The sequence below is a fragment of the Pectinophora gossypiella genome, chromosome 18 (genome assembly GCF_024362695.1).
Source record: "Pectinophora gossypiella chromosome 18, ilPecGoss1.1, whole genome shotgun sequence".
Classification (NCBI taxonomy): Eukaryota; Metazoa; Arthropoda; class Insecta; order Lepidoptera; family Gelechiidae; genus Pectinophora; species Pectinophora gossypiella.
This window is the reverse complement of record NC_065421.1, coordinates 8,178,950-8,450,451: the sequence shown is the minus strand read 5'-3', so window position 1 is coordinate 8,450,451 and position 271,502 is coordinate 8,178,950. Positions and strand designations below refer to the sequence as shown.

General features: G+C 39.1%; 18 protein-coding genes across 25 annotated transcripts; 9 read left to right on the top strand and 9 right to left on the bottom strand.

The window, feature by feature from the left end:
• The first annotated feature begins 9,304 nt into the window (after window positions 1–9,304).
• LOC126374836 (zinc transporter ZIP1-like) lies at window positions 9,305–42,959 on the top strand. The gene is made up of 5 exons (XM_050021574.1): window positions 9,305–9,827; window positions 38,616–38,863; window positions 39,536–39,693; window positions 40,037–40,371; window positions 41,346–42,959. Exons 1-5 carry the CDS (start codon window positions 9,548–9,550, stop codon window positions 41,423–41,425), a joined length of 1,101 nt encoding a protein of 366 aa, XP_049877531.1. The 5' UTR covers window positions 9,305–9,547; the 3' UTR covers window positions 41,426–42,959.
• A 568-nt stretch (window positions 42,960–43,527) lies between these two features.
• On the top strand, window positions 43,528–47,627 carry LOC126374843 (uncharacterized protein C14orf119). 2 transcript variants are annotated; one of them, XM_050021588.1, is made up of 3 exons: window positions 43,528–43,732; window positions 44,298–44,518; window positions 46,496–47,627. In XM_050021588.1, the coding sequence occupies exons 2-3, from the start codon at window positions 44,324–44,326 to the stop codon at window positions 46,787–46,789; spliced, it is 489 nt and encodes a 162-aa protein (XP_049877545.1). In that variant the 5' UTR covers window positions 43,528–43,732; window positions 44,298–44,323; the 3' UTR covers window positions 46,790–47,627. The 2 variants fall into 2 exon arrangements, with proteins under 2 accessions (XP_049877545.1, XP_049877544.1); XM_050021587.1 differs by lacking the exon at window positions 43,528–43,732 and adding an exon at window positions 43,894–44,048.
• LOC126374835 (CLIP domain-containing serine protease HP8) lies at window positions 47,614–53,996 on the bottom strand. Its single transcript, XM_050021572.1, has 7 exons — window positions 53,725–53,996; window positions 53,015–53,154; window positions 51,379–51,616; window positions 50,344–50,449; window positions 49,454–49,641; window positions 49,205–49,306; window positions 47,614–48,131 (listed from the first exon to the last, which is right to left on the bottom strand). The coding sequence occupies exons 1-7, from the start codon at window positions 53,792–53,794 to the stop codon at window positions 47,821–47,823; spliced, it is 1,155 nt and encodes a 384-aa protein (XP_049877529.1). The 5' UTR covers window positions 53,795–53,996; the 3' UTR covers window positions 47,614–47,820.
• A 230-nt stretch (window positions 53,997–54,226) lies between these two features.
• LOC126374845 (uncharacterized) lies at window positions 54,227–55,593 on the bottom strand. Its single transcript, XM_050021591.1, has 2 exons — window positions 55,308–55,593; window positions 54,227–54,533 (listed from the first exon to the last, which is right to left on the bottom strand). Exons 1-2 carry the CDS (start codon window positions 55,461–55,463, stop codon window positions 54,297–54,299), a joined length of 393 nt encoding a protein of 130 aa, XP_049877548.1. The 5' UTR covers window positions 55,464–55,593; the 3' UTR covers window positions 54,227–54,296.
• A 382-nt stretch (window positions 55,594–55,975) lies between these two features.
• LOC126374846 (uncharacterized) lies at window positions 55,976–57,326 on the bottom strand. Its single transcript, XM_050021592.1, has 2 exons — window positions 57,030–57,326; window positions 55,976–56,251 (listed from the first exon to the last, which is right to left on the bottom strand). The coding sequence occupies exons 1-2, from the start codon at window positions 57,135–57,137 to the stop codon at window positions 55,976–55,978; spliced, it is 384 nt and encodes a 127-aa protein (XP_049877549.1). The 5' UTR covers window positions 57,138–57,326.
• Window positions 57,327–66,990: 9,664 nt separating this feature from the next.
• On the bottom strand, window positions 66,991–73,261 carry LOC126374831 (CLIP domain-containing serine protease HP8-like). The gene is made up of 7 exons (XM_050021565.1): window positions 72,694–73,261; window positions 70,575–70,747; window positions 69,615–69,933; window positions 68,859–69,049; window positions 68,534–68,639; window positions 68,058–68,235; window positions 66,991–67,281 (listed from the first exon to the last, which is right to left on the bottom strand). The coding sequence occupies exons 1-7, from the start codon at window positions 72,752–72,754 to the stop codon at window positions 67,041–67,043; spliced, it is 1,269 nt and encodes a 422-aa protein (XP_049877522.1). The 5' UTR covers window positions 72,755–73,261; the 3' UTR covers window positions 66,991–67,040.
• Window positions 73,262–73,554: 293 nt separating this feature from the next.
• Window positions 73,555–81,299, top strand: LOC126374838 (phenoloxidase-activating factor 1-like). 2 transcript variants are annotated; one of them, XM_050021577.1, is made up of 7 exons: window positions 73,555–73,751; window positions 74,782–74,928; window positions 76,882–76,990; window positions 77,669–77,856; window positions 80,025–80,161; window positions 80,784–80,915; window positions 81,062–81,299. In XM_050021577.1, the coding sequence occupies exons 1-7, from the start codon at window positions 73,688–73,690 to the stop codon at window positions 81,200–81,202; spliced, it is 918 nt and encodes a 305-aa protein (XP_049877534.1). In that variant the 5' UTR covers window positions 73,555–73,687; the 3' UTR covers window positions 81,203–81,299. The 2 variants fall into 2 exon arrangements, with proteins under 2 accessions (XP_049877534.1, XP_049877533.1); XM_050021576.1 differs by having other exon boundaries at window positions 76,879–76,990.
• A 13-nt stretch (window positions 81,300–81,312) lies between these two features.
• LOC126375078 (protein FAM161B) lies at window positions 81,313–86,783 on the bottom strand. Its single transcript, XM_050021920.1, has 6 exons — window positions 85,885–86,783; window positions 85,377–85,541; window positions 82,862–83,080; window positions 82,325–82,604; window positions 81,803–82,080; window positions 81,313–81,718 (listed from the first exon to the last, which is right to left on the bottom strand). Exons 1-6 carry the CDS (start codon window positions 86,781–86,783, stop codon window positions 81,313–81,315), a joined length of 2,247 nt encoding a protein of 748 aa, XP_049877877.1.
• Window positions 86,784–87,252: 469 nt separating this feature from the next.
• LOC126375020 (ubiquinone biosynthesis monooxygenase COQ6, mitochondrial) lies at window positions 87,253–107,722 on the top strand. The gene is made up of 9 exons (XM_050021860.1): window positions 87,253–87,543; window positions 87,879–88,069; window positions 88,413–88,670; window positions 99,806–99,913; window positions 101,577–101,747; window positions 102,657–102,859; window positions 103,393–103,508; window positions 104,561–104,727; window positions 107,484–107,722. The coding sequence occupies exons 1-9, from the start codon at window positions 87,357–87,359 to the stop codon at window positions 107,511–107,513; spliced, it is 1,431 nt and encodes a 476-aa protein (XP_049877817.1). The 5' UTR covers window positions 87,253–87,356; the 3' UTR covers window positions 107,514–107,722.
• Window positions 89,320–99,464, bottom strand: LOC126375019 (transient receptor potential channel pyrexia). 4 transcript variants are annotated; one of them, XM_050021858.1, is made up of 14 exons: window positions 98,441–99,464; window positions 94,526–94,688; window positions 93,377–93,599; window positions 93,149–93,305; window positions 92,941–93,075; window positions 92,625–92,853; window positions 92,293–92,538; window positions 91,969–92,198; window positions 91,754–91,892; window positions 91,478–91,683; window positions 91,207–91,366; window positions 90,695–90,990; window positions 90,314–90,511; window positions 89,320–89,850 (listed from the first exon to the last, which is right to left on the bottom strand). In XM_050021858.1, exons 1-14 carry the CDS (start codon window positions 98,558–98,560, stop codon window positions 89,461–89,463), a joined length of 2,892 nt encoding a protein of 963 aa, XP_049877815.1. In that variant the 5' UTR covers window positions 98,561–99,464; the 3' UTR covers window positions 89,320–89,460. The 4 variants fall into 4 exon arrangements, with proteins under 4 accessions (XP_049877815.1, XP_049877816.1, XP_049877813.1 ...); XM_050021859.1 differs by lacking the exon at window positions 98,441–99,464 and adding an exon at window positions 95,466–95,571; XM_050021856.1 differs by lacking the exon at window positions 98,441–99,464 and adding an exon at window positions 95,241–95,567.
• A 13,436-nt stretch (window positions 107,723–121,158) lies between the features above and the next one.
• Window positions 121,159–126,846, top strand: LOC126375077 (uncharacterized). The gene is made up of 4 exons (XM_050021919.1): window positions 121,159–121,212; window positions 121,258–121,984; window positions 122,064–122,224; window positions 122,365–126,846. Exons 1-4 carry the CDS (start codon window positions 121,159–121,161, stop codon window positions 122,380–122,382), a joined length of 960 nt encoding a protein of 319 aa, XP_049877876.1. The 3' UTR covers window positions 122,383–126,846.
• Window positions 126,847–128,904: 2,058 nt separating this feature from the next.
• Window positions 128,905–129,578, top strand: LOC126375076 (trichohyalin-like). Its single transcript, XM_050021918.1, has 2 exons — window positions 128,905–129,174; window positions 129,255–129,578. Exons 1-2 carry the CDS (start codon window positions 128,905–128,907, stop codon window positions 129,576–129,578), a joined length of 594 nt encoding a protein of 197 aa, XP_049877875.1.
• A 5,584-nt stretch (window positions 129,579–135,162) lies between these two features.
• LOC126374961 (transcription initiation factor IIA subunit 2) lies at window positions 135,163–136,378 on the top strand. The gene is made up of 4 exons (XM_050021758.1): window positions 135,163–135,349; window positions 135,430–135,557; window positions 135,682–135,788; window positions 136,176–136,378. The coding sequence occupies exons 1-4, from the start codon at window positions 135,278–135,280 to the stop codon at window positions 136,193–136,195; spliced, it is 327 nt and encodes a 108-aa protein (XP_049877715.1). The 5' UTR covers window positions 135,163–135,277; the 3' UTR covers window positions 136,196–136,378.
• An 846-nt stretch (window positions 136,379–137,224) lies between these two features.
• LOC126374959 (proteasome activator complex subunit 4B-like) lies at window positions 137,225–150,239 on the bottom strand. Its single transcript, XM_050021756.1, has 9 exons — window positions 149,761–150,239; window positions 146,716–146,856; window positions 145,902–146,018; window positions 145,280–145,417; window positions 144,749–144,793; window positions 143,897–144,107; window positions 143,409–143,562; window positions 142,882–143,059; window positions 137,225–142,668 (listed from the first exon to the last, which is right to left on the bottom strand). Exons 1-9 carry the CDS (start codon window positions 149,988–149,990, stop codon window positions 138,012–138,014), a joined length of 5,871 nt encoding a protein of 1,956 aa, XP_049877713.1. The 5' UTR covers window positions 149,991–150,239; the 3' UTR covers window positions 137,225–138,011.
• Window positions 150,240–150,780: 541 nt separating this feature from the next.
• Window positions 150,781–163,863, bottom strand: LOC126374960 (helicase SKI2W). The gene is made up of 21 exons (XM_050021757.1): window positions 163,737–163,863; window positions 163,486–163,659; window positions 162,850–163,108; window positions 162,384–162,560; window positions 161,698–161,996; window positions 161,231–161,343; window positions 160,281–160,512; window positions 159,545–159,728; window positions 158,804–158,947; window positions 158,375–158,492; window positions 157,972–158,098; window positions 157,608–157,712; window positions 157,152–157,308; window positions 156,470–156,614; window positions 155,834–156,156; window positions 155,252–155,380; window positions 154,941–155,073; window positions 154,016–154,190; window positions 153,073–153,516; window positions 152,517–152,669; window positions 150,781–151,641 (listed from the first exon to the last, which is right to left on the bottom strand). The coding sequence occupies exons 1-21, from the start codon at window positions 163,773–163,775 to the stop codon at window positions 151,495–151,497; spliced, it is 3,777 nt and encodes a 1,258-aa protein (XP_049877714.1). The 5' UTR covers window positions 163,776–163,863; the 3' UTR covers window positions 150,781–151,494.
• Window positions 163,864–167,397: 3,534 nt separating this feature from the next.
• Window positions 167,398–195,834, top strand: LOC126375000 (senecionine N-oxygenase-like). The gene is made up of 8 exons (XM_050021825.1): window positions 167,398–167,593; window positions 184,106–184,296; window positions 187,587–187,725; window positions 190,982–191,153; window positions 191,861–192,133; window positions 193,392–193,552; window positions 194,092–194,235; window positions 194,519–195,834. Exons 1-8 carry the CDS (start codon window positions 167,507–167,509, stop codon window positions 194,720–194,722), a joined length of 1,371 nt encoding a protein of 456 aa, XP_049877782.1. The 5' UTR covers window positions 167,398–167,506; the 3' UTR covers window positions 194,723–195,834.
• A 174-nt stretch (window positions 195,835–196,008) lies between these two features.
• LOC126375001 (senecionine N-oxygenase-like) lies at window positions 196,009–203,964 on the bottom strand. 3 transcript variants are annotated; one of them, XM_050021827.1, is made up of 8 exons: window positions 203,718–203,964; window positions 200,245–200,444; window positions 199,329–199,467; window positions 199,032–199,203; window positions 198,409–198,684; window positions 197,782–197,945; window positions 197,130–197,273; window positions 196,009–196,274 (listed from the first exon to the last, which is right to left on the bottom strand). In XM_050021827.1, the coding sequence occupies exons 1-8, from the start codon at window positions 203,790–203,792 to the stop codon at window positions 196,077–196,079; spliced, it is 1,368 nt and encodes a 455-aa protein (XP_049877784.1). In that variant the 5' UTR covers window positions 203,793–203,964; the 3' UTR covers window positions 196,009–196,076. The 3 variants fall into 3 exon arrangements, with proteins under 3 accessions (XP_049877784.1, XP_049877786.1, XP_049877785.1); XM_050021829.1 differs by lacking the exon at window positions 203,718–203,964 and adding an exon at window positions 202,368–202,507; XM_050021828.1 differs by lacking the exon at window positions 203,718–203,964 and adding an exon at window positions 201,463–201,728.
• A 1,305-nt stretch (window positions 203,965–205,269) lies between these two features.
• On the top strand, window positions 205,270–271,166 carry LOC126375074 (uncharacterized). The gene is made up of 8 exons (XM_050021917.1): window positions 205,270–205,342; window positions 205,949–206,004; window positions 206,158–206,850; window positions 215,784–215,901; window positions 267,950–268,623; window positions 269,093–269,287; window positions 270,412–270,663; window positions 270,990–271,166. The coding sequence occupies exons 1-8, from the start codon at window positions 205,270–205,272 to the stop codon at window positions 271,164–271,166; spliced, it is 2,238 nt and encodes a 745-aa protein (XP_049877874.1).
• Window positions 271,167–271,502: the final 336 nt, after the last annotated feature.

Below are 271,502 nucleotides of genomic sequence, written 5' to 3'. Positions count from 1 at the left end.
GAGAACCGGAGAGGAAATATGATTGGCGGTGGCCAATCATCAATCAATCGTGTCGTATCATGTGTGATACGACACGATTCATTTATAACAAACATTATAGAAGGAAAAATTTAAGGGAAGAGAGGAAGGGGTAGACCTAGGATAACATTTATGAAACAAATAAAATAAAAGGTACAGGTCGTGTCGTATCGGGAGATGAAGGTTTTGGCGGGAAGAAGAGAGGAATGGCGATTACTCCACCGACAAGAGCGCAGCTGTTAAGTAGAGAGAGAGAGAGATTTTCTATAAAAAAAATAAATTATATTCGACACTCTAGATTGATGTTCTCATTAATGATGATTTTAAGTTCGTTAGTGACAATGTACGATAGAAATAGCGAAACGATATGATGGCCGTTTCGAAGTTTGTCCCGCTCGTCAAGTTACGTATTGAGTAAGTAGTTTAATAAATACGTTAAGTTAAAGGAACAAATAGCTCTGTGTTTTATTGTCACTACTTGGAATACGGTATCAATACTCTCAACCCAAACACTTACAAATGCTAGTCGCAAAAAAGTTTTTTTACGTCACAATTGGAATGTGTCAAACCCACGATCATAGCTTGCCGCTAGTTTAGTAACCATTGATGTATACAGGCTGTGCCATCGTAACGAATACTGAGGTGGATGATTCAGAGCATGACTCTGAGTTAATATCAAGTGGAATTTTCCGTCGCAAAAATCATATCTATTTTTTGCCTTTCCTTTTCGGCGGATAAGAAAATGACAGGTACTTATAACTTAAAATAAAATAAGATAGTGTCTACAGGAATTAGCACCAAAATGTTACTAAGAGTTACTACTCTACGGTAACTTACTAGTTACCGAGTACTGAGGGGGACGATTTAGCTCATAATTCTGAGTTAATATCAAGTGGAATTTTCCGTCGCAAAATCCATGAAAATTTTAGTGGTTTTTCAATTATGTTCAGATCCATACTTTTGATACGGAAAATTCCACTTCATATCAGTTCAGGATCATGGTCTGAAATAGCCCTCAAAGTTTTCGTTACGATGTCACTAACACTTGTACATTACTCCTAGTTACTAACCACGTCACCGGATTTGACAAGACAGTTATACAATAAACAATAATAATTATAAAGCATTGATGAATAGTATGTTAATATTTAACCTAATTGTTATAAAGCTTTCGATTTATCGTCACTAGTGACTGACGTAGTGACTGCATCAATGCATGTGCAGTGACAACAACTGTTTCAAATAGATTCACTCATTCATCAAAGTTTTAACGATTCGATGTGTGCCAATAAGACAGATCTGAAGGTGACAAAAAACGTTTTCATTATATGATGTCACAATATGTCACGTCAAAAAAAACTGTGTTTATTTCATTGAAGTCATCACGTTACTAATTGTAAGTATGTGAAATCTATTTTTTTGACGTAAGTTACTTATTGTAGATTTGCGTCAAAGGCCGGAAAAAAACTAATCAAATACCTACAAGATACTTTTGGCAGATCAGACTCTTAAAATATCTAATGTAGGTACTTATTTATAAATGTCTGCAACGAACAGGATTTTCCTCTTTCTGGTATTATTTTATTTATTTTTTAGGAAGATTTACAGACAAATAACATTAGTGCATTAGGGTATTTCCAAATCACCCCCTGTTAGATTAGCTCATATCCTTAGCAGACCGGTTTTGAACATGCACTTAATATAATAAATAATAAGTATACTTATTAATAAGTACTTACTTATACAAGAACTTGTAAAAAATTTTACTCATCGTTACCCTGATGTTGGTTACTAAGTTGCAAGCAGTATGTATGTAAGGACTGATTTAAAAGATGATATTAGGTACAATAAGCAAGTATTTGTATGCGTATGCTAATGTAAGTAAGTATTTGTAATCTCCCTATAAATCCATCCATAGGGAAGGCCCGTGCCCAGCAGTGGGGACATTAATGGGCTGGTGATGGTGTATGCTAATGGTACAATACAATACAATACAATACAATACAATACAATACAATACAATACAATACAATACAATACAATACAATACAATACAATACAATACAATACAATACAATACAATACAATACAATACAATACAATACAATACAATACAATACAATACAATACAATACAATACAATACAATACAATACAATACAATACAATACAATACAATACAATACAATACAATACAATACAATACAATACAATACAATACAATACAATACAATACAATACAATACAATACAATACAATACAATACAATACAATACAAATACACTTTATTGCACCAAAATAAAAAGAAATAATTACAAAAAATCTCTTAACTAAGTACATGGCAAATGGCGGCCTTATCGCTTAAAGCGATTTCTTCCAGACAACCATAAGGTGAGGAAAAAGGTAAAAAAAATAATTGAAAGATGCTTTAGTTACTCTCACTGTGAGGTCACAGGTTCAAATTCAGCACAGTAAACATCGTGAGTGAACCCGCATTCCCGAGAAATGCGTTTCGGTGTGTGACCTAACATGTATTGGGCTGTTTTCGTTTCCCTTCGCAAATTGGAACTTTGGAAGGTCGGATAGGTAGTGGCTTCTTTAAAAACCAGACCTGTAAAATCTTCAGGTCATTTATTTATTTATTTATGTAAGCGGACCCTGTGAAAACGGGATAACGCTAAAGAAGTTGATCATGATAATAATGCTTACTATGTTTATGGGCAGTGGGCTGATCGAAACGTCATTTTTTTTTGGACGTGACTTATTGTAGATTTGGCGCAGATGGCTTTAACTGCTTGGACAAATGGGGAGCACTGAGGGCTCTCACCCGGTACAAAATTTAAGACAACAGGTCTGAGGGTGCCCAGTTGGGCGCCAACCTCGGCTTAGGGCGTCGTCTGTGAGGAAGAATATTTGAAGGAATTAATCGACTCTTGCGGGTCGATAGCGATAAGCACTGAATGAGGGAAATCGTTGACCACGCCCGCGGGGTCGGTATCGGGGTTCTGAAGTGTTTGGTGTGGCGAGCTGATTGGCCGCATCTATGGCTAGAGTGATACGTCATATCCAAATCCTGACTTCGTATCGAAAGTAGCTGCAAGTTTGTCTTTTCATTACCTGTACTTCTGGCCACCCAGACATACACCCAATAAAGTCTATATTTATCATATCGAAACATACTTAGTACCTACAACCTGAAATCAATTCTTCAAAGTAATTTTACAGAGATCAATTTTGTTTATACTTATTTTTTATGATTCTATGTCGTTTGAAAAGCTGCTAATGTTTGTTTATGTTATTAATGACTGTAGAAAAGGAATGGCAAAGAACTCTAAAGCCATATACGTCTTTTAACACATTTTTGTACATACAAATAAATGTCTACATACTCGCTATGTTCTTAAGGATTTTCTGATAATGCATTTATATTTAGGCTTTCATAATCTTCTTATCTGTGACGAAATCAAAAGATCCGTAAGTATAGTTTTATAGATAAAAAAACTCATAGGTTATTACAATTTTGACAGATTATTTATTATATATATTTAAGTAAGATTAATAAAGGAATCAAATTAAGCTTATGATAATGTCTAACGGATTGTTATAGGTACGTGCCTAAAATTAACATGATTAGATTTGTCAGCTTTACTGGGTTTTAAAAAATACAATGAGGGACTTTCAGGCTGTTCCTCAAAAAAATATAGATAGCGCTGTACAAATTTACCTTCGTAATCTAATTTCATGGGTAACAGACATGCATCTTGACAATGACTCTTGTATTACACCCAGGCACAACACATTTTCCACCAAAAAATGCACCCTATCGAAAGTTATACATGGTCCTTCGAGCCGGATTTGAACCAGCGAACTGAAGCACGATTTTTTTCTGAGTTAATATCAAATGGAATTTTCCGTCGCAAAATTAATGATATTTTTTTTTGATTATTTTCAATTATATACTTTTGCGATGGAAAATTTTACTTGATATTAACTCAGAATAATGAACTGAATCACACCCCTCCGTATTTGTTACGATGTCACTTACACCCTGTACAAGTACATACAAGTAGCCATACAAGTAGATAGGGTGTTAGTGACATCGTAACAAATACGGAGGGGTGTGATATTAACAAGTAAAATTTTCCATCGCAAAAGTATAAAATTGAAAATTAGGTCGATGTGGGGAAGACCGGCATACTGTTCTAAAATTTGAGTTTGACTGAGTTTATTGAAGAAGATATTATTTGTAGACCAAGTCATATGATCGGCGTGAATGATAGCGTGCTGGTTAGAATAAGACAAAAGCCCGAAATTTTAGGAATCGCGTATATTGTTCACCACTAGAAAAAGGTATATATTTTACAGTATTGCCATGGTTAAATAATTATTAAAAAACTAAAATGTTGGGGTTGCCAACAGTTAACCATTACAAGGTACTTCTCAACAAACGCATCCTGCTTGCGCATTCATCAATAATGCTAGTATGTAGTACGGTATACAATAATAGTTATAAACGCATGCAACTATGATAATGCTAAGTCACGTAGTATCATGAAAATGAGTGAATATCAATATAATGAGCACGTAAACCAGTTCTAAGGTCAGGCAAAGGTGAAGGTCTGTGCATAAAACATGTTATATATGATAAGTGTATGTGTACTTACTTGTGTAGGTATCTACTCAAAATGTAAACTGAGCCCAACGCTATGCGGCGCATAATCTAAACCCTGCATGAGTCTACTTACTTACCTACATACACATACATATCCTCATGCCTATTTCCCAACGGGGTAAGCTGAAACTATAATATATAAAATAAATAAAAAAATAAAATCTTTATTCGTTTTAAACTTTTTTTTTTAATGCTAGTTGACCCAAGACCCCCTTTAAACTGGAAAAGTCAGCCTCTTCCTTATCTTAAACTTACTTAATTAGTGACTTTATACCAAATATATATGGCATTTCGTCTGTATTTTACAGCTATCCGGTCCTCCTCTTCGTCGAGGCCGTGAAAAACATCGCGATTTTGATTCCGCAGCGCCCTCAGCATCTCCTCATCCGAGTGGACGCGGAGGATGCCCCTGAAGATCATCATCGGATCTTTGTTCCTCACTTCCTCGACGTGGAGGTGTTGTCCTGCGCTCGTTATCCTGTCCTTTACCTTCTTCCTTTCTTCCTTCGTCCTACATCCCAGAATAATTTTCCGATCTTTGGCCTTGCGGACCCTATACGATTTCGATCCCTACTTCCTTTGCGTTGATCGCACTCCTCACTCTGTCCATAACCTCTTCTCCCGTTTCCTGATCGTCTGTTGAAGTTATGATAACGGAGTGTAGCGCGGTCCGCTCTGGGGACACCTTTTTTGGTGGACCCGCAACTACGCTTGCATAGGTGGTTCTTTGGATGGTCACATTGTTCCGCTCTATGGTCTCTTAAACATAATAGCGTAGTTTCCAACTAGTCAAATCAGTTACTTTTTACTAAACGTCTTTTTTTATTTTTTTGACGTGACTTATTGTAGATTTGCCTCAGATGGCATTAACTAATTGGCCGGAGGTTACTAAACGTCAAAACACGAAATTACTATGGAATTTGTATGAAAAAGCAACCTGTGACGTCATATAAAAACGACAAAATGTCGCACTGATTTACATTTGTTTTGTTAAATAGAAAAAAGAAAATGTTTTTTGTCACCTTCAAATCTGTTTTAACTTCGTAATGAGAATTTCATAATTTATCTTTGACCTAGGAAACTACCCAATTCTCTCAAAGCGACGTCGTTAGCCGAGGTTCATGCGCTCCTGAACCCTCAGGAACTGCGTGAAAGCCCTCTACACTCCTTATTCACCTGCCAAGTAGTGAACTCCGTACAATACGAAGCAAATGTACAATAAGTCCCGACAAAATAAAAAATTGCCCGTGTTACTTACCCCGTCAGGTTGATAGGGGCGTTGTTGGCAACATCCAACAAATAATATTTTTTTACTTATTAATGAAAAAAATGGCAATACTTTTTTCGCCCTTGTTTCTTCTACGATCAACCAACTGTAAAAAGTATAATTGTGTGTGCCTAATTAATTATAATATAACGCGGTCAACTCACAGTCGCTGTATTTTTTACCATCCTCTACACACCAGGCAGAGCACAACAACATCTGTGTGCGACAGGCGTCCTACTTATCCCTTCTGGTTGATAGGGGCCTCCCTTAACAGACTTTATACATTTACTATTAAAAACCCGCATATTAGAAGAAGCGTAGATAGAAATTAAACACTACAGACAAACCATTTGGTCCGTCATCAGCTAGTCTGTATTCAAATCACGTAGGTACCTTACTGGACAATGAACATTATTAGAGTTCGCACTAATGTGTGGAAGTCGGAGTCCCAACTGGGCACCCTCAGGCCTGTTGTCTTAAACGTTGTACCGGGTGAGAGCCTTCAGCGCTCCCCATTTGTCCGACCAAGTAGTTAATGCCATCTGCGGCAAATCTACAATAAGTCACGTCAAAAAAAAAGGAGTGAACATTACAGTTACGACACATGTATTGTCACATTACGCTAACTAAGCCTTAATACACGATAACTTTTTGCAGCTGCTTATCCTGAAATTGTACTTAAATACTTAAATAAATATATTACATTACCGTTCAATTTATCCGTCTTCTTCTTCTTATCGCGTGGGTTGTGTGGTGGAATACCAGAGTCATAGAATAAGGAATGAGTAATGAGAAAATAGGTAATTAACACGCTAAAGCTCGACATCTATGTTATTTTTGGAGAACATAGCCTGGAAAGTCCCTTATTGATTTTAATTTATGTAAGATAAGTATTTACTTACCTGAAAAAAACAGTAAATAAATACTTATGCCAAAATAGTTACGGAAGCAAGGTCAATTTTTTTTAACAAATAAAAATTATACCGAATCTAATTTTGATTGCATTAAGTCCCATTTCCGTATAAAATCAAGGTTAGATTTCACCCGATATTTATTTACGGTTTCTACGAGACAAAAAAGATTTTATGCAAACCCCTATTTTCTCTTTACAGCAGCACCACTGAGTATTTTCTAAATAGTTTTTATTGATTTTTATTCGGCGAATACTGGCCACAGCGTATGAAAAATAAATAAACGCCATTTAATTAAAAAAATAAAATAATAATCGTCGAAATTAAATGGCAATTCAGATATTTTTTTGTAGATTTCGGCCTGTAATAAATTCCATGCCACAAAAAACATATATACATATCGCTGTATTTTATTATTATAATGTACTTATACTTACTTGTTTTGATTTTTGTACGTAATTAATTGGATGTAGAGTAGGTAAGCTCGTGATCATGTTATAGAAATATTTAGAGTTTTATTTATTTACTCGTTTCATACATGTTTGAGATATTTATTTATTCAGAAATAGTTGTAAGTATTTTGCCCTTAAAAATCGTTCAAAAAACCTTTAACTGTAAAAAATAATATCAAAGGTCGGAGGTACTAAAACGGTAGTGCACGATTTTAATTATCCAAATGATAATTGTACCTATTAAATCCAAGATTATAATTACCTAATAGATAATCGTGATCGACTTGGCTACAAATATACTTCAGATAAGAAGTATGATAGGTACATTACGTACCTACGTATCATAAACCCTATACGGCTAGACAGAGTCGCAAGTCGTTATAGATAGATAAAATACTTTATTGAGCACAATGGACACAAAATACAGAGATAAGGACAACTTATAAAGAAAAGCACAACAGGCGGCCTTATTGCTCATGCAGCAATTTCTTCCAGGCAACCTTTAGGTACAGGAAGTTATATCTCTATAACAGTCACTCTGACTGATAGCATCGTGTATGGGAACAGTTGGGGGAGGCTTAAAAAGGCCTCATCGAAGCAATTCATCTAGAAAAGCAATATTGCTATTTGGCATTGTTTGCATAGCGCACATGATGATGACATTTAGGAGTCGCCGTCGCATAGCATTGCGCATATATATATATATATCTGGGCAACTTAAGACTGTAGGTACACCAGGGTAGGTACAAACAGGTACATACATGCATCCTTTTGTCTTCTCCCACATAAATACTTTAAGTATAATAAATATTCCGCAAATACATTAGAATAAAATTAAAACAATGCTTGTTAGACTATAAATACTTCAAGTTGTGTAAGTTATGAACATCAGATTCGTGCTTAGTAATTACTTAGGCATGTGTTAAATACTTAATACCTAATCGGGGTTTTCTCCACATTTTATAAATAATGTTACATTTTTCTAAGATTGTCATAGAATCACTTGAGTATTAACACGCTTCGTACAGCCCGGACACTTCATACAAAAACCTCATTTTATACATACACTACACATTGACGTCATCGTACACGAGTAACCTCGCGTAACTGTGTGTGTGACGTCTGACCGTAACTGTGTGTGTGACGTCTGACGCCCATACGATTTAAAGAGTAAACTAATACCGAGCTCAGCCGCTGGCGGAGAGCAGAGAGTTGCCGTTCTATTCGTAGTATTATTCCTTATTCTATGGTACTGTGCTAATTACGTTGGTTTCATTGTTTTGAACATAAGCAGCCAACATTGTTACTAATTACCTATTTTCTTCAGTTTCAGGGATGCTGTTAAACGTTCACTAAAGCCTCGTCTGCAATTGGCGTAATTTGTTGAACGACTTGTGTCCGAGAAGACATCGGGCGATATCGGTCTACGTCGTCATCATCAATTTAAGAGCCACGCTCTTGTCGGTGCAGCATTTCCATGCTACTTTTTTAGGGAAAAATAGAGCAGTGGTTTCCCTCTTGCCTTCCGCCCCTCAGTACTCTGTCTGACGCAAGTGGAATGGCGCCCAGAGTAGTATATTACAAAGCCATACTTGGATTCTAGGATAGATATGTCAAAATATAAAAAAGTAAGTACCGATGAAAACATAGAAAACTCTATTGCACTCATCAAAATTAACAATTGGGACAGATAAGTGTGGTTACACTTATTTAGAAATTAAGGAAAATTTTTAAAACCGAATTAATCCTGAAATATCTAGGTAACCTGTTTCTTTACAATAAGTAAGCACCTACTTAAATAGGGTGCTGAATCACTCTAGAGGGCATTTTGATATGTTCTCCCTCGCTTGCACAAATCTGTACACAAGGAAGAGTACTTAGTAAGATTAGAAGTACTTAATACATTATACATGTCACTTTCTTCCTTTCTTGCTCTTGCAGCAGCGCTGGTTGCGCGGGAGTGGACTACGGAGCGTGGCCGCGCACTGCGCCGGCGCGTAGTCCCAACGCCGCTCTCGGCGTTCGTGCACGTGTCACAGATACCGCGCCGGTATAAAAGCACACGCTTCTTCCGCGCACCGCACTGCTTGACCGGTCAAGTAGGAAAGATCACTGAATTAAACTACTCTTTAAAAAACATAATTGTTTTACCTTAGTCTCTTCTTGATCAGACTGGTATACGATCCAGATTTAATTTTCAAACTTGAAAGTAAGGAAAGCTTTCCAAGATGAACGTAGAAATCAGACACAGTGAAGATGATACCGATGGCGTTTTGGTCGCCAAAGGGGTGTCCATGGCGGTGCTATTTTGTGCCTCCATGCTCTGCGGGCTGGTTCCCATGCTGCTCGCGAAGAAGTTCAGCTGGATCACCCCTGACGACGCGGGCGACTTGAAGTCTAGGAACCGAGTCGTTATGACATTATTGTCCTTCGGCGGCGGAGTCCTGCTTTCGACCACCTTCATGCATCTTATGCCCGAGGTCCAGGAAAATGTGGAGTATCTGCAATGTGAGTATTACTCTATTTTATACCTAAGTACCTAGATACTTAATTAGTTTCTTTAATATATTTTTGTGTAAAAAATCAATGCTAATTTTACGGATACGAACATGCCGCGACTCGCGATTTCTTGTGGGAGACTACGATTTTTGTAGAGTTTCAGGAAAACCTCTCTTTTCATTAGGTATTTTTTTTCCTATTAAAATACCAACCTAACCGTATAAAATAAAAAACTTTTTACAAAATGTCATGGTAACGGTGACAACTATACATTTTTTAATTTTCGAAAACTTTTCGGAAAAAATATATTTGTAATCTAGGTAGTTTACTAAAACTCACTCGCTTCACTTAAAACAATAGAAAGTAGGTTCTTAGTATTGATTTACACAGCAGATATTAACCAATGTTTTCTGTTAAGATTCGTTACATTACTCTGTCATTCAAATGCTAATAAGTAGATCTTTCTAAACGCAACAGTTCCATTTGAAAACATCGCGTGGATTCCATTAATTGTAATGCTAATTGCAAAAAAAGGGCATTGTCTTTTTATTTTTATTCATCATCAACCAACAAAGGACACTTCGTCCTTGATTTTAATTCAGCACTTCAAACAACAATGAACCTTTATCTACTCTAGATGAAATAACAAAAGAATCGAAAATCGCGTGATGCCAATCACGCAAATAGAAGTCATTTCGTGCGCACATTTTGTATGCGTTTCTTAAACTGAAGGCGGTCAACATTCATAATGAATTACAGAATTATTAACTCAAGGTTACGTTTAAATTCGATTAGAGTTAGACAAACAAAATAAGATAACTGCTGATTACAGAAGGAATTTTCGAAGTAAACAAATAATTATTGTAAATGACTCAGGTTTGATACCCGCACCTATAATATTTCATTTTATTTTATATAGGAAACGGTCTAAAATACATGATCTTGAATTGAATTGATGCGTTTTAAAAAATATATGTATAGGTACATTTTAAACGCATCAATTCAATTCAAAATTATTTATTTCGGACAATACTCGTATACATCCATAATTTGTCAGTAACAATGTACTTACTAGGTTAGTTAGGTTAGTTATTTATAAATGAAAAACAAATAAGTTTATAGCGCGTAAGGTGCCAACAATATTTAATTACCTAGTAAGTTCTTGATATTGTTTACCAGTTACTTAATTAATTTTATTACAACCTCCACCAACCCGCAGTGGAGCAGCGTGATGGAGTATGCTCCATACCGCCTCCCGTGTGATTGAGGGCAGGCCTGTGCCCAGTAGTGGGACGTATATAGGCTACTTCTTTATGTTTATGTTAATAAATAACTACCTACCCACCATTATATTTTTTTCTTAGTCGTTATTTGAATGATTGTGTCCTCTCAACATATCGTGAATGTATGTTTCCTTATCAGTTAACATATCTACTTGTTACGAAAGGAATAATATAACACAACTCATGGAGGTTCTAAAAAATAGATATCAATGTATTTTTGTACCACAAATAGTGATTCCCTCCGGTTGACTGAGGCCCTGAGGGGAGAGGGGAGCCTGGGCTTAGCAGTGGGAGTGGGAGGTATACATATACCACCTTACAAATAAAAAATAAACCAGGGATGAACGTGGGTTTAAGCAAAATTGAATCCAATTATCATACAATTCGACTGAACTTTGCTTAGCTGTCAAGTACTTAAACCCACGTTCATTCCTGGTTTATTTTTTATTTGTACTTAAGGAAGATATAGGTTGTTTAATGTATTACTTACATTTGTATCTTTTCACATAAGTATCATGGATTTCATGGATCATTAACCCCTCAATCAACGCTTATCGCTATCGACCCACTAGGGTCGATTAATCTTTCAAATATTTTTCCTCTCAGACGACGCCCTGAGCCGAGGTTCGTGCCCAACTGTGCACCCTCAGGCCTGTTGCCTTAAATGTTGTACCGGGTGAGAGCTTTCAGCGCTCTCCATTTGTCCGGCCAAGTAGTTAATGCCATCTGCGACAAATCTACAATAAGTCACGTCAAAAAAATGGACCATTAATCACATGTCTTTAAAGTTGAAAATACTACTTACATTAATTTTTTGTTCAGTAATCTCAGCCACGATTAATGGACTATGAGTAGGTAAACAAAATAGGGTTAGATACTTAGTAAAACAATGAAATCAAGAATGTAATAGTATCCTAGGTCAAACTGGTTTGCCTTGATATCGATACCTTCAGTATTAATGAAATCAAGTCACTTTGCTGGCATGTCAGGACTGTTACCTTACCTACTTTTAATCAGGAACTAATTTGAATGCTTGAAAAAGGTAATTAAATACATTTTTATTTTTTTTAATTCATATATATTCTTATTTTTATTGATAATGTACATTACACGTCATTCAGATAGAGGTCAATAAGAAAAAAATATTAAGTATACCGTACAATAGTACTAAGTAAAATTATTAACACTACAAATTTACAATTGAATGAATTAGCTGTAACTATAGAACGACTGCTCGACTAACCATTTCTTTAATTTAATTCAGTGCAACGTTTATAGACTAGTAATTAATCTCACAGGGTCCGCTTACCTAACCTGAAGATTTAACAGATCCGGTTTTTTACAGAAGCGAGTGCCTGTTATAGCTTCCAACCTCCGAAAATGCAATTTTCGGGTATATGTGTTCCCTCACGATGTTTTTCCTTGTTATTCTTTTTTTTTTGTAATTAATTAATCTCATATAAAACAGATAAATAGGTACCTACTTATTCTTACACTAAAAATTTAAAATTGAAGAAGAAAATGAACATAAATTTTAATAAAACTTTTAAGTAGAAGCTTTATCAAATAATATTGAGCCCGATCTATAGGTAGGTGTGCAACAAAAGTTATTACTTATTGTAACGATGGCTATGTTTCGTTTCCCAATAATTGTAACATTATCATACTTTCTTATGTAAGTATTCATTATTTCTCAACACATAGAATAGAACAATGAGTAAATAAAATAAATTGGAGGTCAAATAGAACTGTTCTCTTTCATGCAATAAGTAACAATGACGAAATCACTGCATCATCTAGCTTTGTATAATGTACCTACTTAGATATGAGGACATAGTTCAATTTTTAAAAACAAAACTTAAAAAAAACGCGACTTAGTCTGCTTGGACTTCGATTATCGCGGTATTTTTGACTGCCTTGGTATGATCCAAGGCACATCGTCGTGTCAAAAAAGTCGGTGCATAAAAAAATAACTTTATTCAGTAGATGATAAAGTAATTTTTTACTCAGAAGCGTAATTTTTTAAATTCATATTTTTTGCTGAACGTCTGAAGTATATCCTACAACCTACGGCAGCTTCTCAAGCAGCAGTATGCTTAGTCGAGGAAAAGTACTTACTGAAAACCCTCCGCAAAGGGCTCTCTGTCCATCCTCGTTTTAGCCTCGGGATTCATAGGGCTTTTCGCCAAATCAAAACTGTAATAGCTACTTTGTCTCTTTAGTGGATAAAATACACTTTTCCTTGAAATATAACAACAACAATACACTTTTCTACAGTTTTTTACGTGGGAAAAGCACCCTTATTAAGCTGGAGAATCGAAAAGGTTATTTCTTAGAATGCAATGTGACTAAAATTACATTGAGATTTTTATTACGTACTTCGTCTTACTTACTCAGTTGCAACACTCAATGGATTGTCATCTTCAGAATTTTAAAACTCATTCTTCCATCACTATCTCCAGAGTGTTTTGAATAATGTCATCGCCCTATGTCGACGACGTCGCCGACACCATTTCGTCGTTGGTCTGTAAGTGGACTTAAAAAAAGCAATCCTGCTGTAAACCACACCCTGGCCGTTATTTTTATTTTTGATTCAAAATCTATTGGTCATATTCCCATGGCTCTACGACCTCTAGTTTCTGTACAGCATTGGAATTTTGCTTATTTTTCCAAAAAGACTACTGATTATTTGCTTTTCTAAATAGCATTAAAATCAGCACGATTTTTTTTCAATGTTTTTAAAAGTTTTTGGGTTCTGGTGAACATTTTGCATTTTGTGGGTTACAGCAGGATTGCTTTTTACCGTCTAGTTCGCAAGTCTAGTTCGCCGTCTTCAAAAATGACATTTATGGAGGTCTGCTACGTATACCATCGACCAGGATAAATACAAAACTACGTCAAGCAATTTAAGGTTACTTTATTATCAAATTATGATAATTAATACCATTCTCACGTGTTCATCAACTATCAGCTGGTTTACGCATAATCGCTTTTTTTGTAGGTAGGTAACCGGAACAATTAAAGTTAAATTCAAGTATTTTTTTATCTTTTTAACCTGTTTTAGACAAATACTTAAACTTCAATTTACGGATGTAAATTGTTTTGGTTGCAATTTACATACTTACTTATTTATTATTGTGCAGTTTACATTAATTCAATGGCACCTTTATATCCAATTATTTCTCACGTTTCTTACATAGCGACAGAGAAAAAAAAACTTACAATGTCCCAAGCGGCAACGGTCTTAAAAACAAAAAACTAGGAATAGGAAAAAACATAAAATAAAATAAGTACCTACTTGTGACCTACTTAGTGCTAGCAAACCTGTGAAGATTTTACAGAAGGAAAATGGCATTAGAATCATATTGGCTTAAAATAGAGTGTGGGTTCGATTAATCAGGAAAAATATTCCGTTACGTCGAAAACTATTTTACACTTATCTAAACACTGTAACCGACTTCTAGGTGTTATGTTCGAAAAATAAGCGACCGTAAGCACTGGTGTGACCATAATTAACGTTTAAATTGTTTTTTTTATTTTTAGATTAGAATTGCATATTATAATTATTATGCATATAATTCGTTCCACAAGACATTTCTACTGTCATAAAACACTCGATCAAAATCATATTACAATCCCATAGACTCAAGGTTCACCGGGTTTCGGAGAGCATTTGTGATTGTGAGCGGCCGCGTGGTCTGAGGCCAGTGGTCATTATCTAATAATTGCGCAACTCTTGCGCCGGCCGGCGAATGTGTGCCAGTCGCGTGCGTCTGCGCAGCTCGGCCGAGCCGCGGCGGAAACTGCCGACGACCTGACCAGTGACCACGCTTGAAGTGGTCAAGTGGCCTTGTTTAGTTGTTTTTTTTTAGTTTTACACCCCGGTTTTAGGGTTTTGTACGTGTAAGTGGAAGCCTATTGCGCGTTTTTTGTCTCTCTCTGTCAGATCGGCGATATATTGTGATGAAATGAGTTATAACAACACTGACAATCCTGCTTATATGCAAGTTCTCAATGTAGAGCATAATTCTTCCGGATCGTGACTAATCAATGTTCAAAGATTACCTAAGTTGTTTTAGTTTACCGAAGAATTTTTTTTCATAATCATTCATTGGAGGAATTCTTACATCTTCGTAGAAAAATTACTAAGTACTTATAAATTTTCATTTCAGAATCAGACTCCACCAGGAGGCCAATCGCATAATACTAACCGTCTCACTGACCCTTAAAACCGACGTAAATCGAAGTTTCATAACGTAAGAAAGTAAACTGGGCATACTAGTTCACGCACCATGACTTTCCTGCCTTCCGCCGGATATGTAACCAACAATTAGCTTATTATAAATTCAATGAAGGGAAACAGAGCGCCGTCTTGTGCGCGCGCGCTGCATAGAATCATTCTACAATGAGAACAGTAAGTCATCTTCGTACAACAAATAGTTCCAAAGACGTATATAATGGCAATAAGTATTTCAGTCAACAAAAGCTGCAGTTTCATATGAGTGTGAGAGTATTTTGCCATTTGCCTTGGCTTCTTATTATTAGCCCTGTTCTTCGCAGATGGAATAATGGCGAAAACTAAACTGCATCTGAGCGGCCCAGATGCATCTGAGTGGCGCAGATGCTTCTGAGCGGCCCAGATGCATCTGAGCGGCACAGATGCATCTGAGCGGCTAAGCTGCATCTGAGCGGCTGAGCTCATGGCTTTCACACGGTAATTTCAGGCCACTAGCATGAGAAAATCTGAAATGGGCGCAAACTAAAATATCAGAAGAACATTTATAGAGTCGCTCATCATCACTAATTTAAGGGCCACGAAAAATAGGGCAGTGGTGCCCTTTTGCCTTCCGCCCCGCAGTACTCTGTCTGATGCGAGTGGGTTGGCGCCCAGAGTAGTGTATTTCAAAGCCGTACTAGGACTCAGGAGTCCTAGGGCCGTAGGAGGACAGGTCCTCCGCATCTGAATAGTAAGTACCGACAATTACTGCTGCCCTCTGTCAGGTTCCAGGTTACAGTCCCTGTAACTATATAAAGACGTAACTATATCAAGACCTTAAAATGGAACTACTTAATAGAAAATGTGGTGTCGAAATCAAAACTTGACCCTGCTAGAGGACACGTACTATAGAGACGTTACCATTTGCCGTTGAAATAAATACTTACATCTGGGAGGTTAAAAAGGTAATTTCGAAGCAATTCATCTGAAAAAGCAACATTGCAATTTGATATTGCGCATATAAAAATAAGTGCGCAATGCAAACAATTGTCAAATAGCAATTTTGCTTTTTGACATGTGTCCTCTTTGAATCTTTACTAAATATTGCACAGGCAAAGCGCTTTCTATATCATTTTATGAAGATAGTTTGTTATAATTGTACTATGATAATGGTTATACATACCCAATGCAACTACATACCATATTCCCTTGCTAATACGTGTACATGTCAGTGTAAATGACAATATGATACATTTATTCATATAGCATGCCTCACTCACCTACCTAGTGTGACACTGAAAGTTGTACGTTAATGTCAAGGTTTTTACTCATAAATAACTACTGATATATTTGTATGCACCTTACTCATATAAGGTGGATTAGATTATACGTATATAAGTGTACGATTGAAATAAAAACACTATTATTTTTAGAAAATAGGTTCAATAACCTATTATTCTTCTTCTTCTTCTATCGTGTGGGTTGTGACATGGATTTTATCAACCCAATAATCTATTAATCCGATGGGTGTTTTTTGACGTGCCTTGTTGCAGTATAGCCTCAGATGGTATTAACTACTTGGCCGGACAAATAGCGCAAACGAGTTCTTAATAATCTTTATTTAAAAACTTCTTTACATAAGACAATCGTTTAGTATTATTTATTAGTATTGCATTTTAGATCTACCCCACGTATACGTTCATTGATCTCAGTCGTTTAGACCCGGTAACAGCGAGCAGGAAAATATGAAATGCATTAAGCATCCATTTATATTTAGATCTATTCGTGTGTGTTAAGGAATTGTGCTTAAATGGAATAGAAAACAGTTCTTGGTATAGCTAAGGGAAAATCCGTATACGTACTTACGAACCAAATAACACAATAAAAAAGCCGAAGGTGGCTTTAGGATAAATATAAATAAATGTAGGTATTATAATACGTTTTTTTTGTAACAACTATTGTAAGCTATATAAATAAGTTACAGGGGCTTCCCTAAAAATAGTCAGATGACACTTGTGTTGGGAATGCTTCGCTCTTCCAACGCAATCACTGTAATACAATTTTTATTACGAATAAATGATTATGATTATGAATCAGTACAATTAGATTTACACTATACTGTCTAGGCTTATCCAAAATTTATATTCAGTAGTACTTGGATCTTCTTCTTATCGTGTGGGTTGTGAGACGGAATACCAGCCTCATCAAGTTAATGGGCTGGTGATGATGATTTGAAATAGTCAATATAACCCTGTAGATAATCATAGATATAACACCACCAGATCAATCATTTCTAGCCTTGATTCTCCAACAAATTCCACGACGTAATTCAAACAAAACAACATGCGATTCATTGTGTTTAAAAAACTATTACGCCTAATTACTCACGTATATTGTATAGATAATGACATATCCCCAGTAGGATGGGCGATCGCTTGGCGTTTGTTTACGTTGTTATCTTGTTGGGTCTTACTTAATAATAAAATATAATCGTATTTCACAAAAAACAAAAAGCTTTAAAATATATGTAAAAAAATAAGAATATACGAGTAGCACAACAGCAGCTGTACACGTGTACTATATCCTCTGCCGAAGGTTGTCTGGAAGAGATCGCTCTTAACGATAAGGCCGCCTTTGCCCCCCTTAGAATAAGTTTATCCTGTAAACGTCTTGTAAATTTGTGTGCAATAGTTTTATTATTATTGATAAACGGGTCTGGTTTTTGACGTCATTGGCAGAGGCGTGCGTTTTGTTAATCTATAGTTAGGTATAAGTACCATAAATGCGTTAGATTTGATTTAGGAAAGTCGAGCCCCGAATTCTATGCGGCAGGAAAACTCGAATATTACAAAGCAATTATCATCAGGGTTGCCCCTCTTCGTATAAAATGGCTTTTGTACGAAGAGTGGCATCCTTAAAACCGTTAGGTATCTACCTGTTACCTATCATTGCAAGCATATAATTGCAAGCGTTTGCTACCACTGAACATGCATTGCTATTGCCATTTAAGAAACGGGTTTTCCTCAATCCAAATTAGATGATGCATTACTTCGAAGATGGTTCTATTGCGTGCATGGTGCGTCGGAGTCAAAGTTAGTCATCAGTTCGTGACGTGCAAGCATAAATACAACCGTGGGAATTACCTCATGAATACGCAGCATGTACATAATTTTATTGGCATGCTAATAGATATTTTGTTATGCTGTGGCATCGAAAGGTAGCTTGCCAATTTGTGGTTCAGTTCAAAGTGCGGTTTGATGTTATTTTTTTATACATGACGTCTTTGGTCTTTATATTTTTTATTAAATTATTTAACACAACAACATAAGCTCACGACTATATCCCTATTGGGCTAGTCAGAGGCCCACACCTCACAGAGCTTTCTGTTAGACCAACGTGATAGGTAGTGAGCTGTATCGTCTCGTCTATAATGGAAAAAAATGATCTAAAATCAATGGATTTAATTCTTAACATTATACACAAAACATCTACTTACTCTATAAATATAATAGGTATAGAAAACTTAAGTACTTTTTTAATAAAACACAATGAGATCATTTTTCTAGAATAAGAGATTCAACGAGGAAAACTATTAAGGAAATCAATCATGATAAATTACCACTTTACTTATATATGATTTTTGATAGGTGGGCTACGGAAAATACAATAAGAAAATCATTCATACCAATACAGTGTATCAATCAATACACATCAGAAGATGAGAAAATACTTTTTACGTAAGACTTTTATATAATACCAGGTATTGTAACCCTTAATTTATTCGTAAGTTTATAAACATGTATATTTATGTACCTTGATTTATGAACTGCTGTTTTTATGAGATTAGTCCGCACATATAATGCACGGTTCGGTGAAATTGATTTATTTACGGATAGTAAGCAATGTTTTTATGAAATATTAAATCTACCATGTTTGATTGAAGTACTTAATTGAATTACTTTTGTGTTGCTCTCATATTAAGTATAATAATTATTGACTGAACGAAGTGATACGAACCGTTGTGTTGTATTGATTACACTCACACACGCCCAGACACAGAACTTTGAAATTTTGTTTTGTTTTTTTTTTTGCAATCTCCCCATTTTGTACGAGTTTACAATTAGAAAATATGACTGTTGTTGTCCCAAATAAAATAAAATAAAAGGAACCATTTTGCGGATGTAAGCTTAAGGCGTCTGTCGACGAAAGATCTCAGGAAAATTATGTTCGTTGTCACTGTCAAATCTCCTTTATCAACTGCTAAAGTGGCCAAATAGCCGGCGTCACCAAACGCTTCAGTTCCTGGTACTACTTGCGGGGTCGACGATTTTCCTCGTACAGTGGTCCATATCGGCCCACTTCGGCTCGACCCGGTTCATAAAATAAGGCAGATTGTAAAAATAACGACTTCGTAACTGAATTTAGAATTAATTATATTACTGCAAAAGTTTAAATTATATTTTCGAACTATAGTACGCTAGTACTTTTGTACCTTTGCACTAACATAAATCGAAAAAACATAATTCTAAATTCAGTTACGGAGTCAAAAGAGCCCGCCTTAGCGTTCCTCAAATCCTCAATTCATCCAAGTATACGTTAGAGTACCGTCTGTGGTAAATAACTCACGTCAAAAAAGAAAACAATATTGCATGTTTTTCCATTTGTAATTACCTTACTCCAAGCATGTGAATGTTTAACAAATATTTATTAAATGAACAACAGCTAATAATGTTGCTTGTTTTCAATTATACATATTGACATTTTGTTTAGTTTATTGTACAAATGTACTTACCTACATTCATCATTTGTGTTTAGAAAGTAATGTCGGTGCATTGTTTAGTTCTTCGGATAGCGTTTGACAGTGTCAATTGTCTAGAAATATTATTAAATATTATTATTATTTAAGTGAGCAAGCAGTATTTAAATTAGCCTTATGCACACTCCATGTCTTTAGGTATTTTATTTCGGTATTTTGTAACAGCGTACCTGTCTGCGCGCACACTTCTTGGCAACATAACATAACATAAACAGCCTATATACGTCCCAGTGCTAGGCACAGGCCTCCCCTCAATCAACTGGAGGAGGTATGGAGCATACTCCACTACGCTGCTCCACTGCGATTTGGTGGAGGTGTTTGGGGTAGTAGCCTGGGACCAACGGCTTAGCGTGCCTTCCGCAGCACGGATCATCTTACTTTTTCGGACAATCAGGTGATTCAAGCCTGCAATGTCCAAACAAAGGACAGTCTGACAAAGTGATTTCGACAATGTCCCCATCGGGAATCGAATCCGGAACTCCAGTTACCTAACTACTAGACCACGGAGGCTCTCTTGGCTTGTAGTACAAAATAATAATAAATAGGTATTACGCTATAATACGCCAATGTTCGGTTATGTATCAGACCCTTTTTGCCTCTTGTAACACCTATACCTCTACAAAGCAACCTATACATTTTACATTTTACCGTCTGACCACACAAATCGTTGCCTAACTAGGCAATGAGCTGACTTTTACTTAATACCATATTATTAGATTAACTTTATGGTCATTTTATTACTGTATTTCGCAACGAAAGTCGCCGACACAACCACATAATAATGAAAGTATCCAGAGGTGGTTGGACGATCATAAATGTGAAAACTTGAAGACAAGGATGTGTGCTTTCTGATTACGTGGTTATTGCAGTTTGTTCTGCGCATTTTAATTCTTCCGTATGGTATAGTATATTCTTTTTAAATGAACCGTGGTAGCCATTTGGTAGAATGCTTGCCTAACCAATGATTGTCGAATTTGTTTTCCACTTCATGTTTGGATCATAAATGATTATCACGTGCTCAGCAGTGAAGGGAAAATATTGTGAGGAAACCCACATTCCCGAGAAATGCATTTTCGGAGGTATGTGACCTAACCTGTATTGGGCTGGATTTTCCTTCGCGGGTTGGAAGGTCAGATAGGCAGTCGCTTCTGCAAAAAATCAAACCTGTCAAATCTTCAGGTTAGGTAAACGGACCCTGTAAAAAACGGGATGATGGAAGGGGGATGATGGTATATTCCTCTTAAGAATACTCCCTCACGTCATTACTTACATCAATTTTATCATCTGTATAAATGTACGAAATGAGTGCGTGCCTACGTAGCGTGCGTGCGTAGCGTTTGCGTGCTTAGCGACTACGTACGTAGCGTTTCCGTGCGTAGCCTGTGAGTATGGAGCGTTTGCGACTGCCGTGCGTGCTCAGCAGCGCGTGTTTGCATAGTCTGTGCACAACGGGCTTAGCAGGGATGTTAGGGAACTCCGTAACCGTAACCGAAACTGTTGGATATCCGACATAAAAATCATCCGAAACCGCAACCGAATCCGAAATAACAGTTTCGGATAATATCCGATAGGAGTGGAACCTGATTGATACACGTTATGACAAGTTGTTTTGATCGACTTGCCGCTGCGAGTGCCGCGCGCATTGTTTGTTTTTTTCTTCTTTTGCCGTCGTAACATATATAACTTGTCGTTATAAATAAAACCACTTTATTACCTATATGTATTTTACTTAAAAAATAATATCCGTAACCGAAATTATCCGAAACTAACGGATAATACGAAATAACAGTAACCCTGACACCAGGGTGGATGAGGTTGGTACTCCACCTCACAACCCACACGATAAGAAGATATATCCTAATTTATCAAATCATCGTTACTCTGTTCTTCTAAAGCCAACTTTAGCAGGGATTATTCTAAATCGTACGTTTGGACTAGACATCTGATTGTGACATTGAGTTTTATTTTAGCTTGAAAAGAAAGCCGGTCAGTGACCTCGTGTTAGCACAATTGCACTTTGTGCAAATCTACCTTAACACGATTTCTAATCTTTATTTCTTCACGGTCACGTTCTTTGCATGATACCTCTACATGTATAACCATACAGAGTGTAAGACGAAAATAATAAATTAGTATTACTTATTTCAAATACTTAATTGATTATTTTAATCTTTCATCTCTCTTTTGACTATACCACAGAACATGTGATGTCATATTGGACTATAGAGAGAAAAGTACATCTCAAAATGTGCCTAATACGTACCTTATTTCTTTTCTTTCTTCTCTTTCTTTCAACACGAGAAAAAAAACGTGATTATTATACATTTGCCGCAAATGGCATTAACTACTTGGCCGGACAAATAGGGAGCGCTGAGGGCTCTCGCCCAGTACAAAATAGTTGGGCGCGAACCTCGGCTCAGGGCGTCCCGTCGTCTGAGAGAATAATATTTGAAATAATCAATCGACTTTAGGGGGCCGATAGCGATAAGCGCTGAATGGGGGTAATCGTCGACCACGCCGGCGGGATATTACAAAAACTTAGTATGTTCTTTAGTATGTATATTATTAGTATCAGTATGTCGTAAAAGTTTGCTAAAAAGTTGCATCCTATTTTTTATGATAGGCAGATTATAGGCATATTCACGTACAACACAACACAAAATAGGTGCGAAAAATAAAAGATTTTCCCTCCCAATACACTTTAATGTTGTTGCACTTTTAACCTCACTGCGTAAATGTTCAATAAGAAGTCTGGACTGTAAGGCGGGTGGGTGGTTTAATTTTTCGAACCCGCATCGGTGAATGGCAGCCGTCGCAACATGGCACGTGTGGACGGGTGCGTTGTCGTGCAAAAGGAGCACACCTCTTGACAGCTTTCCTCTTCTTTTTTCCTTGATAGCCTCTTTCAATCTATCCAGTAAAGAAGCGTAGTAATGTCCCGTTATAGTCACACCACGATCTTTATAATCAATCAGCAAAATACCTTCTGTATCCCAAAAAATATTGGCCATGATCTTTCCGGCCGATTGTGACACCTTAAACTTCTTTGGAGGAGGTGTGCCTTTTTTATGCCACTGCATCGACTCTTGCTTCGACTCAGGTTCATAATGGTGAACCCAGGTTTCATCTCCAGTAACAATCCGGGCCATAACTTCTTCCTTATTCTCTCCACAGAGCTCTAAAAACTGGCGAGAACACTCGACACGCTCGCTTTTTTGAAGTGGCGTGAGCATTCTTGGAACCCATCTTGCGCTGACCTTAGTCATCCCAAGATGTTGATGTAGGATATTTAAAATACTTGTTTCGGATACACCGACCATTGCTGCAAGCTGCTTCTTCTTCAAGCGGGTATCTTCTAATACAAGTTTCTCTACTTTTTCGATGATTTCCGGTGTGGTGGCCTCAATGGGCCGTCCGGAGCGGGGGTCATCTTCAATCGACTCTCTTCCTTGCTTGAAAAGACTATGCCACTTTTAAACCATAGTTTTACCAGGGGCAGAGTCCGCGTAAACTGCTAACAGCTCTTGAAAAATCGTCTGAGCGGATTTTCCTTGCTTGGTGAGGAACTTAATGACGGCGCGGTGTTCAATTTTCTCCATATTCGCTGAGTTCTTCCCGATTCACTTGTTTGCTGGTCGATAGTTCAAACGTTAATGACCCGATTTGCTTCAAACTTGGTACATATACTGTTAATGAGGTGTGCAACTAGCGGCTACCTGTACGAGCAAACCAACCCCCTCCAACCCCTCCATTCCGCGAACTTTTTGACCTCCCCTCGTATAAGGCAGGCAAAGATCTGAGGACCATACAGCCTTGACTTTAGTAATGTAATATTCGAAATTCACGATCAAAATAGACCTAAGAGATTAAAAACTGAAGACTAGGCACTGGCCTAAATTGGATATTTAAAACTGTTAAAGGCTGACAATGACAGGTGATATTTTTTTAACGCCACAATAGACCATTAAACGACTACCTGTCTGCCTAATTACTGGGCCTGATACATTACGTTTGTATTTACGCATCAATGATTTATAACAAAGATTGAATTTCCCACATCAGTCACAACCCTTAACAAAAAAAAAACAATGAATAGGTCTGTAGTTTTATTATACACTTAAAACTACCTAATGTAACGGCCTGTCATTCAACATTTATCTCCCTAGCGTTCGTTGTAAAATCATCGGGTTAGATAAGTGGACCTTGTGACGTTTTTTCACAGGGTCCGCTTATCTTACCCGATTCTATTCTCGATTTGACAGGTGTTTTCTTCGACTTATAAGTAAGTAGGTGTTTATAAAAACGTGTCTAATAAATAATTTCTACCATACACTCGTCACTCGTCGTCGACTTTCGTCGTTTCTGCCTGCACGCGGGATGGTTTCATGAACGCTTCCGCCCGTGCTAATGCATTTTGGACTGAGAAATTATAGATTGCAAATAATAAATTGAAATTATAATTATTGATTGATTTAAAATTGCTCTAGAGCAATTTTTTTTTGCCGTGACTTATTGTATATTTGCCGCGGCTGGCAGATAACTACTTGGCCGGACAAATGGGGAGCGCTGAAGGCTCTCACCCGGTACAACGTTTAAGACAACAGGCCTGAGGGTGCCCAGTTGGGCACGAACCTCGGCTCAGGGCGTCGTCTGAGAGGGAAAAATATTTGAAAGAATTAATCGACCCTAGTGGGTCGTTAGCGATAAGCGCTGATTGAGGGAAGGCTCTAGAGCAATAAGGCCTCCCAAATTGTACTATACTCATGTGTTATGTCTGATTTCTGAAATTTAGTTCTGTGCAATAAAGTAAGTATATATTTGATTTGATTTGAGTTGAGACTACTTTGCCTGACTTGTTATTGACACGAAAGAAGAAGATACAGTCGTTTGTGGCTCCACCCACCCTGATCACAGTACTCCCCGTTAGTTCAGCCAAATAGTGTAAGCCTACAATAAGTTACGTGAAAAAAAAACTATTTATGTAAATACTTAACTAAAAATATACATGTACGTAACAGATAATAGGTACGCAAGTATACTTAATTGCGGATGGTTTAAAAACAACAATAGACCCCATTAATGTCCTAAATTGTATAATAAAGCGGTCGTAACAGCAACGTAGCTGCGCGTGAGTTTACTGCACGACTTTCAGGTTTTTGTCTCAATTTCCATCACCAGAGAACTATAATCAGCGTGTCGTCACGGCAGCCTTGGCACTGCGGTTTCACTCAGACAACTAATGGTTTCTCTGAGACCTTCCATTAACCATCAGCTTTTAATCTTACGATAATAGTTCGTCGACACGGCATGCCTCGTCTCAAGGCGAAGACCATTAAGGAATGTGACAATTTTCTTATTTATTTAATTTATTTATTCACAACTTACGTAGACATTATGTAATTTTAATTTTACTTTATTTTTAAATACTCACCCTTGATTGTGTAAGTTATGTACGCCGTAATTTTCACAATACCGTAACCTTCTAAATGTAAAAATGTTTTAATGTATGTGATGTGGATGTACTTTATAAATAAACTAGCTTTTGCCCGCGACTTCGTCCGCGTGGCGTGTTATAAAAGAGAGATCTTTGTGTGTGTGGGAGTGCATGTCAAATTTCATGCATCTAACTTAGGCTGTTTAGATCTTTTCATACAACATTTTTTTCCCGCTAACTCCCGTTCCCGTGGGAATTTTGCAATATCCTGTTGCAACTAAGCTTTAAGTTTACTAAGGTACCTGCATGCCAAATTTCAAGCGTCTAACTTTAGTGGTTTAGATTTTTCATACAAAAGGATTTTCCCGCTAATTCCCGTTCCCGTGAGAATTTCGGGAATTCCTTTCTTAGTACACCTCTACGGTACCTAAGCTACGACCCTTCCAAATTTCAAGTGCCCACGTTTAGCCGTTTAGGCTGTGCGTTGATATGTCAGTCAGTCAGTTTCTCCTTTTATATATTTAGATAGACATTACAGGTACTTAATCCCAATTCGACTGTGCAATGCAATTACTTATACTTAAATATTGTTAAAAACTTAAGAGATTTACGACTAAGTCTGAATTTCGAACGTGAACGAACATGTAAATACATCGACGTCAGTATGATACTTGGAGACAGCACTAAGTAATTCAACATTCAAAAATATCTTTATTCAGTAGGTAACATAGTTACACTTTGAATCGTCAATTTTTACATAACGAACGTCTCAGCCGCCTAGAACTACTGCAGCTTCTCACAACCTGTATAGCCGGGGAAAAGAAGCTGCAAGAAAAACCTCGGCACAGGGCCCCAGACGTTCTTTGAAAAAAATTACTCACTTTTAATTAGACACATTAATGGTGCTAATTCCTGCAGACGCTATCTAATTTTATTTTAAGTTATACTTGTCATTTTCTTATCCGTTGAAAAAGAAACGGACGGGTAATCGACAGGCATAAAATTTATGGAATACACGTCAATTTTAAGCAGAAATATAAAACAACCGGCTAAAAATTTTACATCGGCCAATAACCCGACAGAATTAGGTAGACAGCACGTCATACGGATTGCATACCAGCGAGATGCTTATTTTATTCGCACGGGTTATTCATTCACTTTAAAATTAACTTGTTGACAATCATCCGTCCCTTTCCTTTTCGGCGGATAAGAAAATGACGGGTATTACTTAAAATAAAATTAGGGGTGTCTGCAGGAATCAGGGCAATTGATATTTATTTTTTTTAAAGATGGAAACGTCGCGCGCGGCGTATTTGTAGGAAACTGTCTAACAATGTCCCGCTTCCCGGTTTGCAAGTTCGCAGTTGTGTGCATTGGGCAAACCAAGGTTTGCCTACAAAGGTAAACACAGCCATTTTATCAGATTAATATTTGACCTAATAAAAGAACAATTCAATGTTGTCATCGCAAATAAACAGTTGTATTTCACTACAATTTTATAACCGTGTCTAAAGATAATGAAACACTTGAGCTATTGCTTTCATTTCCTCAATTTTCCCGATTATCAAGCGAACAATAGAAAACTCTTTAACTTCGCTCTTTACAAAGAAAACAGTTATCTTAACAAAGAGTTTTTACCTTGATATTCATCGTTGAAGATAAAGAAAAGTTAGATAAGCATAGTGTCAATGATCTAGGCGCATGAAGATACTGAGTTACATAACTCTACTGTAAAATTTTGTAGTAGGTACGGTCACGAACATTAATATGTATACACTTTGGTACCATGTCACATTAACTTTTTTGACAAATTGAACTGTAAGTCTTACTAAATGTCAAATATGTTAGTGCGACAGAGTCCTAAAGTGGGTACATTATATTGCTTATGACTGTACATGCTATGGTCATGAGCTCGACCAGTGATGTGCCGTTCCCGGGAATGTTCCCAAGATGGGAATTTTCCCGTTGTAAAATCTTTTTAATGCTAAGGATACATGGCTTTTCGATCAGAAACAATCGTAACTTCGTCGTCGCTTAGAGTCTGACCTGGTCCAAACGAACCCTTCACATTAGCGGCAATGCCGCGTTGCACAGCCACTTCTTCTATCGTGTGGGTTGTGAGGAGTACCAACCTCATCAACCCTGTTGCCAGGGTTACTATTGAGCCGCCAAAGGTCCCTGACATGGCTCATGTAACGACTACTTACTTACATCAGTAAGTAGTTACCGGGACTAACGGCTAAACGTGCCTTCCGAAGCACGGATCATCTTACTTTCGGACAATCTGGTCAGTCAGCAATGTACTAACCAAACTAGGGACCACAAAGTATTTTTTGTGATATGTCCCCACCGGGAATCAAACCCGGATCGTGAGCCCGACGCTCAACCACTGGACCACGGAGGTCGCTACAGCCACTGATAGGCGTTGGATCAGGTAAGGCTTAGGTAAGAGAACCTAAGACAAACCTAGGCTCACCCCCTCCGGCCAAGTGTTTTAAACTTGTATTTACACTTCTGCAATGTAACCTTTGACACGATAATAATATGATGAATAGAGGTCCCATTCAGCTGCTTATCTTCCCGAGCGTGTAATAAAAATGATTGATAGTGGGAAAAGAGGGATTATGTCCTTTCTAACGTGATATAACGTTATATAATCTACAATAATAAATACTTTTATCTATGTCTGAAATATTGCAGATAACTGTAAACTCATAGACATAGCTTTACAAAATAAATAAGTAAAATGTAATTTCGTTTACCTATACAACACCCCGGACACTTCATACGAGCACAAAACACCTTGACGTTACTACACATTGACGTTAACGTACACGCGCATCTCAGTGTGTGACGTCTGGCGCCATACGATTGAAAACAAAAGTATGACCGAAGGGAGGCGAGGTAAACCTAGATCAGCCGCTGGTGGGGAGCGGAGAGTTGCCGTTCTATACGCAGTATTATTATTCTTATTTATGTCTCTATATAAAAGAAAATACATTCAAAGTAATAACAAATAAAGGTCAAATAACAAAGATAAACAGAACACAGCTGGTAATATAAAATATGCGGAAACAATTCATGCATAATAACGACTATTATTTAATTAATGAATTCACGATTAATTCGCGAGTCTTTGTGTGTTCGCCGAAAATAGTCGCACGTGTAAACTAGTTGGTCTTTAGCACGTCAAGACGACTCGGCATGCATAACAATAATCGAAACAAAAAAAAAACGAATTGTAGAGAACCAGTGTGTCCTTATTATTAAAGAGTTTTTACAACGGGAACATTCTCACTTTGGAAACATTCCCGAGAACAGCACAACACTACTGGACGAAACGCTGTTTCGTATGTAGGTACTTATTAAACAGCATGTCGCTTCTCGTCCCTTTGCATGTGCAGTGACCTAAATTTATGACATCACCTCCACCACCATCAATTTAAGAGCCACTCTCTTGTCGGTGCAGCATTTTCCATGCTACTTTTTTAGGGAAAAATAGGGCAGTGGTTTTCCTCTTGCCTTTCGCCCCGCAGTACTTTTTAGTTGGGTTACAGTCTGAACCTCAAAAAGTGTATTATTTCATAAGATTTATGTCTGTAACCTGTTACGTGTGTTTATTAAATAAAGTACTCTGTCTGACACAAGTGGGATGGCGCCCAGAGTAGTCAATTACAAAGCCATACTAGGACTCCTGTCCTCCGCCTCTGAATAGACAAAAATCGAATCGACAAAAGTCTAATTTATGACATAAATAATAATAAAAACAAAGAGATCGGATATTTCTTAAAAAAAAAACTGTGGATCACGTGTCGATTTACAAAGTTACAGTAATTATTTTCAATTTTTTTAGCGTTCTTACCTATTCGGAGAATCCAATCCGGTTTTATATTACTAGAATTATTCGTCACGCGCCGAAGTAGGTAATTATTAGCCAAAACAAATCGCTATTTCGTTTCCAAACAATTATTATATTAATCGTTTAATTATTGTTTATGTCACGTTTTTGGATTGTAAAATATTAACCTACTTAATTCAAAATTAAAGAAAAATAACTCTTATTTTGTAGCTCAGCCTCCGTGGTCTAGTGGTTAGAGCGTTAGGCTCACGATCTGGAGGTCCGGGTTCGATTCCCGATGGGGACATTGTCGAAATTACTTTGTGAGGCTGTCCTTTGTTTGGTAAGGACTTTTCGGGCTTGACTCACCTGATTGTCCGGAAAAGTAAGATGATTCCGGGCACGTTAAGCCGTTGGTCCCGGCTGCATTAGCAGTCGTTAATTAACCAATCCGCACTGGGCCCGCGTGGTGGTTTAAGGCCCGATCTCCCTATCCATCCATAGGGAAGGCCCGTGCCCCAGCAGTGGGGATGTTAATGGGCTGGTGATCTTCTTCTTCTATCGTGTGGGTTGTGAGGTGATTACTAACCCCATCAACCCTGGTGTCAGGGTTATTATTGAGCCGCCATAGGCCCCTGACATGACTCATGTAACGACTACGTACTTACATTAGTAAGAAGTAACCGGGACCAACGGCTTAACGTGCCTTCCGAAGCACGGATCATCTTACTTTTTTGGACAATCAGGTGATCAGCCTGTAATGTCTTAACCAAACTAGGGATCACAAAGTGATTTTTGTGATTTGTCCCCACCGGGAATCGAACCCGAGACCTCCGGGATTGTGAGCACATCGCTCAACCACTGGACCACAGAGGCCGTCTGGTGATGACATACATACATCCATAAACTCCTATTTCCCACCGAGGTAAGCAGAGACTATGGAATTTGCTTCGATCCTGACACACTTTTCTTGCTTCCTACACGTTCATCAATCGTTTCATTCGGAATAGATCGTACTATTTTCTCCAATTTGGTCAATATACGATAAGCTGCAAGAGTCCAGAAAAGATCAGTTTCTTGCGTTATTTTTGTTATTTTTTGACGTGACTTATTATAGATTTGCCGCAGATGGCATTAACTACTTGACCGGACAAATGGGGAGCGCTGAAGGCTCTCCCCGATACAACGTTTAAGACAACAGGCCTGAGGGTGCCCAGTCGGGCGCGAACCTCGGCTCAGGGCGTCGTCTGAGAGGAAAAATATTTGAAAGAATTAATCGACCCTAGTGGGTCGATAGCGATAAGCGCTGAATGAGGGAAATCGTCGACCACGCCGCGGGCGGGGTAACATTACATGTCGTTTTTGTAATAAACCTAACTGACAACTAACGGTTCATAATTTCACCTCTGTTTACGAATAATTGCCTGGGTTTAGTGACTACACTTTTGATCTTTGATTGTAAGTACGTGATGTGTATATCCGATTTCACTAAATGACACTCTCACATAATGTTTTCCTATTTGTAAACAACAATAAACATTTAAATTTCAGTTAATTTCAAGTCTTTTATTGAAATAATAATACTATAAAACAGTACGTCCTTATAAGATAAGTAGATACTACTGCAAAACAAAATACTTACTACATGAATCAATATTATTCATTGTTACTTACCTGACTACTCTTTTTTCTTTTTGTTTTTTTTTTGTATATTCTTTATTTATTTTTGCTTTGCATGTCAACTATTTAGTGTTAGCAACTAGGGTAAGAGCGAGACATCCCCAACTCAAGCATTAACCTTGCTTCCTGGGGTTGCCTCATAACTTTATGCTGCTTGAAAACAAGAAATAAACACTTTTTTATTTTTATTATTATTTATTTTTTTACTCTTTCTTTATTACTTCTTTAGACATGAAAATGTATTAAAATACAAAGATGAATAGGTAGTATATAAAAGTACAAGGCAAATATATCTCGTAACGAATTGAAAATCTGAGCAATCGATGTAGCTAATGGATTTATAATATTGATTCAAAACAATACTCAGTGGAAATATAACACGATTTATGGAACGTGTTACATAAGTAGTTTCATTACGTTTTAATTACTATTAATACCTGGTACACACAGAGCTGGGAAAACGGGATAACCGGTTTTTTACGTGACTTATTGTAGATTTGCCGCAGATGGCATTAACTACTTAGGACAAAAGGGGAGCGCTGAAGGCTCTCACCCGGTACAACGTTTAAGACAACAGGCCTGAGGGTGCCCAGTTGGGCGCGAACCTCAGCTCAGGGCGTCGTCGGAGAGGAAAAATATTTGAAATAATTAATCGACCCTAGAGGGTCGATACGGGATAAGCCGGCCGAGGGGGATTTGTACGAAATCTCGCGCCCGCCGCGCCGCGCCGCGCCTGTCACAATTTCCCGGCATTTTTGTGTATGCACATCCCTATATTTATCTAGTATCAAGTACCTACCTATATACACAAAGCGACTCGCAATTCGTAATAACACTTCTAGTCTCGAACTTGTCTATTTATAAACAAGTATAATAATTTGGAGGTTCGATTGAGTAACCATGACTTCCGGGCTACCTCTTACTTGGCTTGACCCGCTCTGAACTAGATTTTTATTTGTGCTGTAATCTCGAGCGAACACAGACATTCTATTATGTATACTGTAAAAAAACAAGTTTGAAAACAGCTGTTTCTTCTTATTGAATGTTGGGGACAATAATGACATTGATACGATTTAAGGACTGTCTTCATGGTTCTGTTGTATATAAATGTGTAAACATAGACCACAATACTTACCTATTTATGGTACATAAACTGGATAAACCGCTCTTCGAAAAAAATTGTCATCTATGCAGACAAAGGCGATAACGGTAGCGTTTCCAGGCGGGACATGGATTGTATGAAAGTATTTCTGTGTGAAGGGGAACACATCGGAACATACAAAAACGATGTTACAAAAAACCACTTCCAGCCCTCGCGGCACGGCGAGTTATATCGACGGCTTTGACCGATAGCCTTACGATGTTTATCGCCGTAGATATGAATAGCAGTTACTGCGTCTATTAGTCGAAACTTATTGAATATGCACCCTTATAATCGTGTTATCGTGGGCAACACCACTAGTGGTCATAGACCTTTTTACTTTTTACTTATTATAGACGTTTGTGCTCTCTGCCCGTTCTCTCTTGCATTTTACCTGTCAGACGTAATGGCCGTACTTATTACCTTTATAAGTTAATCCTATTGAATCTCACTGACTGTATATTTATCATCATATCCTAAAGTGATAATAAATGTTATTTGTGGCTCACAAGAATATTGTTTTGATAATTCCGGTCAACCACCATTGGCTTTTGTCGAAAAGCCTTTTCAAAACTCTTAGATATAAATCGCGCTGCGGTTGGTGTATAGTCTGCTGTACGCTCCCGGCGGCGCCGTTGTGTGCAGTGAGTTTTCATACCATTACACTATGCTCTTCTTTTTAATTTTCTTGTTTGCCTCATTACCTACTTATCCGGAAGAAATGCTCTTCATATACCTCTGTGAAACGATATATATAGCTCCATTAAACATTAAAGGCTCCCTCAGCCCCTATGAATCCATTAACGTCAGAGATTATGCAGTCTCGTAACTTTTTACATGCGAAGCGAGTTAAGTGATGACTCGAGATGTTCGGTGCTTAGTCGGTCTGCGCCACTGATGACATGGTATGAATACTTAACACATTAATACACGTGCATGGACATTTTTGAAATAAAAAGAAGGAAATAAAATTGAACTACAGTGCACTTTGGCTTAGTTTTTATACATACCTACTTAGGTAATTTTGAAAAAAGAAACAACAATTTAAGAATTATCCACTTTTTTATTCGTCCAATCTTAAACATAAGGAACGCTGTATTTCGGCCTCAACATCTATCAATGGCACCATTTCCCGTGTAGTTTACTGACCAATGAATATTATGTTTTATTGCCGCTTTCTACACCGACTGTACCTGTCCTTTGTTGCTGTGGTTAAAAGTAAAACTTGAAAAAGAAAGCAGTATAGGTAGGTATCTAATATTGACTTATTCAATACACGTAATACATAAGTACTTAAGTAAGTAACTGGTTACGAATTTCATCGGATTTGTCATAGTTGATAACAATTTAATTTTGAATAAAATAAACAGCATAAATAAAACCTTTTTCGATAAATTTTACTTCTACATGATACGTTAGAAAAAAACAAAACAAGTTTTCTAAATTTAAATGTTCATGTGCAATCTCTATGCAGTAAAACCTTTCCAAAAGGAATTTAAAACAAAATGTTTATAATATTCTGTAGGGTATTTTATTTTCGAACTTCAATACAGAATATAAAGTCTTGGTCGAAGGTCGAGTCCCAAAAATGTTTCATCACAACATTACTGTCTCATCTGACATTTTTTTATATTAAAGATTTCTTTTATTAAACTCGGAGGGGAGATTCATGATATCGGATGTGCATGCAAGTTTGTACCTCAAGGTCGCCCGGTTTGGATGCCTGTACGCAATACCTGAACAACCTTGTAGCCATCATTTCGTCAAGCCGGTGCCTAAATGAGACTGAACATAAATTGTAAGGAACTTAAACAGCGTGGTACTTTATTTTATTTCTGGCTATTATAATATTTACTTACCAGTTTCCGTAAGTATTTCGGTTTCAATATCTTTGCAGGTATAAGATCTTCTTCTTCGTCAAAGTAGAAGAAGGTATAATAGGAATTTTTTATCATCAACTCACAATACATGGCTTCTTCTTTTTCCTGGAATACCAACCTCATCAACCCTGGTGCCTGGGTTACTATTGAGCCGCCAAAGGCCCTGACATGGCTCATGTACGACTATTATTTGTGTGATTATTTATTTATTTTCACGAAGAGTCCTTGATGATCTGACGTTTTGACTTGTAATTATACGGATGACAGATAACTTTGTATAACAGGTAATTAGACAAATTTCGATGGAGATAAGAGATAAACGAAGAACGCCATTGTTGTGAAGAAGCAAAAACTATTGTTATCAGTGGACAAGAAGCATTCGTAATCATTCGGAATGAATTATTTTTTTTAATCTTTCATTTATTATAAAACTACATCATATCAAATTTCCGTCTTGCTTTTTTTGTAAACAACTTCAAAAATAGCAAGACGGATGGTTGTTGAAATGATCATAAGGTGGTTGTGGACGTCCTGAGTCAAAAGGGCTCACACAAGTCACGGCGTGAACCACGACGACGCTGATACTATACTATTTAATCTAAATAGTGTGTTAAAATATTTATGCTATTTAAAAGAAACAATTATTAAGTATTATTCAATTATTTGGATATTGTGTAAGTTATTCCAACGATCACCTATGCAAATAATGCTTCGTAATAATTCATTATCTTCTTTTATAAAATGTAAATGAATTACGAATTAAAATTAAACTATAACAATTGACCGAATAAATTGATGATTATGCCCAATAAGCTTTATAGTTCACGTAATATTTGATAGGTACTTACCTACCTACGTTACATTATAACTTATTTATTCAGCTATAAACACATTCGGTTTTTCTGTCCCTGTCATACTAGTTGATAAAGAGAAAGAAGGAAATAAGTTCTGTCAGCATACTAAGTAATCAGGCATTTGGCTCTCTGCCTATTTTCGCTTATTGTTCCGTTACGTGATGTTCTAGAACTAAGCTAGATTATACTCGTACCTGTAAACACTAGTCAACACGATGCGATGCGAAACTATATTCGAGTACTTAAGTACTTATTATTTAAGAAGTATTTCAAATATACTATTTCTACTCCAAAACATTTTCTTAAATCTTAATGTTTTCATAAATCTTATGATAACTCTAATAACGACCTCCGTGGTCCAGTGGTTGAGCGTTGGGCTCACGATCCGGAGGTCCTGGGTTCGGTTCCTTTGTGGTCCCTAGTTTGGTTAAGACATTACAGGCTGATCACCTGATTGTCCGAAAGTAAGACGATCCGTGCTTCGAAGGCACGTCAAGCCGTTGGTCCCGGTTACTACTTACTGATGTAAGCAAGTAATCGTTACATGAGCCATGTCAGGGGCCTTTGGCGGCTCAATAACCTTGACAAGAGGGTTGATGAGGTTAGTACTCCACCTCACAACCCACGCGATAGAAGGGAAGAAGAATAACTCTAATTATTCTTCATAGTTTTAATTATTATTTTCTCTCTTCTAACTTTATTTTGCCTGTGCACAGAGTAAGAGCGCTCAGAGCTCCCCATTTGTCCAGAAAAGTAGTTAACGCCATCTGCGGAAAATCTACAATAAGTCACATAAAAAAACAAAAATGTTCGTTTATCGATCTAAAATTTGATTAAGAATACTTATATAAAATAAATAAACAAAACAAGCTCAACTCAAGAGAAATACATTACATTATAAACCCTACAAACAAACATAGTTAACTAGGTACATATTGCTTATTGTGTAGCATATTGCACCTAAGTATATATTGCTGAAAAACAATTGTCTCATAAAATATCTTTCATCGATTGCAGTTGATCAAGATGAACTAAGAATTTCTTTATTTTCTTACAAAGATCGACTTGAAATTGAAATCACTTGTAGAATGTACGCTATTACAGCAAAACAGAGAAAATAATAACTCCACGGCAAGATGGAAGGAAAAAGCGGGCTGGCAATGCGAATACGAAAGACCCCGAGGTCGACCGCTTGCACTTTTTCTTATTTCGTTAAGAAACTACCTGCAGTGAATGCAGTTCACACCCACATGTGTACTGTAGTGATAAAAAAACAGGCAAAATGTCGAAATTTATTTGACACTGTTGAGGAAAAGGGATTTCTCTGGTCGTGACAGAATGTCGCACGCGGCTTCGACGTTCAAAACTTATTCTTTTGCGACGGATAAGAAACTTTATGGTTTTCCCTTTGCGAATTGGAAGGTCAGACAGGCAGTCGCTTCTGTAAAAACCGGACCTGTTAAATCTTCAGATTAGGTAAGCGGACCCTGTGACGGGATAATGCTAAGGAGATGATGACTTTTGACAATTCAGAATCATGGCCTGAATCACCCATCAAAGTTTTCGTTACGATGTCAGTAAAACCCTGTATGTACTTTAATCTTTCGAACGCCGGAACGCGGATCTCGACCAGACACAATGTAAAATCTATTGTGTCTGGTATCTCGGTATATGAGAGGTTAACATGTATTATGTAATACAACGCAAACCTTAAAACAAAAACATGGCGGGACGGAAGGATATGACGAAATTATAAGAGTTCCGTTTTTAGGTTTCTATGGATTAAATAAAATATGTCGTGGCCGGAACCACGGCACTGATTTTCGTCTATTTAGACGATACACAAGTATTCTAGTATAATAATAACCTACATTATTTCTATTTCTCAACAAGACATTGTGTTCGTAAACCTACTGGCATGCGTTAACAGATCGCAAAGAATGTTGCAACCAAGATGAATAGATAGTTATCACCTAGTGCAAAGTTTTTTACATTTTTGCAATGTTGCAATGTTTATAGAATGTTTTAATTCAACCTCTGACCATCCCAAACGGGTATAGTTGCTTATGTTACGTGCTTTAGATTTAGATTACATTTTTTAATAGGTAAGTGGTGCTAATTCCTGTAAATACCATCTAATTTTATTTTAAGTTATATCTGTCACTTTCTTATCCGCCGAAAAGGAAAGGGACGGGTAATCGACAAGCATAAAATTTATGGAACACACGTCAATTTTAAGCACAAATCTAAACCAACCGTCTAAAAATTTTACATCAGTCAATAACCCGACACAGTTAAGTAGACAGCACGTCAAACGGATTGCATACCAGAGACGTACCTTTTGATTCGTCCGGGTTATTCATTAATTTACTCTATCTTCCTAAAATTAAGAGCTGTGAATCATCCGTCCCTTTCCTTTTCGACGGATATGAAAATGACGGATATAACTTAAAATAAAATTAGGCGGTGTCTGCAGGAATCGGGGCCAGTGCCTAAGTAAAATGCGAAAATATATTTCCTCTCCGAAATCCAGCGAAGTAGACCCAATGAGGTTAGTAACATCAATAAGTACACAATGAAGGACTTTCTAGGCTACGTTCTCCAAAAACACTATAGATGGCGTTATACAGTTTTACAGATTTGTAACGTGATAATTACCTATTTTTACCGACTTCAAAAAAGGAGGAGGTTCTCAATTCGACCGTATATATTTTTTTACCTAATTATTCAAAAATAAAATATAATGTCAGAGGCATATTTAAAAATATTTTTTGATAGATATTTTGGATCACATTTTATTGATCTGTCTTTATTTTGATCAGAATAATAAAATGGGTGGAAGATATAATTGCGCCTGGGTGTAATAAAATTCAATAAAACCATTTCTACCCAAAAACTTATCTAATAAATTAAAAGGTTAAACGAAGGAAAATCTTTACAGTGCCCTCTAGGTATATTGTTTTTAGGAACGTAGCCTGACAAATTCCTCATTATAAGTATTATTTCAGCAGGGTTAATGATCAATATTTGACATAATCTTAGCAATCGGGGCATGAGGTGAGCCGCGGAGGCGGGGTCGCCCCGCACACCCGCACAGTCCCCGCGGCGTCTTAGTCTTAGTGTCGCACGAGTCCGTATCGACCGCGTTTATCGATTATAATCTCGCTCACATAATTTATTACTATTGTGTTTTAAAAATGGCTACGGTTGCATCTTCGTCGCGTGTTCAAGCAAAAAAACCAATAATAATAAATGCAATTTTGTCAGTCACGGCAGAAAACTGGAGCAATTTCGAAAAACAGGTCCAGAACCTTGAAAATGAATATTAGGAAAAAGACATGGGAATGGAAAATGAAATGGAAGATTTTATTTTATTTTATTGACCTGTCGTCAACAGTACATACCTACCTATCTTACGAAATACGTCAGACAACTTGGAGACATTTTTGTTATGATTATCATATAAGATAAACCATGATGAATGGGATAGTTTTTTTATTGTATTGTATTGTAAGAACTACAGAAAGTAAGAACTAAAGATATTTTTTTGTATTGTACTTTTAATGAATGTTATAAATATTATTTATATGTAACTTTTAATTAGCTCTCTGGGCAGATATAAACGATTTTTTAATTGGTTTCTCCATTGTTCCAGGCACAGGACGACTTCAAGAGCTGGAGTTTGCCCTGACCCCGCTGCTTACCTGCTGCGGCTTCTTCATCATGTACTTGGTAGAAGAGCTGGTGCACATGTACATCCACCGACGGGAGAAGAACAATGGCAAAGCTACTCCTCTTGTGAGGAACTTGAGTATCAGGAGGAGTAAGCGAGCCAGCGATGACAACGGAGTTAAAAGTGTCACCAATTCCACTGCTGATTTGGTCGAAGCTGATTTTAAGAAGGTGAGATTGAGACCTAATAGATTTTATATAATCTTACATCATCATCATCCCCCTAGCATTATCCCGTTTTTCACAAATCCGCTTACCTAACCTGAACATTTGACAGGTCCAGGTTTTTTAAGCGACTGCCTGTCTGACCTTCCAACCCGCAAAGGGAAAACCAGCCCAATACAGGTTAGGTCATTTACCTCCGAATGCATTTCTCCGGAATATGGGTTACCTGACGATGTTTTCTTACACCGCTCTATAATGTTACATAAGTACATAAAATTATGGTCATAATACCAAGCGAGATGGACAAAGCCACAGCCACAAATCTTAATAAGACAACCGAGGGGGTTAAAGAGGCCATATTGAAGCAATTCATCTAAAAAAAACAATATTGATATTTAAGATGAATTGCTTCAATGCAGCCTTTTGAGACTCCCTGGACATAATGAATGATGAACAGCACGGTGACCATCCACAATTTATCCTATTTATTGTGTAATTAGGTGCATAATAAAATATGAATTACCAAAATAGGTACCTATCTACCTAAATAATTCGTTATTAAAATTTTTGAGGAAGTCTCATGGGAAAATAAGTCTTCCATATCAACTGTGGGAAAATAAATTATTTAAATAAAAAAAAAACAAACGAACATTTTGTAGAAAACAGAATTTTTTTTAGGACGAACACAGCCATGCTCATCACAGCCATATGCCGGTGGCAGTGGGCGATGACGTCACATCCGCTCTACGTGGACTGCTCATCGTGCTTGCCTTGTCAATTCACGAACTTTTCGAAGGTCTCGCCGTGGGTCTTGAATCCAGTACTCATCATGTCTGGTAAGTTCAACAAACATTTTTATCATAAAGTTCATACTAGCGCCATCTACTAACGAATAGAAATACTTATAAGTAACGTAACGTAGTTTTGCTACTCACTCATAGAGGGCGCTAGTGTATATTACAAGCCTCCCATGCACAACAATAAATAATGACGTCAATGGTATAATCTATCTCTTTTTGGATAACTAGTTTAGAAAGGAATAGCAAACAAAAAAAAAAATTGTGAATGGGTCGTCTCAAAAATGCCGGAAATTTTGAATAAACTTTTACAACTTTATTTACGTCGTTTCACTTATAACACGTATAAGTAAAATTATTTGTTCATTATAATTTGTTTCAGGTACATGCTTGGCGCAGTTTCGGCACATAAGCTCGTCATTGCGTTCTGCATTGGTGTTGAGCTAATTGCAAGCCGTACAAAGACGTGTTTGGCGGTGATTTACATCACGACATTTGCGATCGTGTCTCCTCTGGGTATCGGCATTGGTATGCTGCTGGTGGGAGGCGAAGGCGCTACGGCTGCGGGGGTGTATTCTGTGGTGCTCCAGGGTCTGGCATCAGGAACCCTGCTGTACGTCATCTTCTTCGAGATTTGGAAGAGCGACCGGACGGGAATCTTGCAGTACTTCGCCGCTCTTATCGGTTTCGGCCTTATGTTTGGACTTCAACTCTTAAGTAAGTATTGGGGATAAAGTGATATCTAGCTACTTTGCGATAAACTTACGTAGTCTATCGTGTACTTAGTCATAGCTATGTAGACATGTGAGATGTTCCCATCGATCATTCGCTACGTTAATTTGACGAAAGATAGGACCTACCTATTCCACTGCCTTTTTAGGATATTTTATTTTCGTTTGTGACTTAATCGTAGAAAAAATACCTGATGACTCATTACTACACTACTTCTGATAAAAAAGTTACTTATTCACAAAAAACTAAATAAGCTTTGTGGTTTTATGTTTTGATCATTTCATGTAGAATAATTTTTTGACCACAATTAATACCTATAGCTCGATCTTTCCACAATTTGATGATAAACTAATTATACTTACCTAGCTAATGGTGGTAAAAACCAACGATTTAATAAGTATTTACTTACCTACTTATATAAAAAACTTGATTGTCTTGTATGGTTGATTTGAGAGGCCTGTGCCCAGCGGTGGGACGTATATAGGCTATTTATTTTATGTTATTGTATATATTAGAGATCATAATTATCCTTTTTAACACACCTTAGTAACTATACTATAGTAAAATAATTTATAAGTAATTATATATCGACAAAGTATTTTTCTTTTCAAGATATAACACCTACCTTCATGCTTCAAAGGGCTGAATGCAGGACCATGGTTCTATAGGTGCTATTGTATTTTGTCATAAAAGAAACAGTTACACAGAACCTGTGGATGGGCTCAGACATCACCTTCATCAAGTGAAGCATATCTACTCTACTACGCTGCTCAATCGCGGGTTGGTTGAGGTGTTTACGGTTGAGGCAAGCAACCAACTCGTGCGCTAGCCTTCAACGTTTGCGACTTCTTAACACTATTGACATGTATAAGTGTCGGTAACCGCGACTGTTGATTTTGCGTGCCCTCTGAAGCAGTTCGTTTTCTTCTTCGTTTAAAAATATTTCTTTTTGTCCACAGCGGGTCACGCGCACTCCCACGGCGACGACGAATGTCACGGCCACTCACACGACGGTGACCACGGACATTCCCACAACTAAATAACTATATCATTTTATGTAAATGACCAGAACAGTTTCAGCGTTATGCACCAAATCTTAGAGTCTGGCTTATCACAACATAAAACTCTTGTCATTGTTGAGATATTGTCACATCGTCTGAAGATGCTGTCTCTATTGGTAAAGGCGACCTAAAATAGCTATTTAATAATGTATAGAAACTGAATAATGGATTTTCCAGGCTACGTTTCTCAAAAGCAATAAAAATGGCGCTGTACTTTTTCTTCGTTTAACCTTCCGATTTCATAGATAACAGCTAACGCATTTTTTATCTTTGTTTTTGGGTATAAATTATGAGCCTTTTTATTACACTCACGCACAATTACATCTTCCATTATTCCATTATTATTATTATTATTTCCATTATTATTCTGATCAAAATAAAATGTAAAAATATAGGTAGCAATATAAGTCTATACATAATGTGATCCAAATATCAAACAGCAATTATTTTTATATATTTTTGAATAATTATGTACTTACTGAGAAAATAGGTAATTATCACGTTAAAGCTATGCAACGCCGGAAAGTTCCTCATTTTATAGTGTTTTAGAGGTGTTCGGACTAAACCGGGACTAACAGCTAAGCCTTCCGGTTGATTGAGAGGAGGCCAATGTCCAGCAGCAGGATGTAATTGGCTATTTATGTTTAATAGGCAGTAGTTGCAGGTTGCGAGTGATGTATCCTATTAAAAAATAAGAGAAACTGTTATATAAGTAACCGACTTTACTCGACTTTTACTCGACTGTGGCAAAGCTAAAATGAAAGGTTCTAAACTTATGAAGTTATGACTTTAGCAGTGTGTATTTGGGGGTCCAGTTACCATGTATTTTTTGTCGGCTAATTAAGTGCCAGACTCTATTTCCTTAGTGATTACTAAAATAAGCACTTTTATAACGATATAGTTATTATTCAAAGACATTTTTATACAGAGCAGAGTATCAGCTCAACATCTAGTCATCAATTAATACTTAACAGCTATTTTTACAATGCAGTAAATATTCTGTCTTTCACATAAAAGTGTCTCTATGTAAAGTAGATATAATTTTAAGGCCGAGACGCGAAAAGTCTGTTGTATATTGTAATTTTATATATTAACATAATTATGTAGAGATGTAAATAGAGGATGAACGTATTGTCGTCAAATCCTGGAAACCACACGTTATCAATTATTATCTATGTTCTAAACATGAATTTTTACTCATTATTAAAAAAGTAGGATTACAGAAAAAAATATAAGGTACTTAAAAGTTTTTAAACACATTAGCCTAGATACAATATGCAACAGACTATAAACAAGTTACTACCTAAGTATTGTTATCTATCTGTGATATTGTAATGAGAAGCAGGTGGATTAGTTTTATATCATTTAATTACTAATTAAAATAATTAACTGATAAGATTAATTATACAAAATGTAATATTTTTGCTACAATGAAGTACAAACGTGTAGATTATGTTTGTATCTGTAAATATATTTTTTAAATAATTGTAAATAAAATGACTACAATTTTAATCGTTTTGTTATTGTTACCTCTATTATTACTTATTTATTACAATGTTATATTTAAATATACGCGAGACTATGCTCGTCATCCATTTATAACTATTACCTCCTTATTTAAATCATTACCTAATTTTGACCTAATTCAATAACGTGCTACTACTCAAACCGGGAGTACCGTTTCGAACCCGGGTATCGTAAGTGCAATTTTCACTAACAAAGTTGGATCGACAGTTCATGACCTATCACGTTGATCTAACTAACATAAAGCTCGGTGAAACGAGGATACTTACTACTTAAGTCACGATGATAATGTAAATAAAATAACAACATGGCATCACACGTGTATCCTCGGAGGGGTAGGCAGAGGTGTATAATACCCACTTCTCACCAGCTATACCTAAATAAAATTGGTCATTAGTTGGCAAAAACTAAAAACGCAGTGATTTAAATTACGCTTTACTCTAGGTAACCTGCTAGGCAGAAATATTAAGTCCAAAGGTCGCAAAATAGCAGGTGTCAAAGCTAAAACGTTTATTAAGAAATCGAACTGTCACTGTCAGTGACGAACGCTCACCTGCCTGTCTGTCATTGTCAATCATTGCTAGGCCTACGATATTACTGCAATACGAAGTGAATGTATTGTGTTTCCTACTAAACCATTCCTTTGTTATCATTCATTACCTTGCTTCTATAACAATACTAATTGCAGTTTAAAACATTCCTGAGCATCAATAGGCAACCAGTTTTGGGTCTCTGCTCCAATCGTTTACTTCAAAGCAAAGGTAAGCAAAACTTGTTTGTTGTTGTTATTCATCAAGATTACATAAAAAACAGATTTGTATCGTAACGTAATCGTCATAAAAATGTTAATTCGACGGTAGAAAGTGAAGCGCGTGCCGTGGGTGATATAATAAAGTTGAGAGGTGAAATTGATATAGCAGGTAGTTAACCTTGCGACTGTATGGAGGAGGCAGGCGCCGATAGAAAGTCGAAATCACTTTAGTTTCTCTGTAGCTCCCACTGTTGCTACTCGCCAACTGATATAATTCGCAATGAGTTTACTAATTGGGTCTACCGTCTGCCTATCTTTCCCTGATGGTGAGTTATTGTTCACCTTTACCTCAATACCTGAATTTGAAGGTGATAAGCACGCAGCTGTGACAATTGCTTTGTTATAATACAATACACACAAACGCGCGTAGTTTTTCATGAATTAGATTCACTTTCATTTGGATCAAGTCCTTTCTGATATTGTGCTAATATTGGGTTTATAATTCTTGGAAACTTGTTACACTAATGAAGTAATGTGATTTTAATGATTTTTAAATGACATGACAAATCTTCCAGGAGAGCAACGACCGCTAGCTCGCAAGATGTCGGCACCTGGGCTCACATCGGAGGCTCAACTCCGTTACCTGCTGCAGTGGTTTGCGGAGTTCAGTGAGTTGCAACGGGAGGACTTCCTACCCGTGTTGGCTGCTGCGAGGGGGGGCAAACCTGACCTGCTGGCTGCCACACTTGCTAACTTGTCCTGTGAAGATAAACCAGTCAGCCTGTTCATGTGCCGTGTAAGTTTTGACTTGTTTGTAAACTGATATGCAATTATAATTCCACAAAATACTACAACAATGAGATTGACTAATAATAATGTTTGAAGAATGTATGACTAATGTTTGCTTCAGTGATAAGTACATGGGTGTGGGCCAGGTAATGCTACTTTAGGTCCTGTGGTGGGCAGTTCTTTAGATTTCTTTCATCAATCTACCCAAGTGAACATGGTAAAGATTAATCTAAATCTGTTTTTTAATGTCTCATCTAACAGCAGAGATACTAATTGTTAAAGTCAGTGGTGTAGGAATGCTCTTTCCCATTCTAGATATATGACATTTGTATGCTTTTTTTTTTTGACGTGACTTATTGTAGATTTGCCGCAGATGGCATTAACTACTTGGCTGGAAACATTTGTATGCAGCTGATTGTAGCTTGTATAGCAATAGGAACATATTTCCATTTCTTTCTAACTCTTCTGGTTTCTGTAACTATTTAATTTTTTGACGAATTTCGTTTGTGTTTTCTTATTTGCTGTTTTTTAGCCCCCCTGTTCTGCTGAACAGACAGAGTTCATTTGTGACACCTCTTCTTATAACCTTCAAGTAACAATATACTGAATGTCAAGCATTACTATTATATTAGTTTTAATAAATGCAAGTATGTGACTGGTTATGCTGGCCTGCTAAATAATGAATGAAGGCTAACTTTGTAAATATTTTACCGAGTTGTTGAAGCAATAATCATTGACATAGAATTACATAAAGATTATTCAAAAGAAAGGTAAACAACGAAGGAAGTTGTTACTTTCAGCTGCGGTGAACCTTAATGAAGAGTAATTTCATTCTGATTGTTTAAATGGAGTGTGGGAAAGCGGAAGAACTTAGAACATTCTAGGAATGTCGTAGTAGCATGTTATACTTATTATGTCTTTGATCTCATAATTATGTGAGGAATAATAACTGTGGTGGATTTAAGAAGTCTTCTTCTAATCCTTTTATCCCCTGTTAGGATGTAGGGCTGGAATAACAGATTTCCACTCCTCGCGATCTTTTTACAGCCTCTGTAGCTTCCTCCCATGACATGCCGAGAGTTTTTAACTCGGCCAACCGAGCGTCGCCAGGTCTCTTTGGGCCGCGCCTTTTGCGTTTTCCACGCGCACACCAGGTCAGAGCTCGTCGGGACGGGTGTTCCACAGGTCTTCTAAGGACATGACCAATCCGCCGCCAGTTCCGTGTGTGGATAGCAGCTTCCACAGTATTTTGCGTAGTCAATCTCCACAGTTTTTTGTTAAAAAGATAATGCTTCGCATTTTATGTATTACTAGCTTTTGCTCGTGGTTTCGTCTGCTGAAAATTTGGGATTCATCAGGCAGCGTATATCTTTTCCAGATGATTTATACAGTGTCGGAACACTTTTTTCATGACTATATAAGCCATTGCGAGAGCGGCAAGATCTACCACACGACCTGCAGATGTAGTCAGTGGCAGGAGGTACCATGCCACTATTGTGTCGTCTGGCCCTTTTCTCTGCTAACAGATCAAACCAGACATTGTCGTGAATTGCGAGCTTTACTAGAGTATAATCCAGTAAAGGGAGAGTAACGCTTTTCCAATGTTGATAACAAATCCAAAATTTGGTTGAATCTTCTTTTACATTTTGCATTTTTACTGGGGTGTTAAAAAGGCCACATCAAACTATAAACTTAAAAAGCAATATTGCTATTTGATATTTGTTTGCATTGCTCACTTAATATATGAGCATATATCAAAATGCAATATTTCTTTTTTAGATGAACTGATTCTATGTGGCCTTTTTAAACCCCCTGGTCAGAACAAGTTTCTCTTTACTCAAAACTAATAACATAACCTTAATCAAGTTCAAAAAAGAAGAAGGTTATCAATTCTAACAATATGTATGTAATTATACAATTTGTGGTAAAAGGGTTACAGGCGTCGTGAGATGCATGTATTAACGTGCTTTTTGTATTGTTCTAGATCAAATTATTCAACGAATGGTACCCAACTTGGGCTGAGGAGGAGCAGGACAGGCTGGTGAAGGGAGTCACGGAGATCGATGCAGAATTCGGTGAAAAACTGAATGATCTGCTCGTGAACGGTCCACCAGTAAATGGCGATATGAACGGGACAAACGAGATGCATTCCCCTGAAGAAAAACCAGAGATAGAAGAACCTCAGGTGAATGTGGAACCAGTTGAAGAACCCGAGCCGGAACCAGAGGTCCCCGTTGTCCCGGAGAATGTCCCGGTCGAGATAGCCGCCGCCTCCTAACATGACGAAAATGGTAACTACGTAACACCCTACCCACAGTTCTTTTACTCTATTTATTTATTTAGTGAATCTCTTAGGCTTATATAAGTATCAAAGTGTAATCAATATCAGATATCTTTATTTTATTAGTTCACCGTAAGTTTCGTAACCATGTAACGAATACTAAGTTATGGATACTTTCTATTTGTAACATATGAAAGAAGCTAAAAGTTAAAGCAGCTTTAGGTATATGAATCTAAAGACTGGATTATTCTGGCAGCTTTCTAAACTTTCATTTATTATGTATTACTTATGCACTTTAACATTCCAAGTATTAACTATTGCATTCCATGCAAAGACATGTATTCAATGAATCTCTCATATTATTATTACTTTTAATTTTGTTATTGCTTTACTTTTGGCGAAGTTGGGTAGTGATGTGTGACTGATGTGAAAAAGACTTAAGTCAATTTTAAATGAAATAATCATAACCTTTTTAATCGAATAATATGCGCATTGTAATATGCGCTTCATTACATACATAAATCATTGTTTATTGTGACTTTATGAAATCCAGGAAGTTCCTAGGCTAAGAATATCAAAGAAAGGTGAAAGTACAAAAATGAAGTTTACGTGCCAAGGTTTAAGTATTCTTTTTTAGTGGAATAATCAGATGTTTGTATTTTACTTTCGTCATAGAATTAATATATTTTCATCACATTGTGTATGACCATGAGGCGTGAGTGATGGATGGTGCTGGGAGCGAGTTGTGACGAGTTGAAGGTCATTTTAGACCTAATTATTATAGTGTATAAATTATTTACATATTAAAACTTTATTAAATGTAAGTTTAAATCGATTTATTGTCTTTCTTTCACACATAAATGAAAAAGAATTAACGTAACATAATTGTAATTAATCTACGAAAACTATACAAGTTTCATGGCACTTGACGAGTAGATTGCTCAGGCGCGTTACTTTCTTAAATTACTATTTCGATCGATGACGTCATTATTATAAAATAACTAGTGTAATCTCAGTCAAGGGTTAGTCTAGGGTCTTAGTTTGGAGAGTATCCAGTCTGTGTAGGCACCGACGCGGGTGTAGACGCCGGGCCAGCCAGGTGTGCCGCAAGGGGAAGGCCCGTATGAGACCACTCCTACTGCGAACCAGTTCTGTGCCGCCCCCGTCCTACCCATGAGCGCTCCTCCAGAGTCCCCACGGCATGAGTCCTGCCCCGCGTTCCCTCCAGCACACAGCTGCTTGTCAATGATCTGTCTCTCCACCCTGTTGTAGACACTAGCGCATTCATTCGTGTTCACAACTGGCACCGTCACTTTGAGCTTCACGTCCGATTGAGAGCCTGCAAGGAAGCAAATTGAATCATTAAAATCTTTAGGTCTTTGGCTCTATAATAAGTCTGACATAACAGTGCGTGAGAGCGATCATCGACCATACAACCACCACGATAGAAGTCAAAATGCCATTACTTATTCAGCGTAATGTTAGTACATCTTTTCTTGTTGCTTGAAGGCACACTAAAGCAATATTTCTATTTGACATTTTGGATGAATGAGGGACTTTCCAAGCTGCGTTCCTCAATAATAATATAAATGGCGCTGTACAGTTTTTCCTTCGTTTAAACTTCTAATTTCATGGATAACAGACATAATGCATCTTTTATCTTTGTTTTTGGGTATAAATGGTGACCCTTTTTATTACCTACACCCAGAATCAATTACATCTTCCACCCATTATTATTTTGATCAAAATAAAGAGAAGCAATAAGTAAACAACAACAAGTGAGCAACATCGTTCTATTAGTACATAATGTGATCAAAATATCAAGCAACAATTAGTTTTATAGATGCTTCCGTCATTACATTACATTTTTGAATAATTATGTAGCCTAGCAATGAGAAAATAGGTAATTACTTATCACGTTAAAGTAAACAACGCCATCTATTGGAAAGTCCCTTCTATCTCTCGCTCTGTGTAACAAGCGTCATGCGCTTTTTTACCAATAAATCTAATTATCTCTCGTTGGGCGTTTAATTAAAAGCAACAACATACGCTGATGTTGAGAGCGTGGAGAATTGACCTCATCATCATCATCCAAGCCGTGTCCGGCGACGGCGACTCCTAAATGTCTATTCCAGGTCGATGTTATGATAGGCTCTAATGTGGCTAGCAAAACCGAACTTCGATTTGAAGGTGCGGCCACATGGCGCACAGAATAACTGGCCAGCAGAATTAAACGTATAGTTGTAGGAGGGCTTGTGTCGAGTCTTCCGTATTTGGCGTAGTTTGAGAATTGACCTATTTACTCCTCAGTGACAAAGCAAGCAATCTGAAGGTCTGTAAGTTCAAGGCTAAAGGCCTCTTTTCCTTCTCTGTTAAGTTTTGATCATTTGTTAGGTATGTTGATAAACTTACGCGTTTCAGTTTTGCCCCAACCAGCTACTTCCATGTTGTAACCTTCGAATCTTTTGTTTCTCGTGTCAGGTGTCACTGGCAGACAAATAGGCTGGACGAAGTCTAGAAACGGATAGAAAAAAATATAATAGGATATTTGAATGGGTCAAAGATAAATGATAACATGCCAATCTAGAAATATAAGCCAGTCTAAGATGATCAAATCAATCTCATTTTAGTATTTGCCAATTTGAACTGCAAACAACTTACCACTGAACTTGGCCGGTCTGGCGAGCCGCAGCAGCGCTATATCGTGATGCTGGTTGGAGTCCTGAGGGTTGTAGTCCTCATGCGCGATGGTCTCCTCAACCGGCACGTCCTGCACAGGATGTGCACAGTCGTCCATTACACAGTCGTTGATGCTCGACGTGTTCCACTCGCCCAGCCGGACTTGAGACCTGGTGGATTACCAAGAGTTAATACCCCCACCAGGTAATAATGGTTACCTACGTTCTACTTACTGGAGACAAAATCCTACGTCTTATACCACGTCGTCTGCGACTACTTTGAATGTGCAAGATAACACTGAGTTAACCCAAGAGATTGGACCCTACCAAATAAACCACACTCGTGTACAAAGTCCTCTCATGAGTTTTGCTTTGACAAAGCATGTGTAGATCAATCTATAGGCACAGGAATGGGAAAAAAAATTATGAGATTTTTCCTGACTTCCTGATTGTGATTTCCATACAATAGGTCTTAATAAGGAGACTATCTGAATCATGCAATATTTCATTTGGCGTTGGTAATTCACAAAAGGACAGATCATCCATTATCTAAGCAATCCACATTCAACCCTATTATGGTTTCAAATCATGCTTTAATATACGCCTACTTTAGACCTCAGCTTATAAGATGCTTAAATAACTGCACAGTACAGAGTATACAAAATAGAATCTAAAACAATAATTCCATTCCTTCAATCACCAATGAAGGTAAAAGCCTTGAGGTATCGCCTAAATTGGTACTTAAATAAATAATAGTAGACTTGCTTTGTTAGTATATTACTAAAAAGAGATGTTACCTCCTGACTTACTGTCAGGTTTAGTAATACCGTTGAAGCAGAAGCGGCCAGTTCCTGCTATGTATGCAATACTTACAACCTCCAGTTGGTGGGTAGGTCCTGTCCTTTGACACAGTGCGCGGCAGTCATCACATACCGGGACGATATCAGCACACCACCGCAGTAGAATCCTGAGCCCATCGCTGGAAAAAAAACCAATATAATAGGAAACTCCGACTCGTACGGGACTCGTAGCTCTTGTCAAGACGGGACGAGCAAGTTAACCACAACCGGGTCCTAATCTTGCTCATGCGATCTTTTCGATCTACACCGTAACATCTTAGAAGGGAAGCTACAAGGAAAGAGAGGAAGGGCAAGAACAAGAAGAGCTTACATGGAACAGATTAAAGATATGGCGAACGTTGTGTCTATAAGGAAATGAAAGAATTGGCCTTTGATAGACAAGAATGGAGAATGCTACACCGACAAGAGCGTGGCTCTTAACTTAGTGATGATAATATCGTGATTACATCGACGACGAAGAGATTAGACGTTTCGATTTAATTTTCCCTTTGTGAGATTCCCTAAGCACAGGTGAGTGCTATAAAACATGAATCCTATAATATACCTACTCATATTCCCTCCTAAAATTCAGTCTCCTAGCAATCAACGATAAACGATCCAAAACGTAGCTGTTGCAAAATAGGATTTATATATCATATCGTACCTATACCATGCAAAATATACATCTCCCTATCCCCCTTTATCTTTAAATCGCTTTTGTTGTTTATCATTTACAGTTTCCATCTCGTAAAACAGGCGTCATCACGTCATACTGGCACATCAATTCTCAGAATCGAATGTCGTAGTTACATTGTTAATATAATAATTATGCGTTATAATTATTAAATATTGACCTGTCTGGGGTGATTCATCGGTGTCTAACTAGATGGAAAGGAGGCGAGCCTTGACCGGAAAAGGGACTTTTGTCATGGTGACGCAGTAAAACTGTGCACCTTATGTACTCAGACTGGATAAAATCAACGATTGTTCTAGTTCTTGTCCTTGAATCTCTGACCACAACAAAGATAATTGACCGTCATAAGGAGATAAATCAAAATAATTGTCTTACGTTTGTCGTATCTGATGAGTGCAAGCCATGGGTGCTCGTCGATATCGGCGCCGATTCCACCAACTATTCTATCATTGTTCTGGATCCCGCATTCTTTTCCTTTCGGCAGGAGACTTTCCGCGTTGCCGTTTCTACTTGCTTGATCGCTGGGCCGCGGGCGATACGGTTGATCTGACATTGGTGGGGGATCGTAGCTACTGGTGGTGGTATCATATTTAAATTGTGGGGGACAACAAATCTGAAACACATTAGGAGTTATTAGTTGTAGTGTCAGACGTTTGAAAAGTGTAACACGCATAGCCTGACAAAAAAAGAATAGAAAGTTTGAGGGCGTCTCTTAATCTTCTTCAAAACCGTGCTTTCTACGAAGGGCTTGAAAACGAAAAGATATGTGACTTATGTGACCATGCTGAACAACGTCCTCCTAATCTCTATTGTTCTTTTGTCAAAATGTACAAATCTATAACTGATTTTCAATCAAGGACAGACATTGTTTTGTTTCGTGTTTAACACCGATTATCAAGTTCCCTATTCCCGTGCGAACCATGACCTTAGATTATCGGGGTTATGACGGCATCCTGTTCTTCCACCACCCATTACGTAGAGCTACCTTATGTGTCGTTGTATGCTTTTGCACCGGAGTTGGTCTTACAAGTGTAGTCGTGGGTTTCTTAACTGGAGTGAGTTTCACTGGAGGAGTAGGTTTCACTTTCAGAGGTCGACGTTGCGTCGGAGATACAGGCTTCTTTTTGCTATTTTGTTTAGTTTTCTGTCGACGAACTGGTTGCGAGGGTGTTTTCCTTCCCCTATTTATATACTAGAAGCAAACTCAACGTTACATGCTGTTTCAGTTTCCGTGTCCAATCCTCTCTAATCTCGTGCGTAACTTGTTTATCTCATCCACTTAGTAGAGCAATCGTTTCTAGTACTTAATAATTTAATAAATGCGGTCATTTCTTTAAAATATTTATTACAGTGGTCTTTAGTGGATTTATTAGCTGGATTCATTCGCTTTATTAATTATCGAAACAAATATCTATTTTTTTGTATTGTCATCTTAACGTGTGGGTACCTAAGTATATTAGGTAATTCACATCAACAGGCTTAGTCCTGTCTTTTACAAATAAAAAAATCTATAACTTTGTTTACCTGCTCCGCAAAGACACGATTGATTGAGGGTGGTCTCTACACAGAGGTGCTGATGGTACGTATATCGGCTGTATACATTATATTGTGCCCTCCATTATGATATAGGGTATTAGTGACATCGTAATGAAAACTTTAGAGGTGATTCAGACCTTGATTCTGAGTTAATATCAAATAGAATTTTCCGTCACAAAAGTATGGAACTGAAAATAATTTAAAAAAACACTAAAATTTTCATGAATTTTCCGACAGGTTTTACCATCGCAAAAATAAGGAATTGAAAATAATTTAAAAAAAACACAAAAAAAAATATTTTGCGACGGAAAATTCCACTTGACTAACTCAGAATCATGAACCATCCCCCTCAGTGTTCGTTACGATGTCACTAACATTCTGTATGTTATTGTTAATATGCATAGTACTAGTAGGTGAAGAAAAGCACAAGATTAGAGCGGAAACAAAAAAAGATGAAAATGGCGGTGAAGATTACCATGGGTTGGTCAAATTGGAACCCGCAGTGGAGACTCCGCAGTAGCCGCGTGAGTTGGGCGTTGGTTCCCCTCTGCAGCTGGTTGTACAACCCCGTGCATTCGTTAAGCGTGATGCATTCCACGCCGCCATTACACCGCTCTGGAAATACCCCAACATTTCCCGTTCGTTATTATATCAATTAGTAAATCTCCTTTTCACAATATCTATTCCATTAATTTACCCCATCGCTAAATATTTCTCATTCGCCAAATTTTCCTGTTTATCGATTACTTTAACTTTATCCTCAAGTTTATTAAATCGCGGGTCGTTAACATTTCCAACCGGATTTTAGTCTGTATCCCGTTAATATACGGATGGATATCTAATCGTTACAGTCATTTTCATAATGGTCCATGCTTCTACTCGCAAGATTCCACACGTTTACTAATGACGGCTCCTACGTAATCAGATAATTACCTTAGATGTACTAGTTTGACTTGTCTTCACAATGCAATTTTTACATTACAATACCATGGATACGTAAAATTGTTATCAAGCTTGATATTGGCTAGTTTATGTATTGTAATTTCAATATGTTAGAAGTAAAGATAAAATATATTTTTCTGGGGTCAATTTTAGAGGTTATCTTTAGCGACTCATCTATAATGTAATTATGTTTACCAGCAAGTAATGTTTTGAAAAAATAAGCAAAAACAAATGAATACTTACGGCCGGCTGCGTTCGGAATTAAAGTTGTGAGGAAGCAGCAAACGACCACAGTTACACACAAATTGTTCATTTTATAATTTAACGTATTATTAGTTCATTTAAATAAAATAATAATGGCGTATCTCGTAGCGGTCTGCGCGCGCGACTGACCACTGCAAACAAAACCGGCCCTGGCTCGGGCCGAGCACCTAACTAAAGGTTATCAACACAACAGCAAAATATATATAAAGTATTTTTTTGAAAACGCGACGCGTCAGCAGTCGATCCGAGTGTATTAATTATTTACCTACTGCTCATCTAACTCGGTGTTTTCCTCGTTCTACCTCTTGTTGACTTCAAGACGATGTGTACGATATGTATATTTTATGTTTTAATTTAATTTGTCATCCGTATTATTAGAGAAAACGGCTACTTTAAAATTGCTTGTACATTTTCTAAGCTATTTGTAACCGTAAAATCTAATTTGCTTATCATAAAATTTTCCATTGAAGCTTGCTTGTTATAAATAATATCCATCTAATGCTAAAGTAAATGTTTATTAAAATACATGTAATTTATATGTTTAGAAAGATTTATTTCATGTGTTTTGGGAACCGTTTCTTCATTTCTTGGCACTTTTTCTTCTTGTCACATTCTTCTTGTATGCTTTTGCTGATGTTGAGTATCATTCTGATGCCGAAGGCGAAGAGACCGATGCTTTTCACCAAGCTCCAGTTGTAGGAGTCACCGTATATTGTCTCCGTAAGGAAACGGTATAGTTGTAAAGACTTCTCTAAGAGGACTGTCGTGCAGTAGTATAGACTCCATCGCTGAAAATTTATTGTTGAATACAAAATTGTTGACTGGAACTATACAACATAAGCTGACGACTATATCCACATTGGCGTAGTCAAAGGTACATCCATAGCAAGATGAACTAAGTACCAAAAGATAACAAAGCAAACTATACAAAGCTACACATAAAGAGAAGAGCATATTGAAAACCAATTGTCTTCGTTTCGGTTCAACGACAGGCAAAACTTCGCTCGCTCCAAGCGATCACGAAGTATCAACCGAGGATTTCAGTTCCGTTTCTTCCTCGGGCATACTTCGAAAACAAACTTATAGTCCTGGTTTCTTATCTTGTAATGCCTTCAGATGCCCAAACCACATATTAAGCTAATGCTGAATACGTCTATTCGTAACACAGAAAACTATATCTGAAGGCCACCAACTTCTATGACCTCCCATCCCAATAAGCATGACGGTGATTTCCAATACCTTCACCTACCTATATACCTTTACCTTTTTTATTCTATATCCTGACTCACTCATCACGAAATCTCAGAAACTACACGTACTAGAAGTCTTAAATTTTACATGGGGTTCCTTGTAAAAAGTAGGTGCTGACTAAGACGGGATATTGTGAAATTCAACCCCCAAAGGGATAAAAAGAGGTGGTAAAATTAGTATGCAACTTGTATAGTTTCAATATTAGGGTTTCACGTGAACGAAGAGGCGGGTAACAACTTGTATCCTATAACACGAAAGACTTGTGGCGTTACTATAGTAACATATTATACATCAATGCTTGTGGCGCTCACCTGTGGTACACATGGCCCGGGGCAGTCCCAAGTGACTTCCTCAGGCAGGGTGCGAACGGGGTGGAAATCCTCCGTCACCCCCTCCTGCGTAATACACTGCCCACACCGCTCGTATATGGCGCCATCCTTGCAATACGTGTCCCCACACTTCGGCATCGCATGCTACTACCGGTCTACCTCATCGAATTTCTCATTACACCTAATATTTGAGGTTTTTTTTACTTTAAGCTCATAACATTTCGTGATCGTACCTGTCAGCTTTGCGCGTCAAAGTTACCATAAAGCCAAGGTAATACACATAGAGCAATCAACATAGTAAGAAGATTTATACTGAATGAGATTCTGAATGTTCTCTATTGAGAGAAGCGATTTGATTGCAGTTCAAAGTAGGTTCAAAACATGTCCACGCTTTCTATTAAATTCTTTATCTTCATGAGATATATCTTACAGTTGTGACTAGAATATTACTATCCATCACGTCAAAAGATGACCTCCCCCCCTGATATTCAAATAGCAGCAGCAGCAAATTTCTTTTTCTCACTGACTTAAGTCCTTGGGAACTCAATCTACTACTTATAAAAGAAAATATTACATTCGTATTTTCGCACACATGCATTTACTTCTGATAGTATTACATTATCAAGTACATTGCATTATGGTATATAGTATCATTCGTGATAGTTGACAATTTTCATATTATGTGATTTTTCCCATTCCTCGCATAGTTCCCTCAGTTGTTGTTTCTGCCGCCTGGCCTCCCGTTCGGCCTCACAGTCCGCAGCGAGTTTCGCAGCGATGTCGTAGAACAACTTCATTCCCAGCACGAACATTGTGACACTCTTCACTATGCCCCAGTAGTAAGTGCTATTGTAGATCGTTGTTAAATTCCCTTTGATATCACTCATGATACTTAACAACTTGGCCTTAAGTTTTACTAGCAATGGCTGAAAATAATTGGTATGACACTTTTAATTCTAAATTATGTACAAACATAGTTGAAGACTAGCAACTGACAGTAGATTCTGTACATCGCAGAAGTTTGTAGACCAAGTTTTGTTGTTGTTGTTGCGTATGGCAGACAAATATCCTGCTTGGATCAAATATCCAGCTTAAGCTCCCTTAACCAAGTCTCTGCTGCATACGTCACACAATGCAGCTCGGCTATACCACCTGGGAACCGGTGCAGAGGGCACTCTACCAAGTTTTGTGACTGAACTCAAGACTCAGTGGACCTATCTATTATCCACCATTAGGTTGAGAACAAGATAATGGGCTGACGGCGTCGGTGTTTCCTGAACCTTATAACCTGGGGTCCTTTAAATCACGGGTGAATAGGCATTTTCTGGGTAAGCTCGTTCCAACGTCGATCTCTTCTTCTCCTCGTGGAAGAACGAAGTCAAGAGCAAACCCATTTTAATAAAAAAAAAAGAAATAAAATTGAGGTCACTTTCAATATTTTTTGTAAAAACGTTAATGTGCATCATCATCAGCTCTTAGTTGATTTCTACGATAGAATCGGGATGATAAGCGTCATGGCACATTAAAGTTCTTATAAAAGATTTCCCCTTTGCCAAATTTACAATAGCACTCACGTCACACATGCAAGGTTGTTGAAATCAACGAAGCGATGGAAACGTCTGTGGCACTTCAAGTCTTGGCTCCTGACTACACGTAGATGGAGCTATGGAAATACCTGTATCAATAAATATAAGTACTGTTTACCGTTGGTGGTTTGGGGGGGTTGAAGACAGTGGGCTTGTGGTATCTCCGTTGGTGTCTGACGGCTTCTTCCCCATCGCCGGGTATGCAGCTGGGTATGTTGCACCTCATGTCACCTCATTACGGAGACCACCAGTGATTTCACATATACCCAGGGCCTAATACATAGTTCCCACCCCCCATAACCCTATGCCAGACTTCCAAAGCCGTAGAGTTATGAACGGTAAGATTTCATTGTGATTTCACTCATATTTATGGATATTTTTTACTGTATAGGGGACGGACTGTTGGTTTGTTTGGATAAACAGATTACTTGTCAAAGTCAGTGTTCGTTGGTTGGTTACAAATTGATTTACATTTATGACAGAATATTATAGACGAAAGCAAAAATTATAAGTAAAAATCTTTCAGAAAATCGTCGGTCCGCGGAGTTCCGTGTTGCTCAATGCCCTCGTCAGCACGAAAACAATGTACCAATGTACATTTTGAATAAAATAAATTTGTTTTTCAATAAAAAAAAGATGGAGGGGGAGGCAGCAGCACCGTAGAGCAACACGGACCTACGGCGGACCGGGCACAGACGAATTAAAAAATAACAACATAATGTAGGTCAAATTTTGAACTGCATTGGGTGATACACGAATGGTTATCATCATTAACTTAATGCCCGGTTCACATTAATCGAGTAGCATTCCATACTAGCGACTGGACTACGGAAATCAAATCAAATATTCTATATACCTTTTTACAGCATACATACACATTAAAGCAATTCATTTAAAAGAGTAGTATTGCTATTTGATGTTTGTTGACATTGCGCACTTTGATATGCGCAAACGTCAAATTGCAATTTTGCTGTTTAGACGAATTGCATCAATGTGGCCTTTAACCCTCCTGGGCATAACAAAAGCCTACACTCTTTTTAGAGAAATTACGGCAGTGGTTTCTCACTTGCCTTCCACCAATAGTCTCTCAATAGTCATTGTTCGTTAATTCCTTCGATAACCAGAGCTAGAGACTAAATCCATGGCTGGTAAGGTGGTCAGTGCAACACAAATCTATACATAATCACAGCATGAAATAAGAAGGCCACCAACCTGACTGCTGCTGCGCCGGGCTCCAAACCACGGGACCGAGATACCTATACCGCCGACAGTTCCTTGTTGTATTCACCAACTTAACACTCAGCTGAGTTGAATTAGGTATTGTCCAACATTAATAACACAATTTCCGATAGATTAAACAGTTTCTTCACAATAAATTCACAGCAAACAAATTATCCGTGGTGAACCCCGTGGTCGGCGCGAACAGAGTGACGCCATATTGGTTTCGACCAATAGCGTGGAATGCCGCGGCTCGCGTAAGTCGAGGCGGCAGATTCAAATTTCAGCCATGAGTATAGTTTGCGTGCACATAATCCTCCCCCCCGAACCAAGGCCTGCCTTGGTTATCAACCAACCAAACCTATGGTAACCTACAAAGCTTCGACACGGGCCGAAGCAGAATTCCGTTCCCTGTCCTAACTTCTGCTACGCGCGTAACCGAATCCGAACCAGATAAAAGACGCAAAATACGAGCGCGTTTCCACTTTAGAGGAGGATAGTTGTCCTCCTTAATCAAAACTAAATCACCGACCTTAGGAGCTTCCGAATGCGAAGTCCATTTAGTACGTTGTTGCAACGTATGTAAGTATTCATCACGCCACCTAGACCAAAAATGCTGAGTAAGTTTTTGAACTTGGTGAAACCGTGACAACCGACAAATATTTACTTCCTCGAACGGACGTTCAGGCAGTGCTACCAGAGGTTGACCGATAATAAAATGTCCGGGTGTTAATACTTCCAAATCCGAAGGATCCGCACTCAAAGGGCAAAGCGGGCGAGAATTCAAAACCGCTTCCACCTTGGTAAAAAATGTGGTTAACTCTTCAAAAGTGAGCCGTCTCTCACCTAGAACTCTATTCATGTGAGTCTTTGCAGACTTAACTGCCGCTTCAAATAGTCCACCCATATTTGGACTACTTGGTGGGTTAAAAAGCCAAGTAATATTACTTTTTACTAACTCACGTTCTAAATCCGCATGATGACCCTTTAAATATACATAAAGATCTTTTAGATATTTATTTGTCCCGACGTAGTTTGTTCCACAATCGGATCGCATCAAAGACGGTATTCCTCTCCGCGATGTAAACCGAGTAAAAGCCGCAACAAATGCCTCAACCGACAACTCCGAGACCACCTCTAAATGCACTGCCTTAGTGCTCAGGCAAACAAAAATACAGAGATAGCATTTTAATAACCGAGCATTTCGTAAAGAACTGCTTTTTATCATAAACGGTCCGGCAAAATCAGTACCGACACCTTCAAATGCACGAGAACACCTAACACGATCAGGAGGCAAGTCCGCCATAAAAGGCTGGTCTAAACGAGGCTTAGCCTTAAAGCATTGCACGCACCGAAACGTGACAGTCCGTGTCAACCGACGAACAGAAAGTATCCAGTAAGTCCGAGATAAAATGGCCGATAACGCATTGGAACCGACGTGACAATAAGTTTTGTGGTAATATTCCACCAAAAGTAACGTAAATCTATGTTTACTTGAAAGTAAAATAGGATGACGAGCTGAATAGGGTAAACCCGAATGTCGAATACGCCCTCCAACACGAATCACTCCGTCACTATCCAAAAACAAGTTTAATTTCCTTAAAGAATCTCGTATAGGTTTTCCTAACCTTAATGCCGAAATATGTTCATTAAAATCTGAATCCTGAACCGACCGAATTAAATAATTTAACGCACTACGACGTTCCGAAACCGAGGTATTTTTACCGAAATTACGACGACACCTTTGCCGACAATTTTTAATAAACCGAAAAACATATGCCGTGACATTAACTAACTTGTCGAACGAGCTATACCGACCGAATAACAAATCTAAAGTTTCATTACCGACAACGATATTAGTAACGTGTTTCGCACGTAGTCCAGGTAAATCCATAGGAACTTCAGTCCTATCACTAGGCCAAAGCTCACGTGGTTGACAAAGCCACTCCGAACCCCACCATAGAGGGTGCTCCACAAGTTGAGCCGCGGAGGCTCCCCTAGATCCAATATCTGCACAGTTCAACCCACTTGAAACATGTCTCCACTGAATTGGTAAGTTGGCATTGTTAATCTGAGAAACTCTGTTGCCTTGAAAAACTTCTAATTTGTGTGGGGGTGTCTTTAACCACGCCAACACGATGGTACTATCACACCAACCAATAACTTCCGAAAATTCAATAGAAAGCTCGCTCAACGCAGAGAAAACGTGATGTAGGAGAGAAACAAGAAGTACTGCGCCACTGAGTTCTAACTGTGGTATAGTCATTTTGCTTTTTAGGGGGGCAACCCGAGACTTAGCTATCACTAACCGAACCGAAACTTCTCCGTGAATATTCTCCGACCGTAAGTAAACTGCAGCCGCGTATCCCAACGACGACCCATCGCAAAAACCGTGTAAAGAATAACTGACGTCATTAGCAGACTTCAAGCACCGTGGAATTGAAATTCTCTGTAAATGCGGTAGATCCGAAACAAGATCATTCCACTTCTTAACCAAGTGTTCAGGGGCTGGAGCGTCCCACTCCACACTCTTAGCTCCGTCACTGAGCAGCTCTTGTAATAACAGTTTGGCTCGAAAAACCACCGGACATATCCATCCCAACGGATCAAAAAGTCTAGCCAAGGAAGAAAGTATACTGCGCCGAGTAACTGGCGACTGTTCCGAAGGTAAATTATTTACCCTGTACGTAAACGCATCCGATGAAGGGTTCCACTGAATTCCTAAGACCTTAATAAAACCGAAAGTGTCTTTATCCTCAAAACAACGAGGTGTCTCGCAGAAATCCTCAGGAAAATCAGCGAGGAGCCGAGGTTCATTCGACGACCACTTTCGCAGCTCATAACCTGCCGTCTTCATCAGCTGTATCAACTCATCTCTAATTTCCTGTGCTTCCTCAACCGTGTCTGCGCCTCCATTAAGATCATCAACATAAGAGTTATTTATCAGTAACTTCGCAGCCCTAGGAAAACGTTCCTGCTCATCAGCAGCCAACTGGTGCAAGCAACATATCGCTACAAAAGGACTCGACTTAAGACCGTAAGTATTTGTAGTAAGTTCAAAAATCTGAATGGGATCAGCTGGACTTTCCCGCCATAAAATCAATTGATACCTACGATCCTGGGGATGGATCCAGGTCATCCGAAACATCATCTTTACATCAGTGGTAAACACCACCCGAGGTAAACGGAAATTTAAAATAATTTTAGTTATATCATTTTGTAACCTTTCTCCCGAATACAAACAATCGTTAAGACTAACCCCAGTAGTTGTCTTAACACTACCGTCGAAAACAACCCGAATCTTATCCGTATCACCAGACGTTTTAAAAACACCATGGTGCGCTAAAAAGTAATGTTCCTGTTCCGAATTAATATCAAACTCCGAAAGTTGCATATGTTGTAAATGAATATATTCCCGAATAAATTGAACATATTTTTCCTTGAACTTAGGCTGAACCCGCATTCGCCTTTCCAAAGCCATAAACCGCCGAATAGCAACCTGCGCGGAATCACCCAACTCCGCGTGATTAGGTATCAATGGCAACCGAACCATATATTTACCATCCGAACACCGAATAACCGAACCCGAAAATAACCGCTCACAATCAACATCGCAAGGATCCCTAATTTTAACCTTGGGCGGCTCCTCCGACTTCCAGAACCGCTCAACCGCGTCCACCAATGAGACACCCGAAAAAACATCAATATTCCGATTCCGACAAACAACATTATTATTATTATAATTGCCCCGTAATGGCCCGAAAATAGCAAAATCAAATATTGTATCAATGGCATAAGGTCCACCCGGCCGTAAAGTGACCTTATTCCCTTCTACAATTTCACCGAGAATATCACAACCGAAAATAATATCGACCTTCGATAAATGTCCGAAACCAACATCCGAAATACGTAAATTATCCGAAATACCGAGCCGACTAGCCACATAAGTGGTAGGAGTTTTCAAAACAACCGCATTAACCGATAAAAAAATATTATTTCTTTCCGACCGAAAATTAATAGTAACAATATAATTACTATTCGAAGCGTGAGTGCCACCTACACCCAACAAAGGAGTCACAGAGTAATGTTTTTTCAAACCGAGTGAATTAACAAAATCGCTACGAACAACCGAAACCTGTGAACCGAAATCTAATAATGCCCTTGCCTTAACAAGCTCCCCATTACCCGATAAAACATTAACAATAACTGTAGGTAAAATAACATTATCTTGTAAAGTAGGCATAGAAGAAACATTACTCTGCGCTAATTGCTATTCCGATTGAACAGAATAACCCGACGGTAGCGCGTGACCGACAACTGCCGCGCTATCCGCGCCCGAACAACAAGCGAAACCGCCCGGCCTCACGTCGTGCGCCTGACCGGGGTGGCCAGACATCACAGTATGCACCATACGCTCGTTACGGGTGCTCTGATTAAAGTTTTTATTATATGAATTATTATTTTGAACGTGTGCACCTTTTGCCGTCCGAGCACTAGGCTGCATATCTAACGTACATATTAATGTATGGTGACCGAGGTTACCACACCGCCCGCAAGGAACATGACGGTTACAAGAAGACGCCGAGTGTTGGCCGAAGCATTTGAAGCAAAGCTCATTATTGCGTATCCACATTCTACGCTCACCAGAAGACCCGTTTTTAAATTTATAACAAATGTCAATATCATGACCCGCGATTGAGCAAAACGCGCACCTATGTTTAGCGTCCGTGCTGTACGGAGCTACCGAAACCGAATTAATATTTTTTGTTTTGGGAACCTCAGAATTAATGCAACCTGTAGTCGTTGTTTCAAGCAAACTACACTCATTTTGTAAAAATGTCGTTAAATTTTCAAATGTTGGTAAATCACACCTTAATCCGCCGTACTTTTGTTCGAACCGAGTCCTAATGTCAATAGGTAATTTAGACAAACTGATATGCACAAGCATATAACACCAGCTGTCCACAGGTAGACCTAATCCTTTCAAAGCCCGAGTTGACTCCAGTAACGGGTTCAAAATACTCGTACGCAACGTATTAACCTTTTTCAATACCGGAATATTCAAAATACGCGATATATGCGTGTCCGCGAGCAAGCGTTTGTTGTCATACCGTGCTTTCAGAAGCTCCAAAGCCGTATCAAGAGATGAATCCACCATAGGCAAGTGTTGTAACATTGACCTTGGTTCCTTTTGCAAATGAGAGAACAGGTAATGAAACTTCTCGGTTTTTGAAATGTCTGTACGAGACGACACTAGCGAATTATACAAACTTATAAAACTGCACCATGTAAATAAGTCACCATCAAACGTTTGCAAATTAATTTGCGGTAGGCGAGCAAACGGCGCACTAGTGGTAGGTATGTAAGTACCCTGTGAGTGTGGATGCTCCGTAGCCTTGGCTTCCAACTTGTCATATTGTAAAGTCGCGCATTTATATTGTTCGTCGTACTTTGCAACTACTTCCGAATCGGTTGCAACCTCCAGTAAACATTCATAAGCCTCCGTTAAGTTATCAAAATGAGAAGTTAACTTACGTAACCGCGCTAATTTTACACTTGAGCTAAACTCCGATGAATCAATCATATCAATTGTATTTAAAAACCAATCGCATTCTATTTTGAATTTTACTTCAAACTTTTTCGCCATGTTGAATTACCTATTTTATTCAACAACGAAATAGGTACCTACACAAAAATAGAAAGTGGCGCGACACAACCGAAAAAAACCGAAATACGCCGAAAATACAAATCTGTACCTATAAGTACAACCGAAATAAGATAAAATAAATCCGAAATATTGTTATTTTAACCGAAATAACACCGAGAAAATTGTTTAGAACCGAAACCGAGCAGAGGTCAGTGACCGAAACCGAAAAAACCGAAATACACCGAAAATACAAATCTGCACCTATAAGTACAACCGAAATAAGATAAAATAAACCCAAAATATTGTTATTTTAACCGAAATAACACCGAGAAAATTGTTTAGAACTGAACCGAGCAGAGGTCAGTGACCGAAACCGAAAAAACCGAAATACGCCGAAAATACAAATCTGTACCTATAAGTACAACCGAAATAAGATAAAATAAACCCAAAATATTGTTATTTTAACCGAAATAACACCGAGAAAATTGTTTAGAACTGAACCGAGCAGAGGTCAGTGACCGAAACCGAAAAACCGAAATACGCCGAAAATACGTATATGTACCTATAAGTACAACCAAAATAAGCTAAAATAAACCCGAAATATTAGTATTTTAACCGAAAAACCACTAAGAAAACTGTTTTTAATAGGTAAATACCGATAAATAAAACCGACCGACCGAATGTCACGTGACCTACCATCCGAGCGACAAAGGACCAAAATATGTTCGTTAATTCCTTCGATAACCAGAGCTAGAGACTAAATCCATGGCTGGTAAGGTGGTCAGTGCAACACAAATCTATACATAATCACAGCATGAAATAAGAAGGCCACCAACCTGACTGCTGCTGCGCCGGGCTCCAAACCACGGGACCGAGATACCTATACCGCCGACAGTTCCTTGTTGTATTCACCAACTTAACACTCAGCTGAGTTGAATTAGGTATTGTCCAACATTAATAACACAATTTCCGATAGATTAAACAGTTTCTTCACAATAAATTCACAGCAAACAAATTATCCGTGGTGAACCCCGTGGTCGGCGCGAACAGAGTGACGCCATATTGGTTTCGACCAATAGCGTGGAATGCCGCGGCTCGCGTAAGTCGAGGCGGCAGATTCAAATTTCAGCCATGAGTATAGTTTGCGTGCACAGTCATTTTAATTATAGATACACATAAACAGCCTATATACGTCCCACTGCTGGGCACAGGCCTCCCCTCAATCAACCGGAGGGGGTAAAAGGCGGGCCATTTTAATTATAATTGTGACTTATTGTAGATTTGCCGTATATTAGCTACCTGGTCGCATATAATTTGGCGAGTGCTATTTACTAATGAAGAGAACAACACAGTACAGAAAGAAAGACATCAACGCATTTTGTAAATACGATGATGATCATTCAAAATTGTGAAACGTACAAAATACTTACAGAAATAATCGGTAACTTAACAGGGGCGACAGAGTAGCATATTCTACGTAAATTAATTAAATTATTCAATATATAAGATGTATGAAAAAAATAGTATCTGATAAATCACAAAACATAAAAATTCTCGGCCATCGTGATTAGAAAAATCACAACTTATTTCGTTTCACTATTTTAATCTTTTATTTATTTATTTATTGCCATCATGTACAATACTTATACAGATCTTAAATACTATTTTTTATAGATGTGTACATTAAACCCTGTTACTAGGGCATTGCAGTATGTCATAAAAGTGATATTTTCATAGGGTTATGTGTACATTTTGAGGACTGAAGACGTTTTAGTACTATTCAGGACAAAATTAATGTACTTATGGTGCTAATTCCTGTAAATACCATCTAATTTTATTTTAAGTTATATCTGTCCTTTTCTTATCCGCCGAAAAGGAAAGGGACGGGTAATCGACAAGCATAAAATTTATGGAACACACGTCAATTTTAAGCACAAATCTAAACCAACCGTCTAAAAATTTTACGTCAGTCAATAACCCGACACATTAATTTACTCATTCTTCCTAAAATTAAGAGCTGTGAATCATCCGTCCCTTTCCTTTTCGACGGATACGAAAATGACGGATATAACCTAAAATAAAATTAGGCGGTGTCTGCAGGAATCGGGGCCTATAGGTACTCGACTTTAGTGAGAGCGGGTCCTCCTTCCAGTAACTACTGCGCCCTCGGTCATTGTGAATGAGGCCTTATAGACGTGAAACTAGTCTAATAATGAAATGAGATTAAATAAATAAGTCAACATACAAAAAAATGTTTATATTTAATAAAAATAATAAGATGTTATTATCACATTTTTTCTAATCTCTTAATTATTATTGTTCTTACATTGTATCATATTCTTATTCAACAATAACAAGTTACAAAACCGACTAGTTCAAGTGTTCAAGTTCATTAATAAATCGGCCACATCGATAAATATTATTACAATTACTTCATACAAAAAAACCTCTGTTGAGAAACCAGGTTTTTATTACTCTAATGACCGATAATAAGTTAAAAAATTATTATTTTTATAATTCATGTAGATTTCCAATTAATCAGTTAATCATAATCGTGACTTAGAAACAGACGGTTCGATTTTATAACATTAAGACTTGGCCGAAATCGCGGGCCGAAACACAAACAATACTGTTTCTGTTAAAAAAACACTACAATAAAAAAATACTTTAAGCAAAAAAGCATGAATCGCGCTAAAAATCAATTTATTTAAATTTGAAAAATGCGCGTTATTTATTAAACTGTAAATTTCGCGTTAAAAATCGATTCCCGATGGACATTGTCGAAATCACTTTGTGACTAGGACCAACAATTTTCCATTCCTTTGTGAGACTGTTGGCCATTGCAGGCCGTTTCACCTGGTAGTCTGAAAAAGTAAGTTTTGTGCACGGAATATTCGAAAGACACGTTAAGCCGTTGGTCTACTAACCAGGCTGAACACCACCAGCGACCCGCAGTGTAGCAGCGTGGTGGAGTGTTCCTTACACCCTCCAGTTGATTGAGGGGAGGTCTGTGTATACCTATATTATTCTGTTTATGTTATCAATGGGTAGGTAGTGTCTGGGATGAAAAGATAAGCTGTGTCCTACCAGGGTGAGCTGAACCACAAAGCCTAGAAATAAATGCTAGCAGCATTTTGATATGCATCTACTCATATTTATAGTGCATACCCACAAACGTGTATTTTAATAATTTTAAATTTTAGTTATCGAGGAATTGACCAGCAGATCCGAGCAATGTGTTGTTTTTTTCTTTTATCTACAGTATTAGTTTCCAATGTTATCTAGAATCCAGTCCATATAGTGCGACACTCTGGTGTAAACTCCGGGAAAGCCGCCAAGGCCGCACCGCTTGGAGCCGTAGGAGATGATCCCCCGTTGCACGTAGCGCAGGGTGCCGCTGCTGATACGGCCAGGGTACATCAGGGGACCCCCAGAGTCACCGCCACATGAGTCCTTCTCCGGCACGCCGCCCGCGCACATCTGTCGCTCGTAAATTTGAGGTGTTCTGTAAAGCGGAAAGCATTTACTTCTCTGTTGGTTTGGGTCTAAACTACGGGTCTAAAGAATAAGCATAGAAATGTAGTTGCTTATCGTAAAAGGGTATGGCGTCATAGTCAGTTAAGAAATGTCCTCTCTAACATTATAATGTTACCACGAAACATTGGCCCCGATTCCTGCAGACACCTAATTTTATTTTAAGTTATACCATATTCCTTATTCTATGGTTATACCCGTCTTATCCGTCGAACATACCTACCTACCTATACATTATATTATATATATATATATATATTTTTTTTCTAGAGTTCCCAGTAACAATGGTTGGATCGAATTTTCTGAATAAAATTATTTTTACAGAAATTTTCGTGGATTTTTTAAAGTGAATCGATGTAGATTTTCCTCGGATGGTGTGAAGTTTATTATAAATCAAGATATTTCTCGTTCGTTATGGTATTGATCGAGAGTGTTACTTTGCTGTTACGAATTGATATCATGATATATATCGCGAAAAATATTGGTGTTGATGTAACTCAGTTACCTTGACCATAGACGGCGATACGGCTCACCATCACCACCTATCACATTGATCGAGTGAGGTGTAAGTACTTCGTTCATCTTGTGATGAATGTACTCTGACTTAGTCGTGAACTTATGTGTAATAATAGTAGTAGCAGTTTTAGGCGGATGAGACGGTCGTTATGTAAACAATGACGATTCAAAGTGGAACTATGTTTTTGAATTTGAAATTGAATAACATATCAAGAACAGTCTTTCTTTTACCCATTGTAAGCATCCTGGCAGTCCTTATTGCCGACGACAGGTAAGTCAACGCTAAGCAGTACCGGCGACTGCAGCCCGTCTTCCGTGGCGCCCCAGCCCGCCACCGCTGCACTCACGCCCTCCAGCGCCTCCTTCTGAAGCTGCGGTGTGCTTGGCAGGCAGAGGGGTTTCATGCTGTCTGAAATTATTAGACAATCAGTCATAAACGTACAAATGAAGGAGTTCTGAAAATAGTACATGTAGGTTTACGATAATGCCTCAATGCGATTTTAGATACATTTGGCACAAGGTTGCAATCTTTTTTTTGCCGCAAATGGCATTAACTACTTGGCCGGACCAATGGGAAGTGCTGGGTCTCTCATCAGGCGACGTTGCAATTGGTTATCACGAGATTAATGCTAAGTGCGCAATAGCGCATATCGTTCCAACCTACCCCACATTGTGTGAATGAAAAGCAAAAAGAGAATAATACAAACCTAAGTTGAAATCTGCAGACTCAGCTAATTTTATTAGTGCAATATCATCGAACAGAGTTTGTGGAGTGTATCCTGGATGCGAAATAACTCTTTCTATTGACACGTTCTGAAACCAAAACACATTTTCATATTTGCTATCTGGAGGATAACAGATGGACCAAGGCAGTAGCTACGTAATATAAAATTAAAAGACTTGAAGGCAGACCACCAGGCCGATGATCAAATGATAATTATTATGAAGTAGCAATGGTTGTAAATTGCGCGGGACTGGAAAAAGCAGTAGGTCGATACAAGGTATACATAAAATAGAATTCGTGAACTTTACCCTGATGTTGGGTGCACAATGCAATTCCCCTTCCACCCTTTCGCAATCGGGATCCTTCCTGACGTCGTATTCGCCCAGGACCACTCCTTTAAGAGTCAGTCGATTGCCCAAGAAGGACACACAGTGAGCTGCAGTCAACACGTAGCGCTCCGTGATCAGGGTCCCTCCACAGCTTAACTTAGGTCCTCTAGCTAAAAAATAGATTAAGTAAATTAATAGATTGGCGGTGTAAGCGTGAGCACCATGCAAACGGATTGCACGAAAAACAAAATATTTTGATAGGTACTTCGGTATATAATTTCGCTACAAGCCGTTACAAGCACCTACTACTATAAAAATCGCTAAGCAAATTATATTGTGTTAGTGAGAATGGGACGATAACAACTGCGGTTATTGAATTAAGTATTGCTTTTTTACAAACGTAGGTATATTATATAATGTTACTAGAATATAGGTAAGTAAGTAGGTAGGCAAGAGGGGAACCACTGCCCTATTTTTCCTTAAAAAAGTAACATGGAAAATGCTGCACCGACAAGAGCGTGGCTCTTAAATTGATGATTTATCTACTTATTTATTTATTAAAGACAACACAGATCCATTTATTTATTAGTACAATTCACTTAACTTATGTTAGTACCTTATAACTACAGGGGATCTGACACGCTTTATGAGGTCCAATATCAGAGGGCTGTCACACCTATTAGCGATGATGATAGGTAAGTATTCATTTTATCGCCAAAAAACTTCATTACTTACGTGAATCATAAGAAATGAGCACCATCCAAGGCATTTCAAACAGCCTGGTTCTATTACCGCCCCAAATCCTGTCACTTTCCACCACTCCGCAGTTGGTTGGCAACATCCTGAGATTTCTATGATTCTGGACATCTGGTGGGCCACCGTGGGGGTTGCTTATTGCAGGCGTGTGCCTGTGGTTGTTGGGGTTCTCTGAAGGTCTCGTCGAGGGTTCTGTTGACCATGGGGTCACCACGCCCATCCCGTGGGTAGGTGAGGGTGGTATCGTGTCGCCTCCCGGATCCGGTTCGTTGTTTGTGAATGGTGTTGAACAGCACACCTGGATTTTTTTTGTTAGTTAGTTACTATTGGTGTTGTAAATAATTTAAAACTGCTTTACTATCAGATGCTTTTACAGGAATATACTTATATATAACAGGTGAAATTCATCGAATATATTTAGTCACTTGATGAACCGTACATTAACAAATTTCGTACGCTTTAACCAAGGTTATTTTCATTAACTAAATCGAGGAAATAATGCCCATTATAACTCATCACCAGTAATCACATAATAATATTACATTTAAATAATATGTAGAAAAATAGTTTGAGTTTCACGTTTGGATTTTAGATAATTGATATTGTGGTATCCAGGATTGCGTGCCTGAATAATAGCAATAGGGTCGCCCCATGGGCATGGAACTTAAACATATCTGGCGAGGAGTGAGTGGAGGAGGATGTTTAGGTATACTGTACACTTCTGGGGTAGGTACTCCTTAGGATTCTGGCGTGATGCTAGGTTATGATGTTGTTTGTAGCATAAGTTCACGACTATATCTCAATACGGTAGTCAGAGGTACATCCATCGCAAGATGAACTAAGTACCTGATCCAGCTTTCTGTTAGACCAACGTGATAGGTGTTGAGCCGTATCGCCGTCTGCAATGGTCGCGCCAACTGTAACAGTTTGTGTACGCACCAGGGGTTCATCGTACTGGAACCCGCATGCTAACGCCTGCAGCTTCCGCCTTACGTGCGAAGGCATGGGTGCTCCAGCCCGCTGGATCTCCACCACGAGCGGCTGGCATTCTGATAGCAGGGTGCACGCCCCCGGCCGGTCTTCCTCCGCTATGCAGCCGTCGCCCGCGAACACTGAGGTAAGTACATTGTTTTTTTTAGTTTTACGTAACCAACCTGTTGGTTGGTTCCAATGTGGTTACATTGGAGCCGCGTGGAGGTTCCATAGCCATACCCCCCTCCGATTGTTTTAAGGAAGGCCTGTGCCCAACAGTGGGACGTATACAGCCTATTTATGATGATGCGTTTTACATAAACACACAGACAACGTCACAAGAAAACCCACATTCCCGAGAAATGCGTGTCGGAGGTATGTGACCTAGCCTTGGGCCGGTATTTCCTTCGCGGGTTAGAAGGTTACACAGGTTAGGTAAGCAGATCCGTAAAATCGGGATAACGCTAGGCTGAGTAAACAAAACAATATAAGTAAGTAATAGATACTCATGCGCATTACCCTGATGATTATATCTGTATGAATTTATTCCTCATGGGATCGTTTAAAGGGGGACTTAGTTTTGTATGCGCAAATGTCAAATTGCAATATTGCTTTCTTCGATGAATTGCTTCGACGTGGCCATTTTAACCCTCCAGGAGATTTAGATAGGTACCTAATACCTATATAGAATCTACTGCAGTAACTCGGTTGACTGACAATAAAATTTGAAAAATCCTCGAGATCCCTAATAGAGTTGGCAGCGCTACAAGTAATCAGACCATAACTTGCATACACAACTGATACGAAGTCCTAAGATAAACCGTGTCCTATAGCACATATACATAAACTGCCTATATACGTCCCACTGCTGGGCACAGGCCTCCCCTCAATCAACCGGAGGGGGTATGGAGCATACTCCACCACGCTGCTCCACTGCGGGTTGGTGGAGGTGTTTTTACGGCTAATAGCCGGGACCAACGGCTTAACGTGCCCTCTGAAGCACGGAATCATCTTACTTTTTCGGACAATCAGGTGATTCAAGCCTGAAAAGTCCTTACCAAACAAAGGACAGTCTCACAAAGTGATTTCGACAATGTCACCATCGGGAATCGAACCCGGACCTCCAGATCGCCAAACAGCCTCCGTGGTCTAGTGGTTAGTGCGTTAGGCTATAGCACATACTGACATTATATAATGACGTCACAAAAGGGGAGACAGGAGTAGACAGAACCACATGCCATGAAGACAGCTTGCAGGGACTCTTGATATCGAAGCCCTTAGACAAATGTGATGAGCCGTATTACGAGGCAATCGCCCATCTATCTACTAAGAAGTGGTACACTCATGAGTAATAATATGTACCCACTTTAGAACCCTGTCGCACTATCATATTTGACATTTAATGAGACTTACGGTTTAATTTGTCAGAAAAGTTAATGCGACATCGTATCAAAGTATACATTATAATTAGTACTCATGACCGTACATCATGTAAGAAAAAATATTATTCCTCAGTGGTTTTACCGACACGGTCGATAAAATCTATCATCCATGAATATTAATAAGTGTTTTATCTATCATTTGTTGTGTATCCAGACACGCGTATACTTATTATATTACACCTACTCCCCTACTGGAATTTGACTTTCTGAACAGGAAGGTAAAACTGTGATAAGCTTGCAGGACATTAAAATAAAGAAAAAATACCCGGGCCATTTACTCTTGACTTGCGTTGACCTCAAAAAAGCCATCCATACGAAGTAAGTATCCAACCTTAAACCAGTTATTTACAATATCAATTTAGAATCAAGAACGACCGTAAGTAATTCCGACGTAGCAAAGTAACAAAGAGATAACGGAACATAACAAGCTTAAAAGCATAATTATATTCGTTTTTCTTTTATAATAGTTTTAGTTACGTACTTAATAAACATTAACACGTACAAAACCTACCTACTAGTCGCATGAATGACCATATCGAGATCCTCCGAATGTGCTGTGCAAATTAAATTCTGCACACCTTAACAAAGTAAATACGATCGTTTACAGTTTTAATTAACGTAGTATTTAATTAGATTATACTTACAGCAGTCCCCTAATAACAACAGTGTGAGCAGCGTCACGCAGACAATCCACCTGCACGTCATATTGGTGTCCTATATTGTGATCTCACTCTACACTCTAATGTCTATTTTTCGACAACACCGCGCGTGTCCACATGTCAGACACCTTACAGCTCCGCAATCAATAACAACTGCATTCAACTCACTGCACTCTCAGTCTAAATACAATAATTTAGAATCACTTATGAAGTACTTTATTTCTCCGATTTCTTCTGTTATTAAAAACAAATTGTCATGAGACGGGTTATCCGCAGATAAGTCGGGTCAGAACAGTGGCGACGTAGCGGCGACGCGAGCCGTCGACTGGTTTGGATCGTGTTTTTGTCCTTTATAACGTTTATTGTCACTTGTTACGAATATCGTTGTCTCCAAAGAATCGCTGTTATTCAGATAAATACATCGATAGAATGAAGCTACGGCGGCGTTGGTCATTTAATGTGATGGCCATTTATTAACATACTAGTTCCGCGGGAAAATACGGTGTATCACTGACACGCGCCCGCGCACCGTGGCGCTGCGCGGTGAATCAGCAACCCGTTCTTGTCTTTCTTCTCAGACATTACAGATAATAGCTACGATGATAGGAAAATATCGTTGTCAACATGAATCGACTTATCAAACAGTAGCTCTATACGTTGCATATGTATTTATATTACTATGACGATCTTCAGGAATATTTATTACGCTACGTGCGATTGAATACTTCCACATGTTTGCAACAGTAATACTTTCTTATCATTAGCGAAATTTATAAATTAACGGTGGTAGACATTTTATGGTCTTTTGTAAATGCGATTGTAATGTAGGTATTCCGGCGGCCAGGTCTCGCGCAGAACGAATCGCTTCACAACGCGCACGCCACGTTATACAGCGCGACACAGGCAACATACAGTCATGAACTTTCTTTCTTTTAATAAATACATATTTACAAACACTATATAATAAATAGCCTAAGAAATGTTCCCAACTACGAAGTTGGTCTCAGTTTTGTTTGTTATCCTAAAAAGTGATGACGTCACGGGTGAGTTAATGATACTTACCTATTTCATTTCATTGAAATTTTTCCGATAGTGGGTACTACCGGTTCCGGCGGTAATTGTTTTTTTCAGTAGTTTCTATGTATTGTGTGAAGGCGTTTATTAATGTAATTAATTTATAAAGGGACAATTTTGTACGCAGGGTTAAGTCCCTTCTACCTGTTTGATATTCTAGTGCACTAATTTCAATGTGTCACCTATCCCATAGTGACCACACGTGTTTTCGTAGAATCTAAAAAAGATAATTATTGGAAGGATATTCGTGGAAAACGAAGTCGTAGGTTTCTTAGATCGCTTAATCATAACTGATACTCGTATTGAGAAGGAAATGTTAAGTTGGTTTGGACACGTAGAGCGGATGAAGGATAATAGGATTAAGAAAGCGGTATATATAGCTAAGGTTGGTGGTAGGGCTGGCAGATGGCAGCTGTGGATTTTTCTGTTAATGTTACAATGTATATTTTTCAAAATAAATAAATGACGACCTAGAAGGAGGACGTACATTGACCAATTTCAAGATGTCCTTAGAAAAGGTTTAGCACGATCTACTCCGAACACGCGTGCGTGTATGAAACGATCGATGAATGTGGAGGAAGCAAGAGAAGTGTGTCGGGATCGAAGCAAATGGAATTCCATACGCAAACGGAATTCCATAAGCAGGGGACCTGCTTACCCCGGTGGCAAACAGGCGTGAGGTTATGTATGTGTGATATTAATTTATTTTTTAAACATTTAGCGTCTTTGCGAGATTATTGATATTGTTGAATCAAATTGTTTATTACGGTTTACGGATTAAGCACAATATTTAATTGAATTTGGACCTGAATTGTACGTAGTTGGGTATAAACCTTCTTTGACTCACGTAAATGTCGTTGCAAGGAACATTTGCAGTAATAACTTACTCCTTTTTTTGAAGTTGTTTAAAAATAGAAATGAATGCAACTTGGCTAGGCCTTTTGACATTTGATCAGAACCGGCATTCATTTGGATGTTTTAATTGTTGGAGTAACGCAGGTACATTATGGAGCGATGTGGCGAACCACTCTGCTTGGAAAATGCTGGATTTCTTCGAGTGCGGGGAGAATGCGGCTGACCGCATCATTGGTGGGCTGGACGCTGCGCTTGGGCAGTTCCCCTGGATAGCACGTCTTGGATACGTCTGTATGTACTATATTATACTACATTTACATCGTCGCCGACGCCGCTAACTGACGTATCTAAAAATTTTGGCGCCTGCTGATCTGATTTGCACCCTTTGCTATTGTCTATAAGACACAAATTATTGTAGCAGATACGTCAGTTTGCAAAGTCACCCACGATATATCGTCATCATATAATGAAAGCCACGTAAGCGGCTCATAAGTCACATTAGAATGTGATTTTCTTCAACAGAACCTCGACTTGCATACTACTTTCATAATATTCCAGGTAAAAACAGAGTCTACTTACAAATTTTACCTGGATCGAAACTAGCGTGTCTGTTATTGTTGTTGTTAACTAAAAACACATCGCAATGCCAGAATGAATGAAGTAATATTCAAAAACGCGTTTATGAAATTTACACTCTATGTACGACGTTAAGCAATTTACTCTGTAAGTATTCAAATAATCGCATCTATGCGATATCCAAACTTAGGTCACTTCGCTTGGGAATTCACAACAATAAACAAATTCATACCTAAGTAAGTACAAAGATCGATCGCATCTGAAGGAAAATCACAAGGAAACTTCCACTCTCAAAGTTTGATTTGGGAAATCATTTTGGCAAGTTCCACTGAGGAGTCTGGTGGTTAGCACCGTCAAACCAAGATCGGTGATTCACTATCCTTTCAGTGGAATGAATGGAATGTTCCTTAGTTTACCTTAGGTTTTAAAACATAGGTTTCCTGTTAGTGCATTTCGTGTCTGCTTTCAATAAAACTGTAGTAGTTAAGTACTTATGTCATCATCATCATCACTAATTTAAGAACCACGCTCTTGTCGATGTAGCATTCTCCATTCTTGTCTATCATGTATACATATAAGACATGACGTTCACCGTCTCTTGAATCTATTCCATGTAAGCTCTTCTTGGTCTTGGTCTAGTAAGTATGGAGGTACCTAATATTACCAACCGTCGGGGCCGGGCGCCAGCAAGAGACGCGTCAAGTATAGCAAAGAAAAAGCATTGAAGACATTCAGCTACTTGTCATCTAGAGGTCTACCAAGTTCATCACAATGTATTATCATCATCTTAGGAGTTCATTAGCAAGTTTAAGTTACTTTTATGCTGTTTTTTCTGTATTATTAGGTATCCTGCCCATACCTAGAAAGATTAGGGGAGTAAGTTTATGTTTGTCTATCGGAGGATAAAAACTAGAAGCTCAAATGTAGGCGGCAGCACTGTTGAGTGTTCCTAAAGTTTGACAGTTTCCCATGCTGTTTGAGTAAACGCCAGACGGAAGAAATAGGCAGTTTTTATCTTCATTCCTACCTTCGTAATATATCTCCATACTGCGTAATCAAATAGCCTGTTGGTCTGTAACTTTATGTATATTATTAGCTTATTAACTACTGACAGGCGTTGCACCAAGGTTGCTCCGTTATTCCAAGGCCAATTAAATACAACAGTTGGCTGTTGAATACCGGAGTTCGGATTTGTTTCGTCTAAACGATCACCAATACGCTGAAATGCTGGAAATTTCTTTTTTTTTGGTAACCTCTGTATTTGGAGCTCCTTAGTTTAATATGCGATAGGTCAGAAAATTGTAAGCTCAATCTTGTTTGGCTCAAAAGATTCCGTGAAAGACATGCCTTGGGAGGATGTTAAGCCGTTGGCTCTAATTCTGATTCTAACGGCTGCTATTGACATAAGTAAGTTTAGAAAGTAAATAATAACCCCGAGGTTTGATAATATCTTTGAGTTTTCATTCACTACAGAAGCATACTTCTGTTAATAAACTTGCACAGGTCATTTCCTTTTTCCGCCTGATATGGGCATAGAATACTTACGACTGTAACATACTTGAATATAAGTAAGACGTAACACTGTGGGCTCTTGCCTTGCCTACATTATCTACTAGCGCCCTGTCACGCCGACAGTGTGACAAAAGCTTAAACGATGTTTCCCAGCAGCCGAGGACAACGAGACGGATTGGATGTGCGGCGGCGCGCTGATCAGTGATCGCCACATAGTCACCGCCGCCCACTGCGTACGGATCAGCCCCGACGAGGAATTCCAACTGTAAGTCACTGTTTATTCTTTTTTAACGTGGCTTACTGGCTGGAGTAAGTCACTCTTGTTTTCATGGATAAGTATAAGTAACTTCGGTAAATCATTACAAAAATAACAACGGCCTCCGTGGTCCAGTGGTTGATCGTTGGGCTCACGATCAGGAGGTCCCGGGTTCGAATCCCGGTGGGGACATATCACAAAAATCACTTTGTGATGCCTAGTTTGGTTAGGACATTACAGGCTGATCACCTGATTGTCCAAAAATTAAGATGATCCGTGCTTCGGAAGGCACGTTAAGCCGTTGGTCCCGGTTACTACTTACTGATGTAAGTAAGTAGTCGTTACATAAGCCTTGTCAGGGGCCTTTGGCCTTTGGCGGCTCAAAAATAACACTGACACCAGGGCTGATGAGGTTGGTAATGCACCTCACAACCCACACGATAGAAGAAGCAGATTTGCCATCGGATGCGGCACCATATAATAATGACGCGCGTGTATTTCATAGCGACTATGATATCTCACCATTGACTTGCTACGCTAGTACCTACGCAAACGTCCGGAACATTTATAAGGCTTACTGGAGGAACAGACAGACCGAAACAGCCAGATTTTGACAAAGTTAGTAAATAAATATCAAGACACGCAAAAATTGTACCTTACGTAATTTAATTACTTAATCCATACCAGGTCGTTCGTTCGTCTCGGTGAATATGACACGAGGACGGACCCGGACTGCAAGTTGCGAGTCTGCGCCCCACCGGTGCAGGACCGCGCGGTCAAACCCAACCTGGTCAGGAGCCACAAGCTCTTCAACAACCCGAACTTCCACAACGACATCGCTATTATAGAGCTGGACACGCCTGTCGAGTTGAACAGTAAGTCTGTGTTTTACAAATCAGAGGGGTTAAAGAGTTTTGGGACGGTGAAGCGGACGCATTGAAACCACACCGCACGCGCCTTTCTTCCCTCATTACGTGCTCAGATACCGTAGTTCTAATATTACTATGTAAGTTGTTTGATAAGTTTTCTTCTATATATCGTCACCTTAGATCACGTTACATGCTAGGAGGGCTGTTCACAAAGCAGTACTTGTCCCTACGCTGAAGTACGGTAGTGAATGTTGGGTATGGCAGAAGAAGCATGAAAGTAGGATTAATGCGATAAAAATGAAGTCGATGCGTAGCATCTGCGGTGTTAAATTGAGTGAAAGTGTCAGAAACAGTGTGATAAGAGAGAGATGTGGTCTAAAAGACGATATAGTGACTAAAACTGAGAAGGAATCTTAAATTGGTTAGAGCGGATGAAGAATAATAAGATGACGAAAGCAGCGTATAAAGCGAAGGTTGTAGGGCTGCCCGGCTGGCAGAGGAAGACCTAGATGGACGTACATTGACCTAATTTGAAATGTCCTTAGAAAAGGTTCAGAACAATCTACTATGAACCGGCGCGCGTGTATGAAGCGATTGATGAATGTGGAGGAAGCAAGAGAAGTATCTCAGGATCGAAGCAAGTGGAATTCTACAGTCTCTGCTTACCCCGGTAGGAAACAGGCGTGAGTTTATGTATGTATGTATTGTCACCTTATAGTGAAAAGCAAATAAGCGCCTTTTTTAATGTTATTTTCTACAATAACCTTATTTCATTCAATAAATTTCATTCCGAATAAAAATTGAGACTACAATTTCTTATTTCAATTGAAACTGGCGTGTCTATTGCTTGGTTTAGTCAGCATATTATCTATTTTAAATAGCAATAGTCAGTCATGTCTAACTTCATTGACGTTATTCCAAAGATTGATAAGTAAATATTGATTTGTGTACTTATACTTAATAACACTTAGATGCTTAGCAAATCTCAGGTGTATGAAAAGTCTAAGCTTTATTAAATACACCATGTATGCCGTTCAAAGATTTATTGACGATTTAAATAACGATCAGCAGTTTCTGGAAATATCTGCCATGGTCTAGCCAACAAGGAATCCGTTTATTTTACTAAAATCCTAAAAATAAGACTACAAGATTTGGCAAAAGTTTGGCATAGGCTAAAATCGAATCGTCATAACCTATTAGTTAAATTATGTACGTTATTAATCCTCGTGTCACCACACTATTTCATAACCCCTTAAAATATTAGATACTGACATGAATGTAACATATTAAATCACAACGGATATTATAATTAATCGTTTCCATTTAACTTGGCACAAGTTTAAATAGCTAAATTAAAATTCAACGCTCACAGGAGCGTTGCGGGCTGCGAAGCTAGAGTACGTAGTAAGTACTTATGATTCCTTATTCTATGGCTAGAGTTTAAAGAAAGTGTATGGAACGAGTGCATTCGCCTTGTAGACTCGTAAACACCTATTCTAAATCATATTCTGATGTAATACCCCATTAGGGATTACGGGCGTGAGTTTATGTATGTGTATGTATGGATTGGAAAATAATTAAAAAGAAAAGAAAAATTCTCATAAATTTTTTGACACGAAATTCCTCTTGATATCAACTCAGAATCATGGTCTGAACCATCCCCCTCAGTATTCGTTACGGTGTCATTAACACCCATACCTACTTATATGGCTACCGTATGTTTGTACGGGGTGTAAGTGTCATCGTAACGAATACTGAGAGGGATGATTCATCTGATTATTCTGAGTTAATATCAAGTGGAATTTTCCATCGCAAAAGTATAGAATTGAAAATAATTTAAAAAAACTAAAAAAAAAACATGAATTTTGCGACGGAAAATTCCACTTGATTTTAACTCAGAATCATGGTCTGAATCAACCCCCTCAGTATTCGTTACGATGTCACTAACACCCAGTATATATTTACATACATACACAGCGGTCGGATAGAAATCACAATTTGATTTTAAAAAAGGCGCTCACATTTCGCTTTAAGGCGACAATATATAAACACAAACAGTAAACAAACAGCCCCAGTACCATCTTTGTATGTGTACTTAATAAAATAAGTCATCATCATAATTATCAACTAAATTCCACCTTTGTGCGTCAAATAAAAATAAACCTTATGACCAGACTACGTGAGCCCGATCTGCCTGCCGAAGGAGGATCAGCTGGGCGATCTGAAGGTGGGCGAGCTGGTGACGGTGGCGGGCTGGGGCAAGATGAACATGTCCACCGACCAGCGCGCTGACGTGCTTCAGTACGTGCAAGTGAGCTACCTCAACATCTACATCTTATTAAACATAGAGCAATTTAAAATTTGCAAATAACTTCTTTTTCTTTATTTATTTATTTATTTATTCATTAGATACACCCCGCATACCCCCTCCGGTTGATTGAGGGGAGGCCTGTGCCCAGTAGTGGGACGTATATAGGCTGGTTATGTTATGTGTTAGTATAGGTATATGGGATTTGCCATCATACCTTTGACAGGATAGTAATAATCTGAGTGCCTGTGTTCTGTGAATACTTAATACGAGCTTTCACTCTTATGTAACTTCTTATCGTGTGGGCTATGAGATGGATTACCAACCTCATCAACCCTGGTGTCAGGGTTATTATTAAGCCGCCGAAGACCCCTGACATGGCTCATGTAACGACTAAGTACATACTTACATCAGTAAGTAGCAACCGGGACCAACAGCTTAACGTGCCTTCCGAAGCACGGAGTACGGACTTTTGTAACTAAAATCGTAATAAATGAAGAAAGCTTCAGTCTCTTTCCTGGTGCAAATCAGAATAATAGAAGTTTTAGCATATTACCTAAAATAAGGAATAATCATACGTGTATTAGTTTACTTACTTATCATGAACATTATGTACTTATTCCAGCTTCCAGTAGTTCAACCCGTGGTATGCGACTCCATAGGGCGGGGGTTCACGGTATCCGAGTCGGAGATATGTGCCGGCGCACAACTCAACAAAGACGCCTGCGGCGGGGACTCTGGCGGACCCATGATGAAGGTACACGATATATATTGATGATATTTCCCGTACTTACCTAATATGCTTACAAAATACTTCATGCAAATTAGTGGGTCAAACAGAGAGGTACTTTTTCTAGTTCATCTATTTATTATAGTGAAAGAAATTATTTTTTATGTTTACAGATATACGACACACCAGACGGACCGAAGACTTATCTAGTAGGAACAGTGTCCTTCGGCCCAACGATTTGTGGTATCAAAAAACCTGGGGTGTACGCTTCCATTTCACACTACCTTCACTGGATTCTAGATAACATACTCTAATATCATGTATAGGGTGATAAATTGTGTACCTAATAGATTTTAAAAAATATATTATACACCAGTAAGAGACAAATTATAAAACAACCACATCAGACAACCTGACAGTTTTATTAATATCTAACAGCACGATCTAGAACACTTACGAACTTTCTATTTTCCTCCGTCACTGTCGATATAACTTCAGAATCGGAAATATCATCATTATCAATCCTGTTGAGGTATTCAGCCACGTCACCGTTGAACGCTTCAGGAGTGTCATTAATTGACACTTTACGAGATCGACTCGGGCTGCCGTAACAGTTTTTCTTCGTACTCCGTTTCTTCTGCTTCCTTGGAGATAGTTGTATGGAGTCTATGGGTGCTGAATGTGACCGTGGTGCGTAGTATCTTTCAAATAGCATCGGCTGTTCCTGAACCCTCCCGTACATAAGTTCCATCTCGTGTAGGAACTCCTCACGTCGCATCCTCTCCTCATCTCTGCGTGTCTGGAGCCTCATGGCTATGTCTTCTGCGTGACTGAAATAACAACGTATAATACTATTATTACGAGAGTCTGAATTCTGATTCCATGCGATAAAAAGAGTGAAGCAAATTACGAACTTGTTTTTAACAAGATGCCAAGAAGGTTTTGACCTTAAAAGCTTGTCTCGTGCTCTCAGTTCCATTCTTCGTTGTTGCTCTGCTAGCCGTCTGGCTTGATCCAGGTCAAACCTTCGCCGAACTGCTTCTGCTCTCAACAATGCAGCTAGATTAGACCTCCCTGTTGCTACAGTGCGCAAATCTAGAGCTGAATATGCCCTTGGACCCTCGTTAGGGCCCATACCTTTGCTACTACTGCTTTTGCTCTCCAAGTAGATCTTCCTGGTTATATCTTCCATCTGAAAAAAGGAAAAACATTAAGTCCCAATATATGTTACTACATACCGATGTAGGTAAGTAGTCGTTACATGAGCCATGTTAGGGGCCTTTGGCGGCTCAATAGTAACCCAGACACCGGGGTTGATGAGGTTGGTACTCCACCTCACAACCTACATGATAGAAGAAGAAGAATACATGTTCGTCTATCTGTTCCGGTATATTAGTGCCTGATTACAACAATGACATTATTAAATAAATACTTACTTTTTTAGCAGCTCTGTCAGCAGTGTTGAACTTAAAGGGTTGAGGGCTGGTTGTAATGAAATCCTCCTTGTTGGATTTGAGTCCTCTTCTACCCTTGACGGGGCTTGAGCATCTCTGTCTGTCAGAAGATGTGGAAGACCCCGCTGCAGGTGAAGGGTCTATGGGAAGGTCGCTGTGGGCAGCTGGTGTCGACAACCGGCTCCGCTCACGAGCGGCCAAAGAACTTGGCGGGTTAGCGCACTTCAGCATCTCTTCGGCACGGATTCGTCGATTCATCCTTCTGCAATATACATTGAAACATTTTAAAACTACTTTGTTAAATTTCATTGAATACTATATAACTTAATATTGAAAAAGCTCTCACTCGCTAAAGAGGTGAGCCAATCGCTGAGTGCAATAAGAAAACTACTTACTAATAAGTCCTAAAATGGATACGTAATGAGAAAACTATATTTTAGTTTATCAGCCCATCGCTCATACTCGTATAGGAAAGTAAGTGTACTTAACTAAAAAAAAGTTTTTCAATGGAATACATACCGAAAATACTCATCTTCTCGCATCTTTTCATAGAAGTAATTGGAAAACAGATTCTTAGGGAAAGGGCGAGCTCTGAACCGCTTTTTCTTTTTACATTTTGGCAGCCCCTGGATTGCTCGTTCACACACGCCTCCCATCTTTTCATCTCTCTTAGTAAAGCTGAATGGCTTCATCTGAGCCCGAAGCTCGGCTTCGCTATTGATTTTTGTAATTGCCCGTCTGTTGAACAAATTCTTTAAGGTAAAGGTCTGGATCGTCCACTTAGTATCATAAAACCTGAATAACAGGTAAGACGCGATGCACGTGAGGTCATTCTCAAAAAACACAATTTTATGCTATTTTCCTCAAAATTAAATTTATTGCTTTCAAATTGTTAACTGGAAGCATCACTGACTCTTTAAGCTTGGATTATTATCACTATAGATAAGTATGCAATACGATTAGTAAGTAAAATATTTTTTCGAGGTACCTAATTAGTGCCCACATATACTAAGCGGTAAATTAACATCAAACGAAAAGGAAATATATTTTTAAAACAAAAGACTAACGTTTCTAAAAAGCCTTGACGATAGACCCGTAGCCTGGGGATCATGCTTCTGCATTTAGAGAGTAGTAGGTATATCTATTTACCTGTACGGACCTGAGCAATATCATGTACCCACTTTAGAACCCTGTCGTACTCTCATATTTGACATTTAATGAGACTTACGGTATAATTTGTCAAAAAAGTTAATGTGACATGGTTTCAAAGTGTATATTAATACTCGTGACCGTACCGTGATTGAAATATTATTTGAAACTGTTGCACGCTGTACATAGTGTACATACTTGGCTAGGTACATGTATGTATAACCTACTCCCGCGGAAGAATGCGAAAGTGTCCCCGCAGCTTGGCATAACGGCGGTGATACGGACACGGGGGGATTTTAGTCGATGCGAGCCCGACATACCTAACCTTCTCGCTGCCCCCACGGCGGGACAAAAAAAGGTATATAACCTACTATGAGGAGCTCGATGGCACAGCGGTAAATGCGCTCGGTGTGCGATTGTTGTAGTTAAGCAACTTTCGCAAAGGCTGGTCATAGGATGGGTGACCACAAAAAAAAAGCTTTCATCTCGAGCTCCTCCGTGCTTCGGAAGGCACGTTAAGTCGTTGGTCCCGGCTGCATTAGCAGTCGTTAATAACCATCAATCCGCACTGGGCCCGCGTGATGGTTTAAGGCCCGATCTCCCTATCCATCCATAGGGAAGGCCCCAGCAGTGGGGACGTTAATGGGCTGATGATGATGATATCCTACTATAGAATTAGTAAGTACTCTATGCTTTCATCGAAGGTTCTTATTACGCACACAAGCATCAAGTGTTAGGTACGAGGTTACGAACTCTAGGTCTAGCTGCTTTAGACCCCGCGGCTACGGCTCTGATTGTAAAAATAAAAAATCTAATTACTTAAATAAGTACGTATGAGTAGGTAGGTAGGTTAATACTTTACTAGATAATTATGTGAGCTATCATGACTACGTAATGGAACACATTCCTATCTGAAGAAACTAGAATAAATATAAATACCTACCTACTTAATGATCCTTTCCAATCGATTTTATGAAGCTAGACAGCTAGAGTGATTCATGACTGTGCCTGAGATGACTCGAGGAATGTAGAGGTACCTACTTAATATAATTACTACTTAACTGCTATCACTCGTTGTAAATGTGGTGCCTTGCATCGAGTAAAACTGTATTTGTAACGGTTTTTAATTGTTCGCTGTCAAACTAAATAAACTACACTTCGGTACAATCGAAGAGCATATGTGCAGTCACTGTGCCATTTGTAAAGGTTAAAATATAAACTATTAAGTAGGTGTTTTGGTCTATTACAGAAACCACATGTTACCAGGAGGTTTTAAGTGCAGCCAATTAATTTATTACTTTGCAAGAAACTGATTGGACTTTTGACTTCAAAGTAAGTAGGTACAGTCATGAGCAATATAATGTACCCACTTTAGGACTCTGTCGCACTAACATATTTGACATTTAGTGAGACTTACAGTTCAATTTGTCAAAAAAGTTAATGTGATATGGTACCAAAGTGTATGTATATTAAATGCTCGTGATCGTACACTTACCTACTCAGTAAAAACTATGCTTAAGGCTCTTTTAACCATAATCATTACCATTGGTTTCGAATCATGTGTCAGCCTGCAATGTCGCTATCACTTGGGACCACAAGGGACAGACTAACAATGTGATTTTTGACATGTCCCCTACTGGGAATCGAAACCTGGTTGGTACAAGTCCAAATCGGGAGCCGAATTTCTGCGACACATTTATTAAACGGAACCTTGTACCTTTTCAAATGCTATTCGTAGCTGTGACGAATCACTTAGCAGTTTTTCTTCCTTCTCATAAATTCGAGCGGATTGGATTGATTTACAACAGAAAAAAATTGAATACATTGGCCTATATAAAATGAAAAAGTGATAAGAAGCATACTGGGTGCGCGTGTGCTTGTAAACCTCATGGCTTGGTCCTCTAGTATCTTGTCGTAGAGTGGGATCCGAGACTCGATGGGCACAGGGTTAGCACGGAACTGTTGCCTCTCGCATTTCTGATGAAGCATGTCGTCTGAGAAGGACTTCCGTAGACTCCGAAGCTCTGTCACTATGCGATCTTCTTCATCCCTAGCAATAAACAAAACATCAAAGCGTTTTAGAACTAGGTTTACATAATATACATACATAAACTCACGCATATTTGCTACCGGGGTAAGCAGAGACTATGGAATTTTATTAACTAGGATTACCTACCTTCTGACCGATGGGTAACCGATATATAGCATTCATTTTGAGTTTAGTTTATGCTTCAGAGTAAGTAAAGACATAGCAGGTAGATGCTAGATAAAGACGGAAGAAGTTTAGGTTAGGTACGTAATTACATAGGTACATCGATGTTGCACTTTCAATTTGACCTACCTAACCCAATACGCAAATGATAACGTGGGGATTCTGTTTCTAAATTACATACCTTTCAGTCATTTTGAATGGTTTAGGTACAGTGATACTTTTCCGTCTTCGCATAGGAGATTTTGCGCGTTTCATTCGCAGGGGACTCGATGGCATACTTTGAGTCTGAAAATCATCACCGATATTCACTTTCCTTGGACTGGTATACTTTCTACCTTCGAAAAACTGATCGAACTTCTCATCAACTTCCGTCTTCCTATCATCTTTAATATCGTTCCATGATATAGAATTAGCCGATGGGTTTCTCTTAGGACGATCGTTCCTTAATGAAGTATCTTTCAGATTGCTGACTTCTGGAGACAGTTTTAAATCATCGTGTATGTATTTATCGGATTTATCGGTAATCACACATCTTCTAGTGGGTCTCTTCAATGTACTTGAAGCCTTTGTGGATAAAAGGTCGAGTCTAGTTTTATCAGCATCATTTTTAAATTTTGCTGTTTCCGGATCTTTCATGTCCGCAGAATACTTTCTTCTTACGGTATGATTCAATTTAGATTTAGTATTCTTTATTGAAGACGGTCGAATCATTTCACCCGCTGTGGTTATAGCGCTCTCAATTGTTATTTTGTGGTGATGGTTACACTCGTCGATGTGATCAACGGCGAGACCTAACATAATCTTTTTCTTTTCACGGAGGGATTTTAGCGTAGAATAGAACTGTTCTGCAGGTAAATGATTAATTTCATTGTAATCGGGTATACTGCGGTAGAAATCTTTAAGCTTCTCTGCGTCAACATCGGCCGTGGAAACCGAGCACGTCGTAGATACCGAATCAACAGAATTCTGCTCTGTAAGCGTCTTCGGTTTTCTCTCATAGGCGGTTTTAGGCATTTTGCTAATTGGATCTACCGGTACTCTCAAACATGAGTTTTTAAATACACTGCAGTGATGGCTCATCGCGAGTCTCTATCGTAAACACGGCTAACATCTTGCTAATTATTTATTAAAGCCTACTTTACACGAATTGTTGTGTTAACTGTTGTCAAGGAAACTCGCGAGCCTATGCGATTTGTATAGAAACTTTGATTAGATAATCTGATGGTCTACCGATCAGATTTATGACTTTATATTTATTAATCGGGATTATCTAATTTACCGACCATCTAATCTCTGCCAATACCTGACCCTTAATTTACTAAAGTCTATATAAGTGGTTTTCGCTATATATAAATTTATTTTAAGTAATTCAGGTAATCTCATTTCAACTATTATAGCAACGTAACCGTACCTACGTTAAAACACGACTTTGAAATTACGTTTCTCTAATTACTTAGAGGGCAAATATCCAAAACTGTAAATCTACTGAAAAAAATGTCATCGGTCAGCCCGCCAAATGTCAAATCTGACAGATTGTTTGACGGACAGAACAGATTTTTTAAACAAGCGGAGGATAAATAACGCATATTATTATAACAAACATACGTGATTAATGTTAATAATATAACTGAATACTTGTGAATAATCGTGAAGATGTTGCTTTGTAAAATAATTAACCGGAATTTTGTAGTTTTGTCGCAAGTGAAAACCAGTACAAGAGCTATTTCAGCCGTGCGAAAACTGAGCACGAAAAATGATGGAGTTGAGAATTTTAAGGGCAAATATGATATTATTATAGCTGGTGGCGGCATGGTTGGATGCACATTAGCATGCGCTTTAGGTGAGTATTTTATTATTTTACTAAGATTTGCTTTGTGTAGTCAAGTTATGAAAAACCTAACCTGAAACAATTTTTTTATTAGCTTTTTAATAATAGCTTTTTATGCTTCATGTATAATAAGCTGGGATGATCTATCTAGATTTGACCTAATCAGTAATATGGATAAAGGACTAGAGAAGAGGAGGTCCACCTTTTCTCTATTATGGATAATATTTATTTTTTGTTTTCCCTATAGTAGATGCTTATACTGAAAAATGAATAAGCAGTACATGAAACGAAAATGGAACTAACTTTACTTTCCTTATTTTAGCAAACCAATGCAATTAATTTTCCAGGTAAAAATAAAGTACTGTCCAACTTGAAGATTCTACTATTGGAGGGCAGTCCTAATAAGAAATATGAGTTAAAAGAGGAGTATAGCAACAGAGTGGTGGCGCTAAACCCCAGCACCAAGGCTCTGATGAGTTCTTTGGATGTATGGATGCATGTGGAGAATGCACGACTGCAACCCGTCCGACATATGCAAGTTAGTACTATAAAGCTATCAATCAAAATGTTTTAGGCATAAGTACAGTGAATACCCCCTGACCCTGGCATTAAATAGTTAATTGGTTGATAATATCAAATTTAAAAAAGGATTATGATGTGAAAATACCTATGTAATGTAATTTGCTTAATAGTAACAGTAGTAATTATAGGTATATAATATACCCTATACCCAGCAGTGAGCTATAATGTACCTATAGGCAATAGCCTATACTAATATGTGTACTTATAAAAGAATATACTTTTAACATATTCTAAGATCCAAAAGAAAAGTACCCATTATTTAACAGACTTAATTATATGATTTTTTATGTTTTTCTCAGGTTTGGGATGCCTGTTCAGATGCGATCATATCTTTTAACAGCACAGATTTCTTGGATGACGACCTAGCTTACATAGTAGAAAATGACTTATTACAGCATTCAATCAATACAGAGTTGTCAAAGGTTCAAAATGTGCATATTGTATATGGGGCTAAGATAGCAGATTATGAATTGTCAAAGACACAACCAGATTCATATGACTGTACTGGGAGTAAAGTTAAGATGAGTAATGGAGACACATATTCTTGTCAACTACTGGTAAGTTTGTTTACTATTTATTTTTATGCTATAATAGACAGTGATGCTGCTTACCATCTATCACATTGGTGTAACAGAAAGCTGTGAAGTGTGAGTACTTAGTTCATCTTGTTATGGATTACTACTAACTAGACCATTGGGATATAGTCGTTAGAGAGTGGTATGTTGTTATGTTTGTATACCTATTTATGTTTCCTAGTGGTATAGTTTGTATTTTGAACAGACAAGGGTCCAGCCATTAATCATGCGAGGCTCGAGAGGGGGGGAGGGGTCCATGAAAAAATTACGAAATATCATAAGGGGTGAGGGGGGTGTAGTAATATATCACGAGTATTCATTTTTTCGGCAAACGCGCGATACTGAACCGAAAAGCAGCGTTTCGTGCAATTATTTTGGTAGGTACTAAAAATACACGTGATATAGAATGGGGGGGTAGTCTTGAACCTCACCATGTATCACCAGGGTTAAAAATGCCAAAAAAAACTAGCCCCCTAAAAAACGTAGTAGATATACTTAAGATTCGAGCTGTACGTCCCAACAGGGGATAAAACCTAAGATTTATTAGGTACTTCACTGAAATGTCAGTAATGAAATAGTAACCTGTTATTATAGTTTGGACTCTGATTTCTCTAAAATAAAACATCAAATGTATAATATCATTAACCATGAGTATATTTTAATAACAATCATTCTCAAACATACAATGACTAGTAAAAAAGGGTTTAAGTACAAAGATATTTAAATCACACCAAAAAATATTATCATTTACATATAAATTATAAATGTAAATTCAAGGCGGTACATTGTCCATTTTGCTTTCAATATTATTTAGTCTGAGTTCGGTATGTTCAACTAGTTTGTTAATCTTCTTTGTGAGGTCTGCCAGTTGGTTCTTTATGTCGGTCATGCAGATGTCTTGGATAGCATTGACTGTTAGCGACATAGGTCTATTGGTCCCTGACGTAGTCCGTTTTCTTCTCTCAACATTCTGACTGTCGAAAGAGTATCTGTCAAACAGGTTGCTCTTACGCTTGACCACTGTCTGTTTCTCAACGGGATCTTCCTCTTTGCACTGCTTTAAACGCACCTCATAGTTATTGTTCTTGCGAATACTCCGCGTCCGCCTATTTTTGCGGCTGGCCACCAACTTGTACACGGAGGCGATTAGGTCTTTAGGAATCTGTAAAAAACAAATTGTTTATTTGACACACGAAAACATGAATCATCATCATCAGCCCATTAACGTCCCCACTGCTGGGGCACGGGCCTTCCCTATGGATGGAACAGAGAGATCGGGCCTTAAACCATCACGCGGGCCCAGTGCGGATTGATGGTTATTAACGACTGCTAATGCAGCCGGGACCGACGGCTTAACGTGCCTGCCGAAGCACGGAGGAGCTCGCGATGAAAACTTTTTTTTTTGTGGTCACCCATCCTATGACTGGCCTTTGCGAAAGTTGCTTTACTTCAACAATCGCAGACTGAGCGCGTTAACCGCTGCGCCACCGAGCTCCTCAAAAAAACATAAATAACAAAAACTAATAGAGATGAACAAGTTAGTTAGGATTAGTTTGTTTCTTCATGGGAAAAAAGTTTATAATTTCAACGTAATTACATTATTTATAAAATGTGCCGCTACTCACCCGATTCTCCCTCGGATCATTGGGTCTGATATTCAGCGTTCTGGTATGAGAAGCAGTCAGTAAGGCACCCCATCGCAACACTGAAATGAGTTGCTTCGGCGCACAGGACAGCAGGGAACTGAAGAGCATGCTCTCTAGATGCGCCACCAGTTCTGTCATGCGCACGAGTCTGTCTAGCCCTGCACTTTCTTGTAGAGCCTGAAATATGATTGCAAAAAAACGAATGTAACAGTCTTTTTCTCTTATAATAATGAAATAAATGTTTTCAAAAAGAAGTTAAACGGTTATCAAGAAAGTTAAGCAACCATCGCGACGCGATCAATCAATACACGCAAGATCGTCCAATAACTCTTTCCTCTCCCACTTCTCTTAAGAACTCACCTGAATATCGCTAACAGCTAAACCAACTAGCAAGTTCGTCAATATCACAGTGACAAGCAGCACGAAAATGAGAAACATTCCGTGCGCTGTCAAAGGATACTGTATCTGCGAGTTTGTGCAGTTATTGTAGAATATGTCCTCATACTCCAACTCTCCTGACATCATCATGACGGTCTTAACGAGACCAGCGGGAAGATGGAAGGCAGGGTAATTGCTGAAGAGAACGCTGAATGCCAGGCCAAACGCGATGAGAAGGCAACTGTATGCTAGTAGGAACGTTGCGAAGTTTACTGTCACTGGAAGGAGAAAAGTTGCCACTAAAGTCAGGTGTAGCCCTAAGTGAAAGCAGTCGATAAAATAATCTGTACACAATAGTAAATACGACTTTAACGACACATCGATATGTCGATGTCCGTTATTGGCTAAAAGTGGTGTAGTACCCCCACCCAGCACATTTGAAAAATGTTATTTGGAGAGATTTCAAAAACCGTCTTGGTTCTGCGTAATTGTACCTGTGGTAAACATTTGCACGTAGAGTCCGAATGTGGGAAACCGTCCGATGATCATCATCAGCTCCAACCAACAGAAAAATATTGTGATAGCAGCGAAATCATGTTGCCAGTCTGATGTATGTTTTGTTATTATTCCATCGCCTGTATCTCGGTTTGGCACCTAGAAATTACACTTATAATTAAAGGAATCTCAAAATTCTGCAGTTCAAACTCGAAATATAATAAAGATGTAAAGAGGAGATTAAACTAAAGGAATTAAGTAAAAACTTACAGTACACAGGAAGACTCCAAGAATAATCATCAGCTGTAACCAATTTTCCCACTGTCTGATATAGGCGGACCAATTGAGACAAGCTTGAAATATTTCCTTCCCCAAAAAGCATATGTTCAGAAGCAGAATAAATCCTTGCACAGGTTTAAGATAAGACGGCACATCACAGGTGACTTCTTCGCAAAGAAATATATCTGAAAATATAACTTACACAAGATTAATTTTACGTTTGGGATTTCTAGTAAGTATATTTAAAAGAACAGTGAAAATACTTACGAAGTATATATAAGCTATATAGGGTGATGAACAGTGCATGATAAATAAAACTTAGGACGAAAAACTTCCTTATTCTTCGCCATTTTAGAAAAAGAAAGGTTTCTGCTAAAGGGTGCTTTAAAACTTCCTTATGTCCTACCTGAAAACAAAAAATCCTGAGTAGCTTCAAAAGAGAAAGGTTTAAGTAATTTTCGATGAAAAATATGTTTTTTTACCTCGATAAAAGCAAGCAACAATTCTGCCTCTCCTCTGCTCAAACAAGGCACTAGTGGTCTGAAGTCTATAGTAAGTTCGCAATCCACATCTCCTAATTCATGTTCACTGACGTGCACTGCATCGTCGAATTTTTCCAAATATCTTGGCACCACGTCTGGTACTCTACGGACTATGAACGCTAGAACCGATACCCCACCGTTTGTTCTGAGCGTTACGTCTCCGCCATAATCTGAAAATGGTTAAAAAGACGAAAACATCGTCTATGTTTCACATAAATACGAGAATTTCATTTAAGACTTTTGTGAGTAAAAATAAACGTTTACCTAACAACAAGAGCACACAAGCAGAGAACTCGTTCAAAGCAGCGATATGCAGCGGTGTATACCCGAAGTTGTCCGGGGCGTTTGGATCAGCCCCCGAAGACAACAAAAGACGCGCTACATCGCACGCTCGTGCTCCCCGTACTATTGACCCGTGCAATGGTGTTCTTCCGTCCACATCCTGCGCAAGCACATCAGCTCGTCTGCCGACTAGGAGCTCCACTACTTCCACTGATTGTGCTAATGCCGCTGGAATAAATTAAATCGAAAATGTTACGAATGTCTAGTTGCACTCTTTTGTTTGTAACTGCCACTGCTACGTGGCGTAAACTTACCTAAATGAAGCGGTGTCTGTCCCCTAAGATTGGGCCAATCAATATTCGCACCATGCTCTAGAAGTAGTTCAGCACACTCAGCATGGCCGTCTTCAGCAGCTAAATGTAACGCTGTCGCGCGTCCGGGGCCCATCGCCGCCCTCACATCAGCTCCCGCATCAAGGAGCAGCTTCGTACATGTAGCCAGACCTAAAGTTGCTGCTACGTGTAATGGAGTTTCTGTGAAAACCTAATAATAATTCATTTTCCATTGAAATCATCGACTAAATAACATGAGAGTTACTTGTTCTTGTTGAGTTCACAAAAACAAACACACCTGTGGTGTATCTGGGCAGGCGCCTGCTTCTAACAATGCGCTTACGACTTCCGGGGCATTACTCAACACTGCATAATGTAACGGTGACTTCTCACTCAACCCAGCGTTGACGTCAGCGCCGTAAGCTATCAACACCTGCAAAATAAAAATCGATTATATTTTCACTAATTTTTAGGTCACACCTTTCATCTTTAGGTATCCTGTTTACCTTTACACAAGCCAAACTTTTGGCGCTAGCGGCGCAGTGAAGCGGTGTGGCTTTCGTATCTTGTGATGAATCCCATCTGTTAGGATCTGCTTTGTGCTCCAGAAGCATATGAGTGCATTCCTCGCTGCCAACTAAGCAGCTTAGATGTAGACATGTCCTGGGAAAAATAATAACTGGTTATTCGATGTTTTTACTTTAAACAAGTACTTATAAGTAGTATTTTGTTACCTGCCAGCGTCATCAGTGGCATTAGGATCGACACCGAGCTTCAATAGTGCAGCTAGCAAGGAGCTCCTGGCTTGCCAACAAGCCCACAGAGCCGCGGTCCGCAAGCCTTCCCCACCCCCAGTACTCGTAGCTAGTGATATCACTTCGTCATTATCCTCTGCTTCTAATAACCCTGAGATTTCTTCAGCGAACGGTAGCTGATTCAGGCATTGTCGGATATCCTCTAAAATAATATACAATCTATAAATAAATCAATTCAAAGCTACGGTATACTTTAGAGTTCAATACTTTATTAGCTACAATCCTATAACTCACATAAAGTAAAAAGTGTTATAAATTTTAATGGTTCCTGGTTATGTTTAAATATTAAATCATTCTTAGATATTTGGAATTCTTGCGCTTCTGCAGCAGACACTTGTATATTTTTAACTATTTTCAACAATACTATAACAGCCCGTAGTCCAGTGGTTGAGGGTTAAAACGCGGGCCCATCGCGGCGCATGATCAATCAATCAATAATACTTTATTGCACAACGACATATGCAAAGGACATAAACATACGAATAAAAATAAGCACAATAGGCGGCATGATATGCACGGACACGCGGCGCATTTTAGCTGTGTATATTAATTTGTGCGATAACGTGCGTCTACGTTTCCATTGGAGTACACGAATACGACTATGTATAGCGTGTCACGGCTCACGGCTACACACGATCACAATAAGAATTCTGGTCCCCAACAAGATTACACGACATATTATACAAAAATCACTTTGTCATCCCTAGTTTGATCAGGTCTTTACATGCTGATCACACGATTGTCCCAAAGTAAGATGATCCGTACTACAGAAGACACGTTAGCCGTTTGTCGCGGATGCTACTTCCTGATGTAAGTGCATAGTCGTTACATGGGTCATGTTAGGGGCTTATAGCGGCTCAATAATTACCCTGACACTAGGGTCGACCGAGTTTGGTAGTCCTCCTCACAACCCACATGAGATAAAAACAATTCTATGGTGTTACTGCCTAAGGATGAGATGGATATATGATCGTTGATTAATATTGCACTATCTGAATGAAATTCTAAGCGAAAAAACCTCGGCAATGACAGTAAGTTAACAAGATGGAAGCAAGAAAAGCGTCTCACCAAGTTCCCAAATGTCCTTAGAAGGTTTGACCCTGAGTCTCTCGGCAAGGTCTGCAGCATGTGCGGATTCGTCGCTAGAGATGTACCCCGCCTCAAGGTCGTCAGAGTCCTCTTCCAACTGGCCCATACCCACGCACCATCGTGCACTGCCTTCCCGCAGGATCTATGTGAGAAACGAAACTCGTAGATTACAATATGACTTATAAAACTTCAACCTGTGAATTCTGGTTCGATCAAATTTTTCTTTGTCTTGATTAGGCCTATGGATATAGGTAAGTATGCCTAATTTTTATCAAACACAGCATTGGTGTGCTGTGCAAGGATAAGGAGATAAGTGTTTCCTATCCTATATAAAAAACTTAATAAAGAAATTGTTAATCACGTTTACATTGGTCATTATTTTCTTACAAAGGCGTGGAGTAGATTGACGATATTTTTGACTTTCTTAACTTGATTATACAAGTTTCACAAACACTTCTTTTATTTTAAGCATTTGCAGAAAATATGTATTTCGGTTAGCAGGTAACATCTTTTATTGAATTTGTGTTTCAAGAAGTTGACTGCCAAGTTATAAAATACTACAAAGTATTTCTAAATTCGTGGAGCGTGTTAAGTGGTCGGTAAAATTGGCCACGTTGGACCAGTATGCGAAATTCTCATAAACACTCATTCTTACACCCTCTATTAGTTTGTTAAAATATGAGCCTTTTATTACCGAATAAAACTTAATATTCTGGAAACTAGACTCGTGGCTGTGATATTTATACATACAAAAAATATAATTTTTTTGATTTAATAAGAAAATACATGCAATGTCCCAGAAACCTATCTCATTATTATACGACATACAATTTGTCACCACACTTCATTCTACATTTCACATGAAAACTAGGTACATTCCGTCCATCACTTTGGAAACAAAAAGATGATTTAAATTAACCTTTTTTCTTTTTTCCTTCTCATTTTTCTTATCGGTCTTTCTATTAGACATCGCGATGCGCGGGAGTGTATTATCGACCGCGTGCGCGCACTCAACTGAAAGCTCATTCGCGCGCTTGTCATCTTGAACTTTTCATTTTGCGACATAACATGAATATCTCTTAACCATGCTGGATGCGCTATTGATAAAACCTTCGTAATTCCTGCTGTTCTTCAAAGAGTTTTCATCAGTTTCTTCCGTAAATGTTTACTAATTTCTTTCAAGAATCCTCATTAATTTCTTCAGGGAATGGCTACATTGTTCAGATGTCTGTTGGTGGCGTCTGCGCCGAATACCACAACAATTTATTAGATAGCGACGCAATCCTACAAGGTTCCACCCACGCATAATATTTTCGTGGATTCGTTAAATCTTTTGATTCTCGTGTTAGACGTTTGTCTTTTCAGTTTAATCTGTTGTCTTTGTCAAAGGAAATATAATTTGTTTTCGGACGTTCATTCATATTAATGTGAATCCTTCACTTCACACGCTGAAACATGATTTTGGCTATGATCTCTTAGGCAATTTGAAATATTAAACATAACATTTTTTGATTCTTTGTAATATTCTTCGGTCGGAGCGGAGACTTTTTAATTCAGATTTTATTTACCAACTTACCTACAAGATTACAGTTTTTATCGATTTAAGATTTTGATACTGAAGTTAATAAATTTTTAGCTGTGAAGAAAATTTTTAATTTTTTTTATAACAATTCAACAAATTCGTAATTGAATGCTGCGTGAGATTTAATATAAATCGATTTAAGATTTGATCAGTTGTGTAATGATTATTTCTGTACTTATAAGAAGGCTGCATAAAAATAGACGATGGATAATGTAAATAAAATAGCTCCGTATCACGCACTTTGCGGCGAATACTTAACACGTTTTAGCTATTTTTTAACTTTGATACCTGGAGCAGCTGATTTTACTACCGTCTAATCCAGAAAAAATGGCAATGTTTTGCCAGACGACCAGGAAGCTCAAAAATAGATCTAGACTCCGCATTTTGCACCTACATAAATCATAAACTCACATCCGGAGGGATTAGGGAATTGAATTTGATTTATAATTTCTAATCCTGAGAATTTATGGCCAGAGACAAATTAAAGAAGCCACAGTTGCAGAGGATAATATATTGTACTGCATACATATTATAAAATAAGAAATATACTACATATAGAACGGCGACTCTCCGCTTCCCACCAGCGGCTGAGCTAGGTTTACCTCACCCCCTCGGTCTTACTTTAGTCTTCAATCGTATTGGAGTCAAACGTCACAGGCACAGATGCGCATGTACGATAACGTCAATGTGTAGTGTCTGTGTAAGACGAGGTGCTTGGTGAAGAGGTCAGGGTGTGCTAATACTTCGTTTACTATGTGATCCTGGTTGAAGTCAAAAGTGATACACAGTATCTATAGTACATTCTCAAAATACGGATATTCACATGGTATATTCTACCTGTTACAAAGTAAAATAAACAAATCAACCTGAAGCTAAACATTTCGCAAACAAATCATTATAGTAACCGAAACCAACTGCTCGCGCCAAGTGCACAAACAATTGAGTTTCAATCATTTCCAATATTAGCGAGTCATAATCGAAACTAGCACAGAAATCGGCTATTAGCAGAAATAGTCTGGAAGTCCAGCCAATTCTACTTTGCAGTGTAATAATTTGGCGAAAAAGAAACATTATTACTACCTTATTATTACGAGTTATTACTGCCTAGTTCATTAATGGATTCCACACAAAATCTTAACAGCAAAATTCAACGCTACTCGGACTTCAAAGTTTTGCACGGCAGTTAAGAATAAAATGAACATTTCATGAGTCATCATCATCAGGCCTCCCATGGCTATCCCATTTTCAAAGGGTCCGCGATTTAGGTTAATTTCCTAAAGTTATTTATTTATTTACATACGTAAGTTATCTAAATTAAACGTAGGTATAATAAGTATGATATATAGGTACGTAATCTTGGTCACATACCTTGCGGGGCGGAAGGCAAGAGGGAAACCACTGCCCTATTTTTCCCTAAAAAAGTCGCTTGGAAAATGCTGCACCGACAAGAGCGTGGCTCTTAAATTGGTGATGATGAATCTTGATCACACAGGTTTACAATATTTTTTATATATTGCCACGTGTGCTGTTTCATGTTACTGCTAGAAAACACAGCTTAGTGCTATTACTCAATCATATATTTAACTACTTCATCATTGTTTTATAATTCCAATCCCAAGTTTAATATGTGACTATTCAATATGTGAAAATTCTTCCAGAAATTGTTTCGTTGGAGTGAATAAAATACTTGGATAAAAATGTGTGTAATGTTTATGTTTGATTAAAGGTTGCATCTATTTTAGCGCTTGTTTAGACACCCGTCTCGCCGACGAGTTTTCGCTCAATCTGACGCCTTAACACCCTGTTAATCAAACTCAGGATTGCCTATACAAATAACGATACAAAGAGATTTTTCAATAGTTCTTTGTTTAGTTTCATATGTTTTACTTGAGGTTTTTTATTTTTTTACTTATAATTGAATGAGGAACTTTCCAGGCTGCGTTCCCCAAAAATAATAATACCTAGGTGCCGTGGTTTGTTTTGTTGTCTATTTTCTCATTACTCGGGTGCATAATTATTCAAAAATACAATGAGTTTGCAGAAGCATATATAAAAATGAGTTGCTTGATATTTGGATCACATTATGTATATAATTATGTTGCTACCTATATTGTTTCTTTTCATGTGATTTTCCTGACTCTTTCCGGCTATCTAGGTTCGGCGCCATTAAGATGGCCGATGTCTAGAAGTATACCTATTGTAAGTACCAAGATTACGAAAAACGAAGCCTTATCATCGTCATTTTGCTAGCTACTAAGATTATGATAGATAGATAGATTATGCGAGAAATATCAAAGAAAACTTTAACTTACCACATCTCGATCCAACTGTGACTCGAATACGTCTTCTAAAATCATTGCCGCGGCTACATAAAGTCGTCTTACAAGAAAAATCCACAGGTATTTAAAATAGGAACTGATATCCGCAGTCATTCATTCACATATACTTAATATTATTTTTAATAATAAATGTTTCCTTATTTTTCGCCCTAATTACCTCAGCGCGTTCTAATTTCGAGAAAATGGACGAATATCATTTTGGCGGGATTCCTCGCGTCTTTCTCGGAACTGATTGACTGAGAGGTGAAGAATTAGTTAAAACAACATTGGAATCTTAAAGAATCAGGTCAGATGATGACGTCATTGCAGATACTTGATGTTTTTATTAAAAATCCTGGTGAGATTCTTCCAAGGGAATGAGTATACCTTTATAAACAGTTTTATAAACAGTAGTAGGTATATTTATATTCCTACAAGTTCAGATGATTATTAATAGAAGTACTGAGTGTTGATCACCGAAGATCTTCAGTTTATTGTTGTATCACTTGATTTACAGCAAATTGCGCTACTAGTAAGCATGTGTAACTATTTTTGAACAACCATTTATTATTTTCTTCTTAAGAGATTTCAAAAAGTTCACTTAGGTAGGTGTTGCAAAACTTTGTATTTCTTTACATTGGACTTTCCCTAACAATTCACACTTTTCTTTTTTATCTATTCTTTATCCGGTAACCCGGTATATACCGGAATCCACATACCTAAGTCAGAAAAATCACAAGCACCGATTTTTTAAAAGAAGTTTTTGCCACCTGACTGGTATGTTAGAAGAGTTCCTAGTCTCTACCCTTAGATAACCCTACGTGAAGTCCGGGCCACTTTAATTACATTAATTACGAACCATTTCTCACTATAATACTAACTCTTTAAACGTTTAAAACTAAGCTCACAAACAGACATCACGTTTTCCCGGTACAACGCATGTCACAATTTTCGCGCACATGTTTTCTAAAGTAAACTCGTATCGAACACCGTTTAGCAAGAACACTCTTACACCACTGCACCGCTGCTCGCCTCCTACACGTTACACACCTCTAACACAAATAAACACTACGAAAATAATAATTACAAAGCCACAGCAATCGCTTTTCCATACTTAAAGATATTTCTGTATTGATTGTTATTTTTGCAAAGGTATCCAACATCAATGCGGTACGTCAGGTCGTAATGTGGGTTCTAGCCTAAGATTGTCTAGGCCGTTTGCGCACTAGATATTTTTCCTAAAATAGAAGCTACTTAAACATGAAACGTACTAATAAATAATTTAACAGTAACTGAGCAAATTCCTTCTTCAATCAAGCCGGAGGCATGTTAATAACTAAAGATTTTTTTTTATTTCAGATCGGAGCAGACGGCGCCAACTCCTCAGTGCGTAAAGCTATAGGGGCACAGTATCTGGCGTGGAACTATGACCAGATGGGCGTGGTGGCTACGCTGCATTTAGCCGAGGTAATTCTAGTGACTTCAACGATCGAGTTCTATGGGAGTTTGAATACTAGACTTCTGAAGATACCTTCGTTTCCCTAGTTTTCCCACCAGCGTTGTCATCATTTGTACCCAGAACAAAGATTAAAGTTGCATGTCTATTATCCATGAAACTAAACGGTAATAATAAAAGAAAATCTTTATAATGCCATCTATATTGTTTTTGAGGAACTAAGTTGTATTGGGTTGTGGTTATTTAGCCGAGGTAATTCTACGTAGTGACTTCAGCATTGGAGTTATATGGGAGTTTGAATACTAAACTACTTACTGAATATACCTTCATTTCCCTAAGCACTACTGCTTGGCACTACCAGTCGAGTCATGGGAGATTTTTCTTGCCCGAGACACATGTCGGTATATAATAGTGCATACATTTGTCCCACTATGTACAGCACAGTCCGGGACTACTTTAGCAATTGGAGCACAGCATGCTGTTCTTTTGCGAGTTGGTAAACAAAAGCCGCTAAACAAGTAAATACTTTTATGCCTTACTGACCAATCCTTACTGTGTATAGTTTTTATATGAAAATGTGCGCCTAAGTGGCTGAGCGACTAAAATGTCATTTTCAAGTACTTATAGCACGAGTTTTATCGTCATAATTCATCGCAATTTCTCTGCGTAGCACTACACATAGGTACTTAATTAATTTAATTGTAAACACCTGTCTCCAATACTCTTAATTTTGTAAATTAGACATGTCGGATCGGACAAATATGAAACATTTTCCTACAACAAAATATATGTACCCATTAAGTACGGTAGGTCGCGATGCGGAACGGTGCCAATAAATGTGTGATAATTAATTTCCCCATCGATCAACATTGATATAGATTTAAAACTTCTGTGCCAATTATTATTTCTGGAAACGAAATAAAAATTGTTAACGGTTTAGGTAGGTCAGAGAAAACCTTGGTATTCCTCATAAATGGCCGTAGTCTTTCGTTCATCTTCATGGAAGACCAGTATACCTTTCGTTATCAGCGGGCTTAGCACCGTAAGCACGCGACTCTTTCTCGCCGCGACAAAGATCATCTGTCTCTTTCTGTGCAGTACTGTGAAAGAGTGACGGGTGACGTATGTCGAGGCGAGAAAGAGCTTACGGTGCTAAGCCCGCAGATACCCTAGCGTTATCCCATTTCACAGGGTCCGCTTACCTAACCTGATAATTTGACACGTCCGGGTTTTTACAGAAGTCACTGCCTACTTGAACTTCACCCGAAGGGAACACCAACCCCATTACAGGTTAGGTCACATTTATCTCCGACAACACATTTCTCTGTATATGGGTTTGGATGGGTCGGGTATGCAGCCACTCGACCTGAGATGGATATGTTGATTATCAGCCTATCACCCAAATATATAGTTGCTCATAAAACCATCTTATCTTACCTAGCCTATTCGATCCCACTGCTGGGCAAAGGCCTTCCCTTGATTTTTCCACTCCTCTCGACTTTGCGTGATTTCCAGCCAATCCCTCCGATAAGCATTGAGGTTGTCACACCATCTTTTACGCGGTCTGCCTCGACTTCTATACCCGCCTTGAGGTGAAAGACATCGCCGCCAACTCCCGCGCCGCATTCCCGATCACAAAACCATACACTAATGAAAACTGCCTCTCATTTCTAGGAGACAGAGAACACAACAGCATGGCAGCGATTCCTGCCGACAGGCCCAGTAGCGCTGCTGCCGCTAGACAGCCGCCGAAGCTCGCTGGTGTGGTCCACCACGCACGAGCAAGCCAAGCAGTTGCTCAAACTGCCCGACGAGCAGTTTGTTGACTCGCTCAACGATGCATTGGTATGACCGACTTTTGGAACGTCATAAGACGTTTTGTTGACCGGGTGGACTATGCTCCGTGTAACTCCAATCGATGAGGGCAGATCTGTGCTCAGCCGTTGGCAAAAATAAATCCTTTTACTGCAATAGTAGATCACTACTACTTGATTTCAAATATCATCATGTAGCCAAATATAATCGATATCTTTTCACAGTAGAAGTGTGTAAGTAGAATAAATTGTTTCCTATAGCTTAATATACTAACCTTAGTATATAACTATGTAAGTCCATTACTAACCCTTATCTCTCTCTCTCTCTTGGGTCGGTCCCTCATATCTGAGGGTCATGGTCAGCATCAGGGTTGCATCTGGAGCGAATGATCCGCCTCCACCGGTTTCTGTCCAGTGCTTCCCTTACGACTGTGTAGAGCTTGGCTGAAGACGAGTGTTTCACTTGATCGGTCCATCTAGTTGGTGAATGACCACGCGATCTTTTGCCTTCAGTGTTCCCAACCACAATCAGTTTTTTCTAAACTGTCATCACCTCTGCGCACCGTGTGGCCGAAATGGCATATAGTAACCCTTATATGAGGAGCTCGGTGGCGCAGCGGTTAACGCGCTCGGTCTGCGATTGTTGAAGTAAAGCAACTTTCGCAAAGGCCGGTCATAGGATGGGTAACCACAAAAAAAAAAGCTTTCATCTCGAGCTCCTCCGTGCTTCGGAAGGCACGTTAAGCCGTTGGTCCCGGCTGCATTAGCAGTCGTTAATAACCATCAATCCGCACTGGGCCCGCGTGATGGTTTAAGGCCCGATCTCCCTATCCATCCATAGGGAAGGCCCGTGCCCCAGCAGAGGGGACGTTAATGGGCTAATGATGATGAACCCTTATATGAGTCGTTGTTACTTGAAATGAATGTTATTTTTTTATAGTGGAAGCAATACCCGCGCAGCTCAAGCGTGGACGCGTGCACGTCGTGGGTGTCGTCTTGGCTGCAGCGCGTTGGGCTGCCGAGCGGCGCGGCGCGACAGCTGCCCCCCTCCGTGCGGAACATCGCCGCCAACTCCCGCGCCGCATTCCCGCTCGGCTTCGGACATAGCACGCGATATGTCGCGCCTGGTGTCGCCCTCGTTGGGTAAGTGTGGACAAATTAAGGTCTCCAAATAAAGCCGGGAACATTTCGAGGCGGGAAGTGGGTAGCTTCTCTGCTGGACTGTCAGCGAATAAAAGGCATAATAACATGTTCAGCTGCTTGTCTTCCCGGGCATGTCGTAAAATCCGACAGAGGGATTGTGTCCTTAATAACACGATCGACAATTGTTACGGGCGATAGGCAAATTCAAAAATATCTTTATTCAGTAGGTAACATAGTTACACTTTGAATCGTCAATTTTACATAACGAACGTCTCATCCGCCTAAAACTACTGCAGGCCTTGTTACTCTTAAAGGTTCATTATATCCATCTTAGGATTTTATATCAACAGTAGCTACAAGTTGTCGTTGATTACTTGTGGCTCTGACCACTCCATTAAGAGTAAGTAGTATGCTCGTATCTGTAGCCTTGAAAGACATTTGTAAAAATATACAATCCAAAACAGTGCCTGATAAAATGTGAAAAGCAATTACTAGGTCGTATGTAAAGTGTGACGTTATTTTATTTCTTACAGGGACGCAGCGCATAGAGTGCATCCTTTGGCGGGACAGGGAGTCAACCTCGGGTTCGGAGACGTGAAAGATCTCACTGAATTACTAGCTAATACTCTTTATTCTGGATTAGATTTAAGTAAGTACAATTACGTTATAAGTTTCGCCCTATATGTTCCGGAATGCAAGATTGAGGCATGAATAAATCTTGTAATTGAGCTTCTTTTCACGATAACCACAGCTGACAATGTTACTTTTCATTCAACCCTTAGAGCCTATTTCACGAATTGCACATAAACTGTATTTTTAATAGGGTATTTGATTGGGTCAAAGATAAATTATAAAATGCTAATCTAGAAATAGAAGCCAGTCTAAGATGATCAAAAATCTCATTTTACTTTTCGACTTATTTTCGGATTTTATTTTTGAATCAAGTAACAATGAGTACGACATTTGACAGCTTTTATTGATGACGTCACAGGACAGTATTTCCATACAAACTCGGAAGAAAACTTTCGTTTTGACGTTTCGTAAAAAGTATCTCATTTGACTAGGTTGTCAAGTAGTCTATTATAATTATGTGTTATTGAGAAGTAATTTTAGACGGATGAGGCCGCTCAACAATATTTGTTAAAAGTATGTGTGACAGAGTGATTGTATGATGCGCCCGTTCTTACATGGACTAATGTTATGGGCGATAGGCTTGTCACAAAAGGTTCGTGATATCCATCTTAAGACATCGTATCATTAGTGGCTGCATGTTGACTTTGTTTACTTGTGTCTCTATCCACACCATTAGGGATTACGGGCGTGAGTGTATGTATGTATTAAATGATCACGTTATCAATTCAATAAAGTTATTTTTGAGTTTGAGTATATTACATTATATAAAAGTATATTTCTTTTTGCAATAATGTTTATGCTGTATATTTAACCTACAATTAAAGCTTGATGAGGTGTGAGTACTTAGACTACCCCAATTGGGATACAGTCGTGAGCTTATGTAATGTTCTCTTCCTCTTCTATCGTGTGGGTTGTGAGGTTTGATCATAGCCAACTTCATCAACCCTGGTGTCAGGGTTATTATTTAAGCCGCTAAATGCCCTTGACATGCCTCATGTAACTACGTCTTTACATTAATAAGTACGTCATGTTGTTGTTATGTTGTTTAACCTAGAATCATCTTTCCAGCTCATCCCACGTGGTTGGAGCGGTATGAGAGTTTGAGGCAGCGCCACAACGTGCCGACGCAGCTGGCCATCGACGCCTTACACCGCCTCTACACTGTGGACTCGCCGCCACTAGTACTGTTGAGGAGTATCGGCTTGCAGATCACCAACGCTATACATCCTGTCAAGGTAACATATATGTGGGATCGTCGGGTGAGAATGAAACATTGCACCTTTGAATAGATTTTTTCTTGTTTGTTTAACACACTATTTTATCGGCAAAAAACACCCTGTAACTTCAACGCCTCCTTCCTTTTCAAAATCACTCCGTTCATTTCAACTCAATCATCCATCTTTTCTCTATATTCAAAAATCAACATTCAGCCTCTTACTTACCCCACATGTCATACATAAACTTCGCCCAAATACATAAGTAAGAAAGAATATTAATAGATAGATTTATAGATAAAATCTTTATTTAGGTTTAAAACGTTTCATTGACTTCTTAATATTAAAATTTGAACATATTTGAAATGTAAGACTTAAAACTAAAAAGGGTAGTAGCTCGGCTGACGTCGATTTTCAGCGAGACCCTTAAAAAATAAACTAATAACAATACAATTGTCAGCAACAGACTGTGCTATTCAATATACATGTTTGATCATTTGAATAGCAGACGTAGTATAGGTATAAGTTACTCCGTTACTCAGTTACTCGCATGCGTCATTGTGCTAACCACATTATCTCGTTGTAACTAAAACATTGCGCACTTATAGGTATTTAAGCAAAAAATAAAAAAAAACATAATTAAATCCACCACAGGCTTCGTCAAAAAGGAACTAAATACAATAATAAACCATAAATCCAGAAAAGATTCGTCAACTAAAATAATTTGATTATCACAATACAATAAACACATACACATTAATGTACATGGATTTTCGATTATTTTACATTTGTGATTCTTTTTATTTCAAAATAACACAAACCACATTTAAATGTGATAACACTACTGTTCTCAGATGGGAAGGTACACGGCGTAATTAAACAATTCAGCCATTCTCTTCCAATTCAAGAAATTGGAAAAAAAACAATAGTTCAACGATGGATAGTTCCATCGTAAGAACGAACGGTCCTAACCTAACATAATATTATGGCTTTCCTGTGTTTTATTACTTATAATAATAACTTTATTGCACAAAATAAGAGAAATACAAATGTGGTTATATTCTAAATAGATTATAGGAGTTGTACAAGGGTCCCCAAGCAATGCCTGAATCTTGGGGAACCAGTTATTTTTTTTATTAAAAACTAGCCTTAATATTACTTACAATGTAAAATTATAACATAAAAAGAAAAGGAAACAAAAATAAGCATTTCAAAATAAACTGTAGCATAGGTACTTAAAACAAATCTTGTAAAATCTAACTCGGACGCTTATCTTATCGCTTTTTGACACGAATAACACTCGTGTACTGTATCAGACACACAAGATAAAAAACAACATTTTCTGCGCATTACGTCTTTTATCATACTTTGTCACGTTTAGTTTATAACCTACAAAATAATCACACTTGTAGTAGATACAACAACATCGCAAATACAACGTCTCTTGTGCTATTTCTCGGCCATTCACACTCACTACTAATAATACCACGCTTAACATACATTTTAATTTTATATTCCTTGGGAATGGAAGCCATTGTCCTTTCGTAGCTCCGTCTTTAATAATAGAGCTTGTCGAATACAGATGTTGATGTGCTCTGCCTGGTGTATAGAATACAGGATAGCAAAGAGTAAAGAATATAGTGACTTTGACTAACGACCACGTTATATTATTAATTAAGCACACACAATTAGTAGAAGTAGAAGAGAGAAAATAAAATGCCATAATATTATGCATTAAAATGTAAAAAAATATATAATTTGGTGGATGTTGACAACAGAGCTCATTTTGTTTGTAATAAATAACATAAAACATAACTCCCTAGAAATAAGAATAGGCTGAAGTAGAAATAAACATGCTTGGTCTGTTTCTGAAGAAATAACAAGTACAAATATACTTTACGTACAAGATTTTAAAACATTCACGAAAAAGAGGCTTTTTCACTACTTGGCCGGAGAAATGGAGAGCGCTCTCACACAAGAAAGAGGCGGCTTGTGACAACAATGTCAATAGAATTATTTAAACAATTTTTAAATTCCTCTAATAATAGCAATAGTTTTTTCCTGACTCCGTGTGGTTTGTAGCGGCCAAGTTTTCCTGTACATACCTACACCGATTTTCATCATTATGTCGCTCACCGCTTAATTCTCGCAGGGGTTTTATAGGGTTCTTGTTAAATTCAGTTCCTTCTTAAATGAACTTCACATAATATACGTAATTTACAATTATAGTTTACACGGACGTTTGAAGTTAAATTACGAGAGGTAAACTTTTGTCAAGTGTATTTTCCACAGCTTGTCCACAGCAATAGGCTACTTTGTCAAGTAGTCAAATGAGGTACTTTTTACGGAACATCAAAACGAAAGTTTTCTTTGGAATTTGTATGCAAATACTGTCCTGTGACGTTATCAATAAAAGCGGTCAAACGTCGTACGCATTGTTTCTTAATTCATAAATACAATTCGAAAAAAAAATCAAAAAGTAAAATGAGATTGATTTCTGATCATCTTAGACTGGCATCTAATTCTACATTAGTATTTTAAATTTATCTTAAACCCAGTCAAATAGCCTATTTATTCACTCCAAAGTGTACAGGAAACCTTTTGGCGTGAATTTTATAGGCCACGTACCTCGCTAGTAGGCTTCTCACGTGACTTTTATTATGTATTTCGCAAAATTCTCTTACCTAACATCCTTACTTATCCTTTTAAGACTCATAAGGTCATAACATAAGGTTGAAAATATAACTATGAACATTAATTTATGGGTTTTGTTCCAGAAAATGATCATGTCTCATGCCACAACGTAAGCGGGAACGTCTATAGAATGTATAGAAATTGGTATGGGATTATTTAATTATGTTACTTGTTATTGTGATTTGTTATAATTATACTTAATATAAAGGCTCTGTACGTTAATTACAATTTTATCTTTAATTACGTATGCAAGTCTAAGTGAACCAACAGTATACATGTGTTATTTATACTTAGTGCAATAAACTGATTTTATATTATAAAACGCATTGTTTCATTACTAAGTTTCCATATAGGTATTTCCTTTATCGAGTATTGGTTAATTTACTTCTTAGTAGTTGCAACAAAGGACTTTTCCATTAAATTAAGCAGTTCACTTCAAAACAAGGTCATAGAATTCATCAGCAGCGTACCTATTAGTATTTTAAGAATTCACATGACGCGTGACTTCCAAAAATATGCTTGAAGAATAATGCACAATGACTAATATGCAACTACAGACATATAATTAACTAATGAATAAGTCACATTTTATTGTAGGTTATCGGTAGGGGTGGGTACTTTGTTCATCATGCGATTAATGTACCTTTGATTACCCCATTTCGGAATGTAGCTGTGAACTTATGTTTTGTTTATATAGATAAAAATAGATATAATACTTTATTGAGCAGAATGGACACAAGATACAGAAATAACGACAACAGATACAGTAAGGCATAACAGGCGGCCTTATTGCTCATGCAGCTTTTTCTTCCAAGCAACCTTTGGGTACAGGAAAATTATAGGTAATTATTATATTAGTAAATAGGTAACAGAGGGAATGGCACTATGACACTTTATTTTATTATTAGGAATTCAATTTATTTGAAGGCGTCCTGTATCCTATACAGGATATACCTACAGAGTGTAAGTAGGTAACTACAAGTTCCACACGATCAGTAGTCAACTGTTGTTATTGATATTATAAAAGGAAGGTCATAGTTAATGATGTTGCATTCACTTGAATAAACTGTAGAAAAGCATGGTTCACGCTCGCAAGCAGTAATTACTTTTCTATAGGTATGAAATTTCTGACAAAATAACAAGTACGGCGAGTTTAAGCTTAATATTGCTAACGCAGGAAGTAGTTATTTCCTTGCTGCAGACAGGCGACAAGGTCAATTACATCGAAGTCCGTTGGGCGCAGCTGTTTGCGTTCGCGGCACTCGAGCAACGTCACAATAACGCATTCGCAACACGCCATCTTGTGTGCGCCATTCCCTCTGTATCACGCGACTATCCACCTTATTCACCTCAATAAAAAGGTAAATTTAATCCGACTGTAAGGCCGCGTTGACTCAATGTTTTTCAAATAAATGCGTCATCCTCATTGTTCCGTTCAGACATGTATCTACATGTATCCAATCGAATTAAAAATATTATTGAATACTGATGCGTTGTTTTTTTCTGAGAACAGCGAATGGATTCTTTTGTGAATCGTAATAATGGACATTCTCGAATAAACAATTGTTTATTTTTCATTCATTACATTTGCTTAGATTGATGTCCCAGCACAGAAATTAGTAGGTAACTTACTTAACAAGAAACATCCTTTCGACGCCTAATAGACTCTTTAACTAGGCAATTTGATAATGATGATTATGGACTCCTTAATTTAAACCTATCGTTAGAACTGTTTACTCATTTCCCTACCTACTTAGTTAATAATAGCTATTCAATAATCGTAATCACCGTCTGTTTGCTACAAAGTATTCCCACGTGGGCTTTTAATATTATTCCTAACCCGAGCTTTCTTATACCAAAGGGAAGCTATTGTCCTGAGGAATGTATTCCTTCGGTTACTAGAAGCCGTTATTTTACCTGCGAAGGGCCAGGACTCTTAATAATAAGAACAGGTTTATCGAAAGACAAAGGGGACCAGTGAATAAAAGTCTAAGCAAAATATGTAGCTAGGTACTGGACATCTGCAGTAAAATACCACCAGACAATAAAACAAGCCTATATGTAGGTACAAGGACATCAAGATGACGTTAATGATGATCTAATACATAACGTCAACAGTTTTGAAAATTCAAGAGTACCTAATGAGGCAAGTAATCATGCACCTAGAAATCAGGTTATTACTAAAACCTATTTTAAGAGGAAATCAATACGAATAATCTAGGGCTTCCCCTCCCTCTCTGAATGTCCCTCTTGCCCCGCATTGCCCTCTCCACCTCCTAGCGCATGCACGGTGCGTTCGAAAGAGTTTAGGAGTTATTACTACACCCAAGCGTAAACGACAGAGGTAAAAATAGGAACACGTAACAAAGAAAACACAAAAGTTGCGATAAATAATCAAGTAATTTAATTAAATTTTTACCATTAAATTAGGACTAGTGTAGTGTAGGACTCACGATCTTAAAACTCCTTTAGGTTCATAATGTCCAAATCCCATATCGTCCAAATTCCAAAAACTCCATGTCCCAGAATGTCCATATGGGCTTTTTAGTGCAGATAGTAACTCGCATGCTAGATATACCTACAGGTTATGAGAAGCTGCAGTATTTTTAGGCGGATGAGACGTTTGTTATGTAAAAATGACGATTCAAAGTGTAACTATTTTACCTACTTACTGATGAAAGATATTTTTGAATTTATGTCATTATTTATAATATTATGTTACTAACCCATTGGCGTATGTTACTTTAGTACCTAGTAACATCATTAATTATGATCTAATTAAGGAAGTAGTAAAGAGATTTTATATTTTGTTCAAGATGATCAAAACCTATGATCAAGCAAGACATATATTTTATGTATAAACTATTTATAAAACCATATTATTCTCCAGATGTTCTCATTTTGAATTTCAAAATTTGACTTTTGACATCATTTCCAATTCTTAGTTGTAGTGTCAAAAAGTGTCATTAAAAGATAAAAAGCACTGAGGACTAGCGAGTAAAGTAAAATCCTTTTTAATATTTAGATTTCAAAGGAATAGAATAATCTAGCTATTTCTGCAGTCTGGGGTGTTTTCGAAACGCACTGCGCTGTTTCTATATCGATCGGATATTTTCGGTACGACTCGGTGAGACTTCGTGCGCGGAACGCCGCCATTTTGTGACTAACTACGCAACAGCGGGGCCCAAGGGGCGTCGGGTATAAATAGCGCACAGTGACGTCAGCGCCCACATTATTCGTTTTCGTCGTGGTGGAGTGGACGTGCCTGTGTTGTGTTGTGCTGGAGATCTACAGTGACATTTTTGCCTGGTGGATTCAGGTGTGTAATATTGTCTCATCACAATATTTGTAGCCCTTTTGTGTAATAACTATGGGTTACAGTACCAACGAGAAAAATGTTGTTGATTTTTGTGAAAGCAAAGCAGAATCCCTCAATAATTGGGTTCGTCAAGTCAAAAATAAATCATCAAATGCAAAAACGAAGAGAAAGCGCGACTTGAGGATAATCGCCATCTTGAGCAATTCCTTATTACGTGCAGAGAACGAACTACTGATGAAACAAAGGGAGCGTGCCCGGAAGTGGGCTCAAATGCAAGCAGATCTCGGACTGAGCAATAGAGAAGAGGAACTAGCCAGACAAGAAAAGGAGAAAATCGATAATATATGGAAGAATGATCTCAGTGGACTAGATAGTTTTTTCAAAGAATTAGACAATGTCAAGCCAATTCCAAAATAGTTTAGGTGATGTAACGTAAGTTTTCTTGAATCTGTGATATATGTAGGATGTTTTTCTAAATTACAGTCCCATTGCGTTTCGCGTGGGTCTGCATCCACCAGCCGCCATCTTGGTTGCCTCGGGCGTGGCCGCTGCTAGCTACAGAATGGGTTTGTAACGGTATCATGCATTTATTTATTTAGTCAATTCAATTGTTGTAAATAATATATTAGGTAATATTTCAATTTCTCTCTATTGCGTAATGGATTAAATTGGAATTTTGATTTTTATTCATATTGAATAAGAAAATATTGTAACATATGTTTAAGTATGAAAATAAAAACGATTTTTCAAAAGGAAAGTTGTATCTCTGAATCTTTTTATCTAAAAACTGTGATTTCACCCATCATGTGTTATTCCATGACGTCATCATCCTGACTTCGTGGGGAGATTGGAGCGGCGGCGGCCTTTAATGAGTCTGCAACGCGCAGTTGGCGAGGCGACTCGAGTTGGTCGGCGAAAGCGACACTTGCCCTCACACTGTGCCACTCCGTGCCCACTGCCCCGTCGTAACGCGGCGTGCACGCTCGAAACTCGCTCGGTCCCGGTTGTCAGCCCACTAGGTAAACGATAGGAAATTGCGCCATGATTACACAGTGTAGCTAGATAAAAATGTCGGCCCGCACATGCGGGCCTGTGCGTATAACATGTCTTTAGATCTCTCTCAGAGCATCGCCGCTTCGAGTAGCTGCCTGAACGTACCACAAACTGTCGTCTGTGCTTCGGTCGCAGTGCACTGCACCGACGGAGTCACCAGATCCTCGGACGGGTTGACACATGTTTTGAAAACTACTTATGGGAAATGACGTAGGATGGTCGGTGAGTCAGATGTTTACACAAAAAGTAATATCATCAACTACTGGCTAAATGAACTTCAAATGGGGAGTGAACTGTGTATGTACTTAGCCTAAGGGCAATTTGTATAAAATAACATTCCACCCAAACAGGCGCTCTATTAGTAGGTATTTTGAAGAACGAGACATCCACGGCAGATGTGAGCGTTCGAAGACCGTTACTACGATCCACACTGACAAATGTTGAATATGAACACGTGTTGACCTGCCGAGGCTACTTCACGCACGGTGCTGCACGGCGGCCTACTTTCACTTTAGGTAACATTAGGTTTTGCAATTTTTATATTCAATGCAATGAAAAGTTGTGCATGTTTCTTTTTATAACGAATAAATATATCGGCGATGCCGTTTAAATGTTTGTAATAGATTTAAAAAAACTAATAATAAACAAAATAAGTAGTCCTGAGGACCGATACGACGATGAAAACGACCTGAGCCGATTGTCATCATATTTTTTTTGTGTGCCTAACCTGAATCTCCCCAGAGCGTTCTGCGTCACCAGTAACATCCAAGGTGAACAGAAGGTTAAACTCAAAACGGTCACGCGCAACTGCACCGACAGCGACAGGCCAAGATATAGGGAACATTGTCTGACACAAGCGGCGGAACGAATACTGATGAATATCGTGGGCTGATAAAATCCGGGACACTCCCAATATAATGAGGACATAAGTAGGCAACCACACAAAATGTATGGGAACTTAAACACTAGCAGTAAACAATGGAAGTAGGGAAGCTGCGTGGATTTGATAAGGCAATGGTAAGTTATCGACATATCCTTAAAACTATCCTATTGTATATGAAATACCTACTTTCAATATAACTAAATGGTAAAAAGACAATAGTGAGGTTCAATCTAATGTCAACAGGAGACTGCTCAAAAAACATATTTTAAACAGACTTATGATAACGACAGTTTGTATCTGTACTTGCATTTAGATGATAAGAGTCCACTTTGCGAAGCGTTTGATTATTGTAACCGTTTACTGATTCTGCTTTGTGTGCAAACTCCACAGCTGTCGAGCCTACTGGGGCCCGTGGCAGTCGTGAACGATCACGGCAGAGTTACGAAGGCTTCTCCAGCACGGGCTAGCTTAACGTCGGCAGACATGGCCGGCTAACCGGCTTCACAATAATCCCGCCCGGCCCCAGTTGCTAGCCAGTGGAGCAACACGCACAGATAAGTCCTATCGTAGTGGACCTGACCTTTATACTAGCTATATATTGAATAGACTTAAACATACATCTATAAGCCTTCGTACTTGTATATTCATCGTGGAATGAATCTAAAAAAGTCAAAAGTAGCTATCTTAGCTACAGTTAATCTAACTGTGTAGGTAAGTGGAGATGATTTGAATGGTTTATGTCTATACGCTCTAATCTATTAATCTAGATAAAAGATTGCAAATAATTACCATTCTATGGTAAGTGGCGACATGAGGTAGGCTGTCCTTTGGACAGGTTCGGTTTATAACATTTTGATTTCAGGTTTATCACGTAATCTCATGTAAACAAATAAGTAATGTAGCAGCTGACTAAGGCGTCAAAATTTACATAAAACGCAACGATTTGAAATCCAAAAGATTGGAAATTAAGAGAACATTCTGGATAGTAGAACGACAAAATTAAAATGGAGTTAACTTAATGGCAATGTCAATTGAACACACTAATAAATAATAAATTTTAAAGTGAAATAGCAGTAAAGGACATCAGGGAGTAAAATTAACAACTCATTACTTTCAGATGATATATAAAATAACACATTAATAGAAAATCTACAAAAAGTAGCATTGCAATAGCTAACATGTAAACATAACCTGCTTTAGTTTTTATAATGCCTTATGGCGAACCCATCGCCCCATTATTGTTGCCTTCTTTCATACAGATAGCAGTATTTAAAATGACAACAAATCAGCATTAAAACGGGAATATAATGATGACAAAATTAATTAATTCAGAGGACTAAGACAATGGACAATAAGTAATAATGTTACAAATCCCATAGAAATGTTAAAAAAAATTGAGATAAGTACGGTAAAATAGCCAACCTTTTGGTCTTGAATTTTCTTGCTATAACTCAACGAGCTACTTAATCAATTTTATATTATCTGTATCTGCATATTTGGCAGGAACGAGCCAATTACTTTTTAGGTCAGGAGAGATGAAAGTTACACATATCTAATCATACACCAGTATTCAGCTGAAGTACCTACTTCACAAAATAAAAAGATGTGTGCAAAATCACAAATTTAAACTACCACACTTCACAATCTAAGATTGCTTGACTAATTTGACATAAATTATGTATTATTGAGAGGAGCATAAAGGAAAACCCAACCGACATATATTTAAGTATATAAAAATAATCTAAATACCGAAAAAAGTGATGGAATATGAATACCAGAATTATGCGTCGTACGGCAAAAGTTCGGTTTGCAGCTCAGCGGTCATGAAAAGTTTTTTCATAAGCACCAACATAACTGAAGGTTGAACTTTGAGAAGCGTGAGAGATTGACATCGTACTCAATGACAAAGGGTAGGTACTTTTATATTTTTTCTCTAAACATTTCCTTTGCGACGTTTTTTCTCTTCTGTTCAGCAAGGTAGCTGTGATAGAAAGGCTAATCGCTGTGGAAAGGACAGGTGTGGTGGCGATAGGAGCCCTGTAAACAGCTTGGGCAATACAAGTGGTACCAGTGCAATGATGAGCGGCAGTAGAAATAGTTACGCTTAAAAGGATATGATGCAGTATTTTTGCCCTTACTTTTTTGACTGGTAGTCGAGTATTTGCGCATCCAAATGGGAGTGGAACAATTGAATCACTGCTTGATATAATCGAAAAGGTCGATGGTATGAAAGGTACTTTGAAACGTTTTTTCTAACTTTTGAATCTTTAAGGAAAATCTGGATATTTTACTTAATTATAATGCTCTATTATATATTATCTTACATTTTTGGATCGTTTGCTATGTTTTGTGTACAGCTAGGTACAGCTTATCGCGCACACTATTTACTCAACTCTTGGCACTGCTGAAAGGATATATACATACATATGGAAGGACATATTGCCGACTATTAAAGGCCATGGGAAGAAAATGTATTGGAGGTTTTGACAAACTGGTCTAAACATTTCACTCTGCTCAGCTAGTAAAAGCGACGTTGCAACCACTAATCCGCGATAAAACAATAGCTTATTCACATTACGTGAAGTTAAAGAGGCCAAGCGCAAAGGTTTGAAGCCAGCAATTGAGTTAAAATGAAGCGGTAGGTGCCCTAATCAAATTCGCATCGTGCTGTCTGTCACCTTTTTGCACACTTATAATATTCCTGCTACCCTACTTCTTTAAGTACGCGCCTTCCTATGGAAAGGCTGTCCTTGTTAAAAAACGAGTGGTTCACTGCCACAACACGAAATATCTCTGCTAATTTATTTTCTTCAATTTGAACCAAGCTACAAAAATAACTTCATTATCTAAGTTTGTATAATAACTTAGTGATGTCCTACTTTTTTCCTTGGTTGGTCGTGTTGTGTTTTATACCAGGTTGCTCCCCTGCATGTGCGTGCGCGGTTTGCTCTTGAAGAATGATATAATCTGATGACTAAACAAGAGGTTGCATGGCGCTGGAGACACTAAATTCCTGAACATTTCAAAAGAAAAATGACAAGAGTATGAGCATTTATTGTAACAGTCACCAGTCGCCTGACTCAGTCAAGTAAGATCAATCTTAATCGTAAAGGACTTAACATCATAATTGTCTTGGAACGTCGTTATGAGTTTGCACAGATATGGGCCAGGGGCGACATTGCTGTCTACGGCTGCAGTGCTGGCTTCTCTAGCAGAGGCTGTGACTGTTGATAAGAGGTACAAGCCGAGATCAATACTTTACAATTTAGTTCGGAAATATGTAGAGACAAATCGAATGCAAATCCCGGATATAGCGTCATGTCGAGCTAGGTAAGTGGATCTTGTTTTGCTGAATACGGGGTTTGCCTCCCTATTTGATCGTGGGCAAGCAGTAATCCTGATGACTGATTCCATTTAACTTTCATCCAGATAAGTTTATGATAATGAACTTTTTACAATAACGTACGCCAATCATAGTGGATAAACAATTATTTGATCAGTTACTCTGTGGAGGATATACCTAACTTCTCTCGTATATTTCGATGGATGTCACATATGTTCAGCTAGGTAAGAGATTGTGTACTCTGGACGACGCTGAAGCCAGTACGAGGATAGACGGAGTCTTCAAGGATCGCCGCACATGAAACTCCGCCAACTTAGTAGATCAGGAGTCTCAAATGTATAAGTATCTTCAAAGAAAAATACCTAAAAAAAATTATAAAATGAAGGTCATTGGGGTTCGGGGGGTAAAACGCTAATTTTGGATCGACGTTCTGTTTGTACAGTTCAGTTGCTGCTTCGCTCTGAGGCGTGGCAGACTTCAGCGGGTCTCACAGGTTGAAGCCGTGTTGCCTGGCAAATATATTTTCTGACACCACTACATGCGAAGAATAAGAGGTACAAAACTGTACTTAAATAATATATAATATGTATGATTTGATTAGGACGAAATGAATATAAACGAAAGACATTGAAGACCTATAAAGAAACAAACGAGGAGTTCTAACGTTGTTTGTTCGTATGTGTCTTGTCCTGTTTTGTTCAGCTAGGTAAGTTGCACCTGATGCTTGCTGAACTTGCCTGTGGTGATGGAAGCAACACTCGAGTGATCCTGATGCCAGATTCTTCACTTTCCAGCTCCATTTTCCAAGATGGGTATGATAAACATACAATACAACAAAAAACAATTTCGGAAAACTGCCCCAATTAGAACTATATATGAAAAATATATCATTATACTGGCGGGGCCTCTTTTAGGAACTAATTTGCTTCGATCTTGGTTGCGATGCTTTGCACAGATCAGATCCTGTCTTGCATGCGGTGTGGCTGACTGCTGCGAAGCGTGCCGTCTAAGAGAATGAAACCACTTTCACGCCTCTACGCAGATATGTAAAAGGTACAAAAACAGTACATAATGTTTTGAGGACTACCATAACTAGAATAAAATAAGTATAAAACAAAGACACTAAAGGCCTATACAAGAAACTGAAAGGACGTTGATCTCCTAATTGTAACTTTGTTTGTTCGTATGTCCTTTGTCATGATTTGTTCAGCTAGGTACGAGTAAGTGGCACCTCTGCTTGCTGAACATACAGCAGCAACGATGTTGGCAACAAACAAGTGAACCTGATACAAGACTTTCCACTTTCCAGCTACGTTTTTAATTATAGGTATGATAGTCAAACATACAATATAAAACAACTTTGGAAACCTGGCCCAAATTAAGTTACAAAATAAAATATAACGACGGGGCCTCCTTGACCCATAAATTTCCTTCGATCTTGGTTGCCATGTTTTGCGCAGTTCTGTTGCTGTCTTGCCTGAAGTGTAGCCGGCTACTTCGAAGCCTTAGAAAACGTTTCCAGTTCTACGCCTTCCACCGAGGATAAAAGGTACCAACAGTACATAAATAGTTTTGAGGATTATAATTATAACGTAACATGAAAGGCCTGTGAAGAAACTAAAAGGACAATTATGATCTTCTAATCTGTTAACGTTGCTTGTTGGTATGTCCTTTGTCCTCTTCTGTTCAGCTAGGTTAGTGGCACCTGACACTTATTGAACCCCTTCACACTGCTGCTACGTTGAAAGCGACCAATCCAGTGTGATGCTGATGCCAGACTTCTTTCCAGCTCCATTTTCTATGGATGGGTATGAAACATTGGAAATCCACCCCACTTAAAATTACAAATGAGGAAAATAATAATATTATTATAATGAGGGGGCTTCTTAATACACTAATTTCTTTGAATCTTGGTTGTGCGGTATTTTCTGTAGTTTGACCGCAGTCTTGCATGAAGAGCCGAGGCACCAGCTGAATACAACGCATATTCGAGTTACACAAGGCATTATAGAAAGAACAAGATTCTATCTTCTGGTTACTATATCGAGTGAGGTGCTTTTTGCAGTATTTCAGTTAAATTTATATTGGGGATACATCATTCTGAAGAGAAGTCATTAACGAAAATACACCAAAAGATGCAATAAATCTAAGTGCCCCTCTAATCCTAATTAAGCTGGTATGTCGTTTGTGCTGTTTTTGTTCAGCTAGGTAAGTGGGCTACGTATGCCGTTTAATCAACGCTTGCGGCGTTGGAGGTGACACAGAAGTGCAGCAAGCCTGACGCCTGTTTCTTCATTTTTCAGCTACAATATGAACCAAACCTGGTATGATTATTATTCATTTCTAATGGATATTAAACCAAGGAATTTTGTCGTGAGATGTAACGAAATATAAGTATTCACATTATAATAAACGGAAAGCGCAAATTTAAAAAGGCGAATAAACCAATAAGATTCCCGTCATGGAATGTTTAATCCCTAATGTAAGCTAACTTGTTGGTATGTTGCTTCTCGTATGTTGCACATTTAGGTAAGTTTGAGCTGGCTGGTCGGGGGTTTTAGAAGCATGGCGGTGCGCTGGTTTGGTTCCTTTGCTGCTGATGGCACTCAAAGGTGTTTGTTGGTATGATCAGTTTTTCACTAGTTCACTGTATATTTAGGTACTTAAATATTTATTGTATTGTATATTGTAATGCTTAACATTTTTCTTTCTTTTTTTGTGTGTCTTTTCTATAATTTAGATGCATCCATGGCCTCAGAGTGGTTGAAGCATGTGTGATGTGGACATAAATAGTGAAAGAAATTGCAATGGAGTCAAAATGTAAAGCAAAATTTAATATCGTGTATCATGTATTGGTTTGAAAGTGTAACTGGAAATATAAAATGGCAAGTGTGTGGTATGTGTTTTCATAATTGTTGCTTAGTTAATGTGATTAGTTACTGCCAGTGCTGTCTTTACTTTGTGTTACAAGTTTTGTTTGCTAGGTGCTGATGTGTTAATAGCAAAGTGAGAGCATTTAATCTAGCAAAAAATGTGAAGTAGTTCCCTACTGTGTGACCAAATGAAGGAAGTGGTGTGTAGTTTGATAATTATAAAATTTTGATACAAAAACTTTTATGGAAAGAACACTACCAAATTAACACCTAGTGCACAACTCATTGTATTTTTGCCTAGTTTTCTTCAGTTTAGGAATATCGAAGCCTAAGTCGTTTGATAAGATTTAATATTCACTAACTATGGATTACCGGCACTACTAAAATGAATTGTGGGCTAGTTGCTGAATCTGAAATGTGACTAGAAAAATCACCTGCCGTTTGTTCTGTTGTTATATTAATGTGTATAGTAATCAATAATCATTATTTTATTCTATGAAACCTGTAAAACTTGTGTCTTTTGTCCTATAACTTTGTTTAGCTTAGGTGTCGTCGTAGGATGTCCACGAAGCCATTGACACTCGAGTTATCGATCAGACCGCTGCTGACTCCGTCACAGTGCGTCTTAAGGCTGACCACTGCTGCCATGTCACAGTGCGTCTACATTGCCGCCGACCACTGCTGCCTTGTCACAGTGTGTCTACCGCCGCTGACCGCGGCGCATCATTGACCGCTGCTGCCTCGCTCACAGCGTGTCACGGTTGCCACGGTTTTGCTTAACGGCGCTGCTGTCTCGCCACAACGCGCCGGTCTGCGCTCCTGCCTCGCCGCAGCGCGCGGGTCACTGCGCTCCTGTCTCGCCGTAGCGCGCGGGTCACTGCGCTCCTGTCTCGCCGCAGCGCGCGGGTCACTGCGCTCCTGTCTCGACCCAGCGCGCGGGTGATTGCGCTCCTGTCTCGCCGCAGCGCGCGGGTCACTGCGCTCCTGTTTCGACACAGCGCGCGGGTGACTGCGCTCCTGTCTCGCCGCAGCGCGCGGGTCACTGCGCTCCTGTCTCGACACAGCGCGCGGGTCACTGCGCTCCTGTCTCGACACAGCGCGCGGGTCACTGCGCTTCTGTCTCGCCACAGCGCGCGGGTCACTGCGCTCCTGTCTCGCCACAGCGCGCGGGTCACTGCGCTCCTGTCTCGCCACAGCGCGCGGGTCACTGCGCTCCTGTCTCGCCACAGCGCGCGGGTCACTGCGCTCCTGCCTCGCCACAGCGCGTGGGTCACCTTGCGCTTCGGCCTCAGCACAGCGCGCGAGTCAGTCTCCGCTGTTGCCGTGCCACAAGGTGCGAGTCACTCTGCGCTGCTGCTTGGATCAGTCTGCGCTGCTGCCTCGTCACAGCGTACCGGTCAGTCTCCGTTGCTGCCTTGCCACAGCGTGCCAGTCACGTCTCCGGTGCTGCCGTGCCACAGCGTGCCGGTTAGTCTCCGCTGCAGCCGTGCCACAGCGTGCCGGTCAGTCTACTCTGCTGTCGTGCCACAGCGTGCCGGTCAGTCTCCTCTGCTGCCGTACCACAGCGTGCCGGTCAGTCTCCTCTGCTGCCGTGCCACAGCCTGCCGGTCAATCTCGTTGCTCCCGTGCCACAGCGCGCGGGTCATTCTGCGCTGCTGCCTCGCCACAGCGCGCGGGTCATTCTGCGCTGCTGCCTCGCCACAGCGCGCGGGTCATTCTGCGCTGCTGATTCGCCACAGTGCGTGGAGCACTCGGCGCTGCTGCCTCGTCACAGCGTGCCAGTCAGTCTGCTGCTGCCGTGCCACAGCGTGCCGGTCAGTCTCCGTTGCTGCCTTGCCACAGCGTGCCGGTTAGTCTCCGCCGCAGCCGTGCCACAGCGTGCCGGTTAGTCTCCTCTGCTGCCGTGCCACAGCGCGCGGGTCATTCTGCGCTGCTGCCTCGCCACAGCGCGCGAGTCAAGTCTCCGCTGCTGCTTCGCCACGCCGCGCGCGTCTGCGCTGCTTCCTCGTCACAGCGTGCCAGTTATTCTGCGCTGCTACCATGCCACAGCGTGCCGGTCACTCCGTGCTGCTGCCTCGCCACAGCATGCCGGTCACTCTGCGCTGCTGCCTCGTCACAGCGTGCCGCTCACTCTGGGCTGCTGCCTCGTCCCAGTGTACCGATCAGTCTTCGCCACAGTCGTACCACAGCGCGCCGGGGCAGCGCTGTTGCCACACCGCGGCGGTCCCCTTCTCTGCTGGCACGCCACAGTGCAGCGGGCTCTGAGCTGCTGCCCCGCCACAGCGCGATGGTCACTCGCCGCCACAGCAAGCGCAAGGCGCCGCGCTGCTGCCTCGCCACAGCGCACCTCGTTACAGCGTGCTGGTCTCTCTGCGCGAGGCAGTAGCCTCGCCACAGCACGTGGGGCTCTGCGCGGTATACCTCCGCTGCGGCAGTGCTACAGCGTGCCGGTCAGTCTCCTCTGCTGCCGTGCCACAGCGCACCGGGCTCAGCGCTGTTGGCTAGCCATACCGCGCCGATTCCTTTCTCTGCTGCCTGGCCACAGCGCGCCGGTCCCTCTTCACTGCTGTCTCGCCACAGCACGCACCGGGCTCTGTTCTGCTGTCTCGCCACGGCACGCGCCGGGCTCTGCGCTGCTGTCTCGCCACGGCACGCGCCGGACTCTGCGCTGCTGTCTCCCCACGGCACGCGCCGGGTTGTGCGCTGCTGCCTCGCCACAGCGCGCCGGTCCCTCTGCACAGCTGCCACGCTACAGCGCGCCGGTCCCTCTTCACTGCTGTCTCGCCACAGCACGCACCGGGCTCTGCGCTGCTGTCTCGCCAAGGCACGCGCCGGGCTCTGCGCTGCTCGCCACGGCACACGCCGGGCTCTGCGCTGCTCCCTCGCCACGGCACGCGCCGGGCTCTGCGCTGCTGCCTCGCCACAGCGCGCCTGTCCCTCTCCACAGCTGCCTCGCCTCAACGCGCCGGCCCCTCTCCACTGCTGCCACGACACAGCGCTCGGGTCCCACTTCACTTCTGCCTCGCCGCAGCACGCCGGGCTGCTGTTTCGTCATAGCGCGCCGGTCCCTCTCCGCTGCTGCTTCGAGACAGTGCACCGGTCCTTTTACCTAGGTATTTAAACACCATGATTAGTATTTCTTGATTGCTGCTTGGGCGTTCATAACACTGATTCTCTGCTGTCTCATCACAGTAAAACAAGTGCCTCGAGTTCGTGCCGTGTCACCCCGTCACTTCGAGCCCGCCAAGTCTCTGCGCCGGTTTCCAGTCCTTCTGCTTGCTGCCAACAGCTTCGCGTTCTACCAATCATGCTGCCGTGGCGGTTCCTCAATGCTACAGCGTCCTAGCGTACAGGTAATTTGGTACTAATGATCAATGATCTTAATTTCTCACAGACAACACAAGAGGTCCCGCTACAGGGCCATGAGTGTCCTTGCCCTGCTGACTCGTCTACACAATGCGGCGGCTTTCGCCCGTTTCTTCTTGATCCTTAGTCACCGCTGCTGTCGTGACCCAGCGCGCCAGTCGGCCTGTCACGCTGCCTGCCATAGCGTGCCAATCACTCTGCGCTACCGCCATGTCTCGAGAGTTCCAGCCACTCTCCACTGTCTGCTGGGCCACAGCACGGCGATTCTTCGCGCCACTGCTGAGCTCTGCTGCTGCAGCGTTTTTGGAGTTGCTGCCGAGCTACACTGCGTCGGGACTTGGCACCGCTGCTCTAGCTCTTGGCGTCTCGGTGCAACGATTCTTCGAGCCGCTACATTTCGGCGCGATGGGTGTTCGGAGGCCGCCGGGTCGTCTCAGCGCGACGGGTCTTCGGAGACCGCCGCGTTGTCTCAGCGCGGCGGGTCTTCGGAGGCCGCCGCGTCGCCTCAGCCGACGGGTCTTCGGAGGCCGCCGCGTCGACTCGGCGCGACGAGTCTTCGGGCTGCCTTGTGGTCTCGGCGCCATGTGTCTTCGGGCCTCCCGCCCTCTCCTCCCACGACTGTGTCGTCTTTGCGCAACAGGTATACTACCGCTAATGACCTAAAAATTGTGTTCATCACAACCGACTCCTACTCACACACTACTACTCTTACTCCTCACAGCGCTCCGAGTCTTCTCTTCCCACTACTGAGGTTGCTTCAGAAAATCTTCTCAACTGGCGAGGGTTCTCCTGCCTCGCCATGGCGTGCTGGTACTGTGGCCCTGCTCGTGGCTTTACACCGGAATCTTCGCACTTGGTCGCCGAACCAGTGTCCTTCGGCTACTGCCATGTCAAATCGTCAGACACGCTGGGGTTCACGATGCGCCGCCTGTACAGTATTGTCACCCCACTGCTAGCACGCGAAAGCACCGTGTCTTCGGGTTAATACTTCATGTCTCCGAGTAGATATCTAGTCTGCTTCCGAAATCTGCATCGCTACAGCGTCGAGTCTTCGAGTAACTAACGTGCTTCAACGACGGATCTTCGGGTAGCGACGTGTCTCCGTATAGCGACGTATCTCCGTGTAGATAAGCGACATGTCTCCGGGCGGCAGAGCGACGTGTCTTCGAGCGGCCGAGCGACGTGTCTTCGAGCGGCAGAGCGACGTGTCTTCGAGCGGCAGAGCGACGTGACTCCGAGCGGCAGAGCGACGTGACTCCGAGCGGCAGAGCGACGTGTCTCCGGTATTCGTGTAGTTAAGCGTCGTGTCTCCGAGTCGCCGTGTAGTTAAGCGTCGTGTCTCCGAGTCGCCGTGTAGCAAACGACGTGTCTCCGAGGGGCAGAGCGACGAGTCGACGGGTAACTAAGCGACGTGTCTCCGGGTAGTTTAAGCAACGTGTCTCCGGGTAGTTAAGCGACGTGTCTCCGAGTGGCAGAGCGACGTGTCGACGGGTAACTAAGCAACGTGTCTCCGGGTGCAGAGCAACGAGTCCTCGTGTTACTGCATCGTCAGTGTCGGGTCTCCGGGTTGCTGACTTGAAAGGACGTGTCGGTATACTGCTATCTCGTCACAGCGCGCTGCCGTTGAAGTTAAAGGTACATATTAACTTTTTCGAGTATATAATATTCACGTAGGTTTTTCCTGTATAACTGTAAGTATTTTATCTTCCCTAACCAGGTCGAAAAATGCGCAACAAGTCAGCAACGGCAGTTTAAGTGTGAACGGCATATGGAACAGCTTGCAAGTTACAAGAATACGCGCTGTAAATAATGGTGCCTATAATTCGCCCTACGTTATAAGAAATCCCCCCGACCCAAGCCAAGCCTGCTAGTATTTCTCCGCATCGACGAACCTACCTTAGAGTAGCATTTCAGGTTAAAATCTGCAAGTTAAATTCAGCCAATGAATATTATGTAAGCTGATGGACGAAGTTCAGGACTCAAGTTAATCATTTCTGGAGCATAATAAAAATACAATGCATTAAGTATGACACAAAACAAAAATATTAACAACACAGCAAAAAACAAGTACTTAAAGCTACACTGACGTATGGAGTCCGACATCCCGAAGAAACGAGTTCCAGTTATCTTTATTTCAGCATTTTCAGGTAAAAATTCTTTAAATACTCACTGAAAAAGCAGAAAAAAACATGTATTACAGCTTGATCAAAGAACGTACAGTGAACTTAAACTTCAATTCAACCTATAAACACTATCCGACAATTATCAAACACAAGGAAATAAAAGCGACGAACGTTAAGTTCGTAAGTTCAAAACAATTTTGGCACCTCCAGATCGTTTGATGAAAGTATCGAACTACTTATACCCTGATCAGAACAAGTACGTATCAACAAGCTATGACTTTATACTTACTCAGATCAATGCAAGTACAGAACGCGCCGGGTACCACAACTTAAAACGTAAGACAGACATCTTAAAATTTTTGAGCCCAACTAGTGGTTGGGAGTTAATTCTGTTCGTTCGGCAGGTTGCGTGATATCAATGTATATGGGTTTGGAGGTCTGTAACTTCTTATTCCGCGCTGCGGCTCCGCCTGCGAAACCTGCTTTACACTTCACGTGAGCAATGCAATTCATTTTAGTAAAAATATTCACATTTACATTATTGATATACGAATATTATGTTATGCACTGGAAAATATTTTCGTCTCCTCGGAGACGCTTAACTGCAAATTGTTCTAGTTTGTTGCACAGTTCCTGCAAACGACGTATAAACTAACACACATGGATCCCGGCGACTAATCAGCATATCGAGAGCGAAATAAAATACAGTTGTAACAACAGTGCCATATATGCTGGAGCAAAGAGCAACACTGTAACTATTATAAGCTAACTGCATTTTTGTCTGTATTTTTGATGTTATTTTTCTAATGTGTTGCTTGCACTTATTTTCTTTAGCCGTAGAGATTGCGAATCTAGACTTGTGATATTAATCTGGAATGTCTGGATGTAGAGGTACAGCATGCGTAAATTGCAATATGTTTAAATATTCACATCCTAAATATAACAACAACACAACATAGCATCATGAAGAAGTAGGCAGGGGTGTGGTGGTAGAGGCGTGTGACGTGCATTCTAATAAATACCAAAAACACCACCTGACCCGAAAACGAGAGTTAAATACGTAGGTACTATGTTTGTTTGAATCAAAAACATCTCTTACAGATACCGGAAATATAAGGTACCTACACAAGTAATATTTTATTTATCTTTATAGCCAGGAATGAGTTCAGGTACAAAACTGTTTCTAATCATAATCTTTCTATTTAACACGTGTCTCTTTCCAGACTATTCACGTTATTATCAAATAAAAGTTTCTTACAGGATAATGCTAAATTTATTTTCAGTGAAAAATTTAATTGATCAATCTAAAAATTCGTCAGTTTATACAATAATCATTATAATTCCCATCAATAATACTAGGTACATAAGCGACGTTATTATCAAATAAAAGTTTTTTTACAGGATAATGCTAAATTTATTTTCAGTAAAAAATTAAATTGATCGATATAAAAATTTGTAAGTTTACACAATAATCATTATAATTCCCATCAATAAGTACATAAGTGAAAATGAATAAATCTGGAACCACCATTAAGCATATTAAAAATACTAAATTATAATAAATATTATGCCACAGTATACGAAGAATACTAGATCAGACGTTGACAATATCACGGTGCGTATGCTAACCAGTTTCTTGCAGGAGCTGTACTATAAAATTTGACATCAGTCAAACGGCTATCTCTCGACAAATAAAGAACGTAAATAACTATAATTGTCTATGCTATGTATCACGTAAAAACGAAACCAGATTTCAACGTTGGCTTTTATGAAAATACCATCTGCCACCGTAAACATGAGTACGAAACTGAAAACATGAGTACGGACAAACGAAAACATTTGGTATGAATTATTTCAGCATTTTAGGCGCATGCTTATAATCTAGTGGTACGTACTATTCAAATTATGAAGAGAACTAAAGTATCTAGTCGAGAGGAAAATATGTCGACGTAATTTTCATACATGTTACCAGTAATATATGTACCAATTTTAATAATAAGAACGAAAATAGTCATTGGCTCTTCAATAAAGGGTGCAAAAAGCCTTGAAAACGTCAATTGGTAAGTATAGTTTACTCTCTTGTAGGTATCTCACCGACTAATACCGGGGTAAAAGCACTAAAATAGCAAGGACAGTCTAATAAAAGTATGGATTAAGACCAGAGCCAGAGGGAACTTCTAGAAAAACGTAAACTGAATTAAGAGGTTAACAAATGAATAAAGTATATATATGTATAAACAAATTATAGTCAAAATTGCTGGTCGCAGTGAATATACGGATGCAGTAAACGTTTTGTAAATAAATATTGTCTTACTTCACCTGAAGATGGACCTGAATATAGAAACACTACAAGATTTTTAATTAATTTTGGAATACAAGTACATATACAATACCTGCAAGTGATCAATCTCACGACGAATGATGTAAGTTTTGAAATAACACATTGACTAAATAAAAAAACCATCTATTATCGATCATACGTAACGCGATCGAGTACATCTACGAAAAGGTGAGAAGATTTTATCAAATCTAAGCAATATCACTACGTCGATTCATAACTTACCTGTAACTACGAAGAAAGAAGATGAAGAAAGAAGACGAAGAAAGAAGACGAAGAAAGAAGACGAAGAAAGAAGACGAAGAGAGAAGACGAAGAGAGAAGACCAAGAAAGAAGATGAAGAGAGAAGACGAACAGAGAAATCTGAAAAAAGTTCATAATATATATCTGAGTAAGAAATTACCATTAAAAGCCTTCATACGGTTATGACCACGTGGATGATTGATAAATGATTGCTGAAATTCAAATTAGGAATTTTAAGTTATATAATAGTAAATAAAATGAAAAAATATGTTTCGAGACTATAAACACGACGAGACGAGAGCTCCTTTAAAGCTATATTTCGTACATAATAATATTAATATTAAAAATAATATATTTTCTGAAGTCAAAATTAGCAATCTACTTTAAAAAAACTAGATTAAAAAATAAACTATAAAAAAATAATTTACAAATATCATGAAAGCTAATATAAAAAAATAGCAAAAAAGGAATGCCAAGCATGGATGTAACAAGAATTATGTAACAAAAAAGAATAGAAAAATAAAAAAGAATAGAAAAATAAAAAAAAAATGAAAAAGAATAAAAAAGGAAAAAAATGAAAAGAAAAAAGAATAAAAAAATAACACAAAACTAGAAAAAAAAACAAACGAAAAAGAATAAAATAATGGCAAAAAAAGAAATGCCAAGCATGGATGTAACAAGAATTAAGTAACAAAAAAGAATAGAAAAATAAAAAAATAGGAAAAGATAAACAATAAACAAAGAATAAAAAAAGAAAAAAATAAAAAAAAATAACACAAAACTAGAAGAAAAAAACAAACGAAAAAGAATAAAATAAACTGACATAGTATACAAAAAAGAAACAAAATAAAATAATTGCAACATTTAAAACGGATTGCATCTGCATTATTGTTACTTCCTCTAGAACGTAGTTGGTTTCCAGGACAGAGAAAAAGATAAAGAAAAAAGGGGAAGATCAAAGAAATCTTTCTCTTGGAGAAATAAGACGAAGACTGAAGAAAGAAGACGAAGATTGATGAACGAAGACGATGACTGAAGAAAGAAGACGAAGACTGAAGACAGAAGACGATGACTGAAGCAAGAAGACGAAGATTGAAGAAAGAAGACGAATACTGAAGAAAGAAGACGAAGACTGAAGAAAAAGACGAAGACTGAAGAAAGAAGACGAAGGTTGAAGAAAGAAGACGAATACTGAAGAAAGAAGACGAAGGTTGAAGAAAGAAGACGAATACTGAAGAAAGAAGACGAAGACTGAAGAAAGAAGACGAAGATTGAAGAAAGAAGACAAAGATTGAAGAAAGAAGACAAAGACTGAAGAAAGAAGACGAAGACTGGAGCAAGAAGACGAAGACTGAAGAAAGAAGACGAAGATTGAAGAAAGAAGACAAAGACTGAAGAAAGAAGACAAAGATTGAAGAAAGAAGACGAAGACTGAAGACAGAAGACGAAGACTGAAGAAAGAAGATGAAGACTGAAGAAAGAAGACGAAGACTGAAGAAAGAAGACGAAGATTGAAGAAAGAAGACGAAGACTGAAGAAAGAAGACGAAGACTAAAGAAAGAACATGAAGACTGAAGAAAGAACATGAAGACTGAAGAAAGAAGACGAAGACTAAAGAGAGAAGACGAAGTATGAAGAAAGAAGACGGATACTGAAGAAAAAAGAAGAAGACAAGAAAGAAGACGAAGACTGGAGCAAGAAGACGAAAACTGAAGAAAGAAGACGAAGATTAAAGAAAGAAGACGAAGATTAAAGAAAGAAGACGAAGACTGAAGAAAGAAGACGAAGACTGAAGAAAGAAGACGAAGACTGAAGCAAGAAGACGAAGACTGAAGCAAGAAGACGAAGACTGAAGCAAGAAGACGAAGCCTGAAGCAAGAAGACGAAACCTGGAGCAAGAAGTCGAAGACTGGAGCAAGAAGACGAAGACTGGAGCAAGAAGACGAAGACTGAAGCAAGAAGATGAAGACAGAAGCAAGAAGACGAAGACAGAAGCAAGAAGACGAAGACAGAAGCAAGAAGACGAAGACAGAAGCAAGAAGACGAAGACAGAAGCAAGAAGACGAAGACAGAAGCAAGAAGACGAAGACTGGAGCAAGAAGACGAAGACTGGAGCAAGAAGACGAAGACAGAAGCAAGAAGACGAAGACTCAAGGAATAAGATCAAAACTGAAGAGAAAAGACGAAGACTCAAAAGTGAAGACGAAGACTCAAGAGAGAGAAGAGAAAGACGCAAGAGAGAAGATGATAGGATAAAAAGACTAAAAAACTTGACTCAAGGCGAAGACTGAAGAATAAGACGAAGGCTAAAGAAAGAAGACAGACTCAAGAAAGAAGACAGACTCAAGAAAGAAGACAGACTCAAGAAAGAAGACAGACTCAAGAAAGAAGACAGACTCAAGAAAGAAGACAGACTCAAGAAAGAAGACAGACTCAAGAAAGAAGACGAAGAATCGAGAAAGAAGACAAACTCAAGAAAGAAGACGAAGAATCGAGAAAGAAGACAAACTCAAGAAAGAAGACAAACTCAAGAAAGAAGACGAAGAATCGAGAAAGAAGACGAAGACTCTAGAAGGAAGACGAACTCTCGAGAGGGAAAACGAAGAACAGGAAGACTGAAGATGAATACGACGTAAGAAGACTGAAAAACTAGACGAAGCTTGAAGAAAGAAGTCCTCTTCTTTGAAACTGAAGAAAAAGAACTCAAGAAAGAAAACCAGGACTCAAGGAAGATCGCGGAGACTCAAAAAGAAGACTCAAGAGGCAAGACGAAGGCTCTATGATAGAAGAAATAAAAGAAAGCCAGAACAAAAAAGAATGAAAACAAAGAGAAACAAGACCATGAAAAAAGAAGAATGATGTAAGAATAACATAGGTACAAACTAAAACAGGAAGACGAAAATTAAAGCCAGAGAAGGAAAACTCAAGCAAGACTGACGCTACAAGAGACAAAGTAAGAAGAGAAAAACTGAACATAAAAAGAAGTACCTAAATGTAACAAAATACCTATATGAGTAAGAAATTAGCGAAACTGATGTAAAAAATTGCCATTAAAGTAACATTTAAGAGAGAACTCCAAAAGGGATGGGTGGTGGGTATATTAGATCGCAATAAAGCTTCACATGATAAGCTTCATGAAAAAATCAGTTTTGAAAACAAAGAATGCAAAAATACCTAAAGCCAACTTGGAAGAAATAAGACAAACCAAAAAATTATGAAGACAGCTGCATCAGGAACACCAAACAAGGTGAGATAGACTTCTTTCATGACATTTTTGTAAATCTTTTTGTAAATATTACATTCCAAGTAGGTAGACATTTAAAATGCCATTCAAATGCAATTTCAATTAAGAACCATTTGTATAATTTAATTTTAATTAAGTATTACAAACAGCATAAGCTCGTAAGCTTATAACTATATTCCCAATTGGGAGAGTCGGAGCAGAGGTACACTCATCATCACAAGATGAACTAAATACCCATGCTTCATCAAGCTTTCTGTGTAATCTGTTTGTTATTACAATAGTTTTTTATTTCTTCAACAGGTACTGCATAGTGGAAATACCTGCTGCTATCACAAGGAATCAACGGAAATAAGAAACACAATAAAAATAAGTTTAAAAAAATATATTTATTTGGAAATAAAAGCAATTTGTATTTGTTATACCTACACTGATTTTAATTATAAAACCTTTATACCAAAACGTTTACTTTGTTTAATTTCTTTTCAAGAATAGTTTCAACAATAGGCAATTTCAGTGAATCAACTAACATTACCTCATCACTAAGATCCTCCAAATGGTGGTAATGGGGGTGAGCAGAGCATAATCTAAATACCTACATCAGACTAGGGTACAGTTTGTACATTGTACTAAACTATCTTTGATTACTTCTCATTGTTCTATAGAACTGACGTCACTAGGACAATTGGACAATTTTTAATAGTTCTATGGAAAAGTTGAGAAATGGTTTTTCTTATTTATCCCAGTGACGTCAGTTCTATCGAACAAATTGTCAAGAATCACTATGGAGTTAGTAAACTATCAACCCAACACATTATAGGTGGTTAATTGGAACAAACAATCATTATAAAATATAAAGATATAAGTATTGAGAAAATATTATATACAACGAATTATAGTTTAATATTATTAATAGTACAATAGTTATCAATGGCCTTGTATATATATTTTTCTCTTGAAAATAAGAGGCACAACATGCTGGTGGGGAATTCAACGGGGATAGATTGCAGATTACGGTAAAAAGAATTTCGGTTATATAAAGGGCATTGGAAAAATATATGGTCCAATGAGCCTTCGTCATATCCACATTCACAGAGTGATGAGTCTCTAATCCGGATTTTAGCCAGATGTAATGGAGAGCAACAATGACCAATTCTCATCCGAATAATTGTAGAGGTGATCTTTTTACTTAGTTTAATTTTGGAAAACCAAGGTTTAGCTAAGATCTGTGGTTGGACCTTTACATATGAGGTTCCTTTTTTTTTTGAGGAGGTGGACCAGCGGGCAGACCAGGTCTTAGAAAGGAATTTGGAGGGTAAGTGAGTTAAGTCATGAGAAAAATTAATAAAAGGGAATCTATCCCCACAGACCACAGCCTCTTTTGTTACCAAATACTGATAGTCATCGCCATACTTTGTCAGTGAATGAATAGGTACCAAACCAATCCAAACACAGGACTTTCCTAGAACAGTGTTGCCAACTTTATTTTCACCAGCCCACCAAATGCGGCCGTGCAAACCACCAGAATTTCACTAGATAAAATACATACATACATAAACTCACGCCTATTTCCCACCGGGGTAAGCAGAGACTATAGAATCACTAGACAACCCAAAGCCGAATCAGTGCAATCAGATCGTGGGATGTTTTTTCCCCCTCTTTAGCGCCGCGTCGTAGGTAAAGACGTGCTAGAGACAGGGTAAATTATTCTTAATCATATACCGCATAATTTGCACTTAGCAACTGGACCACCAGTGCTTTCGACTATTTGCAACCAATCCCTTAAAACTGGGTCACGTAACCAACAATCACGAAACTTTTGGGTGTACTGTGGCTTAGGCATCTTGATCTTACTCAATATGAAACTTATTGTATGTATTACTAATAATAAATAAACTTTATATTGGTTCTTTCGCTCAAGTAACTCATAAACCATTTTCGGTTGTATTAGTGGTTAAATTCGTCACTTACCGCTAAGTGGAAGGACTCTAATCCACTAAAAAATCCACTAGCCACTAAAACTAATATTTTTTTCGCCGAACCACATGTCTAAACCACCAGATCTAGTGGAAAATCCACTAAGTTGGCAACACTGTCCTAGAACCCTGCAAAATCAAAGACCTTGTATAGAATAGACGGAGCACATTTAAGACGAAAGAAAAACATAGGTTTTGTCTTTCGCACTCATGTGAGCCGTCATAAGTTAAAAAGAGATAAATATACTATCGTCGTAACGTCTTTTGTACTCGTGTAGCGGGTTTGTTATAGAAACGTACCTATAGTATATGTTTTTGTATCAGAACCACTAGTGCCGTTCCATGTCTTTATCGACATTATTATTGGCTAAATATTTCATGTTAGTCCAAGATCTAAAAAAATATACATTACAAATTGAATGATTAATTAAATACAGAAATAACGACCTAGTATCCATACCTGGGTGGGTAGAACCACAAGTAAATTAGTTAAAACGATACCTATTTGTACCCTGATAGAAAGATACCTAAGAAGAACCGTACGTTGCGGTGACAGATTCAGAACCACTTATTCAACGTAATTATCATGGACAAACTTGTTAAAGGTCAATTTATCATTTTTTAATCTATGTCATTTCGCAAGGTGATATGGCCGAGGAGGTCGAGGACGGTCCATCTAGTCCACATATACTATAGTATCATTTTAATACGACATTGCGGCCACCCTTTGGTTGCTATAAATCACATACCTACCCTTTTATAAAAATTAAATACACGTTTTTCATTGACTTGACCGGAAATCGAATCGGCTCTCGATACAAGAAGTAGACGACCTTCTAGTATATAATAAAAGCAAATACTTCTTTATAAGATTTTTATTCAATATAGTTAGAATACAATGACCACGAAGCACTTAACAATTCCGATTTTTGGTGGTAAAAAAATTTTTCCTCATGTTCACTTTCTTTAGAAGTGTATAGTGTCGGCTCTGGTCGTTATAACTTTACCTGCAAGAATGGCACATATTAACGTGGAGCACACAAATACACAAGAATTACATGTTTACACATTGCACATAGAAGGAATAATCACAGGTACTTACAAAAATAGTTATTCATACTAATTATTTTGTGCAATAGAGATTATTTGTATTGTATTGAATTATTTTTTCCATGCTAATGTAGAATACAAAAACGAAATAGCTGCAAATTCATCTACAAACTTATAACTAAACTTAAACTCACCTTATGTGAGATATGTGAGTGAATATTGTTGGTACTGCATCTCTATGTAATATTTTTGTTTGGTATCCTGCTCGATAGAAAGCAAGATACATCGAAATGTAATTAGCACAGGCTTAAATAAGGAGAAGGCGTCCTTCAGAAGAGAGAATCATCTCGTTTCATGGTCTGAATCCAATTGTTTCTTAATTTCTGGTTTCGTAAATTAGGATATTTAGAAAATCTGGAAAATACAATATATTTATGTAATCTTCATACAAATCGGAAACAGGTCGAAAAATAAATTAAACGAGAATAGAATAACACATGTAGATGATACATTAAAACATAATATTATGTTATCGACATCAAAGGACAACACTACTTATAATACTTTGGGTACATGATCTGTCAAAGCTGATTAACGTAAAATGTGAAATCAATTATTTGTACAAATGTGACGGCTTTGCTGAAAATATGCGTCTGCATCGTGTTTAGGGCTCAATAAACTTTACAAAAACCAGACCACGTAATGTATTTCTTGCACACAAACATGTATTATGTGGTCGATAACTTATCCATGGTGAGACATTGTTTGATCGTTCTCCATTATAACACCCATTCTACTCTCACAACCAATAGCTACGCAAGCCATGGTTCATAATGAATAACTATTTCACAGATTGTTTATATAAAAAGTTAAAATAATGTCCCAAAACACCAAAAAACTAACGGCAGGTTTGGTATCCAGCTGACTACCACAACATCTCAAAACGGTAAACACTGACGTTCTAGACAGCGGTGTTTGTCTATGTTTGTTTCTTTTTTCCACAGAGATTGTTGCCATAGGGAAGAAAGAGAGCTGTGATAGTTTGATCGTCACTCTAAAATATTATCCGTCTATTCTATACAAGGTCTTTGTGCAAAATATTCTGATATAGGTAGGTTCAGAATGTATACAGAATAAACTTACCTTTACTTCTATTCACGGGCTGTCCTCCTGCTTCGTCTCCTCACCCCTTCATCTAGTTTCTGTCTTGAACGGGCATTAGTTAATGGTTATTATCACGTTATTATAATAGCATCGTTAGTATTTGTTTTACAGATAAGTGTTTTAAAAAGTTTGAGTTCTACACGTTGTTTTTGATTGGAGGAAAGGAAATCATGCCGATGGCGCGTTCGTTTCACTGACTGACTTATAGGTAAGTATTTAGTATTAACCTCTTATTAACCGACTTCAAAAAAGAAGGAGCCGTATATTCGTAATGTTAGGGCCCGGTTACCAAATGTAATGTTTATGTTCTCTTTGTCCGTTACAATCATACTTAGTTCATTCTTCAAAGAAAATATTGTGTTGTGACTGATAAAAGGTGTGATGCTCCATCAGGCGACTATAAATATGATATGAAAACAAAATAACTAGTATGTTTATTAAAAGAAATGAATGTTATTTGGGATCCAACCAGGGAGTAGTTCTGCCCAACAGGACCACCACGTGAATCACAAAGATTATAGGATGTAATCAAGCCTACGAATAAAAGAATCGCATTATTGATATAGACCAGAAAGTATCTTCTATGCTCCAATCTTGTTTAGCTGAAAGGGAAATTACAAGGACCAATGACCAAGTATTCTAATACTTGGTCTTTGGGAAAATAAAATTCCCTCGTGTGTTACCGCACTAAAGGGTAATTCGTGAGTTTTAATTAATTTGGCCTAAAGATCTACGCAACCAGGCCAAAAATTTAAAAAAATCGTGAGTTTTAATTTTATAATGGTCACACTGACTTCTGTTTGTCAAATGGTGGTTTATAGGTCGATGTAGTTGTTGTTGGACGTATTTTTGGTTTATTTTACTATAAAATTAATTAATAGTTACATTAATTTATTCTGTAAGAATGTCGTACCAATTATACAGAAACACCACGATTGGTAATACGCTGCAGGAAAGCCTAGACGAACTCATACAAGTAAGTCGTGGACGTCGGCAATTTGCTTTGCTTTGTTGTTGTGGGTTACGTCTCCTATTGATGTTGTTGAATTGTTTCAGTATGGGCAGATAACGCCTGGTTTGGCTATGAAAGTGTTGTTGCAGTTCGATAAGTCTATCAACCAGGCATTATCGAATAGAGTCAAGTCTAGACTAACCTTCAAAGCAGGAAAATTAAATACTTATAGGTGAGACCATATTTTTACAAGTTCAATCTACATAGGAAGTTGTTTACGCCTACAATTGTTTGTATTGATATTTGTACTATTATAATATACATTTTTAGACAATTTTGTTATGTACTTTTTGCAGATTTTGTGACAATGTTTGGACGTTTATGTTAAATGATGTAGAGTTCAGAGAGGTCCAAGAAGTGGCTAAAGTAGATAAGGTTAAAATAGTGGCTTGTGATGGCAAGAGTAAGTATTTATTTTTCTATGTGTTTAATAGTTCTATAACAATGTTTTTCAATTAAACAGAAAAAGCAATGTTTCTTTACTAAGAAACTGCCAGCTCGCTTTAACCTCAGTTTTTGTAATACTTTTCTATTTTATTTAGGTAGATAATTAAAAGTCCGATTATTATTTTCCAAACTCATTCAAATACTCTGCTGTGGGACTCAAACACTCATCGTTCATAGGCAAAAAATCACATTATTTCTTTAGTATCTATCCATTTACAGAAATTGCTCTTCTGTATTCTATACTGTGTACTACTGCTTGAATTTTCGTCCAGTTAGTGATTGCCAACAGAAGCAAACTAATGGCAAGATAAACTTGGAAGTAAAACTTAATTTATTTTTACAGATGTGGAGGACCGAAGATAGTGTTAAACTAGAATTTTAAAATTAAATTAATAACAATGTACTTTCTCAAACATGTATCTCAAAATATTTGTTTTAAATTACAAATCCGTAACTCTTTGAATGTAATATAATCCTGTTTCAATATATCTGGGTGTATATGTATTTAAATATTTTTAATACCAACCTTCAAGAAATAAATTATGTAAGTGAGCAATATAGTAGTTTCAATATTATTGCAATGATTGGTGGTTTAACTATGGTACGGTGGAATAAATAATGAAATGCTGTAACATCTAACCACAATAATTAATGAGATGTGTAGTTTTGTTGTTGTTGGCATGTACTAACAAAGTTTATTGCATTAAAACATTTCAGTTTTATTAGAATGCTGTTTAGTAGTGTTGCCGAAAAATCGATAGTTTTACTATCGATAGTAAACAACCAAAATCATCTACCCAACCGATAGGCCTATCGATAGTATCGATAGCTCTTTTTTGGCGAAACTATTGATAAGCAACAATAGTATCGATAGTTACAAGATGAAAAACTGTCGATAGTTAAAAAACTATCAATACTATCGCTCTTCGATATAGAGTAAGCTATCGATAGGGACCTTAATTTCGATAGTATTGTAAAAAATCCTACCCGAATTGTAGACTTCAAAACCAAACATCCACTGCGAAAACACCCACGAAACATAAAATATATTAAAGACGAGCTTTAAAATAGTGTGAATTGTTGCACACAATGCTTCATTCAATACTATCGAAATTAAGGTCACTATCGATTGTACAAAACTATCGATAGTATCGATAGCTTGCGCAATATCGATGAGTGATACTATCGATAGTTTTTCATTTCTCAACTATCGATAGTATCGTTACTTATCAATAGTATCGCTAAAAAATAGCAATCGATACTATCGATTAATTATCGATACTAACGTTTTTTGGTAGACTATCGATAGTTCGATCGAAAACTATCGATAGGGCGCTATCGAGCGGCAACACTACTGTTTAGTAGGAATGGAAATGCAAATAAAACAAATAATTCTCATGATAGTTATATTAAAAGCCTAGAAAAATGATTACACATTTATACATAGTATTTACAGATTAAACATTGTCCCATTATCAAATCTATATTGTTTAGGTGTCATTTTTATACATAACTATTGTTATAAGCATTAGGAGTTGCAGTATGGTAACAATCCAGTTTTCTTGTGTACAAAGTATATTTACAAAATTAATTACTTTCAAATACAATTCTAATAACAATATAAATCAAGAGCAACAGATGTGTTATTAGAACACAAACAAAATTTACAAGGGATTCATGGAGCCCTAAATAAAAAAATCACTATGAAATAATTCAACAATTATATAACTGGCTATAACCAACCACAGGACTAACTCAGACAATATTTTATGCTAATCAGTCTGATTGCATTAAAATATCCAATACTAACTATGTGTATAGAAAACTTCCTGAGGTAGTCCTGTGTCATAGAACACGTCTTAGAAATACACCAAACCTCCAGCACCCTGAGCACAAAATTTTGAGCCATCACCGTGTTATGACGTAATGTAATCGTTCTAACAATACAACTGCACGTGCGGTACTTGTACCTCTTGCAAATTTTAACATTCTTTGTTATAATCGCTCACATACAGCAGTCGAAAACAAGAAAATAAATGAAATTAAACACTTATCTCACTGATAGCTTTTGTAAACCGTCTAACGTAAACTACTTATTTGCGTATGGCAATAATCATACATGTCGCTATTAGTCGATAAAAAAGGTCTTTGAGCTAGTTTCGCGTGCACCTGTCGGTGTTCAGGCGCAGTAGGTGGGCGGCGCGGTGAGGTCGGCGAGCAGGTCGAGCTCGTCCTCGCTGAGGTTGTCGCGGTGGCGCGGCCAGTCGTCGTGGTGCGTGCGCCGGAACTCGGCCAGCGCCGCGCGGATGGTGGCGGGCACCGGGTCGGGCGCGCTCGTGTGCCGCGCCAGCTCCGCCAGCACCGCGCCCAGCGCCGGGCCCAGGCTGTAGGGCCGCGACGTGAGGTAGGCGCACAGCCCCAGCACGCCGCAGTGCCGCTCCACGGGCTCGGGCGCGCGGCAGCTGCGCGTCAGCGTGCGCAGCGTGCGGCGCTCGTCGGGCAGCGCGCGGCAGTGCATCAGCCCCGTCAGCAGCTTGGCGGCCGCGGCGCGGACCTCCACGCGCGGGTCCCGCATCAGCTGCAGCGCGAAGCGCTCGGCCCGCTCCGCGCGCGGGGCGCGCTCGAACAGCATCGGCAGCCCGTAGAACAGCAGCGGCTGCGCGAAGTCCAGGCACGCGAGCCGCGCCCACCACGAGCGGCCCGTCGCGAGCTCCTCGAGCACGGCGAGCGCGGCGTCGAAGTTGTCGCCCGAGTGGTGGTGGCGCGCCAGGCTCGCGAGGAAGCCGTCGGCGGCCCGCGGCAGCTCGTCGTGCGGCTGCGGCGGGCCGCGCGCCGCCAGCGCGCACGCCAGCGGCACCAGCGAGTACTGCGCCTCCGTGCCGCCGTTGACGCCGCGCACGATGACGCCCATGCAGCCGCGCAGCACCGTGGTCAGCAGGCTGACGGCGCGCGCATGCTCGGCGGCGCGCGGCGCCGAGCAGTCCCCGGCCAGGCGCAGCGCGTCGTCCAGCCGCGCGGCCAGCTGGCGGCCCAGAGCCCGCGCCGCCGCGCCGCCCGCCTCGCCCGGCGCCGCCTCGTCCGCGCCCGGCGCCTCCGGCGACAGCCGCGCCACGGCCACCTGCACGTGCTGCGGCACGCGGCCCACCAGCGCCGGCCGCTCGTCGGGCGAGGCGCACGCGGCGGGCGGGGCGGCGCGCGGCGCGGCGGCCGGCGCCGACGACGTCGCCGTCTTGACGACGATGTCGCCGTTTTCGTCGTAGAGCGCGGCGAGGCGCGGCCGCACGGCGTCCAGGAACTCTCGGAGGCTCGGCGCGCCGCCGCGCTCGCCGCCCGGGAACACGAGCTCCGTGTCGAAGATCGTCATGAGGATGCTCCCGACGGTCTCGCGCACGTTCTGGTAGGGGTGCTGGATGTAGTCGGCCTCGTCGAGGCGGCGCAGCAGCGCGGCGGCCAGGGGCGCGGCGCGCCACGTGAGCGAGCCCAGCGCACCCTGCAGCGCGTAGAGGCGCGCGCACACCACGAAGGACGTGTGCTGGTCGGGCTCGGCCGCGGCGCGCGCGGCGGGCGCGCACAGCGCCAGCAGCGCCTGCAGCGTGGCGGCGCCGCGCCGCGGGTCCAGCTTCTCCACGCCGGTGGCCAGGCACGTGCCCCAGTCCTCCATGGTCTCGGGCGTGACGGCGGCCAGCCCGGCGCGCAGCACGCCCAGCGCGGCGGCGTGCGCGGCCAGCGCGCGGGCCCGCGGCCAGTAGCGCGGCGCCCGCAGCGCGGCCGCCGCCACCTCGGCCGCGAAGCGCTGCGGCGCCTCCTGCGGGTCCGCGGCGCAGCGCAGCGCGTGCGCCACCAGCCGGTCCATCACGCGCTCGCCGAACTGCGCGAACAGCATGCGGAACATTGCGAACCGGACGCCGCTGAACTTGTCCTTGCCCTTCTTTTCCTCGACGGTGAGGAAGCGCACGAGGCGCTCGACGTTCGCCTCGTCGACGAAGAACTCGTAGATGTACCGCTCGCCCTCCTCCATGTCCTCCGGGTCGAGGTCGAGAGCGAAGGACTGCTCGCGCATCGGGGCGGCGACCTCGATCCGTTCCGGCCACGCGTAGAAGCCGACGCAGGGGTTCCGCAGCCACGGGCGGTCCCACTCCTCGTCGGTTTGCGGCGTGGAGTCCTCGGCCCAGATCGCCCACTCGAGATCCGGCCGATAGCCGGGCACGCGCCGCTCGGGCCGCGGCACGCCCGCCACCTCGTACGGGTCCACCTTAATCTTTTTGAGCGGTCGTTTGCGCTGCTTGAGGGCGTACTGCGTGAGGCGCTGCGCGGAGCGGCGCACGGCGATGTCGTCGTGCAGCAGCGAGCGCACCACGAGGCGCACGGCGCGGGCCGGGTACGGCGTCTGCACGGACGGGCACAGCGTCAGCATCTGCATGGCCAGCTCGAGCCGGCGCCACGTCACGCCCGGCGCCTCCGCCACCGCCACCACCTGGTGCACCAGCTGCAGGTACATGTCCTCCCAGCGCGCGGCCGCCGCCGCCTCCCGCGCCGCCGCCCCCGCCAGCTGCGCCTGCAGCCCCGGCTCGGCCAGCCGCCGCGGGCCCAGCAGCGCCCGCGCCGCCTCCACCGCGCCCGCGGACATCGTCAGCCGCGTGTTCACTGTCGGGAACTGCCGGTGCAGCGTGTCCGCGAACGCCTGCTCCAGCTTGATGATGCTCGGCTTCTCGCTGAGCGGCGCGTTGAGGATCGCCGGCCACAGCGTACGCGCCGTCTCCCAGTCCTGCTTGGCCACCAGCGGGCCGGTGCGCGGGCCCAGCATGACGTAGAGCGCGCCCTTGTGCCGCGCGTGCCACTCGTCGCCCTCGCCGCCCGCCGCCAGCAGCGCGGCCAGGCGCGGCACCAGCGCGCGGTACGAGTACGGGTAGTGCGCCAGCATCCAGTAGAGGCGCGCCTGCGCCTGCAGCCGCACCGAGCTGTACGTGTGCAGCGCCAGGTCCAGCAGCGCGTGCAGCGCGGCCAGCGCCGTGGGCGCGATGCCCGCGTCGCACACCAGGTCGTAGCGCGCCTCGTCCTGCAGGCGCGCCGCGTCGGCCAGCAGCGAGCGCAGCCGCGCCGGCGCGGCCGCGGCGCGGGCGGCGCCCCCGTGGCCGTCCAGCGCCCGCTCCAGCGCGCCGTACGAGCGCAGCCGCGCCTCCAGCCCTGGCCCACCGCCCACGCGCTGCCCCTTCAGCGCCACTACGCGCTCCCACACCTGCACCAGCATCTCCAGGCCGCGCGTGTCGTCGCTGCGCTCGGCCAGCAGGCGCGCCTGCACCTCGCCCAGCAGGTGCGTCAGTTCCCGGCGCACGTTGTCCCCGTCCAGCGTCACGTGGTGGCGCACGCCGCTCGTCAGCGGGATCTCGGTGGCGGGCGCGACAGACTCCATGAGCGGCGCCGGCGCCTCGTCCGGGGGTGGCAGGAAGTTGCTCGCCGACAATACTGCGTTGATGATGTACAAGCTGCGCAGGCGTCGCTCGCGGCACATATCGCGCTCGCCGGCCAGCCACTGCCGCAGCCGGGTCAGCTCCGGCTTCAGGTACCGGTCGACGAGCATCTGCGCGCACTCTGCCTCTTCTTCGCCAGGTATGTGCCACTTGAAGTCGGCCTCCTTCAGCAGGCAGCCGTGGCCCCACTCCCGCACCGGCAGCCAGTCCACCGGGGCGCTCGCGTAGTCCTTCGGGGAGCTCCTCCATTCTTTCAGATCGACGGCGCAGAGGGAAGAGAAGATGTGACTCAGAATGGTGGCAGCGCGGGTGATGGCGTAGTTGGCGTGGAGACGCAGCGCGCGGTCGAGCACGGGCGTGATCAGCGGCACGTAGGGCAGCAGCGCGGCGCCGTCGCACTTGACCACGTGCAGCAGCAGCACGAGCCGGTACAGCAGGTCGCGCGGCGGGTTCTCGTCGCGCAGCGCGTCGTCGGGCGCCAGCAGCTCGGCCAGCTGGCTGCACAGCGCCGGCACCACGGCCGCCAGCGTCGCGGCCGGCTCCACGCGCGCGAACACGCGCAGCAGCACGCCCACCATGCTGCCCGCCACGCTCGTCTCGAACGTCGACTCGGTCGCGAACGCGCGGAACTTGCGGAGCGCTTCCGCGAAGATCTTCGGCGAGCACTGCATCAGCACGGCGGTGGCGGCCGACGAGATCGCCGCCTCCACCACCGCGTCCGTCTTGCTGCGGCCCCAGTCCGAATCCTTAGTGTCCAGCCGTACGTTTTCGAGTGTGCTCGACTCGATGATGCCGAACAGCCGCTCGAGGAAAACGAGCACGAAGTCCTCGAAGCCGGCGGTGGACTCGCAGGTGAGGAGCTCCTCCTCGGTGAGGTCCGGCCAGTGGTCGGCGGCGGAGCTGCAGTCGACGATGGGAACCATCCAGGCGAAGATGAGTATGAAGTGGAGGGTGACGAGGGTTTTCTTAAGGTCGTTGGGGTCGAGGCCGGGCAGCACGGCCAGCAACAGCGGCACGACGTGCGTGGGCCCGGCAGGGTAGCCGGCGTCGGCGCCGCGCAGCAGCGGGCGCGCCACGGCCGCCACGGCGGTCATGGCGGCGGTGACGCGGTGCGGCTCCGTGAGCGACGTGAGCGCCACCTGCAGCTTCTCCACGAGCGGCGGCACCACGGCGGCGGGCCGCAGCGTGGCCAGGTCGTGCAGCGCCGACGAGATGTCCAGCGACCCGGTGCGCGAGTACAGTCCCGCCAGCGTCGGCTCCAGCAAGATATTCACCAGTTCTGTGATGTCCTCGTCTCTCAGCTTGTACTCCTCCGGTGTCTGGTTTTCCCAGCTCTTTTTGAAACGCTTCTCGCGTTCTCGACGAACTCTGCAAAGAAATCAAATATTATCAAATCTGAAAACAATAGACCTGGGACAGCAGACAGTTTAGCACAAGTGAGAATCGCAAGTTTGAACTACACTAACAGTCACACAGACAGAAAGGCGCCATAGGTCCGAAGAGCCAAATCTTCTCGTCTCTTTTGCTCCAATGTTACTCAACATTGAACATACTTATATATTTCTATAACGGTGACATTACCTGACAAGAAACTCTCTCGCAAGTTTCCGCAAAAGGTCCCTAAGTTTGAAGGACCAACGTCCCTGGTTTGCACTGTGGAGGTAGCTCTCGACTCCGGCTAGGAAGCTGCGAAGGTGCCCTAGTACCACGCCGTCTGGTCGTATGCTCCATACTATCCATGCTGCTATGTGCTTTGTATCTGTTAAGAAGTTCAGTTGTTAGAAACTTGTTGTGTTACAATATGTTTGATTTTATAGCTAGAATCTGTTGGTCAATATGACGTAGAATTCAGAACACTGCGATGTTTCCTATTTATGAATAATAGAAACAAATTTTGTATTGGGCTACTACAAATTTTGATAACACATGATAATTATAGTTGATGGTATTTGAAATTTACTTTCTAACCGACTTTAAAAAAGAAGAGGATCTCAATTAGACGCAACAAAAACACTGTGGCGTCATGAAAATGGGTCATGTTCAACCAAAACGGATCATTTATAGTAGAAAGACCATAAAAGGACATAATAAAGATGAACTTCTCTTACATAGTGAGTAGTTCTTGGAGAACTGCATGTCCTTATAGCTGACGGGCAGGTTGAGCGCGTGCAGGAACCGCATGAACATCTTGGGCACGTGCGGCGTCCAGTCTACCGCGCCCGGGTTGCGCTTCGCCAGGCCCGCGAAGATCGTCATCACGTCCTGGGGAAATAAACCATTATGTGCAAAAAAACATCTATATAGCATAACATGACATAAGCGACTTTATCCCAATTGGGGTAGTCAAAGGTACATCATCACACGTCAACGAGCAAGTGGCGTTGCTTTTACTTTTCATCTGGACTCTTGGTAGGCTTATCGGACCATCCTCAGACATGTATAACATTACCCCAGATTCCCTATTTTCCCGATCAAATAGGGAATACCATATTATCGAAATCTACAATACATCTCAGAAAAAACAAGCCGATTCTATAAGTTACCTGCCTGCGATAAAATGTCCCACAAAAACCAGGCATTTGCAGGAGAGTCTTACCGAAACACCACATTGCGCGTTGTAGCAGGTATCCCATAGCGTCATGAGCTCGTCGAACCACAACAGATGACCGTGTTCGGCATGTTGCGGACGCAGGGCGACTGGCAGGAACACTGCTAGGTGCACCAGGGTCTGAGTGTCGTTGGACCACGGGCACACTTGCGGCAGAAACTCTGCTAGGATCTCTTTGGTTGCTGATAGCTCGAAATATCTGGGAAATACGTTGAGAAGTTTATAACCTATAGTTTATAAGAAGCTCCAAGATGTTGCATACTTGTGAACAGTCTCGTTAATGAGGTTTTGACAGCGCGTATTGTTCAAACGGGAGACGTTGGTCCCACACCACATTTGACATTATTAATGTTATGTAGACCAGGCGACTACGAAGCGACATCTGCGGGCCTAGCACTGTAAGAACGCGACTCTTTCTCGCCGGGACAGAGATCATCTGTCTCTCTTTGTGCAGTACTGTGAGAGAGTGACAGGTGACGTATGCCGAGGCGAGAAAGAGTCGCGCGCTTACGGTGCTAAGCCCTCTGGTGTCAGAAAAACTCTCAAATAGCCTCGTTAGCAGCAGTTATACTGTTTTGAATCTTTACAAAGGTACGTGACGTTGGTACATGTTTCATTTTGTGAATAACAAGGTCATTTAATTTTTTTATGTTCTTTTTTAACTTAATAAAATTTTACTCATATTACCTGACTGTGTGAACAAGTAGGTATGTATACGCGATTATCTTCGGTGTTTTCTAAATGATTTTAGCAATGATTAAAGAAAACTTATTTTTTTTTGGTTTTACACTTTGTAGTCATTGAATTATTATTAGATAATGTGACAAAAAGATTACTTACGGTCTTGCACTCTTGACCATCGACATGTACGATCCTTCCAGAGACCTGTAATCAAAACAAAATTATGTCACAAATGTAATATAAGAGACATGACATCCCAAACACCTTTACCCACCAAACACCATGTTTTATAACGAGTAAGGCAATGTGATGGGTATCTATTTATGAGTTGTATTTATTAGGCGACAGAAGTGTTTGCTATATATCTTGAAGCGTACAATAGATTAGAATATAAAACTTCAGACTTATTTCATTTTCAAAAGGGTGAGATTCCTCAGTGCTCCTTATTTGTCTCACCAAATAGACCAAACTGGCCAAGTAAAATCTGGTACAAACAAACTAGATGGTATTTGATGTGTGTGCCGACAAACGCTAGTTGAAATTAGAAAACAAAATCTCTCGGTAACCTTTAAGTCTCAATAATTTTAATAATTTGGCAAATGATATCAGCTGTCGCCTAATAAACACCCGGGTGAACCCAACGCCGTAGCCACCGTGTGCCAAGACCGAAATGATACGGCTGAAAATTACGTCGGCAATTCATCTTCGCTGGGTCCTGCCATGCCCAGCAAGTGCATGGCGTCTTCCAGACCGTCCCCCGACAGGAACTTGCGCACCAAGTCTAGCATGTTGGCGCTCCCCTGGCCTTGCGGGCAAGAGGGTTTCAGCCTAAACATGTACACAGGAAGGGTTTGTTAATCACTTCCTGAAGCCATAGCGTAGCACCCGCACATCGCGCCCGACGCGGTTAATAAGCCAACTCTATTGGCTACACCATAAACTCATTATATTCTCTTGGCGTAATATGCTACCAGCTTACCGCGCGCGACGCTATAACTGAGCGAATAGAATAGGTTTATTTGTCGCGTGGGTAACATTTATCGCGCCGCCCGGGATATGCGAGTACAGTGCTACAGGGTAGTGACCTTCTGTTCAGGCTTGATCATGTTATTAAAAGCAAGCGTAATATACGTGCTTGCTTGTGATAATAAATAACAATATCATATTTTAAATAGCGAGTTAGGCATTAACTTTGCTGTTTTAATCACATTTTGTGTTCAAACTCAAAGATAGACGATAAAGAAACCATTACGAATTCTTGTTAATTGAGTATTAGAGGAGGATGTTATAAGCGGAACTGTAGATTACTTACGTGTTATAATGATACATGCCGATATGTGTGGCGCTCTTGTCGAATATTTTCTTTCCTAGCTCATAGAGCGGCCGCCAAGGCAACGTCAGCTCCTCCGGCGAAATCAAATGTCTTTTCCTAAAATAAACATACATTAAAGTTTTATTTGTTCTTATTATAAATCTACTTTCTTCCCTAGCGGTCTAAGATTAGTTAATGTCAAGTGCTTCATGCCAAGATAAATTAAAAATAAAAATATATCAATCAATATTGTTACAACTAGGGCTTAGACAATTCAGTCGTAAATGTTGTTTATATTGGCATTATTGGCAATCAACCTTTTGTTTCTATCTTATAAAGGGCAATGTTACTTTTACAATAAGATTCCCACTGACATTCAAAATTATTTTTTTAATCTTAACAAATTAGTTTTACGTAACTAGGTGAGCTATCTTCCACTTCTGTTTGATGCAATATTTATGGGACACCCTGCACTTTTATAGAAATTGATTAACAACTGAATAAAGATAGATATTTGTGAGTTTGAATTATTTTGTTCTCATATTATGCAACAAGCATTACTGCTGCTGCAGTCTGGCTGCTGGCTTATTAACAACATAATAACATTGCAAATAGGCATGCACAAGTTTGATGTATTCTTAGACCCTGTGTTATCGTTATTATGTTATAGTAAATATTTAAGAGCTTGGAGCTATACTTATATGAGATTGATAATGTATTAAAACTGAGCTATTGTGGTATCTAATCTCCGATACATAAGGATATGTTAAGAACTAAAGATTTTATCGATAAAAAAAACTTATTTGATACTTACTTAGTGAGCATCAGGAATAAAGTGGCGAGTTTGTGAACTTTGCATGGCTCTAAATCCGGAACAAGCGCAAGTTCGTACGCTAATTTTATGAACGCTATGTGATCTTCTTTGCTGAATTTCATGCCATATATTCTTATAAATCTGAAAAAATAAAACGTGTTCCAGATTTGAAAATAATATTTTTAAAATTAAGATGTTGGAAGAGGTCCTAATCCTAATCAGTGTGTTTATTATAAGGCTGTTTTGTTCTGTAGTGTTTTGTCTGTTTTGCTGTTGTTTACTTTTCTATGGAAGATTGTTGTAAGTTCATGTAGTAGTAGCATGTAAATTATGTAAATTCTATGATAATAGTATGACATCTTTACCTAGCTTAGGATAAACAAAGCTGACATGAATACTCATAGACCCACCCCAATAGGAAATACGATTTACGCGAATGAGTTATAAGTACATGATGTGTATTACGTAACATACATTCTCGACCAACACCACTTTTGTTACTAGATATTGTGTAAGTTTTACATTTCATATATATATTTTTGTTGTAACATCCTATAATAATAAAATATTTTCTTTGTTTCTTTATGAAGAATTCGAAACTCTAATTGTAAATCTTTATATTACATTAAAAAGTTATAAGTAATAAAACATTTTTTTTAAATTAAACTACCTAAAATACAATGCATAAATCTATTACGCTTTTGTTTCACTTTATTGCATACAATTTGTACACATCACAAACAATGAAAAACTTCAAGTCATCTTGCATAAATGTACACATATTTTCCTTTGTGTATTATACAGGCTTTATAATGACTGAAGTTGCAGACATTTATAATTTTGAAATGCATTTTTGTTTTTATTATGATTATGGGTATTTAAAGTTGATATTTATAATAGTACATAACATAATAAATACTTTATTACACACACATGACATAAATAAAGCAATAGTAATATAAAATAAAAGTAGGTTGAATGTATAGGTCAACAGGAAATTTTTGAGAACCCAATAGGAACATTATAATCAATATCATCATCATCAATCAGCAAATATATAATACAAAAAAATATGTTTTCATTATCATTTCAAAATACATACATAAATTCATTCAGGGGTCTTTGGCAGCTCAAACCATTAACCCTGACACCAGGGTTGATGGGGTTGGTAATCCACCTCACAACCCACACAATATAAGAAGAATTCATTCCTTTATGAGGTGGGCAGATCCATAAGTAATAAGAAGACTTTTTTATGGCTGATTCCTGGTAGTGGTTGCCTAGAAGAAATTGCTTCAGAGCAATAAGGCCGCCCATTTGTACTGTTGCTAAATGTTTGTATGTTTTGTTTGTGTGCAGTAAAGTATATTTGATTTGATTGGAGACTATTTGCAGCCACTTCTGATACAAACTCCTGTGATGGATTAGTAAAAAAAGGATATTAAAAATGGTCATAAACTAGTGACAGATACAGTACATACAATGTATCTGTAGTGAATGGCAAGAAGGTCAATAACAACATTTTAGGAAGTGCTGGGCGCTTGCCAAATATCTCAGACACCAACCCTGCCAAAGGTTAATCCTAAACCAATCTCAATGAACAATTGTTCTAATGTTTAGGCACAAAATTACCTGCATTTTGTTTTAGGTATACTTCCTGGAATTATATAACTTTGTAATAGACACATTGATGAATTTTAAATAAAACATATTTTTATACCAAGTTAACTTTAAGTATAAAAATAAAACAAATTCAATGATGCCTTCTTGAGTGAATTTGCATATTTTTTATACAACAATACTTCCTTATTGCCCAACTACTGAGGGACTTTTCAGGCTACATTCTCAAAGACAATATAGATGGCGCTGTTTAGATTTAACATATTAATTACCCATTTTCTCATAGCTCGGGTACATACTAGGTATACAGAGGCATATTTAAAAATAATTGTTGCTTGATATTTGGATCAGATATCATCATCATCATCACCAGCCCATTAACGTCCCCACTGCTGGGGCACAGGCCTTCCCTATTGATGGATAGGGAGGATCAGATATATATAGAATTATTCCTTCTCTTTATTTTGATCAGAATAATAATGGATGGAAGATGTGTTGTGCCCGGATGTAAGGTTATCATTTATACCCAAAAACAAAGATAAAAGATGTTTGTTATCCATGATTTTTTTTTCAATACCCTCTATTGCAATATTGAATATATACCAAAACTATACTTTTTTAATTTACCTTCTTTTAAATATAGTAATTTTAATGATTCCATACAGTCAAAATTTTCCTGTATGATTTACATCAACAACTAATACAGTATATTCTATTCATCTTCATCTTATATTACTTTTTTCCTTAATATTTTCTTGTTTAAGGAATAAAAAATGCAAGATGCATTTTTAGGTTTTTTCTAGGTAGGGGATGTGCTAGGTAGGTAGGTGTATTCTATAAAACATGACTTGTGATTTTGCCCTGTCAGTGTAAAGAGGACTATAACAATACTTATATCTATTGACATTTACAGTGAAAACTTCCTCACATTATTAATACCTAGGTACTTCTGTTACTGTTTTATTAACATAATATTTTCTCATCTTTTATTAAAAGATGGGCTTAATTTAGGTCTGTAATTCCTATTGGCCAGAACAACAAATTTATTAAAATAAAATTCTTGATAAAAGGCTTTTGTTTGATCACAATTCTGAAAGTATCACATAATGCAGAAAATAGACAGATGTGACTATTGTAAGCTTTGTTTACTTATGTTGGAGTTTAATTTTGTTACTAAGTTTTATAAAGTTAAACAGTTTTAATTACCTCCAAATGTAGTGATAACAACAAGTTCTTATTGAAGTTCTTATTTTAATATTTGTTTAATATGTTGTATTACTTTTGTTCAATTTAAATAAATATTTCCAAAGTACCATATGTTGCCTAAGTGTTACAAGTGTTGCGAGTCCTAATGTTTTGGCATTGTCATGTTTAAGACAAAGTGTTTCATGTTTTTTTCCTAACAATAGTAGTGTGCATAATTACTTCATGAGTCTGGAGGACCATACGCCGCAGCCGGGCTTCATCTCGCGCAGCAGGACTGCACGCCCCAGGTTCGTCTTCACCTGCTCCAAGAATATCTTGGACTCCTCGTCCAGTTCGGAAGCATATGGCAGCAGCCGGTTCGTCACTATTTCCATCTGTGGCTTGAAACCCAGCTCCCGTGCCCGCTCCGGACATGTTACCAGGACCTCGAACTCGTCGTCTTGAATCATTATCACCGATTTACAATACCAAAAACTACCAAGTCATCAGCCAATATGTTCGACCCTCACTGACGTAGATCATGAGCACGGCAGGTTTACGCACGACGGTAGCTTGCGAATAACAATTTACATGTATTGTCCGTCATCAAATTACACAAGTCATTGAAAATAAAATTGATCAAGAAAACCGATTCAGTCGAAAGATACGTTCCATTTCACGAATTTTGACAGTTCAATGATGAACTGTCATCATTTGCGTCATCGTAGTGACGTCACAACCTTTCCGTTTCACGCATTAACGCATGATTTTCAACTTTTGATGTTATATTTTTTATTTTCGTTCTGAAATGAAGGACTTTCCAGCCTACGTTCTCTAAATTTTTTTTTGTTTGGGGTACATAATTATTCATAAACATAATCAATAAAAATATTTGTTGCTTGATATTTGGATCAGATTTGTATAGAATAATGTTCCTACCCATATTGCTTCTCTTTATTTTGATCAGAATAATAATGGGTGAAAGATATGTTGTGCGGTGTAATAGGGTCCTCATTTATACCTAAAAACAAAGATAAAAGATGCATAATTATATCTGTTATCCACGAATGTAAAACTGTACAGCACCACCTGTATTTTTTTGGGGCCATCGCCTGGATAGTCCCTCACTGTAGTCGTCCATGTAGGTAATAAAAACTGAATCAAACTAAAAATATCTTCTTCAGTAAAATAAAAACAAATACTGTTCTAACTAGCATCACGTTTTATTTACGACTCTTACTACATAGAACAACACAGGTCTCGATCACAAGTTGGAAAAATATGAGACAGAAATAAAACTTCGGAATTTACAATAAAAAGAATACCATGTTAAAAATAGATTGATCAGAATGACAGCAGGATACAAAAAGTGCGAAAGAGACAGTAGGTAATATCAGAAAACGTCAGGGAAACGTACGTATATACTAATCTGATAGCTGTCATTCTAATCAAGCGATTTTTACCTTAGTAGATTTATTGTTTATTATTCATTCCATTAACAAAAATGCTTATCATGATATTCTGAGATCTGTACAAAGCAATAAATACAATTCCATGTGTTGCTTATGCAGATTCGGCTGTCCGTAACACCATGAATAAGGAATTTCTCGAGATAAGGAGATGGCACGATCTGTGATGTGCCGGTCCCAGCAATGTTCCTGTTGTAATTCTTCTTTCTCTTTTTCTTCATTCTCTTCTCTTATCTTGTACTCTGATTCTATCTGCCTAAAACATTGCCCTGTAGTGGATTATGTATTACTATTATTAAAATAATGAAATGGTATCAATATAGGAAAATGTGGTGCATAAAATTCGTGGACATTCTGGCTTTGTAGAATATCTAAATTAAAGTCGGCGGTTAATGACATTGCAATTCATATTCCTTTAGAGAAGCAATAGAGGTCTTTTAGAACTTTGGGCCATTTCACCCTCCTTATTTCATTAGACCCTTTTCTACGGAATGGTATCCCTTGATCAGGAGACGACGGTTTCCTTCTGTGTGGTGTAGAGACTAGCTGCAAAGACTATGTCTCGCTTGATGGCGGTGGATGCTTCCATCATCTTCGCCTGGAGTTTCGGGTCGCCGATCGCTACAGCTGCATCCTTTACGTCAACCAGTAACTGAAATAAATAACCTTTATGAAAAACTTTCTTTCTTTCCATTATAGATAATGACGGATATTAATTAACCAGTCATTATGGAGAATAACCGGTCACTTCGGAAATTGTCCAGTAATTATGGAGAATGACCGGTCACTACGGATCGGAAATTGACCAGTCATTTTGGAGAATGACCGGTCACTACGAACATTGTCTAGTCATTACGGAGAATGACCGGTCACTACGGATCGGAAATTGACCAGTCATTTTGGAGAATGACCGGTCACTGCGGATCGGAAATTGACCAGACATTTTGGAGAATGACCGGTCACTACGACCATTGTCCAGTCATTATGCAGAATGATCGGTTATTATAAATAATGACCGGTTGCTACAGACATTGACTAGTCACTATGGAGAATGACCGGTTATTTGGGTCAATGACGGGTTATTATGTATAATGACCGGTCACTATTGTCAATGACTTGCGCTGCTCTCACCTCTAACTAAAAGTAATGTTCTCAATACTTGTGGCTCTGCCCACCCCATTAAAGATTATGGGCGTGAGTTTATGTAAAATAATATAGTTCGTGCGTATTGGTACGTAAACACATCATTCAAACATAACATTGGTTCTGTAGCGTCCAGTACCCTATAAAACGTAAAAAATCTTAACTTTCCTTGTATAAGAGAGAGAGCACATTGGGTGCGCGTTGGTCATCATGGAATGTCTTCGTAGCGCAGGTGTACGATTCAAATTCGTATAAAAACGCATCCAAACCGCGACCAGCCTTAATGTAAGATCGAATGTGCTTTTAAAATCCAAACCCTATTTAACTATTGTGTCTTCTAATCTCGGTCTTAGGAGGTTAAGCAAATATGCCTAGATATGTTACCTCGTGCAGCTGCTGGATGCACCGTACGATGATGCCCTCCTGCACGTCTGTGAGGTCCATGATCTCCGCGAAGGGCTTCTCCAGCGCCCACTCGTATACCACGCGCACCAGCCCGAAGTTCAGGCGCTCTTGTTGACCCTCGAATTGGTTCACCTAGTGGATAGATAAAATAATATTATATTAGTCTAACAGAAAGCTGGGTGAGCTGTGGGTAGTTAACTTAGTTCATCTTGCGATGGATGTACTTTTGTCTAATTTATGTTATGGTATTATATCAAAAACAAATCAAGAAGTAATTTCCAAGATTCGTATAAGAGTCATGAGATACATAAAAGCTACCGAAACACAACCTACTTCTGGGAACCAATATCCAGTACCAGAACCTTTTTATTTAAATATATTTTTGTCAATCAAGAATTGAATCTGGCACTGTTCAGTGAGACACCTAATTGAGCTAAGTCATTGTCATTGTAGCATACCAAAGGGGCATTTTTTGTCGATTAGTTAGTGTTTCCCGTTTAAACTTCTACGCACAAAGAATGTAAAACGAACGTACCATATACTTGTACTCGATGCTGGTTAACTCCTCGTCAATTTTCTCTATAGTCTTGACGGCCTCTTCGAGTCGCTCGGTCAGTTGCGGCTCGACCTGCGTACGCGCTTGGAACACGAAACAACTGAGCAACGCGGCTATTTCTGCCGGCGTCTTGTCCGTGAACACATTTCTGAACACTAACTCCGATATTATTAGTTCATTAGTACCCATTCCACAAGCCACTCTCCCCTTTAGAATCACACTATCGTGTTCGTCTATGTAATTCAACTCTCTAAGAACCATCAGTCGCCGTTGGTAATCAGGGTATAATGCTAGGTTTTCATAAGACAATAAGCGTTTATATTTGTCCCGTTTTCTTTCCGCTTGCTTCCTTTCGTATACAATTGCAAACTCAGACTTGAAGTTCGCTATATCGGTCGATTTCTTCAAGGTTTCTAGCTCACTCTGGAATGAAAAGTTATCGCATAAGACATTTTTCGTTCAAAAAAACCTTATTTTAAAATCGGACTGCTAAGGCAAACTGTGTACCATACTTTCCGTGAATTTCAAAGCGCATATTCTTCATATGCTTGATTTATTTAATTATTGATATCATTACGAGGCTCCCGAAATAGACACACCCCATAAGGACATAGGCTATCGCCCAAATAGTCCATTTTTTAGGAAATTACATTACCGCCCACACTTATATTCCCTATCACATTACTTTTGCACAAAAAAAAGCTAAGTCGATTTCTACATATTAAATCTTCGTACATGCTCGCCGTTTTAGAGTACCTACTCTTGACATGGGCTTCCGAATGTCTTTTTAAAATCCAACCCCCACTGTTTAACTATTGTCTCTGGAAGTCTCGGCCTTAGGAGGTTAAAACATAGTGATTTGATGACAGTATGCCCGCTTAAACCTTCGTCACCTGGAATTTAATCTCGCTCTCTACCTCACCTGGAATTTGTTCATCTTGTCCAATGTCTGCAGTATTTCCCCCGTGCTGACAGACAAGTACTGCGTGAGACTGATCCGTTCCAATGTGGTGACCCCGGTGCGCACCGCGTGAGACAACCGCGACAGTTCCTGTACTGTGCTCGCGCAGCTAGATCCGACCGGCGCGTCTTTGAATCTGGAACATAAAGTTTTTTTTTACTTTGTTAGGGGTTTACGTAAAGACAAGGCATGTGTTTAATTTGTTATCGAAATCATGTTTGGATCATAAATGATTATCACGTGCTCAGATGTGAAGGAAAACATCGTGAGGAAACCCACATTGCCGAGAAATGCATTTTCGGACGTATGTGACAAAACCAGTATTGGGCTGGTTTTCCCTTCGCAGGTTGGAAGGACAGACAGGCAGTCGCTTCTGTGAAAAACCGGACCTGTTAAATCTTTAAGTTCTTCTGTGAAAAACGGGATAATGCTAGGGAGTTGATGATGATGACGTAAAGACATGGCATCCTCATAATGAGACACAATGGAAAACGTGCGGGTATTTAACTGAGAATTCATTTAAGTAGAATTGGTGCATGCAACGGACGGTATGGAGCGTCGGCATTTACGTACTGCTATGAGTTGTCATAGCTTCGTCTGATGCGGATTTGCCGATCTAGTGAAAGCAGTTCTATGGAGTAATGGAAATCAACACAAAGCAAGTAACTCTGACGCTCGTCACCCACTTCCATATGTTGAAGTAGATGATAAGCTAACATCACATCAAGAAGTACCTATCTTCACTCCATTCAGTCCAAAATGCAAGAGTGATTACATAATTTACCAGGTGTTCCACTTCAAGGCCTCTTTGTCGTTTACCAAGAAATAGTGGGCAAATGCGAAGTCATTAATAATAATAATAATTTACGTTAGAAATGTGTTTTACCGTGGCATTTGCCTCTTCTCCCAGTCCTGTATGATGAGGTTGGGGTCGATCTTGAGCGTCATTTTGGTCACTGCTACCACATTCTTCGGCGCAATGCACAAAATTGTGTGGTCTATTGTACTTTCTTCGGTGCCTGAAATGACAGTATAAAAATGTAGGTATGTTTATGTTTAAAACTCGAAAAAGTAAGCCTAAAATGCAAGTATACTTCAGGATGGCATCAGAGGTACCCTTGTAGATCTTCTGTATAGAAATTCCAAAAATCTGCAAAATCCAATGCACATAGTTTTAGCTGATTTAAAGAAACTCACCGATGCTGTCATAGAGAGCAGAGAAGCTGAGCATTCTGAACCAGTTGTCGTCCACATCGAAGTTGTATCGAGTGGTGTCTTGAACCGCCGTGTTCAGCACCAGTACTTTGTACGGCGTTTGACGGGGCCCTGTAAGTACCATACAATTTTAATCAACGAAACCATAGTTATGGTTACGCATGTCTCGTATAAAACCTTGACGTGATGTGTCTAGTTAAATTGTACGGGTTATTAATTGTCGTAGTTGTTATAGAAGACAGCGAGGAAAGAGATCCACCCTTGTTTTAAAATAATATGATACATAAAATATAAATATTCAGATTACTTACTGGATTGGATCTCAGCTAGATGATTTTACTGTCCAAAGTAATTGGACTCATACTGGAGATATAATTGAATTGTATATTAAGACCACCGGGACCCCGAAGTAATTAATCCCGTAAATATGAAATGGTGTTAACTTATACACGTAAAAATGGTTAGACTGAACAGACATGGTGACGTAGCTCTGTAAACATTACACCAAACTTAATCTTGTATTAATCTTAATCTAAATTCTTCCGAATAATAAATATGACTCACCATTGCCGTTCAAATAAACGCTCAACTGGTTAATAAAAGGCCCAGCAGAGACGATCATTATCTTGCCCGCGACCAATTCCTTGGCGACTTTCGGTTGACTCAGCAATATTGGCATTATTTCATTCAGCACATCCACATAGCCTGCTGCGGCGTCGTAGAAGGACGCTAGAGGGGCGAGGTGGGACGCCAGAGGGGTACTGCATTTCTCTGAATATTCCTTCTCCGCTAGTTGTAACTGTTTCCTATAGTTGTCAGCTTGGATTATCTGGTTGAACTCTCTGAAGGAACGCTGCATCATGCCTTCTACCGATACTGTCGCAACGCTAAAATGTAAAACCATAGACGAGACATGAAAGTTTTACAGCGATAAAATAAAGTTATAAAATATCTACTAAATATGACAAGAGTGTCGATGACTTAGAGCAGCGTTAAGACAGTTCCTAAGATGCGTGCACGCCACCAGTACCAGCCGAACTGCCTGCCATTCGCTCTCACTCATTCAGCTGGCTAGCTATACCTATAGCGCATTCGCACATTACCTAGACTCCGTCGAAGCGTCGGATCGGGGCATGCGTTTCAGTCATCGATCTATTCCTATAATAATGACGCCTTCAACAAATATAATAGGCAGCTTACCGTAATAGACTGAGTATCATGGCGTACGTGAGTCGGAACTGCGAGGAGAGTTTCTGCGGGATACCAAGCATCATGCCCTTGAGCGTCATCAGGTCGGGCACGCCGTCCTTGCACAGGATTATCACCGTGCCCGTGTCGTCCAGACCTGACCACACCCCGGTTTTAATAATTTCATCAGGCATATTATATGATTTTAGGGCTTATCCATGATCTTGGGGTTTAATAAGGCAAAAGTAATATTGCTTTTTGATGTTTTTTGGCATTCTACACTTTTATATGCGCAATTATCAAATAGCAATATTGCTTTTTAGATGAATTGCTTGTGGCCTTTTTCACCCTTCTCTTGTGGCCATAAATTTTGATAGGATCTATCTCAGTGTTACTGTTTTAAGAGAAAGAAGTAAATTCACAAAAAAAAAAAATCTTAGAATCTTAGTTAATGGAGTCAGAGTAGACCGAACATGCAACACATACTTGTATTTTATGTATTTGTACTTAAAGTTGTTTGTCGATATGTACTACCACAGCTGAACTGACAAATGGGTTTTGTAGGGTTAACCATAGGGGACAATAATTTGAGACGACAAAAACAAGCTCTATCTCTTTCTTGCACTTATTGTTAAGTTTGTGTGCATCCAAATGGACACCATTGTGTATTTATATATTTTTTTTAATAAGTAACCTCGTCGTCCAGCTCGCCCTGCCATCTGTATGTACTCGGCGGGCGCAAGCGTGCGTCGCTGCATCCCGTCGTACTTGGTCGTCTCATCGAACACCACCGTACGAGCCGGCATGTTCACACCCATCGCGAAAGTTTCCGTTGCGAACAGGATTTTCACCTGTACATTAAGTTTTTTTTATTAAATCTTTTTTTGGACTTCGCATCAAAAGCCATGCAAGTTGTCTTTTGATTATTTGTAAGTCTGCACATCCTATTAGGGATAACGGGTGGAAGTTCATGTATGTATGTTTTATTAATTTTAGAAAGAAACCATTATGCTAATCTTAATTAATTTATTTTGACTTATTGCAGATTTACCACAAATGGCGTTCACTTCATGATTGGATCAAATTTTTGGTTTTTCATACAAAGTGACCTATAAAGTAATCAGCAAAAAACCAGATGAAATACACTTACAAAGCCAGATTGGAAGAGCATCTCGACGATTTCCTTCAGCAGCGGCAAGATACCGCTGTGGTGGACGCCGATACCATTCTCCAGCACTCTTTGTAATCTTACTACCTGAAAATATTCGAAAAACGGTCACTAGATACTGTCTCGACATACCTCAGGCCTGGAATAAAAATGAAGAGATGATGATGTTTTCATGACTAAACCGCTTGGGTGAATATTGGTACATAGCCATAGATAGATCGTAACCCGGACAAGGACATAGAATACTTTCTCGTGACAAAACTACTTGGCCAGATATATGGGCAGCGCTAACGGCTCTCACCCATTGGCTAGTAAACCCATTGCAAAAAAGTTCAGAACAAAGTACCTGTGGCAGTTTTCTATCTGGTTCTTTCAGCCTTTGTAGACATTTCTGGAAGAAGGAACGTATGTGACCCTTCTCTTTGGCTGTAGTGAGGTCAACTGACATCAAGTTCTCCGCATTTTGATCACATCTGAAGGAAATTGAATAAACTGATCATTTAATTAAATTATTACAGAAAAGGGGATTTCAATTGGAATTTTCTGTGTACTACTCAAAGAAACGGCTCAAACTCATGGACCAAGCCTAAGAAAACAGAACGGGAGATGGCCTTCGATCTTCGATCTCAAAATATTTCTATCGCATGTGAAATTCAAGAGGGTCAAAAATATTAGGTATTTCTTAAGCGATACTTACTTCCCGTTTGTCGCTTTAATTCCCCAGTGTTACCCTAAGTATGTGGTGTTACCTGTTCCGTGAGAGTGTGAACGCGACGACGGGCAGCTTGTCGTGCGTCCGCAGGTGGTCTATGAACGCCACCCACATCGTCTGGTCCGCCTTCGGGTTGTTGTACTGCTTGCCACCAGCTGTAGACATAAAACGTAGATATCATGTCCCATACTCCTATGCTACGTAATGGTTTACTTGTACAACGTGTATTAGACCTTGGCTTCAGGCATAATAGAGGACATTGGAACTCAAAACGAAGAGACAATAGTTTTAATGGACCAAACCAATAGCTATCTGGGTTAGTGGACTGATGATTGTAATAAAAAAAAGCTCGAAGAATATGGCCACTAGACATACTCAACTTACTTACACATCTGTTTCCTGGAAGGTGAAAAAATACAAAGGCCTTGGCAAACCGTTCAGGGATAAAAGTCTCTGAAAAACCTGCCTTTAGGTCCAAAGTTCTTCTTGTGTTCGTTCTTGTCCTCGCGAGCCTTCTTGGCGGCGACAGCCTCGTTGTACCCGCGCAGCTGGAAGTTTCCCTCTTGGTCCACCACTAGGAACCGCTCGTTCTTGGACTTGCCGCCAGCACCTGGTATTTGAGGAAATATCAATGGCGATAGAATAACATAACATAAGCTCACGAATAGTCGTGAACGGATGTAATGGATTGGGAACTATATCCCAATTGGGTTAGTTAGACGGAACTAAGTACTTACACCTCCCGAGCTTTCCGTTAGACCAACATGATAGGTGGTGAGCCGTATCACCGTCTATAATGGTCGAGCCAACTGCACACTAACACAATGACGATAGAACATAAATAAAGACCCCATATACCTCATACTGCACTGGGGCCTAAAAAAGCTACATGGAAGCAATTCATCTAAAAAAGCAATATTGGTATTTGCCATTTGTATTAATTGCGCACTTACCCCTATATGCGCAAATGTCAAATTCCTATATTGCTTTTTTTAGATGAATTGCTTCGATGTGGCCTTTTTAACCCCCCCTGTTAGTGTTAGATGCACGCCTACCCTCAGTCAACCAGAGGGCGTACGGAGGATTCTCAACCACGCAGATCCACTGTGGATTGGTGGTGACGTTTGGGCATATAGTCAAACCAACCCTTTCACATAATTATTATTAGGAAAAAATGAGATTGTCCCTGTAACAATCTGCACCTTACCAGTATAAAGATAATGACAGAGTGGCACGGGTCTTTTGGGGGTGGAGACGACGTAGACCTTCCGCTTCTTGGTGCGGCCGACCCAGTCCGCGAACTGGAGCGTGTTGGGCACCGTGGCGCTCAACATGACGATGCTCACGTGAGCTGGCAGCAGGATCAGCACCTCCTCCCATACGTAGCCTCGCTGGGGAGAGTTAATTTTGATAAACTATTTATAGTCTCATTGCTAACGGCTTTCATAGTCTAGTGGTCTTCCGAATTCGAACATATCATATCACAAAAATCATGTTGTGTTGTGATCCCTAGTTTCATTAGGACATTGCAGAATGATCACCCGATCATCCTAAGCCAGGTGATACGTGGCTATGTCTATGTAACGCTTTCCGTCCTGACCCTAAGAAGCTAGAGTGATTCCGATGTGCAGTAGGTAAGCGTTCTCCATTTTAGGCTACATCATCACTAAACTTACTAATAGTAGATTGGGGTCACACCCCTGACACTTCATATAAAAAACCTCGTTTTACACAGACACTACACATTGACGTGACCGTACTCACGCATCTGTATGCGCCCATATGATTGACGACAAAAGTAACACCGAGGGGTTGAGGTAAACCTAGCTCAACCTTTGGTGGGGAGCCGAGAGTTGCCGTTCTATACGTAACATTATTCCTTATTCTATATTGGGGTCAAACGAGAACTTATTTAAAAAATAGTTCTTCACACTTCTCAGTACCTCAGCATTGTTAATATAATGCACTTCGTCGAAGATGACAAACTCCAGGTCCCTAGTGACATCCGAGCCGCAGTACAGCATGGACCGCAGTATCTCGGTGGTCATGACGAGACAAGAGGCGGTGGCGTTGATCTGCAGGTCACCGGTCAACAGGCCCACCTCGCCGAACATCTTGTTGAAGTCATTGTACTTCTGGTTGGAGAGTGCTTTGATTGGGGACGTGTATATTGCTCTGGAATTAAGAGGATATTTGTAAAATTTTGTGTTTGGAGTGCAGATAAGCTTCAAAGATCTGGCCGACGCACTTTTGAGAACGTAAGAAATCAAGATATTGTTCAAGTCGTAACAGGGTAAAAAGGATTAAAAGTGTCATGGAAAATTGATAGCCTTTACGTTTTTCTCTGGGCATGTATGGTACTGAATTATGTGCCTTGAAGACCCCCTTATTATGAAAAACAAAAGAACATTTGAATTCATTGCAAATATACGACATGTAGTTATGACAGTAGTAGTAGTAGTTCCTGTTCGGCGCGTCCTTGCCGCGGGGGTTGGCGCCTCTTACTACACGTATAACGTAGAACCTTTGCCCAAGGATAAGGGCGAAGACCTCAATGGTTGCAGAAACGGAGACGGGAGCCATCGGTACAGCAATGCAGGACGGAAGGGGCAAGTCACAGGGACTGTAACCTGGGACCTGACAGAGGGCAGCAGTAACTGTCAGTAATATTCAGAGGCGGAGAACAGGAGTCCTAGTACGGCTTTGAAATAGACTTCTCTGGGCGCCATCCCACTGGCATCAGACAGAGTATTGCGGGGCGGAAACCACTGCCCTATTTTTCCCTAAAAAGTAGCATGGAGAATGCTACACCGTAAAGAGTGTGGCTCGTAAAGTAATGATGATGAATTATAATATTTATATTATTTAAGTAGTTGAAATAGTGTGAACTCGCCTGGTACAGTTTCTTCTGGACATTGCAATAGCGTATTCAGCCACAACTGTTTTACCGGCAGAGGTGTGAGCCGCAACGAACACGTGATGTCCTTCTTCTAGTTTCAATATCGCCTGAGAATACGAAACGTATAATAAAAATTAAGAACAAATCTAAAGAAATGTTGGGCATATGTTCTTCCAAAATATATTAGGTCCATGAAAAATTTTCCTTCACCCATATCTCAATAGAGATCTATACTGAATTGCGACTAGTAAAATATGTTAGTGGAAGTAGTGGTTAAAAATGACAAGTTTATCTTAGGGGGGTAAAAAAGGTCACAATTCATCTAAAAAGCAATATGGCAATTAGACATTTGCGCATATAAAAGTAAGTGCACAAATGTCAAAATACAATAATGCTTTATGAGATGAATTGCTTCGATGTGGCCTTTTTAACCCCATTGGTCAGAAACAAACAAAATAGACCTGTTTTTGGAAATTATCCAACTCAAATGGATACGAATGTGCCATGTCTTTAATCTTCTCTTTGAACTCGGGCACGGGTTGTGACACATCTATCATCTCAGCCCATTCCGTGGACATGGCTCCGGCCCTCACTGCAGACCCCGAGATGTTCAGGATAGGAATCTCTGGTAGTTCCACTGGGGGCTGAATGATGGTGCCTTCGAGGAAGTTGTCGTCTTTTGAATCCGAGTCTACTTCTTGTGGCTTTTTAGGAAGCTGCCTTGGTTTCAACTGCTGTTCGTCGTCGTCTTTCCAAAGGCCTGTAGTTAAAGAGTTAATCAATATTTATCTAGTACATACATACATGAACTCACGCCTATTTCACACCGGTGTAAGCAGACTATGGTAAACCATTTGCTTAAATTCTGACACACTTCTCTTGCTTGTCTAGTTTTAAAGACAAAACTACTAAGAGTTATTATTATGAGTTATGATCTAAAATTATAATTTAAATAACGTTTTGCTTATATAAAGATTCACCAAAAAAGCCTAATATAAAAAAATATAAAAATACATAAAATGTCATAACATTCAGTCTTAAGTTGTCAACAATAAAAATTTTACTACAAAAGTATAACTATGTTCAGCAACATATCCAATGCAATTTTGATGGTTACATCTACTGTAAACTTAATTCCAACACTTGCCTACTAAATGAGCATTGCTATCAACAACTTCCTCCAAGTTGATCTTGATCTGGATGTCCACATCCTCTTTGCTGTCGGAGCTAGGAACCTCCTCCTTATTGGGGTGGTTGAGGACTGTCATACCGTCAGACGCGAATATCGCTCCTTCCTTGCAGCCCGGGGGGATTACTAGTAGATCTAGAATATAAGGATTAATGTCATTACATAGAATCACCATCAATCATCTGTATACAGTATAAAAATACCTTGCCCTATGTGTTTGGATACAAATGGTTTTGCTTGTGGTTTCTTTTTGGCATCTGCATTTCTCTAATGAGATTAGGGTAAAATACTTACCATAAACGGTGTTCAAATTTTTAGATAACCATGCTCAGTTTATTTTTCCCTTCAGAGTTCTGTGTGATAAATTATAAAATGAGAGTTTCAAAATTGAACATCAATTGAAGAATAATGGTAAACAAAGTACCTTCTCCCAAAAACTTCCCAGGCTCATCAGCATCAAGGTTGATATTGATCTCCTTATGCTGTGCAGCTTCTTCCAAGGTCTTCAGGAGTTCTTCTTCGAAGCCCGCTGGGAGGAACGGGTTCTGTGTAGTGGAGCCCCTAGTGGCGAGACCTGGTGGCAGCGGGGCCCGGGACATTGAGAGACTGTCTTCGTCATCTTCTACTGGAATGCTAATCTCTTCTAAACCAATTATCTGGCCAGTTATTGGATCTCTTACCACCTGTGATTGAATAATTTAGTAAAATTACTAGATAACACTTCCAGTCACTGCATTATCAAGCTGCATGAGAATTGAGATAATTCTACTAAAGGGGAATCACCAATAAATGTATTGAGCACAATACAGTATTTGTATTCTAAGCACCAACATATTATAACACAAACACCTATGTTATTTTTTTTCGGTTTTTTGCAGAAGTGATTATCTATCTGACCTTCTAACCCATGAAGGAAAATCCAGTCGAATCATCATCACTAATACACTAGTCACGCTCTTGTCGGTGTAGCATTCTCCATGCTACGTTTTAGGGCAGTGGTTTCCCTCTTGCCTTCCGCCAGGTCCTTAAAAGGATATAAAGCAAAAATGTAAGTTAGTACCTCAAGAGTAGTATCAGGCCCAATGTCATCGTCATCTATTTTGAACAAAGAATCCACATCGGTCTGGCGATGCCAGTGCGTCTGTGACCGCTCCCATTGGTGGATAGACAGCCTCTCCGGCTTCAGCAGATATTCTTTCACACGCTCGTTCAAATCGTCCAAAATCGGTGGTAACTGAAACATATTGAAAAGATCACTTCTAATGTCATTACAACTAAATTTTTTATTCACTGTGTATTAGTTTAACACACCTTGAAGTCTGAAAACTCGTCCTCAGCGTCTACAGACATTATAAATTAGTTTATTAATAAAGAAATATTTTTAATATTAAACAAACAACAGAAGTGCTGAGGTTATTTTTTTGCACGTTTTTTTTTTTTTTTGTTTTGGTTTTCCCCGAAGGGTAAGGCAAAGGGAACTATGCCCATACAGCCATGTCTGACGTATTTTTTTTCTTGATGATTAATGAAATGATGAAAGGTGATGATGATGAAACCTAAGCCCCCACCCTCGGAGTAGACTCCTACTCCGAACCCCAAACGAATTAACTCAAAAGTCCGCATAAACTTTTGAGTTATGAAGCGGCTTCCTGACACGAAGCGAAAATAGGCAGATACACTTTGTTTATTGAATACTCCAATATAATAACACTCGCGAATGTCTTCCGACTAACTTAATGCGATCATTAACCACAAAACACCACTTCGTATTAATTATTTAGATTATTCAATGAAGAAAGCAACTGTCCCGTTCCCGCCTCCCGCCAAAAAGCCTTTTTTTTTTTTTTTTTTTTTTTTTTTTTTTTTTTTTTTTTTTTTTTTTTTTTTTTTTTTTTTTTGCACGTCTATCTATTTACAAATTTTGGGTTCTTTTTCGTATACGCTCTAGTGGTTGTCAACAGCAGCTGTTTTGGTGTTTATTATTTCAAATCGTTGCATATTATTCAAAAATGTATTTTAAATTGATAAACTTATTAAAGAACATAATTTTTAATTAGTCACAATTTTATATTTATTACAGATACACGATATTTAAACAAAATCATTTATTAAAGATCACTCAATGTTTGAACGATAAAATACCCTTAAACTGACATTAGTAACAGCATTTATCAAGTTACTTATGATTTATCAAAATAAGTTTTAATTTATAACAGTAGGCTGAATAAATATGATAAAAGCAGTGATAAAAGGGCTACATACTTTACACCCAATTTACACCCATTAAAGAAATTTAGGTTCATCATAATGATAGCCTGCAACTGCCATCCTGGTTGTAATTTGTATTATCTTAGGCTTATTGTAAACCATGGTCGTGATTACTTAATGTGTTTATTTATTTGTTTAGTAGGAACCTATATTATATATTTTATTGAAGTTACAGAGTAATCGTAACACAGGAAAGTTCACACTAATTATATTCTTCCAGTGTAAACACCGATGATCCTGCGATGATTGTGTCAACCGCTCCGCCGAGCGCGCAACTACTATTGGCTACATACCTATCACGTTGGTCTAACAAAAGTCATGGGCAGCGTGGGTGTACATAGTTCATCCCCGATGTACGGTAGCTGTATCTCCAACATGACATACATAAACAGTGTATTTACGTCCCATTGCTGGGCATAGGCCTCACCTCAACCAACCGGAGGGGGTATGGTATGGTACATACTCCACCATTCTGCTCCACTGCGAGTTGTCGATTATTGGTTTATTCTGACATAAATCAGGATAAATTAAATGTTAATTTTATTCATAACATAAGCTCACGAGTACATCCCAATTCCCGTCAAAGGTACATCCATCGCAAGATGAACTAAGTACCCACGCCTCACCGAGCTTTCATGCTTATATAAGTATATTAATTACATAGTTATTTTTTAAAAATAATTGGATAATAAATAATGTAGCTGTTTAACGAAACACGTGTGCTGTAGAACAAAGCTGGTACTGATAATAAAATAGTAAATGGTAAAGCACGTCACGTTTTCATTGATTTACATTTTTGATGTTGCAATTAGTTATCATCTGTTGTTAAAAATAACTAATTCAGCTGAATTTATTATAAGGTAATCAAAGGTAAGTCGTTAAAGATTTATTGCGATTTTAGTCACTCACTACCAATATGAAATGTAGCCCGGATCAAAAAAAAAAAGATTAAAAAATATATCGCACATCTAGTTCTTTAAAGTCATAAATGTATTTTTTTTAATTTTACAGTAGAGCGCTTTAACGATTTTTGTTTTGCCATATCTACGTTAATTACTAAGTTAACTCAATATCAGATTTTTTGACATTTATGACTTTTAAGAACTAGATGTGCGATATATCATATTCAGTTTATGATAAAAGGGTTTAATTTTTGTGTACCGCCTATGTAGTAGCAGTGGGAGGAACATTACCTTCTCTCCTGTGGGTTGTGAGATGAATGATCAACCCCAGCAACTATTTCTCATTAGGGTAGCCAGTGACAGGAAAAAACATTCAAAAGACTATTAATACATCATCATCAATACAAAATCAAATCAAATCAAATATACTTTATTGCACACAACATACAAAACAAATCATCACCAGCCCTTTAACGTCCCCACTGCTGGGGCACGGGCCTTCCCTGTGGATGGATAGGGAGATCGGGCCTTAAACCATCACGCGGGCCCAGTGCGGATTGATGGATATTAACGACTGCTAATGCAGCCGGGACCAACGGCTTAACGTGCCTTCCGAAGCACGGAGGACTATTAATACATTATTATTTAATAAACAGCCTATAATACGTATGTGTCCCACTGGTGGACACTGGTCTCCCCTCAATCAACTCCACTGCGGGTGAAGGTGTATTTTTACAGCTAATACTTAGTCTGGACCAACGAACGGCTTAAAGTCGTAACGCCGACAGTCCTTTTAAAATCCAAACTGCATTGTTTTACTATTCTGTCTGGAAACTTCGGCTTTACGAGGTTAATGTACCCTCCGAAGCACGGAATCAACTTACTTTTAGGACAATCATGTGATTCAAGTTTGCAATGTCCTAACCAGACAAAGGACAGTCTCACAAAGTGGTTTTGACAATGTCCCCATCGGCAATCGAACCTGGATATCCAGATCGGGAGCCCAACGCTCTAACCACTAGACTACAGAGGCCATCATAAAAACTAAACTTATCCAAAAAAAGATCAACCAACCAAGACAACCAAGACCAACCAAGTGGCTGCAATAGTCTTCTGATTGTTTGTGGCTCTGCCCATCCCTTCGGGAATCATGGGCGTGAGTTTATGTAAACTTAACCAAAATTAAATATTTCATAATATTTAGGTCAAAGGTCAGAAAAGGAAAAGGCCAGTGGGCAAACCTGCAACCCGAAGTGGTCAGATGACATTATTGTTGCAACGGCGGGAAAGTTGTGGATGAGATTGGCGCAGGACCGGAAAGGATGTTACTTACTTAATTGAAAAGGCATATGCTCAGCAATTGAATGATATAGGCTGATTGATATTTAGGAAAAAAGTACAATAACACATATTTTCTTTTTTTGTATTTCTAAGAGATATACCTACTGCTTACTAACTCTACATTAAAAGCTGCAACTACGACCTGTAACATTGGATTTCCCAGTTTTTTATTTCTTCTTACTTACTTGATATGAATTATTATGGACCCTTCTGAGAAATCGATTAATTCCATTTTTATATTACCATAATTAGATACGACCATGTTTTATCAATTACGTTTTTATCCCGACTAAATAAATTATTAAGAATAATTGGACGGAAATTCAGCACCATATACGAAGAATTAATAGGATTTTTTGCGATGGCTGATTAACAATGGCGAAGACAGGTATGTGACTCAGTGAGCCTTGACGGTCAAGGCCACTGGTCCCACTCCTGGCTCTGCTGAGCCGCACTCGGTCAGACCAGACCATTCGAGTGGCGTACGGCCGAGAGACCACCACTAAACAAGTCGCGTCAAATAATTACTCGCCAGTGAAATAAACCGTGTTTCTCTAATGTTAAGTGTGAATGTTCTGCGATAAGATGGCTTATTTGTGGTCCTGTGCTATGTTGTTAGTTAATTTAATTCTCGGAGTCACCGATGGACTGAATGTGGTAGGTTTATTTTGTTTTATAAAAAAAGTTTTTTTTTAATATTAGTAAACATTGGTTTTAGCCAAAGCTAAATAAATTTACTTAAAAAGAAATTAAACAAGTAAACATAGGTTCCTTTTTTAAATTCTGCAGTATTTTTTCTATCAGCAGTAAAGTATAAAGTTTTATTTACTTATAGTTTTTTTACCGCGTCTTTTGTTATTTGTTTTGGGGTAGTTTTCGCTCATGCGAGTCCCTCTCAAATCCACCGTCTACATGCAGGGGTAGTTTTCGCTCATGCGAGTCCCTCTCAAATCCACCGTCTACAGGTAATACAAAATCGTTTCATGCGGAAAGCCACGGGAGCTCCGTGGTTCCTTCGCAATGAAAATCTGCACATTGACCTAGGTCTGCCAACCATTGCCCAATGGCTCAAATTAGCTTCCAAACGTTTTTTCGATTCTGCTCCGCACCACCCGAATCCCCTGGTAGTTGCGGCTTCCGATTACATCCCGCTTAGGGACGGTACTGAAAAGTATCGGCGTCCGAAGGACGTAATATACGATCCCGACGACCCGATTACTCTAGCCATAGAGGCAGCCAATCAGCTCGCGACACCAAACACTTCAGGACCCCGATACCGACCCCGCCGGCGTGGTCGACGATTTCCCTCATTCAGCGCTTATCGCTATCGACCCACTAGGGTCGATTAATTCTTTCAAATATTTTTCCTCTCAGACGACGCCCTGAGCCGAGGTTCGCGCCCAACTGGGCACCCTCAGGCCTGTTGTCTTAAACGTTGTACCGGGTGAGAGCCTTCAGCGCTCCCCATTTGTCCGGCCAAGTAGTTAATGCCATCTGCGGCAAATCTACAATAAGTCACGTCAAAAAAAAAAATGTTATTTGTTATTATGGTAGGTACAAAGTTTCTCTAAAGTTTTTGCCGCCAAATTCGTTAAAGTTTATGAGTCATTTCAGTTGGTTTCGTAACGAAAAAAAGAACAGGAATATGTCGTAGGTAAACCTTTAAAAACTTAACGTATCTGCTTGATAAGTATGTTAAAAACTCGTAATTTTAATTTAGATATCATTAAGGGTTTTTCCTTGTTAGGCGATTGACTTCTTTATTTGCTTACTACGTAGGTAGTTAATTTTAATCAGTGGCTTTTTGTACAGTTTGTTACAAAAAGTTTGGTTGTTTGTTTTGTGTTTGTTGTTTTTGTAAATTTATTTATTATTTTAAAGAAAATTATTTAAACCAAATGCTAATGTTTCAATCAGAATTCACTGTGTAACATTTTTAACCTGTAGTTTTCTTGAAAAAAGAAAATGCAGATTATCTACAAAATAAAAACCTGCAGTGGACACACTTATTAGGGTTCCGTGTCGAAATGGTAAAAACCCTTAGGTACCTATGGTTTCTAATCTATCTTTGAATTAGGGCTACCTAAACTAAAGTTTGGGCTAGACTCAAAAACTTCTCAATGGACTTGCATGTGGTTTTTAGGGTTACATCTACGTACATGTGAAACTGTAACCCGGGGAAGTCGGGTTTTCTCGCAACCCACAAAAAAAAATTAAAAAAAATTGTAGGTATTATACCTCCAAGCACATCCGGCTCTCACTGCACCGTTCCGGGAAAGATGGTTTCCGTATAAACAATCACGAGCATATAATTTCCTTTATAATTAAGTATTATTATAATGACGACACGGTCGCGTTAAACACGCGCAATAATTTCTTAAGTAGTAAATTATAGGAACTGGATAAACTAGTAGGTATTAATAGAGAATATAATATATAGAGTAATATTAATTGTAAGCAATTTATTTATAAAATCAGTTAGTTAAATTATTTGTTTTGTAGATTCTTCTTTTTCAATAAGCAGGAATGGCTGGAGGATATCTTACAAGTTCGTTTTTGATGTGAAATGTTTGAGCGTGGTAGCCCAGTTGGTAGAAAGCTTGCCTCTCACTTTGAGGTCGTAGGTTCGAATCCAGCACGGCCCTAAACCAATGATTGACGAATTTGTTTTAGAATTCATGATTGGATCATAAATGATTATCACGTGCTCAGCGAAGGAAAACATCGTGAGGAAAAAACCCACATTCTTGACTAGTTGAAATCTAGCCTATGGCCGGAGAAGATAGATGTCTGTGCACATTGTGATTTGATTTAAAAAAAAAACAATTCTTCTGAATCTTCCGTTTAGCTCCATTCTTTTCGATTCTTTAAACTCGTTTCGAATCACTTGTGTGGCCTATCATATACCCTTCTTTATTGGAAATTGTGTCAAAGAGAGTGTGTGACATTTCATACGTACTTGCTCGTACTTGTTGTAGTAAATATGTTGTAAATACCAACAACCAAGTCCGAGTCGAGACGGGAAGCGTTTCGCAACCGGCTTCACTGCATAATGTCTCTCCATATTTGTAGGATAAAGTCTCAGTTCGCGGTTACATTGTTGTACGATACGTCTGCGAGCTTTCATTTTTAATACCATCATCGTCAGCCGTACGACGCCCACTGTTGGGCATAGGCCTCCCCCAAGGATCTCCACGACGATCGGTCCTGCGCTGCCCGCATCCAGCGGCTTCCCGCATTTTTAATACATATGTACCTATTTACATTTTATTACAGTACTCGCGCTCGTTATCCCTAATAGGGTGGGCAAAGCGACAAGCGATCTGTCAAACAACTTGCATCCGCTTTTGAAACAAAATCCTAAGATGCCATTAAAGCCATCGGAGGGTGACTTACAACATAGAATAAGGAAATACTATGTACTTATAGAACGGCAACTCACTGCTCCCCACCAACGACTGAGCTAAGTTTACCTCACCCCCCTGGGTCACTTTAGTCTTCAATCCTATGGGCGTCACACGTCTGACGTCACACACACACACAGATGCGCGTGTAAGATAACGTCAAAAAGTAGTGTCTGTGTAAAACGAGGTGTTTCGTATGAAGTGTTCGGGGTGTGCCTGCAATAAGCCACGTAAAAACGCACTGTATAATACTGGACTGCACTTTAGGAGCAGCGTGGCGGAATGTGCTCCATAACCCCTACGGTTGCCTGTGCCCAGCAATGCGACACGACGTATAATGCTTAGTAGACCGTACAATATATAAAATCGGTTAGGTTCAAGATTAGCAATTATCTACAAGAACAAGCGGGTCAATAGGAGACAGGCAATATTTACAGTAGCGTAAATTTGTTTGCGTTGAACACATTAATTAGATCTATGCATTGTCCACACACACACACGCACACGCACACGCACACACACACACACACACACACACACACACACACACACACACACACAATTAACATACAAAATGCATGTCTATTTGTTTTTATTTTACCACAGTTTATTGTCAAAAAAAATCAGTACAATGGTTTGCCTCAACTGACGATATAAAAGATGTAATTGCCGAACACTGCTTCCCGAGAGACTAGGTCTCCTAGTCCTTCTGTAACATTTGTGTGTCCTAGTTATAATATCCAATGTTGTGTAACAATTTTTCATTTTTTTTTTGCTACATATCATATTACAATCGATTATTTCGCTACATAATTTTAGAGTTACAATTAACGGCCAAGCGTGCGTTCAATGGACATGGTTTCCGAAGCACCGCCGGGCAGTTGTGTCACGGACGTAAATAATTGTGGCCTGCAGTGTATAATGCGTTTATGGGAAACTGTCCAGCATGACGACCCGTAGTCCTTGACTGCAATCCGGACGAGGATGGACGGCATAATTGCCATCATGTTACCATAACGGCATTCGGGATGGATGACTCGGCGACTCGTAATCGAGGCCGAGAATTTGAGTTTTCCTTGTGGAAACACTACTAAATAATGTTACGTGAGACTTCATAGAAGGTCAAAACGCGGTCAATGTTTTAGCGGCTTACACAATTAATATTTTTAACATCGGGTTAGTTCATGATTGGCAAAGTAGGACACATAAGCTGACGATTATAGGGTGTAAAATTCCAGTCCAAACAATGTAAGTATGTAAATGTAAGGTGGTTTAAACAATTAATATTTTTAACATACCATCCGCCCGTGCTCCAATGCATTAATTTCTTTCACTTTCACAATTGCTATTTAGCAATAAGGCCGCCTATTGTGCTTATGTTTTTATTCGTATGTTTATGTCGTTGTGCAATAAAGTATTATTGATTGATTGATTGATACCACGACTGATCGCGGTATGATCCTGGATCTTAATCCTGGATGTTTTAAAGAAAGATCAGGACCGGCGACCATGCATGATGAGAGTGGAAGGAGCGAAAGTGGTGTCTCAGGATCGTAGTAAGTGGAATTCCGTGCTCTCTGCCTACCCCAACGGGAAATAGGCGTGATCTTATGAATATTGTATGTATTTTTAACATTATTTTGGTTAGGTTCAAGACTGACACAGCAGGACACTAGGAGGTTGCTGGGTTGTGGTTGAAGCTGATGATTAAAGGATGCAGATATTATTCCAAAGAACTTTCTCCATCAAACAACAAGAATTCTAAACAAATTGTTAGTATTTAAAGTGTATAGCTGAACGCATAGTTCTCTTCTTAATGGGGTTTCGCGTTAAATGATTTATGAGGTATTATGCACTTGCATCGGCCGCAGACTGGTTTTGGTGCCAGTGGAATATTTAATTACAATGACGAAACTGGTTTGGAATATCTCGGAGTACAGTGGTATTGTAAATATAAAAGAAGTTTTATTTATTTGTTTTGTCTGGGGTCACAATCGCTTGATGAGTAACACCCGTATTCTAAGATATTCACTCGAAACTTCCTCGACTAATGTCAGTTGTCATTTCTTCTCTTCTTCTTCTTATCGTGTGGGTTGTGAGGTGGAATACCAGCCACATCAACCCTAGTGTCACGGTTATTATTGAGCCGCCAAAGGCTCCTAACGTGACTCATGTAACGACTACGTACTTACATTAGTAAGTAGTAACCGGGACCAACGGTTTAACGTGCCTTCCGAAGCACGGATCATCTTACTTTTGGACAATCAGGTGATCAGCCTGTAATGTCCTTACCAAACTAGTGATCACAAAGTGATTTTTTGTGATACTTATGTCCCCACCGGGATTCGAACCCGGGGCCTCCGGATCGTGAGCCCAACGCTCAACCACTGGACCACGGAGACCGTTGGTTGTCAGTTGAAGCGACCTTAAGGTCTTCCTCGAACTTAACTCAAAATCGGTATTCTCAGACGGCGGGGCTTCAACCTTAAGTCCTTCCTCCAGTAAGGTTCGTATTATTTTCTTGGCATCATTATAGGTATGCTCGACTCCAGTGAGTAAAGTCCTCAAGTCGAGGATGTAGATGTCAATTTAAAATACCAAATGCTCAGATGAAGCCGAGTCGAGTGGTAGGTATTGTCGAGTTAACGTCTTAAAATATGGGTGTAGGTATATACTTGTCAAACTTCTTTATAACTTCGCACTATTAATATCTGTACCTGGATGGTATCTCTAATGAGGTAGTTTCATTTTTTTACGTATGGGTTGTGACACCAATGATGTTCATAAACCCTGGTGCCAGGTTTACTATTGAGCAGCAAAAAGCCCCGACATGGCTTATAAAATGACTATGGGTACATAAATAGCCGGTACGGATAAAATCTGCCCTTCGAAATAGGATCACAAAGTGATTTTTGTGATACCTATAATCCCACCTGGTTTCGGATCGAAAGCCCAACGCTCAACCACTGGACTAAAGAGATTAATTTGCTATCGAACTCTGTTATATTCTTGCCTCAGATGGCCAAGTAGTTACTTGGCTGGATTTATGACGAGGCTCTCTCCGGGTACAAAAATTTAAGACAACTTGGATTCATGGTTACCAAGTGATTCACCATGTCCATCTTAAGGTAAACATCAGGAATGTGTGCCGATTATATTGTTGACAAGTTTAGGAATTAATTATGGCGTGACATTAATGTTACCTATACTTCTCAGTCTCACCAAAAAATAGAAACACCTGTGAATTGTTGTTCAACAAAACACTAGTTTTAAATTTAAATTTGGAACGTTATCATTACGTTGAAAAACCTTAAAATAACCACTGCGACATGTCTTTTGATTTTTATTCCTAATGCTTGTAAGTATCTACCTAGGTAATAATTTTCTGATAATCCTTAGGTAGATAACTTCGCGAAGTGTTTTGATTTTTATGATGAGAAGTGTGTACATTGTAGATATATGTATTCTATGATAGTATGTATAAACGTGGACCTTCCATTCTATATAGGTATAAGACAATGAAAAAACGAAATTCTTAGCAACAAGCATGTTATGTAGATCGAGTGTTACGAGTTTAAGTTACTAGCTGGGACATTTATGACTTCAATAAATGTTCAAATATTTAGTATAGCAGCTTGCAAGGCTAACCCGTTCTCCAACTGATCTGCATATAATTTACTTCGCACTCATTATACTGTTGACCGTATTTACAGGTTTACTTGTAGTAAGTAAGTATATACATTTGTTTACATTATAAGTACGGGACTTGTGTTACGGTTAGGGCCATAGTTGATACTTGTGTGGCTTCTTGGTAGAGTAATAGGTAATATACAGCAGTAAAAAATCAGGTCAAAAATTCAAAAATTCGGTTAGGAAACTTTTAGTTTTTGAGATAATCAATTTTATTTTCTGTTATAAGAGCGAGCTTGTTTTTCATGAAAAAAAAAGTTACTTAACTGTAAAAATGTAAATGTAAAGTTACTTGATAGTGAGGTTAATTAAAACAAAATATTTTTTGAAAGAAAACAAAACCCTCTATTCTTCAATATTACTAACTAAATAATTAAGTTTTATTTGGAAATCAGCATAACCAAAACAAAAAGTATAACTCAAGGAGATTCGCCCAATCCCGTCAATCTCGAACGGGATCTCGACATATTATGCTTCGGGATTGATCCCGAAAAATTAGACGAGATCTCTGGATTGCATTCCCTAGTTAATAGGACCCAAAGAACAAACTTCACTGTACCATGAGTGAAGAAATCCTTTGGTCGTCGGGGCGGTGAAATCGAATTTACAAAATAAAACAGCAGCGTCTTGTTCTTGTGTTGTATTGTGAGAAAAAAAGAGCGGAAGCTCCGCGAACGAACGTAATCATAAAAAAGTGTTTCCATATTTAAAAATCTTAAATATATTTATAAATGTTTTCAACAACGAGCTATCTATGAGTGGGATGAAACCACGATGTTACTTCACTTATTACGGAATTACAAGAGCTGCATTCTAAAGCAGTTAGCACAGCTGCGTAAGCGCACTCGCGTGATGTAACATGAAAATCAGGTGGTGGCCCTGACACGCAGCGTACAAACAACTTATACAGCGAGCGGAGATTTTCCTCACAATACGTAGAAACATCGATAATTAAAGTTCAGGGAATCGATTCTAAATAACATGTTGTTTTCTAGACAAGACATCGTAACTGTACTGAAGATGACGGCAATCATACAGACTGCGGGCCCTAAAAGACACCATGACATGACATAACATAATATATTTTATTGCACACCTCATAACAGAAATGGGTGTGTGGCGAGGTAAATCGTGGACCGGCGATTGGTTTGATGAAATAAAAACACAAATATGCTGATGAAGCTGATCTGCGTGTAATAAACGTTTTTGGCACTTGAGATTACAATATTGCTTGTACGATATATCACGATATAATTACGTAAATAAAATAGGCGTAAGAGTCGACTAGTTGGTACGGACATTGAACAAAGAAGAAGGAATGACAGTTGAGAGCAAAGACAATATGTCTACATAAAAAGTAATGTTATTAATCTATGGTCTTATAAGGGTGATGCATACACGGTCAATTTCCAACACTTCCCCTCACGCTTATAAGGCCATGTGTCAAAGATAGAGACTACATAAAATTCTTATACCTAACAAGCCAACATAACATTGGGTATTACATTCTTTAGAGGAAACTCTACAACACAGGAAGTTCCCTAATATAGCATCAATTACATCAGAGAGCTTCAACGTAGAGACTCAACTCTATTTGGTACATAACATATCCATCACCTATGCTAGATTCATACTATGGATAAACAATGAATGCTTGCTAGAGCCTAACGGTTTGGTGAGTACATCTGCAATCATATGCTCAGTTGGTAAGTATTTAACTGTGATTACATTATTCTGTACTAAGTCCTTAATATAATGATACCTTACATCTATGTGCTTAGTACGTCTATGACTGTACTCTTTAGCCTGTAGCAACTTGTGTGCACTCTGATTATCGTTGTATACTTTTATGTCTAAGTTTCTATTCAAAATTTCAAATAAAAAGTTCTTAATGAAACATAAATCTTTACAGACATCATTAATTGCCAAATATTCAGCCTCTGTGCTAGAGAGCGCTACACAACGTTGCTTCCTAGACTCCCAATTGATTGTGTTATTGCCTAGCTTAACAATAAAACCAGTATAAGAACGCCTGTCAATAGGATCGTTGGCCCAATCAGCATCAGTGTATGCAGTTAAACACAATTCACCATTACTGTTTACAAATAATAAAGAATAGTTAATTGTTCCTGATAAATACCTAAGTATGCGCTTTGCCGCGATCCAGTGACTCCGATTGAACCTGGTGTTATACTGACTAAGTTGGCTGCACGCATAAGCAATATCTGGCCTAGTGCAGACCGAAAGGTACATGAGACAACCCATAAGCTCGCGATAGTTATACCTTTCGTCACATAACTCTTCATCAGAATCGTCAAACTTATAATTTACAGCCATGGGTGTCGATACAGGCTTACAATTTGTCATACCAAACCGCTTGAGCAGTCTCTTAATATAATCCTTTTGATCAAGTCTTAAAATGTCTTTCTCTCTAGTTACATTAATTCCCAAACAACTTTTTAAATTTCCCAAATTCTTACAGTCAAATGTTTTTATAAGCAAATTAATTAACTCATCTTTCAGCAAATTGTCATTGTAAAATATATAAAAGTCATCGACATATAAAGCAATCACAATCATTTTCTTATCACTAGTCTTTCTTATATAAATACATGGTTCTAACTTACTTTGATGGAAGCCATTCTCACACAATAGTTTATTTACCTTTTCATACCAAATTCTACTAGCTTGCTTAAGGCCATAAATACCTTTTTGCAACAGACAAACCTTATCTTTGTCACCATTATGAAAGCCAGGTGGCTGATCCATATAAATGGTTTCTTTCAGCTCACCATTGAGAAAAGCAGTAGCTACATCAAGATGTTCAATATTTAAATTTAATTCACATGCTAAAGAAAATAAAATTCGCATGGTACTATGTCTTACTACAGGTGAAAATGTCTCCTCAAAGTCCACACCGTGAATTTGAGTAAAACCCTTGGCAACGAGACGCGCTTTGAATTTCATAAAGTTACCTGACGCATCCGTTTTTGTCCTATAAACCCATTTACATTTGACTATATTTTTGTCATGAGGCCTATCAACTAATACCCACACTTTATTAGCTATTAGAGAGTCATACTCACTCTTCATGGCAGCAGACCATTCAGCACACTGTGCACTGTTCATGGCCTCTTCGTATGACTGAGGGGTAACTGAACTTTCCTCAGGAACCTCACGTGCGACCATAGAAAAGTCTGTATCAAAGTCAGTATACCTTAACGGCGGTTTAGACCTAGTAGAACGTACAGGTCTCGTAGATGGAGCAACGGATGTGCTAGGCGCGGGCACAGCTTCCCCTGCAGATGACGGCTGCGGCGCGGGGGCACGCAACGAATCATTCAAGCCAAGCGCTGCATTCTCCTGCTCTTCATCATCTTCACTGCCAGTACAGAACTCCTCGTCGCTTCCATCTGAAAAATGCATGGGATTACATTTTAATATTTCATTTTCATAAGTCTGACCATTATTCACGTCTTCATTATCAATATTAGGGACATCACAAACACCGTTAGATAAATTATTGTCATTTGTATAATTATTAGAAATGTCACATTCATAATATAAATTATTATCATTATATAATTCATTAAAATTAATATTTGCCATGTCCTTGTAATATTTATTCTCTATAAAAACCACATTCCTAGACACAATTACTTTATGAGGGTTCAAGGGGTCCAGCAATCTATAACCTTTACTAGTAGTACTATAACCAACAAAAATGTAAGCCTTGCTCCTAGCATCCAATTTACGACGTTTTTCTTTAGGTATAAGCGAATATGCGATGCATCCAAAAATGTGAAGGTGACTAAGATCCGGCCGTGATCCAGTCCACAACCCCTCAGGTGTATGTCCCGCCAAAGCAGCTGTGGGACTTCTATTCTTTAAATAGACAGCAGTCATAACCGCTTCCCCCCAAAAGCGCGGGCAGAGACCAGCATCAATTAATAAGCATCTCGCTTTGTCCAAAAGCGTCCTATTTAATCGCTCAGACACACCATTCTGCTGCGGGCAATAAGGCACAGTAGTTTGATGAATGATCCCCTCTTTTCTTAAAAATTCAGCAAAACTACTATTACAGTACTCAGACCCATTGTCGGAACGTAAAATTTTGATATGCAACCCCAATTGTTTTTCTACTTCATTTTTAAATGTAATAAAATGATGCATTACCTCCGATTTATTCTTCATCAAATATGCGTACGTCTTCCTTGTGAAGTCATCTGTGAACGTCACCATGTACTTCGCACCTCCAAAGCTTGCCTCTTGCATAGGGCCAGCGACATCACTGTGGATTATTTCTAAGGGACAAGTAGCACGTGCAACCTCGTCGGCGGGGAACGGCAAGGCAGCTTGCTTCCCAAGCAGACAGGTTTCGCACTTGACATCTTTACAAACCTGAAAACACAATCCAGTTGCTAGATCGTCCTTTAAAGCACACATTCCCTTTACCCCTAAATGCCCCAAGCGCCTGTGCCAGACCTCCATTGGCAACATCGGCACAGAGGCAGCGACCTTAGCACTACCTGCTTCTTGTCTATCACACAAGAACATTGAGTGCACTTTTTGCGAAGTACCAGCTAGACTATACCTATCCCATTTATAAAGACCATTAAAACTAGATGCGGAGGTAATCGGGTTGCCAAGAACTTTACAATCTTTATAAATATTACATCTATTCTTATTGAACACCACAGTCAAACCCTTCTCGGTTAGCCTACTTACAGACAGTAAATTAGTAGTCAAGTTAGGAACAAATAATACCTTTTCAATCTTGGATCCAAATGAATCATCCAATTGGATTTCACCAACACCCTCTGCAGCTAGAGACTCGTTATTTGCTAGTAAGATCTTGTTCCCTTTGATCTCCTTATAGTTGCTCATCAGTTCCTTATTGTTACACAGATGATTGGAACAACCGGAATCAATATACCAGTCACAACTCTTCACGAAGAAAGCGGTTGTCTCCATTCCCGTAGCGAGGAGTGAGTGATTGACGGGCTTGTGATCACTCTTCTTATCACGTCGCATCTTGTAGCACTTGCTCTTGATGTGACCTTGTTTCCCGCAGTAGTGACACACAATCTTCTTCACGACTTCGCTCGTACTGGATGAATAATTCTTCTTGTTTGTATAAAAAGCAGCATTCCCCGTGTTGTCAGATTTTCTTTTTCTAGATTCCTCTTGCAGTAACCGTGAGCGAACAATCTCACTGCTTAAATCACTATTGGTCATGCAGGCAGTTTCCAAGTTAGAAACTAAAGCATCAAATTCTTCAGGCAAACCACTTAGAAGAAGTTCGGCAATTTCTTTGTCCTCGATGACTTTACCAATGTCAGCTAACTGGCAAACCAAATTCATTACAGATTCTATATAGCGAGACATTGAACCGAACTGACAGTATTCAATTCTGTGTAGCTGACGCAATAGCAAAACACGCCTATACAGACCTTTGTCCTGAAATATTTTCTCGAGGTTAGTCCATGCCTCCTTAGCTGTATTAGCATCACGAACGTGTTGATGACATGAGGACATAACACTCAATCCGATGCGGGCCAAAGCACGACCGTCGCGCGTGGTGTCGGTATCCGTTCCTTCTACAGTTTTCCATAGGCCCTCCAAAGTTAGCAAAAGCTTCATCTGATATTTCCACACATGGTAATTTTCCACGCCGCGCAGTTTCTCAATATTTTGTCCTGCAAAGGCGACTGGAACATTCGACAACGTGTTACCATTATCTTCATTGTTTGACATTTTGACATAAGCGTGCTCAGTTCACACGAGGCATGTAAAAACAGGACGACGGGAGCACGGCGACCAGCAGGGAAGGCGCGCCGACAAGCTCACCGACAAAATGCACTCCGATGAACAGCCACCGCTGAAACCTGCACACAAAGGTTAGGGCATAAACCAATCTAGGTATGCTGGGCCCATAACCTGTGGCGAGGTAAATCGTGGACCGGCGATTGGTTTGATGAAATAAAAACACAAATATGCTGATGAAGCTGATCTGCGTGTAATAAACGTTTTTGGCACTTGAGATTACAATATTGCTTGTACGATATATCACGATATAATTACGTAAATAAAATAGGCGTAAGAGTCGACTAGTTGGTACGGACATTGAACAAAGAAGAAGGAATGACAGTTGAGAGCAAAGACAATATGTCTACATAAAAAGTAATGTTATTAATCTATGGTCTTATAAGGGTGATGCATACACGGTCAATTTCCAACAGGGTGTGTGTATACTGACACCTCTGCTTACTCCTTTGGAGATACAAGCGTCATGCTAGGTTATGTCGCTTTTCATTTGTATTTTCTTGTTTTTAATAACTAAACTTTATTTACACCATAAACAAAACAGTTACAGAACAAAAATATAAAACAAAACAAAACTAAAACAAATAAACAAAACCATAAATAAAATAAATTATGTACAATTAACACTTAATCTTCTATGCTGTTCTGGGAGCAAATAAAAAACATAGAACACGTTCAGCTGCTTGTCTTCCCGGGCATGTCGTAAAAACCGACAGAGGGATTGCGTCCTCTAACATGATGGACTAATGTTATGGGCGATAGGCTGATCCCTTATCACCATAAGGTTCATCATATCCATCTTAGGACTTCGTATCAACAGTGGCTGCAAGTTGTCTTTGATTGCTTGTGGCTCCGCCCACCCCATTTGGGATTGCGGGCGTGAGTTTATATATGTATGTATGTATGTAACACTTAAACTAAACCTTAATTAAAAAGCCCGCCTCCGCTTCTTGTTATTTGTAAATCTTTTTTAATATTTTTACATTTCTTGTAGAATTTATTTATTCCAGAACAGGATAGATTGCACGTGTCTTAGAGTAAATAAGCTAATTATTTTATTTTATTATTTTTATGGCAGTGATTAGGGGTCATTGAAGGGTCAACTCAAACTTAGGTAATAATTATAATGGACATGACATTGGCAAAGACCAAGATCAGGTTGTTCAGGTAAAATGCGTACCGATGCGTTCCTCTTGGTATATGTCACAGTCTTCAATATACTTTATTGCATTGCTAATTCTACCGACCTGGCGGGCTACCAGCTAAAACGAAGCCGAAGCAAATCGAACATCGATTTGATTCTGTAGTACTTACCGCGTAAGCAGCCAAGATGGCGATCCCCGATTCGTGACGTCACACGAAGTTCGGCAAGCCGATTGAGCGAATGATTTCAGTACTTTTGACACTAAATCGGTACCGGCTAAGAAATCGAAGTTCAGCGTCTGGAGCGGCGATTCCCACTGGAAGTGTCAGTTGAAGCCCGACACTTTTCAGTAACCGTGATCAATTTTAATTTCTTATTTTCACTGTTTTTCAACAATATTAGGAGCTATTTACATTGGGCGACAAATTTTAGGAACATCTCAATCAATATCAAATTGATATCGGCGTGATTTTCGTGTATAAATACCAAAATGCAGTGTCATGGAGATAGTCGTATTGTGGGCGATCAGGGGCCTGTTGAATAAACATTATATTTTTGCAAGCAGTTGAAAATGCGATTTTAACTGATGTATTTGTCAGTTAAAATTTACCTACGTATGATTATGATGATGATCACGATCATTACTTCAGAAAAGAAATGGAAACAGAATAATTAAATTACGTGTCAGGGGGTGTATAAAGGCCACACTGAAGCAATTCATCAAAAAAGTAATATTGACATTTGTGCATACAAATGTAAGTGCGCAATATCAACAAATGACAAATGATAGCAATATTGCTTTCTTTTTTGAATTATTTCAATTTGGCCGTTTTATACAGTTCAAATCCCTATCCATCCATAGGGAAGGCCCGTGCCCCAGCAGTGGGGACGTTAATGGGCTGGTGATGATGATACAGTTCAAATAAGTTGGTCTAAATAATTCTTTCTTTTAAAATGTAGGAAAGATAAAAGGGAGGGAGGGAGGGGATTTTACCTAAATAAACTTTTTTATTATTATTATTATTTTAGGTTTTTGAAAATTCAACCTCAAAGGGACTTTAAAATCGGCTATGTGGTATCTATTGCGAGTATTTGCGAGTTTGTACAATATACCTACTAAGTATTCTAGTATAAAGAATATCTCATAATCATAACTACCAGTATGTGTAAGAAACCGAAGCTTATAAATTATTCAGAATGATTGATCTTAATTTATTCCAACGGATTTCGCAGCGTTTTTATTAGGCGGAAATCCGAAAGTACTTACATAGAATAATACTAATTGACGTTTTGCCAGTAGATTAACTGATCGTAAGGCCGTTGTAAGAGACCAAGGTAGTCTATAAATATACTACACGATCGATGGTTCTCAAGTTTTTAGTATCCCATAATGATAACTAAGTACCACCACCTATGACGTTGGTCTAACAGAAAGCTCGGTGAGGTGCGGGTCCTTTTTTTTTTTTTTTTGGTTACGAAGGGGAAATCCTCATGGATACCTCGCCACCCGGGGGAGCGACGAGGTTATGTCGGACTCTTACCGACTAAAACCCTTCCGATGGCCCTCTGCTGCGCATGTCGGGAAGCTCCGGGATCTCTAACGAACGCACCGGTGGTGCTTCCCTCGCGCCTGCTATAAAAAGCACGTCCCGGGGTAGGTCCCCACCCCTACGCCATCCCAGTTTTACGGCAATGCGAGGCCATGTCACATTGCCGTCCCTCCCGGAGACCGTATGAAGAGCGGCTCGGGCCCCCGCCCTTACCACTCACGGTCTCCAGTGTCCCCTTTCAGTCGCCTTTTACGACAGGCAGGGGGTACCGTAGCCCTATTCTTGCGCCCGGAACTACAGGGCGGGAGGTGCGGGTCCTTAGTTTATCTTGCGATGGATGTACCTCTGTCTAAGTCGTGAGCTTATGTTATAACTAAGTAGGTACAATATATACCAATCTACATCAGCTGTTTTTTATATTCTGTTCAATTATCTATAAAGATTCTGGCCTTTCAGCCTACCCATCTAATAATAACGCGGCACTCCCTTAGATTAGATAATTATGACATTCCGATAAATCTCCTTCTATCTATTATGCCCATTATCATCCACTATTACCCATCTACCACGCGCTTTCAGACCAGACGTAAAAGATAATAGACCTAATCTGTGACCAGACAGTGTAGCATTCTCCATGCTACTTTTTTAGGGAAAAATAAGGCAGTGGATTCCTCTTGTCTTCCGCTCCGCAGGACTCTGTCTGGCGCAAGTGGATTGGCGCCCAGAGTAGTCTATTACAAAGCCATACTAGGACTCCTGTCCTCTGCCTCTGAATAGTACTGACAGTTACTGCTGCCCTCTGTCAGGTTCCAGGTTACAGTCCTAGTGACTTACCCCTTCCGTCCTGCATAGCCGTACCGATGGCTCCCATCTCCGCCTCTGCAACCGTTGACGTCTTCACCCGTATGGTATTATTAATACTACCTTTAACCAACAGCTTAGATTCGTCCGTTGATTTTACGACACATTATTATGTAACAGATGTTAAATAAATAATTAGTTGCATAAATAACAAGTTTGTATCCTAATATATGTAAAAAAATGGCATATTTTAGTTTTAGATGTGTCAAGTTCGTTGACACCGTGATAGTTTGGTGTTAGGTAGTGTTACTACACTACCTGTCGGTCACAAGACCTACTTGACAGAACAGCCGGTGATTGTCATGATTCTAAGTACCCATAAAAAATCATACAAAATTTTAACCCCTTTCATACAAATTTTAAACCCCTTTCTGACCTGTTGGAGGTTGAAATTTGGCAAAATTCTGTCTTAATGACCACCTACATTCTGAAAGGAACCCCTATACGAAATTAGAGAATTCTAGCACTTGTAGCTTCTGAGATTTCGAGATGAGTAAGTCAGTCAGCTATAACAGAGTATAGAATAGAATAGAAATAGTTTATTATAAATGGACGCCACACACAAAAAAACGACAATAACATCATTTAAAATTTTCACAAAACAATTACAAAAAAGAAAAACGGATGTTCGTCGAAATATACAATATTTCACTTTTATATATGTAAGTACTTACATAAATTTTATATTTTCCAGTCTTACCCAACGTGCGTGATCGGCGCAGGCTACTCCGGCCTGGGCGCGGCTCGGTACCTCAAAGAGTACGGCGTAGACTTCAAGGTCCTCGAGGCGACCAGGCACGTGGGCGGCACCTGGCGGTTCGACCCTCACGTCGGCTCTGATGAAGATGGCCTGCCGCTGTTCACCAGCATGTATAAGAACCTGAGGTGAGGATAACTATTATACAGCGTGTTAGTCACATCGTACCGAATACTGAGGGGGATGATTCAGACTATGATTCTGAGTTAATATCAAGTGAAATTTTCCGTCGCTCGAGGAGCTCGGTGGCGCAGCGGTTAACGCGCTCGGTCTGCGATTGTTGAAGTAAAGCAACTTTCGCAAAAAAAGTTTTCATCTCGAGCTCCTCCGTGCTTCGGAAGGCACGTTAAGCCGTTGGTCCCAGCTGCATTAGCAGTCGTTAATAACCATCAATCCGCACTGGGCCCGCGTGATGGTTTAAGGCCCGATCTCCCTACCGATCCATGGGGAAGGCCCGTGCCCCAGCAGTGGGGACGTTAATGGGCTGATGATGATGATGATGAAATTTTCCGTCATACCATCAAAGTTTCCGTTACGGTGTCACTAACACCCCGTACACACACACATAAATATATAAACTCACGCCTTTAATTCCTATTGGGATGGGTACAGCTCAGAAGTTGAACTGAAACTTGCAGCCTTTAGTTACGATATCACTAACAGCCTATCTACTTGTATGGCTGCTTGTATGTACTTGTACATGATGTAAATAACAAGTACTGAGGGGGATGATTCAGACTATGAGTCTGAGTTAATATCAAGTGGATTTTCCAGACGAAAAATTCATGAATTTTTTGTTTCTTTTTTTAAAATTATTTTCCGTTACATACTTTTGCGACGGAAAATTCCACTTGATATCAACTCAGAATCATGGTCTGAAACATCCCTCAAAGTTTTCGTTACGATGTCACTAACACTCTGTATATATTTACATAAGCAAAACAATGTATTTGAATAGTCCAGAATAACTTTCAAGTGAAATTCCTTAAGCATTTCTAAGTACAATAATCTTAGAACATTATAAGCTATACTAAGCAGCTAAGCGCACTTAGAAAGGTGGAAGTGAACTTTTACAGAGATCAAGATTACTATGATTGGCATAACCAAGTTATTCAACTTAAACTCGTTAAGGAAAACTTACCTTACTAAGCTTTAAAATTTACCACTTAGTACTTAAGTAAGTACCATTATTTTATCATTATTATAATCTTCCACTAGCTACCCACCCCGGCTTCGGTCGGGGGCAATGCTGAGGAAAAAATGAAATTATTTACGACATCACATTAAAAACCTAAAAAAAACAGTATTTCTCCACTATTTGATGGATGTTATTATACATATAAACCTTCCCCTTGAATCACTCTATCTATTAAAAAAATCGCATCAAAATCCGTTGCTTAGTTTTAAAGATTTAAGCGTTCATAGGGATATGGGGACGGAAAAAACGACTTTGTTTTATACTATGTAGTGATATAACATGTAACAACATAAATATTACGAAATAAATGAATATGAATATGGAATCTGTTGATGGGGGCGACGTTTTGATTCATCATCCTTTAATTTTAAATGAGTGTGATTTGATGTCATGTGCATTTTAATACATACATACCTAGCAAATTCATTGTAATACGCCATCAGTGACATCATACCATCATACTTTACCAGGTCCGTGAGTGATTCAATCGATGATGATTCAATGTGATACCTCCTTTCATGGCTAGATACTAATCCAATCTGAACTTGGCTTCTCATGCCTTACATTGTAGCAGCCACGCCACCCACTAGTTGCGTCTAGCGTTATGTTATTTTATTTCTAAAATACGTTGGCAGCAAATGTTTGGTGATAGGCACTAAGCGGCATTAGGTGGGCAGCAAAAACAATAGCGCCGTCAAAATACGAGTGACCGGCGATTCTGATGGACACCTTTGTTTATCTGTGTTTTTATATTGTAATCCTGCCGTTTTTGGATAAATCCGCTTACAGACCAACACGAGATAGATCCGTACCTTCGACCTTAAAGCAATACACGTGCCTTAATACTGAACTATAATATTTTAGTTTGCATCCGCCATCTTTGTATATATGTTTCTGCACATTCTCCTCACCTTATGGTTGTCTGGAAGAAATTGCTTTAAGGCCGCCATTTGCCATGTCCATAGTTAAGTGTCTTTTAATTTGGTGCAATCTTCATCGTCTATCGTGTGGGCTGTGAGGTGAACGACCAACCTTAGCAACCCTGGTGTTAGGGTTACCTATTATTGAGCCGCCAAAGGGCCCTGACAGGCTCATGTAACGATTACGTACTTACATCAGTAGGTAGTAACTGGGACTAGCTTAACGTGCCTTTCGCAGCACGGATCATGTTACTTTCGGACAAGCGGGTGATCAGCCTGTGATGTCATAACCAAACTTTGAACTATCAAGGGTTCTTACGACGACTCCTAGTATTGCAGTTCATCGTTTCCTCGTGGCCTTTTCTAGGATATTTCATTAGCAACCAGATCATCTACACGACTACATGACAGGCATACATAAACATAACTATCGAAGAGAAATCACGTATTTGCGTTTACATGTACATAGTACCTACTCAGTTATATAATTGGTTTTGGATACAACCAGTCGGTTACGAAATAATGTAAAGCCGGAGATTATTAACGGGTTTATTATTATAGTTCGTCTAATGACAAGTTGACGATCGACCTGGATAAAACAAGTTGTTGATGATGAAAACAAAACGTGATACTCAATATCACAATTTAAAACGGCAAGGTGAGGAAACCCACATTCGAGAGAAATGCGTTTCGGAGGCATGTGACATGACATAAGCTGGTTTTCCCTTCGCGGGTTGGAAGGTCGGACAGGCAGTCGCTTCTAAAAAAACTGGAACTGTCAAATCTCCAGGTCAGGTTAGAGACTCTGGCATGATGGGGTAAGGTTAGGCTGGTAGGCTACGATGATGATGTTGTTCGGTAAATCAGAAATTGGGAGTCCCTATCCGCAGTCACTCCAAACTTTATTATCCTCCTTTTTCATAAAAAATAATGTTGTATCATTACTCTCTGTTCATCCGTTTTTTAACCCCTTGGGGGTTGAATTTCCCAAAAACCCGTCTGTAGTGAGCATCGAAGTCCTAAAAGTAACCCCCACGCAATTTGAGATTCCTAGCATTTGTAATTTCTGAGATTTTTCGATTAATCAGTGAGTGGTATGTGTGTTGTGTTATATCACGTGTGGGTACGTTAAGCCGATGGTCCCGGCTCTCAGTGGAGTAGCTTGGTGGAGTATGCTCCGTGCCCCCTCCGTTTGATTGAGGGGAGGCCTGTGCCCAGCGTGCCCCAGTGGGACGTGTATAGGCTGTTTATGTTATGTTAACTGCCTATGTTTCTGAAGTAACGCACGTGTATGTTTCAGGACAAACACCCCCCGGCAGACGATGGAATATTCCGGGTTCCCGTTCCCAGAGGACACGCCCTCCTACCCCACCTCCACCTGCTTCTACCGGTACCTGAAGAACTTCACCAAAGAGTTTGACTTCGAGAAACATATCCAGGTTAGTGATCATTTTCGGGCGTGCGATGCTTCCTGGCCGGACCACTATTCAGTACACAACTTCTAATACCGCTGGTCGTGTGTTTCTAAGGTGACAACTGTGGGAAGGACCAAAACTAATAGGGTAAACATTATTTTCTGAGCAATGTTGCTAAGAATCATTGAGATAACACCTTTTCAGCACCTTTAAACATAACATAACATCTAAAACCCATTAGCTCAGGACTATATTCCAAATTAGAGGTATAACTCTGTTAGTGATTTATTAGCCTTAGTTTGAGAACGTCAAATGTTTGTACCTACCTTACTTAACCTACTTTACTTAATTCTTGATTTTTATGATTGTAAAAGGGTACTTAAATAACTTAGCCACTATTAGGTGGAGACTTGTAATTAGCCTTTAGTTATTGTCTGGATATTATTTTAGAAAATGTATAATAGTATGTCCGCAAGTCTTCCTCAAAATAAATAAATAAAGAAAATAACTCTAAAGCATATTTTTTAAATTGCCATAAGATAGGTATGATAAACATACTACTCACCGCAATTAATGGGGTGGACAGAGAGTACAAGGAAGAACAATGTGACAAAGAAAAGCAGTTAGAGTCCTTACTATTAAAGAGTGATCGGCACGTTACTGGTTATGAAATCAATGCTTGAACTCACCAACCCTGGTGTCAGGGTTACTATTGAACTGCGCCTCTAACAAGGCTCACGCTAAGACTACATACATAAATATAAATAGTAGCCATAATTTGGCGGCCTTATTGCTCTAAAGCATTTTTTCCAGGCAACAACTACCAGGAATCAACCGTAAATAAACTAAACTAGCTGCATACATTTGAAGAACCCAGTTCGATGACCAATAAAGTCACTTTAGTTAGGTAGTAGGTACGGTCACGGAGTACTAATATTCGTATGTATGCACTTTGAAACCATGTCACATTACCTGTTTTGACAAATTAAACCGTAAGTCTCATTAAATGTCAATTATGATAGTACGACAGGGTTCTGATATTGCTGATGACTGTACCTACTAATTGCATTCACGTGTCAAATATCAGGTTACTTACTACAGTTGTTTACTCATTCGAAAGCTATTAAGGAAGTCGGTCAGAAGACAATAATTAAATAAGATTTGACGTAACTTACTTAAGACGTAAGTACGTACCTACCTACATATTGGTTAACGGTTTGATCGGATTTGAATAAAAAGTAGGTACCTAACTACTTACTTTCTATGTTTGCTTGCATAGTGATGTTTGTTAATGAAAATCAAAAATTTGTTTATTATCTGAAATAATACAATAATCAAGGAAGATAAAAAAGGATGGGAACATTATAAATATGACCAAATGGACCCAGGTTCCCAAACTAGGCGGAGCCTGTATCTCGGGAAAGCATAAAAAATGGGGTACGTGTAAGATTAATTTGTGAAATTGCATAATTTATCTATACACTATGTATGTATGTATCGCTAATTATAGTAATGCTATTTGAAGTACAGACATAGAATAAGGAATAATACGGCAACTCTTCGCTCCCCACCAGCGTCTGAGCTAGGTTTACTTCACCCCCCCTCGAACACAGTTTAGATTTAAATCGTATGGCGTGAGACGTCACGCACCCAGATGCGCCTATACGATAAACTCAAGTGTGGTCTGTGTAAAACGAGGTTGTTTGTATGAAGTGTCCGGAGTTTGCTATAGATACTAAGATATACAAAAACTTGTGATAAACACAATAGATAATTGCCACAAAACCACAATAATATGTCGCTTTAGGTTATTACATCCAGGATTAAGGTTGTAGTCGCTTTTATATGTAAGTACTTATAAAAAATCTTATCTTTTTTCTTTTCTTTTTTTTATTAATAATAGAACTCAGAAGTAATAATCGTCCTTTTTAATTCGCCGCACTCGGGTAATGGCAAATTCAATAAACAAAAATCCAGTTATCGTGATCAACTCGTTAAATTAGAAATTACAAAGTTCGTAAGGCAAATTATGTTGATTACAAGATTTACAAGTAAACTTGTATGTTATTTTGATTATTATAATTCTTCTTCTATCGTGTATCAGGTTTACTATTGAGCCGCTAAAGGCCCCTGTAACGACTAATACGTACGTACATACATCAGTAAGTAAGTATTAACCGGGACCGACGGCTTAACGCGTCTTCCGTATCACGGATCGTCTTACTTTCGGACAATCAGGTGATCAGCCTGTAATGTCCTTTCCAAACTAGGGATCACAAAGTGATTTTGTGAGCGATAGAAGACACCGATGATAGAGTTTAGTAAAACATTTTTAATTTACTCAGACAAAAACTAGCTTTGTATACTCTTAATCTTATAAGAGCCATGTCAGGGGATTTTGATAGCTCAATAATAACCCTGATACCAGGGCTGCTGAGGTTCGTCGTTCACCTAACAACCCATACGATAAAAGAATTAGACAAGATTAGCATGCGGTAACTTACATAGTTGCTCTTAATATTTGCACACTACGTATAACTTATCATTAAAGGAAATTAACAGCAACATACATACAGTTATGGTAGTTATGGTAAGACAGGATGCTAAATATTAGCCAGACCGCAAAATAGGCATTCAGGACGTACTTAAGTAATTTAATAGTAAATGATTACTCATTTAGTTTTAATTTCTTGTGATTGTTTGATGGGTAAGTTTTTTAATTGCACGAGTTATGAAGTTTGAGAGCCTACTCTTGTACATAAACAGATTCAAATAAAATATCTTTGGGAGCTTCGGCGGTCAGTCTTCTTTTTCTATCGTGTGGGTTGTGAGGTGGAGTACCAACCTCATCAACTCTTGTGTCAGGGTTACTATTGAGCCGCCAAAGGCCCCTGACATGGCTCATGTAATGACTACTTACTTACATCAGTAAGTAGTAACCGGTACCAACGGCTTAACGTGTCAGCCGAAGCACGGATCATCTTACTTTCGGACAACCTGGTGTTCAGCCAGTAATGTCCTAATCAAACTAGGGACTAGTAATTTTTGTGATACGTCCCTACCGGGAATCGAATCCGGGACCTCCGTATCGTGAGCCCAGCGCTCGACAACTGGACCACGGAGGTCGTTAGGCGGACAGTTTGACAATTGTTGTCCAAAGTTATTAACAAAGATTAAACTTGTCAATTTTACAAGAGATACAGTTGAAAACCGAAACTGTGAAAGTCACAAAATAGGTTAGCTGGGGACAATAATGTTAATCGTACTATTCCAATTTCAGTTCAGGAGCCTGGTGACGGATGTGAAGTGGGCGGGTGGCCACTGGAATGTGACGTACCACCGCACGGACACCAGGGTCAACCAGACGGAGCCTTGTGGCTTTCTTATCATTGCCAGCGGGGAGTACCGCAAACCTGTCATGCCCAAGTTCATTGGACAGGATACTTTCAGAGGTAAGTACCTTGTATAAGCACTGTTTTTGGGGTTATGTCACACACCGGACACTATATACAAAAATCTCTTCTTACCATGTGGAGCTTAACATGTAAGTGTGAACGGGACACAGTCCGTGCGCTCTCTCCCTTTATCCTTAGCGGCTTACATCCACGTCAGAAGTGCAATATAAATAAATTCAGTTAATCATTATTTAAACAACTTATGCAAAAGATCTCTCAGCTATAAGTTAACTAAGTATTTTAAAACATAATAACTTTAAGCGAACTCCACTCCCACAGACAAACCGAGGAATTGGTTTTTGTGGGGTTTTTATTGTACTTACCAATATTTTTTGTATTATTATGAAAAATAAACTTTTTACATACTTTTATGGCTAAAGTAATACCCAGAGGGAGTGAGTTCGGCGCCCGATACGAAATATTTCTTTTTTATTTCTTTTTTAGATACTAGACATTTTGACATTACAAAAGATACACTCTGCCCCCTAAACTAGGTTAATCTGTATCTTAGGAAGCAGTGTTCGCCCATGGTAATCATGTTGTAGGTAAGGTGCAAAATGTAACCAGAAAAACCAGGGTGTGTGTATGTGTGTGCGTGTGCATTATTCTTTATTTTACGTACGCAATAGTAATATTTCAATTTGTAGGTAATTTATAGTGAAAAGTTGTATAACTTATTATGCTACTTCATTTATTTATTTCAGGAACCGTCATCCACAGTCACGATTACAAAGACCCAGAGACATACAGAGGTCGTCGGGTGCTGTTAGTGGGAGCTGGTGCTTCAGGGTTGGACCTGGCGACTCATCTGAGTAATGTGACCGCGAAGTTGGTCCACAGCCACCACCTCGCCTACAACCAACCCTACTTCGGACCCAACTACGTGAAGAAACCAGATATCTTGTCCTTCACCACTGATGGAGTGGTATTCAAGGATGATAGCTTTGAAGAAATCGATGATGTTATATTTTGTACAGGTATGTTCCAGAAACCTTCTATGCTGGACTGGCAGCAAATCTTCTTCTTCTATCGTGTGGATTGTGAGGTGGATTACCAACCTCATCAACCCTGGTGTCAAGGTTATTACTGAGCCGCCATAGGCCCCTGACATGACTCATGTAACGCCTACGTACTTACATCAATAAGTAATAACCGGGACCACCGGCTTAACGTGCCTTCCGAAGCACGGATTATCTTACTATTTGGACAATCAGGTGATCAGCCTGTAATGTCCTAACCAAACTAGGGATCACAAAGTGATTTTTGTGAGTTGTCCCCACCGGGATTCGAACCCGGGACTTGCGGATCGTGAGCATAACGCTCAACCACTGGACCACGGAGGCCGGCAGCAAATAAAAACCATAGAACATTTTCAGTTGCTTGTCTTCCCGGGCATCTCGTCAAATCCGACAGAGTGATAGTGTCCTTCTTAACATGGTGGACAATTGTTATGGGCGATAGGCTGATCCCTTGTCACCATATGGCTCTCAGGACTTGGTATCAACAACAGCTGCAAATTTTCTTTGATATTACTTGTGGCTCTGTCCACCCCATTAGGGATTACGGGCGTGAGTTTATGTATGTATGTTCTTAAAACGTCCTAATACGGGTTAATATGAATATGGTGATCACGCCGAGTTGCCAAAACGGTCAGAATATTTAATGCATAATTCGGTTTGACCGAGGTACGAAATTTTGTAAGGACGATAATAAATAATTAAGTACGTTTCCATGTTGTTTTCTAGGAACGGATTGGCCCCTAAAGAGAGGCTTATGCTAATCGTTCTGATTTTCTCTTTCCCTGCACGTTAACTACACATTCAGACAGTGACGTATCTAATTAAAACACATAATACCGGGTTCTTACCGCGTTAAAATCAGGGATATGAGACTCCCGATATTTCATTTAATTTTTTTATTTGTCGCAGTCATATTCTTGATTTTAACGCGGTAAGAACCCGGTATTATGAGTTTTAATTATGATAATCTCGGCTAATAACGGCCTCTGTGGTCCAGTGGTTGAGCGTTGGACTCACGATCCGGAGGCCCCGGGTTCGAATGTCAGGGGCCTTTGGCAGCTCAATCATAACCCTGACACCAGGATTGATGAGGCTGGTAATCCACACAACCCACACGATAAGAAGAATTAAGATAATAACCGCGTAAACCACAAACAGTGAGGTATCTAGGTGATTCGCAGGAGATATTTGTATGTAGCTTTTATCTTCATTCCAGGATATGATTACGAGCACAGCTTCCTAGACAAGAGCTGCGGCATCACCGCAACGAGCAAATTCTTGCTACCCCTCTACCAGCACATGGTGAACATCAGATATCCCAGCATGGTCTTCATTGGAGTCCCCAAGAAGGTCATCAATAGGGTCCTTGATGCTCAGGTATGAGTTGTTTTTGAACTGTTTGGGGCTTGTGCATGTGCATGACGTTATTGTCAAAAAAAAAAGCCAAAATGTGTTTTAACGTACTAGCCTTGGACTGGATTTTAGCTGGAATTCCATGTTTAGTACCAGTTCAATGATAAAACGCAATTAATTTGATAATTAATAATATTAATCGACCCGTTCCCAAATATGTCCCTTTGAAAGGGTTAAAAGAACTTCGCTTCGGGGCTTATTCTGAATGCATTTCTAGATATTTTTTTCAGGGTTGAATTGTTGACTAACTTTTGGCTTTGGACAGAGACTTGGAAGCGTTGAGACGATTGTAAAATGTTATTTTATTGAAATATAATCACTTATTGTACTGAAATGGGGGGTTAAAATGGGCACATCGAAGCAATTCATCTAAGAAAGCAATATTGCTATTTGACATTTATATTTCAATAAGATAACATTTTACAATCGTCTCAATGCGCGGAAATACTACACCGATAAGAGAGTGTTCTCATTTTTTGTCAAAAACCTAAATTCCTTTCTAGGGTCAATATGCAGCAGCGCTGGCAGCTAAGAAGTTTGAGTTGCCCTCCGGACAGGCGATGCTGAGGGCGTGGCTGGATAACGCTTACAAGCTGCAAGCGAAGGGCATGACCATGATCGACATCAACGTTATTGGGGATGAGATGGTGAGTTTATGACGCAGATTCCTAGACAAGTCCCCATTTGGCACACACAGCAGCAAGCAAGTACTTGCCAAGTACTCTGTCATCAGTTTTTTTATGACTGCTTGAGATTGGAATCTTATTGAACTAAAGAAAAATTATAAAAGATTATTCTGTGGCTCAATAATGTAGCAGTGATAAATTGGTTCGTGGTATGAACGCGTATCTTTGTGATGTACCTTAGATGGCTTACCCGATCATGTCGCTTTGTACGTCTACCTATTTACTAACTTCTTCTCCTTCTCAGGACAACTACTTCGCCACGCTATCCAAAGAAGCAGGCGTGGTGCGAGCTCCTCCAGTCTTGAGTACAATCCGGGACTTCAACGCCAAGAACCGACTGGAAGACTTGCTAAACTATCGCGACTATGACTACAAGTTGTTAGACGACAAACATTACGAGCGATTGTACAATTTGAGGAAGAACCACACTTGCCCTATAGAGGACTAGGTTCATATTGAACTTTTTGAGATGAACGTGGATGACAAATTATATTGAGGAGTTTTAACGAATTTTATATTTCTGGGAGAGCGCCAGGTGTTGTGATGCTTGTGCTGCGGTTTTCTGGTAAAGGTCAATTTAATAAAAAGTTGTTTGAGAAAAATGTCTCAATTAGACAAACTCTTGTGTGGGAAAACTATACGGAACAGTAGCAATGACATACTGAGATGTGATAGACTCTTAGTTACTTTTATTTTTGAGCTTATAAGCCTGTAAATAATTCGCTCTGATAGGTTTTGATTGCTCTATTGTTTGGTAATGAACCTCTAGAATGGAACAGATAATCCATGACAGAATGAACTCTTTAAATAAGACAATTCCATGACCAAATGTGAACAAGTTAGATATTTTGTAATATACCTACCTAGATTTAATATACTTACATCAAGGTTTATTTTGTTTAGTATTAAAAAGTAAGAATGTAGACTTGTTTATTGAAAAAAAAAAAACGGTTGATCGATCGTACCAAGCCCTTTGATTAAATCGGAGAGTTTCATACTTCAATTACTTACTTATTAAAAAGCTCTAATCAAAGGTTTCTATCACTAATTTGTTGATTGACCTATCAATCGACAAGATAAACGACGCTAGTAAAAAATAAACATATTGTAAGTAATTTTTAAAACCGTATCGTATTCCTCAATTCTTTAGGTTAGGTAAGCGGATCTCCCTAGCGTTACCACTGCCAGCGGAGAAGATGTACATTCATGCTATATTCTCCAGATCATTCTAACTTGCTTATATCTAAATACAAAGCGTAAAATTCTAAGTTACCTACTTTTCTTACAATTTGTTATTTTTGTTACGTAACTGTAATTTGTACATAAAATGTTTTTTTACTTCATTTTGCCAGTCATAAGAGAAATTGTAAGCGAGTACAAAAGATTTAAAATAGGTAGATAAAATACATAGATACCTACTAGATCTGTTGTTGTAAATAAAAATGTTCCGTTTAATATTGTGAAATGTAGAATTTTGTATAAGACTGGAATAAAATGATCAATGTGATTGAGTGAAATAAAGTTCTCATTAGAAAATGGAATACTTTTTAGACGCCTGAATTTATAGTTTTCTTTGTTGATAATATTTTTGGTGTCCTAAATATTGCCACGATCATTTATTGTAATTATCTAAGTACCTACCTATCTGTATAATACGTTGAATCAAAACACGGTAACAGTAGATAGAAAACACAAAAGACTAAAATATACGTAAGGAGCAAATAAAAATCCACAAGCTGATCATTTTATAATACCTACTATAAATAATTAACAAGTAACAATATTTTAACAGTTCGTACCTATCAAGGCAAACAGCTAGAATTGCTCCTAGTCTCGATATGCCTGGTGAAGGTTTCATCATCGATGACGTCATAGACATAATTCCTGTAAGTGTACAGGTTTTCCAACTTGGCTTCAGTGTCTAATGCTCGGATTTTGAACATCACCGGTGGGACTCGATCGATGCCGGATTCTTCTGTTAGTGCCGCGTAGTATTGATCCTAAAAGATGGGATTAAGCTTGTAGTTGACATTGTAAATGTTTTCTTGGTTAACATTAGTTGTATCTAATGGCACGAAGGTCGGTGACGCTATTCCCCGGTGAGCGCCCTCGGCGCTCTCCATTTGTGCGGCCAAGTAGTTAATGCCATTTGCGGCAAATCTACAGTCACGTCAAAACGCATGGTGACGCGATTCAACAACCAATAATGTGTTTATCTGCTCGGTTGAAGCAGTTGTATGAGAGGATTATATTTAAGAGAAGTGGTGCTCACGTTGGTCGATGCTAACGTACGTGATAGAAGTAACTTGTAATGTACCCTCATTGATTTAAAAGATGTGTTGCTGTTGCAGTTTCTTGTCATTTCTTCTCCTCAGCCATAACACCTTGCGAAATGACGTAAATTCAAAAATGTTACATTGACCTTCAACAAGTTTATCCATGATAATTACGTTGAATAAATGATTCTGATTCTGAAGAGAGAAAACGTTAACCATGCTAAAGATTTTTGCTGTCAGTCTGACTAAAGTAAAAGGGTCGTCTGGATCATATATATCGTCCTTCCTTGTCGAGCAGCCATTCAAGCACACATATAATACTTACAGCTGATATGCCTGGCACCTCAATGGCTGGTAGTATCAATTAATATTTTCAGTATTTTCTACTGGCCAAAGTAATCCAATACTCCAGACTTTTGCACTTCAATACAATACAAAACACTGTTACAAAATGACTACAGAAGTACCACGGGCGAAGGGTTCACTTCATCAATAGCTATTACAGTGGCAAGTCAATCAGACCATTTAGACTACTTGTACTTTTGTCAAATAATTATCCTAGCACATTAGGTAACTTACTTCATTCTGAGCCAGCAAATGTATGTCAGATAGTGGTCGGCCTTTAGATCTCACAGCATCAGCCTTCTTCTGCCAATCGTCTAGCATGTCCTCTTTTGATGGCAACGTGAAGTTGCCTTTGACCAGGGCTGTGGCGTATCGAGCCTGTATTCATGATGTAAGATATAAGATAAGTACATATTTCAGAATAATCCTCCACCAACCTGCATTGGAGCAGCGTGGTGGAGTATGCTCCATACCACCTCCGGTTGATTGAGGGGAGGCCTGTGCCCAGCAGTGGGACGTATGTAGGCTGTTTATGTATGTATGACAACATCATCTGGACAGGCTCTTCGGTAGATAATATATCAAACAATTTATCGATGAAGATGAATTAATGTGTCATGACCGTGATTTTTTTATTGATCGTTAAGACTTGTGGATTTCAATCAATTTCAATTTATCAATAATTAATTTAGGATCTATTAGAAACGGAAGATGAGATCAAAAATGGATAAGAAGTTGTGAACTTATAATAAAGCTTTTTTAATCTGATAAGTTGATGCAGTTGAAAATGGTATATTTAGAACGTTAGAAGATGTACCGATTTTTTGAACTGATTGGAATCAATATACATGATTAAGCAATATATAATTTGGGTTTACAATCTGACCTGAGCATCGATGGCGACGACGAGGCAGGCCCTAACGACGAGCCCCATAAAGATCATGGATGGCTGGTGGATGTTGACCATGTACTTGTAGAGCGGCACCACACTGCGCGGCGTCAGTGTCAGCTCGCAACTCTTGTCCAGGAATGGATAGTCGTATTGGAAACCTGTCAGAAGATACATCAGTTTATACTGTTTGGATCGGGGAGTGGAGATTAGAGGGGACTCATGTAGACTGTTAGTAACTGCTGAAAGAAGCGACAAACGCATCAGCATGCGCATATCACTCGCAACACGATAAATGGGCCAATTGGTGTCTTTATTTCGTAGGTAACAACTGAACTCAATATCCAATAGAACCAATAGACCAATATATGCGTATAACGCTTGCATCATGCAGTCAACACGCCACGGCTGCTGATGTCTAATGTTGTGACATTGACGTCATCAGAAGCGTCGTCATGTTCAATCTGTGATTAGATTAAGTACTAGCATGCTAGGTAGGTTCTTGCTAGGTTTCGTTTTCTTGTACGCAGTGGCTTCCGTCTAACATTGGGACAATTTGACTCTTGAAATCTGATTGAGTTACATTAGTATTGAATATAAAGTTAAAAGAACAATAAAACTGACCGGTACAATAAATAACATCGTCCAACTTTTCGTACGTTCCATCTTCGAACACAGCTCCAGTCTCATTGAACTCCTTGACGTCTGGTTTTTTGATGTAGTTGTCGGGATAGGGGGTGTTAAATTTTATCTTGGAGTGGTGACTATGCACCAGGGTCTTGCTGACGGCGGCGATGTCCAGGCTGATGTCCATACCTGATGGGCCAGCACCTACTATGAGAACGCGCCGGTTCTTGTATACATCCGGTTCTCTATAGTTGTGGCTGTGTATTATTTTACCTGTAAAGAAAAAAAAGTAAGCAGGCATGCACGTAGCCTAATATTTTTTGTTACAGTTGAACAAACTCCAAAAAACGCCAGGTTTGTATGTATCCTGGTGTTCTCAACGACGCCGACTCTTAAATGGTCTTCTACTTACAGACCCACTGTCATGTGATTTAACATCTTCCATGGCTGTTAATATACTACTCTTTGTTTGTAGCATACAGATTGGGATTTCCTTCCATCACGAAAAATTTAAGTTTATTTATTCCTTTATCTATAAGTTTAAGTTGTGACACGAAAGTAGTAGATGATTTTTAATATATTATTATATCGTATATCAAGGTTATTTTATATGAAGGTACCTTTAAAATTACTTTCCCCTGGTATATTTGGCATGTTAGGTTTGCTATGATGTCCAGTGCCTATGATTATGTAGTCGAATTCATCTTCAAATTCCTCTTCAGTTGGTAAGTATTTGTGTTTTACCTTCCAAATATTTGATTCTCGTCTTACGGCTACTACTAAATGTAAAAACTGCAAGGAAAATGTTCATTTTTTACACTAGACGCCTGTTAACAGATGAATAGCAAAAGTGACGAAATTAAAAAAATGCTTATATATTTCCCCAGGCGCTTATTGGAATTCTTAGTTAAAGTTACCTTTATGTGTCTTATTAAGTCAAAATGTTTCGCGTAGTCTTTTATGTAATCATAGTACAGTCTCCAGCTTGGGAACGAGGGCATGTCTTTTGGGACGGGAAATCCTCTTAGTTGCATTGTTGGCTTTGGCAAGTTTGTTCTGAAACAAGGGGAAAAACTTTAGATTTTTATATATAAACTTAATAAGCTAATCTTTAAAATAAAAAATAAATAGTACAAAAAGTCTATTAAAGTAAGTGAGAAAGCTCGGTAAAGCGTAGGTACTTAGTTCATCTTACGATGGATGTAAGTATCTCTGACTACTTACCCCAATTGGAATATAGTCGTGGGTTTGTGTTAGATTTTACTGAAGAATAAAGGAACATGACCCTTTTTATGACAGTTTTCAAACAAAAAAGATTTTTTTTTTAAATTTTTTTGCATATTTTTTATATACTAAGAAGGTAATTAAAATCTCTATGTACCTACACTTTCAAGTACATTTTTAATTAACAAATAATTTCATCATCATCATCAACAGCCTATATACGTCCCACTGCTGGGCACAGGCCTCCCCTCAATCAACCGGAGGGGGTATGGAGCATACTCCACCACGCTGCTCCAATGCGGATTGGTGGAGGTGTTTTTACGGCTAATAAACGGCCGGGACCAACGACTTAACGTGCCCTCCGAAGCACGGAATCATCTTACTTTTTCGGACAATCAGGCAAACAAATAATTTATAAAATGATAATGCAGCTATAATAAGGCGCAGTGGAGCAGTGTGGTGGAGTATGCTCTATCCGGTTGATTGAGGGGAGGTCTGTGCCCAGCAGTGGGACATATAGTAGGTATATTAAATACATATATTTATGTTATGTTATGTAGATGTAAAAAATTTAGACAGATCTACCTACTTATCTTTATTGTAAGTTACCTTAAGTGTTTATACATGCTAGTGTGTAGTGGCAGTCCATATTCGTCTGTCCCAGTCCTGGGGTCATATCTCCAGGTGCCACCAACGTACTGAGTGCCTTCCAGGACTGTGAAGTCGATACCTTCTTCTTTGAGGTACCTTGATGACGTCAGACCGGCTATGCCTGCCCCGACCACACACACGCGTTTTGCTTGCTGACTCTGAAATAATTCGTAGAGAAAGAGGTAACAAATAAAACCTACCTACCTACCTTAACATAACAAATACTTTATTGCACAAATAGAAAATACAAAATATTATTGAGTAAGTATAATGCAGCCGGTCACGTTAAGCCGTTGGTCCCGGTTACTACTTGCTGATGCAAGTATGTAGTCGTTATACGAGCCATGTCAGGGGCCTTTGGCGGCTCAGTAATAACCCTGACACCAGGGATGATGAGGTCGGTATTCCACCTCAAAACCCACACGATAAGAAGAAGAATGCAGCCGTTGGTCCCGGTTACTATTTACTGATGTAAGTAAGTAGTCGTTACAAGGCTCAATAGTGACCCTGACATCAGGGTTGATGAGGTTGGTATTCCACCTTACAACCCAAACGATAGAAGAAGAGTATAGTGCAAATTTATTTTATTGCACCCAAATATTTATAAAGCTCATTAATAATAAGTACTATTATTATTGAGTATATAAATGGTGAGTTTGAGTGTACTGAAATATATTTGCATTTTTATCTGTGCTGAGCCGGGAAATCGAAACATAAGCGGTCGGGGGCTATTTAAAAATTTAAAAAGTCGCATATGTAAATATAATTGCGTAATTTGGTTGTGATATAATTTACAACATAAATAAATAAAATATTAAGTTATACCTTCATATATAATTTATTTTACATTTTAATTGATGTTTTTCGATTTGCATAATATTATTTTTCCGCTATATTGATGTAAATCGTAGCAAGCTTCGCAAACGCAAAATCGCCAAGTCATTGTCATTACGCCTTCTGCCTCATTACCAAATGTCAATAACTTTAGATATGATAATAACTAGGTACTAAGTATTTGCTATCTAACATTGACCTAACAGATATTCTGATATATATAATTTGTAACGTATATTTATTTACACAAGTGACATATAAGAATATTATATAGTAAGTACGACTGGAAAACTGGAAAACAAAATTCGAATATGAAAGAAACAAAAGAATACCTTGCCTTACCATTTTCAAAAAATCCACTTTGTTTTTTATTGTTTAACGTAGCGCACTAATCGATAACTATAATACCATTTTAAACACAATCACATAATACTGCAAAAAATTGTATAAGATCTGTACAATTTTAATCGAGGACGTCTCCTTTATCACTGAACGACAAACGAAGTGACAACTCAATACTCGAGTGTTCCAGAGATACCGACTTCGAAAACACGAGACATTATCTACTTCTAAAATTATCTTCACGTAAATACTGAAGTACTTATATTTGGATTTATGATGAGCAAGATCGTTAGTCGATGGGTAATTATAAAATATATTGATAAAGTTGTTTAGTAAAATAGAATAGGAAGTTACGATGTTGACTTTCGACCTGTGGGTCGGTCTACGTCAATAGTTACGAAATGAATTTACGCATTGAATTAGACTTATGTAAGCATAGAATAATGTATTTTTGTGTGTACTTAAATAAAACTTTTCAATTATAATAGTCCTAATACGCGCATAATAAGCGCAACCATGACACTGAACATAATTATAAAACACCTAAATTTTCACGAATTTTCTGATCGAAAATTGCACTTGATATCAACTCAGAATTATGATCTGAATTATCTCCTTTAGTATTTGTTATGGCGTCACTAACACCGTACGTGCTTGTATGGGTACTGTACGTAGTTTTACGGGGTGTAAGTGACATCGAAACGAATACCGAGGGGGATGATTCGTCTCATTATTCTGAGATAAGCAAGTGGAATTTTAAATCGCAAAAGTATAGAATTGAAAATGATTGAAAAAAAAAACATGAATTTTGCGACGGAAAATTAGATTTGATCAGATCAACTCAGAATCATGGTCTGAATCATCCCCCTATTCGTTACGATGTCACTAACCTGTATTCCACTTACCTACTAACGCATTCTGGAAGTGGAACATCTTATGATTGACATTAATTAGGAAAGATTACTGTCACCGTCATAATGCACTTTACTAATCAGCGGATAATATTGTTAAATTTCAACACTGACACTTGATCCAACAAGAATTAAGATCAATGTTGCATTAACGCAACATATTGATACAAAAATAACTGACTACCTACACTATCTTATATGTTAATTGTGGTAGTATGCAAGTGCATAAAGAAGTCTTTATCTCTTGTTTAATTAGGTACTAATTAGGCAAACGTATATATACCAGCTCACGCCCGTAGTCCTTAACGCTGTGGGCAGAACTTCAAGTATGCAGAAGACGAATTGCAGCTACTTGTGAACTTTTTGACTTTTGAGATATGAAGTCCTAAAATATTCACGTTGGTGATGAGCTGGTAGCAAACAGATTATGTACGGTCATGAGCATTAATATGTATACACTTTGGTACCATGTCACATCAACTTTTTTGACAAATTGAACTGTAAGTCTCACTAAATGTCAAATATGTTAGTGCGACAGAGTCCTAAAGTGTGTACATTATATTGCTCAATACTGTACCCGTCACTCACTCACTGTTACTGTCACTGTGGTTCACTAGCTTGCTTCTCAAACAAAGAGCGCTGGTTTGAGCCCCTGTACTGGACTTGCTCCAATGAGTTATTAATTTATCTTAAGTCCAGTTTAACAAACACAGTTGGTTCGACCATTGTAGACGGCGATGAGGCTCACCACCTATCACGTTGGTCTAACAGAAGCTCGATGAGGCGGGGGTACTTACATCTTCCGATGGATGTACCTCTGACTACCCTTATAAATGACCCGTCACATTATGCCATGCATGACGCAACTGGTGACAGTAACATTATTATCAACTATGCGCTTGCACTTTTTACTTACACGCGTCTCCTACTCTTCTTCTAATTACTTCAGGCATTAATGCTATATATTATATGGTAGGTATTATACTATATATACCTCTATTAATATATATATATATATATATATATATATATATATATATATATATATATATATATATATATATATATATATATGTCTTACTGTTTGGAGCCCCGTTCTTTGCAAAGTTATGTACACTTTATTTAAAAAGTCCTTAATACTTATAATGTCCATTATTTCAACAGCGTTCTTGTCACACTCAAATATTTATTCTGAATTAGTTTTTATTTACTTTAGGTACACATTATAAGTATTAGGAACTTTTTAAATAAAGTGTAAGTACATAACTTAGTTTTGTATTCTCACAAAGTTACTAAACTTAAGTGCCTTTTATCTTACTTATTAGGGCATTACATGCAACTAACCTTATTAATATCGAATGCACGGCCGTAAAACAAACACAAAATCACAGCACAAATAAATAGGTAATTCCGACACATCTTAGAATAGTAATAAATTTAATTGTTAATCAATTTAAATTAAACTAAACTCGTAATAACACGCATAGATAACAGAAGACTGAGAGGGTCGAAACAAGTTTAATGATAAGATCGTATTTCATAAACTTATTGAGATCCTATTTGTATGTGTAATATAACCTAGTTCACGGACATTCACTGATAAACTGACTGATTATAATATACCAGTATGTTAGGGATTCCGTCCTCCACAAACATAGGGTGCGTAATAAAACCCGCGCGATTTAAGTTAAGTACAGATATTCTGCTTAGCATGAGTGGGTCTAAAAGCGCCAGAAAGATCCCATAACAAAAAAAAAAAATATTGTAATTTCCTATTTGCGCATATGCAAAGTAGTGCGCAAAGTCAATATGTGCCAAATACCAATAGGTTTTGTTTTTTAGGATGAATTCTATAACGACCGGGGCCAATAAACTATAAAAAGTTTAAGTTGTATCGTGTCGATGTGGCCTATTTAGACCCCAGATTTTGTTTCTTATCACAAACCATCTTCTCTTCTTCTATCGTGTGGGTTGTGGGATGGATTACCAACCCCATCAACCGCAGGGTTAATTATAAACCTGACAGCAGTGACAGGGTCTCTATTGAGCCGCCAAAGGCCCCTGACATGGGTCATCGCATTAGTAAGCAGTAACCGGGACCAATTGCTTAACGTGCCTTCCGAAGCACGGACCATTTTTCTTTCAGACAATCAGGTGATCAGCCTGTAATGTCCTGTAACCAAACCAGGGTTCACAAAGTGATTGCTGTGATGTGTCCTCAGCGGGATTTGAACCCGGGACCTCCGGATCGCGACGTCCAACGCTCAAACCACTGGACCACGGTTCTTAGGTATAAACCATGACGTAGGTATTAAAATAACTATTATTGGTACACTTATTGTTAATTTATCTACAGGTCGTGAGCATGCTAAAGAATTTTAGGACGCCCAAATAAAGAGTGAGTGCAAGTTGTTTTCTAACAACTTTTGTTTGATCACAATCGAGCCACGGAACGAATTGAAAATGTTTTTAGGACGCCCAAATAAAGAGTGAGTGCAAGTTGTTTTCTAACAACTTTTGTTTGATCACAATCGAGCCACGGAACGAATTGAAAATGTTTACACCGCAACATTTAAAAGAGTTGGTGTCAGTCTCTGCTGGAGACAATGGACCGCGTTTGCTGGAGTCATTAACTGGTTTATGCATTTTTCTTATTGAAGGCAGGTTGTGTCAGGAGGTGTGTCCCTTCCTTTACGGAGCATCGCTCTGTGCGTTACAAAAAAAGGATGGAGGTATAAGGCCGATAGCCGTAGGCAGCGTGATACGTCGGTTGGTGGCGAAGCTAGGATGTCGCTTTATTCGGGATGAGATGGCAAGCCTATTACGGCCGCATCAATTGGGTTTTGGCACCCCGCTGGGGTGCGAGGCGGCAATACACGCAACTCGTGCCTTCGCAATGGATCAGGAACGTACCGGCGATGTTGTCCTAAAGCTAGACATTAAAAATGCTTTTAATAGTGTTGAAAGAGGTGTGATGTTGGCCGAGGCAAGGGATAAAATCCCCTTATTATGTCCCTTTCTTGATCAATGTTACGGCTCTCCAAGCAATCTGTATTATGATGGCCAAAGGATTGCATCGCAGGTGGGTGCCCAGCAGGGCGACCCACTTGGACCCCTGTTATTCAGCCTTGCAATCAATGACATCGTGACTTCTTTGGGGGCGCCACTTAATGTGTGGTATCTTGATGATGGCACAATTGGTGGCGATCCTGAAATTGTTGCCAACGATTTGAGGTCGCTGATTCCCAGGTTGAAAGACATTGGGCTTGTTGTTAATAGCGCCAAATGTGAACTGTACCCATGCGGACATACGGCTAGAGATTCCATCCCAGATTTCTTAAACATTCTGCCGGACATGAAAATTTTAGACCAACAGTCATTTTCACTGTTGGGCTCGCCAATATTCCAGGATGCGATACCGGCTTCTTTACAAAACAAGCGGAAGATTCTTGCTCAAGCGCGTCAGCATCTGCGCCATTTACCAGCCCACGTTTCTCTCACACTCTTCCGAAGCTGTTTATCTATGCCCAAACTGGTGTATTTAATGAGAACCTCTCCAACGTGGCTTTTTCCAGAAGAGGTTACTCAGATAGACAATGACATTAAGGACACGCTGGAGACCATCCTCAATGTACACCTTGACGAGGCACAATGGTTGCAAGCGTCACTGCCTGTTCGACATGGGGGACTGGGTGTTAGGCGTGTACGGGATACAGGTGTTTCGGCTTTCTTGGCTTCTTCTCATGGGGTTGTCGAATTAGTTACTAAATTACTTAACGTGCAGGGTGACAGTTTCGACATTCCATATGTAGGGGAAGCTTTGGACGCCTGGTCTCTTGTGAGCCCGGCCACTGATCGCCCGGAGAACCCGAGTATGCAGCGATGGTGGGATGAGCAGCTTTGCGAAATCCGAGTTGCTGAGCTACTAGAAGTAGCCTCTGGAGTGGACATCGCTCGCCTTAAGGCGGCATCTTGCCGGGAGTCAGGTGCATGGCTTCTTGCTCTCCCCTCGCCTCACTTAGGTACTGCCCTCGATGATGGATCACTTAGGGTCGCTGTGGCACTCAGACTCGGATGCAGCGTTTGTGAACCGCACAACTGCATCTGTGGAGCACCGGTAGATGCCAGAGGCTATCACGGTTTGAGCTGTGGCAAGTCAGCGGGTCGTTTTCCTCGACACCACATGCTCAATGATATTATCCGCCGCGCCTTGGTGTCGGCCGGCATACCGAGCTCACTCGAGCCCCCTGGTTTGTGTCGCTCTGACGGCAAGCGACCAGATGGGCTAACTCTTACACCTTGGGAGAAGGGTCGCTGTTTAGTGTGGGACGCCACATGCGTCAGCACTTACGCGGCCTCTCACTTGCCCCGAACAACCCGGATGGCTGGTTCTGCTGCTGAATGGGCCGCTTTACAAAAACGGGCTAAGTATAAGGCTCTTGAAGGGCCATATATTTTCATTCCCTTCGCGGTGGAGGTGAGTGGGGTATGGTGCGCTGAAGCCAGGAGCTTTGTGCGCGAGTTGGGGCGGCGCCTCAGAAATAGTGGAGCAGATCCCCGCTCAGAATCGTATCTGGTGCAACGCATATCGCTGGCTGTTCAACGCGGAAACGCAGCCAGCATTATGGGTACATTTGCACCAGGTACGATTCGAGGCGGGCTTCTTAATTAATATAGTTTAGTTTAAGTGTTAATTGTACATAATTTATTTTATTTTCTGTTTATTTGTTTTAGTTTTATTTTAATTTTATTTGTTTTGTTTCATATTTTTCTAATATTTTTGTTTTATAACTGTTTTGTTTATGGTGTAAATAAATTTACTATGTGTGCAATTCCAAGATACATTCTGATACGATAGCGCACAGTATAATTATGCAAGAACGAGACAAAATTTGACTGTTAGTATCGACTATTATTGTTTGTAATCAATTTAGTTATGCAAAAGAACCTTAAGTTTGACATAAAAATCACATTACTAGTAAAGAGGGCTATTTCCGACGGCGGCCTCTAGATGGCAGAGGGGCGCAAATTAGATTCACAAGGGCATTTGCCACCCGACAACTGTATTATATTTTAAATTGACCATGGAAAGAATTTGAGAGGAGACCACTACTGGCCGAAATATCTCAGTATATGTGAAACGGAAGCATTCTTTTCGGACGTTAGAATAGAACAATGATGTTTCTGATATAATACATATTCTGTTTGAATAAAAATTTAAATATTTTATTGCTCCTAAAATTTCAATAAGTACTTACTTACTTAATAAAAAAAAAAACATCCCATACGGATCGAAGACAAAAATACACAATTATTGTTATAACTATAAAAATACCTATCCATTTATTATTTATCGCCATGTGGTTTCCAAAATGTTTCATTAACTACTTACAATCATGTCTACATATCATGTTATAATACTTACATGCGTTTTCAAATTGCGCAATTTCTTACTATTTTTCAATATAGAACAGGAAAAAATTACATGGACAAGAGAATGACTTTTGAATTTGGAATGTGGGTCGGCCGCCATATTGTAGAACGTGTTGCATTGACAATCCGGCTAAATGTTTTTGAAAATAGACTGGCCGTAATGTAATACAGCGTACTGTACGGTCACGAGCATTAATATGTATACACTTTGGTACCATATCACATTAACTTTTTTGACAAATTGAACTGTAAGTCTCACTAAATGTCAAATATGTTAGTGCGACAGAGTCCTAAAGTGGGTACATTATATTACTCATGACTGTACAATCCAACTTCTTCTTCTTCTATTACGTTATTTATTATATGAGGGATTACCAACCACATCAACCTACTATATGTAAGAACTACGTACATACATCAGTAAGTAGTAGCCGGGACCAACGGCTTAACGTGCGTTCCGAAGCACGGATCGTCTTTACTTTCGGACAATCAGGTGATCAGCCTGCCTAATGTTCTAACCAAACCAGGGATCACAAAGTGCATTTTGCGATATGTCCTCACTGGGATTCGAACCCGGAACCTCCGGATCGTAAGCCCAACGCTCAATCACTGGACCACTGAGTTACAATCCAACTGGAACATAGCTACACAATTTGCATAAGAAAATTATTTGATCTGATATTTTGGTGAATACATTACGTCCACCCCTTATAGATTAGCCAGACAACTTGAACACCATTGACAAACATAGGTATATATAAAAATTCACGCCCTATCTCTAAGGGCCATATCTCACTAGGACACCATAGAGGCCCCACCACGGTCGCGCTGCCAACAAAAATGTATGCAGTTGACGTGAGTTAGCGCTTATTCAACTGCATTATAGTTTGTTGGTGGCGCAACCACGGTCGTACCACCATGATCTCCAAGTGTTATACAGGGTATTAGTGGCATCGTAACGAAACCTTTGAAGGATGATACAGACTATGATTGAGTGGAATTTTCCGTCGCAAAAGTATTTCCATACATCTGAAAATTATTTTAAAAAAACACTAACATTTTCATGAATTTTCCGACAGGAAATTCTGCTTGACATGACTTAATATCTATTGGAATTTTCCGTCGCAAAAGTATAGAATTGAAAATAAATTGAAGAACAAACAAAAAGCATGAATTAATATTAACTTCATATTAACATAATATTAACTTAGAATCATGGTATGAATCATCTCACTCAGTACTCGTTCCGATGTCACTAACACCCTGTATAGAACCCTTAAATAGGAAAATAATGCTGCTACAAAATTTGTACATACCTAGTCAGTTCATATTCACAGGGTAATTGGCAAATTAATCACCTACCCAACGTTACGTAGGTTAATTAAAATCACTTACTCGTTATAGAAACATAATATGAGTCGAACTATTCACTCAAACTCGAAATTCGAAAATTACTGGCGAATAGGCAACGGAGTTTCGCCGTCAGCCTATAGGTAATTAGTTTGGTATGTGCCCTTTGGTGCGACAGTCGGATGCCTGGCCCATTACCCTGGGGTAATTGATAAATACTTGACCATTCGTGTGTATAATCGAATGTTCATACACATTCCGACCCCCGTAGCCAATATCAATCATAAAGCGGCAGATACAGAGCGCAGTTTTGGGTTAGAAGTACACAGAACGGTTGTAATAAAGGGGCTGACTTGTTTCGCGGTCAGCGCAAAATTGGTGTGATTTGCACACAGTTTTCGTCTTTATTGTGTTAATTGACGTGATGAATAATTGTATTGTGTGATATGTCCTTGTAACACGTGCTTATAAGTGTTTAGGAAGAATAAAACGCTATTCCGTTTTGAAAGCTGTACTCAAACTCGACTTTTTGTAGTTATTCATGATAATTCTGAAAATACCTACTGTAGTAACTAAACTATAGTCCCGCCTTCGATACCTAGTTATTTAAACAAAATTTTCAGACTTTTCTTGTTTGAGTACTTAAGTAAGTACCTATATTTCCACCAACCTACAGTAGTAGCTTGGTGAAGAATGCTCCGTACCTCTACGATCGACGGAATAGAAAAAAAAAAGGTTGGAAGGGCCAAGTGAGCGTGAAACGCGCGCCATATGAGCAAATAGTTCATATTTCGACTTTGCACTCCACTCGTCTGCAGACGCACGGAGCTCCATGATCTAGCAGGGTCCACAGAATACCAGCGTCGTGGCTCGCGCCGCGGCTTATGCTGAGTGAGGCCCTTTTATAAAGGACACCACCACCATCGTTGACCAGTCCATACACTCAATTATTTGTATTTCTCGTGTATGTTGTTTTTATTATTATGTGTTTCGTTTGATTGTAAGTTGTGTGTTACTCTGTGTTTTATATTATATATTTGTTATTTGTTACTGTGGTGTCCCTTTATAATAAATGTTTCTTTCTTTCTTTCTTTCATGATAGTATATTAAAACATATTAAAAGGTCGTCTTGTGAAACCTTCAGGAAAAAAAAACAAATATCAATTATCATGCAAGGAGATCGGTCCTATCACGGGACAGCTAAAAACCTTACTATAATCGGCTACTTATCAAGAAAATCATTTTGTATGCAGTGTCTTATTAAACGTAATGATAAAATTGCAGTCTATCACATAAAATATATTATATTACTGGTAAAGTAGCTACGCAATTTGAGAAGCAGTAGAGCTATTGTAGTTATCTGTTTGCAGGAGTAGTGAGTGGGGTTGAAAAATGCGCGTTGGAGCCTTTCCAACCTCTTTCTTCTGTTCCGTGCTACGATCGATGACGAGGAAAGTACTGTCACGAGTACTAATATGTATACACTTTGAAACCATGTCACATTAACTGTTTTGACAAATTAAACCGTAAGTCTCATTAAATGTCAAATATGATAGTGGGACAGGGTTCTAAAGTGGGTACATGATATTGCTCATGACTGTACATGAGGCCTGTGCCCAGTAGTAAACGTATAATGCTGTTTATGTTTATATAACAATCAAGATCAGTGTATCATGCAGCTATCTCGTGTTATGTCACTAACTAATCTTGAGTTTGGATTGGTACTCTCTTGATTAGATAGGACTTTTTCACAGACGATATTTTGTATTCATACGTATATTACTGACGAGTTTAGATATTACCTACTTACGTTAAGATTTTTTTTGACGTGACTTATTGTAGATTTGCCGCAGATGGCATTAACTACTTGGCCGGAAACCTACGTTAAGAGATCAATACAATATTGATTGTTAAGTTAAATTTTATTTTTTCGATATTACCTTTTTCCTTCGTTTTTTCTTACGATTATTTACTTACTACTGCTTATAAGTAGGTATGGGTATTAGTGACACCGTAAAAACCACTGTTGAGGGGGATGATTCAGACCATGATTCTGAGTTGATATCAAGTGGAATTTCCTGTCGGAAAATTCATGAAGATTTTAGCGTTTTTTTAATTAATTTCAGTTCCATAATTTTGCGACGGAAAATTTCACTTGATATCAACTCAGAATCATGGTCTGAATCATCCCTCAAAGATTTCGTTACGATGTCACTAACACCCTGTATGTGTTATAAGTTACTGCTTCAATTGCCTGAGAACATCCGTCTAGAACCAAATAAAAGTAAATATAAAAAATACTTAGACAACACCTTTTAGACTCGTGTCGACCGTGTTTAAACAGTTAATAAAAATGTAATAAATCTAATAAAAAGTTAATAAATAAAAATAAATAAAATCTATAGAATAGGTATAATTACGTAGCTAATGACACTGCTCATCTCGTTACGGGCGTGATTTGTATCTGTCTATTATATTTATTTATATAAAATTCAAGTGTCCATTATGATTTTACAGTGCACTAGCCAATATTTTCCGAGCTAAGTGATTGTCTTTGAGACGGACAACAAAACCATTAAAATGGTGACGGTCAAGCGTGAGTGCGACCCGACCACATCGTTAGCACCTTTGAGACAAGCCACCGTTCAAAGGGAAAACTTTATACCTAATGTGGTTGCGACCGTCTGTTGAATGTGTTCTGTGGTCAACATGAAATAACTATTGAAAATTGTAAATTATTTACATTATAATAAATTCTATAATAAAACTACATTGCAATGAAATATAAATAGTAGTTTATTGCACACATGATTTGATTTTGAATGCATTTGTATGTGGATAAAGTTTTAAAATAGATTGACAAGCACCTATATGGGGACTTGTTTACACCCTTATGTTAATAAATAATTATCTACGATTCCTAAGCATATCTTTTTATTTTATTAATATAAAATATTAATTTATATAGTTTATCTATCTGTACCACATTTCACAAGTTTGTCAGCTACCAGATTAAAGGGGACGTTGAATTAAATACGAAATAGTTTTTATGGTGTAAGTATAATTATTTCACTGTTATTAGTTTAACAACTTTTCACAATTGCCGCTAGGAAAAATAGCAACCGACAATCTACTCTTTTCTTTATAAAACCACAGACTAAAAACGTAGCGACTGTAACAAGTTTAAATTATTCCTGTATCAATTTATTATTGAGCCTCCTTGGTAGATTATAGTGTGTTTTTCCCAGTTCTGTATGGTGTACTGATGCGAGTAAGTAATAAATAGAAGAAAATTTAATAAAGTCACCTCTATCGATTGGTCAAGAGAGTGATTGTGTGTAGAGGGAATAATAAATAATAAGCGAGCGAGTGTATTATCGAGGCGGCGCGCAATTTGCCGAGGTAATGGAAAAATTCCGGGGAAATCGCTCCTTGCCTCGCTTCTCGTAGACTGTCTCGCCTCGCCTGCCTTGCTGCCTCGCCCGCCGAGGCGTCGAGCGAGTCCTCAGAGAATTAAAGATGCTTTGCCGTAATACATGTGGAAAAATAGGCTTTTACAACGACGACGAAGGGACAACTTTATTGTTTGTTTTATAGGGTTTTGAAACTGAGTTTAGAGTAGTACGCTCAGATCAAGAATGTAATTCCAAAATGCGCAATTCTTAGCGATATTTAGCGGTTGATGGTAATATGGGCTGATAATTTAACGTGACTTAGGTATGACTATTTTGTGACTATTTAATTCAATTTTTACCATACTTAACAATTTTTTATATCTTGAATTTTGAGTATTTCAAATCAAAATTCTTGTAATTGTTTATAAATGTGAATAAATACTCATTAATTCTTAGATAAGTATGTATATTTATGCAGTATGGATTCTGTACGTTTTAGTTGCTGTTCTGAATTACCCTTTTAGGTATATAAGCACATACTTAAAGTAAGGTACTATTATAACCAAGAACGACCACAGAAGTCACATAAATAATTAGACAAGGTACTCCGTAATCTCAAAGCAACCATGGACATTTCCTAATGCCCACCAATAGGCGGGGTATAAAGAAAATTCCCTCAACATTTTCCCGACATTGTCCGCCAGGTATTAGGGATGCCCATACAAAGCCTCCGCCAATCCCTGACTCCGCCGGATTACCGGACAAAGGCTGGCTTACCACGCTACAATATTTAGAGCTTAACTTTTGTTGTCGCCAGATAGAGGGATCTGTTCACGGGAAAATTGTTCTAATTCAAGAATATCAAAGCTTGTTTCAGTGTCTGTACAAAATAATTAATCTTTATTATATTATGTTATTACCTCAAGCACGCTTCAGTTATAAAAAAAAAACCAAATACGTAAAACCGCGCGAAACCAATAAAATTATATAAGGTTAATATTTTAAGTTAATTATTTTGAAATAAAATCTTTTTGTTCGATTTTTATTATAATATTTCTGCCTAATATTAGACTAAAAAATATTTTTGTAGCCTTATTTATATTTGAAATTAAAAGAAAACATTTATATTTTTCCTTTTAATGGCATTTTTAATTTACTTGCTTTAAAAACAAACCAGTATTTTATAAAACGTGGAAATAAAATGATTGAATATCAATCATTATAATAAGGCTATTTATAGGTACACTTTTGATATTTCATTTTCGTTTATCCGATAAGCTTAGCAAATAATACAGCAGCTTATATTAGTAATCCTCTGTAATTCTTAATAGAATTTCACAGGTGATCGAATAAACATTTTTTTATATTTTTTTCTAAGCTTCTCAAACTTTGGAAATGCGATGTTTTTTTGTTTATCCACAATTCCGACGATGATTCTGCACGCTGGTACCTATATCTATTAATGTTGTGAGTGAGATGGAGCACACTAATTTTGTTAAAGAAACTCAAGAAGAAGAGTCAGTATAACGCTGGCGAGGAGTCCTAGGTTCGATTCCTTGTGGGGACCCGGGACATATCACAAAAAATACTTTGTGGTCCCTAGTCTGGTTAGGACATTACAGGCTGATCACCTGATTGTCCGAAAATAAGATGATCCGTGCTTCGGAAGGGACATTAAGCCGTTGGTCCCGGTTATTACTTACTGATGTAAGTAAGTAGTCGTTACATGAGCCATGTCAGGGGCCTTTGGCGGCTCAATAGTAACCCTGACGCCAGGGTTGATGAGGTTGGTGCTCCACCTAACAACTCACACGATGGAAGAAGAAGACCTCTGCCGACTTCTTCGGAGACACAGGCGTGATATTATGTTATGTGCTATGTTATGTACAGTCATGAGCAATATGATGTACCCACTTTAGGACTCCGTCGCACTAACATATTTGACATTTAGTGAGACTTACACTTCAATTTTTCAAAAAAGTTAATGTGACATGGTACCAAAGTGTACATTATTAATGCTCGTGACCGTAAGTCACTCTAGCTAAGGATTCAATATTCATCGGGTATGTCAGAAATAAACTCTTGGTGCTGACGTTGTAGTATTCTTCTTATCGTGTGGGTTATCAGGTGGATTACCAACCACATCAACCTTGTTGTCAGGGTTATTATAGTACCCGGGTTGTGTTGAGTTGTTGTAGTATTGGCGTCCAAAATGTCATCAACTTTATAGCGAATGGTAATCAGAAGACCCAGCATACCTATAACAATAATATTATTCTTCAAACATCAAAAACGCTCTTAGGTTTGAGCATCCTTCGTCTATAATCGGCTAATACGGAGGCCTATTATCATTGGGCACATTACAGTCTAATGCGAAATCGCGTTCGATCGCATTATTCCATAATACGAACTGATGCCTTCAAAGGTTCCCAGCGAGGGCGAAAAATCCTTCAATAGGGCCCCGGGAATCTAATAACCCGGGACACTCGAGCTAATTTTGCGTCGAAGCTCAGAATATTATTTATAGCTAGGTCCAGAGTTTGTATTGAAAGGTTGCTGGTAGATGAGTGCTGAATGAAATTACGCGATTCTTCTTCTTATCGTGTGGGTTGTGAGGTGGATTCGCTGCACTCGGATAATGGCAATTTCAATTTATAAAAATCCAATTATCGTGATCAACTCGCAAAATTAACAGTAACAAAGTTCGCACGGCAAATTATGTTAATTACAAGATTTACAAGTAAAGATTTACAGAGGCCCCTGATATGGCTCATGTAACGACTACCTACTTACATCCGGGACCAACGGCTTAACGTGCCTTCCGAAGCACGGATCATCTTACTTTCGGACAATCTGGCGATTAGTCAGTAATGTACCGTCCTAACCGAACTAAGGACCACAAAGTATTTTTTGCTATGCTATTAGCAGCAGAGACAAGACAAGACGCAGGTTAAATTGAATCATCGTTCTTATATTGATCATCGTGATTATCATCTCCGTTTCTCACAGGGTCCCCTAACCTAACCTGAAGATTTGACAGGTCCGGTTTTTTTATAAGTAGAAGTTTTTAACATATTTATATTAATATTCTTAAGATTCTTCTGTATAAAATAGGTCGGGGGTGCGGATCCGAAACACAGTCCACCATTTAATGACACCTGGTTTAGAGGCAAGTATATTTCTATAAAATTAAAGACTTGTCATTAACTAACCTTTCTATAAATTCTTCTAGATACCACAAAACACCGTCAGCGAAATCTATACAAACCACCGCGCCGCAATGTTGGACCTGGGACGTCAATATTTTAATAACGCCGCGCCCAAATGTCTCTCGCGCATATGTCTGAGTGGTCCGTGAATATTTCATGGCCATAATGCCTCGGTAAGCGGATTTTGGCTAAATACTGCCACTGGCTTTGTTGCTGTTTGCTAATGTGCCTCCCGCATTATGTTTCAGTAGGTACGCGCCATTATAGACAAAGAGATATGTGTACGTTTAGGTGTAAGTTATGGTTGAAATTTGAGAATGTTACGATTCGTATAGGGCAGGCAAGAAAGATGGAAATATAAAACAAATCAAAAGCAATCCGGAGCACGGTTTATCTTACGTTAGGATATTGCCAGCTGACCCGATTGTCTGATGATGATGTATGTCGACACATCGACGTCCCTGCCTTTCTTGTGCGGTAGGGGTACGTGATAAAAAAAATCCAATGTGCACGGATCAAACATGAATAGGCTAGTTTGCAACTAGTCAAATCAGTTACTGTTTACTAAACGTCAAAACACAAATTACGATGGAATTTGTATAAAATAGATGTGACGTCATAGAAAAACGTGACAAAATGTCGGACTTATTATTACGTTTTTCTTGTTTCAAATTCATAAATAAGTTAAATAGAAAAAAGAAAATGTTTGTCGTTAGTTCTAGATCTGATTTTATTTAGTAATCGGAGGCTATCTTGAACCTAGTACACGAGCCAATTTATATGGTCACTAGACCATATCCCTTTTTCCGCCTCATTTTGAACCCAACATCTCGTTCAGTAACTTTCCCATACCATAAATTACCATACCTACCTAGAGGTTTATCATAAAGTATGCAGGGTCCGCGGCGCTCGGGCCCATAGTAATCCGGAGTGGATTCTCCGCCCCGCCCACCACATCTACACGCCTACACACCGACCCTTACTCCCAAATACATTGTCATGTATAGTGTTGCCTTCTAGGTGCTGGTAAATTAAATAAGAATACTAAATAACAGCAAAATTTATTTCTCTATCAATTATTTCCTGTGGTAGCCCTGCTGTAGGTTTACTGTTAGATAGAAAAGAATCGATCGTCTTCTGAGATCGATCTAATCTCGACTGATACATCACTATGCTAATGAACGCTATACGCTATGTATGCTAGTTTAAAATTAACTTAAAAAAATTCCTAATTGAGAAAAGTTTTTACACACTGCAAGAGTTTTTCTTACATGACAAATAGACAGTAAGTGATGTAGATTTTGTTGATATTAATAGTTTTTAAGATTTTCATAGTTATTTTTAGATTAAGTTTGTTTAATGTTAAGTACTTATTGATATTATTATATTTTTTTTTTGTATTTCTGGCCTAATGTAATTTCTTGATATTTTTGTTTGTTTTTGCTATACCCTCCCGGGTCCATATGTGATACTATAATATTTCTAACAACTGTTTACCATATGGTGTGCAATAAATACTTTGACTTTGACTTTGACGTCACAACACTAGCTGACGTACTTAAAGATCTAATTCTTACCGCGCATTGAAGCTATTGTAAAATGTTATCTTTGTTAAAATATAGTCATTAATTGTACTGAACCGGTTGTTCTGTTTAATAGTACTAAGTTGCAGTTATACTACAGAATACTTATATTGTCTCAACCTCAACATATTTATCTATTTATTTATTAGGTTTGCCAACAGACAAAAATACTTTTACACGTAACTTAACCTATATACAAATACTGTACTAGTGCTTGTACAATTATAGACAAACACAACATGCTACTTTATTTACGCTACAAAGGACGACAATCTACATAAAATCAACACTTAATAAACTTACTTAAATGGTTAAAGATTACTCGGCCAAACGAACATTCACAAAATTATCTAGTGACGTAATGGCGCCAATAAAGCCCACACATTACACCACCGGCCCGACAACCCCTTGTTTGCATAAAACGTCAGACACAGCTTTAAAATAAAAACCCCATAATGGCATTATAAATACATTTCCAAAGTATTTTCTATTAAATAAACTTCCATTTGACGGGCGATGTGTTCCTATGAATAAATCATATCAAATAACTATCAAGGGAGAGGTTCCCTTGGAAAATGTTTCGTTTAGGGTTGAGCGCCTACTTATTTCGTGGAGCAGATTTTTGTCCGCATGATTTTTTAACGTTGATCCGGCACTTTGTGTCTTTAGATTTTTCGTATCTTTTTTCCATTTTTCTTGTCTTTGAAAGGCTGGAAAATGCTGATGTATTTCTTTAAGACGTTTCCTATTGAGAGGATTTGTTTTTTATACTTTATAGTTTGGAATCAGATGATATTTCCCTTAATTTTGGCAAAAATACAGTTCTTCTGCGATCCAGATTTCCAGACACAATAGTTAGACAATGGGGTGTGGATTTCAAAAGGATTTCGGACCTTAAGACCTTTACAGAGAAAAGCACATTAATAGATAACATTTTAACATTGTACCATTACAGAAAACAAAAAAAAAAATGCCGAAAAAAATAGCCATTGGTGCCGGTTACTACTGTAAGTATGTAGTCGTTACATGAGTCATGTCAGGGGCCTTTGGCGGCTCAATAGTAACCCTGACACCAGGGTTGGTGGGGTTGGTATTCTCCTCACAACCCACACGACAAAACAAGATAGTAAAACCTATCTATACCAAAACAACAACGTAGTAAAATTGATACAATATTAAAAATTGGTAAAAGCAATGGCTGCGTACTTGCAGTGGAATTGAGCATGCTTTCACTGGCAATCCGATTACTGCATTCAGGCTGCCGGCCGAAGCCTGCTTCCTCTTCCGAACTGTATGGCATATAGGAAGTATTTTGTGTACTTAATATAAATATTGTAATGTAGTATAAAACTATTTTTACCGGGTCAATACGTGATTTAATGTTAAATAAGTTAAAAATTTTGTGCTTTCTAAAGAACGTGTCTGACGTGTTTTCCGCAAAGCTTCAGAACTTTTATGACACGATCAGTAGGCGTAGCACGAAAGTCACAGTTCGCGCGCGATTGGATTAGTGCTAAGAGCAGATACGGGCATTGTCAGCATTTTAATATTTGAATGGAATTATAATCAATATCATATAATAGATAAGGTCGACTTCTTTTTTATTACCTAATTTATAAGTTATTATTTTGAAAATCGTACGTCATTTAGAGTGCGCATTAAAACGGTCATGTTTAAAACCGCTACTAGGAGCTACTTATTTTTAAATTGACTTTGACTTTCAGACGATGACCTCGCGACTTTGGGAAAGAAAATATCAGCTCAGGTATGGACACTATTCCAGTGCATGTTACTATAGTAACATATTACACATCAATGTTCGAGTATATTCCCTAGACATGTGGATCCAATCACATTGTCGTGCTGGGAGGCTTAGAGCTGGTGTCGCGCTCCGACGGAGCTCTGTCACGGGCAATTTTACCTAAAATACTCACTCTATGAGGTGGTATGTCGCGATACGTGTCAATTTATATGAGCTTACGTTACTTGTGCGAAATGTTGCGCAGGTAAATGGCGTATGCACGATATGCGAGACTAGTATACCTACTACCATAGAATAAGGAATAATACTACGTATAGAACGGCAACTCCCCACTCCCCACCAGCCTCTGAGCTAGGTTTACCTCACCCCCTCTCGAACATAGTGTAGACGTCACACACACACACATATGCACTTGTTGAGAGTGCATGAAATGTGAGAGTGCATAGTGTGGTCTAGAAAAGCTCAGGCGATCACACATCAGCTGAACATTCAAATTTATACAAAGTTCTACAAGTCGGGAATCAAAAACATTTCCGCGATATTGTTAATGTCTATAATTTACAGGAGGCGTAACGAGCACTCATTACGGGCGCGCGCCGTGCGAGTGACGTCACTGCCGCCGGCGGCGCATTGTGCTCTCGTCAACCACTCTCTAATTATACTCTCCTAGTACCTCTGCCACTGACAAGCACAAATATTTTATTTTTAAATCTTTGATTTTAGAATAAATCAGGTACTTTTCCGATAAAAGTGTCAGATACTTACGGCTATATATAAGGGAAAACGTCGACCATATCGGCGGGTTTCGTTATGGGGATCCTGTAGTGGTTGTCGTCGCGAGCTGATTGGCCGCCTCGAACTAGAGCGTCTCCCGCCCGAATGTCCCCAAAATACTACCGGCTACATAATGTAACTTTTTTAAATATTCTAAACTGCACAGGGGCCTCCACCAACCCGCAGCGGAGCAGCGTGGTAGAGTATGCTCCATAACCCCTCCGGTTGATTGAGGGGAGGCCTGTGCCCAGCAGTGGGACGTATAGATAGGCTGTTTATGTGTGTGTATGTGTGTGCACAGGGGGGTAAAAAAGACTACATCGAAGCAATTCATCTCAAAAAGCAATATTGCTATCTGACATTTGTTCGCATTGCACACTTACTTGTAGGTATATGTGCAAATTTCAAATTGCTTTTTTTAGATGAATTGCTTCAATGTGGCCCCCCAGGGGAAATTCAGGTCTAAGTGATTTTATTCTAATGCAGGTAAGCTGTATAACGTCGTTTGCATTACACAAGTGACCACGCAATTCAGTCTTTAACAAACAAACCGTATGAATTACCTCTAGTTATGAAATCTCCATAATTAGTGCATTATTGTGCACTTCATGTTGATGTAACTAATACACACAATGGGCACGGTCTGGAAAATTCTACCAATTAATCTAAGTGTTGGATTAATTGTAGGGTAAAGGAATTTATTGTTTCTTATATCCTTACTTACATTTCACTAAGGGTGTAAAGGAGCGGAAACAAACCGTTAAAAAATCAGAATCAGTTTGTCAATCAATCAATCAATAATTCTTTATTGCACATAATTATAACGTAATGGACAGTTCACCATCACTAATTTAAGAGCCACGGGCTTATCGGTGTGTCATATTCCATGCTACTTTTTTAGGAAAAAATAGGGCAGTGGTTTCCCTCTTGCCTTCCGCCCCGCAGTACTCTGTCTGACGCGAGTGGGATAGCGCTGCACTTAGAGTAGTTTATTTCAAAGCCGTACTGTGACTTCTGTCTTCCGCCTCTGAATAGTACTGACAGTTACTGCTGCCCTCTGTCAGGGTCCAGACAGGACAGATGGAACAGTTACAAACGGATTGCGGCCTTATTTGTCCATAATAATATAGGCACAAGTTAATCAATGAGATCGGCCTCCGTGGTCCAGTGGTTGAGCGTTGGGCTCACGATCCGGAGGTCCTGGGTTTGAATCCCGGTAGCTCATATCACAAAAATCACTTTGTGATGCCTAGTTTGGTTACGACATTACAGGATGATCATATGATTGTCCGAAAGTAAGACGATACGTGCTTCGGAAGGCACGTTAAGCTGTTGTTCCCGGCTACTACTTACTGATGTAAGTAAGTAGTCGTTACATGAGCCATATCAGACCTTTGGCGGGTAAATAGTAACCCTGACACCAGGGTTGATAGGGTTGGTAATCCACCTCACAATGCACACGATGACCTAACAACCCAGACTAGTATTTTTATGGGCTGCCTAAATTACGTTTACAGACTTCACATAACTTTATAATTATTATAAATATCCTATCTAAACCACTTAAGTTAGACGCTTGGGCATGCAGGCACCGTAGTAAACTTAAAGCTTAGTTGCTACAGGATATTGCAAAATTCCCAAGGGAACGGGAGTTAGCGGGAAAAACCTTTGTATGAAAAAATCTAACCCGCGTAAGATACGAGTAGATGTTTTCAATCTAGCATGCATGCATAAGCACCTTAGTAAATATAAAGTTTAGTTATGGCTGTATTTTGAAAAATGGGAGTTAGCGGGAAAAAATCTAAACTACATAAGTTAGATGCTTGAAATTTGACATGCACTCCCACACACACAAAGACCTCTCTTTTATAACACGCCACGCGGACGATGATGTCGCGGGCAAAAGCTAGTAATGTTGCGCAAAAATTTCACCCTTTGTACCTAATATGTAACAGTTCCATAATGTTAAGAAGATTGGTCGCGAAGTTATTAGAAGTTGAGGGTACTTGCTGAGCTGAGGAGTTGGGGGATACATCTATGAATATTTTAGCTGATTCATTTTATACAACAGATTGCTCTTGGGGGTGACGTAAACTAAATAGGGTCTTTTATAATCTTATATAAAGTAATCTTTAATTTGTTACATTATTGTTTTCGGTCAATTTTACTATTTTTAACCCCCGACGCAAAAACGTCGGGGTGTTATAAGTTTGACGTGTCTGTGTAAATGTGTATGTGTCTGTCTGTGGCATCGTAGCCCCCAAACGGATGATCCGATTTTAATACGGTTTTTTTGTATGGAAAGTATATCAGTCGAGAGTGTTCTTAGCTATGTTTGGTGGAAATCGGTTCAGGTCTTCAAGGTCATCAGGTCGTTTGTTAGTTGTTATAGGAATGTTACACGCTTAGTTTGCTTGCAAGCATATGTGTGGATCTGACATTTGAAACACTAATGTCTTCTGGAACCTTCTTAGTAAGTACTGTCATTCTAGGTCTCAGAGGCTAAGTTGCAACGGATCTTATTAAAATATGGTACACAAAGGGTCCTATTCTATGATTTAGAGGAAAGCAAGAACTAAGACAAGATTTGGTAGGAACTACTTCGTTATTACCCTAAACTGAAGGCAGAGATTCGGATTTGTATGTCCAATTATGATTACAAATAAGTTATTTAGTATTTTAGATTCATAATTCACTCGCATATTGACCATTGCGGAGTGAATATCGAGAGCACCGTATTAATAAAAATGTACAAACTTAACTGTGCTACTGTTATGACCAATTATCAACCAAAATAGAACTTAGCGTGTTAGATTTAGAGATATCGAAGTATTCTGCTCGTATTACGAATTTAAAGGTAGCTGCATGAAAAAATTACAAAGTTTTATTTAACGTTTAAATAAGAACTTGTTATTCAGATTTAGATGCTAAGGCAAGGGTTTAGAAACTGGATACTGTTTATGCGATTGATAACGAGATTTGTTGTCGTGGAAGGGTGACGAGTGTTGAAGTGACTCTCGACTGTCGCCCCGGGTCGCTAATCTAGTTGGTGCCCTCGCTACACAGTTAAAATCACAAGGCTAATAAAATATTTTGACCCTTTTATGAGACTAATACGCCCACTGTGCGGTACAGTCGGCGACAGACTTTTATAATGTAAAATAACGTAAAGCGCAAAATATACAATGGCATTAAAAATCATTATTTATTGAGTTCAGTTTTGTAAGGTTAGTTCGCTCCCTTTCCATGTAGTACACTAATTGAACTAAAAAAAAACTATTTAATAAGTCAAATCAAATAAGTGTGCTTTTTATCATCAGGCTAGGCTATTTTCAGGTATCCACATCTGCTGTCGCTATACACAGCAGAAGTGGACACGATTCTTCCTTTCCTTCATCTACTTTTTTATATTTGTAGTAGGTACGAGAACTATTAACTATTCCCACCCGTAACATATTTTTTTTTGTAAGTAATACAAATAGTGTTTAATATAATATTTTTTATTTATGTTGTGTGTTTATTTAAATTTTATAACAAAGTTCCCAACAAACATTATATATAATACGGTGACTCATAGACCAGAGCTGGTTTTTCTGCACACCGCATAGATCGTCTTGTCACCAGCTTATAAATATAAGTACCCAACAAGTACGAAATGCGAATATAATTTTCAATACTTATAAGTGTGTGTTAATATACATATGTGTGTATGTGTGTGTGTACCCACATTCCCGAGAATTGCATTTTCGGTGGTATGTGACCTAATCTGTTTTGGGCTGGATTTCCCTTCGCGGGTTGGAAGGTCAGACAGGCAGTCGTTTCTGTAACCAGTCCTGTCGAATCTTGTGAAAAACGGGATATTGCTAGGGAGATGATTATAAGTGTGCTGTAGTTTCATAACATGAATCTACGATGCTAAACGCATGCGTTCAAGATTTGCAAAAAGTACACTTTGAAACCAAATCGCAGTAGCATTTTTGCGCGTAACACTCCTGAGGGGCCGTTCGAAACTATTCGGATGCGTCAATAATTGAAATTTGTGCCCGGAGGCATTCATGGCAAATAACTTTATTTAGCATTTAGCGTCCAATTTCGGGGTGCTTCGCGCACGGAAGAAGGCGGAGGCGGCGACGCACCATTTGACGCGGCGGGGAGGGTGCGAGATATAACTGCGTTGTTTGGTCTTAGTTTATTATGTGATTTGATTGGTACTTGCGACTGCAGCTTTATAGTCTTAAACCTTATTCGCTGTATAGAGAGAGTTGACAATAAAGTCTGTTGTTCCTGTTGATGTACCTCGGTAGTTCGATGAATAGGTAGGTAATTGTTATCACCTTTGTTTAGTTTGTGAAGGGGACAAAAGTAGGTACTATTATTCCCAATATATTTCCTCAGTATTTTTGTACTTATTGGGGTACATAAACAGCCTATATACGCCCCACTGCTGGGCACAGAGGCCTCCCCTCAATCAACCGGAGGGGGTATGGAGCATACTCCACCACGCTGCTCCAATGCTGGTTGGTGGAGGTGTTTTTACGGCTAATAGCCGAGACCAACGGCTTAACGTGCTTCGACAATGTCCCCATCGGGAATCAACCCCGGACCTCCAGATTGTGAGCCTAACGCTCTAACCACTACACCACGAAGGCTGTTGTTTGTGTGACTTATTGGGGTAGAGAACTTTCAATGGATTATTTCAAAATATTATAAGAGATTATTTACTACACACTTCTTTACAAAACGAAAACAACTGTAAGCAATTTAAAAAATCCAGCGGTAACAAATAGCTGCAGTATTCGTAATTAGTTGCGGTAAAGTAAAAATAAAATAATACTTATGTTTAACTGGTTAAAGTTTCAGGGAACATGGCTTCACGTGCTGGGCTCAATCAAGGGCCGACTTGGGCCAAATTGGGCATAATTATAGTGCAGTCAGTGTAACACTGAGGTTCTACATCCTAGGTGACGTGAGCACCACTGCAAGGTTACACCGCCTTTATTTATAAAGAAAACATTTTTAATCTTTTTTTACATTGGCTAAACTCTCGACCGTAATATAGATTCTTATCGAATTGGTGTAAACGTGGCCACAAGTTTTAACATTTAACCGTTTTAGACAGTTTTAAGCGATGGAACTGGCATAACAAACTTTATTAAAAAGCCCCTAAATAAAATAAAAAGAAAAAAAGTTTTAATATAAATAAAGATGTTACAAGGACAAATTAATAGTAGGTATAATGATGATGAAGATTTTATCGATCTTGATATATAAAGAAAATATTTTTAAGAATACTTTTTAAGAATGATTTACTTAATATCTCCCTACTAAGTAGGGATTATGCCCAGGCGTGATTCAATTCCATGGGGAAGGTTTATGAGCGGCTCATATTTGCTAGATTACGGGACTACGCCGAATCCAATAGTCTTATTCCACCAGAGCAGTTTGGTTTTAGAACCAAACACTCCTGCGTTCAACAAGTGCACCGTATTGTTGAACATATCTCTAGTAGATTAAACTTAAAAAAACCTGTCGCTACGGGAGCGCTCTTCTTCGATGTGGCGAAAGCGTTCGACAAAGTCTGGCACAACGGCTTGATCTACAAGCTTTATTCACTGGGAGTGCCAGACCGTCTCGTGCACATCATACGAGACTTCCTCTCAAATCGAACCTTTCGCTACCGCGTGGAAGGGACGCTCTCGTCACCGCTCCCTATACATGCCGGAGTCCCACAAGGCTCCGTTCTCTCCCCTTTACTATTTTCATTGTATACTAGTGACATTCCCAAATCCCCTAATACCGAATTAGCTTTATTTGCGGATGATACAGCCATCTATTCTTCGTGCCGTGGTCGAGTTATGATGACCGGAATCCTCCAACGCGCGGCCAATGCCTTGGGCAAGTGGTTTCGCAAATGGAGAATCGAGGTAAACCCGGAGAAAAGTGCAGCGGTGTACTTTTCAAAGGGCTATTATAACACGCCACGGTCACGCCGTCAACTTAAAATCATTAAGATGTTTGGCAAGCCGATCCCTTGGGAGGAGCAAGTCAAATATCTCGGCGTAGTCTTAGATAGACGTCTTACTTTCAAGGCCCATATCAAACGTGTGCGCGATCGCGCCGCGTTTGTAATGGGCCGTCTTCATTGTCTCCTTAACAAGCGAAGTAAATTGTCCCTTAGGAATAAGGTGAAAATCTACACGACTTGCATCCGTCCGATCATGACCTATGCAGGGGTAGTTTTCGCTCATGCGAGTCCCTCTCAAATCCACCGTCTACAGGTAATACAAAATCGTTTCATGCGGAAAGCCACGGGAGCTCCGTGGTTCCTTCGCAATGAAAATCTGCACATTGACCTAGGTCTGCCAACCATTGCCCAATGGCTCAAATTAGCTTCCAAACGTTTTTTCGATTCTGCTCCGCACCACCCGAATCCCCTGGTAGTTGCGGCTTCCGATTACATCCCGCTTAGGGACGGTACTGAAAAGTATCGGCGTCCGAAGGACGTAATATACGATCCCGACGACCCGATTACCCTAGCCATAGAGGCAGCCAATCAGCTCGCGACACCAAACACTTCAGGACCCCGATACCGACCCCGCCGGCGTGGTCGACGATTTCCCTCATTCAGCGCTTATCGCTATCGACCCACTAGGGTCGATTAATTCTTTCAAATATTTTTCCTCTCAGACGACGCCCTGAGCCGAGGTTCGCGCCCAACTGGGCACCCTCAGGCCTGTTGTCTTAAATGTTGTACCGGGTGAGAGCCTTCAGCGCTCCCCATTTGTCCGGCCAAGTAGTTAATGCCATCTGCGGCAAATCTACAATAAGTCACGTCAAAAAAAAAAAAAAAAAAAAAAAAAAGCCCAGGCGTGAGTTTAACGTATGTAGGTATGTTTATCTTCTAAAAATTAAGGTAAAAAAATCTTTAAAAACAAATCTCGCGACAAGCTTTTAAAACATATAAATTGTGTCAAATATGTTGAATTTGAAATGTTATAAGTTGACAGTAAAGTTATAGTGTAAAAGTTTATTTTTTTCTTTTTAGCGCATTTAAATAAAAGCTTGTTTTTAAAGATTTTTTTACCTTAATTTATTTTATACTTTTTAGTTTTCACTTTGTAAGTTCCTAAGTCTGTTCATCTCATTCAACGCATCATTATTGCAAGGTCGTTTGCCAGTTAATTTTGAACAATCCAACTCTTCAATTAGGAGCCCTTCTAACGATTTCACCCTACTTAAGGCCACATATGCTTGACCAGCGGCAAAGAGCTTCGAGCCCAAGTATACAACGGCATGGTCAACAGTACTACCCTGCATTTTGTGTACCGTACAAGCCCAACATAATATAATTGGTAACATTCTCCTTTCTGCAGTGCCGCGACTAAATTTTGCTGGAAATTGCACAGTCTTGGGTTGAATGAGATGAACACCGTCTTTACCGAAGTCTATACGGACGGAAGGTATGTCAGTATCATACATTTGAGCTCTCCGGAAGCAAGGCCATAATATTTCCGTTATGTATCCGATTGCACCATTCACAAGACCCTTGGATATTTAAATAAAAGCTTGTAAGTATCAAACGAGCCCATACTCGAAGGGGTTGTGTTGTTTAAATACTGAGTTCGTTTGGCTGTCTTCCGGCTCCATCATCAGACCCTGGTTACCATCTAGATCCAAAGTACTCATCTAGGCGAATCAAACGAGCCCAAACTCGATGGGGTTGTGTCGTTTAAGTACTGAGTTCGTTTGGCTATCTTCCGGCTCCACCATCGAACCCTGGTTACCATCTAGCTCCAAAGTACTCATCTAGGCGAATCAAACGAGCCCAAACTCGATGGGGTTGTGTCGTTTAAGTACTGAGTTCCTTTGGCTGTCTTCCGGCTCCATCATCAGACCCTGGTTACCATCTAGCATCTAAGTACTCATCTAGGCGAATCAAACGAGCCCAAACTCGATGGGGTTGTGTCGTTTAAGTACTGAGTTCCTTTGGCTGTCTTCCGGCTCCATCATCAGACCCTGGTTACCATCTAGCATCTAAGTACTCATCTAGGCGAATCAAACGAGCCCAAACTCGATTTGGTTGTGTCGTTTAAGTACTGAGTTCCTTTGGCTGTCTTCCGGCTCCATCATCAGACCTTGGTTACTATCTAGCACCAAAGTACTCATCTAGTCGAATGAAATGAGCCCAAACTCGATGTGGTTATGTTATTTAATTACTGAGTTGCTATGGCTATCTTCCGACTTCATCATCAGATCAGCTCCATGTCATAATAATATTGCATTGTCATCGGATATACACGTGCATGCAAAATTTCAGCTCAATCGGTTGAGGGCAAGTGCCTTAAAATTGAGTTATAAAATTCCACCCGAACACACAAACATACATACATACATACATACATTGCAAGTTAAATAAAAGCTTGTAATAATAATAATAAATAGAACCTCGATCTGCTACAAAATACACTCACACTTCAATGTTGGCACTAATACAGTTGGCTCGACCATTATAGACGGCGATATGCACCACCTATCATGTTCGTCTAATGATCATTTCGACGAACATCCTTTTTGCTTTGTTGTACAGTCATGAGCAATTTCATGTACCCACTTTAGAACCCTGTCGCACTAACATATTTGACACTCAATGAGACTTACGGTTCAATTTGTGAAAAAAGTTAATGTGACATGGTTTCAAAGTGTATACATATACTCGTGACCGTACTTGTTTTGTGAAAATTTTAAGTAATGTTATTGTCTTGTTTTTGTGTTGTGTCTTTTTTTTAAATGTACAATTTCTTATTCTTATTCTAATAGAAAGCTCGGTGGGGTGATCATGGGTGCGTAATTCATCTTGCGATAGATGTAAGTAACTACCTTATTATTGCGTATGGCAGACAAAAGTAAAATATCCTGCGTGGATCAAATATCCAGCTTAAGCTCCCTTAACCAAGTCTCTGCTGCATCCGTCACACAATGCAGCTCGGCTATACCACCTGGGAACTGGTGCAGAGGGCACTCGTTCACTATGTGAGATATGGTTTGGTCCGGGTGACCACATTCACAGTATGATGGCGACTCCTTTAAGCCCCATTTATATAGGTGACTACCTTAATTGGGTAAATACCTAGTTTTAAGCTTATACTATGTTTGTTGGCAACACCAACACAGCATATTTTAAAATTATTTATTTATTTATAGGAAAACCAACAGCTACATCAAATAGTATAAACAGAAATAAAAATCACAAAAGAGCCAATTATAGGTTTCCACAGATAGACCGGTATATGTTGGTCATACAGCAACTATAGATAGCAAAATAAACTAGGTACATACGAACATAACAAACACATTTCACGCAAAATCAACTAGTCGCCCACAATGTCCGGAATAGAAATCTACAAGCAAAAAAATGCCTGCGATCACGTAATTACAACGCATGATACTCCCAACCAACTAGTATCTTATAGCCAATTTCCGCTTCACTGATGGTATACTACAGTTGAAGATATCAATATCAAGATCTTTTATTATGCCATTAAGGTTTCCCCCTCCGGTTGATTGAGGGGAGGCCTGTGCCCAGCAGTGGGACGTATATAGGCTGTCTATGTTAAGGTTTCTGCCTGCTCGCCATAGAAAACTGTCCTGTCTATAGTTTGTAGATGCTAATGGTAGTGATAATAAACTTAGATGTAGTTAACGTCACTATCTGTTACATATTATGTGTTTACTGTACGCTGTATTACTGGTCAGCAAAAATGTAATATCGATCGCCATTGACTCGCAAAGAAGAAGACTGTACGCTCTTTTGATGCAAGGTGTTTACTTTATGAAGTGCAAACAGCTCAAACCTACAGTCCACTTCAAGCTGGCTTGTTATGTGTGACACTCCAATGTAAGTACATTGTAATGTAATTGTACGAAATAAATGAATATAAATATCGTCACTGGAAAGGCAAAATTACGTAAGCGCCAAAAGGCCATTTCGAGAAAAAGCCGTTTAAAGTTTCATTTTTTCGTTTTTTTATCATAACTTTTTACCCAATTATCCAATTTAGATGATGTCAAGGTAAGGTTACATTGTTTTTTAATTTTCTATGTCCAGCAATACATATTATAACTGTTGGATTGCTATTTTAGGATATAGTGGCGCTTACGTAAAAATGACTTCAGTTTACAGTAAAGCAAATTTACTTAACCGCCATCTGGTTAAAATATTATTTGGAAGCAAAATTACTTACAGCTCTTAAGACAATGCATACGAGAACGACAATATTTCTTTAAATATAATAATACTGTAATGTTAGCGGAGTAAAAGTTACTGTAACGACTTTTACACATCTGCTCTCATTATGTAAAAATTGCCTAAAAAGTGATCGATTGATTATGTCAGTTCACCAAAAATTCTTTAAAGTAAGTTTTTGTAATATCTTACATGGGTAAAAAGACGTAAGAGACAAATAATTATTCTTAATACCTCCTTAAACTACTTATTACTTCAATTGATTTATAAAAATGGCTATTAAAATACTGAAGTGCCAGAAATAAAGTTTCATAAAATATAAATAATAGCGTACAACCCGTTATCTCTTTGTAAAAGTTTCTTTTTAACACTTTCAAAGACAGAACGTATACGGACGTTTCGATTATGAACCACCAATGACCCATGGTCTCTGTCCGTGAAAGGGTTAAACGGTTTTATTTAGCTAAACCCGTACGGTATATTTGTATCAAAATTAGATATTGCAATTTAAGTACCTTCCTGTTGTCAGATTGATCTGAAATTTGGTACGCACCTTTAATTCCGATGTCAATACAATATAATAAAATCAATAACATTATAAATCTAAGATGGCAGCCGGTACATAATGGGGGATTACATATTTTTCCAAACCCCCTCAATATGGGTATCAAATGAAATAGCTACACAAGTAGAATACTGTGATTATGTCAAAATTTAAAATCCAAGATGGCCGCCGTTCCAAAATAGCGGACTAGGTACATATTTTTCCACAACCCCCTCAATATGGGTATCAAAGATAGGACTACACTAGCAGAATACTGTCATTATGTCAAAATTTCAAATCTAAGATGGACGATATTACAAAATGACTGAAAGAAGGATGTTGCCCTTAATTTTGTCATTGTCATCCACCGTCCATAATATGCAGGGCAGCACAGTGGATCGCTGGGTGGGGTCGCTCCGCGAAGCCTGTGAAATCCCCAGGAGGCTTCTGAGCTTCTGGAAGGAGATAGGTTGGCTTACGTAGTCAACAATTACACGCATAATGGGCCACCTTAGAGTCTAAATGCGGAAAACAGAGCCCACTAACATAACATAACATATTCAGGACAAGCATACGTGGCTCTAAGTCGAGTCAAGTCTCTGGAAGGGTCAAGTCTTTTTAATTCCTCAATAATTCCCCTTATTGTTTTTAAGAGTATTTACCACGAAGTTTAATACACTTTTCCATTCGCTCGAACCAGGTGTTATTTAACATTTATTCCACTCCAAAGTAGAAGTGTTCAAAATGGCTGACTTGAAAGCGTTGGCCGCTTCTTCACCGCACTGGAACCTTTGACCGCGAAGAGTTTCTTTTTTAATTTTAGGAAATGTAAAGAAATCATTGGAGCTTAGGTCAGGACTGTATGGAGGATGGTCAAGAATTTCTACGTTTTCCTGCTTCAAATAATCGTTTGACGAGCGGTGTGTGAGCTTGCGTTGTCATGGTGCAGCATCCTGCACTCCTGCGCATCATCATGCGTCGCTTTGGGTTAGATTTTCGAAGTTCGGCGATGACTTGTGGTATACCAATCTGCATTAACCGTCCTACGATCTTCAAGTGCAATTGTCGCAACATGACCGATTTTCTCCACGAAGGTAGCCACCATCTTCTTTGAAGTGCTTCGAGAGCGAACAACTTTGACTCGTTTTGGAAGACCCAAACTGTGGATTGGTGTTTGGAATCAGGATAATAGCATAAATCCAAGATTCATCACCACTGATGATGTCGTACACGTGATTTGACTCTCCTCGGTTGAACCTCTGAAGAGTTTTCTTACACCATCTGACGCGGGCTACCTTATGATCGTCAGAAAATGCGGGATGCAACGGCAAACTAGTTTTCTCACACCAAGTGCCTCATTCAATATCGTTTAAATGGTTGTCCCTGAAATGCCTAATAACGCCTCTATTCTCGGTATGCCACATGACGATTTTTGAGGATTAGTTGTCTCACAGCAACGATATTCTAATTCTAATCTTCAGTGAAGGCGGATGTCCACGCTCGAATTCTAAATACCAGCGTTCGATGGCTCGCAGACATGGCACTTCATCGTGGAATAGAGATTTTAACTGTCTGACACACTGAAGTCGCAGTAGGCCTCTTCGAAAATTATAGAAAATTTTTCTTTGTAAGATTCATTTTCGGACGTGACCTGACAGATTCAAACCAACGCTGTGACTAAACAATTGCATTAATCCTAACGCTTTCAATTGTTTTGATATTCGAAATTCCAACAAATTTGAATTTTGAGTTCTCAATTCAAAATTGGCGCTAAATATGCAAACGACAGAACTTAAAAAGTATAACAAAGTCGCTTTTTCTGTCCCTATATCCCTATGTACGCTTAAATCTTTAAAATTGCGCAACGGATTTTGATGCAATTTTCTTTAGTAGATAGAGTGATTCAAGAGGAAAGTTTATAGGTATGTATAATAACATCCAATAAATAGTGTAGAAATACTGTTATTTTTGAGGATTTTAATGTGATGTCGTAAATAATTTCATTTTTCCTCAGCATTGCATCCGAGCGAAGCCGGGTCGCTAATAAATTATAAAATCAATTCTAAAATAGTTTTACTTTTAGATCTATTGTTAAAAAATAACTTCCTGGGAAACTTACTGCTAGCCCACAAACTTGCTTAATAACAGCATAAAAATGCGAAGGCAAATTTACGTACACGCCTTACTTATTCTAAATACTGTAAGTCAAAATTACTTATACGCCATTCACTGCATAAACATGCTAAGACATTTTTTTCTTATACGCCTTACTTATTTTAAAAGCTGTAAATAAAAATGACTTATACATAGTCTATTTTTTATTTTCAGTAGTCCAAAATTACTAATAAAATTATACTTTTCAAACTATAGAATGCCAAATTTACTTAAAGTTAATATGTAGTTATTATATAGGACCACAATATTACTTATACACCAGTCACGAAAAAAACACCAAAATCTTGTCGTTTAAGAAACTGGAATTGAAAAAATTCAACTATTTTCAAATTTACGTAAGCGCCAAAAAAGTGCTCGTATCGCAATGCTACCCAGACAGATCGACGCAGAATGAAACGCTGATTCCGAATATATAAAAAACCCAAAATACCTATTTTGGCGCTTACGTAATTTTGCCTTTCCAGTGACGATATATATACGGAATCTTTGTTGACATTTACGCCTACGTCCGGAACCTTAGAGTATTTTTTTCTTTGCTCATTTATGGAGGCTATTTGGTATAATTACTGCACACTGCAAGCACTATAATTTACACATGTGACGTAATTTACAAAGCTGAACATTGAAACGGCCGCGTGACTTGAAACTGAGTCCGACAACCATGCAAGAACGCGGGCTGTGTACGGAACAAATGGGATTCAAACGATCGTACAACTAGATGGAGAAAAATACTACAGTTTTTTTTTTAATAAGTATACATTTGCATTTGATGGAAAGTGAATATGCGGTTGGAATACGGGCAAAACACGTGTAAGTAAAACCGGGTGAGACCGATTGGCACATCGTAGAATTTATTCATTTCCACAACCTCCGTGGTCTAGTAATTATAGCTCACGATGTGGAGGTCCGGGTCCGATGGGGACATTGTCGAAATCACTTTGTGAGACTGTCCTTTGGGTAAAAACTTTTCAGGCTTGCATCACCTGATTGTTTGAAAAAGTAAGATGATTCCGTGCTTTGGAGGACACGTTTTTTAAGCTGTTAGTCCCGGCTATTAGCCGTAAAATCACCTCCACCAACCCGCAGTGGAGCAGCGTGGTGGAGTATGCTCCATACGCCCTCCGTTTGATTGAGGGGAGGCCTGTGCCCAGCAGTGGGACGTGTATAGGCTGTTTATGTTTTATACATACATTTCACGACTTTACACTATAAATTGCTTATTTGTTTTATGTTGGTAGGTATTTTTTTCTCTCTAGCCTCTCGTCTTCTACAGAAAGTACTAAGTAAGTACGTACTTATTTACTAGACAAAAAAATTTTTTTTTCATCAGGTCGCTGGTCGCAATATTTACTTTCCCACCCTTGTCCAAATGTTTGTTTCTTAAAAAGTGCTTAAGTACTTATGTTTGTACTCTTATGTTTGTAATTTTGTATTTCCTTTGTGTGTCATAAAGTAGATGTTATGTATATATACTTTTGAGTTAACCCGAGCAGAGATAGCACATAAACATTAACTGACTATTAAGTAAACAGAAGGAAAAAAAAAAAAATGTTTCCTTGAAAAATAAGAAAGAAAGCTCTCGAAAAAAGTTAAAGGCGCCGTTTACAACGCAAGTGAAACCATCTTCAAGTTTTCCACCTCTTGACATGAATCAGTGTCCGTAAAGTGGGGTTCCCGGGGGTAATTACGCCTTGTTTATTGGTTCCGCATAATTGGGTCGATTATGAAACGAGGTCCAGGGCGCTGCTTGCAATTACTACACTTCAGACTCCGACATTATCACTTCTGGAGGGAAAACTTGTGCTGGGATTCAAATGTCGATATCGATATTCTAGTTCTCGCTGACGGATGTGGGTTTTCGTTGTGGGTCAAAAATACCAAAAAAAAACATCACATGATTCATGGACGGCCCCTTAAACCATTAAAAGTGCTTGCTCTTCATGCAACTACAGTCAGTTATTATTTACACAATATTTAAGTTGCACTTTCATAAACCTATAATTACTATGTTTAAAAACTTTAACTTTAATATTGTAATAGTTTAAGATCGACGATAATAATTTTATAATAACAATGTACGTACTTTAGTATTTAAATAATTATGTACAATTTTCTTTTAATAGGTCACCGAATAGGTGGCTTTAATCGCGATGATTTATCGATATGATTATTCGTCACGTCACTAGCGTATACAGCGCTTAATAAAAATATTACAGCAGGCAAGGGCGTCAAAGAAACAGCCTTAATTTAATTATCTTTCGTTTTAATAATAACTCGGTGCTTTCTAACAACAATTTTAATAATTAGTAGCAGATCTGCCGCGTGCCTGCCTGTTTTTATTATATTTGAAGATAATATTTACGGCTCTCCAATATAGGTGAAGAGATTATTTGATTTCTTCTTTAGATAAAGTTGAAAAAATAATGTAATGAGACAACAAGAAATAAATACTTAGCACAATTATTTTTTTTATATAAAATCAAAATATTAATTTGAATTATTTCTAACAGTTTTATTTTCCAGTAGGCCTGTGAGAGTGATAAATATTCATAAAGATTAATTTATCAGTGATAAATTATCTTACCTATCTTTATGAATGTTTATGTTTATCAGAAAAACATGGTTGAGAAAAAATTATTGTAGAGTTTCACGATACATAGCCGTGTTGTTACTATAGTAACATATTACAATGGCCGAGTTTGATAAATTGATTGCTCTATGTTCGCTCAAACTCAAAATAAATGCTCTCTGCAAACAAAGATGTTGAAGTAAGTAGGTAAGAACGAAAGAAGAAAACAAATTCCGGAATATTACTTATAAATTATTACGGCTTCAATTGCGCGAATGTCGTAGTCTACCCGCAGCTAGGCTATGCTGATTTTCAGCGGCAGTCGATTAGGAAATCAAAAAGAAGTTAACAAAAAGATGGGCTGCACAAGAAGCACATGATTATGGTACAATACCTACCAAAACTTAACGTAGGTCCGAAAAAATATATTTATTTTCCGAAAATACCTTTCCAAATAAAGATTCGAATGTAACCGAGAAACATGCTATAACAGGTATAATAATTGTGTACCCTGCAGCTACAAGATGCATTTCCAGCGTGTAATGCAACACTATAATGCACGCCCGGAGCGAGCGAAGCGAGTGAAGCGGGCGGAGCAGCGAGTCAGATGTCTACAATTATACGAATATTGTGTTCGTCCAAATTTGAAGGGTGATGAGAGATTTTCGGGGTGGTTTTTGGATTTTCCTTTGTCATAATCGAAGACTTAAAAAGCAAAGAACGAAGTGAAGGAAGTAAATTATATTCCAAAGTCTACTTATCTGGTGGGAAATACCTATTCGTGAGTTTATGTATGTATATAAAGAAAAATATATTAGTAACGTTTCGGGTGTGTAATATTTTGAAAAGAGTCCTGATAATATTCATCCCAAGGGAGGTTGCGAGTCATACCCAACACAAGTATTATTGTTACTTACTGGGAAGTCTCGTCAACGAACTTTGTTATGTTTTTATGAATAAACATTTTTTTTTAATATATTGCACGTAATTTCAGATGAAATACAATATTTTCAAATACTTTGTTAAAAGCTAGTTAAACTCAAAAATATCTCCATATTCCACAAACAATATGTGACGTCACCATGTCGTTATGCTTGCCTATGAAACACCTTTCAGGAAGCAATCATGCAAGTACACTGGTGTAACCAAACCTAACGGAACAAACTACGTGCTGACCTCACACCCTAGACAATATACCACGATATCACTACCTATCCTAAATTTCACCCTACTTTCACTCCTTCTCTATGCCCTAGTAATAATAAGGGTTATTACAACTAAAGATATAAAATATTGGACGCAAACATAAAGTAGTATTTGAAGAGGTCTGATGATGGGTGCAAAGTTATGTTTACCGGTTTGCAACTCCGTAAAAATTTGACTCATTCTCTATGCCCTTGGAATAAGTGTTATTATAGCATCATTGGAGACGTGAAGCTTGCATGTGGAGTGTAAATGCAATGTGGTAATGGTATGGTGATGGTTGGGGTGGTTGCAGCTTGCGATGCTTCCGTCGTGACGCGTGTGAACTGTCACCTTTCACGTTTCTATGGAGATCAACGAACTTTACTGCTTAATTTTTTATACCGTTTTGTTTTATTGTGGTACCAGGTGAAAGTTGTCAGCAATCCCCATATGTCCAGCCATGTTGTGAACACCATAAATCACATAAAAAGCAAAATATTTTGATCGTAGGATTGTTTGTAAGTCCATAAGAGAGTAATAGTTAGTTATTAGTAGTGTTATTAAGACTAGATTGGAAAAAAGCACGAGGGTAAACTAGATCTTTAAATACATTATAAAAATCTAACCCTGAAACACAAAGTATAGAAATATACATAAATACAAGTGAAGAAATAGCAGCTTTAGTGCTAAGCAGGATTACTAACAAGCATCTTTAGAGCGAGAGAAAATCATAAAATTGGTGAAGCTGGTAAGGCAGGTACTACCAAGACATCATAAGGTACGTCATAAATTAACCTGTCTATGTACATAATACATATATCACAATACAATCTTAATAACACATCAAAGGACTACTGGCTACTGCCAAAAAAAAAGGAAGGAGTAAAGGAGTTACCATTGCCAATATTTAAAAGTAAATTAAAAAAAATCTTATTCACCATACCTTTTATTCAGTGAAAGAATATTTACATTTAAAATCACACCCGTTTATTTAAATTAAGGTTAATTGTTTTTTGTGTATTTAAAATATCTATTGTTATTTAATTTTTTTTGAGACAGATTTATTAAAGATTTAATGTTCCTTTAATTATAAATTATTTAATATTAATATTCACACGCTGTATGGTTGAGTGATGGACTTTTATTGATATAATATATATTTAAGATCTTTTGTACCACTCTAGAGCGAATAAATTTCATTTCATTTCATTTCATTTCTGCCTACTGGCTAGTCAAAAGTACCTAATACTTATTATAACTTTATAATAATGCACTATAACATCAGAGCGCCAGTTGAACGTCACATGCAAAAAGAACAATGCCGGGAAATCATATCATGCGCAATCGCTTCCCTGTATTTACAAATAGCCTATAACAATACAGAGTCGCTTTCAGTAAGTAAAATTAACTAAAATCTACCCTATACAACAGTATTGTTTAATATCGGATCTCTTTAAATTTAAAATGTATAATTATGTTCCTATTATTTTTTAATTCAATGTACATACCTGAGTCTTCACCGGACTTCGTATGCTTAACCTTTACGCAAAAATTGTTTTACCATAGGGCTACTGCGATACAGGGGAAACCCTAGTGCAGGGCCCGCTATTAACATGTGTTAATTTTACTTTATTTGATAAATAAATAATTTTTACTTTTACTTTTTTTACTTTACTTTACAACACTTGCAAGGGTGTCATAGAAACATCCTTCATTTAATTACTTAACTAGGTGCTTTATAACAACAATTTTAATATCATCATCATCATTATCTCCCTAGCTTTGTCCCGTTTTTTTTTCACAGGGTAATAATAATAATAAATAAGTTTATTTAGGTAAAACCTACGACACACATATAAATTGAGAACATTAAAATATACACACATTAATATTTAGTTGGGTGTCGCACACCAAAAAAGGCCAGGGTTCAGTGAAAAGTTACCCAAAGGGCAACACTGATCCGGGGGTCCGCTTACCAAACCTGAAGATTTGACAGGTCCGGTTTTTTACAGAAGCGACCGCCTGTCAGACCTTCCAACCCGCAAAGGGAAAACCAGCCCAATACAAGTTAGGTCACACTCTGAAAATGCATTTCTCGGGAATGTGGGTTTCCTCACGACGTTTGATAACGACAATTTTAACAAACAAATAATAATTCCTATTTCTTTAAGGTACTAATTGCCTGCTAATTCGTCCGCGTGAAATTTTCACTCCCTTTAGGGGTTGAATTTCTAAAAACCCCTAATTCCTCTTAGTGCTTGCTTATATGCTATAATTATCTGTACGGTAATATTGTTAACGTGGAATTTCTATAAACCATTCTTGGTTTGATCACGGTATGCTCGCAGTTCGCGCCTTATAGACCTATGGCGTTAATCTTCTGATGAAGCAGACCTGGTACCTGCCGGGTCTGCATGACAACCGCGCTGCCCGCGGCGCGAATTATATTGAGCGCTTCGACCAATAAACGATACGAATGCTATCTACGTAGATGGACGTCAAACGGCTATTGGTCGAAGGCCTCGATATAATTCGCGCCACACGCGGCGCGGTTATCGTGCAGAGCCTACTGGTCTATATTGTTTTATGTATAACTAGTTTCGTTCGCGTGGACTTTCGTTTATTTATTTATTTATTTCAAATCGGGAAACAAACAGCTTAAATAACAATTTAAAAAATGCAAATAGTTTGTACATTAGCCAATGAAGTTATGATGTTATCAAATACATATAGCCTTATGCCTTACTTAGCTATACTTATCCTACTTATTTAGATATTGCACTCAGAAACAATGTAGCTTTCATGTGGTGAATTTTGGTTCTGTATTTCCTTAAAGAAACTCACAAACTTTTCCTCTTTATAACTGTAGATAAGAAGTTGTCTATATTTTAAATCCATCCCTGTACCGTTAGTCTTTGCTTGCAGCAATCATACTACACCGATGTCATCAAGTGCTGTGTTCCTGTTACTATGTCGATAGAGTTCTAAGTCGTACGAAAGTGTCTATCTTTTGTGATGAATTTAGGACACTTACATCATAGAATGAAAATATTATCTGTGGGATAAACTTGGTTTGTTGTTTATGAGTGTAGGCAATAGTGTAATAGTGTGTGCATAAACTATTGTCAGTTGGGCCAGAATTCACTCTAACGTAGAAGCTAGCACGCAGCTTATTCATTCTTGATACTAAAATCCTGAGATATTTACGATGAACTGTGTAGTGGCATGCTACCAACCTTAAGATAATACAGGAATTCTACAAAACCTATACCCGATAATATGCAAGCATTATGAAAATAAAATTTAAAAAAGAATATTTAAAGAATAGGTACAGTCTATAGTTATTATCAACATCCCTGGCCACCCTACAGGTCGCGGGGGATTACGGCTAATAGCTTCCTCGGCCAGCGGACAGTCTCTAAGATTTATGTTCGAAAATCCTAGAAAACTGGACTCTATTCTTTGGAAATAAAATTTGCCTTTAATGCAGTGATTCAATCAAAGTTTGCCGTCCATTTTGCTCTTGACATGTCGTTTTATCTTCGCCCTTTAACAATATTTATTTGAAATGTCTTTGATCACGGATAGTTCCGTTGTGGTGTATCGGAAATCGGAAAGATACATTTTGAAGGTACCATTGTTGTAATAAATAGTATACTTATTTATTTTTAAAAACTCGCTTTTTTACGTGATTTTTTGTAGATTTGCCGCATATGTCATTTACTACTTGGCCGGGTTCACAACTGATCTTCAATAAGTCTCGTCGGATAAAATGAGGCTAAAAAGCCTAATGTAATCTAGCCTATAAGGTCCAATTGCTGGGCAAAGGCCTCCTCCTCCATTTTTTCCATTTTTCGCGGTCCTGTGCGTATTACGGCTCTTTCCAGTTCTACCATGACGCCGCCTGTAGCCGTCATGAGGCACCCAATGCGCGAGGATCCGTGCCCACCGCTCAGGGTGCATGCGGCAAACATGTCCGACCTGATCTCACTTAAGTTTGCATTACGAGTACGTCACACGTTACATCAGCGATTCCAGTTTTTGAAAGTAGTGTTGTATTTAGGACTCGATCAATGGCGGTCAATCAGCTCGCGACTCGCCAGCGTGGTCGACAATTTCGACGAGCAATTTCGACGTGGTCGACGAGCGCTTATCGCTATCGACCCACTAGGGTCGATTAATTATTTCAAATATTCTTCCTCTCCGACGACGCCCTAACCCGAGGTTCGCGCCCAACTGGGCACCCTATTTGTCCGGCCAAGCAGTTAATGCCATCTGCGGCAAATCTACAATAAGTCACTCGACTCGACCAATTCGTTTGAAACCTAACACACTACCCTCAATCGCTCTTTGGCATAATTACACATGATCATTTTTTTCTCAGGTTTTATAAAATATACTTATAATTTTTGTCTGACCACCCCACTGATCGCCATCAAACGTTTTTATAGTTCATTACCAACAGATGTTTCCATTCCATTAATCGGTGAATTATCGAACTTTTTATATTATTACACGCGGGAGGAATTAATGGAACTCATTAATTGCACGAAAGAGAGGAAGTCAGTTTAATCGACTGTCGAAGTAGAGGTCATTGTAAGGTGTGTGTTGTCTAATACTACTGTCAAAATTCAGTCTGCGAATCCTTTGGAGTACATTGTATGAACACCCTATAACACTTTATTATACCAGAGGCAGAGGTAATTCAGGGAAAAATCAAAATCAGTTCTAATCGAAGTTCTACTCTTGCTTGATTCAAAACAGTCAGTCATCCCGTGATCATGGCACTTGCAACAGTGTCGAAATATCGGGAGTCTCATATCCCTATTTCAAACGCGGTAAGCACCTGTTATTATGTGTTTTAATAACCACGTAAACTTAAAAAAAATAATGTTTTATTGTTATACTTTTTGAGTTATTATCTCAAAACTCACGCCTATTTCCACCGGGGTAAGCAGGGAATTCCGTTTATTACGATCCTGACATACCTACTTCTCTATTTCTCCACGATCATCAAATTTTATACACGCACGCCTGTTCAGAGAAGATGGTACTTATCGTTTTCTAAGGACATTTCCAATTTCCCATCAACAAAATTATAAATTGTTTGTACACAACAAAATTATAATGTTTAAAAAATATGTAAATTGTTGCTGTTGTGTGAAATAAATTTATTTATTTATTTAATTTCGTCCATGTCATTAAACAAGTAAGTACTTACTTATTTATTTGGTCAGCTTAACGCTTAAAAAGTATATAACATAACATAACATAGGTACTTATATAACTAAAGCTAAATAATTTTTAGGTATATACGAATAATGGTTATGATTTCCATTTGGTACTATATTACGTAATAATTTAGCATGTACTTTATGTTCAATAATTGCCATTGCATTGCTCGTGTACCTATTATTAATGTGTTAATTATGGGAAAATTCTAATTATTGTTAACAATAGATACATAGCAACTGTGTAGCAGACTAATGGAGATTATGATTCAATAATAAAAGGCTTAGCGGTCATCCTTCATAGTTAAGTTGTTGTGTAACCAGAAATAACCAGATCATCGATTTAGAAATGATCAACTCATAAGAGAGCCAGAAAGTGGTAGAAGTACTGTATTAGAAGAAGACCTAAAAGATAAAAACCTAAAAGTAAACCGAGAAGACGAAGTAGAGAAAGTATAATGATAAAATACCAGTAACTAAGCAATAAAACGGCCTCTGTGGTCCAGTGGTTTAGCGTCGGGTTCACGATCCGGAGGCCCCGCGTTAGAATCCCGGTGGGGACATATCACAAAAATCACTTTGTGATCCCTATTTTGGTTAGGATATTACAGGCTGATCCCCTGATTATCCGAAAGTAAGATAATCCGTGCTTCGGAACGCACGTTAAGCCCGGTCCCGGTTACTACTTCCTGTTGTAAGTATGTAGTCGTTACATGAGCCACGTCAGGGGCCTTTGGCGGCTCAGTAATAACCCTGACTCCAGGGTTGATGAGGTTGGTATTCCATATATGAATAACCAACCTAAACCGCATTGTCACTTATGTCCATAACGCGATATTGTAGACAAACGCGAACCAATCTTGAATCGTTAAAAAGACCTACTTACAAACCTTTTTTATAGGAAACCAGCCAGCAAACAAAATTGTAACAAAAAAAAAATGACACAATTAAAACATTGTCATGGGGTGGCATAGTACATTACTAGGAAAATGTCAAAGCTAACCACTTCCGCAGTCAGCTGTGAGGAATGGAATGCCCCTTTAATCGCCATGCGAGGGTTGCATCGGACACAAGCACATTCCAGCCCTGATTTACCCTGGTTCACCCGTACGTAGTTTTACCCGGTTGTGCCCGGGTGTCTACTGGAAAATTGCTGATGTAATTATTATCTATTTAGTATGTCTCAAGCAATAAAACGGCGTCTGTGGTCTAGTGGTTAGAGCGTTAGGCTCACGATCTGGAGGTCCGGGTTCGATTCCCGATGGGGACATTGTCGAAATCACTTTGTGTGACTGTCCTTTGTTTGGTAAAGACTTTCAGGCTTGAATCACCTGATTGACCGAAAAAGTAAGATGATTCCGTGCTTCGGAGGGCACGTTAAGCCGTTGGTCCCGGCTATTAGCCGTAAAAACACCTCCACCAACCCGCAACTCCGGTTGATTGAGGGGAGGCCTGTGCCCAGCAGTGGGACGTATATAGGCTGTTTATGTATGTGTATGTCTCAACAGAGGCCTTATTTTGAATCCCTCACTTTCAAATCGCGTGCGAAAATATAATACCTGTCTCATCTTGCAAATGACAAGTTCTGATGTGTTACGTGAAATGGGTATATATTTTCGAAGGTGGCTTGAGAGCTTGAACGCGAGCGGTTCAAAAATTAAGACCCTGGTTACAGACAGAAATAATTTCCAAAATACGTTTAAGGTTCAGCAAAAGGTGAGAAAAACTGAAAAATTAGTAACATTCGTTAGTTCTGAAACGACGTACATAAGTAAGTATGAGTTATTAAGCGACTGGGAAGCAAGACTTACGGATCACTACGCACGTAATATTGTCGCCATTGATTTGATGTTCAAAAAAAATATATAATTTTAAATATAGAACAACGATGAGTTGAAGGGTAAGCTAACCCTTTAAACATTATAATTAAGTTTGAACAATATTTCTACTAATTAATGTATCTTCTTATCTAAATTCATCACAGGCCTTTACATCTTTATCAGATGATTCAAGCAGCGTTTCTGTGGCAGCTTTTAAAATGGCTGTAAAGTCCGATGCGAGAGCGACAGTAGCGGCCGCACGACTGGCATTGTAGTTGAGGGTTATTAGACGGCACAGGTGGTAAATCAGCCCTTTCATTTCTGTGTCGCCTCTCGCGCTTGTCGGCCAGAATCTATTAATGTATCTTCTTATCTAAATTGGGCAAACATTAATTCACTACATTAATTAAAGCTGTATAATCAACTAATTTGAGCATGTGGTATGACATGTATAATTTACCATATAATGTCATTATGGAGCTTTAGGCTATGTCCATTAATTGAACACCGAAAAGCAGAAATCTTGACTCTATACTGTTGTGCTACTTATTGATGTCTAGACAAAAGCCGATAGCTTATTGAAGGGTCCATAAACACAATTATCAACATTATATGGCCACTTGCACTTTGGACATACTAACATGCAGAAACAATTCCAACCTTTCTAGTACCTACTATGGGAGCTTGTACACTAGTGCGTTGATCGTAGTTAATCGTAATTCGTATTCAAACTATGACCGGCCTTAACCATATTTCACATAAACAAAAAGCCCAATTAAACCATATCCCGTGAAAGTCATGCCATATCATTAGTAAAGTGACATAAGGCGTAGACACACGCGCGGCGCGCGCAGGCCGGCACGCGCAGATTTATCAGCGTAATTAAAACGCGGACATTACCGTATGAATGCGCGGGGTGCGCGCGCGCCGCAGCTGTCGTGCGTGCACTGCGGCTGTGAGGGGTTGATGCTTGTGAAATTAATAATTCTTTATGAAATCTAGACTGTAATGTTACTGTAGTCCTACGATTCATCTGCTTGCTTCTTACTGGGAGTGCCGGCTCGAATCCCGGCATCTGACTTGCTTCAATTTTGACCTTTAAAGACGGTATACGGGTCGTCACCTACGGTACAGTCATGAGCAATATAATGTACTCACTTTAGGACTCTGTCGCACTAACATATTTGTCATTTAGTGAGACTTACAGTTCAATTTGTCAAAAAAGTTAATGTGACATGGTACCAAAGTGTATACATATTAATGCTCGTGACCGTACGGCTATTTTTGGTGTAACAAAAAGGCGACTACTCGGTGAGGCGTGAGTACCTAGTTCATGATGCGATAGATGTACTTCTGACTACCCCTGTTGAGAAAATATTCGTAACCTTAACGGTTATACTCTAGCATTACTTATGTCTACTGTAGATATTCAAAATATAAATAGGTGCATAATGTAGAAATAATATGAACGTAATAACATAAACTATTGGTAAGTACTTAACTGAAAAATACTTTATTTTTAGACAGATTTTTAAGGGGACCTACTAGGTAGAGCTACGTACAATTTTAACAAAAACCAACAAACATACCATAGCTGCAACAAAAATGTAGGAAAAATGCAATTTGAAAGTAATGTAGTAACATTACGTCAAAGTAACTCATGTGGAAAAGTTAGGCGGTAGGTTTTTGTAACCAATTATAGTGGTTTTGGCCACTTAAGTAGGTATATCAAACCAGCCGGGTCTGCATGATAACTGCGCCGCGCGCGGCGCGAATTATATCGAGCGCTTCGACCAATAAACGATACGAATGATATCTATGTAGATGGACGTCAAACGGCTATTGGTTGAAGGCTTCGATATAATTCGCGCCGCGCGCGGCGCGGTTGTCGTGCAGGGCCTACTGGAGTCTCAAAAGTATCAAGACCTATTCATCCCCACAGCACCCCTAACTCGCGTGACGTATCGTGATTGTCTGCCCGACAGATGTGTGGTGGAATGTAATGTAACCGGTATACGGTGAACGCCACACTTTATATCATTCACCCCAATGTAAGGATTCATTCACCTCGTCAGATGTTCGAGGGTCGGAAGTTACTTATGTTTTCTTTTAAGAGAAAGTTGCCTTTTTGTTCCAGATTTTGATTAAACATTTATATTTTAAAGGTTTATTGTTGTTAAATTTAACAAATTAAGAAAAATATGACACATAACTCATAGGTAACAAGGTAAATAAATTGTTATATAAGTACATAAATACAAAAAATCGCGAGGAGGGGAAATCTGTTATTCGAGCCCTACACACCGAGAAGAAGAGAAGAAGAAATCAAAATACAAATCAAATAATTTATTCTTCCCAAAATGTTGTAAAATGCCTGGTTTAAAAATCAAGGGAATAGGTATTTATTTAAAAAATAAAATTATTATTGAAAGTGTATGGCTAATTTTATAAATATCTGGCTGAAATAGCACGTAAAAAAGTTTAAAACAGCCAAAAAACACTGAAAAGAAAAAAATACTTACATTTAGTTTTAAATGTCGATTCTGTAACAAGCCAGTTGTTTCTGAAAAGGTTAACAGATTAATGAAAACTCCTTTGAGAGCACATTATGAAGATCGAACAGCCAGCGGTCAAGTGCTCTTCGAAGTTGAAATTATTTTCTTAAACCTGAGATTAATTTATAAAATAACGTCTATTATATTTGATTTTATTCATAAATACTTTATTTGCCATAAATTTTCTTGTCGATCTTACTGAAAGACTATTAATAAAGGCATAACATTTCTTTTTAAAAAAATATATAATTAGTAAGTACTTAGAACTGAATTTTTTAAATATTTTTAATCAGTTACTCGTATCTAAAATTTAGTTAGCTTTATAAATGCTTTAATTAAATCATTTGTATCATAGATTTACTTTTAAAATATGGTCATCCGTCTACACTGGATATAATATGTTAGCTAATTGAAATTTCACCGTGTGTGGTATGACTGCGGCCAGCTGCGTGGCTAATTATGGTAATAGTCTAATTTACAAAGCTTCCGCCAAACATTGTTACCGCGCAACTTTGTAGAATTGTAGCCTTATGTGCTTGAATTACACTGTAATCAACAATCGCATATTTCATTTGATAAATTAGGTTTTGTTTTCAATAATAACGTGAAAATAAAGTTTGTCTCGCTTTACTATACTTAGGGTGGCTTGCGTAAGGGTCTTTAAACATGTTTAGTGGGCCACTAAACATGTTTAAAGACCCTTACACAAGCCACCCTTAATCTTAAAAAATAAAAAATCGAGGATTGTTCTTGAATAAGTATTTAATATCAAATGGAAAACTAGGTCTACCGAATTCATTTCACAATGTTCCCAGTCATTCCTTGCATTTCTGTAGAACCAGAAACCGATCATATCTTGTAGTAGAGAAAAAAGGAAAGATACTTAGGTAAAGTAAAGTAAGGTTGCCTGGAAGAGATTGCTACTTAAGGCCGCCTATTGTATTTATTCTATTTCTCTTTTGTTTTTTTCCTGGTTGTGCAATAAAGTATTTGTTATGTTATGTTTAAAGGAGTATCTAAGGGACATAAAAGTAAGTACCTACCTAATCGAATTATGAGGAGCTCGGTGGCGCAGCGGTAAACGCGCTCGGTCTGCGATTGATGAAGTTAAGCAACTTTCGCAAAGGCCGGTCATAGGATGGGTGACCACAAAAAAAAAGTTTTCATCTCGAGCTCCTCCGTGCTTCGGAAGGCACGTTAAGCCGTTGGTCCCGGTTGCATTAGCAGTCGTTAATAACCACCAATCCGCACTGGGCCCGCGTGGTGGTTTAAGGCCCGATCTCCCTATCCATCCATAGGGAAGGCCCGTGCCCCTGCAGTGGGGACGTTAATGGGCTGGTGATGATGATGATGACTTAATCGAATAAAAATAAAAATAATAGATCTTGCGTGTTAGGTTCGTAATAAGTGGAATGCCGTACTCTAGCCCAACGGGAAATAGGCGTAATCATAATGTTTGTATACCTAATAGAAACGAAGCCAAAATAGTATACTATACCTTATCTATACTTTTTCACCTTAAGAGCAAGTCAAAGTTCAAACAAGAGTGCGAAACTCATGTTTCGACGTCAATTTCAAAAAAAGATATATTTCCCCGAAGTATCCCCGAAGGAATAGGTTGAGAAGTATAGTAAACAGCTATGTACTATCAGTTTTCTAAATTCATAAACTATTCGGTTCATAAAGTGAATTCTTATTCCAAAAACCGCTTCAAATGTCTTAAAGAATTTGCCCCACTTTTAAACCCTACAAGACAATCAATTGTGAATACAAAAAAACATAATGTGTTATCACAGCACGTACACCACTTGTCCGTAAACTTGCCCCTCGACGCGTGCCCCATTAGTGTAAGACGCAACAGGTGTGCTGCGACCTGTCTTGAGGAGGGTGAATGCCATACGCCACCTTGCCACGCAGATGTTTAGCTGCTGGATACGGCAGGGAACTTAAATAATTTAGTTACTGGTTGTCTATTTTTTTTTTCAAATGAACACGTGCTCACACACAACATGTGAACACGTGTTATCACGTGCTCGGCAGTGAAGGAAACCATCGTGAGGAAACCCACATTCCTGAGAAATTCATTTTCGGATGTATGTGACCTAACCTGTATTGGGCTGGTTTTCCCTTCGTGGGTTGGAAGGTCAGACAGGCTTCTGTAAAAAACCGGATCTGTTAAATCTTCAGGTTAGGTAAGCGGACCCTGTGAAAAACGGGATAATGCTAGGGGGATGATGAGTTGTAGCAATTTCTTTAAACGTGTATTCCGCATACCCCAACCCCCGTACGCATTACTGCGCACCCTGTTAGGGATTATGGGCGTGAGTTTATTTGTGTACGTATTGTCATAGACACTGACAGTTAGATATTATGTATGTGACTTTAACAATACAAAATGAAGTGGCGCTGCTTAGATCATACATACTTACAAAACTTTTATAAATTGTATATTTGGGCATGATCAATTACATTAAATAATTTCGAGACAAGTATCAAGTTTTGCTTATCTGCAAAAAAACTAAAAATTATTAATCTTTTGATGATTGATTAGATACCTACAATCCATTTCTCACACTAGCATATTGTTGTCTAACGTGATTAATGGGTATTTAATAACTATTACTAATACTTAAGCCTGTTCCTAACGCTTATTGACCTAGCCTTCCAAATAAATGAATGTTATCGAAAAAAATAGGGCATCCAGTAAATTCCAGTAGCACTCTATATCCATTTTGCCAGCTACTTAAGCCATTCATAAAAAAGTGTGTTTATATTCTAATAACAGGAGTAAGTGGTTCAATATAAAGTTTACCGTAAATTATTACCAACATTGTGAAACTTAAATAGATTGATAGCACTTTACAATCAGAAAGAGTAAACTTAATGACCTAAAGAACTATTTTAAGTAAAGCTTAACAATAATTTATGAAACTACACGTCAATATAATGAAAGATCTTGTCAACCACATTTTTGGCTTAAATATTTTCACTTAATAATGGATAATGTGGGTGTCATTAAATATTTAAGGGCATGCACCGCAAGCGTATCGTATTTCCTACTTACTACTGCCGAGTATCTTATGTCAAAGCCCGTGGTAACAGCTGTGGATTTTGTGGAATGACAATGATGCGAGAATGATAATAATCATACAACTACTTTTTTTTTAATTCATGTAGACCTAAATAACATCTAACTGGACCCCACAAGACTGTCGCTGTTAAAGGACCAGCTAGACAGACGCCTTTCGGAACAAATGGCAGAATGAAGCACAAGCCAAAGAGAAGGGGAAGCCCTTGCTCAGCAATGGGACGTTAGGCTACAGAAAAAAAAACATGTATTACCGCAATCGAAACAGATCTTTTAAACCTACATACATCACTTTTCAGTTTTACAGGCTCATTTCGCGCTCTATATCAACACGACGTGCATTAGTAGTTCAAATGTTTACTTAAGCATTTAAAACTAATCCTATCTCTCGTATCTATTGAGATCGTTAATTATTAAGAAAATAAATCATTATATAACGAACAGAATGAATATATACACAAAAGAGCTCTACCAATTCGTAAGTACCTATGAATAAAAAAGGTAAGGATACAAGAATTTGTTGAATGACAAGTAATAATGGTGTACTTACCCGCATTTCGCGGGCCACTGACTGTTAGATAAGTAGCCAAAGTGCCACTTCAAAACATGTCCGTATAATTACGAGGTATACTGTACTTGTTACGCTATGTTATGTATTCGTCTTCAGAAACTCTATAGTTTATATTATTATCAGACTATTTTTATCACACGCCTGAAAGTAGCAATGATTTACGTATTCGAATTGAACGTTTTTTTAATTCTTATTTAATCATTTATTGTTCGCAGGATAATACAGAAACACAACTTATTCACATCAACCATAAACCGATCAATCATCTTGTTGATACATTTGGTCATATTATTTGGTTTGACTAGAAGAAGGAAAAGATTTTTTGTTCTGAGCAGATGACAAATTTAATGACCGTAAAACCGGTCTATTACTAACTTTGCTTATCAATCAACATGTCATCTATAAATCCAATCCCTAAGCCCATTCCAATGGGACAAACACTGTCACCTTTACGAGCTATTCATCCACCCGGCTCAAGTAAACTCCACTAAAATATTCGCCAACATTTTGGCTCCACCGCTCGTGACCGTTGCACTTTGTCCCTTTTTTGAAAAGCTAACAAAGCAGAGTACACACCTGCCCGTATCTGCGCACAGCTGCTCTATCTGCTATCAACCAGTTACTCATACGGGCGGTATGAAAGCTACTTTACAATACTTTAGTTGTTCGAAATACATGGGTGCTTTTTTAATAATCTATCTGAATTGACCATTTATGCAAATTAGAGTTGAGTTCGTTTGTATTTGGAATAATCTTGATTTGATGCTGGTATTCCGGAATATACATTCATAATAAGCAGCCGTTTTAGGTGCGGTTGCATTATAACATACGCACGTACGTAAACTCACGCCTATTTCCTACCGGGGTAAGCAGAGACTATGGAATTCCATTTGCTTCGATCCTGACATACTTCTCTTGCTTCCACGCACGCCGGTTCAGAGTAGATCATACTGAACCCTTTCTAAGGAAAGCTCCAATTTTGTCAATGTACGTCCTTCTATTATATACTGCTTTCGTAATCCTATTATCCTTCATCCGCTCTATGTGTCCAAACCATTTAACATTCTCAATTAAACAAAACCTTTTACAAAACTTCAAAATGATATAATGTATAGCAACCTCGTGTTTTTCATATCTATCTATCTATATCAGCCTAAATTCATATCCAATTTTGGACGTAGGCTTCTTCCATGTTTTTCCACTTCCGACGATCTTGGGCTATCGACATCCAGCCATATACTGCGTGCCGTACGATGTCGTCCTTCCATCTCATTGGTGGTCTTCCTCTCGGTCTTGTGAATGCTCGTGGGCGCCACTCCAACATTTTTCATACATGAAATGTTTTTTGGACTACGGTTTATTGTAAATACAACCAATGGATTACAATATTCCTCATAAGCCTTCGTACTTATCTATCGGGGAGGGAGATCTAATAAACCCCGACATTAAAGTTATAAGGAGAGGTGAAAGGTAAAAAGCGGGAGTAATAATATTGAAAAGATTCTCTTTGTGCGTCGCTGGAGGATTACAGCATACACATACATAGGTGCACCCCACGAGCGTGGCCCAGACAATAAAATAATCCACGCTTTGTGCCCAATACGGCGATGGTACCGACTGCATAATAGTTGTAGGTTAGGTAGGACTTTAATAATATTTTATACAAACACTTGTATGTAGGCTAGGCATCCCTCTCAGATGGTTGTTAGTGTTAAATCTTCGTTGATTGTTAATGGATAGGTCGATAGGTATTTCTTTAAGTATGTAATTCGTTCTTCCGCTTGATAAATTGTAAGTTCGTCTTATGGTCCTTTTAAAATCCAAATGTGGGAATTATAGGCGGTGTTACTATAGTACCTAACATTATACATATAAGGTAGGTAGTTTAGTTATTTGCGTCACAATGTTAAACGCAGAAATCTACTGAATAATAGTCCTGTGACTTCACAGTGATTGTCATTTTAAAAAGTTATTGATTTCCAATTTCAATACTTCCTAACCTCAATAACCCTCGAGACAGAGTTATTATTAAGCCGCCAAAATCCAGAGTTCGAATATTAGTATCAAAAGCGTTTTAAAAAATAAGTTGTTTTCTTTATTTGCCGACTGTAGCAAGGTGCATGAAGGCACGGTGCGCGGTGCGTGCGAGGCGGCGCGTGCCCGGCGCGTGCGCATACGCCGCGCGGTGCGCGCTCCTGCGCTGTCATGCGTCTTACGCGCACCGCTTTTCATTTTTTGCAACCAATCGACTATGACTCTCGTAAATTACTTCACTATTATTCCGGATTATTGGCGAGGGGACCATGAAAGCATCCATTCATGTTTACACGAAATATTTTTATTATAGCCTCAGGGGCAGCATAGACGCTAATGCATTTAGTTTTTTGCCAATTATTTCTTAAATATTCCCTATTCGGGCATTAAAAATAATTCGCTAGTTTATTCTCTTCTTAATTATTTACAAACACAATTTCATCCAATTTGATCACGTACCAAAATACTACGGATATTTTCAAATACTTTAACTCAATTTTCCTCCCCTTACCGTTACACAAAAAAAAACAAAGCATAAAAAATCGTTACAGACCCCACGATGGTGCCGCACTAAGTACCCCATTACATGGAATAGTTGTGGAGGTGTGTGTTGGCAATCAGTTGATGAAATCCAGCACACCTGCGGATGGTCGGCCGCCGGGGTCCCGGGTTCGACTCCGGGGGCGTCGCCCCGGCAACGCTGATAAACATTCAACCGGTGAAGGGTTTCTGACATTGTAGATTAAAAATAACTACGTCAGCCGAAGCGGATATTATTACACGTTTATTAAAATTATTAATTTAAAAGACTAATTCAATGTATACTTACTTACATTTAAAAATGTAATATTGTTGTTGACATTTTAAGTTAATAATGTGACAGCCTCCGTGGTCAAGTGGATAGAGCGTTAGATCTGGAGGTCCGGGTTCGATTCCCGATGGGGACATTGTCGAAATCACTTTGTGAGACTGTCCTTTGTTTGTAAAGGACATTGCAGGCTGGAATCACCTGGTTGTTCGTAAAAGTAAGATGATTCCGTGCTTCGGAGGGCCCGTTAAGCAGTTGTTCCCGGCTATTACCCGCAAAAACACCTCCACCATTTTAATTTCTTTCACTGCTAAGCACGTGATAATCATTTATGATCCAAACATGGATTCGAAAACAAATTCGACAATCATTGGCTTTGGCGTGAGTTGGATTCGAACCTGCGACCTCAAAGTGAGAGGCAAGCGTTCTAGCAACTGGGTTACCACGGCTCTCTATGCTCTGGTATGACAATTTAAATTATTTTGATATATTTTTTACGAAATACAAAATATAGAACAAAAGTACTTATACTAAACATAATGTTGGAAAAGTGTTTTCACCGACAATTCGGTAGTACAGTACCAATAATATGATAATTAGTCTACCTATTTCTGTTAAAATTGAAGTGAAATTGCCGGGAAAAATACATGGCTAAAAATTCGCAAAACCGAAGCATCTGCCCAAAAGAGTTCACTACTAATCTACATAAGTATTATTTAGGGTAACTCTCAAAATTTCACCACATTGAACGTGCAGTAATGTCCTACTGTTTGGCATTCCACCCTAGCATGGTGTCCCCAACAATGGGTTGCAGTACAATGGTCTCGCGCATCTGTCCCGCGCAGCCCTGTGATTGGCCGGCGCGGCGGCGTCTGCGCACCCTCTACACTGATTTCCACGCGTGTACAGATCGATACGAGTTCGATTTAACGGTAAAATAAAACTGCCTTGTGGGTGGGTGTTTTGTTATGAAATGTGTGATGACGTCATCGTATTTGAGTTATTGATTTTGAGTTATATAAAAGGTTCTTTTTTAATATTTATCTGCCTGAATTTCAAAAGCACTTCACCCGTATTGATGTCGTACTTATTTAAATGTAGGTACGTATACTTGAAGAGCTTTTACGGCATTATACTTAAAAGTGCCATAAAGTTACATATTTATCAAAGAATATACTACTATCTACCGAGAAGCTGTTGGTGGTCTAGACAAAAAGTTTGCCTGCATCAGATTCTAATCCAGAATATCTTTTGAAGTACAACTCTATTAGAATAGCTGCCATAGAAGCAATTAATCCACATCGAAAAACTTTTCAAATGACGTACGGCTCATTGGTGTTATAATATTACCCATACAAAGTGTGTTTTTTATTTTGCCATGTACCCCGATGATATTTTGATTGGATGTTGCGTGCATTCTGAAGCACAAATGCGTACTAAACGTTGCCGTTGGCATGGATTTCAGAATGATAGTTGTAGCCTCGAAATACGCCGGCGGTTCTGACGTCAGGAAGGCCGGTGTACGAGACATACCATTAAGCGCTCAAAGCTTTTAAATACAAATCTTCATAATCTTAGCACATTTCAGCACAACATGCATACAATCACTAAATGAGTGTTAGTGACTGTGTAACGAATACTGAGGGGGATGATTCAGACCATGATTCTTAGTAAATATCAAGTGGACCATCCACACACCACACCACACCACCAAACCAAACCACCACCACACACCACGCAAACCATATGCTGACCATCTGCAAACTGTAATACCATTTTATTGCAAATAAATGTTTATGAATTATTATGGAATTATCCCTCAAATCGTCTTTCAATCATCCCTCAAAGTTTTCGTTACGATGTCACTAACACCCTGTATGTTATTAAGATAATATGTGATACCTACTATATAGACGGTCCTGACGTTCACGATTCTAGCAAACAAAACTTTATTTTATTTTTGTCTAACAGTTCTAAAAATAAGGCTGACCTTTACTTACGTTGAGTGCACAAAACAGAAAGAACCAAATTTAAAACTATCAGATTAAATTAAAATTGAGTTTGTGCCTGCCAGAATCGGTATATAACAAAACACAAACTGTAAAACAAAAATGTCAGCGTGTTCACACCAAAGCCCCATCGCTCGCTATTGAAAGGTGGAAACAAGAGAGTAATTACAAAGGTGCGTGCATAATGACACTCAGTGTGGATTGCACACATCCTTCCGATGCGGTGTTCCCACACGTTGAGTATATACCTCTAGTTAAGTGGGGAGGTGCTAGAGGGATATTTAGACGGTAACATGAACGAAATGTTCATGATTATCAAAACAATTTTTTTAAAAGATTACCGCGTACTGTTTCATTGCTACAAAATTCGTGTTGTGTAAAAAACGTCTTATTGATGAGTTGTAGCTTGTAGTCTGCTCAATATGTTAGGGATTGCGGGCATCACAATAAATCAACTAAAAGAATTTTCAACCCTTGTAAGTACTTGTTTGTTAGCAATATCTTTCCAAGAGTAATGACTAAGCTAGGTGTTCACAATTATTATTTTTAAAATTTAAACAAGAGAAAGTCACGGTTCCAACTAGTCAAATCAGTTACTTTTTACTAAACGTCAAAACACGAAATTATTAAGTAAATTGTATGAAAAAGCACACTGTGACGTCATAGAAAAACGTAACAAAATGTCGGACTTATTAATACGCATTTCTTGATTAAAATTCTTAATTAAGTTAAATAGAAAACAAGAAAATGTTTTTCATTAGTCTTTATTTAGTAATCAGAATTTTATAATTTATTTTGAACCTAGTTCGCGGCCTAGCTGTTATAAGTACTTACCTTACCTAGTGCACAAGCTACCCTAACTCTATCTAAAACATGCAGAATCATCTACCTCGGGTACTCATACATTGCGTACTTGAGTTACGTAGGTAATTACGCAAAATCTCCACACGGCACTTCCCATGGTGCATCGTGGGACCGCCGCAAGTGTTTACAGTGCACTATAGGACCCATGCCAGGGCGCACCTATTATTTGTTCGTACATACTCCCATATACCGTCACATCGCGTCATTGCCACATGACTATGTAGTCAAGTTCGACTACACTGTGACGGATTGCCGGGAAGTTCCCACACCTCGAGAGGGATGTTTTGTATTGATAAATGACAAGAATATTATAAGTTTTACATTTATTTGCATGTATATATTTGTTGTATTTTAAAAATAGTTGTAAGTATAATTATATCAATTATTGTAATTCGTGTATTTTTATTTTTAATTAATGTACTTATGTATAAATTTGTCCTCGTTAATATTTCACAGGCCTACTGAAAGAAATTTCTGTAAGAAACAAGTTGTGGCTTTTGTCTCTCTTCATGTTGTCATATTATTATTGTGTTTCTGTGTACAATAAATTATTAAAATAAAAATAAATAAATAAATCTTCACCAACCCGCAGTGGAGCAGCGTGGTGGAGTATGCTCCATACCTCCATTTGATTGAGGGGAGGCCTGTGACCAGCAGTGGGACGTGTATAGGCTGTTTATTTAATGTTTTATGTAAGTACGAATAGGTAGCCCTAATTGATTTACAATATTCATTACTTATATGGAGACGTGATGTGCACGTCATGATATGTAATTACTTATTGCACAAGTATGTTTATAAGATAATATAATGTGGAATTTCCGTCACTTATTAGAAATCGCACGTCATGTAGTAAGCAAACGTATAGATTGTGTGCAAAAAACGATAAAAGTAGTGATGGAATTTCAAGAATTTAATTCCCTTTCTTGTATATTTAAAGTAAAAGAGTTAAGATTATAAAATGACATTGTGGAGCTCTTTTTTTTGTTTGAATTGACTTATTGTAATTTGCCGAACAGAGCCGAGTAGAGCCTTTTATACAAAAATATTACCTCTTTTTTATAAGTTTTGATACAATGTACTATTTTAAGCTACCACAGATTAAGAATTCTAAATTCAAATTGGGCGCCATTCCCGATACGACATACATCTGAACACATTCTCTTTCTTCCTGAAGTTTTCCTTACTTCCGTCCTGTACGCGCAGTTTGGAGATAATAGGCTATTGACACTAATAAATACCCACCTTGCTTTTAGTACCCGACAATTGACAATCGATCCTGGAAGTGTAGTGTAGCTGTGTAAGTGACACCGGCGCTCGCGCAGCTTCCGGCGACGCGGCGCGTGCGCGAGTGGGGCTTCCAAGTTCCGCTCCACAAGTACCCACGATGGGCTTAGGTCATCAACGTGCCCGGACGTGGGGTGGCGGGTGCACAAGACTCTCGTACGTATAAGTACGGCTTAGGTATTTATTTATTTTATTTTGTTTAAATTTAAGAAAAACATACTTACAGCTTATTGTGTCACGTATATAGATATAACACACATTAGGTAGTACAGTAGCCAATTAAGTTTTCACCAAAAAATAATGCATGCAATTGGGTATACGTACAAAAGAACAGAAAAAACATATTATGATAAGTAAATAAAAGAGAAAATCAATGACAAGTGAAGGGACATAATAATATTTGTGAGTTCACAATAGCTTGCGCTTTAGGAATCACTTTGTGATCCCTAGTTTGGTAAGGACATTACAGGCTGATCACCTGATTGACCTAAAGTAAGATAATCCGTGCTTCGGAAGGCGCATAAGCCGTTGGTCCCGGTTACTACTTACTGATGTAAGTAGTCGTTACATGTGCCATGTCAGAGGCCTTTGGCGGCTCGATAATAACCCTGACACCAGAGTTGATGAAGTTGGTAATTCACCGCACAACCCACACGATAGAAGAAGAAGTTCAGAATAGCTAATAAGAGAAGAGAAAAGAAGGCGATTACGATGTGGTTTTTATGTCATTAGCAAATATGTAAAGGTAAAAAACGGATGTGTACACTGCGTTGAAATACAGTCATACATACATACATAAACTCACGCCTATTTTCCACCGGGGTAAGCAGAGACTATAGAATTCCATTTGCTTCGATCCTGACACACTTCTCTTGCTTCCTCCACATTCATCAATCGCTTCATACACGCACGCCGGTTCAGAGTAGATCGTATTAAACCTTTTCTAAGGACATCTCTAATTTGGTCATCGTAAGTCCTTCTCGGTCTTCCTATGCCAGTCCTACCATCAACTTTCGCTTTTGTAATTCTATTATCCTTCATCCGCTCTATGTGTCCAAACCAACCTAACATTCCCTTCTCAATCTTAGTCACTATATCGTCTAAATACAGTCATATTCGAAAGAAATAGTAAAACTCACAGTAAAATAAAGTACCTTCACAAACAGCCTTCATGGTCTAGTGGTTAGAGCGTTGGGCCGCGATCTGGAGGTCCGGGTTCGATTCCCGATAAGGAAATGCCTTTGTGAACCTGTCCTTTGTTTGGTAAAGACATTGCAGGCTTGAATAATCTGATTGTGAAAAAGTAAGATGATTCTATGCTTCGGAGGGGAAACACCTCCAACAACACGCAATGGAGCAGCGTGGTGGAGTATGCTCCATACCCCCTCCAGTTGGTTGCGGGGAGGACTGTGCCCAGCAGTGGGACGTATATAGGCTGTTTAAGTTATGTAGAACGAACGTCGTGTCTTATAAGGAAGTGAAGGAATTGGTCTTTGATAGGCAAGAATGGAGAATGCTACACCGACAAGAGCGTGGCTCTTAAATTAGTGATGTGATATTATGTAGGTACCTGTGTTTATTTGTGATGGATTTCCTTTAATATATTTTCAGTTTCAGTCTTCTATAGATATCGAATCAGCTATTCAATCATAGCATTATACTGGCTTATTCACGTGACACAACCGTGTACACAGCCTTACCAAGTCCCGTCTAGCGCCGCGCGTTGACGTATTCACAGCAAACAATTGGCCTAATTGCAGAATACCTCCCAACATTAATTGAATACTGAGATGATTCAATTATTCAATTATTCCGTCGCTGGGCGGGGCGTCGCGCGATTGGGCGGAGCGTGGGCGGGCGGCCGAGGGCGCCGCCCAACTGAACCTCTCTCGTTTACAATTGTTACAAACTGTGTCTGTTGTTACTAGTGTCTGTTTGAATGTATTTCACGCTTGTAACCGATTGCAGTACGGTTGTACTGTGATTGTCTATGAGGGACTTTCCAGGCTAAGTTCCCCAAAAACTACATAGATGGCGCTGTTTAGGTTAACCGTGATAATTACCTATTTTCTCTTTGCTCGGGGTACATTATTATGCAAAACATGCATACCTTATCTCATCAACAGTTTGCCTGAGAACATTAAAAATGAGCCAAAAATGTTTAAAAATAAGTAATATTTATTACCATATTATCATAATTATTGTAATTTAACCATGTCTTAGTGAGACTCTGATCCTGCAGTCAAATTGCTTATGCCATTCTGCAGGACATTAATAAATAATTTAAAAAAATAAGACAAGTATTATTGCCTTAGCTTACCTTAAATATTATTTAACAATAGCTTCCAGAAAAGCATATAAACGAAGTAATATGAACGTAGGTACAGTCGTGAGCAATATCATGTACCCACTTTAGAACTCTCATATTTGACATTTAATGAGACTTACGGTTTAATTTGTCAAAAAATTTAATGTGACATGGTTTCAAAATGTATACATATTAGTACTCGTGACTCGTGACCGTACCTGTTATCAGGTCACGCCCTCATGGAAGTCAAGGCAAGTGATTACATCACTGATAACTAATTTAAATTCCGACACAAACTCTACCCATATGAGTTCGTGTAAATTACGTGAGTCACATTTGCTGCCTCCGTTGTTATACAAGTTTTTTAAAAAAATAACACAACACTCTTGTACCATTTTGTATTCTATGACACAACTCAATTTAAAAAATAAATATTCTTTTAGATTATAAAGTTGCTTATCGTAAACGCCTTTTTGAAAAATCACATACATACGTATACGGAGGTCTTTTTTACAATAGATAAATTAGTTTCAACCCAGGTATATATTTCTACGAAAATATTTCAATGAAATCAAGGTTTTGTCGAATCAGAATATTACTCATTTTTCAAAAAGTCACCACACTACTCCAATCCGAGATGGTGAATAATTACACGAAGACAAAGCTTAAAAAAAGTCCATTCCTCATAATAACTCGACTGGAAATTGAATCCGGGACCACAAAATCATGGGCTGTGAATGTCGACCGACCGCAATCTGCACACATACACACACCCTTTAAATAAGTACTTCAATATCCGCACGTGTCACATTTATGAAAATTTTAAGGTTAGAGTTTTCAAATAGACAATGGCCCCGATTCCTGCAGACACCGCCTAATTTTATTTGAAGTTATAGCCGTCATTTTCATATCCGTCGAAACGAAAAGGGACGGATGATTCACAGCTCTTAATTTTAGGAAGAATGAGTAAATGAATGAATAACCCGTGCGGATCAAAAAGGTACGTCGCTGGTATGCAATCCGTTTGACGTGCTGTCTACTTAACTGTGTCGGGTTATTTGAAGATTTGTGCTTAAAATTGACGTGTGTTCCATAAATTTTATGCTTGTCGATTATCCATCCCTTTCTTTTTCGGCGGATAAGAAAATGACAGATATAACTTAAAATAAAATTAGATGGTATTTACAGGAATTAGCACCAATATATAACTTATGCCCTTAATCCGTGTAGGGGTAAGTAGAGCGATAGTCTAACCGACAACCTATTCAAATGAGATACTTTTTACGAAACGTCAAAATGAAAATTTTCTTTGGAGTTTGTATGGAAATACTGTCCTGTGACGTCATGAATACAACCTGTGAAACGTCGTGCTTGTTGTTTCATAAAATAAGTCGAAAAGTAAAATGACATTGATTTTTGTTCATCTTAGAGTGACTTCTATTTCTAGATTAGCATGGCCGCGGTAGTGCATTTGGTAGAACGCTTGGCTCTCACATTGACGTCTCAGGTTCGAATCTCAGCATTAGCCTATACCAATGACGTCACGCATACAACTGTAATAATAGACCAGTGCAATAAACACTCGTTACGGAGACGGTCACTTTTACTTACTTACATACTTACATAACATTCTACACCGTGTCAACATAACCTAACCTAACAATTAACATTCCCTAACAAGAATAATTCAATGTAAATGCGAGCTTACCCTTATCCTCCTTACAAGGGCATTAGGATGATGATTCGGCCTTAAGAGAAATCCTATTTAGCTCTCCTACCAGATTTCCCAGTCATTCACAGCTCATGTTCCAAGTGCACTTAAGTACCTATATGTACTTGCAAATTCCACGAACAATTACCCGACTTAAAAACCCATAGTAGTTTAGGTTTAAAGGCTGCGGGCGTTATCGTGTATCTTATGAACTTGGCTGTCGTTACACCGTCGCCGTAGCCACTTGTAGCGCGTGGGGCCAGTACTTTGTTAGCTCGTGTGGATACGCCTCACTGCCCGTATACAGGGTGCTCCTAAAGCATTCGTAAACCATACACAACTTTTACGTAGAGTGGCTTAAATTCAATTTTTTGGGTCTTCCGCAATCCTTTTTAGATCGCGAGTTATCATCAGTGTCCTACGTGTATCGTTATACTAGGCATGAGAAAGGATTGAAATTTTTTAATTTAATAAAAATACAATTAAGCACCTATGTACCTATTAAAATGTATGGGTTTCTTCGTATAAAAAAATGAGATTTCCTCATATATATTTTTTTTTATTTTCAAACACAAAAATCAGCAAGAAAACACAGTAGAACATAAACAAACATGCAGAGACTATTTTTCACCTACTATTTTGTATTTTACAACAAAGGAATTTGTAGAACATACGGACACTACGTCCGTCAATCATTACGAACTACACAAAAAATCACTCCGTACAAAATGTAGTAACTAAAATAAAACAAATAAAAAAGAAACAACTGTTATGAAAAGCGCTCACCCTCTGCAAGGGTGGCAGGGCCGCGGCGACCGCACGCGCCGGGGTGCGCGCCCCGAGCCAGTCCTAAGCCAACCGCCCTGCGGAGCGGACCGCGCGCCCCTTACCTCATACACACGAACCTAATTCTCACCTAACTTCGTAAACGTCGATAACTACATTTAAAAAAGTACAAAAAAAAAATAGAATTCAAAAATTTAAATCAATTTAAAAATAATTCCATTCCAGTTCACTTTTTAAAAGTTTCATTTTTAAATTCGGAAGTTCTGAGTGCGAGGGGCGACGGATGAATCAGCGTGGACCACGGCAGGTGAGTCAACTTCTCTCCATAGTAACGCCCCAAGTTACGCACCTGTATAGACTGCACGCCTTCCACTGCACCCTCTATGATGGTCAAAACTTCTGTGCAAATTAAAATCGGATTTGTGCTATAATATAGCCCTTGTTATGTTGTGTTGTTACCATGTCGTAAAAACCGACAGTGGGACTATGTTCTTTCTTATAAGATGAACATTTATGGGTGTATCAGATCATAGTTCGTCGTATCCATCTTGGGGCTTCGCATAAAAGTGGTTGCAAGTTGTCTTCTGATTACTTGTGCCTCTGCTCACCCCATTAGGGACTATGGGTATGAGTTTATGCTTATATAATAGCCCTTGCAATTGTGCAAGTAGCTCACTTCAAGATGCGTAAAATGTAACATTGTTGAGGTCAATGTGGGGAAGACCGGCATACTGTTCTAAAATTTGAGTTTGATTGAGTTTATTGAAGAAGATATTATTTGTAGACCAAGTCAAATGATCGGGTATGATAGATAATTTACTTGGCTATGTTTATAAGTCTAAATATAAGAGAAAACGCCGTAATCTTTTGATATACAATCGTTTTTTTAAAACATGTCAAAGTAGACGGTCTTCCAATGCAGTGTGAGGCAAGTCCGTCCACAAAAGGAAAAACGCATTATTAGTAAGAAATCGTAGGCCTGGACGTATAAAAATACTTTCAGGCGGTGAACCAACAATGTCATTCTGATACGTACTTTACCGATTTATGAATAAGGCTTTCATTACATAGATAAATGATTATTTTTATGAAACAAGGCAAGACCGGCATATCTTTGGTGACAGTGGTTGTAAACATTTCTTCATATTGTTTACCCGACTGCGGTGAAACAAAAGGAGGGTTATGCGCTATGTGTGTATGTATGTGTGTATACACGTTTGTTCCCTCCTAACCCCTAAAGCACTTATCAGAGTTAAACAAATGAGGTGTCACTAAAAAGCGTCTTGATTGTCTGGTGGTAGACTATGTGACGTACACATATTACTTAATATTAGGCATAAGTCAATAAGATTTATAATATGAACACACACAAACACAAAATATTAACAGAATGGGACACAAAATACTATCTCACTAGTCTTGCATAAAATACGCTCGGCTGTAATAGTTGTCAATATCTGGATTGAGGTAAGATCGGCATATGACGGACTTCCCTCTCTTAATGTAGACGGTCTTTCCAACTATTATATTTTCTAATTTAAAATTTCACACTGGTATAAATTCTAACTAAAAGCTATATTCCTGCAATATGTTTAACGAATACATTAATGGATCAATAAATAACCTAAGTGATCAGAAAAACTTCTGAGAATCCTCCGATTTGCCACTTTTTTTTGATCAAAAATCCGCCACTGGCCACTGCATTCTAGAGCGCGAAATGGTAAAAAAAATTGCAGGACCGATATTTTCCAAACTAATCATACTAGCACCATCTACGGTTTTTAGTTCGGACTGGCTCTTTAGGAACTATTTTATCGACAAAGACGTAAGGCGCTAGTTATTCAAATTTAGAAGTTATTGGCAATAGACGGTCTTTTAGCCCAGACGGTCTTCACCACATTGACCTTATAAAATAAAAAGTCTATACTATTTCAGTATTCCAACTTAAAAATCCATGTGTACTGATTTACATATACATGTACAATTATAGATGTATTTTCTGAAACCTTTTATTAAAGTTACGTTGCTACGATTTTACCCTTCGTTGACCAAAAGTTTGGGAAGTGTTGCATGTTTCGCCACTAAATTGCGCGAAAATTGTTTTAGTTTGTTTCTACGATACAAATACAGTTTTCTTTGCAAAATATTTAGGTATTTATTAAGTTATAGTAAAATGCCTTAGTTACTTCTTATATTATAATTCCATGTTTATAATGTTATGTGAACAAAAACTTTACATAGAAGCGAAGGTTTAAACTATCCTTCTAATGTGTATATTTAGATACGTCCGCAATTTATTAATATTTATCACAATAGTTATGCAATAGTGACCGCGTAAATATATAACGCGCGGTCTACCGTAATACAGGATTTCCCAGTGTATTTGTAGTCTTCACGCGGCCCCCGTGGCCCCCACAGTCCAGTGGCAGAGAGCTCACAATCCGGACGTCCTGGGTTCCAATCTAGGTGCAGACATAATCACAATCATCATATCATAGTTTGGTTAGGACATTACAGGCTGATCACCCAATTGTGCTTTGGAGGGCAGTTCGTCTCGGCTACTATTTCACTTCAGTAGTCGTTACACGAGGCATGATAAGGCCCTATAGCTGTTAAATAGTAACCCTGACCAGGGTTTGTTTAATAAACATTACAATTTCAAAAAATAAAATAATATTTTGGTATTCATTGCATGACAACTACGAAGCTACAACATATTTCTAATCAAGCTGCACACGCACTCCGCAATGTATTGTATTTTACAATTGTAACGTTTATTAAACAGGCTCCAGAGTTGATGAGGTCGGGCATTGACACGTGATAGAAGAAGAGCCCCGGTTGGAAATTACCGCGTTAAATCCACTATTATTACTGAAAACTGAGTGCAAGTTTAGAACTTGCTAAGTCTTCCAAGTTCCAACCAATACTGCAAAGTATCAGCTTGCCTCGCACCAAGTTGCACAAGTTACTTACTTACTTATTAGTTAGTTACTTGTACGATTTACTGCGTCGAGTGAAGCCTGTTATGTACTGCGTAATAATTTGTATAATGTGATCCTGATATTTTTACAGCTCATTAGCTTTCTTAGGTTTCTTTTTGATAGCAAGCAAGTTCTTATTAGTTATTGAAGACGTTAAGTAGATTTTATTGAAATGGTATTTACTCTCCACCAACCCGCAGTGAAGTAGCGTGGTGGAGTATGCTCCATACCCCCTCCGGTTGATTGAGAGGAGGCCTGTGTCCAGCAATGGTCATTTTTTTAGGAGGCTGTTATGTATGTATGTTTTTACTATTTAAGCTTTCATTATTCCAATTAGTCCCTTTTAATAATTTTATTAGACAATCAATCGGTCGTCAATCTTTATTGTGACAACTTACTTCTATTATTTGGATAGCTTTATCAAACTATGTTCTGTATTTGTGGGTGTAACTAGAAGTTATTCAAATTCAAATAATTTATATCGGACAAGACACAAATCCATAATTGCAAAATCAAAATATAAATTATATCTAAGTACAATTAAGTGTAATTTAAAATAATTATTTTTAATTAATAATTATCAATGATTAAAGTTATAATTATAATTAATTAATTATTATTAATAATAATATGCATATAATGAATTAATTATTCGATCGAAATATTTATTTGCCTCACTCAAGATGTTTCTGATTTTAAATGATATAAAAAATACCCCTACTTACAAAAGACCTATTGTACTAATTCTATTTTTCTTTTGTTTTGTATTTTGTTTTTTCCTGTTTGTGCAATAAAGTATTTGTTATGTTATGTTATGTTATGAAAAAAACATCTAAATCGGACCTGTCCCTGGCAAGTTAGAAGTAAACCCACTTATAAGGAAGTCAAAGAATTGGCTCTTGATAGACAAGAATGCTACACCGACAAGAGCGTGGCTCTTAAATTGATGATGGCGATATACAATCAAAGAAAATTTAGAAATTAATTTTATTTATCGGCACTTGTAGCGCCTGCCAGCTTATTGGTTTACGCAAATAAACAATGTACGGTCACGAGCATTAATATGTATACACTTTGGTACCATGTCACATTAACTTATTTGACAAATTGAACTGTAAGTCTCACTAAATGTCAAATATGTTAGTACGATAGAGTCCTAAAGTGGGTACATTATATTACTCATGACTGTACACTTACATGGAAAAGAAAATAATCTTGAAGACAATTTTTTAATGGTCAGTTTTCCCACTATAGCAATTAGTCTGGTCGCTGGGGTAATATCTATCACACTTACATAACAATAAGTGTTATCAGGGGCTGTAATTTAGGCTACCCTCAATTAAATTATTATTCCTATATAACGCCTTCTAGTTCCAATAATTGTAGGTGCAAGGGCCTTAAATATCGTTTAAGGCGAGTAGCAATTAGATATTCATGAGACATCGTAACTGGCCACAATTAACACGTATTCATTAACTGTTACCGTGTAATCTAGTAGCTGCTACTTACTGAATAATCTATTTTATGACGTTGAATTTATGTAGCTACCTATTAATTATTTGCGCTTTGATTTAAATTATGAATTGTAATTTATTATCTACGTATACTCATATTTAATATTTTTGTTAAAACACACTTAAGTTTCACAAAAAAAGAATATACTTACTTACAACAAAACAGATAATGCAAAAGGCGGCCTCATTGCTAATACATAGAGTAACTAATAAGTGCTTAAGTCGTAAAAGTTTGTCTTTGGCACTATCAAAATCCAAGGACAGAGCTATAACATTACTTATTAAAACAATTTTACTGCCCCTCACTCGCAAACTAATGACAATTTATTTACTTAAACCACATTTTTACATAAATAAAGCAATCTTGTCTTCACACCCTTGCGCCTCACTCTTTTCATTTTTATAAGTAATTCAGTGAGAAGATTGGTTATGTAAGCCCCGCCCTAGCCCGCCCGTCGTCGCGCCCGCCCAACGTTCGTGAGACAATACATTATTCATCAAACACTCTGCTCTAAGCGTTTATATTTAGCTTACATTACAGGTTTGGTGGTGTCTTTATTTGTTTACTTAATAGTTTATTGATAGAGGACGAAATAACATACTGAAAAAAAAGATAATTTACACAGCTTTGTGGCTTTTTTTTTCTTGAAGTCATATTGTCATATTTTTTAAGCTTATTCAAAGAGTATTAATTCAATTAAGTACATTGAGTTTAAAATTGAAGTAGGACTCTCATCATCTCATGGGATAGATATGATTTCTCGTATTTACTTCATATTTTATTTCGATTAATTCTCATTTTGATTTTAAATATATTAATAAAGTTCATTGGTACTGCATAAGGGTAAGTTTAGGAAAATCTTTAGGTATTCTATTTGAAACGTGTACATTATAAGCTTTGCACTTAATAATGTGTACCATAAAATATTTTTATTAAACTAAGTACATTCGTTTATTACGTTACGGTAAATCCAATTTACAGAACTTAAATATATCGCGGCACTATCAAAACATTTGTTTATAGTATTTGCTCGGGAAAACAAAATGCATTAAAGAGGGCTCCCTCAGAGGACAGAGGGCTAGGGCGACCGTGGGAGCGGTCTCGGCGACAGTAATTAGGTAACACGGGGTACTCTGTTAACCCCACTCTCCCCTGACTTTTGATTGGCTGGTACAGAAGGATTATTACGTCAACGCTAGCTAGTTGCGATCTCGGTCTTATGCTAAATTAATTGTTGACTTCAATTACATTTGGCAATATTTGTTATACTGGAGGGAGCAAATAATATTCACGATAGACTAAACTAACGAACATGATGTCGGAATCATCTTTAAACACAAATATCAGAAGTGTCTGCAAGTTGTGTTCTTACTTGCAGATATAAAATGATTAATACACACTGCGCTCTTTTTGTATTAGCCACCATTATTTTGTACGACGTTTCCAAACACAATAAATAATAGGAAATATTATTCGTCGTATTACCTTGTTTAACCTATACATATGTACGAGGTAAAGGAAAGGTTGTGTGAGAAAAGAGCAGCACTTACAACCATCGCACTTGTCTCTCCGTACAATCAACGTAATGGGCCACTCCAACACCACCGAATCAACGCCCAACTCTTATGTTGCCTTTATTCTGCTCAATTTTCCCTCAAACACTCTATTCTATTATTGCAATAAACTTGACGTGTAATCTCTTTGTTGCAGGTCACAAAATAAATACAAATATTAGAAGAGAAGAAATATACTTTTGAAAATGGAAGGTTATTCGACTGTTAATCAGAATTTTGCTTGAATATGGAAGCGGCGTTGCCACATTTCCACCGTTTGTCATCTAGGTTCTACCATCAATACGCAGCACCACCAGTCCGTATATCTAGCAACTATCTCCACGACCTAATCCCTCAACAGCACCCAACCTTACTCCAACAATATCTGGCCTATTACAATGAACCCTTAGTTCCTTTAGACTTGTCGTTGAAGTCTACTTCTCCTATCACACCCCCTTGCACCCCGCCACCACAGCATAAAAGAAAAGCTGCTGAAGATAATGGCTCAGAAAAATCTCCAAAAATATTTAGACACTTCGAAGATGACTCTAAAGATACTAAAGAAGATAATGCATCAGAAAAGGCAGAAAAAAGAAAACCAGACGATGAGAATTCTAATGACAGCGACAGTCCTGAGGCAAAGAAACTTAAATTCACCAAACAATTTTTCGAAGAGCTCAAAACATGTTTGCCACCTGAAGTCGAAAATAAAAGCGAAAGAAGTTCACCAGAAGTAATCGAAATAAAAGACGTGGAGGAGCGTCCGAAAAAGTCACCAAAACCTGCACAGCCGTTGAAGAAAAGCAAAGCGGTCAGACGGCTGATGTTCGACGAAGACAAAACATCCCCTGTATCCGGCACTATAATTCGCGACTTAGCCGAAGACGAAACATTAGTAGTCCGCAAGGTAATTAAAGCATTAACTACAATGTCCGTAATTATGTTCGAAGAAAGCCCGTGTCAAATAGCAAACAAAGCTCAGAAAATACTCAAAGTTGCACAGGAACTATTAATTATAGCTTCTTACCATAACATTACAGCAAGTTGCAGGCGACTTTCCTTATCGCTTTGGCAATTAAACGCTATATGAAATCGAGAATGGTGCGGTGGTTTGCACTAATAACAGCTTTAAGGGCGCCCCGCGACGGTCGCTGCTAGGGGCGGGTTATGGGGACATTAAAAACGAAATAAATCGTCATTTCAATAGTCATACTAAAATGCTTTACGTTTGTATTCAGATAGTAAAACGTAACGTTTAATTTTGGCTCAATAAAAGTCTTGAGTGGACGATTAGGTTAATCGTCGTGATTATAACGTATGAAGTAATTTATTGTTAGATTAGCGTGTTAGATTTTCACACTTAAATTGTTTCGTAGGGCGACATAGATCCGGCGTTCAACGTTGTGGAGGTTACAGAAGAGGCAAAAGCTTTGATCGCTACGATAGAGAACCGGCTAGGCAGATACATATGCCGCCTGTGCCGCCGGCTGTACGGCGACGCTTTTGCGTTGGCGCAACATCGGTGCTCCAGGATTGTGCATATTGAATACCGCTGTCCAGAGTGCGATAAGGTAAGAATTCTAAATAATTGTTATAAAATTATAAAAATTGGCTAAAACGTAGATAAACTCTTCAAATGTAGCTATTTAAGGTGAATTAGTTTTAGTATTCAATAGCAGATAATAAAGATCGACGTTAGCTGTTCTATCTTCAATAAAATTCACAAAAAATTGAAAACAATCTTCATTTGTTATTCTGTTGATTACTTATTATTAATAATGATTCATTTTTGATCGTCAGTTATTTAATTCGATCATCATTTGTTTTCTCACGCCAATCTAAAACAATGTTAATTGACAAATTCGTTTCCAATAAAAAAACATTTATCGGAGCACCCTTTCGATTCCCATAGTCGCATTACTATTTGATAACATATCATCCCAGTTCGTTTGATCATTCAAAATAAGTGTGTGGGAATAGGGTGGGATACTTTTGAACACTTGTCGTTTTTCCATGGGAAGTGTTGTGGCAAAATGTTTGTTAATGTTCGGTAACGTTAATTGACATGTGTTGCGTGACCGAGTACCCGTGAACTGTGTTTAGTCGGTATCTATCTGAGAGCTATGCACGCAATATTATTTATACTTAAGTATATCTTTTAGTTTTGGGATTACGGCGTTATGGTTGTTGCATTTTGTGTTTTGTTCAAATTCATCGCAAAAACTATAAGATCAAAATAACGGCGGTCAAATACTGCTATCCAATAAAATGGTTCTTACTCATATAAAATACAGTTGAAACTAACACTTAGTAAGAAGATTTAAAAAGAATATACTCTTCTTTGATTGTTCAGAATTGTATGAATATCAAAGATTAATTATATTGTTTTCTTACGTTTTGTATTCCACGTATTCCATCGGAAAACTTCAAGTCATTTTTTTTCATTGTTCATTAAGTACCTATTAACGCTGCATGTTTTACTAGATCATTGTTTTATTGACATGTTTCACAAGTTATCAGCGTAGTATGTTTAGTTAAGGCCATAAAGTCATCATCTAGGCATTTATTTAAGGCTTTATCTAACACTAATTATACTTACTATTTGTAATTTTTCCTCAACTCATTTCCATCAGCTCCTTAACGCTCAGATAAACATTTTGTCTACGGTTAGGTATAAAATCGTTCCCTTTCTCAGGTGTTCAACTGCCCAGCAAATCTTGCGTCGCACCGGCGTTGGCACAAGCCCAGAGTTCCAGGAGCTACCAAGAGACGGGAAACCCAACCAGCGTCGGAGGCCGGCAGGTTCCCTTGCCAGAGGTGCGGCAAGCTATTCCGGAGACAAGCGTACCTTAGGAAGCATCTACTGGCACATGAACAACCGGAGAATGATGAGAAGGAACCGTCGGCGTTTAGGCAGGTCCACGCCGAATACTCTGCTTATCAGACCGTGAGTAGATTTTATTTATTTTTTCTTTTAAGACAACCATGTACAATCAGACTTTGAGGTTTTGAAAGGTGCGTAGAGATGGTTAAGGTTTAATTGAATCGCCCGTTGTTTTAATAACAGATTTACCTGTTTTATGCCAGATATGCTGTATAAATAAATAATTGATTGATTAAATTTTATGGGACCTACTCAAACTTATTTGAATCTGTAAATAAATGATATCACCATAAATAAAGATAACTACTTTGTTGTCTCAAAATGTGAGCGCCTTATATTTATATAACTTCATAGTCTTCAGTTCTAAAGTAACTCTCCCTTCACAGCAGGAAACCCTCCGCGACAGCAACTTCAACACCTTCTGGAACAAGGTTCCGCCGCCGGCTCAGGAATTGTCATGGGAGGGAGTTCGTCAGCGATGCGCGTCCTCTTGTTCCTCTGAGGACTCGAGGAGTTTGGACGTGACGGGGTCTGAGGATGAGGGGGGAGGGGGAGGGGACGGGTGACGACGCGTGCTGCGGCCAGTGCCGCGGTTTCCATACCCGCCCGTCACCAATCCCCTATACCACTATCCAGCATATGGGCACGATACTCCTCTGTACTTTTCTTAGAAAGGCTTCTCAACGTGTTTCTGGATCAGCTGCGAAGTGTTGTTATAGTTTTGGACTGCAAATGATGGATTGCTAAACAGACAAAGCCGTAAGTTCACAAAAGTTATTTCAAAGTATCTTTATTTGAAACGTTAATTGGAAATAGTTATAAGGCTTCACTAGCCCTTTCGATGCTATGTATCTGTCATTGTTGTTATTTTAATAAGAAGTCGCAGTCTGGAAGCTAAAATT

Excerpts from the sequence above, each read along its gene's own strand:
- LOC126375077 (XM_050021919.1), top strand. The coding sequence starts at position 121,159 with ATGGTCACTCGCCGCCACAGCAAGCGCAAGGCGCCGCGCTGCTGCCTC. Across the intron at positions 121,213-121,257 it reads CGCGCTGCTGCCTCGCCACA|CCTCGCCACAGCACGTGGGG; the intron begins GCGCACCTCGTT and ends GCGAGGCAGTAG. Across the intron at positions 121,985-122,063 it reads GCACCGGTCCTTTTACCTAG|TAAAACAAGTGCCTCGAGTT; the intron begins GTATTTAAACAC and ends GTCTCATCACAG.
- LOC126374838 (XM_050021576.1), top strand. The coding sequence starts at position 73,688 with ATGTTCCCAACTACGAAGTTGGTCTCAGTTTTGTTTGTTATCCTAAAA. Across the intron at positions 80,162-80,783 it reads ACGTGCTTCAGTACGTGCAA|CTTCCAGTAGTTCAACCCGT; the intron begins GTGAGCTACCTC and ends TACTTATTCCAG. Across the intron at positions 80,916-81,061 it reads CTGGCGGACCCATGATGAAG|ATATACGACACACCAGACGG; the intron begins GTACACGATATA and ends TTATGTTTACAG.
- LOC126374843 (XM_050021587.1), top strand. The coding sequence starts at position 44,003 with ATGAGTTTACTAATTGGGTCTACCGTCTGCCTATCTTTCCCTGATG. Across the intron at positions 44,049-44,297 it reads CTGCCTATCTTTCCCTGATG|GAGAGCAACGACCGCTAGCT; the intron begins GTGAGTTATTGT and ends CAAATCTTCCAG. Across the intron at positions 44,519-46,495 it reads TCAGCCTGTTCATGTGCCGT|ATCAAATTATTCAACGAATG; the intron begins GTAAGTTTTGAC and ends GTATTGTTCTAG.
- LOC126375078 (XM_050021920.1), bottom strand. The coding sequence starts at position 86,783 with ATGAGCCATCACTGCAGTGTATTTAAAAACTCATGTTTGAGAGTACCG. Across the intron at positions 85,542-85,884 it reads CCATTCAAAATGACTGAAAG|GGATGAAGAAGATCGCATAG; the intron begins GTATGTAATTTA and ends GTTTATTGCTAG. Across the intron at positions 83,081-85,376 it reads CTAGAGGACCAAGCCATGAG|ACGGGCAATTACAAAAATCA; the intron begins GTTTACAAGCAC and ends TTTGTTCAACAG.
- LOC126375001 (XM_050021827.1), bottom strand. The coding sequence starts at position 203,792 with ATGTGTCGGAATTACCTATTTATTTGTGCTGTGATTTTGTGTTTGTTT. Across the intron at positions 198,685-199,031 it reads AGGGGAAAGTAATTTTAAAG|GTAAAATAATACACAGCCAC; the intron begins GTACCTTCATAT and ends TTTTCTTTACAG. Across the intron at positions 197,274-197,781 it reads TCGTCGCCATCGATGCTCAG|GCTCGATACGCCACAGCCCT; the intron begins GTCAGATTGTAA and ends TCATGAATACAG.
- LOC126375000 (XM_050021825.1), top strand. The coding sequence starts at position 167,507 with ATGTTCTGCGATAAGATGGCTTATTTGTGGTCCTGTGCTATGTTGTTA. Across the intron at positions 184,297-187,586 it reads AGCATGTATAAGAACCTGAG|GACAAACACCCCCCGGCAGA; the intron begins GTGAGGATAACT and ends TGTATGTTTCAG. Across the intron at positions 191,154-191,860 it reads TGGACAGGATACTTTCAGAG|GAACCGTCATCCACAGTCAC; the intron begins GTAAGTACCTTG and ends TATTTATTTCAG.
- LOC126374846 (XM_050021592.1), bottom strand. The coding sequence starts at position 57,137 with ATGAGGTGCAACATACCCAGCTGCATACCCGGCGATGGGGAAGAAGCC. Across the intron at positions 56,252-57,029 it reads ACCCCCCCAAACCACCAACG|CCATTGCTAGTAAAACTTAA; the intron begins GTAAACAGTACT and ends AATTATTTTCAG.
- LOC126374831 (XM_050021565.1), bottom strand. The coding sequence starts at position 72,754 with ATGACGTGCAGGTGGATTGTCTGCGTGACGCTGCTCACACTGTTGTTA. Across the intron at positions 70,748-72,693 it reads GTTGTTATTAGGGGACTGCT|TGTTCGCGGGCGACGGCTGC; the intron begins GTAAGTATAATC and ends TACTTACCTCAG. Across the intron at positions 69,934-70,574 it reads TCCAGTACGATGAACCCCTG|GTGTGCTGTTCAACACCATT; the intron begins GTGCGTACACAA and ends AAAAAAATCCAG.
- LOC126374845 (XM_050021591.1), bottom strand. The coding sequence starts at position 55,463 with ATGCCGAAGTGTGGGGACACGTATTGCAAGGATGGCGCCATATACGAG. Across the intron at positions 54,534-55,307 it reads CCGGGCCATGTGTACCACAG|CGATGGAGTCTATACTACTG; the intron begins GTGAGCGCCACA and ends ATAAATTTTCAG.
- LOC126374961 (XM_050021758.1), top strand. The coding sequence starts at position 135,278 with ATGTCGTACCAATTATACAGAAACACCACGATTGGTAATACGCTGCAG. Across the intron at positions 135,558-135,681 it reads GGAAAATTAAATACTTATAG|ATTTTGTGACAATGTTTGGA; the intron begins GTGAGACCATAT and ends TACTTTTTGCAG. Across the intron at positions 135,789-136,175 it reads AGTGGCTTGTGATGGCAAGA|ATGTGGAGGACCGAAGATAG; the intron begins GTAAGTATTTAT and ends TTATTTTTACAG.
- LOC126374959 (XM_050021756.1), bottom strand. The coding sequence starts at position 149,990 with ATGATTCAAGACGACGAGTTCGAGGTCCTGGTAACATGTCCGGAGCGG. Across the intron at positions 146,857-149,760 it reads TGGTCCTCCAGACTCATGAA|ATTTATAAGAATATATGGCA; the intron begins GTAATTATGCAC and ends TTATTTTTTCAG. Across the intron at positions 142,669-142,881 it reads GCGAGAGAGTTTCTTGTCAG|AGTTCGTCGAGAACGCGAGA; the intron begins GTAATGTCACCG and ends ATTTCTTTGCAG.
- LOC126375074 (XM_050021917.1), top strand. The coding sequence starts at position 205,270 with ATGGATCAGGAACGTACCGGCGATGTTGTCCTAAAGCTAGACATTAAA. Across the intron at positions 269,288-270,411 it reads GCTGTCCAGAGTGCGATAAG|GTGTTCAACTGCCCAGCAAA; the intron begins GTAAGAATTCTA and ends TCCCTTTCTCAG. Across the intron at positions 270,664-270,989 it reads AATACTCTGCTTATCAGACC|GAAACCCTCCGCGACAGCAA; the intron begins GTGAGTAGATTT and ends CCTTCACAGCAG.
- LOC126375020 (XM_050021860.1), top strand. The coding sequence starts at position 87,357 with ATGTTGCTTTGTAAAATAATTAACCGGAATTTTGTAGTTTTGTCGCAA. Across the intron at positions 101,748-102,656 it reads ACTCGCTCAACGATGCATTG|TGGAAGCAATACCCGCGCAG; the intron begins GTATGACCGACT and ends ATTTTTTTATAG. Across the intron at positions 104,728-107,483 it reads ACGCTATACATCCTGTCAAG|AAAATGATCATGTCTCATGC; the intron begins GTAACATATATG and ends GTTTTGTTCCAG.
- LOC126375076 (XM_050021918.1), top strand. The coding sequence starts at position 128,905 with ATGAAGACAGAAGCAAGAAGACGAAGACAGAAGCAAGAAGACGAAGAC. Across the intron at positions 129,175-129,254 it reads AAGAGAGAGAAGAGAAAGAC|AAAGAAGACAGACTCAAGAA; the intron begins GCAAGAGAGAAG and ends CGAAGGCTAAAG.
- LOC126374960 (XM_050021757.1), bottom strand. The coding sequence starts at position 163,775 with ATGTCTGTAGACGCTGAGGACGAGTTTTCAGACTTCAAG. Across the intron at positions 163,660-163,736 it reads ACGAGTTTTCAGACTTCAAG|TTACCACCGATTTTGGACGA; the intron begins GTGTGTTAAACT and ends AATATGTTTCAG. Across the intron at positions 159,729-160,280 it reads ATTATATTAACAATGCTGAG|CGAGGCTACGTATGGGAGGA; the intron begins GTACTGAGAAGT and ends AACTCTCCCCAG.
- LOC126374835 (XM_050021572.1), bottom strand. The coding sequence starts at position 53,794 with ATGAACAATTTGTGTGTAACTGTGGTCGTTTGCTGCTTCCTCACAACT. Across the intron at positions 53,155-53,724 it reads AATTCCGAACGCAGCCGGCC|AGCGGTGTAATGGCGGCGTG; the intron begins GTAAGTATTCAT and ends GGGTATTTCCAG. Across the intron at positions 48,132-49,204 it reads TTGGGGCAAAACTGAAACGC|GCTCTCAATCGGACGTGAAG; the intron begins GTAAGTTTATCA and ends GCTTCCTTGCAG.
- LOC126374836 (XM_050021574.1), top strand. The coding sequence starts at position 9,548 with ATGAACGTAGAAATCAGACACAGTGAAGATGATACCGATGGCGTTTTG. Across the intron at positions 38,864-39,535 it reads TCGAAGCTGATTTTAAGAAG|GACGAACACAGCCATGCTCA; the intron begins GTGAGATTGAGA and ends AATTTTTTTTAG. Across the intron at positions 40,372-41,345 it reads GTTTGGACTTCAACTCTTAA|CGGGTCACGCGCACTCCCAC; the intron begins GTAAGTATTGGG and ends TTTTGTCCACAG.
- LOC126375019 (XM_050021856.1), bottom strand. The coding sequence starts at position 95,372 with ATGTCGTATAATAATGAGATAGGTTTCTGGGACATTGCATGTATTTTC. Across the intron at positions 92,854-92,940 it reads CCTGCCCAGATACACCACAG|GTTTTCACAGAAACTCCATT; the intron begins GTGTGTTTGTTT and ends AATTATTATTAG. Across the intron at positions 90,991-91,206 it reads CGTGCAAATGTTTACCACAG|TGACAGTAAACTTCGCAACG; the intron begins GTACAATTACGC and ends TTCTCCTTCCAG.